Source organism: Ursus arctos, unplaced genomic scaffold, assembly GCF_023065955.2.
Source record: "Ursus arctos isolate Adak ecotype North America unplaced genomic scaffold, UrsArc2.0 scaffold_12, whole genome shotgun sequence".
Classification (NCBI taxonomy): Eukaryota; Metazoa; Chordata; class Mammalia; order Carnivora; family Ursidae; genus Ursus; species Ursus arctos.
The window spans coordinates 64534396-64737727 of NW_026622786.1; the positions used below are offsets into that span (position 1 = coordinate 64534396).

The 203332-nt window shown below is 38.3% G+C and overlaps 1 protein-coding gene, 2 non-coding genes and 3 pseudogenes across 9 annotated transcripts; 5 read left to right on the forward strand and 1 right to left on the reverse strand.

The window, feature by feature from the left end:
• Positions 1-389: 389 nt before the first annotated feature.
• LOC113254214 (calreticulin-like) lies at positions 390-49479 on the forward strand (annotated as a pseudogene).
• On the forward strand, positions 33075-33183 carry LOC113254870 (U6 spliceosomal RNA). Its single transcript, XR_003315991.1, has one exon. It is a non-coding gene; the product is annotated as a U6 spliceosomal RNA (small nuclear RNA).
• Positions 49480-49531: 52 nt separating the features above from the next.
• EPS15 (epidermal growth factor receptor pathway substrate 15) lies at positions 49532-183986 on the forward strand. Of its 7 annotated transcripts, XM_048220640.2 has the most exons (27): positions 79022-79038; positions 79807-79882; positions 79981-80059; positions 82614-82655; positions 85945-86034; positions 86914-86961; positions 90125-90220; positions 92516-92581; positions 93934-94059; positions 95089-95148; positions 104457-104657; positions 105527-105672; positions 107485-107641; positions 111933-112018; positions 129563-129635; positions 142785-142946; positions 143375-143572; positions 147926-148129; positions 149895-150011; positions 150238-150328; positions 153657-153692; positions 154596-154732; positions 158962-159031; positions 174491-174567; positions 175910-176072; positions 179119-179312; positions 181534-183986. In XM_048220640.2, exons 3-27 carry the CDS (start codon positions 80045-80047, stop codon positions 181678-181680), a joined length of 2802 nt encoding a protein of 933 aa, XP_048076597.1. In that variant the 5' UTR covers positions 79022-79038; positions 79807-79882; positions 79981-80044; the 3' UTR covers positions 181681-183986. The 7 variants fall into 7 exon arrangements, with proteins under 7 accessions (XP_044239816.1, XP_026353907.1, XP_044239818.1 ...); XM_044383881.3 differs by lacking the exons at positions 79022-79038; positions 79807-79882; positions 79981-80059 and adding an exon at positions 49532-49730; XM_026498122.4 differs by lacking the exons at positions 79022-79038; positions 79807-79882; positions 79981-80059 and adding an exon at positions 49534-49730 and having other exon boundaries at positions 104457-104546.
• Positions 115271-126680, forward strand: LOC113254685 (calmodulin-alpha-like; annotated as a pseudogene).
• On the reverse strand, positions 140688-140791 carry LOC113254836 (small nucleolar RNA U13). The gene has a single exon (XR_003315962.1). It is a non-coding gene; the product is annotated as a small nucleolar RNA U13 (small nucleolar RNA).
• Positions 183987-184043: 57 nt separating the features above from the next.
• LOC130543495 (10 kDa heat shock protein, mitochondrial-like) lies at positions 184044-185229 on the forward strand (annotated as a pseudogene).
• The last annotated feature ends 18103 nt before the right edge of the window (positions 185230-203332 follow it).

Consider the following 203332-nt stretch of genomic DNA (forward strand, 5'->3'; position numbering starts at 1 on the left):
CCTCCTTAAAGGAAGTATTGGCCACTGCTACAAGCTGCCAAGTGTCGTTGGCCAGCAGGAAGTAATACCACTGGCTTCAGGGGCAAAATGAGCATTTGGAATCTGAGACCTTGCATAGGGGCTGGCACATTAAGATATGCAGGAATGTTGGTTGACTGAACTGGAGAATCACTGAATTAGTGATACAAATAAGTGTGAGGGGAGGGCTCAGGCAATGGCAGTGCCACTTGTAAAAGTACAAAATCAGGCAGAAAGAAACTGGAATTCAGATGAGGATCTAAATGATGCAGAAGTCACAAGGAGAGTGTGTGAGAGTGAGTGTGAGTGTGTGTGTGTGTGTGTGTGTGTGTGTGTGTGAATGGTAATTCTGTCAACTCTCAGACTCGACCATGAAAACTTGGCCAAAGAGATGTTCTGAGACAAAGGGCCTCTGTGCCCAGCTGGCTCAGGCCCACGGAGGACAGCTCAGAGGGCTGAGGAGCAGCCTGCTGCTCAGGCCTCCAACTGATATGCGATTGGGACCGTCTGCCAAGTGTGGGTACTCGGACATGCTTGGCCTGAGGAAGAATCACCCTGGACAGATGCCCAAACCAAAGAGGCCGGATCCAGCTGGCCTTTCCAGGTCTCAAGTGCAAACTGATGGAAAGGGTCTCTGCAGAGGCCACAGGGATGTGGAGGTGAGAGCAGGGGCCAAAACAACAACAAAAATGCTGGAAAGAAGTATATCAGAATCTTGACAATGGTCATCTCTGTGAGGTAGATTGTAGGTGCTTTTACTGCTTATCTGCTGCCTCTGGGCTTTGTACCTTTTCTACAATAAATTATTTTGCTTTGAAAAATCAAGAAATATGAAATAAGAAAAACAGACACTAGTTGCCTGTCTTTCTCATTAGACTGTGAGCTCCTTGAGGTCTTGAGGGCTCAAGGAATTATGTCTTACCAGTACTTTGATGTCCAGCACTCACACTGGAAGAGTATAGGAGCTCTGCAAATATTTGAGTGAATGATTTATATCGTCTTCTACTTCAAGCATTTAGGCTCCTATTCAGTGTCCGCTTTCTTAACAGACTTGGCTATGTGCTTCCTAGGGTACAGTGGATTAGAAATGACAACCTATAAAATGAACGGAGGACCTACTAGAGGTTCCCATTCAGTGACAGCAAAACTAATTGCTTTTAATAATTATTAATTATTACAATAATCTTATTATCTTATGTAATAAGATACCTCATATCAATCTGTCATGCAACAAACATTGAGCAACTAGTATGTGTACAGTATTCCTTCACTTTCCCTGCCTGTAATATGAGGAGGTCAGAGGAAATGACCACTAAGAGTCACTCTGGCTTGGGAGTGCCTGGGTGGCACAGCGGTTAAGCGTCTGCCTTCGGCTCAGGGCATGATCCCGGCGTTATGGGATCGAGCCCCACATAAGGCTCTTCTTCTATGAGCCTGCTTCTTCCTCTCCCACTCCCCCTGCTTGTGTTCCCTCTCTCTCTGGCTGTCTCTATCTCTGTCTAATAAATAAATAAATAAATAAATAAATAAATAAATAAATAAAATCTAAAAAAAAAAGAGTCACTCTGGCTTGAACCTTCTATGATGTTAAGAAGAAAAGTCTAAAACATTAAAGTAGGACTTTATTAACCATGTGACACTATTCTCCCAACAAGAAAGGCTCCTTATTTTGGGACATCTTAAATTGTGTCAGGTCTGATTTGTATCAATACTGTTCACCCAGAAAAAGAATTACCCAGAAGTTCTGAGTTCTGTTCTAACCTCTCTTACCATAAAGTTCAAGATTAAAGTTGTACGACTGTTTCTACATACTTGTTAAATTCAATTAACATTTGTCAAATGGATTAATAAATGAATCGACCCATTCGTAAAGCTGAGAATCTTATGGCATAGGCAAAAGACAAGGTCATCCATCCATCCATTCATTCAACAGATGTTTTGGCAGTTAACTCTGTGTGAGATACTGGGACGCAATGATACATAAAATAGTTACGAAACTCACCAGTCTGGTGTTGTCTGGGGAAGACAGATATTACTCAAATTATACACAAATAATTTTATTAATTACAAACTGTAAAGGACTATGTCTCTTACGTTTGCTGTGCACTCTTTAGATTATAAAGGGCTTTTCACACACATCACTTCATGGGAAGCCATATAGTATAAAGGTTAAAAGTAAAGATTTCAGTGTTGTATAGGCCTGGGTCTGAATCTGGCTTCCCCACTTACTTACAAACTGGGCTCTTGGACAAGTTTCTAAGCTTTACTTTTCTCATCTTTTGAATGAGGGAAAATCGCGCATTCGTCACAGAGCTATTATGAGAGTGCATGAGATAATGCATGGGAAGCACTCAGCACAATGCTTGACATATGGCTCCTGAACAGTAGCTGTTAGTATGATTACACAATTTTTTGTTCTTCATAGCACTTTTCCCTGTATCTCCCTCTTATTCCAGAAGAAAGGCCAGGTCTGAAATCAGGGTTCACATCTCAGGTCCACCACTTACTAGATACAAAATGAAACTAATAGTACCTTTTCATAGCATTATCCATCAGAGTAAATGAGGCGAAATTTTTAGGGACCCACACGAAGGTCAAACACATAACAAATCTTTCGAGTATGGTATTAATCCTTATTCTCCACTGGACAAACTGTGGTCAGGGAAGTGGTAATCATTCCAGTCTAACCACAGCAACATCAGATGGAAAGAAGCTCCTGGGGCCCCGCCATCAGGAGTGGTGGGTGAGGTGGTGGCCCCTAAGATGTCTTGGCCTGTCTAACACTGAGATCTTGGGAGAGACAGGGGAAGACTGTGGAAAGCAAACCCATCCCCTGGGCCTCATGGGGAGAGGTAGTTGAGTTGTCAGGCTTGAGTAACAGGAGCTGACAGAACCAGTTTAGCGTGGTCTTACTGGATGTGGGTTGAAGTGGGGTTTTCATGGGCAGAGATAAGGCCATAACCCTAGATACTGGGTAGTGGAATTTGAGAAATATTCATTCAGCTGTGCAGAGGAGATAAAATGAAGTCTACACCCAAGGCCTCTTCCATTTCGAGCTGCCAAATTGCCCTGTGACTCTGGGAGACCCGTGGGACCAGGAAGTGGGAGTCAGCAACTCTGAGGCATAAAATCAGAAAGGCACGGAAAGTTTGGATGGAGTGCCAGATCCCAAAAAGAATGCCTCTTTGTCTGTATGCCTTCTGTGCCGAAGCCAAACAAATTTATCAGCATCTCCTCGAAACTGCAAGGGAGAGTCTAAAAAGTTTAAGCAATAAAAAAGGGCAAATGGAAATTGATTATTTAATATCATCATTACTAATTCAAGAAGTATAAAATGGTATTACTAATCTCTTTACTTGGTGAGGTGATTTTATTATTTTATCTTACTAGACATAAATATGTATAAGGGCTTTGTTCCCCTAACCAAATTTTTTCTGTCTATTTTTAAGAGAATGCCTCAAGCCTTTCAACCATACATTGCCATGGTGGTTTTTAGGACTTCACTCCCATAGAGGAGGGTAGGATGGAGCATTAATGTGTAAGTGGCTCAAATATTTGGTAGTCCAGCCACTTCACGTGGTAGGGCACAAATGGTAGAGTCTAGGCATCAGAGAGTGAAGGGGATTTCAGAAATATTAGAGTTATCCCATGATATTCCCTTACTGTTCCTGCAGTCTTGGTCAGCCTTAGCTGCAGCTCATAGTCTTTAAGAAAACACAAATCATTTCTATATTTTGCTTTTCTTCTTTACCCTATTGATGGATGGAAAAAGTGACTTAGGCTGGATTATGGTAATTTCAGCTTACTGCAGGAAAATTTTATGGAGACAAAGGAAAGGCTAAAGGTAAATGCTGGAATTCAGGAATATACTAATTGACTAGAAAAAAGTTCTGACTTTTATACGATTGTTTTTACACATATTATCATTTCATTTCTCTTCATTAGAATTTTAAAAAAGTAGTCGATGGAGAAGAATGAACTGTCCGCGAAAATAATAATGACCATTTACTAAATAACAGGTATTCAGGGACACCTGGGTTGTTGGTTAAGCTGGCAGTTGGTTAAGTGTCTGCCATCGGCTCAGGTCATGATCCCAGAGTCCTGCTCAGCAGGGAGCCTGCTTCTCCCTCTGCCTGCTGCTCCCCCTGCTTGTGCTCTCTCTCTCTTTTTGTCAAGTAAATAAATAAAATCTTTAAATAATAGGTATTCAAAACTAAGCTCTTAGACACATTATCCCCATTAATCTTCCTGATAACTTCGTGAGATGATTCCCAATTTTGCAGAGGGGCCCCAGAAAGGATGGGTAATTTGCCCAAAGCTAGACACAGCTGATGAGAGGCAGGGCTAAGACTGGATTCTAGGTCTGACTCCAGGACTATGTTCATTATTGCTGGACTACCCTGCTTTTTCTCCACCTTGGAATTTTTTATATAACACTGTACTTGAAACATGGAAAAGCACTGTATAACCTCCAAATGTTGCTTTCCCCTAGAGCAGCTTGATACAAAGGAGAGTGGAGCAGACAGACCTGAGGCTAACTCCCATGACTCACTAGCTGCATAATTTGGGCAAGTCTTTTCACTTCTCTGGGCCTTGCTATTAGATGGAGATGATAGTCATCGACTGCCGTGCTCATCAGACAGGGCTGCTGTAAGAGCCAAATAATATCATGAGGGGAGGGGGAGCTCTGAGGACAAGGTCTACAGGCAAGGGTGTTTTTGCCTGAGAAAGCTTTTATTCTATAAATAGAATCCATCGATTGTCCCCTGGAGTAACTTCCCATCTTCTCTGTCCTGGCTCCTGTTATGAATCTCATTTTCATGTTTATTAAAGGAGAGAATTACAAACTGGCTTGAGCATTTAAAATCTCATTTAAATCCACTCTGGAATATTGTTTCCAAAGGAGAGAGAATTGAAGACTGAGTGACTCGTGGGACGCCTGCTTCTCGGTGGCTCTGGGGGCAGTCTGCACAGCCACCCATTTTCTCTCAATTCGATTTCTTGTGTGTGGCTCCTCATGTCTCATCCTGCTCAGGTTCATTAGGTTTCCCTTGGTTATCTAGAAGGGCTCTTGGGTACAAATGAGGCTCAGTAAGGCGGTGGGCGGGGGGATTGGGTTGGACTACATAACAGGATCTGGTAGAGCCAAGATTCAAAGCTTGGTCTTCTGCTTATGGGTTCAGGGCTCTTTCCCTTGGGTCCACTCCCATTCCCCAAAGTCTTCTCTGGCTGCTCTAGCCTCACACGATGTCTTCGGGGAAGTAAGCATACTCTTTAAACTACAGACAGTTCCTAATGCAGTATCAGACATGAAAGTGCTTAGCACTTAGCACTGCTGTGCAATAAATGCTTCAGAGATGGCTGAATCAGGAGCTGTGCTTCTTCTGTGCAATTTAACACCTATATATTGAAATTTCTTCTATGCTAGGTCTTGGCCTAGATGCTAGGAGTATAAAGATACCCCTGCTCTTCAGAAGCTTAAAACCTATTCGAAGAGACTGAAATAAAGCTTCTTGCAACCTAGCGTGACCCAGGGAAGTAGAGAGAGCTATGGAATCATGGGAGAAGGATCCTCTCTAAGCATGAATAATGATAGCCCCTTGTATTTTATGTTGGCAGTTTACAAAGTGCTTGTTACAGCTCTTACCATTTGACTTTCATGGGATCCCTATGAGGTAGGAATAATTGTCCGCATTTTCTGATGAGGCAACTGAGGCTCAGAGAATTGAAGTGACAGGCAGAGTCATAACAAGTAAGCTAGGCAGCAGCGTGGAGTAATGGAAGGACCACTGACTTGGAAGTCAGGAGACTTGGCTTCTCTGTCTGTCATTTGTGACTATGCGATCTTGGGTAATTTTCTTCTCTGGGGCTTAGTTTCCTCATCTATAAGATAATGTACTTAGACTAGAAATGTTCTGTGAGTCTCAGGATAAACAGGGTCTTGTTTTGTAAAGCTGCAGAACAGTATTTAACTATCTCCTGAAAATCAAAGGCAGAATGGTGTAAGGAGAAGGAATCAGACAGACATGGATTAAAATCCCGGTTTAGTTTCTTATTAGCCATGTGAGCCTAGGCATGTCACTCCACCTCCCTGTGACTCAGATTCCTAATTTGTAGAGATAATATCCATTTTGCTGAGTTCCTCTGAGGCTTGAATAAGGTAATGTGTCCAGCATCGCACCTGGCACATAGTAGGTATATAAGAAAGTACCAAAGATTGGTGAGACTGAGTGCTGAGTCTCTCTGGCTGCTCGTTGAGTATTTAAGTCTGAAGATTCTGTGTTCTCTGATCCCAGGTCTCCAGACCAATGAAGATGCCAAGTTTTATGCCCTTTCAACCAGGTTTAAGCCATTCAGCAATGAGAATGAGACCTTGGTGGTTCAGTTTTCAGTAAAACATGAGCAAGGCATCGATTGTGGTAGCAGGGGTGTGAAACTCTTTCCTGACACCCTGACCCAGGAGGACGTGCATTTAGAATCCGAGTATTACATCATGCTTATGAGCTCTCTGACAGCGGTCACTGTAAGCCCCGTAAGGTCTTGATGCGAGCCACTGTAAAACTGTTGAAGAGACTCCGACTGACCTGAAACAGGATATTTCCAGCCACCTTCCTATGCAGTAAGACTCTTCAACAACCTGAAAAAAGCAACTTTAAACCTAAGTGTTAGTTAAGTAAACCAGAGAGGTAGACAGCCACATGGTGTTCACAAGGCCACAGTACAGAAAGATATTCCCTGGTTCTCAAAAGGGGAGAAAGAAACCATAAGTGTGTAGACACTCCCAACTGGACTTACTACAATAGGCTTTGTGCTCTGAAGGAGGTTCCTGCCCTCGATGAGAGCAGGCACAGAGGTCAGGGAAATCACCTTTATCCAGCATTGATAATGAGTCCAGAGTATTGCAACTATAACCTCAATATGTCACTAGGCCTCCTTGGGGCAGTCTAGCTCTTGCTTCACTCCAACCTTGAATGGTGGCTGAGATTAAAAAACTAGCAAACAACAAAAACTAACCCAACTCCCAAAGCACTGATGAAGAATGTGAATTTTACCCAACGTTTTTATACAAAGTCAGAGAATGTGTCGCACCACATGTCATACAGCAAAATTTCCTTAAAATTCTCCTTAAACATTTCTTTCTTTTCCCAGGGAGTTTCAGATCACTTGCTTTAAGCCCTTGCTAAAATCCTCTTCAACCTCTTTCCCTTTTTCTGTCTGCCTCCCCTCCCCCCAACTCTTTCTCTCTCATCTTTCAATCTCCTCCAGGCATAGAACGATATAGCACTTTAGGGGCCTAAATGCCTAAATGCCCCCAGAGTGCTATATCGTTGCCTATCTCTATTTTCTTCGGAATCCACCCTCCTCACAAGGAGTTTATATGTGTGTATGTATGAGGTGGTTGTAGTAGGGAAATTGAAAATAATTTTTCAAATGTGATTTTTTTCATATGAATATTATTTGTTCAATGCTCAAACAACCAAACCAGTTTCAGTTGTTATCAGCTCCATTTTACAGATAAGGAAACAGAGGCAAGAAATTTGCCCAAGGTAAGTGGGAAGCCAGAATTTGAACCCAGTCCATCTGGCTTAAAGCCTGTGCTTTTTTCTATTCTACATTTTTGTCTTCTATTTGGTGGGGACACAGGCATGTGAATTGTTTTTTAAAAGGCGGAATGCAAGACATACTTTAAAAAAAGATATTGGTGAGGAGCTATGAGACCAGAGATGGCATGACTCAGTCCAACTGGGGGCTTTTTGGAGGGGGTATGAATTGTTCTTTGAGAATGAGTTAGATTTTAATAGGCAGAGGAGGTGAAGGGTATATAATGAGGACAGAGGAAGCTGTGTGAAACCTCAGAGGCATGAAATTGAAATGCAAGTAGAAAAATGATGAGACCAGTGTGGCTAGAGCACGTCTTGTGTGTGTGTGTGTGTGTGTGTGTGTGTGTGTGTGTGTGTGTGTTTAGAATAGTCAGAGAGCAATAACATGGGGAATGAGGTTGAAAAACTAGGTTATAACCTATTCTCGGACCTTTGTCACAATGAGCTCTCCAGGCTCAGAGCCATTGATCAACAATTGCCTCTTAAGTTTTCACAAAGCAGAAAGAACCCCCGGCTCTGTTTCTCCCTAAGTTTGGGCTAAATCCCAGCAATGCTACTTATTAGCTCTTTGACCTTGGGCTAGTTACTTAACTTTTCTGAGCCACAACTTTCCCAGCTAAAAGTGGAGATAGTAACAGCTGCTTGTCGTGAGAACTAAATAATATGGTATAAGGTACCTGGCACAGGAGGGGCTTTCTGGTTGGGTTTGGTCAATGGAAGCCTTGGCAGGAGATCAGAGGGAGGGAAAAGAGCTGTGTCTCTCAACTGAAAGTCACAGCTTCCCTCCTGGCCATCCTCCCCACGGGACTTTTTTTTTTTTCCCAGGCTCTGGTGGTAACTACTCTTGCTCCTTGCAAGGATAGGGGTAGGAATAGCCCTACTGTTGCTCGCTCACAGCACCGCACTATTCCTTATGTCGTCTCAATGTCCTGCCCCCTTCTTTGTAAATAGTTCCTTTATTAAATTCCCCTCAAGTAATCCTAAATTTGAGTATGCTATTTATCTCTTGCTGGGACCCTGATGAATACATAGGTTGTGTCTGTCTTAGCCTCGGACCAGGCAAACTGCTTAAAAATGATATAAAATCATGCATTAGGGTTTAAATTCTAGGCCCTGACATCTGTGGCTTTGGCAACAACAAAATACATGTCATCCTTTGCTACCAAGGGAAATACCATGAGAACAAAAAGGCCATCAAATGTAGGGTGAGTATGTGGGCTTGTCCTCAGCCTGGGGGAGAAGGATAAGCATTTTATATATGTTATCTCACTTAATCCTTACAAAAACCCTATAAATTAAATACTTTCAGAAAATAGATATAGACATGTGCTATAAATTATAGAAGTTCACATAGGAGCAATTTCTAAAAGTCAGATAAGGTCCCCTCTTGAAAGAATGTTTGGCATGGCCCACTGCTAGATATTGAAGAGATGGGGGAGGTAGGGAGTGCTGGGCTTAAATATGGGTGGTGTTTATATCTTAGTAACATCAGGTTAGAGAGATCTAGGTTGGTTGGAAGATAGTAGCTGGATTTTATTGACAACTCAATCGGCACTCAACAAATGCCAACTCTGTGCTGGGCCTTGGGCTGGGGATAGAGTGAGCCAGACATGGCCTCTGACCTCACAGAACTCACAGTCCAGTGAAGGTATGAATCAAAAAAGGAGTATGTTGAGGGTCTGGGGAAGCACAGAAGAAGCCCCCTACATAACCTGGAGGCTTAGGGAATGCTTCTTAGAGGACTCCCCTGTGCTGAGTTTTAAAAGATGAGCATGAATTGGTTTTGTGAAAGAGTGACAATTTTAGGGAAGATTTAATTCCTGGAAGAGGTAATCACATGAGAAAAGTCAAGAAGAGCTGAGAAATTTGCAAGATATTTGACACAACTAGAGTGCCAGAGAGGGGCAGGAACTGGGTCTAGAAAAGCCCATAGGACTTGCATCATTGGAGAACTCGTGTTCAGGCTCAAGGCCTTTGTTAGCAGGACTATACATGCAGAGGCTCCCTGAGGTCCTCCTCTGGGGTAGGCCTTGTGTTGGAAGCTGCAGACACAACAAATGAGTCAGACATGACCTCTCCCATTGAGAAGCTTACAATCTAGGGGGACAGACAGAAAAACAGACAAGATCAGAGAATGACCAGAGCTGTGATAGAAGAAGGGTGGGGGCTAGGAGAGACCAAAGGAGTGTGTACTTAGGAGAATGAGATCTAGAGTCTCTATTGGGTTAACCACAGAAATGGGATGAGGGATATGGTGAAGTATGTTTGTGTATAAGGGGGGGGGGTGGCATTCAGGAACTGTTTTCAGTGGTGCCTGTAATGCTTGAGGTCCAAAGATGTCCAATAGGAGTTGAAATATTCCCCATCCCCTTTCTAGATCAAAGACATTTACACTCTGATCATTTGCCCCAATGCTACTTATGAGGTCAAAATCAACAACTAGCAAGTGGCAGCTGGGGGTCTGGAGGACGACTGGAACTTCCTGCCTCCCAGGAAGATAAAAGACCTCTACGCCTGGAAACCAAGGAAATGGGATGAATGTCTGCAAACAGAGGATCCTAAAGATAGGAAACCTGAGATTAGACAGTGTTTGGGAAACAGGTGGAGATGTCAGCTATGGGGATGGGAAAAGAAGGCTGGGAATAGAAGCAAAAACTGGGGCATTAATCCCTCAAGGAGGTGTCCAGCTAAATATTGGTATCCAAAGAGGTGTGGAGGAAAGAGGGAAGTAACTCACATTTGTTGAGATATTATTGATCCTTCTGGCAGCCTCTGTGAACAGTGTGCTCTGATCTCTGTTATGAATAAGAAAACTGACACTTAGAAAATGAAGTGACTTGGCAAATACATATACTATTAGCACCAGGATTTGAACCTGGATCTCTGACTCCAGAGTTATTGATATGGGGAGTGTATGGAGTATATTCACTGATTTATTATCATTCACTGGGAGGCTCTACTGGATATAGCTATGGATAGGACAATCCAGGGATTGAGAATCCTCCTGGGATTCAGAACCTAGTGTGGGATGCAGATAAATACACAGATGAAGATCATGCTATGTAATTAGTGCTGAGAGTCAGGGAAGCCCAAATCCTGTGGAGCCCAAAAGAGGCTCCTAACGAGTGCCTGGGTGGCTCAGTTGGTTAAGCGTCTGCCTTCGGCTCTGGTCATGATCACAAGGTCCTGGGATTGAATCCTACATTGAGCTCCTTGCTCCACAGGGACTCTGCTTCTCCCTCTGCCGCTCTCTCTCTCTCTCTGTCTCTCATGAATAAATAAATAAAATCTTTGAAAAAAAAAAAAAGAGACTCCTAACCTAGCCTGTGTTAGGATGCAGGTGGTGGTCTAGGAAGGAGGAGGCAATGCTTGAGTGACTGGGTTAACCTAGAAACATAGACTCTGGAGTTAGATACGGGTTTGAATTTGAGCTCCACCCTTTACTACCTGTGAGACTCTAACCTACTTGCAGTTAGATTTTAGGCAAGGAACATAATTGCTGTGAAAGTCAATTTCACAAACAGGAAATGCTATAATACCCATGGGTGAAGGTTGTTGTGAAGATTAAATGAGCTAACATACATAATACAGTGACTAGTATATAGTAAGGCCTTAACATGTGGGATTTATATGTTAATAATGTACTGAATTTCAAACACTGAAGGGTTTGGAGGGCAAGGGTTGGAGGGAAGATATTCCAGACCCAGAGAACAGCAGGAGCAAAGGCACAACAATTAGGTGGAAAGCAACATGGTTGTGTAAAGAACTGAAAGCAGCAGTTTAGTATTTGGGGAGCATCAAGTTTGAGGTGGAGACTGGTGGGAGATGAGGTTGGAAAGGTCTGTTGGAGCCAGGCCACGGAGGGCCTCACTTATTTTGTTGCTACTCCACAGGTCAGAGCAGATTCATCCTCATGCAGAGGAGATGTTTGGGGTTAAGCAAGGAGCAACATAGGACCCAGCAGCTGGAATCCCTAAGAAGTCCCTAAGAAGAAGCCTACAGAGAGGTGGGCAGAGGCCCAGCCACATGTAGGGTGATTTAGCAAAGGGCTCCAGTTCCATGGGAGGGAAGTGTAGTTAGGGAATTAAGAGAGATGATTAGACTGTGTCTGTGCCTTCAGCACAAACAAGAAAAATAGGGTCTAGGTGTCTTCCAGGCCCAGCAGGCAGGCTCGGAGCAACTCTCACTCTTGTTGAGGACCATGCACCTGATGTAGTCAGGATTGGCTCAAGCCCTGGGAGAGAGGAGAGAGGTTACAGGTCTCTATGTTCCCCACTGAGTAGAACTGGAGAACATGGAAAGTAGTTAGATAGTCAGGGATCTAACAAGACTATAGTCCCCATGATGGGATGCTGACTGTTACATGTCAGGAATCAAAAGGCAGCCGAGACAGTTCAGGAACTAGAGAACTCTCCCAGTTGCAATGCTACTGAATGACTTTGAGTCTATAGGCTTGGCATCAAAGCCTTCAGTCAGTCTGGGAAAATGGTCAGCACCTAGGAGAACTGCTAGGTAGATAGAGTAAAACATTGGAGACTCCACATCAGAAGACATATGAAAATCAGGATAGGCTGTTTGTGACCTGGAGATTTGTCTTGGTAAATAGAAGGGGCCTGGAGTAAAGGGAGGACTGTAACAGGTCTGGGAGCAACCTGGGTACAAAGCAGATCACCAAGAGAGGTCTTCAGGAAGAGGGATACAGGCTAGAAGACTTGTTATGACAGTAAAGGCACATGATTGAGGGAGGGAGAGGGTCTGACACAAGGGAAATTCTCATCTTATTTGAGCTTGAAGTGTTCAAGGTCAAAGTGACAGTGAACTTGAGGAGGACTAGAGTTGCGTAAAGGCTTTTTCTCTCCTATATTGGGTTTGTTTACAGAATCTTGAGCAGGGCTTTCATGGGGGTAAGGACAGGAGGGTAGCAGGGTTAAGGAGCCAGGTCTAGCCTGACTATATGGACTGCAGTTTCATTCCAGCCCACTCACCTGTCCTCAAGGAGGAACATTTTGTTTTAGGACTGGGAGGACTTTGAATACATCCCAGACAGAAACTTCAAGAAGCCAGACAACTGTAATGAGGCAATAGATGGGGAGTGGGAAGGACCTCTGATACCAAACCTGAAGTATAAGGTGAGGAGGGCCTCTTCTTGCAATGGGTATGAGAAATAAGACAGAAGAGATGTGAAGTTTAATTTATAGAAAAGAAACTCTGAGATCCTATTGTCTTCTCACCACGTCCCACCACCCACTGCCTATAAGACTGTAGCCTCATCTGGGCCCTGCTTTCAGGGCTGTGCCTACCTGGGAGAGGGTGGTCTGGTAAAGGTCAACGCTGGGAGGGGGAGGTCCAGGCAGCCCTAGACAAGGGGTTTGTACAGAGCGGTGGAAAGCAGCCAAAGGAACATGGTCAAAACAGGAAATGGGTCTGGGGTCAGGAACCGGAAATCTTAGCACTGATCCTAAAAGGGAAAAGTGGGACATGAATGAGTCAAAAGTATTGAGGGTGGGGATGGGGAACTTCTCCTTAAGGGTTAGCTCCTGACCTTGTATCAAAAATGAGAAGAAACTAAGGAATCAGCTATCAAATGGTCCAGAAATAAAACTAACACAAGCATGATTTTATTTGGCCACAGTTTCCTGTATTACATATCAGGAAGAGAATGGCCCCAAGTGCCAAAGTTCTTAAACGGTGTTCCCTGTGAAGCTACATTTTCTTAAGTTCGTGAACTAACTTTGGCATAGAGATGGGACCAGGCTCAGAATGGGTATCTGTCACCTTGTTCAGCTCCCTCTAGGTAGAAAGGAGAACTTGAAAGAGTCTCATGCATTAGCTCAAAAATAAAAAGAGAAAGAGGCTACAGGAATCCTGCTCTGGTATGCAACTGTCCTTATAAATTGGTCTTTCTGATTATATGAGAAGAATGAGAAAATACTAATGCTGTGTTCACTCTTTGGTTCTTTGTTTAGGGACAATGGAAACCTCAGATCATGGACAATCCCAATTACCGGGGGAGTGGATTCATCCAGAAATAGACAACCCTAAATGTAAGCCTGACCCCACCATTTGTTACTATTAGAACATCAGTGTTCTTGGCCTGGACCTTTGGCAGGTAAAGTTCTCTGGGCTCAGAGCCACTGATCAATAGTCCCTCTAAAGTTTTCATAAAGTGGAGCTGCAGGCTAGAAATCACAAGACTTGAATGAGTCTTGATCTTTCTAAGCTTCAAACTGCTCATCTTTAAAATGGGAGTAATAACTTGTCCTGATAACTGCAATAGCTAAAATGTAGTGAGTCCCTACCATGTACCAAGTACCACATTAGAGACTTTGCAAATACTACTTAATTCTCACTATGAAATCTTCTATTTCTAAATGTGAAAACTGAGGTTCAGAAATGATAAATAATTTGCCTGAAGACACATTTGGTGAACAGAAAAGCTGAGATTTGAGTGTAGGTCTTCTGAGGCCAGATTCAGGCTTCCAGTACTTTACACTGCCCTGTTGGTCCTGCATGATACTTGGGGGTGATTTTGGGCAAAGAGAATCATCAGAGATGTGGTAAAATAAACAAATTTTTAAATAAATAAATAAAAATAAATCCCCAGACAGATGTCAGATGTGATTGGCCCAGCCACGATGGCAATTCTTCTTAAAAAAATTTTTTTTGAGTTATTGTTTTTAAAGAGAGCAAGAGAGAGTAGGAGGAAGGGCAGAGGGAGAAGAAGAGCAAGAATCTCAAACAGACTCCCTGCTGAGTGTGGAACCTGAAGCAAGGTTCCATCTCATGATCCTGAGATGATGACCTAAGCCAAAATCAAGAATCAGATGCTCAACTTACTGAGCCACCCAGGGGCCTCATGATGGCAATTCTTGACCTAGCCTTTCTTTCTCTTCCAGTCCTCTTTCCTGGCTCTGGTTGGAAGGGAAAGAGGTAGGCTCAGATACTCAGGCCTTCATGGAGTTGTTCTCTCTCTCTCTCTTCCCTGAGACCTTTACTGAAGATGGGGAGTTTTCTTTCCCAAATTAGGAGAAAAGAGAGTACCTCAATTGAATGCCAGCCCTAGAATGAAGGCTTTAGCCCAGGAGGCTTCTGAAAGACTACAATCTATACAAAAAACAAAAACAAAAACAAAAACCTGCAATCTACATAGTCTTGGAATTCCCTTGGAGAGGAAGGAAATTCACTTTTGTTAAACACAGGTCTGGAATCAATGCTTTACCTGTATCACCTCCCTTAATCCTCATAACTCTAGAAAATAAGTACTATTGTCTCTTATTATCCCATTTTACATTTGACAGAATTGAGACTCAGAAATGTCAAGTGATGCACCCAAGAGCACACAGCTAGTGCATGGTAGAGACAGGAATCAAACAAAGGTCTATCAGCCTTTATTGACTACGCCTACTGTACAATAATAGAGCCTATAGAAAATTAGCTACTTGTCTTTGAGTATATCCTGGAAGGTTCCATAGCCAGGGAAACCTGTCTCTGACCAGCCAGGGAAATCAGTCTATAGTACAGGGCTGCCAAAGGGCTCTTGGATAGACACCCCCTGTATGAAGCTTTCTTGGTTTATTTATTTTCTACTTTCTTGGTTTCCTGGCTTAGTGAGACCAGCATAGGAGGTCAAGGAGATGATGTATATAAATTATCACATGCACGGCAGGGGTTCAGAAGAGAAGGAGGAGAGGGGAGGGGAGGAGGCGAGGGAGGGAGGAACACTTGTCCTTCTTTCCTTCCTTTCCTATCTGAAGAATGTGGAAGTTCAATGCACAAGTTTCCATTGTTACCTTTTTTTTTCCAGTTGTCTCTTTTTAATAAATAATAAGAACTTTCTATATCTTATGTAAATATGTGGTCGTGTTAATATGCCTAATCTGATAGTTTCCTTAAAATGCATTGTGGTTTTTTTCACTGATAACATTAAGGTATACATTTAAAACTACACTTTTGTTAAAAATTTTGTACAAAATTTTTAAATGATTTGACACTAATTGTTTTTGAGTTGTATCAACTTCTCCAAGCAGGCAAACCTTTGAGAATTTAAACCACGCTCTAGGAATGCTTCTCACACTGTAATGTGCATATGAATCACTGGAGAATCCTATTAAAATGCAGATTCTGATCCAGCAGGTCTGGGATAAAGCCTGAGAGACTACATTTCTAAAACTCCAGCATTATCTCTTTAGATTGTTGTTTTTGTTCTGACATAGTTCTGCATCATGCTTACATTATCCTTGCAGGCATCCCTTCCTTTTAGGTTCTAATTGGGTCTGATACTCCCATGTCTTACTTCACCTGACACACTTAACCAACTGGATACATCCAGTTTAACACTGGGTCCCTGTACCTTATTGGAAAAGCCTAGTGACTCTCAGCATGGAGATAGGTGGGAATTCCCTCACCTGTCCTGTCCCAACTGGGGTTTCTAGCCTTCAGATGCTCTGTGAGCTTTGCTGTCGTCCTGGTGGGACCTAGCCTAAAAAGCTGGTCAACTTTCCTGCCTGGTCCCTGACACTTTCACCCTCTATTCTGCTGCCTCCATACACAATCCCCTTGCTTTTGTTGTTGTTGTTGAAACAGAAGTTCTTGCATAGTTTCATCAGGACAGAGACTGGGAGGAGATGGCCACAAAGAGAAAACTCTTTCTCTTGGGCACCTGGGTGGCTCAGTTGGTTGTCTGCCTTCGTCTCAGGGAATGATCCCAGGGTCCTGGGATTGAGCCCCTGCATTGGGCCCCCTGCTCAGTGGGGAGTCTGCTTCTCCCTCTATGCCTCCCTCCCTGCTTGTGATCTCACTCTCCATCTAATAAATAAATAAAATTTAAAAAAAAAAAAGAAAGAAAAGAAAAGAAAAGAAAACTCTTTCTCTTACTTTTGGGACCCCTTATGATCTTTGAAGGAATAATGATACAAAAGGCAATGAGTATAGCTTAGCCACAGTGCAAAGCATGTTGATATCCCTTAAGTCATATGGTCTGTGGAGGCTGGAGGACTTACCATCTCCCTTTTACTGATGAGCAAGCAGAGGGCTCAGAGAGGTGACTTGACTTGTCAAGATGCTATAGGCAACAAAGTGCCCAAACCTACACTCTTTCCGTTTTATGATTCAAGTGGGATATGGCACAGGAAACAGGTAACTTTCAGTGAGCTAACTTTTCAGACTTTACAGTCTAACCAGGTCCTTTCTCATGCATTCTTTTCTTCTGAGAACTGTATGAAGGAAGCAGGTAAGGTCTATTTTCTTCCATTTATCAAATGAAAACATGGAGGCACAGAGAGGATGTGTGTAGACCAAGATCACTCCACTGGTAAGTTTTAGGAAGCAAAACTGGCCCTCGTGTCCTGGAATGCAGAACCATGAGTTTAGTGTGAGGGGGATGGGAATAAAGGGACACTGAAGAGAATAGGGAAGATTAGGAACATTTTTTGTGGGAGTCAAATGGAAGAGCCAATAAATGAGCTGTTCTCTAACCAAGACTGTGGATAACTCAAAAGAGAAAAGAAAATCCCAAGGTAAAAAAATCTCCTAAAATTGTACAAGGAATTATTAAAACCAACTAAAAAATGACTCAGAGCAAAATAACAATCTCTATTCAAAGCAGCTATTTTGTCATTTGTTCTGTTGGAGACAGGGTTGGCGGGATGATATAAGCCAAAAAAAGTCTTCTCATTAAAATAAAACAAAACAAAACTTTTTTCAAACCTTGGAGGAGGACACATAACTCATGTCGCAAACTTCGTTTTGGTCACACAACTGCTCCCACGCAATTAACTAACATACTGCTAAAGTAAAGAAATTCAGAATGACCCTCCTTCTGCTCCTTCCGAAACAGATCCAGATATTGAAAAGTTATGATGATTATTGCCATTTATTGAGTGACTATTATCTGCCAGACACTGTGCTTTACATATATTATTTCTAATTCTTATGACAACACTGCAAGGGAGTTATTTTTAATATTTTACTTATGAGGGAAGAGGCTCAGGGGAGTTGAGTAATTTGCCCAAAGTCATTCGGCTAGTATGTGGTTGAGCTGGTCTGTCTGACTGCATGACTTGTGTTCACTGTATTCTGTTCCTTTATCATAAATCAACAAACACTGGACTTATATATGCCATTGACTTATTTCATCTTTTCCTTTAATTGTAAATACTAAATATGTTATTTTAAGAAAATAAAGAAATATGGTAGAGAATCTAAATTCTGCTCACACTTCTTGTCAAACCTTTTCTTATGTACTCTTAGTTTTTCTGATTATGCTAAGGAGAGAATCTTAAAAAGGGCCTCTCTAAGTGGCATCAAAGGTAGGTGCCCTCAATCTGAGCTGGGGCAAGAACCACTGGGCAGCAATTTGGAGCCTAGCAGAGTAATGAAATTTTTTTCATAATAGTGGTCAGAGGTTTGAGGAACACAAATCTTGGTAAATAGTAAACTAACTTCCTTCTAGAGTGGATCAGCTAAGGTGGTACAACATTCTGGACCCTCTCTGTATTATTAATCACCTTTGTATTCCCTCACTCTGACTCAATTATTGATTAAAATCTCTGGGCCCACGGCCTTCGGGTTTGCATTTAGCAAGGCCCCCAGGTGAATTTTTAAGCCCTTCAACCTCATTCTAATCCCACTGTTTGCATTTCAACAGATAAAATCAGGGAGCATCTTTGACAATTTCCTTCTTACAAATGATGAAGAGTTTGCTGAAGAGGTTGGAAAGAAGACCTGAAATAAGAAAAGTAAGGTACGCCCCCACCCTGAATTCCAGATGTCTGACTCCTCAGTTGTACAGTGGTCTTGCATTTGCAAAAGCAGCCTAAAAGTCATTATTTCATTTGCTGGTCACTTGTTCCTGAGAGGAGGAGAAGGAAAGAACTCACATTCATTAGATATCAAGTACTTTGTACTTGAGCACTTTCCAAAAGCTATCCCACTTAGCCCTCAAAATCACCCAACAAAGCAGATATTATTCCCATTTTTCAGATCTAGGAACTGAGATTCAGAGAGTATATATAAACTGCCCAAGGTCACGCACAGCCTTAAACTTATTGGATTAGAACTCACACTCCTGTGTCATGCTCCCTGCTCACGTGTGGTGATCTAAAAGGTGGCTACTGAGCCCAGTTTTGATGCATGGCTTGGAGAAAGAAGGAAGGTGTTAGTGTTGTTCACCAGCTTTCCTGCTCTCCTAGAACTGTTTTATGGGTGGAGTAATAATTGGGACAATGGCTTCATGACTCCCTGGTTCTGCAGGAAGGTCCATTCAAGCAGGTTTGTGGCCAGTGGCAGGTCTGATTACCCAGTAGGCATATTAAGCTCATGCTTAGAATACCAGCAAAGCACAAGCACCCAAAAAAACCTTTTTGAGAGAACTTTTGTACTTAATATTCCCGAAGAAGCATTGAAGTAGTCATCATGGAAAAATAAAAATCTATTAAGCCTTTTTATACTTTTTAGTTTGGTTTTGTTTTGTTTTTACTTTGGAGTTATCATCTAATATTGTTTTGTTGAGGCAATATTACATATTGGTTAAAAGCATGAATTTTATTTTATTTTTTTTAAAGAAAAAAATTCTTTATTGAAAAATAAAAGGAAACTAATGCTAACCCAGCCAAATTTACAGATCAAGTGAATTCAGTGTTTATCTAAATACTACATCAGAAAAGCCACAGTCTGACGTGAAACATTACCAAAGATTAAAAATGATATTGCTAAATATATATCTTTAAAAGAATGACTGCTCCACAGTTATATGATCTATAGTGAATTCCAGTTACAATATGAGCAAGAGCATGAATTTTAGAGCTAGGTTGCTGATGTTCAAATCCAGGCTCCCTCACTTACTAGCTGTATGACCTTGGGCAAGTTATTTAACCTTTCTGATCTTCAGTTTTCTCATCTATAATTTGGGAATGATGATAGCAACTCTCATAAATTCCTGGCATAAAGTAAGTGCTCAATATATGGTACCCATTATTATTAAACCATACATTCACTCAACAAATATTTATTGAATGCTTGTTCAAAGCACTGTTATAGGTCCTGAAGACTCATCAGTAAAATAAAACAGAAGTTTCTGTCCTCATGGGCTTACACTCAGGGAACACCAACAAAAAACATATGAATAAGTCAATTCGTACTTGTGAGATGGTGAGGTAAGCAGTGGAGAATAATAAAGCAATAGTGAAGGCTGTGATCATGAGGTTTTTGCTCTTTTACTATAGGGGTGGTCAAGAGAGGCTTCATTGAGTAAACAACATCTAAGAGACTTGGAGGAAGGAGCAAGCCACGCAGGTATCTGGGGAAGAAAACCCAGGTAGAAAGAATAGCAAATGCGAAGTCCCTGAAGTAGAAGCATAACTTGCTTACTCAAGAGCAAGAAGCCTACAGTGATTAGACCTGAGTGAGAGAGAATGAGAGTAGTGAGGTCCATATCCCTGAGTAAAATGGGGAGCCACTGGAAACATGCTTAGCAAAGGAGTGATATGAACTGGCTCACAGTTTAAAATATCACTCTGGCTGCTATGTTGTAAAAGATGATAAGAATAAATAAAGACTAGAGTGGAACAAAGGCAGAAACAGGTGATAGTGGTAGAGGTAAAAAGAAAAGCTCAGATCCATTTTGAAGGAGTGATGGATTAGGAGTGATGGATTAGATATGGAATATGAGTAAGAGTAAACAAGGGCGGCTCCAAGGTTTTTTTTACCCAAGTGACTAGAGGATGGAATTACTGAGATAGAAAACAAAGAAGGAGCACACTTGGGGTGGGGTGAGGACAGAAGTAAAAGACAGAATCGTTAAGGGTTAAGTCAGAAATGATTATTAGAAATCCAAATATCAAAAAGGCAATTGAGCGTGAACCTGGTTAAGTGATATAAATTCAGAAGTCACCAGCTTACAGGTAATACTGAAAACCCCTATAAAGCTGGGTGAAATCCCCTAAGGAGAGAGTAAAGGAGATTCAAGGAAAAGTTTTGGGGTACCCCAATATTTAGAGATCAAGAAGATAAAGTGGAAGAAGCAAAGAAGACAGAGTAGCAAGCAAGGTAGAAAAAAAAAAAAACAAGAGTAGTATCCTATAGATCAAGTCTAGTATTTTAAAAGGAGAAGGAATGATCACTAATGTCAAATGGTCAAGAAAGATGAAGACGGAGAATAGACCACTGTTTTGAGTACCTGGAATTCATGTGACTCTGACAAGAACAGTTTCAGTGGAGAGATACAGGGAGGGAAAATGGGTTCAAGAAAGGAAGAAGAACAATTAGAAACTGCAAATATAGACTAGTCTTTGAGAATTTTACTGGAAAAAAAGGTAGAGAGAATGGGGTGGTAGGTAGTAGAAAATGTTGGTCAAGATTTTTTTAAATACATATATAGAGAGAGATCCTCCTGCCTACATGCATGCTAATGGGTATGGTCCAATAAAGAGAGAAATCAATACAGCATATACAAAGGAGAATTTCTGGAGCAACATCTTGAGAATATGAGAATGGATAAGATTTAGTGCCCAAGAAGGTGAGTTAGCTTTCCATGGGAGTATGGATATTTCACCCATAATTGCAGACATAAAGAACAACAATATGAGAATAAAAACAGGTGGGTGTGGGTAGATATGGTAGTGAGGGGTATTCGTCAGTTGAATTCTCTGGGAAGCAGATACCAGGATGGAGCTAGAAATGTAGGATATATATTGGGAATAATGTTTGGGAGAGATTAAGGGCAGAGGGTACAGAAATAGGTAGAAAAGTCTGACACCTGTGAAAGAAGGATTGGGTAAGAATTGCTGTGAGTGCGGCACAGCTCTGAGAAAGTCTCACCCACCCAACAGGGCTCCGTGGAAAGACTGCCTATAGAGGAGTACTCTGTTAGTAATGGCCATACCCTAGCACCCCTCCATGCTCAGCTGCTGGCTGGGGGCTGCTTTGGAACAGCCTGTCCTGGGTTCAAATGCTGCAGTTCTACAGCTTCAAGCCAGCAGCTCACTGCACTCATCACCACTGACTGACAGGTTCTTCTTCAAGGGAAATCCAAGTGGCAAAACTCCCTGGCTGCCACAGAGTATGTGGAAAATTTCTTCTGATTGTGAAATAGGAAGTGAGGCCAACAACTTAACCCGAAATTGAGAAAGAGGTGTTGGAGGTTTGAGAAGAAGAAGAAGATGAGAAATAGTTATCCAAGGAGAAGGAGAGTGAATCAACCATAGAAATACAGTGGGCTCACTGACTAGCACTAAGGTCTCACCTGAGTTTAGTCATAATGAGTTTAAAATGAGAACAACGGGTTTGGTTTTATTGTTTTCTCTAGCTATTTTCTCTGCCTAGGTGCAGGCATGGAGAATTGGATATAATCAGAGTTGAGGGTTTGCTTAACTAAGGGAAGGCAAGGGAATTGAGGATGTTTGCAAGAGAGTGATCACACAATAATAAAGAAAGGTGGAAAAGGAGGATATGAGCTGGTTGAGGTCTAACGAAAAATAGATAGGCTCAATGGATTGTTGTAAGTCCAGGTGGAGCTGAGGAGTTGGTGGAGTTGGTGGTCTCTGGTTACCTTTGGCATGAGCAGTTTTGGTAAAGAAGGGAGGGTGGAAGCCGATGAGTGAGTACAGCAGTGAAGAGAGGGAAGTAGAGAAATAGAGATCTTAGTTGTAGCCAGTGCTTTCCAGACATAAGAAAATGAAGGCCTGATTAAAAGAGAAAGTTTTTCCCTCTAATAAATGTGGGAAACACAACCAGATGTCAAGCATTTGCTCCCAGCAGGATTCTAGAAGGCCCCAGCCTACTGGGCATATAGGTTCTCATTCTAGTTTTGTCCCTCGAAACTGGATAAAAGACCAGTTGGACCAGATACTCTAGGTGAAGATTAAAGCCCTACAGGAATTTAGACTGTATCCCTTTTTTAATGACCTTTGGGTAGAAAAATCTAGGAAGTTGGCTCTAGGGGTCAAATTCTGGGACCTAGATGAACACATTAACGAACATAGGAGTCCCATTTCTGAACTAATGCAATTTTGTACTGATCACAGGTTAAAAACAAATTCAAAGAGCTCTGTAAAGGTTGTGTTCCTGGATATAGCAGAAACAGAAACAGACTCAGATCCAGAAAACCTGAGTTTCTAATTCTAGTTCTACCACTCACTAGCTATACAGCTTGGGCAAGTCATATAATCAGTCCGAACCTCAGATCCCTTATCTAGGAAGTGGGACTAGTAACATTTACCCCATAGATCGTTGTGAGGAATAGAGAAAACGTGCGTAGATTGTCTGGCACTATGCTTAGCAATGCTATAGGCATTTAGTAAACGGTTGTTGAATCTGAACCAATTTTATTTATGAACAAATTACACACACACAGAGTTCTCTCCACCGCACACACACTGAAAATTTGTATGTAAACAAACACCATCCCAGAAATCTCTAAGAGTGTGGGAAGACACCAGACATTTCTAAAGTGGATTAACATTGTTTATATCATCTGTAAATTATTTTGAAATTCTACATTCTAAACAGGACAAGGAGAAGCAATGGAGGGAACTATATGAAGAAATGGAAGAAGAAAACAGGCAGGAGAAGCCAAGCAGAAAAAAGAAAAGGAGGAGGAATGAGAAGATGACATCTGGGGAGCTGAAGAAGGGAGAAGTGAAGAGGATTCTGCTGAGGAACCAGGAAATGACAGGCAGCGGAAGGAAGATGATGCCAAAAGAGACTTCCTGGGTAAAAATGAAGAAGTCTGGGTTGACCAGAAGGATGAACTGTAACTGGGTAAAAAACCTTACACTCAGAGGCAAGTGATGTTGCTTGGAAGGAGAAATGTTGATGAAGTTGGCAAACTCTGGGGAACAAAATTATGTGCTCTTTTTGAACAAATTTGGATTTGTATTTCCACTCCACTTCCTTTAGTGCGTATGACCTTGGGAAAGTCACATCTTGCCTCCTGGGGCTTCTATTTCCTTGTCAATGAAAAGGGAGTGATAATTCCTATTTCATGAGGTTGTTGTATGGATTAAAGGAGCCATGTGTGTACATTGCCTGATATAAATATATAGTCAACAAATAGTTACAGTTCCTACCATCATTATTGCAGTGTTTAGGAAATTAATTATTGGTAAATAAGATTCTATATCAAGTTGGTCCTCACTTTCAACTTATCTCAGTACATCCAGGGAATTTTATTTTGTGTAAATATCTGTATTATTCAGTATTCACTGAGTAGTTCTGATGGTTGTACTTGTGGGTGATGATGTTTTCTTTTTACAGAGGTATCGAACACTTAAAAACAAAATCAGTCTTTCTCTTAACATAAAGAAGGTACTTTGTGAAAGTCCTTTTGCTCCTCTGTTGTTTTGTGCCCTAATTTTTAAATAATTGTGACTTGTTTGCAGGGTTGCTGGTCTTACACTTATCTTTTCTTACCACCTGCTCACAACATCACTATCATAGGCATTCACGTAGCTCTTTACAGATTGCAAAGCACTTTCCCATAAATTTGAGGAGTTCTTGTGATGTGCTCATTTAATCCTCACAGCAGCAGTTGTAGAGGATACCATTATTATCTTCATTTTACAGATGTAGAAACTGCTTAGAACAGGCAGGTCATTTGCTAAGGGTCAAACCACCAGTAAGGGGCAGGGCCAGTATCTGAACTCAAGTTCGTCTGGTTCCAAAGCTTTTCCTTCTATTGCACTAGGAGGTTGAATGAGTGAGTGAATATCTCTTATATTGAACACAGATCGTAGGCATCAACCGACACAGAAGAAATACCATTTTAAGATAAATAAGTAAAAAGTAGTTTTCCACTTTTAAAAATTATTCCAAAAACCAAACATATAGACAAGCAATTGAGTGACGTGTGACAGCCTTTTCAGCCTTTTCATATTAAGAAGTGATACAGCTAATGTGATCGCCAGCTGTTTGAGTCTGCCATTTATCAGCTGTCTTTTCTTGGGCAAGTGATCTAACTTTCCTGTGCCTCATTTTTCACATTTGTGAGACAGGGTTAATAACAGGACCTTCCGCAAACTCAGTGGTGAGGATTCAATGCTGACTCCTTCCTGTCTTTGTTTGACAAGAAGTACACCGAGGACTAATTCCAGTCCGGCCGGGGAGTCAGGCTCAGGCACAACTGTCATATGATAGCACAGGGCTATAAATATGGGTTCGGAACATAGTAGATGCTCGATAAATAGTAATTGAAAGATTGACCAAAACTCTGGTTGGTGTTTTCAGGGAAGATTTCATGAAGGAACTGACTTTTGAGCCAGATCTTGAAGAATGTGTAAGAGTATGTCTGTGGATGAAATTTCAGAGTCAAAGAGCAGGGCACCCAGATACAGGAGTTGGGTGGTGAGTCAGGGAGGAATAGCAAGTATTTCTCTTCCTTTTTTTTCCTGTAGGTTGGTGCCTAGTGTAGTTTCTGAGACTTATAATCTTTGGAACATTCTGGCTTGGGAAACTTGGTCTTTGTAGAGGAGGGGAAACTTTACCTCTACCCTTTTGGGGTTTTTGGCCGGGCCTCAGAATTTAATTGACATAACACAGATAAACAGGAGAAAAGCACACAAATTTATTTAATATAAATTTTATGTGACAAAGGAGCCTTCATAAGGAAATGAAGACCAAAAGAAGGGGCAAAACTTAAATGCTTTTAAACTAGGTTGAACAAACAGAGGCAATTGTGGAAAAATAATGAAAACATACAGGGAGGCTATAGGAAGATAAGAATTATTTTAACAAGGTCTGTTTGTGCAGAATTCTCTTAGTTTCAACTTTCTGTCCTTGATGATAAGAATGTTTCTTTTCTCTTAGTAGATGGAGGGCAGCTCTCACGTGGGAGTTTTATCTCCTGTTTTCAGGAAGAAAGGAGATCAGAGTGTCCCTATTGTATCTGCTGTTTTTCAAGTGCTTTTCACTAAAAATAATCTTTATGCTAAAGTGGCATTTTTTGGGTGGCATATTTTGGCACCCTTCATTTTTATACCTATTTATATAACATAAGCATCTTCCCATTGTGAACAAGAGCAAGGCTTTTGGTGCCTGAGTCTGAACATTGGATTGGGGCTGGAGGGCTGGCTTGTGGGCAATCTCTATTTTAGGCATTTAAAGCTGCTGCTTTGGGAATCTTAAATTTTTTTGTTTTAAAGGGTGCCTGTGTGGCTCGGTTGGTTGGGCTTCTGACTCTTGATTTCGGCTCAGCTCATGATTTTGGGTTTGTGAGATCGAGCCCCATATCTGGTTCTCTGCTGTGGGGAGTCTGTTTAAAATTGTCTCTCTCTCTCCCTCTCCCTCTGCCTCCCCTCACTCTTTCTCTTTCTCTCTAAAATAAATAAATAAATCTTAAAAAAAAAATTAGGGGCTCCTGGATAGCTCAGTCGATTGAACATCTGACTCTTGATTTTGGCTCAGGTCTTGATCTCGGAGTCATGAGATTGAGCCTTGTGGCAGGCTCCATGCTCAGTGGGGAGTCTCTCCTCTCTCTGCCAAACTCCTCTGCCCCTGGCTCCCTCTATCTCAGATAAATAAATAGATCTTAAAAAAAATCAAGGTTGATGCTTTGGAGTATGCAACTCTTGATCTTGGGGTTGTGAGTTCAAGCCTCACATTGGGCGTAGAGCTTACTTAAAAAAAAAGTCATTTAAAAAATGCTGCTTTTACTTTTGTTAAATTTCTCTGGTCTTTATTTTGATAGATTGTACAAACATTATTTCAAAAATTAAGGTAATTTAACAAGGGAAAATACATACATAGTTCTACCCTTTCTGCACAGACTTCGAAATTTTTTATATTTCCTTCCAGGTCTTGTCTTTTGAATACCACCATTCTGCCACTGAAACATGATCCTCCAGATGAGGTTTTTGTTGTTGCTGTTGTTGTTTAAGATTTATTATTTATTTGAGAGGGAGAGAGAGCATGAGCACAAGAGTAGGGGGAGGGACGAAGGGAGAGGGAGAGGCAGAGAATCTCAAGCAGACTCCCCATGGAGCGTGGAGCCTGGCATAGGGCTCGATCTCATGACCCCAAGATCATGACCTGAGCTGAAACCAAGAGTCGGATGCCCAACTAACTGAGCCACCCAGACGCCTGAAGTTTTGTTTTTTTTAAATTCTGATTATAGATTTTATTTTAGAAAATAACAGGTGTTCAATGCAAAAATTTGGAGTCTGTAAGTGTATTAAGAAGAATATAAAAATTTCTCATTATCCCCAAATCCAGAAACAACTATACAATACCTATCATCTTTCCTCCCAGGGTTATGTTCATTTGTTGATTGGATGGTTTGACTTTAGGTGTAGAGGGTTTAGTTAACCACACTCCTCAGTACATGGCATTTTATCATCTTAGGTTGGTGTTATACTTTGAAGTTTTCTTATTTATTTTTTCACCTTTAGTCCCCTCCCTTCCCCCACACAGGCAACTAAGTTCTATTTGGTGTATATCTTTTCATTTGTATATGTTCTTATAAAATGTGAATTTTGGGATGCCTGGATGGCTCAGTTGATTAAGCATCTGCCTTCAGCTCGGGTCATGATCTCAGCGTCCTGGGATCAAGTCCCGCATCTGGCTCCTTGCTCAGCAGGAAGCCCTGCTTCTCCCTCTGCCTGCTGTTCCCCCTGCTTGTGCTCTCTCTCTCTGACAAATAAACAAAATTTTTTAAAAAAATGAAATAAAATGTAAGTTTTGTTCGGTATGGATGTATTTTAATTTATGCAAATGGCACAGTGTTAAAATCTCACTTCGTTTCTTCAGATTTTTCACTGAACAATGTTTTTCAAAAGCATTCATGTTGCTGTGTATAATTGCTTCTGATTGCTGTGTAATACTTCATGATATAAAATTTACTACATTTTAGTCATCTATTCTCCAGTGATAGATCACCAAACAGGTTGTCTTTAAGTCCTCCCCATCATAAATAACACTTTGATTAGTATTTTATTCTTTTGTGTGTCTGCACCCAAGAACTTCTTTGAGATAAATTCCAGGAGAGGAACTCTGGACTCATAGAGTATGTGAGTTCGTAATTCTCATAATTTCTATCAGATTGCTTTCCACAATGGTTATAGCAGCCTGTACTCCTGCCGCCATGCAGAAGGGTTCCAGCATCCCCGCAACAGCACAGCAAGCATTATCGAACATTCTAATTTTTATAGTGTAATAGGTATAAAACAATAGCACATTGCTGTTTCAATGAACATTTCTCTGGGTTTTTTTGAGCATCTCTTCACATACCTTTGGATTTTTGAAGTTCTTCTCTGTTCATGTCTTTTGCTTATTTTTCTCCAGAGGTTGCTGTTTTATTTACTTGCCAGAGTTTTGTATGCTAAGCATTTCAAATATCTTCTCCCATTCATCTAGTTGCTTTGTCTTTCATCTAGTTACAGTGTATTTTGTTACATGGGAATCCTTATTATTCATCAATATGATTGTGTTATAGTCTGTGACTTTGAAGTTTTGCCTTTCCCTTCTTGGTCGCAAACTATAACAGTCTCCTATTTTTTTAAGTAATTTTTTCACATTTATTATGTCTTTAATTCTCCCAGAGTCCTGCCTCGTATGAGGCGTAGAATTGTTAAAATACGGTAATTATAGGATTCGAGCCTTGATGTATCAGTTTCTGAGAGGGAGAGATTAAAATCTTCAGTTACAATTATGCATCTATCTATTCCTCTCTGCAGTTCTGTGTATCTTAAGACTATATAGTTAAGTGCATTTATGTGTTTGCCTGTTGTTTCTTTTATGAATATATAATTACTTTTTATCACTATTTATCTTTTGAGACTAAAATTTCTTTTTGACAGAATTAAGATCACAACTCAGTTCATATTTTCCTCGTGTATTTCTTTTCATCTTTTTATTTTTAATCTTTCTATCCTTTTATGTTTTAAGTATGTCTCTTACAGCCGATTTATTGTTGGATGTAATTTTTAAAAATTCAATTAGTGAGATTAACTTATTGCATTTAATGTAATTAATATATATTAAGATTTAGTCCTACCATCCATTCACTATGCATTCCTTTTTATTTTTTATTTCCATTTCTACTTTTCATTGGCAAGGCTGAATTTTCTTCTGCAGGTAGTTTTATTCATAATATTATATTTCTTGTGGTAGTAGCCACTGACTTCAGACTCATACCCATGGGTTTAAGAGAATTCCTCCATCTTAACAACTTGAACAAAAGCCTAAACAAAAGTTCCAAGCTTGACTCTCAAAGATCTGATGTGTCCTGTGCTCATGTTGATCCAATCACCGCTGCCGAGATGGAAGGTATTTGATTTCTAAAGGAAACACAGGGTATCATTACAAAAGGAAGAATGGAGGCTGGGAGACCAGAGTGTCCACTTTCTCATATTAAATCAACCTCTTCAAGCCTCATTTTCTTCATCTGTGAAATGGCAATGATAATACCTATCTCAAAGGGGTGATATGAGGAGCAAATTGGCTAATAGATAAGAATCCTATGTCTTGTGAATCAGAAAGTGCTATACAAAGATTAGTTGTGATTCGTGCTCTTGCATTTCTCACATGGTTTCATCTGTTTATCTGGATGTATTTGTATTGTGTATCTGTATTTATTGTTGGTATTTATCTGTATTGTTATGTGGGAAAGTGCCATTCTAGCCAGCATTCTCCTTAACTTGTGCCAATCCCTGAAGAACTGATTTTTCCTTTCCGGAGAACAACGAATGGGCAAGACGTCAGGATGGTGTCGGACTGGGAGTAAGTTCCCATCCAAAGAGCCCTGAAGTTTCAGGGCAGGTTAACTTGCGAGTAGACAGCTGAAAGTTTGGTGCAATTCCGCTAAACTGGGCTCCAGTTCTTTCTCTGCTTCAAATTAGATGTGTGGCCTTGGGCAGATCAGTTAAACTCTCTGAGCCTGAACAATGGAGGTCACAAGAAGACCTGCCTCTTAAAGTTGTTGTAGGATTGGATAGGATTATATGTAAAATTCCCCGGCCTTAGAGAAAGTCTTAAGCTTATGAGACACATACTCAAATTTCTTTATTGAGCACTTATTAATTTCCATTCTGCTACATTATGGCTAGGTTGAGAGCAGGTTCTTTCTCATCTCCGAAGTACATTGAATTGCTCTGTTGTTTTAGAGAATGACTGACTCAGTCAGTTAAGCGTCTGCCTTCGGCTCAGGTCATGATTCCAGGATCCAGGGCTTGAGTTCCGCATCGGGCTCCTTACTCAGCAGGGAGCCTGCTTCTCCCTCTACCTGCCACTTCCCCTGCTTGTGCTCATGCTCTCTCTTACTCTCTCTGATAGATAGATAGATAGATAGATAGATAAATAAATATCTTTAAAAAAAAAAAGGAGAATAACTGTTGTTTCCCTCAAGGCCCTATGTCTTCAGAATTTGGGCCAGGAATCCTTGCCAGCAAAATAGAGTCTCACAAGAGATCCTGTCTGTTATAGGCACTGAAGTTGATAATTCTAATTTTTTTCACATGTGAAGATTTAGATTCACACTAGACTGAAAGTGTATACCTGCTATGTTTACTGGACTAGGCTCTTCTACTACATAATTGCTCAGAAACCTATAATAATCCCATGAAGTAGGTACTAATATCCCTGTTTTCTGACAAGGAAATGGAAGGTCACATAAATTAAGTAACTTGACCAGTTGAGAAGGAGAAGGGAGACAGTCTAGTGAAATGTAAGGAAGATGGGCTTTGGAGTCAGAAAGATCTCAGTTAGGATCCCAGCGGTGCCACATACAAGGTCGTGAACTTGGAATAGTGACCTAATCTCTTAAACCTCAGTTTCTTCAGTGGGGATGAGAATATCTTCCGCACGTAAGTATCGCGAGGTTGAACTGAGATAGTGTTTGTAAAGCAGAGCACCTGGCATGTGGTAGGTGCTCTATAAATCCTTAGGTACTTGATAAGTGTATTGGGAACCCAGAGCCCATGGAGCCCACTTATAGTGCTATTTTAGAGGAAACTTCAATTATTCTCCGGCTTTTTAAGAACATTCGACGGAACATTTAAATGAGGCAGCGAGATACAGTGAAAGGAGCTCAAGCATGGGAGTCTAGAGACCTGGGATTTGGTGCCAGCTCTTATTTAATATGTATCTGACTGGGCAAGGAAACTGAGCCTCAGTTTCCTCATTTGTAAAATAGAGACAATATTCTTTGCCTCACAGAGTTGCTGGACGTACAAAATGCACATGGATGCAAACACTCTTTTTAGTTTTAGAAATGCTGTGTAAATAAGAGGGCTTTAATTTGTGTTTATTATTCTCAGAGGGAGAGTAAACAGAACTCAAGATAACCTGAGACCTGCCTCCCAGAGAGCTATTGGGGAACCTGACCCTTAAGTGAGGCCCGATTAACAATTTGCCACGGCTGCTGCTGTGGCTGCCGCTTGTGCTCAAATATCAATTCTCATGCCTCCTAATCCTCAGCCCTGCCAAAAGGCAGCACTGTGCAGAACATTCCCCCTTCCCCACCCCTGCCCCACACGACTGTTTGGACCAGGACTGGGAATCTGACCCAAAGGCAAGCAACGCACGAGCTGGTCAATGACCTACAAATGTGGTCCGCCTCCTAAAAAATAAGTTGGACAAATCAATATTTCTCTCTCAGGAATTTGAGTTCGGAAATATGAGGCGATTGAGGCAATTAGCAACGATAAAAACTATGACTAAAGGGATGCAGAGAGAGAGGCCATGAGGTTGAGTAGAGGCCTGTGTGAGAGGAGATGGTGTCTAGGCTGCGACAAACCAAAGTGATGAGGAAGCAGAAATTATTTGTAAGCAGAAGCTATGAAGTAGAAAACGATAATATTTGTTTATTCAAGAAATTCTCTGAACAAGGCACCTTGTTAGGCTCTGAATACACAAAAATGACTAAGACAGCCTTTGTCTTCATTACACTTAATTTTAGTGGGGAAGAGAGACAAAACAAGTAAACAAACAAGTAATTAGAAATGGTTTTAAGGGCTAAAAAGAAGACAAATATGAAGCTGAGATAGAACATATGAGGAAGGGAGCCACTTAAGAAATAGCACGGTAAGGGAAGTTCTCTCAGAACAGATGGTTAAAGTGAGACCTAGAGAATGAGAAGGAGCCAGGGAGAAGAGAGTTTGAGGTGGAGGTTAAGTAAAGCTGACTGGCAGGAAAGGGCTTATCATGTTCTAGGAAGCTGAGAAGCAGAAAACAAAACAAGCCAGGCTGCTGAAGGAAAGTGAAGGAAAGGGAACAGCATGAGATGAGTTTGGAGGGGTAAGCAGGAGGCATGTCCCAGGACCCAACAGGCCTATGTATGGAGTTGGGAATTTAGCTCCAGTGAATTTAGTCCCAGTGAGCCCCAGTGAGAAGCCATGAAATTATTTGAGACTGAGTAACAAGATCCAATAGAAGGTGTGGATAAGCTTGAAGGCTAAAGAGTCACTCCGGGTTCAAACCTACGTTCTACCATTTGCCAGCTGTGTGGCCTTGCGCAAATGACTTAATCTCTCTGTGCCCCAGTTTCCTTCTCTATAAAATTAGAGGTAGAATTGGATTTTACCTCATAGGGTCATTGTGAAGATTAAATATATACAAAGTGCTTGCAGCACATAATAAACACCCAATAAATGTAAGCTTGTATTATTATTTTGTTTTCAAAAAGGTCATGGTAGCTACTGTATAGAGAATGAATGTGTGAGGGATAAAAGGGAAGCCAGTTATAAGGCTGATGAATAGCCTACGTAAGAGATGATGAGTGAAGTGGTAGTAGTGGAGACAGAGATAAATGGACTAATTTGATGTATTTTTAGAGGTAAAATATTCATACTTTGCAGGTAGATTGGACATTGTGGTTGAGGAAAAGAAAGGAATCAAGACTGACTTCTAGGTTTCTAGCTAGCCAACCAGGGGGAGGGCGGTAACATTTACTGAGAAGGAGGAGCTTGGAGGAAGCACGTTTGGCAGAGAAATTAGGAGTTCTATTTTAGACGTGTTAAACATAAGATGTCAGTGAGATCCAAGGAGATATCAATCAGGCAGTTGGTTGTAAGTTTGGAGCCCAGAAGAGAGGTCTGGGATGAAGATATGAATTTAGAATGCATTAGCATAACCAGCATTCAAAGCCTCGTTTGCGGGTATCAGCATTTGAAGACACAGAAGTAGTTGAGACCATCTAGGAAGAGAGGATACAGAGAGAAGTAAAGGGAGCCAAGAAGAGTCCCAAGGAGCAACACATTTTAGGGTGGTTGAACAAACAAGGAGAATGAAGAGAGGCCTATGAAAAGAGAGTAAAACCAGAAGAGCGTGGAATCGAAACCAAGAAAGTAGAGTGTTTCAAGAAAATTGGAGAGGTCAGCTGAGAGTGGAAAGGTCAAATAAGATAAGGATAGAAAAAATAGTCATTGATGACCTTGACAAGAACAATTTCAGTGAAGTGTGTGTGTGTGTGTGTGTGTGTGTGTGTGTGTGTAGGTGCTAAGAATCATATAGGCTGAAGATGAATCAGAGGTGTTCTTACTTTGACAACACATATACTAAAAACAAAATAATACAGAGAAAATTGGCATGACTCCTACATATAGATGACATACAAATTCGTGAAGCATTCCATATGTCTTCATATAGATTTGACTTTTGGACGATGTTAACTTTTACATATTCAAAAAGAAAATTGAATCTACAAGAATGAAAGGGATCCTAAAACTGGGTATAAATAGAAAACAAACATAACCATATATAAATAAGTAATATAAATATTCTGAAGGAAAATAAAAACAAATCCAAATTACTTTTGAACACAGTATTTTTTATGTATACCTTTAGTGTAAAAATAAAACAAAACTGCAAACAAATCTTGAACCCAATTTAATAGATTTTTTTAAGTGACATGTAGCAATTCTGAAACTATTTTGTGTGTATCATAACACTGAGCAAATGAAAAAAGACAGTGATGCTATTGCGAATCAGAGTTCTCACTGTGGGAAAAGGAAGATGCAAATAAGGAATAGGAGAAAGAACCCTGTGGTGCTGAATTGGAATTAGAGTATACCAGTAATGAATTCATGATTGAAAATCGTTGAACTACAACAAGTTGCCATTTTTCCTTGTGACTCTGTTTACCTAAAGGGGCTAAAAGCAATTACACCCCAGTTACAGTAAGCATATCTGGTGCCTAGACCTTGGTTTCTAAATACCAATGCCCACTAAAAGGGGAGCTCTTTGGAGAGATGGATGATTTCCAAGACTAGACAGGAAAAGTACAAAATGAAACAGAAACATCATATTATACCAGAAAGCAAGAAAAGTGCTTTAAAAAAAAAAAAAGATGGTGCGTGTCAAAAGGATACAGGAACCAGTATAAAGGGACTCTCACTGGCCAAATCTGGGACAAGTTGAACATTAAAATGAATAATGAGAGTAATAGATTATAACCTATTAAATAAAATAAGAATCTATGAGTCTATACTAATGATAATAAATAAATAATTAAATAAGAGAAAAGGGAAAGATATTGTTTACAGTAGAATGCCAATGAAAAAAATGGTGGTGGAATAATGGAGTTATAAAATCACCGTTTTGCAACCATTAGAGTACTTAATTCAGACCTTGATTAGGAGTTCTATTTTAGACATGTTAAGATGTCAGTGAAATCCAAGGAGATATCAATCAGGCAGTTGGTTGTAAGTTTGGAGCCCAGAAGAAAGATCTGAGATGAAGATATGAATTTAGAAGTCATTAGCATAACCAGCATTTGAAGACATAGTAGTAGAAATGATCAATTATCAGAGAATGCTGAAAACTTTGAGCACAAGTTTGAGAAGGAACGAGATAGTTATCCAGTCTCAAAGTACCTTTCCAAAGATTGCTCCTTACTTACATAGGAAAAAATGATAACTTTACGGTGAAAAACCCTTGCAGATGCCACCTTTACCAACTGATTAAAGTGAACACCATCAATAATGATACCAAGCGACACCACGTTTTTCCTCATCTTACGCACCGAGGACATAACATCCCATGGGTAGTATGTCTGCTCCCTCAGAAAACAAAGCAAAACAAAAACAACAACAACAGCAAAAAACTGAATTATAAGAAAACATGGAACAAAACCAAACAGAGGGAAATTCTACAAAACACTGGCCTATACTTTTCAAAAATGTCAATATCGTGAGTAACAATGAAAGATTGGGGAACTCTTCCAGATTAAAGGAGACTAAAGGCTTATGACAATGAAATGCAATGCATGATTAGGGATCAGGCACTGGATCAGAGGGAAAACTACTAAATAGGACAGTATCAGGCCAATAAGTGAACTTTGAATATGGGCTAAATATAAGGATTATATCAATGCTAAATTTCCTAGATTTGATCATCATACTGGGTGTGGGGGGAGGAATGCAGGTATATAAGAGAACATCCTTGCTCTTAGCAAATACCCACTCAAATATTTAGGATATTAGGGTTAATACTACATATCAAATGGTTTGGGGAAAAAAATGTATATATGCGTGCCTTCATACACATACGCACACACACAGATAAAGAGATTGTGGCAAAATATAAAGTCTGATGCATTGGGGTAAAGAGCATATAGGAATTATATTTAATATTCTTGCAACTCTTCTGAAAGTTTGAAATTATTTTGAAGTAAAAAGCTTAAAAATCAATTGGAGATGAGGAAATAGAAACAGTATACAGATAACTCTTAAGAAATTTGTCTGTGAAGGGGAGCAGAGAAATAGGACTGGAGAGGGAGTCAAGGTTATAAAATAGCTCGTTACAGATAGGAGAAACTAGAACTGATTTGTACGCGGATGAGAACAACGGTGAGCCTCAGCCCATTCTTTATAAGATAAGAGATTAGATCAAATACACTAGCCTCAGGCTCCTCTGAAAATATTTTATTCCTTAAACTGCAACCAGGAAGCCATTTGGGTCACCACTTGAGGGCAGTACAAAATGATGTTACACGTCTTTCTGGTGGTTTTACTTTCTCAGCCGCTGGAACAAAACAAAGCCCTTTATGTGATTTTTCTCTCAAATGCGTTATGTGAAATAAACCTCCTAACATACCACTTTCCCCAAATGTTTTAAACAAGAAAAGTCCAACATAATTCATAACAGGGGTTTGGGGGTGAGGAGAGAAGGGGTGAGAAAGAGGGTCTCATGCTTAGAAAAATCCCTGGCACGAGTTACGAGTTTAATACAGAATAAAAGGTAACAGAAAGATTAGAGCATGTCAGAGTTGGAAGCAGCCCTAGAGAGGGATGAATTTAGCCCTCTTACTTTATAGACGGGACCTTGGGTCCAGAGAAGGGAAGGGACTTGGCCAAAGCCACAATAATGTAGTAGAGAAGGTAATGGTCTCAACACTTACCTGGTTAGTCTATAAAGACAGAGGTTTGGATACTTTCAAATGACATCATAAATATAGTCTGCAAGGCGGCCGGCCCCATCATTGGCATTGATACTGAGTTCCTGAAAAAATTGTTACCTCCGTTATAAGACTGTGCCCCTTGTGTCTTTCTCTACCCTGGGTGGATATGACTCTTCACCTTCAACTCTTGTCCACTTCGACTGGTCCTAACACTCTGGACAGGTTAGTTCTGATCACAGCCAACCTATTTCCCACCCCTTTCTGGCAGGGCCCTAAGGGGTAACATGTTAGACTTTCCTACCAACACTGAGGGATGCAGTTGGAGTTGGAAGATGAAGTTGGAAAAAAAGTGAATGGGCATGTGGCAGTACATTGTTTGGAAAGAAATTAACAGAATCAGTGCAGTAGACTGGAGATGATCTTACCAGAAAACCCTAGTGAAACACAAAACTCTAAATATGACGTAAGTACATAATGGAGAAGAAAGCAACTTTAGACTGATTAAAATACAGAAACCAATATGACTTATCAGGCTAATAAGTGGGCTCAATTATGCAGAAGAGCCCGTAACTGCACTACGACCTACCAAAAAATGCTCACGCAGTAGCTGGCATTTCAAAGATCTCCTAAGCTGGCCCCATTCTCTAGCCTCATGTCCTGCCATAGCTCCCATTCTGTGCTCCAACCCCTATCTTCTGAACACTTACTGCAATGGTTTAAGTGCTGTGGGATATCAAGCTCCACTCTGCACTTGCTCCATTTTGAGGTTCACCTCAGATAGCACCTTCTTTGGATGCTTTCCTTGATCTGACCCTCACATTTACTTGAAAATTCCTTTTGGTTCCTACAGGCATTGTATATACTTATCTTGAGCATCCATTTCTGCCTTATCTTTAGTACTACAGAATGAGCACTTGGAGGGCATCTGCGACCTATTTTTCCCACAGTAGTCCAAATAATTTTTTTAAACCTAAGCCATACGATGTTCTTCCTCTACTCAAAACTGCAGTAACTTTCCATCTCATTCAGTGTAAAAGGCAAAGTCTTTACAATGGCCTACAAGACCACACTTGATATAGGATACTATAACCTCTCTGACTTCCTTTCTTAATCATTCACCCTTATTCTCACTCTGCCCCAGCCATGTTGGCGTCCTTGATGTTTATCAAACCCACTAGGCACACCCCTGCCTTTCACTGCTGTTCCTTTTGCCCTGATTGCTCCCCACACTGGATATACTCTTCGTCATCTCTTACTTTAAATCTTTTCTCTAATGTTTCCTTATCCATGGGGACTTTTCTGACCACCCTTGAAATCTCACCCCTCCCCCTTCTTACATACTCTTTCATCTATTTTTCTTTCTCTCCTGATATGTTTTTCTCCTTATCAACTTATGATTTTACATATATTATATATTTATACTTTTAAAAATAATTTATGTAAGCTACATGAATTCAGAGTTTTGTCTGTTTTGTTTACTGCTATATCTTGAGTAGCTAGAACAGAGGTTAGCCCATAGCAGGTACTGAACAATTATTTTTGAATTAATGAAAAAATCCTCAGGATAACTTTATGAGCTAGATTCAATTTTTTATCACTTCTATTTTATAAATGAGGGAGCTGAGGCTCAGAAAGGCTTAGGAAATTAACTCAAATCACATGACTAGCAAGTAGCAGAGCTGAGGTTGGATGCAAGATGTATTTTTCTTTAAAGCCCACAACTTTAACCACTATGGTATTCTACCTTCTCTATATCTCTAGAATCAGTCCTCTTAAGTATATCACCACTGCGCTATAGTTTTGGCCCCAACAGTTTTTATCTGTTATCTCTTTAAAGCATCCTTGACCCTGTTGCTCCATCTTTTACACAGAGCCAGAGTGACATCTCTTTTTTTGTTTTTAAATGTACATTTAAGTGGTTTTTAGTATATTCACAGAATTGCACAGCCATCATCGTTATCTACTTGCAGAACATTTTTATCACTCCAAGAAGAAACCCTGTGTCCATTAGCACTCACTCTCATTTCCCTTCCCCTCAGCTTCTGACAACTGCTAATCTAATTTTCATCCCCATGGATTTGCCTATTCTACAGATTTCATATAAATGGAATCATATAATATGAGGCATAAAAGCCTTTTACATCGGCTTCTTTCACTTAGCATAATGTTTTCAAGGTGAGCCATGTCGTAGCATGGATCAGCACTTCATTCCTTTTTAAAAAAATTTTTAGAAAGACTTTATTTATTTGAGAGAGGAGAGAGAGTGTGCACGAGTAGGGGGGAGGGGCAGAGGGAGAGGGAGAAGGGCAAGCAGACTCCCCACTGGGCAGGGAGCCTGATATGGGGCTGGATTCCAGGACCCTGAGATCATGACCTGAGCCAAAGGCAGATGCTTAACCAGCTGAGCCACCCAGACACTCCAGTACTTCAGTCCTTTTTATTGCCAAATAATACTTCGTTGTGTAGATATACCACATGTATTTATCTATTCACCAATGATGGACATTTGTTCTTACATTTTTGGTTATCATAAATAACGTTACTATGAATATTCATATGCAAGTTTTTATGCAGATATATATATTTAATTCTTTAGGCTACATACTTACGAGTAGAATTGTTGGGGCATATGATAATTCTATGTTTAACTCTTTCAGAAACTGCCAAATTGTTTTCCAAAGTGGCTGTATCATTTTATATTTCCACTCACAATATGTGAGGAGTCCAATTTTTCCACATCCTTGCCAATTCTGGATTTTTTTTAAAAAAGATTTTATTTATTTATGTGACAGAGAGACAGCCAGCGAGAGAGGGAACACAGCAGGGGAGAGGGAGAGGAAGAAGCAGGCTCCCAGCCGAGGAGCCCGATGTGGGACTTGATCCAGATCCCGGAACGCCAGGATCACGCCCTGAGCCGAAGGCAGACGCTTAACGACTGCGCTACTCAGGCGCCCCCCAATTCTGGATTATTGTAACAATCTCAACAACATTCTTTTGCATGCAGATATGCAGTTGTTGTTGTCCATTTAAAAAATTGTAACCATTTTAGTGGGTGTGAAGTGCTATTTCATTGTGGTTTTGATTTGCATTTCCCTAACAATTAATGATGTTGAGCTGTTAGAGCATATTTTGTGCACTTTTTGGCCATTTGTATATATTTTTTGGAGAAATGTTTATTCAAATAATTTAGCCATTTTTAAAATTGGGTTATTTGTCTTCTTATTGTTGAGCTGTAAGGATTTTTTATATATTCTGAACAATTCATTTATCAGGTATATGATTTACAAATATACCCTCCCATTCCTTGGATTATCTTCACTTTCTTGATGGTGCCCCTTGAAGCACAAAAGTTTTTAATTTTTGCATTCAATTGATCTATTTTTCCTTTTGTTGTTTATGCTTCTGGTGTTATAGCATGATCTAATCCAAAGTCATAAAGATTTACATCTTTGTTTTCCTCTTAGAGTTTTAGAGTTAGGAAACTTACTTTCTTCTAAGAGCTTTATGGATTTACACTTATATCAGTGACTATTTTGAGTTGGTTTTTGTATATGAAATGAGGTAGGGGCCACACTTCATTCTTTTGCATGTGGATATCCAGTCATCCCAGTACAACTTGTTGAAAAGACAACTCTTTCCCCCATCGAATTGTTTGGCACTCTTGTTGAAAATCAAGGGGCATTTGACTGGCTCAGTCGGTAGAGCATGAGACTCTTGATTTCAGGGTCATGAGTTTGAACCCCACATTGGGTGTAGAGACTACTTAAAAAAAGAAAGAAAACTAACTGGCTATAAATGTATGGGCTTATTTTTGCAGCCTCAATGCCATTCCATTGATTTATATGTCTTTCCTTATGCCAGTACCATACCGTCTTGGTTACTCTACCGTGGTTGTAAGTTTGAAATCAGGGAGTATGAATCTTTCAACTTTGTTCTTCATTTTCGAGATTGGCTATTCTGAGTTTTTTGCAATTCCAAATGAATTTTAGAATAAGCTTGTGAATTTCTACAAAGACGTTAGCTGAGATTCTAACAGGAATTGCACTGAATCTGTAGATCAATTTGGGAAGTACTGCCATCTCAACAACCTCCAGTCTTCTAATTCTAATCCATGAACATGAAGACTTTCCATTTATTTAGATCTTTTTAAAAATATATTTTATTTCTTTATTTTTTTTTTAAGATTTTATTTATTTATTCGACAGAGATAGAGACAGCCAGCGAGAGAGGGAACACAAGCAGAGGGAGTGGGAGAGGAAGAAGCAGGCTCATAGCAGAGGAGCCTGATGTGGGGCTCCATCCCATAACGCCGGGATTACGCCCTGAGCCCAAGGCAGATGCTTAACCTCTGTGCCACCCAGGCGCCCCTTATTTCTTTATTTGAGAGAGAGAGAGAGCATAAGCAGGGGAAGGGGCAGAGGGAGAGGGAGAAGCAGGCTCCTACTTAGAAGGGAGCTCAAATGGGGCTCAATCCCAGGACTCTGGGATAACCCTGGGATCATGATCTGAGCCGAAGGCAGATGCTTAACTGACTGAGCCACCCAGGCACCCCTTATTTAGGTCTTAAATTTTTTTCAATGATAATTTAGAGTTTTCAGTTACAGGTCTTAAACGTCTTCTTTTATTTGTTTATTTTTATTTTTATTATTTTTAAAGACTTTATTTATTTATTTGTCAGAGAGAGAAAGAGAGAGCACAAGCAGGGAAGTGTCAGGCAGAGGGAGAAGAAGGCTCCATGCTGAGCAAGGAGCCCAAAATGTCTTCTTTTAAATTTATTCTTAAGTACTTTTTCTTTTTGATGCTATCGTAAATAAAATTGTCATCTTAATTCATTTTTAGATTATTCATTACTAGTATACAGAAATACAACTGATATTGATCTTAAATCTTTCAATCTTGCTGAACTTGTTTATTTTAATAATTTTTGTTGTTGTTTCTTTAGGATTTTCCAAACATACAAGATCAACTCATTTGTAAATAAAGGTAGTTTATATCTTCCTTTTCTAGTTGGATGCCTTTTATTTCTTTTTCTTGCATAATTGCCATGGCTAGAACCTCCAGTACGATGTTGATGAGAGTGACCTTGCTTTTTTTTTTTTTTTTTAAGATTTATTTATTTGTTTATTTGACAGACAGAGAGAGGAAAAAAACACAAGCGGGGGAGCAGAAGAGGGAGAAACAGAGGAGCCCGATGTGGAGCTTGATGCAGGGCTTGATCCAACGACCCTGGGATCATGACCGAGCAGAAGGTAGATGCTTAAGTGACTGAGCCACCCAGGCTCACCAAGAGTGACCTTTCTAAAACACAATTTTGGATTTTTATTTCCCACCCTTGGATTCTTTCAATGACTCCACATTGCCCTTAGAACAAAGATTTCACTTCCTATTTGCTTATGATGCATCTCACCTTAGCTTTGCATCTTAACAAAACCCAACCCAACTGAATCACTATACTTTTCCCAGCTCTTTGTTCTTCCTTGCTTCTGGGCCTCTGTGCACATTATTCCCTCTGCCTGATACACTCCCTTCTCCATCCATCCCTTGCTTCACCAGGGCAATTTCTACTCATGCTGCAGTTATCAGCTTATATACAGCTTCTACTAGGAAGCCTCCCCTCCCTTGTCCCACAGCGTAGTGTGTATTTCAACATCACTGGGATCTTATTCTTTTAACTTTATTACATTGCATTTATAATTGCCATTTTGCTTGTCAGTCCCTCTCTAGGCTATGTGCTCTTTGAGAGTGGAGAATATGTCTTACTTTTGTAACTCCTCTGCCTTGCAGAGTGCTTGGGCATAGCATGTAATAAAACCTTAACTTGTTGAATAAATTAATAAATGGGAAGAAGCCTATTTATCTGCTCTTTGTAAGTTCCATACTTCAGTAAACCTGTCATTGGTAGTTCTAATCAGTGGTCTGAAAGTGAGTGCACCAGGCTAAAAGTTTGCAGGATGTTGTTCAATGTTCCCTTATGGGCTGGAGATAATGTTCCCTTGAAGTTCCAATCAGGATCTTCTCTGCAAAGTAGTAAAAAAAAAAATTTTCACAGTGCCCTTTGGGGGGACATTTAATTATAGGGATAATTTGTTTTATATAGAATTTCAGATGTATAGCCTTTCAAAAACAATTGGTTTTCTTGAATCCAGTTCTTCAAAGTTGATGATTTTCTAGGCCCCACTGCATTTTGATGTAACAAAACTACCCAAAACATGTAGTGAGGTAGGGAGTACCATTCCCAGTTCATCCATGAGGGGCAGAATAGTTAAGCAACTTGCCCAGGTTCCTAGGCAGAGATTCAGAATTTGAACCCAAGCCTTTTTGACAATAAATCCATACTTTTAACCATTTATTTCCTTCATTTTGCCTACTTATAACGTATAATTTTGCAAAAAGAACAGCTGTGTCTTACTTGAGGTTAAGCTTGACACTTACTAAGCCAAAATTGTATATTGTCAGTTATCCCTGAAAAATTCTAGAACTTATTCAGTATAATATACAGACACATTGTGTCTGCATAAGCCCAGCACAGTCGATTACTTTCTTCAGGCTTAAATCAAATCCTTGCCTCTTTGGTTGAGTATCAGCTGAAATCCTTGGCTTGCGTATAGAGATAATATTGAAAGTAACAACAAAAACCCCTTTCTTTAAACACCAAACACTGAGGGTGTATAATACATTCATATACAGTTAAATGCAAACATGATGCTACTCCCCTTTTTACATACTTTGATTTTCTGAACTGTAGGATAGAATGGATAGTGCCAATAGTAAAATATATACCTTTTCTTGGTAGCTTTCAGTGCCAAATATTGCTATGAATCAGGACAGTCTCCTTAGACTTTCAAAATTTGACAGATTTATTTCAGATCTCTGTTACAGTGTTTATTAGTAAAGCTAAAGAACATGGGGCAGTTACAGAGATAACTAAATCCTTAATTATCATTGTCATAACCATAATGTGATAGTCCCCATTTGTCGAGCATTTGTTCCCATGTGCCAGACACTGTGTAATGTGCTTTATAAGCATTGTCCTTTGAATTTCCTTTATCACTCAGATGTAGTTTGCATAAAACTGAGGCTCAAAGATTTAATAGCTCATCCATGGTGTTAGAGCTTATAAATGGAGGACTTCAATCCAATCTCAAATTTGTCTGATTCTACAGCCCATCCTCTTAACCACTGTCCTCATGTCAGGATTTCTGACTTCCTTTTGAAGGGGTAAAATATATTCCAGATTGTCCTTTTAAAAAATCGAGGTGATTAGATTTAAAAATGTCATCAACACAAAACAATAATGGTCTCTTTTGAGTACAGTAGCGATTTTGCATGTCTGAGAATCTCTAGACAAACACATTTCCTTAAGCCTCTTTTGGCCCAGCCATGATTCCTTCTGAGTATGTCCTAATATCTCCTCCATCTTTCTCTGCTAGTTCTTCCCTCTCCCATCCCCACCGTGCTTCATTCCACAAAACATTTCAGCATGCTCAGAACATACTTGCTCTTCTCTGCTTTGCCAACTCATGCTTTACCTGGGAAGACCTGGCCCCATGGGAGGTGTTGGTCAGGAGTTTGAGAAGTCCCAGAGGGTTTGAAAAAGGGAAATGACAAGATCTGGGTTTTTTTTACTTTAAAAGATCATTGTCTATGAGAAGGAGAATTGAAAGATGTAGGCGCAAACATGTAACTGGGGAAATTAGTTAAGGAGTTTTAGCAGTGGTCCAGGAGAGAAGTGATGGTTGCAGTGAGGACAGTGAGGAAAGATCAGATCTAGAATGTATTTCGAAAACAGAATTGGAATTTCAGATATATATAGGAGGTTGAGCCAACAAAACCTGCTCATAGGTTGGACTTGGGCTATGAAAGAAAGCACAGAATGAATGAAGAAAAGCGATAGATGAACAAGGCATCCTCTATTCATGTTATAAGATGTTCAATACACAGTCATCATTTTAAACTGAGACACAACTGTGATTGTGGCTTAGGAAATCTTTGGCTGAAATAGTTGTTTGTCATTATGTGTGTATGTGGAGTGTCTTAGTTTTCTCCAGCTATGTGAACCTGCTAAGTGCAGGACACTGTGCTAGGTATTTTCACCAAAGTTGCATCATCTAACTTCCCCTAAACCCTTAGAAGGAAGACTCAATATCCCCATTTTAGAGAAGGAAACTAAGATTTAACTTATGGTTTGACTGAGGTTACACACTTCATACGGAACTGAGCTGAGATTTGAAGTCGAAGTTGACTCTAAAGTCCGTGCTCTTCTCACTGCAATGATTCAAAGGTACAAAATCAGAATTCCCCAAACTTTTCTCTGCATTTCTTGAAGCCTCTGTTGACTCTCATGTGTCCTACTTTAGAGCCCAAGGCTGGCAAACAGGACAGCTTTGTTCTGTCTGTAGCCCATCCGCTGACTTGCCTTGTGATTTAGGGCAAGCTTCTTAATTTGATGGTGTCTCAGCATTCCCACATGTTAAGCAGGGCTAGTAATTAGCGATGGAGACAATGCTTTGAAATCTGCAGATGAAAGGACCTGCAGTCTTGAGTGCAAATATTTTCTTTCCCATGGTGTTCTTTTGGTTTCTTATAGTTTCCAGGACCCTTTATAAGAGAAAGAAAGAAAAAGAAAGAAAAGAAGAGAAGACGAAAGAAAAAAAAAGTAAAAGGAAGGAAATAAGACAAGTGTAAACTGCATTTGCTTGCTCACTGGAAGCCAACGGAACTTTGGGGACATAAATGTAATAATCTTCCTTACTCTCTAGTACTCGATAAATATTACCAATGGATGAATGAATTTTATTAGAAAAACCATTAAGGTAGGTTTTGGAAAACTGGTGATCTTTAAAAATGATTTCTATTTTTGTTTCTGGTTTCTTAAACCCTAAACACTCTCTAATAAGAAGAAAAAGGAGCTAATACTTATCTAGTGTCCACTGTGTGCCAGGTATTAGGCTCACTGTTTTCACATGAAACCTCACTTAAGCACCATGACAGCACTATCAGGTAGGTGTTATCATTACCTTCAGTTTATAGGAAATGATGGCTTGGTATAGTTCACTGAGTTGTCCGAGGTCACAAAATTAGCAAGTAGCAGAACTGAGATTGGACCAGACTGGGGCTTCCCAGTTCTAAATTCAGACTCTTCCCAGGACACTCCATTGCCCTGAAAAATTAGCGATGAAGACAGTTTTGAAATGTCCTATCACACCCTGGGTGTATGTGGCATTTAAAAATCTCTTACTGCTTGTTCTTTTCAGTTCCTGGCACAGAGACAGTTATTTGTATAGCACAATTGTTATTATTGTGCTGCCTCACATATTCTTTCTGCCCTGGGCAAACATGAACAATAATGGGCTATATTTATGCAACGAACAGCTTGGAAGCATGAGTTCCAGATTATCATTACAATTGTAGTTTAATTTTTTTTTTTTCTGTAGCTTAGCACCATTTATATGGAAGGCCTTTCTCAAAGTCTCATGCAAATAAACCGGTTCTTTGTGTATTCAGAGAGCTCCTCAGTTTTTTTCTTTTTTTCCATAGTTTCAATCAAGCATCCTGTATTTCTAAATGCTGACATCACAGATATGCAGTGTCCATGAAGAGCTGATATAACAGTCACCTCTAGAGTTGGAATACAAAGAAATAAAAGTAGCCGTGGTGTCCCTGAAGGGTTGGTTGAGGAGAAGGAGTGGGAATTAGAGGAGGATAGAAAGATGGAAAGATAGGCTGAAGACAAAGTTGTTCAAGATCCAAGTTCTCCTCTTCAGGATCACCCTGGGTTTAGGGCTATTATAAGTCCAGAGCCTCATCTTCAGCTTCCATAGTCAAAAGCACCATTTTATCAAGTCTTCGTGGAGCTGATCAATGTCTACAGGACACCAGCAACTTGCCCTAGTAAAAGGCACTTTTGAGTCAGAAGACCTATGTATAATTTCTAGCTTTGTCACTATGAATTTGGACAAATTCCTCGTCTGTAAAATAAAATTAATAATAATCCCCATAAGGTTGTTGTGAGGATTAAATGAAATAATGTACATGAATCAGCATTTGTTGGTTGTCAGTACCCAGATTTAAGTCATCAGACATAACTTTATTACCGAGGGAACATCTACCTTTCCTATAACAGGGATACACGTGTCAGCTGTTCAAGGCACTCCTTTCTCATGGCCGATGTATCTGCAAAACTCTCTTAGTAATTGCAGAGTTGTCTGAGAGGTAGATTTAAATGGTGATCTTGAAGAATGGTATTCTTATAGCTACCACTAATTAGGCATCTGTGCCAGTCAAGGCTCTTTGAAAGGACATTTATGTATGATTTGTAGTCCTTATATCATCCCCACAAGGTAGGTATTATTATCTCCAATATACACATGAGGAATATGAGGCTTAGAGACCCAGAGACATTAAGTTGCCCTAGAAAAAACAGGCAAGTCCTTTTTGTCTACTCCATGAAGCTCATTCTTGTTACAATGAATTAGATCACAACATATCTTCCATTAGCTACATTTTACTCTCCTAAAATAGATTTGGGATATGACCCAGTGCTTTGATGAGATCTGGGACAGGCATTTGCAAACTGTCATTGGTGTGTCATTTAAAAAGAAATCCAGTCCCAGAAGTTCTAGGCCTTTTTAGGAGTTTGGACCATCACTCCCATCACCCATTACATGTCAAGTTTTAAATTTAAACCGGAACCAATGAGTGGAAGAGGAAGCCAGTACAAATTATTGGTAGTCTGGAAAGGGGTCTGGGGCAACTCTCATGTAATGATTTTTAGCTTGTCTTCCCTTGCTGAGGGCTCTGATTATCATTATTATTATTTTAATCAAGGCCCAAACCTGCTGTAAGTGACCTTTACTGAAACAAGTTATTTACAAAATATTTGTTCCTTGTTTTTCTTATCTATGAAATGGGGATAAGATAAGGATGCAAATAATAATTACACATGACATTATGCATTTAATTCACTTCAACAAACCTTTATCATGTACCTATTTGACTTCAGGAGTTGTGCTAGATGCTGTATGTGAAAACATTTATAAACTGTGAAAAGCAATTCTGAAAAAATACAATGTGTTGTTTTGATTTTCTATAAATCACACAATGATTATAACAGTAATAATTCCTTGTGTTTCCTCCATATTTTCCACACTTATCTGCTCATTTTTTTAAAAGATTTATTTATTTTAGAAAGAGAGAGAGAGAGAGAGCATAAACAGGAGGGGCAGAGGGAGAGAGAGTCTTAAGCAGACTCCGTACTGAGTGTGGTGCCCAATGCAGGGCTTGATCTCATGACCCTGAGATCACGACCCGGGCTAAAACCAGGAGTGGGACACTCATCTGACTGTGCCACCCAGGCGCCCCTAATTTTTACATATGAGAAGCTAAGGCTCAAATAGGTTAAATGGTTTGTCTGAAGCCACGGGATTCCACGATTCTCCTTGCTACCTGCATACTGCCTTTCTGGAAAACTCTATACACCAGAAATTCTACTCTATTCACCCAAGAGTAATATCTTCTTCTACTTCATATTGTTTGGAGGAACCTCTTTGAATAGCAAGTGAATTTGTATTTCCCATAGTAATTTATTCCATGGCGTTCAGATTTCTTAAGCTACATCTATATCTACAACTACCTGTATCGTTAAGTATTTTCATATATGTTATCTCATTCATCCTCACAACAACCCTAAGGTTGTACAGCTAGTAAATGGTAGAGCCAGAATTGTAACCTGGATGTTTCTGGTGTCCACTATGCTATACTGCTTTAATTATTAGCTGTATAACTGGGCAAATCACTTAACCCCTATCATCTTTTTTTTTCCTCTATAATGTTCATTTACTGCATCCATAGAGTGGGTTTATACTTTCCAGAGTTGTGAAGCTCAAATGTGATAATGTAAAATAGAAAAGTCAAACAGAAACATCAACTGTGGTTACAGCTGATAAATGTACCACGGTAGAGTAATTTAAAACAGCATCTCCCCTTCTCCCTTGAGTTGAAAAGAATAACAGCAAAAAGAGACCCAAGGAGACTGTTGAATAAGTGGTTGGTCAGCAGACCTGCATGACTGGCTCTTTGTTGCTGGACCTTGTAAAAAGGGGTCTGAGTAGGGTCAGGAGTTTCTGGGGGCATTTATGGGATGGTTTGTCTATTTTGGCAAAGGTCTCAAAAGTTAGTTGAGGCTTACTCCATCATGGGCCTTGTTCAGCTGGCCCTTCTGGTATATTAAATGGGGACTGCTATGATAACGGTGACAAGGTCATGGGCCTGATAGAGTTGTGGTTTGTTGGTGTGGGAAGCCACCATGACTGAGAAAGGAAGACCAATTCTGGGCAAAAACATTTATTGAGGCCTACTCTGTGGTGGGCTAAACTGTGAGTGGGGTGTTGTAATGAGTCTGTCCCCCGTCCTCAAGGATTTTACAGTGTGGTGGGGTACAAAAAAGCCCTTAATTAACTCTTAAAAACAAGGCAGAGTATAATAAGGATCATATCAGAACAACTAAAACGTGGGGTGGGAGTTCCTGGAAGGCTTCTTGAAGTAGGTGGCATATAAGCCAAATCTTCAGAGATCAGTTTCTAGTAACTTACTGTTTATTCCAACTGAAGATGGCAGTACGAGATAGTGTAGGGTGTGTTATGTTTAACACAAGCAGTAGCTGAGGCTTTTTATCGAGTACCTGCTACATGTTAGGGTCTGAGGATATAGAAATACATCAGAAATAGTCCTTGCTGTTGAGAGGGGTAGGGAGATGTAAAGAGTCATTAGAGTGATGATGACTTCATAGGGTACAGAAGAAATGTCAAAAGAGGAGTGTGTCACTCTGACTTGGTCAGGAGGTCAGGAGTGACAGGAGGTCAGGAGGTCAGGAGATGCTTTGCAAAGGGGAAAATACTTGAGCGTGTCTTCAGAAACTAGAAGTTCACCAGGTAGACTATGGGAGGAGTTAGAAGTGTTGCAGGCACCTGAGCAGGTCCTAGTGCTCTTCTATTAAACAATGTAGGTGTGGCAGGCAGCAAGCTGGCAGGGACATTATTTATTGTCCCTCCCACTTGGATTTTCGCTCTTGAAAGGAGTGACTTAAAAGTCTTCTTTTTCAATATCACGTCCTAATAGCAGATGGTTAAATGAAAGGTTATGGAGTGAGATCTGGATTCTAACCTGGCTCTCTAATCAGCTGTATCACCTTAGGTAAAATACTTATTTGTGTTTCGGTTTCTTCATTTATACAACTTATTTGTCTTAGTTCCTTAGTTTCAATTGAAAAATAAAGTGTCTAGCACAGAATCTAGCATATATAAAGTACTGTTATTTCTATCATGATCTCGTTTAGTTTTCACAAGCAACCTGGACTTTGGGTAGAATTACCCCCATTTTTCAGAAGCAGAAGCTTATAGTAGGTCGGCGACCTGCTTAAAGTTTACAGCACAATCTGTCCTCTCCTCAGCCTACACAGCCCGTCCACCTTACTTTTATATCCGCGCCGGGTTTTCGCAGGCGGCCCGGGAGTGGGGGGCTCCTGTCCGGCAGCGCTAAATCCGGCGCCAGGATTTGGGTGCCGCCTCACTGGCGCCCCGCGGGCGGGGCCAGGCAGGGTGGGGCGGGGCGGGCGAGAGGAGGGAAGTTGTCGAAGTTAGGGGAGACGCCCGCCCGCCTGCCCGGGCCTCGCCTCTGGCTGCTCCCTCCGCCTCCTCCCCGCCCCAAGCCCCAGTCCGCCCGTCCTTCCTTCCCCTCCCGTGCATGATGGAAACACCATGGCTGCGGCGGCCCAGCTCTCCCTGACACAGGTAACGCCGCCTGCCCGTCCCGCTCGGTCGGCCGGTGTCCCCGGCCCGGCCCCCTCCCCCACCGTCCTGTGGTTCACCGACCCGGGCAGTTTCTCTCGCCGCGGGCGGGGTGACGGATGGTGAGAGCGAGAGCGTGTGTGTGTGTGTGTGTGTGTGTGTGACTGAGGGAGGGCGCCATCCCGAGCCCGCAGCTCCGTCGCAGCAGCAGTGACCCCGCCCCACGGCCTCCCCCCCCCCCCCCCCCGCGCCCTGTCCCGCGGCCCCTTCGTCCCACTGCTGAGTGGACCGTCCCCCCTGTTCAGCCGTCGCCTGGCCCCAGCGAGGAAGTTTCCTCCTTCCAGGCCAGAAGTACTCCAGGTGAGCTCCTGTTGAGCTCGCGCGGATCACCCTAACCCCTAGGTCAGCCCTCGCCCCGCACGAGCCTGGCTCTCTGGGCTATGCAGCGCGCTTCTCGTAGTTAAAAGTCACCTTCCCGACTCACACGCCCAAGGCCCTCTCTAAGCTAGTCTTTCCTCTCTAAACCGGCCTTTTCCCACTGGAGTCCAGCGAAAGCCCTCCCTTCCCCAGCAGTTTCCGATAGTCAGCCTCTCTTCCAAATAAGTCTTAAACTCCCCAAGTACTTACCCTGCGAGCCTCTTCCTGAGTTCACCCTCTTCCCCTCCTGATTAGGTTTTCTTCTGGGTTAGACCCCAGTTCCGTCTCTTTCTGCTTCTACTTTTATTAGGTGGGGGCTTGCTCTTAATCGCTGCCCACACGGATAACAGGGAAACAGCCTTCAACAGGTGTGATGGTTCCACCAGTCTTGGTGCTGGGAAGACTGTAGAGATCGCTCGTTATGAGGCAACCTGTTCTTAGGGTCTTTCCTCTTGCCTTTCTGTTTCCTTCAGAGCCCACTCCTTGTGCTTCCCAGAAAACCTTGTGCTTCGACATCATTCACTCTGGGAGCCCCGTTCCTCTCTGTAAAGAAAGCCAATTGTAATCTTCTCATGGTACTCAGGTTGATGAGGACTTGCACCTGTCAGTCCCTTACTGCTCCTCTGACCAAAACTCATCCCAGCCATAAACTTCTCAGCTTGTTCTCTCCAAAGCTGGTGACCATATACTTCCCTGTAGGGCCCACCACAGCCTCTCTTCCTGCCTTATATCTCCCTGCCACCTTGTAGTCTCCTTGGCCTAGATTTGTCAGTGCTTATACATTTGGGCCATAGAGTTTTCTGTGTTGGAGCAAAAGACTTTGGGGTATTTTACCTAGCACTCTGGAATAAAGACACTGAGTGAGAAATGTTCTCCCCAGGAACCTGGAGTCACATATAAACATATGCCTCAGGTAAAATAACTTTAGTTTATAGGAATTCTCTGTTTCATAAGGGAAGTCTGTTTGTTTCCCAGTTTTCTTGATGTTGCTTATCCTATTTTGACAAACAGATAACAGGGAAGAATCCTTGGAATGTGGTGGTTTAGTTTTGTGGTGAATCTCTTTGGAAGGGTCCTCCTGAGATTTAAATTTGAGGAGTGGCAACATTGACTTTTGGGTGTTCACTTTTTATGAGTCTAGTTAGTGACTTGCGTTATACAAGATCCTGTTGGCAGTCTCTTTGTCTTTGGCTGTGTTGGCCAATTCAGGCAGGAGTTTTCCCCTCTTGAAGTTTTTGTTCTCTTGAAGTCTTCTACAGATTTGGTTCTTAGTTGTTTGCATACTTTATTCTCTCTCTGGGTAATATTTTTAGTTCCTGTTTACTGTCATTCATCTCTGGAGATTTTCTTTAGGCTCTGTCAGTTTTACAGACAGTTAAATAATTTAAATATGTTCTTGTGGTTATGTATTTAAATACTAACATGTACACAGTAAATACTGAATCAGGAGTATTATCCTTAAGTGTCTCACATATGAGAGAACATACACTGATGGTTCATTTATATTGATAATTCAAATTAAGTCAATTTAGAATATTTTGATTTTAAGACATGAAGAGGCAATAAGATATATGTTAAGGGACAAGAAAAAGAAACTTTCTAAGTATTAATATACCCTAATGTGCCTCCTTGTTATTTAAAAATTTTTCTAATTTGTGGGGTTTTTAAAAAATTTTTTAACTGCTTGAAGCAAAAAAACTAAGGTAACAATGCAACCTGATTTCACATTCATTATTGATCTATTTGTGTTACACCCCACTGTCCACCCCCAAATATACACACTTAGGCATACTCAAGTGAGAAATCCTCCAGGGCAGGGACATATTTTGATTCATTTCTCTTCCTCAGTGACCATCTGGAAGAAAGTGATTAAAAACTGTTTTATGAATAACTGAAAATTTTAAAGGGCTTTATGACAGTTAAAAGATTAAACAAATGCTGAAGTTAGTTCCTGCCTCTGGTCATGAGATAATAATGGTTTTGGAGTAGGTTCTTTCATTTAAGAAATATTGGTTACATACGTATTATGTGCTAGGCACTATGCTGGGATTGTCTTGTTTATAGTTTTTTGCCTTTTTCAGTTAAGTAAAACTGACAGTTTGAGGGGAAAATGTGAAAAATATTTTAATTTACTCTTTCCTTCCTCTTTCCCTGCCTAACAACCAACCCACCAGCTCCCAGCCACCAAAATAAATTATTTAAATTATCATATTCTAGCTTCTAGAGAGGATAGAATACTGGAGTAATGAAATTTAGTTCCAGTCCCAGATCTGCCAAAAGCTAACTCTATGGCATTGAGTTAGATCTCCAAGGCCTCAGTTTTCTTAATTTTAATATTCATTCAACAAATATTTGCTAAGCATTCACTGTGTGCTAGGAATTATGTGCTAGGTACTGAGGATATACTAAGGAACAAAATAAATAACAATTCTTGGAGACAAAACATGGAACTTATAGTCTAGTAGGGCAGTTTGAATTAGCTGATCTAAGGCCCTTTCCAACTGACATTCTTTTCTGTAGATCATATTCTATGATTTGTAACTCCAGTGGGACTTTCCCGGGATACTTTAGTGCTGTGTAGCTTTAGTGTTTTCTTTCTTTCTTTTATTTTTATTTTATTATTTTTTACTTTAAAAAAAATTTTTTTTTTTTAAGATTTTATTTATTTATTCAACAGTGATAGAGACAGCCAGCGATAGAGGGAACACAAGCAGGGGGAGTGGGAGAGGAAGAAGCAGGCTCACAGCGGAGGAGCCTGATGTGGGGCTCGATCCCAGAACCCCGGGATCACGCCCTGAGCTGAAGGCAGACGCTTAACCGCTGTGCCACCCAGGCACCCCTACTTTTTAAAATTTTAAGTAGGCTCCATGGAGCCCAGTGTGGGGCTTGAACTAACTACCTTGAGATGGAGACCCAAGCTGAGATCAACAGTTGGGTGCTTAATCAACTGAGCCACTCAGGTGGCCACTAGCTTTAGTGTTTTCTAATTTCAGTTGTCTTCACTAGCCATTCTATTTTCTTTTAACCAATAAGAGGTAAAACTTGAATGAGAAGGATCTTGTGATTTTTGCTTGTGGTGGTAGATTACAGAAAAGATATTAATACTTTCTCTCTTTAAGCTTTTCCAATTGCCCATTTATTTTTCAAGCTTGTATCCTTAATAATACTACTACTGCTGTCAGCCTTTCTTACTATATGTAAGGAATGTTTATGTACAAAGGTGTTACAATATGCAAGGAATTTCACGTCGTTTAACACTCCATTTTACAAATGAGGGAAGTAATTTACATGAGCTAGTAAGTAGTAGATCTGAGATTTGAACCAAGTTCTGTAGGATTTCAAAAGCTATTTCACTGTTTCTCTGTGTACTAGATGCTTGGCATGTCCAGTGCTTCCTTGTATTTTTTTTTTTTAAGATTTTGTGTATTTATTTGACAGAGAGAGAGACAGCCAGCGAGAGGGAACGCAAGCAGGGGGAGTGGGAGAGGAAGAAGCAGGCTCCCATCGGAGGAGCCTGATGTGGGGCTCGATCCCAGGACTCTGGGATCACTCCCTGAGCTGAAGGCAGATGCTTAACGACTGAGCCACCCAGGCGCCCCCCTTGTATTTTTTATGCTCTTTTTCTGTAAATGCCCAGTTGTCATAATTAGATAGCAAACTTCTTGAGGATGGAAGCCATGTCTTTTGCCTCTGAATCTCCAGTGTCTTTTATGATACGTTGATAATACCATTGTGGGTATACAAGTGGTGTTCTTGGTGATGATAAAAGTTTATTTTATTGAAATATGACATGAGTATTTTATCTTATTTATTTTTATTTTTATTTATGTATTTTTTTAAAGATTTTATTTATTTATTTGACAGAGAGAGAGACAGCCAGTGAGAGAGGGAACACAGGCAGGGGAAGTGGGAGAGGAAGAAGCAGGCTCCCAGCGGAGGAGCCTGATGTGGGGCTCGATCCCAGGACGCCGGGATCACACCCTGAGCTGAAGGCAGACGCTTAACGACTGAGCCACCCAGGTGCCCCATGATATGAGTATTTTAAATGATCTTCCAGCAGTTCAGCTTTATGGATTCTTTTTTAATAATAAAAAAGCCATTAGAATGGGACTTAATTGGAAAAAAACCGTAGTATATGGTCTAAACCAATAAGTGCTATCAGAATACTTTTCCTTTTAATGCTCTTTTTTTAACTGCAAGAGTGATATAACTGTATTACAGAAACTTTGGAAATTGGAGGAAAAGATCTCTCATAATTTTACAGTTTGTGGTGTTTATTTTCAATTTCATTAAAGAAAAAATACATGATGTGTTAATAAATGTGTCATCTTAGCAGTTGGTTTAGCAATTATGACAGTGAATAGCAGGACACAATATAAAAATTACATGTTCTCAGAAGCAGAAAGAGCGTATTTATTTAACATGACGTATTATTCGAGTTCCTACTATGGGAAGGGCACAATAATGATATTTTTCTTTTGTGCCTGCAGTTACAGTCCAGTATACTCAGGAAATCCATACTTCTTTGAGTAATATCCAACCGTTCTCAAAAATGGCTTGGAATGTTCAGCATTTGGGAGGAGTTGTCATAGTTAAAATTAATTAGGAACAGTTGGGTTTGTTCAATATAGAGTCTCCCAGGAATAACCTAAGAGTGTATTCCTTTGTTTTCACTCTATTTGCAGACAGAATGTTAATGGACTAAAATGTAGTAGAGAAAGATTGAACATCTTTTTTTAGTAACGAATCATAGTTCTAATCTCTTCTTACCTTCTTTTCAACAGTGAGCACATATTTCTTCTGGAATCCGCTGATTTAGCATTTCTGTATGACAACTTTTTTTTGAATATTTACTGTTAAATTGAAATGAGTGACTATATATGAAGTGAAAATCTGTTCTGAGATTGCATTTACACTCACATTTTATCTTAAAGATTCCCATCTTTGCATTTAGAGAAATTGGTCAGAAGAATAGTAGTTATTGTTATAATTGGTTTGGAGTATTGTCAGAGGACTAATTTATGTTCGTGTGCTGCTTTATAATTTACAAAGCATTTTATTCTCTCTCATTTGATTTTCACAATAGCTAACAAGCTAGGCTGTTACTATCATTTCAAATTGGAGAATACTAAGGCTCAGAATTTGCGACTGAAGTTTTACAATCAGTAAATAAAAACATAAAACCATGTTAACAAAATTCAAACAATTCCAGTGAAAGTCTCCTTCCTAGAGACAGTCATTCTTGCCACTTTGTTGTGTGTATTTCCAGCAATAATCTCTGATGTATATGTAAATATGCATGATTTTTCTTTGAATAAGCTGCATATTGTTTCATGGCTTACTGTTATTTATTTATTTATTTATTTATTTATTTAAGCTTAATCTAGGAGATTGTTCTCTACCACCACATGTGGATCTCCCTCATTATTTTCAAAACTTTAGGATCTTTCCTTATATGAATATACTGTAATTTATTTAACTAGCCACCTAATGATGGACGTTTATGTTGCTTCCAATTGTTTGCTATTACTAACAGTGCTGCAGTGAATATTCTTTTACATACCTTTGTGCACAGGTGTGAGTATGTACTTTAGTTTTTGGTAGGTATAATTGTTGGGCCAAAGGATATTTGGATACATATTGCTAATTTGCATTTGGAAAGATTGTACCAGCAACAGTTTGAGTGTGCTTTCCTCCTCCATAGCGTTATCAATACAGTATATTAGCAAACTTTTGTTCATTGCCAACTTGATATAGAAAAACGATGTTAAAATTTGGCCTTATGCCCTATATTTCCTATCACGTAAATGTGAATTTTTTAAATATTTTGTACAAAAGTAGGTAGAAATGAGATACAAGAAACTTAACGTTGTGATGTAAATAATATGCTTTCATGCATTGAAAGTGCAATTAAGAATTAATGGTTGGAGCTCTTTTAAAAACTTGTTTTTTATATGGTACATATATACAAAGAAAAGTAAGCCTCACTTCTTCCCTCTTTAGATAGGGGATTTTGTAATGGGAATTTAACAGTATGGAGTCTTTCATCCAAAATAATCAAGCTGCTTATATCTTGTTATATCTCAGTAAAAATAAAAATTTGGCTAAGAACAATGAGGCAAGACTTTTTTTGGGGAAAGCTTCTGTATTACAATACTTCGGATTTTTTAGATTGTGGTTTTTCAGCCTCAGCACTATTGACATTTTGGACCAGGTAATTGTTTGGTGTAGGGGGCCTGTCCTGTGCATGTGGGATGTTTTGTAGGTTCCTTATTCATGAGATACTATTAGCGCTCTTCCCATTTGGGACAATCAGAAATATCTCCAGATATTGCCAGATGTTTCCTGGGGGACAAAATTACCCCTAGTTGAGCATCACTTGTTTATATATATACTTTTTAAACTCAGTGATCCAGTAAGACATATAAGAGATAGAGAAGTGTGTGCTTTCTTGGGATAGGGATGGGAGAATAGTTTATCTTCATATTTTTATTCCTAAACCTGCCATGAGGCATGAATGGCTAATTGTGCATTGATTTTGAACTTAAAAAACTTCGAATGGTAAAAAACTGGAAATTGTGAATTTAATTTTTATGTGATTTCTCTGCCTTTCTTAGTGTGGTCTTTCAGTGTAGAACAATTCTATCTAGTGGGCTAAGTATTAATACAAAGATATGGGAAGGAAAACATTCTTATACCATTATTGAGAAAGAAGAGGACTGATGTTTCTTAAACTCCTAATGAGCAATAGATACTTTTAGGTGACTTACATATATTATTTCACTTAATCTTCATAGTCTTTATAAAGTAGCAATTAATCTTCTATATTACTTACTTAGAGTTGTGTTGTAAGTGGTAGATTTTTGAGATTTGAACCCAGGCACGTCTGTTCTTAAACACATTTGCTATACTATTTCCTGTAAACCATCATTGACAATAAGACAACTATGAAAATGAACATTCACATGATATCATATTCTTCCATTGTTATGTAAAAGGAACAAATTATTCAGAGTGAGGTATGTGTATGTGTGTGTGCTTGTGTGTGTGTGAGAGAGGGAGGGAGGGAGAGAAGAGGTCCATATTGGGATAATTATAACAATAATTAATACTTATTGAGCACTTACATGTCAGGCGCTGTTTTTGATAGTTTTTACAACCTGATGAGCTTTTCAGTAATCCTTCCAGCCTGATGACTGGATGATCCTTATTATCTTTGTTTCACAAAAAGAGGAAATTTAAACTCAGAGGTGAAGTAATTTGTTCAAGGTCAAGCTGCTGCGAAGTAGTAGAGACAGAATTGTGAACCAGATAGTGTAAACAATTCATATAAATTGAATGAGTGTGTTTTTGAGGGCAGAATAATAGCTCTGACAGATCTAATTATGGTACTAATGCTTGGTTAACGGAACAAATGTTCTAGGCTGCAACATCTTTTTATATGAAAAGCAACTTACCATTGCATAGACCACATCTCTAGAAAGTGATTATTATACCAGATAGTGGAGAGTTTTTGTAGACTTGATAGAAGGTAGTGTTACATTTTGTAACGTAGGAATTTATTACTAATGAAAACCTAAGCCTGTCTTGGTTTGTGTGCATCATGCCAATATTTATTTTCAAGCTAATATTCTCTTAGACATCATAGTTTGGACTTGGAGTTCCTTCAGTATTTTAATGCTAACGATGATACCATGTATCAGAAAAAATTCCCTAAGAAACAAACTATTTTATTAAATAAAACTGAGAACCGCTAGGTTTAAGGATTTCTGACACTCCAGATATGAACATGTGAACATTGTAGAGAGCTAGGGTGATCTAATGGGAGATCTTGGGCTTTGCAATGAGAATGTCTTAGGTTAAATCCTTTGATTGTGTAACAAGTTTCTTAGCCTCTGTTTTTCTTTTGGTTTTTTTTAAGCCTATAAAATGGGGGATACACTTAACTTGAAGGATTTGCCGTGAAGATTATGTGAAGTAATGGATACAAATGTCCAAGATCAGTTTAAATGGTAGCAGCTAATAACAACAACTGCCCCCAGTAGCCGAAAGTTTATAGTTGGTGAATTTTACTTATTTATAGGGCCATTAATTTTTATGAAATGTTGTACTTAGAATTTTCACAGATCGTTGATACCAAGGATTATTGGTAACTTCATTTTATCTTGTATGCTATAGTACAGCACAGATATATCATTAGGCATATATGAAAAATGTGAAACTTCTGTGCACCAGAGATGCTCCTGTTATTGCTGGTTGATCTCTTTTATTTTAGAAACCATTTACTGAATGTCTCCTGTGTTGTTATCACTGTGTTAGGCCTTAGACATACAAGGAGAGTAAGGTCTAGACTTCTGCATGCACTGAAGTACCTTTTAGTCCTTTAGGGAGATAAACACTGACTTTCTGGGATGATAAGTGCCTTGAGAAAGGGTGATAGAAATAAGGCACTGGGGTGCTGTGGAGTATCCTGTGATTATGATGGAACTTTTTGTGGTAGTTTAGTTTTTGAGTTGATTGATACTGTAGATGACATTTTAAGTTGTACTTAAAAGGACAGCATGAAACCATTCGACTCAAGTCAAAATGTATTTTGCTGCATAGGGTCCACATTGGGAGATATGCCATTTTCTTATGTTTTATTCTCTGCTTTTTTTTTTTTTTCCTCTGTAATAAAGCAAGAGTTTTTAACCTGCAGCAAAGGACATTAGGGAGGGGTTTCAAGGATAGGGCTTCAAAGAATCTGTGACCTACTTTAAATAGTATGTAAAAAATTAAGAGTATCAAGTTTTCTACTCCAGGGGTGCTCAGAGAAGTTTTATATAGTGGGGGGAACACTGGACTTAGTAGAAGACAAACCTGGGTTTGAATTCTCCCTCTGCCATTTGTACTCTCTCTGTGGGTGCCCGTGGGAAGTTACCTAAACTCTTGGAACTTTCTTTTCCTTATGGGTGATGTATATACGTTATTGAAATATAGGAGACATTCAGTAAATAGAAGTGCTGTTGTTGTTATTGATACATGCAGAACTCATATAAATATTATTTTAGATATTTTCATTTCCAAAGTTCTTCGCTTGTTGAAGAAAACTTAGAACATGCAGAAAAACAATCAGAAAAAGCATGGATCACCATCTACCCCATTCTTTAAATTTTAGTTTTTTACTTTTTTTCTTTACATGTTTTTTTACAATGTGGTTGTAACCTTGCTCTCTCTCCACACATTACATACATATATTTATATATGTATATAATTTTGTATTCTGTTTTCTTTAACTTAACATTATAGGTGTTTTAGCATCTTTTTTTTTTTTTTTAAGATTTTATTTAGTTATTTGACAGAGAGTACAAGCATGGGGAGTGGCAGGCAGAGGGAGAGGGAGAAGCAGATCTCTGCTGAGCAGGGAGCCTGACGTGGGGCTTGGTCCCAGGACTCTGGAATCATGACCTGAGCCAAGGGCAGACGCTTAACTGACTGAGCCACCCCCCAGGTGCCCCTTCATAGTATCTTTTCAATGTCTTTAGAATATATTCATTAATTGGATGTTTTATAGTTTACTGATGCCGTATGTATACAGGTAATTTTTGTATCAATTATAATTAATGCTGTTGTGAATAACCTTTGACATACCATTTGCTGAATCCTTTTGTGTAGTGTTCTAGATGGTACTTACTACATAATTGAATTATTTTTCTATATATACCTTTGAGTTTTGAAGTTAAGCTTGAGTGATTTTTGTTTAGTTTATTAGATCTTGAATGGCAGAGCAGACAGCCGCAGTATTTTACTCAGATAGGAACAATAATCTCAAAAATATTGTTGTGAAGGAATTAAGTTGAATATATTTAATTTGGCTTCAGACTACATTTATAGTTTGTAAAGTTCCCTTAGCATGGGAAATTGGCATTAAAAGTTATAGCTTGAAGAAGATTGGATGATTTCAGTTTGCATATAGTTTTCTTCCTTCTGCAAAGGCTAGGTTGCTTTCATTCTTAGTCTTGTTCTCTACATTCTGTTCCATGTTTTATGTTTTTTATTTCTTTCTTCTGGCATGCTTTCATACAAGGCCTTATAAGACCTGGGGGTGGATTCTGGACCATCTGGCAATGTAGAACAGTTCAAAAACGTAACTTTATTGACTGTACTTTGAGCCAGACTTGTTTGAAATGTCCTGGTTTGTCTCTGTACTTGATGGGTTTTTTCTTTGTACTCTCACAGCTTTTTATGATTATTTTCTTCCTTATTTTAGTACAGAAATTTTACCAGTATCTGTGTTCATAGATTAAGGTGGACAAGGCTTATTTTCCTATAACCTCACATACAGACACACACACACACACACACACACACACACACACCCCTCTTATGAGGAAAACTTCCCAAAACACTATTTTTAAAAATAAGTGTGATTGTTGTGACTTATATACATGTTTAATAAATATTAAAAATATTTAAAAATTGATTATTTTTTAAGTAATAATTATTTTTCATCATGAGGCTAGGTGGAAAGAAGAGCATACTCTGCAATTTACTGAATTCATTTCTATTACTAGTTTAAAAATATTTCATATGTGAAAATTAATGGTATTTTTGACCAATATTTGCATTCAGAAATATGAGCTATCAAGCACTATTAAAAAGAAGTAGAGGTAGAGGTACTGAATTTATAAAATGTTTAAAAATTGTTTAGTTGTTAAGCTTTCTTGAGCTTCCTGCCTTATTGTTCTTTAAAATTTTTTTAATTTACTTTTAAACAAACTTAGTGACATATAATCTGTATATCATACAATTTACCCATTTAAAATGTACAATTCAGTGATTTGATTTTTCTTATATTTATAGATATGTGCAGCCATTACCAATAGTCAGTTTTGGAGCATTTCATCACCTCAGAAAGAAACCTCGTATCCTTTAGGTCTCATCCTCTTCTCTTCCATGCTTTCCCCAGCCCTACACAACCACTAATCTATTTTCTGTCTCAGTTAGATTTTCCTAGTCTGGACTTTGTGTAAATGGAATCATGTATTATGTGGACTCTTGTGACTAGTTTCTCTCACTTAACATAATGTTTCTGAGGTTTATCCAAGTTGTAGCAAGTACCAGTACTTCATTCTTTTTTATGGCTGAATAATACTTCATAGTATGGCTATACCACACTTTCTTTATCTTTTTGTCCATTGATGGACATTTGGGTTGTTTCCTCCTTTTGGCTGTTAATAAATAATCTGCTATGAACATTCATGTACAAGTTTTTGTGTGGATATATGCTTTTATTTCTGCTGGATATTTATCAGGTCATATGGTAGCTTTCTGTTTAATTGTTTAGGAATTGCCAGACCATTTTCCAAAGCAGCTGCACCATTTTGCATTCCCACCAGCTGTGTATGAGGATGAGGACTTTTCCACATCTTCTCTAGTAATTGTTATCTGACTTTTCAATTCCGTCTGTGGCCAGAATTCTAGTGGCTGTGAAGTAGTATCTCGTGGTTTTGATCTGCATTTCTCTGATGACAAATGTTTTCTAGCATCTTTTCGTGTGCTTATTAGCCATTTGTATATCTTCTTCGGAGTAATGTTCATTCATGTCCCGTTCCCATTTTTTCTATTGGGTTATTTGTTTTTTTTATTATTGAGCTGTAAGAATTTGTTATATATCTAGATATATGTCGCTTGTGAGATATATGATTTGCAAATACTTTATCCCATTCTCTGGGTTGTCTTTCCACTCTCTTGGTAGCGTCCTTTGATACATAAAACTTAAATTTTGGTGAAGTCCAGTTTATCTATTTTTTTTTCTTTTGTTACATGTGCTTTTGGTGTTGTTTTTTTTTTTTTTTAAAGATTTTATTTATTTATTCGACAGAGATAGAGACAGCCAGGGAGAGAGGGAACACAGCAGGGGAGTGGGAGAGGAAGAAGCAGACTCATAGCAGAGGAGCCTGATGTGGGGCTCGATCCCATAACGCCGGGATCACGCCCTGAGCCGAAGGCAGACGCTTTAACCGCTATGCCACCCAGGCGCCCCTTGGTGTTTTATCCAAGAGTTTTTTGGCAAATACCAGGTCACGAAGATTGATCCCTATTCTTCTAAGAGTTTTATAATTTTAGCTTTTACATTTAAGTGTTTGATTCATTCTGAGTTTAGTTTTCACATAAGGCGTGAGGTAATGGTCCAGTTTCATTCTTTTATATAGATTTCCAGTTGTCACAGCACTGTTTGTCAAAAAGACTGTTCTTTCCACACTGGACTTGTCAAAAACCATTTGACCAGGGGCGCCTGGGTGGCTCAGACGGTTCAGCATCCAACTCTTGATTTTGGCTCAGGTTGTGATCTCAGGGTCCTGTGATCCAGCCCCAGCCCGCAGGCCTTGGGCTTCACCTGGGCATGAAGCCTGCTTAAGATTCTCTCTCCTTCTCCCTCACCCCGCCCCTAACTCCTGTTAACCCGCTCGCACTGGCTTTCTCTCTCTTAAAAAAAAAAAAATTCATTTGACCATAGGTGCATGAGATTATTTCTGGGCTCTTAATTCTCTTGTGTTGATCTGTATGTTTATCCTTGTGTAGTAAAACACTGTCTTGATTATGGTTGCTTCGTAGTAAGTTTTGAAATTGGAAAGTGTTAGTCCTCTAACATTTTCTTTTCAGGATTGCTTTTGGCAACTCTGGGTTCCTTGCAATCCCATATGAATTTTATAATTGGCTTGTCATTTTCTACAAAGAAGTCGTTCGGAATTCTCATAGAGATTGCATTGAGTCTGTAAATTAGTTTGGGGAATATAGTTATCTTAATGTTAAGTCTTCCAATCCATGAACATGTGATTTTTTTTCCATTAAATATATCTTTAATTTTGTTCAGTAGTGTCTTATAGTTTTTATAGTGTAAGTTTTGTACTTCTTTGTTAAATTTATTCTTAAGTATTTTATTCTTTTTTATTCTTTAGTTATTTGAATGGAATTGATTTCTTAATTTCATTTTTGTATTGTTCATTGCAAGTGTATAAAAATTCAGCTAATTTTTGTATATTGACCTTGTATCCTACAATGTTACTGAGCTCACTTCTTCTAATAGTTTTTTAGTGGATTCCTTAGGAATTTTTATGCATGTTATCTATGAACAGAGAGAGTTTTACCTCTTCCTTTCCAATCTGGATGCTTTTTTTTTTTTTTAAGATTTTATTTATTTATTTGATAGAGGGAGACAGCCAGAGAGAGAGGGAACACAAGCAGGGGGAGTGGGAGAGGAAGGAGCAGGCTCCCAGCAGAGGAGCCTGACATGGGGCTCTATCCCAGGACTCCGGGATCACGCCCTGAGCCGAAGGCAGACGCTTAACGACTGCGCCACCCAGGCGCCCCTGGATGCCTTTTATTATTGTTCTTGTCTAATTTCCCTGGCTAAGATCTCCAGGACAATGTTGAATAGAAGTGTTGAGAGTGGACATTCTTGTTTGTTGCTGATCTTTGGGGGAAAGCATGCACATTTATGTACAGTACCTTGAAGGTGCCTAGTCCAGCAATTGATTGTTCAAGAGACCTAGTATTATTTGAAAGGGGTTTAATTCACATTTTGGTTATGTAGCTCAGGGGTTCTTGAGAGTGAGCTTGTATATCAACATCACCTGAGAACTTAGAAATGCAAATTCTTAGACCTTAGTCCTGCTTTGAATCAGAATCAGAAACTTGGGGGTGGGGGATTTACTTAATCTTTTGCATGATAAATGTAGTTCATATTTTGAAAAAACTACTAATGCTATTAATGAGTAACATGCGGGTTTTAAGTATATGAAGCATGTAGTATTCACAAAGACTGTTTTTGGTAGAGGTATTTTTCTTCCTTCCTTCCTTCCTTCCTTCCTTTCATTCATTCATTCATTTAATATATGTAGACCAACCCAGGTAGGTTGTCAGTTTTCTATGCTTTTAGGCAAGTGGTTAAAAGAGTGAGCTCTGGCCTTGTACTGCATGGCTTGAGAATCTAGTTCTGCCATTTACTAGCTATGTGAATTTGGGCAAGTCGTTTAATCTTATGTTTCAGTCTTCCTATTGTAAAATGTGAATAAGGGTGTCCACTTTATAGATTGTGAAGATTAGGTGAGATAATACAAGTAGAGTGCTGAGAATAGTGCTTGGCCCATAAGTAAGTCCTTAATAAATAAAAATATTTGCTATTACAATTATTATTGGTCAAGAGGACCCAGCCATGGCCCATTTTTCATAAATTTCTTTACATTTTTCTTGCTGTGCCTGAATTTTTCTTCCTCTTTGCTTTGCTCACTTGACAGATACTGTGTACCTCCTATGTGTGAAGCACTGGTGTCCGCACTGTGACTTACACAGTAAACAAGACAGACAGTCATTGGCCCCATGGGTTAATATTTCTGGTGAAGGAGACCAATAGAAACAAATAGATAATAAATATGTCCAATTGTGATAAGAGCTAGGGGAAACAGCAAGAGTGAGATAAGAGAAGAGGGTGCCATCAGGAGCTAATTTGGATAGGGAGATTAGAAAGGCCCCTCTGAGGAAGTTATATTTGATAAGAGATCTGAATGAAATAAGAAGTGAGCCATGTGAGTATTTTTTTTTTAAAGATTTTATTTATTTGAGAGAGAGGGAGTGAGAGGGAGAGAGAAAAGGTGAGCACTAGCGGGAGAGAGAGGGAGAAGGAGAAGTAGATTCCCCACTGAGCCCGATGTGGGGCTTGATCCCAGGACCGTGAGATCATGACCTCAGCTGAAGGCAGACGCTTAACCCACTGAGCCACCCAGGCTCCCTGCCATATGAATATATATGAACATGTTCCAGGTAGATGAAACAGCAAGTGCAGGGGTCTTGAGATAGGAGTGCTCTTTACAGTTGCTTGACTGGTTCCTTTAAGATTTAATTTAGATGTCACTTGTAACTGACTTCCTCAGCTTTTTCTATTTGTTATAAAATAATTCAGACATGACTTTTATTGACTTTTCCTCTTTTGCTTCCCTTAGGTATCTCTGATTCAATAGCAACTGTGTATGCTCCCTCTTGTTACACTTATCACAATGGATTGTTATTGTCTGTTTTTCCCTCTAGATTTGAGTTTTCAATGTCAGGGACTATGGTTTCTTACTTATTTTAGTATTCCCAGTATCTAGGCGTATAGATGTACAATAAATGTCTAAATGCATGAATTTTCGACTTTGTATTTCCTTGGTATGTTTCTCTTTGTACTTTGTTTCTGCCTGGTAATAATGACAGTAAGTACAGTTTATTTGAATACTTTCCTATTTGTCTGGCAGTCAGCTTGGTGCATTAAATACATTTTTGTATTTAGCCATCATGTTATAATTTCTTTCTCGTTCTCCTTTTTCTCTCTTAAGGCTAAATGGCAGGGAGGCAAAGAAGTTGTCCTGTTTGTTCATCTATCAGGAGTGCCTAGTACAACGACTCATAATAGATCAGCAGTTGTGTAAATGGGAAATGACTGATGTTAGTATGTTAATGCATTGAGTTTTCTACTGAATCACACAGACTATATAGTATAAAGCATGTTTGTATAATAGTCCAATAGACCCTGAATTAGGAGTTTTAAGTAAAATAGATCATTTTGGATATCTTTAACGTTCCTAGCTGCTTTCCCTCAGCAATACCTTATCTAGTCAACTGTTCGTGTTAAGTGCTCCAGTCGGAGTTATTATATTTCCTCAATTAGAAATTGAAATGAATGGTCCAGTAATTATACAGAACACTTGAAATTGGGACTGGATGAATATTATCTCTGTACCCATGTGCCAAAATTATCCCCTCCTCCAATTCCAGTGGAAATTCTTATTCCTAGTACTTTCCAGATAGAGGTTAAGCAATTACAGTTTCTGGTGTAGGTAATTCTCTTCAGAGGCTGCATGAGTGATCAGTAGACAACCCCCAGAGCAACGCTTGCATTTTAAGAGAGGAGTGTGCTAAGTAGGCCAAATGACAAATTGGCGAAATGTGTGTGGCTGACAGTAACAGCCTGCTAGCATTTTATTAAACTAGGGATTGAAACGCAACAGATCTTTTCACCTTATAGTATAGGTAAATTGACAGTATTTTTCTAGTCAAAGGTTCAGTCATTTGGCTGCAAAAGGATTCTTTTTATTTCCTGGCTTGGGGATTTATTCCCAGGAAAAGACAGTGAAACACTTGCAGGGATGGTTCATCATATGAAAATCAATCAATGTAATATACCACCTTAATAGAATGAAGGGGAAAAAAACCCACATAATCATCTCAAATAATGCAGTAAAAGCATTTGACAAACTTCAACACCCTTTCATGATGAAAATACTCGATAAAGTAGCAATGGAAGGGAACGTCCTCAGCATTATAAAAGCCATATGTAAAAACCCACAGCTAGCATCATACTAAGTGTTGAAAGACTGAAAGCTTTTTCCTTAAGGTGAGGAGCAAGGTGAACATGCCCACTTTTACCATTTCTATTCAACATAGTACTGGAAATTCTAGGTAGAGCAGTTAGGCAAAAAAAAAAAAAAAAAAAAAAAAAAAGTCAAGCAAGCAATAAAAGGCATCCAAATTGGAAAAAATAAAATCATCACTGTCAATGACATGATTTTTTAAAAAATTTATTCTGGTAAATAACACATAACATGAGGTCTACCTCCTTAACAAAATTTTAAATGAATAGTACAGTATTATTAACTGTAAGCACAATGTTGTACAGCAGATCTCTGGAACCTTTTCATGTTGTTTTACTGAAAGCCTGTTCTCATTGAACAGCAAATCCCCATTTTCCTCTTCCCCCAGTCCCTGACAGCTTTCATTCTGCTTCTTATTTCTATGAGTTTCGCTACTTTAGATACTTTATATAAGCGGAGTCATGCAGTATTTGTCCTTCCGTGACTGACTTAATTTCCCTTAGAATGTCTTCAAGTTTCATTCATGTTGTAGCGTGGACAGAATTTCCTTCTTTTTTATGGCTGAACAATATTCTGTTACATATATGTACTATATTTTCTTTCTTTATTAAGTTTTTTATTTTAATTCGTTTTGTTAACATACAGTGTTGTATTAGTTTCAGGTGTACAATATAGTGGTTCAGCAATTCTGTACTTTCTCAGTGCTCATCATAATTGTACTCTTAATCCTTTTCACCTATTTTACCCATCCCCCATCCACCTCTCCTCTGGTAACTACCAGTTTGTTTTCCATGTTAAGAGTCTGTTTCTTGGTTTGTCTCTGTCTCTCTCTCTCGCTCGCTTTTTTCTTAGCTTGTTTTGTTCCTTAAATTCCACATACCAATGAAATCCCATGTATACCACATTTTCTTTATCCATTTGTTGATACACAGTTAGGTTTTCTCTACTTCTTGGCCATTGTGAATAATGTTGCAGTGAACATAGGAGTACATATCTCTTTGAGAACCTATTTCAGTTCTTTTGGATAAACACTAAGAAGTGGCATTGATGGATCATATGGTAGTTCTATTTTTAATTTTTTGATGACCCTTCATACTGTTTGACATGATTTTTTATATGTAGAAAACTCTAAAGATTCCATAAAAACAATAGTAGAGCTAATAAACAAATTTGGCAAATTGTAGAATACAGAATCAACACACATAAAAAAAGTTGTATTTTTATGCAATTTTTACTAGCAATGAACAATTTGCAAAGGAAATTAAGAAAGTTGGGGTGCCTGGGTGGGTCAGCTGGTTAAGCATCTGCCTTTGGCTCAAGTCATGATCCCAGGGTCCTGGGATCAAGCCCTGTGTTGGGCACCCTCTCCTCCCTGCTCCTATTCTCTCTCACTATCTCTGTCTCTCTCTCTCTCTCCAATAAATAAATAAAATTTTTATTTAAAAATTTTTAAAAAATATTTATTTATTGGAGAGAGAGAGACAAAGATAGCTTGAGAGAGAAGGAGCAGGGAGGAGAGGGAGAAGCAGGCTCCCCACCAAACAGGGAGCCCGATGCGGGGCTCAATCCCAGGACTCTGGGTTCATGACCTGAGCTGAAGGCAGATGCTTTACAGACTGAGCCACCCAGGTGCCCCCAAATAAAATCTTAAGAAAAAAAAGAAAGCAATTTTGGGGTTGTCTGGGTGGCTCAGTTGGTTGAGAGGCCAATTCTTGGTTTCATCTCAGGTCATGATCTCATGGGTTCTGAGGTTGAGCCCTGAGTCAGGCTCTGAGCTCAATGGGGAGGCTGCTGGAGATTCTTTCCTTCTCCCTCTGCCCCTCCCCCCACTAGCATGTGCCCCGGCGTGCTCTCTCTCTCAAATAAATACATCTTTAAGAAAAAAAAAAGGAGTTTCATTTGTAGTAGCATCAAAAAGAGTAAAATACTTTGAAATGAATTTAACCAAGGGGGGCAGAAGACTTGTACAATGAAAACTAGAAAACATTGCTTTGACTTACTATTTGAATATAATACTAGAGAAATAAAAGTGGATCAATGTATATAATTTGGGGTTAATAATAAAAAAGTTCTTTTAAATTGTATCTTTATATTCTTATTAAGTTGTGTTAAACAGGTGGCCCTTGCAACTAAAGGTGCCTTAGAATTGGAACATGTGGTAATACCTGAGTGTTATGGAGGTTCAAATGATACAATCCATAAGTAAGATAATGATGAAAATAACAACACTGATGATGAAGACTAGTAAGATAATGGTGAAAGTAACAGCATTGACGTTAGAGGCAAACGAATGATTTAAGAGCAAAAAGTCTTACAGTCAGACTTCTTGGATTTGAATACTGGTTCCAGTGCTTAAATAGGTATTTGACTCTGAGTCACTCAGTTTATTAATGTATCATTTTCCTCATCTGTAATGGATATAATAGTAGGTGCTTTGTCAGGTTAAACAGGCTTAATGTGTAAAGTGCTTAAGACTAGTACTTGGTGTATAGGAAATACTCAATAAGGATTTAATGTATGTTACTTATTATGAAGCTGTAATACACTGTGTATGTGTATGTATGATTTTAAAATGTGTATTTAAATTCTTTATGATTTAACTTACCTTTTTGTTTTTTATTTATGTATTTATTTTTTTAAGTAGGCTCTATGCCCAAGGGGGCTCGAACTCATGGCCCTGAGATCAAGAGTCTCATGCTCTTCTTACTGAGCCAGCCAGCCAGGTGCCCCTTAACTTGCCTTTTTAAAAAGCAACATTTCATTGCTGATTCTTTTGGGTCTCCAGTACACCATTAATTGTGGAATCTTTTTTTGTTTTATTTGTGCAAAACTACTGAACGAGCTACTCTTATGTCTCTATTAAACTTTAGCATGTTTGTTTGCCTTTGTTTACTATAGGCCAACTTTTACAAACCAAATCTGTTAGTTCTGGACTTTTAATCATCCCACCCAACTGGCTGTCAGTGGTAGACTGTGAGGGTTTACCCCCTCTCCCATTTTGTAAGTCATCATAATAATGAAAATTCTTTTTACCAAATTCTTTGCTGTTTTAGAAATGAACAAACAACTAAAAACATGCAAAGATGTATGTTTTCTTAGTTCAGTTTAAGAAGTTTATTTAAGAAATGGTTTTTATTTCAAATTATACTTGAGACAAACAAAGTAAGATTGTGTGGATATTTTTTTTTAAATGTGAGGTCTCTAGTATGAAAAGAATTGAAATAGCAAAGATTTCTGTTGCTTTATTCTTTGACCTGTATTGTTCTGAAAACCAGTCAAGAAGTATATAAAATTCACTTTCTAGCCAGTTTTATTGCCAAATCAGAACCTTTTTATGCAAATGATATTGGAAACTGCAGTTCTTAAGTAGAAAGGGAGTATGTTTATATGTAGTTGATAGGTCTGGGAGTAGAGCTGGCTTCAGATGTGTTAGGGTCTCAATATTACTCCTCAGTTTTTTCTTCATATCTTGGCTCCAGTCTCAGGTAGGCTTTCCGTTGTAGCACTAAGATGATTGTAAAGCTTCAGGCTTATACAGTTTATAACTACTAGTACTGTGGAAAAGATAATCTCGTTTCTGAGAGCTCCCACAAAAGAACTGAGATTTTGTCTGATTGGACCAACCAAAGTTTACACTTCTCCCTGAAATAGTTGCTATGGAGAATGGGTTGAGAGTAGGTTTGCCAGAAAGAATTGAGGTTACTGGTTGTTATGGGTTGAATTGTGTCTCTCTCCCACTCAAATTCATATATTGAAGTCCTGAAATGTGACTTTGCTTGGAAATAGAGTCATTGTAGATGTAATTAGTTGAGATGAAGTCATACTGGAATAGGGTCGGCCACTAATCAGTACAACTGATGTTTTCATAAAAAGCAGAAATTTGGACACAGACATAAAAGGAGAATGCCATGTGAACATTGGAGTTATGTTGCCACAAGCCAAGAAACTACCAGAAGTAGGAGAGAGGCCTGGAACAGATCCTTCCCTAGAGCCTTCAGAGGCAGCTTGGCCCTCCCAACACCTTGATTTTGGACTTCTGGCCTCCAGATTGTCAGTAAATTTCTGTTATTCTAAGCCACTTAGTTTGTGGTACTTTTTTATGGCAGCTGTAGCAAACCAATGTAGTGATCTTGAATTTATAGTACTAGTCTGTCCTGTTGAGTGACTTTCTCAGTTGCAGCCTCAAAGAAAAGAGGGTAGTTGAGTTCATACAGGTTTGGGATTTTGCTCTATTGGTGTGACCAAAAGACAAGAGGAGTAAGAGAATTAAGGTTATTGGCAAGAATATTATAGAAATGGTGCATCATTGTATCTAAACTGAATGGGAAGGAAAGTATAGTAAAAGAGGGTCTGCTGTTTCAAAGTCAAAATGAAAGGGTCTGTGGATAAAGAGGTCTTATAGAGTCAAAGGATGATAACTTGAAAGAAGTTGTTATGTTTGGAGAACAAAATTTCAAAGTATGATTTAAGAGGAAGAGCGGATGCAGTTAAAGGTAGAAGAGCCAGGAAGGATGTTACCATGGGAGTAAGAGAGTGACTGGGCCATGCCATATGTATAACTCCATGTTTTGCAGTGATCACTGGAGTTAAGAGGTCTAGGAAGTAAGAAGCCAGGTTGTTGGATGGGTTGTTTAAGTCTATGGTGAAGTAATCCATTGATGATGAGATTCAGAGTAGAGAGGAAGACAGTGAGTCAGTTGGCCAAAGCCTTAAATGAGGTAGGGAAACCAAGTTAAAAGATACCAGTGTTAAGGAAGAGGAGGCAGTAATTTTGTTGAAAGGTAAGAGCCTCAAAAGAATAGAGTATGTATGTATGTATGTATGTAAAGTAGACTCCACACCCAGCATAGAGCCCAATATGGGGTTTGAACTCATAACGCTGAGGTCAAGACCTGAGCTGAGATCATGAGTCGCATGCTTAACTGACTGAGCCACCCAGGCCCCCCCCCCCCCTTTTTAAAATTCAAGTTAATTGACATATAGTATAGTATTGGTTTCAGGAGTAGAATCTAGTGATTCATCACTTAGATATAATACCCAGTATTCATCCCAAGAAGTACCCTCCTTAATGCCCATCACCCATTGTTTTGTTTTTATTTTTTGTTTTGTTTTTAAAGCAAAAGGTTGAGTAGCATAATGTGGACACGCTGCAGAGGTAATCAAAGAGGATTTTAATCCCATTTCTGGACCCTGAGATAGGCTGGATGTTAAAACTGGACTATTTGAGAGTGCTGTAAGGGAGGTAAGAGTTTGAGTTTCATTTAAAGCAGGGTAAGGTAACATTCTGAGAAAAGACATGTCTGACTTTCTCTTTAGGAGAGGACCAGGTGTTATTTCATGTTGGGAGATGGAGGGAACGTTCTCAGAAGAGGCTGAGGAAAAAGTAACTTGCTTACTTTTTTCTTTCTCTCTGTACTAGAGGATAAACTCCTTGAAAGCAGGGACTGTGTATCACTGTGCCTAGCTCAGTCTTTGGGAAGTAGTATGTTGTCAATAAATGTTGAATAAGTGGATTTATCCTCACAGCAATATTTGAGAACTTACTGCAAGAAGGAATTTCATTAATAATCATTCAACTAGTATTTATTGAGGGTTTCCATATGTAGATACTGTGCTAGGTATTGGGGATATGGTGGTAAACAAGATAGGTATAGGCTTCTGCACTCATGGAGCTCATCTTATAATGAGGGACACACACACACACACACACACACACACACACACACACCACCCAAAAAACAAAACAAAACAAAACCCCCCACACAGACAAAATTAAAACAAGTTGTATTAAGGTCTCTGAAGGAACAAGCAAGGCTGAGGTAGAAAATAAAAGAGGACCTACTTTATGATGATCCAAAAGTCTTGGAGTGGGTAACATTTAAGTTAAGTCCTAAAGAAAATGAAGATACCAACTATGCTTTTCAGGAAGAGAGAATGACACCTGCAAAGGCTGTGAGTTGGGACAGAATTTGCTCTTTTGGAAGAACTGAAATATCAAAGTGAAGTTAGTGGCCCTAAGTGAGGCTTGAGAGGTGAGCAGAGGCTGGATCATGCAGGGATACCAAGCCATGGCAAAGAGTTTGGATTTTATTTTTTGTCCAATGAGAAGGCATTGAGGGTTTTAAACAGGTGAATATTATTGTCCTGATTTATATTTTTATAGGACTACTCTACAGTCCATATGGAGAAGCAAGAATAAGAGCAGAGAGGGTAGATAAAAGTTTATTACAATAGTAAAGACAAGATACAGACTGAGATATGGAGAGAGGTGGATAAGTTCAAAGTATGTTTTGGAATTAGAGTTGATAGGACTTGCTGATGGATTGAAAACAGAGTGAGGGGTAGGCAGACTCAGGTATTTGGCTTGTGCAGCTTAGGTGGGGGAGGAATGGGTTTTTAGAGAAAAAAATATAAGTCTGTCAGATGTTTGGGAGATATCCAAGTGGAGGTGTTAATATAAAAGTTTGGAGCTCAGAGAAGGGGTCTGAAATAAAGATATCAGTTTGATATCAGCGTAAGTGTGGTATTGAATAATGGGAATTGATGTGATCATTGGGTTAGTGTAGGAAAAGTATCTGAGAGGTGAGGTTGTTAATGTCCTCTGTAAAAGGTAAAGTGCTATACAAATGAGGTAGTTATTTTGTTTGATTTCTTCCTTATTTGAATTTTTATAAATCCATATATTATTAACACTTAAAGATAATGCTTCTTCCAGTGATCTCTCTTTATTTTGGGCTGTCTAGACTGGCATGTATAGGGCTTACTGTCTTCTGATGAGAGACCAGAGCTACTCTTTGTATTCATCCTTTGTCACTCTGCCACTTAGATTTTTGATCAGGTTGAACTGGATTTAACAAAAGCTGGTTCATTATTGGTCTGAGCTGCTGATATGGTCTGTTTTTCAGTAGGATACAGCTATGTCATCTTTTGAAGTCCTTTTGTCTACTTAAAGTAACTTTACCTTTCATTTCTGATAATCTCCAAAGCAAATACATTCTTAGATCTAGATTTTGAAAGCTTTCTTTACAATACTGTTCTTGGAGTATTCCTAGGTTTTTGCCTGCTATGTTACCAATTTATAATGGTTTGTTATGGGACAAACGTGAGATGTTAGCATGTTTGCAGAGTGGAACATTGCAACTTTACTTTAAGTAGAATATAAGCTGTTTTGGGGGCAGGAGCCCTGCATGATTTTTGTAACCCCAGATACGTAAACGTATTGCTCTGTCCCTAGAGGGCATCTAGTACATGTTTATTAAATTATTAAATGAGTTGTGACTCCTAGAGCTGAGGGTTAATACTGTGCATTCTCTAAGTGAAGTGCCCAGATGGCTGCTTGTATTTCCTTGAGCTCCTTCTCGTCAGCTTTAAAGGTGAGGACTGCTCACATGACTTGCTTTTCTGCATCCTCTACTCAGCTTAAGGGTTGTTTTCCTTTCTAAAGTTTCATTATTATTGACATTCTTTTGAGTCTTCAGACATCTTAAGATTGCTGTTTCCTTTGTCAGTTTGGATTGCTCCTTTTTATTTTTGCATTCTTGTCTTCTGTTTACTATTCGTTTTTATCCTGTTTTCCTTTGTATTGTGAAATACACAAGTCTGTTTAAGACATCACAAGACTGTCAGAAGGCTTTAGTCTCCTATTTTGCAAGCCATTCACATTAAGTAAACGTATGTGTATAAATGCATAGGCTCTTCTGGTTGTGTTCCTTTGTTACTTTGGCCTTTGGAGCTGCTGTTCCATTATTAAAGGAGTTGGTGGTTGTGGTTGTGATGGAGTAATTTAAAGTATGTCAGGGCTAATTCCCCTTCTGGTTCCTTGGTTCTCTTGAAAATGGAGTATTAGAAGGCTGCATTCTAAGTAGCTGAAGTTTTGTGTGTTAATATGTCAAAAATACTTGTATGGCAAATTACCTGGAATTGTGTGCATTATGACGTTTATCTTTTTTTATAACGCTTATTTTTTTTTTATGTCTACTAGTACTGAATTATTACTCATTTTCTTAAATTTTTAGAGAGAGCAAAACCGAAAAAGATTTTGGGTGGTTTATTTGGAAAAATAAAATCTATTCCATTGTCTCCTTTTCATTGCCTAGACTTCTGTATCTGCTTGCCTTTATACGCAGTATTCTTCCTGTCTGGATTGCTACCTCTCTACTTCGTAATGGTCTTCAACACCACCTTTTCATGGGAAGTTGCAAAAAGTACTACATCGAGGTGCCATATACCCTTTACCCAGTTGTCCCTAATTGTAATACCTCATGTAACTATAGTACAATAGCAAAACCAGGAAATTGACATTGGCACAATTCACAGGCCTTATTCAAATGTCATCAGTTTTATAGATATTTGTGTGTGTGTGTGTGTGTATGCAATTCTATGCATATGTGGTTTTATCAGGATTCATGTAACTAACAACAATTAAGATAAATGTTCCATCACAAAGATTTTTCATGTTACTCCTTTACATTCATATCCACTCCCCTCTTCATTTTATTAATTTATACACTGGTTATTCTTTATCATGTTATTCACTGGTTATTCTTTATCATGTTATTCACTGGTTATTCTTTATCGTATGACCTTATGATTAACAGAAAAAAGATAAGCGTCATGTTTTACAGGTTGTCTCTTTACTTTTACCTTTTTTCCCCACATTGTACTATAACCATTTACGATAAGCTTAACCCTAAAGTTTCAGTTCCTGTTGTGCACTTATAGAATCATAGTCTCTCGAAGTCCTGTGATGTAGCATCCACCCCCCACAAAACCCCCAAAAATGAAACTAAAAATTCCATACGAAGCAATATTTAATTATTGCTCACATTATAGGTTCCCTAGTAATCAGCTATGGTTCTACTCCATGATTCTTTTTCATTTTAGGATCCAGACTGAAGGAGCACCCCCTATTTATGACATACTGTTCTCATGGTAGAGAGAAAAGAGCAAGAGTTAGTGGAAACACACAATAGCTCTTAAAACTTCTACTTGGAACAGGAAGTTTCTCCTATTTCACTGGCCAAAGTTAAGGCACATGGCCAAGCCAACTAATAGAGTTGTACTTGCCACAGAGAGGCACTACAAGTCACATGCCAACCGGCAGAGATGTTAATACTTTGATAAGAAGAGAATAAATGATTGAGAATTATAGCAGCCTCCCTTAGGATGGTATACTGTGCAGTGCTTTTGTAATAACTTTTTTCTTACTGAAGTTTATTATACTTCAAATGATTTTTTCTTAATGAAAATAGCAGCTCCTTTTTTTTTTTTTTTCTTTGTCACATTCCTTAGGATATCGGTTCAAGCCAGAATCACAGTGGCTTGGACAAGAGAGAGTTTATCTTCCTTAAGTAATAGGGAGATGCCATATCATGGCATCTTCATGATAGTGTCCGGGACGCAGGCCCTTTTTCTCATGTCTTTCTTTTATTCTCAACCATGTTTTCCACCTCTCAGTCTGGACGGCTGCTCCATATTCTCCTATCGTATCTGCATTCTGGCAAACTGGAAGAAGGGCTAGGAAGTAGAAGGCATTCCGTGTAAGTGCATAAACCTGGAGTTGCACACATTATTTCCTTTCTTATTCCATTGAGGAGAACTGGGAATATAAGAGAGGTTAGCTTTAGCTAGGTGTCCTCATGTCCAGGTAAAGTTTAGGGGTACTGTTCCTAAAGAAAGAAGAGAAGAAAGGATATTAGGAAACAAGTAGCCATCTCTTTATTTTAATTAATGTAATTCATACAAGACCTATGAAAAATAGATGTTACTAACTTTATAGATAAGGAGACAGTCTTTTTATTTTATTTTTTAAAATTTATTTGAGAGAGAGAGAAAGAGCACGAACAGGGGGAAGGGCAGAGGGACAAGCAGACTCCCTGCTGAGTGGAGGCTCCGTGCGGCCCAAGGTGGGGCTTTATTCCAGGACCCTGAGATCATGACCTGAGCCAAGTCAGGCGCTTAGCCAACCGAGCCACCCAGGTGCCCCATGGAGACAGGCTTTTTAAAGAAGTCAAATAAGTTGTTCAAGATCATCTAAGAAGTAGTGGAATGGACTTTGAATCTAGGCCTATCTGATACCAAAACTAGAGTTTTTTTTTTTACAAAACTGTATTTGCTTTCTAATATCTATTATTTATAAGCACTTAACATTTTTTCAGAGTAGTAATAAATAGCTACTGACTCTTTAGAGGGAATTCTTACATTTATGAGTATTTTATTTTATGGCAGCTAGAGTTTATTTTATAGCTGGTCAGTAAATAATTGCTTTTAAATAATAATAATGTTAGAACTTTAAAAGGTCAGATTTTTATTTTGACACCTTTAGGTTTTTTTGTTTCTTTGTTTTGTTTGTTTTTAGTTTTTGATGTAATGTTCCATGATTCATTATTTGCATATAACACCCAGTGCACCATGCAATACGTGCCCTCCTTAATACCCATCACCGGCCTATCTCAGTCCCCCACCCCTCTCCCCTCTGAAGCCCTCAGTTTGTTTCCCAGAGTCCATAGTCTCTCATGGTTCATTCCCCCTTCTGTTTACCCCCCCTCATTCTTCCCTTCCTTCTCCTATTGATCTCCCTGCTATTTCTTATGTTCCATAAATGAGTGAAACCATATGATCATTGTCTTTCTCTCCTTGACTTATTTCACTTAGCATAATCTCCTCCAGTCCCGTCCATGTTGCTGCAAATGTTGGGTAATCGTTCTTTCTGATGGCTGAGTAATATTCCATTGTATATGTGGACCACATCTTCTTAATCCAGTCATCTGTTGAAGGGCATCTCGGCTCCTTCCACAATTTGGCTATTGTGGACAATGCTGCTGTGAACATCGGGGTGCATATGGCCCTTCACTACGTGTGTATCTTTGGGGTAAATACTCAGTAGTACAATTGCTGGGTCATAGGGTAGCTCAATTTTTAACTTTTTAAGGGACCTCCACACTGTTTTCCAAAGTGGCTGTACCAACTTGCATTCCCACCAACAGTGTAAGAGGGATCCTCTTTCTCCACATCCTCTCCAACATTTGTTGTTTCTTGCCTTGCCAGGTTTTGCCATTCTAACTGGCGTAAGGTGGTATCTCAGTGTGGTTTTGATTTGAATTTCCCTGATGGCTAATGACTGAACATTTTTTCATGTGTCTGTTAGCCATTTGTATGTCTTCATTGGAAAAGTGTCTGTTCATATCTTCTGCCCATTTTTTGATTTGATGATTTGTTTCTCTTATATTGAGTTTGAGAAGTTCTTTGTAGATCTTGGATACCAGTCTTTTATCTGTAGTGTCATTTGCAAATATATTCTCCCATTCCGTGGGCTGCCTCTTAGTTTTTTTGACTGTTTCCTTGGCTGTGCAGAAGCTTTTTATCTTGATGAAGTCCCACAAGTTCATTTTTTCTTTTGTTTCTCTTGTCTTTGGAGATGTGTCATGAAAAATGTTGCTGTGTCCGATGTCAAAGAGGTTGCAGCCTATGTTCTCCTCTATGATTTTGATGGATTCCTGTCTCACATTGAGGTCTTTCACCCATTTGGAGTTTATTTTTGTGTATGGTGTGAGAGAGTGGTCAAGTTTCATTCTTTTGCATATAGCTTGACACCTTTAGTTTAAAAGTTCTCCTTTAGAAATTAATTTAGATGCTAAAAATTCATAGGCAGTTTCAAATACTGATTTCAAATTAGGGGATTTTTACACTTTTCCTCAAATTGAAAATAGCTTTATTGTTTTATTTTAATTATAAAAATAGGAGATGCTTGGGGTGCCTGAGTGACTCAGATGGTTAAGCATCTGCCTTCAGCTCAAGTCATGATCCCCAGGTCCTGGGATCAAGCCCCACTGGTCCCGGGTCCCTGCTCCCAGCTCAGCAGGGAGTCTGCTTCTCCTTCTCCCTCTGCCTAACCCCCTGCTTGTGCTGTCTCTGACTCTCTCAAATGAATAAATAAAATCTTTAAAAAAATAGGAAATGCTTCTTATAAAAAATTTTCAGAGAATACAGAATAGTATAATGAAGAATGTAAAAATAATTTATAATCCCATTATTCAGAGATAATCACTATTACCATTTTAGCTATGCCTTTCAAATTTTTTTCTCTGCATTCATTGTGTGTTGTGTATCTGTGATTTCTTTTTGATCTAAAATGATTGTATTTCAGGAAAAATTTTTTTTTACTGAGACAAGCCGAAAACACTTTGTTTTTTGGTTTTTTGCTTGATGAGTGAATTGGCAATTTGGATGGCTTTTTCCATTCTCACTTAGCTGTATCGTATTAGTATACTAATCAGCACAGGGTGTACTTTAGAACACTTTAGTGAGCTAATGCCTTCTCAAATGTGTTTATGTAGTAACCAATGAGTCTGTATTGTGAGGATTAATAAAGTACAGTTTGGAGCTCAGAATTCTCCCCTCCCCCAGCTCCTAAAAATTCAACTGAATTATCTTTAAAAATTAATTCTTCATTATTAATGGTGTTTGTTTTATTTGCTTCCTCTAGCAAAATATCTTCACCCTTATCTGTAAGTAGGATGGGTATGTAATTTTTCACTCAACCTGGACATTTTTGAGGATGAAAGGGATACTTATAAATATTTAAAATTCTGGAAGTTTTTTGAAATATATTTTTTTGGCCATCAAAATGATTTCATTACATTGGTAAATCAATATAATAGTTCTAGTCAAACACGATTTCCAAAAATAAAATTCACTAAAACATTTGTACTATAACAAAATTAAGTCTTTTTATTGATTATCACAATATTAAAAACACATACAGAATAATTATTTTTGGTATCTTTTTTTCTATTAGTTTCTTAGCCATTCCTGTCTCTAATATTGTATCATTAATACTTTTCTGGACAGTGTATTTTTCAGTATAGTTTAACTAATTTAAAATTTTTCATGAAATTGTCTGTTGTAGTTTTCAGAGTTACATATTATGGTTTGTAGTTGGCTTATTTTCTGTAACCAGTAACATTTTTAATTGCTAATACACTCTGTTTGTTGTGATGTACCTGGTTAGCTCAGGAAAAAATTTGCTAAATGGAGAATATTCTTAATTCTTATTTTTTTGTTACTGAAAATTATAAATTTGTCAGCCCCAATATTTTTACAGTTTTTTTTTTTTGCCTCTGTTAAGGCAAATATTTTTGACAAATATTTTGACAAGTATTTTTATAAGACAAATCTTGTCATAAAAGTTGTCCCTATTTATGATTATTTTACATTTTCCACTAAATTTAGATGCTGTAAAATTGTAGGCTTTCTGTAATTTCTTTTCATTCCAGTACCAGTGTCAAATACTTCTTCCACTGCCTCACAAGGTAGCTGTCTGAAGTTGCTTGTGTCTGAGGATACTTTTCAGTGAGTCTTCTGCATGCTGTTCTTGAAAAGAAGGTGTGATATTGTATCTGTGGTGAATCAGGAAAAGAAAGATGGAATTATCACTAGTTCTCTTTCAGATTTCATCACTTGTTCAAGTGGATAAAGCACTTACACTACTATGATACCTTGGCCAGAAGTTAGATGTCTGTGGTAGAGGTATACTAAATCCATTGTGGTTTATTTTAATGTATTTTAATATAGTGACTAGTAATAATAGTTCATTTAAGGAAATGCAGAATCTGAGACAAATGCTAAACTAAATGGTATGCTGGGACAACAGATTGTAAATTAAGACTGTCCTGAGCAAACCAGGGCATGTGGAAAACAGCATGGTATTGTGAAAAGAGCATGGAACTTGGAATGGTATAGACCTGCATTTAACTCTGGGCTTTGCCATTTAACAGCTTGGATAAATAACCTCTCTGAGACTAGGTATGTTAGGGTTTTCCAGAGAAACAGGACCAACAGGATAGACACACACACACATTCACATACACTGATCGATTGACTGATTTTAAGGAATTGGCTTATGTGGGTACTGGCAAGTCCTAAATCTGTAGGGCAGGCCAGCAGGCTGGGGACCCAGGGAAGAGTTGATGTTGCTTCTGAATCTAAAGGCTTTCTGGAGGCAAAATTCCTTCTTTCTCAGGGTACTTCAGTCTTTTCTCTTAAGGCCTTCAACCGATTGGACGAGGCCCACCCAATTACTTTACTCCAAGTCTACTGATATAAATGCTAATGACATTAAAAAAAATACCTTTAGAGTAACATCTAGATGGGTGTTTGACCAAACAACTGGGTTAGCCTAGCCAAATTGACACATACAATTAACCTTCACGTTAGGTTTCCTCATTTGCAAACTGGAATGATACTATGTGGCTCACAAGGATACTATGGCTCACACTAAGTTTCTTCATTTGCAAACTGGAATGATAATATGTGGCTCACAAGGATTATTAGCATAATATGTTCTCACAGTTGGCACTCGATGAATGTTGATTTCTTTTTTCTTTCCTTTTCTTTTCTTTTCTTTCCTTTTCTTTTCTTTTCTTTTCTTTCTTTCTGAAGATTTTATTTATTTGGGGTGCCTGGATGGCTCAGTCGGTTAAGCAGCTGCCTTCAGCCCAGGTCGTGATCCCAGGGTGCTGGGATCAAGCTCTGCGTGGGGCTCCTTGCTCAGCAGGAGCGTGCTTCTCCCTCTCCCTCTGCTTGCCACTCCCCCTGCTTGTTCTCTCTCTCTCTCTCTCTCTCTCCCAAATAGATAAATAAAATCTTTAAAAATATATATTTTATTTATCTATTTGAGAGAGAGAGAGAGAGAGAGAGAGAGAGCCTGAGCGTGGGGGGGGGGGTGCAGAGAGGGAGAGAGAGAAGCAGAACCCCGGTGAGCAGGGAGCCTGATGCAGGGCTCAATCCCAGGATCCTGAAATCATGACCTAAGCCAAAGGCAGATGCTTAACCGACTGAGCCACCCAGGTGTCCTGAATGTTGATTTCTTAATCCAGTTTTATACCCGTTAAGGCGATAGGCCCAACCTTGATGCTTTAAGATTTTTTTCCTGTTTATCTTTGTATTTCTATCTAAGCGTCTCTTGCCCCCTCATCTACTTAAGTCCTGTCAAATCTATCTTACAAACATTTATTCAGACCATACCCTTCTTTTCTGCCATTGCCTGTGTTCAGGTCCTCTATTGGGCCCATTAAAATTATTTCCTAAGTAGCCTTCTACTTTCCATCTTATTTTCCCTCTTCACAAGTAACCACCTAGACCTAATACTATGTTAATAACTCCTGAATCTGTCCCCTTTGTCCATTCTCATTTTCATTACTTTTGCCTGGCACCTGAATCCCTTCTTAAGTTGTCTTCTACAAAACATCAAAATCTTATCTCCAATTCTGTCACCATTCAGAACTCCTCATTATTCTTTTCAAACATAACTGAGCTTTCTGTTGATTGCCTGTTTTGTGCATGCTCTTACCTCCATATAGAATCACCTTCTCCCCTTCCCCTCCAGACTTCAAATTCCTGCACTGATGTCATTTCCATGAAGCCTTCTTGGACTCCCTTCCTGGTTCTAGAACACTCTTACACATTTATGTCCAGGTGAACTTGAACCCTCAGTCATTGATACTATACTCCTAAGCTACATTTCAGGTGAGATAGTAAATCTGTTTATTAGCTGACCAGAGAACCTTTTGAACTATGGTATGAATTGAATGGCACTCCTTGCCTACAAGCTTTTCAGGTCTGACGATATAAATATCATCTTTTTGTATATCAGTTTATGTATTTACTTGATTATTTTATCAAAATGGTTTTTGAATTCTATTCATAGGGACTTTGGACATTTAGGTAGAAGATGAATGCTGAAGGCTTTGGGCCTTTCAGCTGTCTTTAATCAAAGCATTTCACCCCTAATTTGTAACATGTTGGGTTTCTTGGTAAAATTTTCCATGAGGAAAAGAAGTTTTGGTATCGAAAATAATTTTAAAATTCTTGTGTTGTTTTGTCTGCTTGATTCTTAATAATCCATATGGCTGCCTTTATTCACTTTCCCTTCCCCCTCAAAAGAAACTAAACCAAACTTTTCAAAATCAAGGATATTTTACTCTTACTCATCTTTGTTTCTCAGTTATCTGTTGAAAGAATGCAAATACACTAATACAGATTATTGAATAGCATTTAATGTCTAATTACTTATTTATTTTAGTTATCAAGTGGGAATCCTGTTTATGAGAAATACTACAGACAGGTAAGATTTTTGTTTGTTTGTTGTCCTAGATTGAACATAAAAATGCTTTCAACTCTTGATGGTATATTTGCAGATTACCAGCTATCTGAACACATTTGATGTGTCTTGTTTTCAATTTCTTGTGCTCTAACCTCCTACTTTGAGTGCTTAATGCTTTTGACAAACTGTCAGAAAAATGAAGGAAAGAGATAATTATGCCCAAATATTTAATTGTCTTAAATGTCTATTTATCCATATAATGTATACCATTAGATGTTATAAAATCCATGTAACATTAGATATATTAATCTAGATATAAATATCCAAATTAATTTTAAGCCAAATAGAAATGACTTATCTGTTGTTTTTAAGACTTACTAAAGTTTAGGGGCACCTGGGGGGCTCAGTTTGTTAAGTGGCTGACTCCTGATTTCGTCTCAGGTCATAATCTCAGGACTGTGGGATCAAGCTCTCCCCCCCACCTCGTGGGGCTTCGTGCTCAGAGTGGAGTCTGCTTGTCCCTCTTCCTCCCGCTGTGCACCTCCCCCCTTGCGGTCTTTCTCTTGCACGCATGCTCGCTCTCTCAAATAAATAAAATCTTATAAAGAAAGACTTTTTAAGTTTAATTTTCACAAAGTTAAAACTATGATTCTCATACGAATATGAAACGAACATGTGTCAAGAATTTTATTTACCTCAATTAATTACTGGAAGAACCAGTAAGATGTGAAAATAAGAATATGAGTTGTAGAGATTTATATTCTCCACCAGACAAAATTCATTTATTGGTATGGACAGGGATCATTGCATTGCTATCAGTTTTCTGTAATTTAACTTCTACATAGTGTAAAAGAGCCTAGTCAATAGAAAGTCAATCAGGGGTGCATACATCAAATCTCTTAAGGGTGTAGACAGTCTCATTTGCCCATTTCCAAATACTGGATCATTTTCCTAACAATCTCCTCACCTGTGATTATGATCACAGAAAAGGCTATAATTTGGCCTGGCTATTTACATAATTACAGCAAGTTTATTAATGAACCAGTATAAGTCTCCTTGGGTATGACTTGCAAATCTCCAGACATACACTTACTATTTAACAACTTCTGAGCCTGGAGAATTAATTTCTACCTGAAATTTCTAAAGAATTTGGATTGTACTTTTTAAAGCCTTTGCTATTTTTCCTCTATCTTGAGACTAGGAACCAAACCTTGAAATTCTTTCTCCCATATTTCATCTGCAGTCCATATGAATTTGAATGAATTTATCTCATCTTGAGGTTTTTCCATATCTGCTAAAGTTCCTAGCCTGCTAAGTGAGCTTGCTTTACTATCTCTGAGACAGGAACCTTATAAACCAGGTTGCAGGCCAGTTTTCTTAGGAGGGCTTTCTAGACATTGTCTCTGCATAAGTCAGTCCTTTTTCCTTAATTGTGGCTTTTTCTTTCTGAATAAAAGATAACTATTCTCAGATAGACCTTATTTTGTGCAATTTATTTACTCAACTGTATCCTGATAAAAAGGAGAAAAAATATTTAACCTGTTAATAACTATATTGCCAAAAAAATAAGGACATTCCATTGAAAGATTTGTTTTGAGTTCTGAAGGGTCAGTGAAAATCAGATACCATTGAAAGCTATTTCATTCAGTTTATAAAAGCAGAGCCTACTAAATTGAGGGTAACATAAGGAGAAAAAAGAAAGGTCTTTTCTACATATCCGTTAAAAAACAGGATATTAAAAATAATACCAATAGTATTCCAAGTTAATAACCATAATTAAATATTCCTCAATAGTTCATTCAGTCCTGTGTAATTAATTCTTCTTCCCCTGAATCTTGGGTCAGGAGTCTGCTTTCATGAAATAAAACTACTTCTAGACTGCATAGTCCCAGATACTCTGACATAGTTCACTGGTATAGTCTGAGAGTTGTCTAAAGTGATGTCAGCTCAGAAGTCATTATCCAAAAGTCTATGTTTTGAAGTGTTAATAATTCGGATTATATGGGATAGTTTTTTCCAATAGGCTCTGAAACTTTCTTTCTTTGTCATTGATGAAGACACAGATTCTAGCCTGTAGCTTATGGCAGAGCCTTTGGGCAAGTGTCAGAGTACAACAGAAGCTCCTGTACATGACAGAGACTAAATGGCTGTGTTTAATTTATTATAGTAACCAAAAGAATGGAAGATAGTAAAATTGGAATATGATACATAAATATTTCATGAGAGTTTGATCAGTGTTTCCTTTGATGGTCTCTCTGTTTAGGTCATGCTAGGGATAGATGTCCCCCCACCCCAACCCACCCAGTCAGGGAGTAGGCAAAGAAGAAGGAGTTTTGGAGATTTTTAGAGGCAGGTTTCTCAACCCTTTTTGTACTTCCTTGTTACCCCAAATTTGGATTGGGCAATTTTTTTCTTTTTTGCTGAGTGCCTGATTTATCCCATGTTCCAGCACTTAAAAGAAAGGATTTCTCTTTTGCGTCTTTGCTGGGATTGGCCTGCCTGGAATGCTTTGTGTATGTTTACAACAAACTTAATCTTTTAACTAAACTGGAAAAACAGCTAGCTCATAAATATCTTTGAATCATGTTACTTTTCCCATGACTTTAAAAAAATTTACTTTTCACTTTTATAAACAGAATTTTACTTTAGGAAATCTTTACAGAAGTGAGAATAATTATTTTGAGCTGTTTTTCTGTTTTAAAGGAAAGTCCCTATCAATTAAAATGATGTGTTTCTGTTAATATGCTTTAGGAACTTAAGAATTTTAAAAATGTTTCCTTAAGTTTATTATGGAATCACTGCTGGTTTTAGAGCTGAAACTGCTTTGATTTTTTTTTTAAGTGTTGCCATTTCTAAGAATAAGTATAAAAACAAAAGTTAATGATTTAAAGATGTTTGAAAAAAACAGAAAACATATACAGCTATTCCCATTTGTCAAAAGACGTCTCCAGGAAATGCTGCCCTTTTCTCCTGTTACTATTACGTTTATTACAATTTGAATGGTACATATAGAAGACTTGGAGTCAGAAGATAAATGTTAATGGTGTGACTCCACTAATTTACTTCTCTGAGCTTCGGTTTTCCCATTTGTATAATGGGTATGATAAAAAAAACTTTGTAAATTGCCAGTCCTTTAGAGATCATACTCTACTCTCGTGGCTCTCCATATATTTCTTAGCTTTTGTTAGTCAAAGGATTCCTGTTCCCTTTTTGAAAAAGCCAGTTCCCAAGTCACAGGGAGGAAGGCAGATAAAATGATGATAATTTTGTCTTTGTGGTTGTCGGCAACTTATGGTTTGTATCTTTTCAGGTTGATACAGGCAATACTGGAAGGGTATTGGCTTCTGATGCTGCTGTTTTCCTGAAAAGATCAGGGCTTCCAGACTTGATACTTGGAAAGGTAGTATTTGTTCATTTTAACTAGATTATAATGAATATTTATTTAGTAGTATAAATAAATTGGATGCAAATTTAGAAAGATACCATCAAGAAACTTAGAATTGAATCATTGAAGCAGTTGCAGTAATGTAATGGAGGGAATTTGTGGTACAGTGATTTACCCTTTTGAAAAGTAAGGTGTTTTTCAGATTTTTAGAAAACCAATTACTTTTTAGTGGGATGAAATGAGGAAGTGATAGTACATTTGGGTATTGTGGGGAGAAACAGTGCAGACTGGGAACCTTGCCACCCACTCAGAGGGTTGGCTCTATCTCTGCTTCCTCTATTATAACTGTCTCTAACTGTGTTTAATTTGTGGTGAATAGAGTTGGGGATGAGAAGCTTAGAAAAGAGCTCAAAGAAGTGGAAAGTCCCTCTCCTGGCTAAATCTCCTGGTGAATCCTTATACACGATATTGATATTAGTTATTATAAATTAATAATTTAATTGTTCACAAATAAACATGAACTATTTCAACCTGTCCATAAGGAAGAATATCATCTTAATTTGGATCTAAAATCAAGATAGTAGGTCGTAGTAGAAGGAGCATTGGATTTGGAGTTAGAACCTGGGTTAATGAAAAAGACATTAGACTTGGAAGTTAGAACCTGGGTTTCACTTCTTTCTTTGATGCCTTGAGTGTTCTTAAGTATCTCACTGGGCCTTAGTATCTTTGTGTAGGGTTGCACTAAATGACCTTTAAGGTTTCTTCTCACTTTTAATTCTATGATTCTTAAATCTGAGGACCAAAGAGAATGAAGTTGTAAATTACAGGGGGATTTAATTTGAGATGATTTTTGTTTAAAATATAAATTAACTTTTTTTTTTTTCTGAATTTCAGATTTGGGATTTAGCTGACACAAATGGCAAAGGAATCCTGAACAAACAAGTAAGATTCAGAGATTCATATGAAAAATTTTTTGAGTGAATAAAAAATAACCAGGATTTTTTTCTAATTTTAAACTAGGAATTGGTTTTTTACCAACATTAAGGTTTTGCAAGGGCAAGTGTTATAACAATATATTTGAAAATATTTCCAGTTCAGTAGACATTAAAGTAACTGATTCCCAAAGGTTAGTGTTCATTTGGTGACATTGTTCTCTTGGAATGTCTTAGTCTATTGGGGCTTCTCTAACACGATAACACAGACTGGATGGCTTATAAATAGCAGAAATTTATTGCTCACAGTTCTGGAGGCTGGGAGTACGAGATCAGGCTGCCAGCATGTTTGGGTGAGGAGTCTTCTTGGTCGCAGACTTCTTGTATCCTTACAAGGCAGAAGGGGCGAGGGATCTTTCTGGACCCTCCTTTTTAAAGCGCTTATCCCATTCATGAGGGCCCCACCCTGATGCTTTAAGCACTTTTCAAAGTCTCTGCTTCCTAATACAATTACCTTTGGAGGTTAGGATGCAACATAATTCAGTTTTTTACTTGTGCAGTATACTTACTTGTGAGTATTCTGGTCTAGGTCTTAAACTTTTGGCATATCAACTAAAGAATGAATTACAGGCCATAAGTAAACCCTAGACTAGAAATATATGAAAGTGATTATGGGTATTGGACACCATCAGTGTACTTTGAAATTCAGCTTATTGGGGATGAATTTCAGAGTTCCACAGGATTGAATTCAGAGCTTGCTGCATGCTGATACATTGGCTGAGCACTGCTACTCAAAGTTAATTCCCCCATATTGGATAGCTGAAGAAGCGTCATACTCAGAAAAGGGATGGGAAATTTAGATGAGAGGGTCAGAATATCCAGTCTCTTAATTAAGATTCCAGGGTTAGATTGTATCCCCATTGGAGCCCCTGGGACCGGAGGGCTAGTTGGTCCATTGGAGACATAGGAAAACTAACTTAATATGGGCAGCCAGGGTACTGTGCGCTCAGTCAGCAAATATTTATTGAATACCTATTTTGAGTGAGGCTTTGGAAGTGCAGAGGTGAACATGACAGATGTAGTCCGTCTTCATGAGTTTATAGTATAATACTTTTTTTTTTTTTTTTTAAGATTTTATTTATTTAGTTGAGAGAGCGAGAAAGAGCATGGACAGAGTGAGAAGCAGGTTCCCTGCCGGCAGGGATGTGGGGCTCGAGCCCAGGACCCTGAGATCATGACCTGAGTCGAAGGCAGATGCTTAACCGACTGAGCCACCCCGACACCCCAGTATAATAAATTCTTCACTGATATTCCTGGACTTTGGATGTTGAGTTTGGGTTGTCTTTGTTAAATCCAGGTGGCTGGATTTGTGGGTCTGCAGTTAAACTTTGTAGATCCAAATTAAGATGAAGAAAAAGATTTTTGAGTTAACATGAAGAAAAGGAAAGAAACCAATATTTATTGAGTTTCTATGTGCCAAAAATGACAGTAGGTGTTTTCTTTCTATAGTATGGTTTTTATTTTGTTCCTCATAATACGTGGCAAGGTATTAGAAAAATTTTGCAGAAAAATTTTATTTAACTTACCCATGGCTTCACAACTCTTAAGTAGAAGAACTGGAATTTAATGCAGGACTATTTCACTTCAGAGCTTGTCCATACTATGGGGGTGGACCCGATTACCTAAGAGTAATTGACTCTCATAGAATGAGAAAGGAAAGAGGGTTGTTGTTGGAGTACTTAGAATAATGGTGTTTATTTATTTTTAATTATTTGAGAGAGAGAGAGAGAGAGAGAGAGAGCAAGCACATAAAGGGGGACGGGGAGAGGGAGAAGCAGATTCCCCACTGAGCAGGGAGCCTGAGGCGAAGGGCTCAATCTCAGGACCCCTGGATCATGACCTGAGCTGAAGGCAGATGCTTAACCAACTGAGCCACGTAGGCATCTCAGAATACTAGCATTTTAAGGTTGAAGGAGGCATTGACTCAGAGAGGAGACTTGAAAGGTCAGAGGAAAAGTAGGAGAGTTTTATGAAGCTATGCTGGTGGAGGTGAGTTTCTGGAAGTTATCATACTGTCCAGACTGCCAAAAGAACAAGCAGGATGAGGTGGGGTTTTTTGTGTTTTGTTTTGTTTTTTTGAGGCTATTGTATTTGGTAGCTAAGAGGTTATTTGTGATATAGGCAGTGGTTTCTCTAGCTAATGGTGGGAGTTGAAGTCAGATTATATAAAATCTTGTGGAATGAATGAAAAGGAAAGAGGAGATCTTGAAATACAATCTTTTTCAAGAAAATTTCTGAGTGAAGGCAAGGTATTATATAAAGCAGACAAACCTGCAAGGTTCTAAGAATGGGTTAGTAATTGGGTAAGAAGGGTATAGGTAGAAAGTTTGAGAAAAGTGGTGAAGGGTTGATTACATCAGCAACTATACTAAGTTGTAAGTGATTATAACTAGAGTAAAAGCATTTGTTATGTCTATTCCTAGACCTGACTTTAACTCAGAACAGCTGAAGACCAGTTGCTTGAGAATCTCTGCATTTATTTATTAAATTTGGACTGAGACTTCAAATGCCAAAAATCCCAAGGACCTTTGGGAGAGACTTACAAGTATTTTGAAGAGAGGCAGTTATGTAATTGTTTTAGATGCTGCGCGGTAGCTCTGTATTCTCTGTAGCTTTCCTGGAATAGCAGTGGTTGAGTCACGTGAATGATTGGCCCAGTTTCAAAATTTATCATCTTAAATCCAGAGATGACTTTTGATAACATTCAGTTGTTATTTTCTTGTAGGCTTTTTTCTGGACTCTCTTTCCTCACTTAAATGATAAAAGCCATTTTTAACATCATTAAATATTCTTTGAAGCGTGTATTAATTTTGTATAATTTCCACTATCTGTATGTATCATAGTTTATTTAAGTGTTTTCCCATTTATATTAATACTTTTTTTTCTATTTATAATAATGTTAGGAACATATTTGTACATAGATATCTTCTTAATTTTAAAGCAAGTATTTTCAGGCAAATGTGCTGTTACATTTGTTGCTTCATAAAGATCTTGAAGTAATTATGAATTGTTTTATATTTTCACATTCTAAGTGTGTGGGTGGGTGGATGGATGGATAGATAGATAGATAGATAGATAGATAATGCACTTAACTTCATGCTTCTCTTTTTCAGGAATTTTTTGTTGCTTTGCGTCTTGTGGCATGTGCCCAGAATGGATTGGAGGTTTCACTGAGTAGTTTGAACCTGGCCGTCCCTCCACCAAGATTTGTAAGAAATGATCTCAAATTTAAATTGTATTTAATTTAAAAAATGATACTGTGTGATTTAAAAATTAAAATTGCCATATTAAAAAAATTCCCCTAGTCCCTATCACTCAGCTACCTTGATTTTATTTCTTAATGGCTATTGCTGTTTCTAGTTTCTTGTATGTCCTTCCAGAATTATTATATGTGTATATAAAACATAAATATCTACTTCCACATTTTACATTGATAGTAGTGTACAATTAATAAACACAATTCTATACCTTTTTAAATATGTTTTAGAAATCTTTACATAAAAGCATCTTTATTCTTTTTTATAGCTGTATACTATTTCCTTGCTTCTATTTACATAAAATTTTTAAAGTTTTTATTTAAATTCTAGTTAATTAGCATACAGTGTAATACTAGTTTCAGGTGTACAATATAGTGAGTGATTTAGTATTTCCATACAACACCCAGTGCTCATCATAGCAAGTGCGTTCCTTAATCCCCATCACCTGTTTAACCTATCCCCCCAGACCTCCCCTCTACCATAGTTTAACTTCCTATTGAAAGGTTTTTAGCTTGTTTCTAATCTTTTATTATTAAAAAAATGCTCCAATGAATAATAACCTTGGATATATGTCATTTTGCATGTGCAGAAATATATTTATATGTGCATATTTTCCGAAGTGGAATTGCTGTTTCAGAAGTTTGTTCATTTGTGCAATTTTCATATATAATATCAACTTGTCTTCCTTAGTGGTTGTACTCATTCACAATCCTGCCATCAATTGGTTGAGTGCACTTTTGCTAACATACTGTTGTTAAACTTTTGGATCCTTGTCAATTTGAGAGGTGACAGATGGAATGTTAAGTGTAGTTTTAGTTTGCCCATTTGGTTTTATAGAGTGAGTTTGAGTAGTTTCTGTCATGCTTATGAGCCATTTACATTACCTTTATGTGAATGTCTGTTTAAAGCTTTTGCCCATTTTTCTTAGGTTACTGGTCTTTTTTTTTTTTTTTAATTGAATTCTAGAGGCTACACTCACACATATACACGTACACACACACACACACACACACACACACACACCTCTATATATTTTTTCCCCCAGTTTGTCATTTGTCTTTTGACATTGTGGTGATTTTTTTTCATAAGGAGGTCATTGTTCTTTATGTAAATGAGTTAATAGGATTTAATTTTTTTTCACATTTATGTTAGTCTTGATATCAAGTATGAGTATGGATTCAAATTTATGTTTTCTCAAGATGGCTTCTTCATAGAAGAATTATTGAATAACCAGTCTTTTCCTTACTGATTTGAAATGCCACCTGTCATGTATTTTGGTTTCTTTTTGGATTTTTCTGTTCTTTTTGATCTATTTATTCATATGCTCATCTCATATTATTTTAATTATCATATTTGGTAGTTTGTTTTTACATCTGATAGGGCTAGTCCTCCCTACCCTATCTCCCTTTTCAGAAGTTTAATGGCTCTTACTTTTTTTGGTTTGTTTGTTTTAGATTTTATTTATTTGAGAGAGAGAGAGAGAGCATGAGCAAGGGAGAGGGTTAGAGGGAGAGGGAGAAGCTTATTCCCTGCTGAGCAGGGAGCCCAACACAGGGCTCCATCCCAGGACCCTGAGATCATGACCCAAGCCAAAGGCAGACACTTAACAGAATGAGCCACCCAGGTGCTGTGGCTCTTAACTTGTTTTTAAATTCAGTATTTTAAAAGTGTTTAGTCTGAGTATTATGAATTCAACTTCAGTTTTGAGAATTTCTGCATTTGTAAGTTTAGGCATGGAATCAGAGGGTTAATTTAGGGATTTGTTGCCTAACTATATTATTATAAAAATGTTTCAAATATATCCATCTGTCTCTACAAGCAGATAAATATAACAACTTGGGTATGCTGTTAATAGGTTCATGTACTTGTAACTTAAGAAATCTTAAGTTGGGTTCTTGTCCCAGTTTGCTTTCCTTAAATAGTGTTGGGAAAAAGTCATCAGTTAACAGGGCCACAAATATTTTTGTTACACTGAGATATCTTTATCATGATATCAGTTGTAATAAGATTTTTTCTGTAACACTTAAATGTTTCAGTTAGTGCTCGAATACCATTTATGCAGCTCTGATAACTCCATTTTTGTTTCATTTGTATTTAGATGAAGTGAAATAGAGTCAACATAGAATAGTGTCCTGTGTGCTTTGAGTTCCAAATTTTGTATGAATATATTTAAATCCAAAGACCACTTTTTCTTTGTTTATTGATGTGAGATTTTCAACTCCTCATATGCTTTATTTTCCTTTTTAGCATGATACCAGTAGTCCTTTGCTAATCAGTGGAACTCCTGTGACTGAGCTGCCGTGGGCTGTAAAAGTAAGTAAACTTCATAACTACTTTTTCCTTACCACTGCTTTGTTTCCTACCCACATAATTCTCTTCCCCTATTTCCAAAATCTGTTGTAATCTGCATGAGACTTTCATTTTTACTGTAGGGGAAATACTGGTACTAGAAATCTTTTGAGAGATCTTAACTGTTCTGTCAATCATTTTGTGACAATTAGTACAGCTTAATCTCATTTCTGTTATAGTATAAACTAAAAATGGTGATGTCATAATCCTATTTTATGAATAGGTAGTTTACCCCACTGGTGTTATTTCCTGTTGAAAATTCTGGTTAACTAGATAATTCTCTTTATGGCTCTAAAACAATTTCGTATGAAATTTTTTTCTGAAGTAGATGTTTTGCATTGTATCTATTTGGAGACATTATACTAGTTATACTATCTTATCAGGTTTTTTAAATTGTAATTTTTAAATAATACTAGAATATAACAGATCAAATGACCTTTAATAAATATGTACAGTTTTGTCAGAAAGTCATTTGGTTTGTATGTCTATGTATGCTTGTGTGTTCTTAACTAATTCTAAGAAGTATAGGAATCTGGCTATAACTGGGCAAATCACGAAAGATTTTTTTTTTTAAGATTTATTTATTTTAGAGAGCGAGAGCACACATCCAAGTGGGGGAGGGGCAGAGGGAGAGAATCTCAAGCAGACTCCCCCACTGAGTGTGGAGCCCAACTTGGGCTTCGACATGGGGCTCAATCTCAAAACCTTGAGATCATGATCTGAGCCAAAATCAAGAGTCTTTGACTCTTAACCAATGGAGCCACCCAGGTGCTCCACGAACAATAGTTTTTTTATCTTATACAGATAACTTCCCAGGATTTTAGGGAATGTCCTGTTACCGATAAGAAAAGGATGTCTTGCTTTGGGAAAAATGGGGGAAACTTGATATTTATTCCTATGGTGGTTATTTTCTTTTTAAAATCTGAGTTTGAAATGTGACTAATACCATGTTGAGAAAGTGATAGAATGTCACTAATTAGCTTGTGTGTTCTCACGAAAGTTATTTCCTTGCTACGGATTTAAGTGAGAGGGTTTGACTAGATGCCCCTTTCAAAACCCTTCCTATCACCAAAATCTTTTGATTAACCTAACAGTAGAAAAGCAAACATAATGTTCAGTTACAAAAAGGATGGAAGGGTTACTGGACTCTTGAGTAACTTTTAAGTTGTTTTTATAATAATATTTTTTGATGAAAGCAAAAGGTTTTTTTAATAATTTTTAAGAATATGTTGCCTGTTCTTTGAGGATTTGATTTTTATAACTGCAGTTAAATGCTTATCATCACTATTTAACTTGTGATCTTTTTTATATTATAGTCTGAAGATAAGGCCAAATATGATGCAATCTTTGATAGTTTAAGCCCAGTGAATGGATTTCTCTCTGGTGATAAAGTGAAACCAGTGTTGCTCAACTCTAAGTTACCTGTGGATATCCTTGGAAGAGTAAGATATTATTAAATTCTAAATGTAATTTTTATGTATCTTACTTTTATATCTACCAGGAACATTTATAGCTCATTGTTAAAAATACTTAAATCTTACTTTGAAATTATACTCTTACAGAATTTTTCGTGTTCTGATTTAATATATAAAATTATTGCCAGTTAATTTTATTTGATATTCCCTCTAAAATATGAGTGCTTGAAATTAGTTACATATGTAAGCCCTTTGAGTAGGTCCTTTTTTCTTTGTCCTGTATGCTCTTACTTCCCAGTTCCTTGATTTAGTTTCTGGAGACCATCAGTATTTTGAATCTGCTACCTACTTCGTAGCTGTATCATGGGGCCTTGCCATAAGGAATAGTTTCATCTCTGAAATCATTAGTTCTACTGTCTAAATAGAACTTCCCATCTCTCTCGATCTCTTTTTCATAAGTACTTGGAAGACTAACTCTTTGACTTCACAAGACCTTTAAGTTTCAGAGTCCTTCACTTTATCCATTTTTCAAATTTATTTTTTTCCTCACCCATCTCGGTCCACAGTTTCATGTTGGTATCTGTAGCTCCCTTTGCCATGTTTTTAACTTTTCTCCTGACCTGATGAAAATCCAGGTTTGTGTTAAGCTAATTATGTGCCTTCTCTGTGGTTGCAGAGAGTCTACTACTGAGAGTAGAACTGAGAGTCTAATAAGATTGGTATCATCATAATTTCATGATCACCAGCTTCAGCTGGGCTTTCCCTACTCCTGGGCTGTTTCCATACTGATTTCTATGCCACTTTGTATTTCAAACCTCATCTACTCTCTCTACCTTATCTACTCCAGCCATTTCTTTAATCTCTTGCTTGGTCAGAATACATAGGGTGAAATCCTATCTGCACCATTGCTTGGGTGTGTGACCTTGGGTGAAATTCTGTAATAATATAATATTTTATGGTTTAGATGAAACTTTCCCCCCATTTATGTATTTGGTGTTCATAGGTAGCACATGAAATGAAAGAGCATTAATCTTTGTCAATTCTTTTCTTTTTAAGGTTTGGGAGTTGAGTGATATTGATCATGATGGAATGCTTGACAGAGATGAGTTTGCAGTTGTAAGTAACCTAATGCTGTTAAATTCTTAAACATCTTAATGGTTTTCTCAAGCGAGAATTTCCCTGTTTATTTTATCCTCGGAGGAAAACTGTATTTCCTTAAGATTGTTGGTACGAGTATTTTTATCTAGAATGTACAGGTAGTCAATAAGTATTTTTAAACAAATGGATAATAGAAAATGTATGTTCTTACCATCTTCATTTTATTTGACTTTAAGGTATATAGGATTATCTGCTTTGGATAATGTACTGTAAAGATGCTGAGTGGTATTGATCCTTTGTAACCAGGATCCCATCTTAACCAGGCATCTCATGTCAGTACCTCCTTGTGCTATGGAATAATTTTACTTCAGATATACCCCCAGATTTTCACATTTGTTTTTTTTAAAGGAAAACATGGATAGCACTGTAGTTTCACTTCATTTGTAGAGTCAGAGAAAGTTTTGACATCTTATCTGAAGACAGGTCATCTTTGGAAATTGGAAGTTAATTCCAAATAGAGTTGTATTCATCTCTTCCCTAAAGGTTAGATACAACTCTGCTGTGAGCTCACAAATAGTAAATCTCTAATCCCCCTTTTAATCTCTTACTTGGAAATTAGTCTGTTCAGATTTTCTGTCTTTATTTTGCTAAGAAATTATCTATTTCTTTGACTTTTCAAACTCATGACAGATTTGCATTATTCTTTTAATCTCTTCTGGGGTTGTGGTTGTGCTACTTTCTCATTCCAGATCTTATGTATTTTGCTCCCTCTCATCTTTTGTTTAATTGAATTTTATCTAGTTTATAAATCTTTTAAAAGAGCCGTCTTTTGGAGGTAGTTATCCTTTCTATTATGTTTTGACTTTTTCATTCTTTTCAGCTTTTATCTTCATTCCTTCTTCCTAGTTTCATTTGCCTTTTTTAAAAAAAAACTTTTGAAAATGAGTACTAAGTCCCTTTATTTTTTATCATCTTTAATATTGAAAAAATTAAAAGTAAATATTTTTTCTTGAGTACAGGTTTAGCTGAATTCCATAGATATTGATATAAAGTATTCTCCTTTTTTGCTACTTTTTAGATAATTTTTAGGGTTTTTTAATCATCTGTTTAGGAATATGTTTCCTAATTTCAAAGTAGTTAAGTTTGTTTGGTTTTTAGTTACATTTGTATATACTTTTAGCTTGATTAGATTACACCTAGAGAATGTGGTCTTTAAAATCTGTATTTAAAAAATTTCTTTTTTTTTTTTTATTAATGATTTTTTATTATATTATGTTAGTCACCATACAGTACATCCCTGGCTTCTGATGCAAAGTTCGACGATTCATCAGCTGCGCATAACACCCAGTACACCATGCAACACGTGCCCTCCCTACCACCCATCACCAATCCATCCCACTCCCCCACCCCCCTCCCCTCTGAAGCCCTCAGTTTGTTTCCCAGAGTCCATAGTCTCTCATGCTTCATTCCGCCTTCTCATTACGCCCCCCCTTTCTTTATCCCTTTCTTCCCCTACCAATCTTCCTAGTTCTTATGTTCCATAGATGAGAGAAATCCTATGATAATTGTCTTTCTCTGCTTGACTTATTTCACTTAGCATTATCTCCTCCAGTGCCGTCCATGTTGCAGCAAATGTTGAGAATTCATTCTTTTTGATAGCTAATATTCCATTGTATATATGGACCACAGCTTCTTAATCCAGTCATCTGTTGAAGGGCATCTCGGTTCCTTCCACGATTTAGCTATTGTGGACAATGCTGCTATGAACATTGGGGTGCATATGGCCCCTCTCTTCACTACGTCTGTATCTTTGGGGTAAATACCCAGTATTGCAATGGCTGGGTCATAGGGTAGCTCAATTTGTAACTTTTTAAGGGACCTCCACACTGTTTTCCAGAGTGGCTGCACCAACAATGTAGGAGGGATCCCCTTTCTCCACATCCTCTCCAGCAATTGCTGTTTCCTGCCTTGTTAATTTTTGCCATTCTCACTGGAGTAAGGTGGTATCTTAGTGTGGTTTTGATTTGAATTTCACTGATGGCTAATGATTTTGAACATTTTTTCATGTGTCTGTTGGCCATTTCTATGTCATCATTGGAAAAGTGTCTGTTCATATCTTCTGCCCATTTTATGATTTATTTGTTTCTCTCGTATTGAGTTTGAGAAGTTCTTTGTAGATCTTGGATACCAGTCTTTTATCTGTAGCATCATCTGCAAATATATTCTCCCATTCTGTGGGCTGCCTCTTAGTTTTTTTGATTGTTTCCTTGGCTGTGCAGAAGCTTTTTATCTTGATGAAGTCCCACAAGTTCATTTTATCTTTTGCTTCTCTTGCCTTTGGAGATGTGTCATGAAAAAGGTTGCTTTGGCCGATGTCGTAGAGGTTGCTGCCTACGTTCTCCTCTAGGATTTTGTTGGATTCCTGTCTCACATCGAGGTCTTACGTCCATTTGGAGTTTATCTTTGTGTATGGTGTGAGAGAGTGGTCAAGTTTCATTCTTTTGCATGTAGCTGTCCCAATTTTCCCAGCACCATTTATTGAAGAGACTGTCTTTTTTCCACCGGATGTTTTTTCCTGCTTTATCAAAGATTAGTTGCCCAGAGAGCCGAGGGTCCATTTCTGGGTTCTCTATTCTGTTCCATTGGTCTTTGTGTCTGTTTTTGTGCCAGTACCATGCTGTCTTTGTGATCACAGCTTTGTAGTATAGCTCAAAATCCGGCATTGTGATGCCCCCAGCTTTGTTTTTCCTTTTCAACAGTTCCTTGGAGATTCGGGGCCTTTTCTGGTTCCATACAAATTGAAGGACTATTTGTTCCAGTTCCTTGAAAAATGTTATCGGTATTTTGATCGGGATAGCATTGAAAGTGTAGATTGCTCTGGGTAGCATGGACATTTTAACTATGTTAATTCTTCCGATCCTTGAGCATGGAATATTTTTCCATCTTTTTATGTCTTCCTCAATGTCTTTCAAGAGTGATTTATAGTTTCTAGAATATAGATCCTTTACGTCTCTGGTTAAGTTAATTCCAGGGTAACGTATGGTTTTTGGTGCTATTGTAAATGGGATGGATTCCCTAATTTCTCTTTCTTTAGTCTCATTATTCGTGTATAGAAATGCAACTGATTTCTGAGCATTGATTTTGTATCCTGCCACATTACTGAATTGCTCTATAACTTCTAATAGTTTGGGAGTGGATTCTTTTGGGTTTTCCATATAGAGTATCATGTCATCTGCGAAGAGAGACAGTTTGACTTCTTCTTTGCCGATTTGGATACCTTTTATACCTTTTTTTGCCTGATTGCTGTTGCAAGGACTTCTAGTACTGTGTTGACTAATGGTGGCGAGAGTGGGCATCCTTGTCGTGTTCCTGATCTTAAGGGAAAGGCTTCCAGCTTTTCCCCGTTGAGAATAATATTTGCTGTAGGTTTTTCATAGATAGCTTTTATGATCTTGAGAAATGTACCATCTATTCCTATACTCTGAAGGGTTTTAATCAGGTAAGTGATTAAACACAGTTTATCTTATATGCCCTGAAGCCTTTTACTAGGTAACCTACTGTTTTTAAAAGTAAAAGTAAACCTTTATTGAAAGAATAATTTAAGAATGAGTGACACATTTATAGGAAGTTACTACTTAAAACAAAAAGTGAACATCCATATGTATCCTTCTCCTAGGTTTACTAATTTTACCCATTTTGCACATTTGATTTCTTTCTATGTGCATTCCTCAGAAATTCTTTCCAACTTGATCATGCTTAGTGTCTTAATTTGGGGCAGCTCATGTGATATATTTTTTAAAAATTTATTTATTTGAGAGAGAGAAAGTGTGCATGAGTGAGGGGAGGGGCGGAGAGGGAGGGAAGGGAGAAAGAGAATCTCACGCAGACTCCCTGCTGAGCATGGAGCCTGACTGGGGGCTCAATCCCAGGACCCTGAGATCATGACCTAGGCCAAACATCAGATGCTTAACCGACTGAGCCACCCAGGCACCCCTCATGTGATATTTCCGCTGCCTCTGTTCTCTTTTTATCTGGATTACCTGATATTTCTTATATTTAAAATGTAACTCTTGAAAACAGCATGTTTCTGTGCTTCAGTTTTTTACCTAATTTGACAGTTTTTGTCTTTTAAGATAACGATGCAGAGATTGATTTTATTACCCCTACCTTATTTATTTAACATTATTATTTTCTCTTCTTTTCCTGTTCCTATTATTGCTGGTTATCAAGTAGTGATTCATTGAATTTTCCCTTCTTATTTAAGTGGAAATTCTGTTATAATGTCTATTCCATTATTGGTTAATAACAGGTATCCCAGTACTTAATCATACTTCTTTATCCAATAGCTCAAAGTAAGTTAACCTTCACTCCAGTAAAGCAAGTCCTTTAGATTATTTTTACTTCTTTCTTCTTCACCTCCTAACCCCAGAAGATTTTAGAACATTTATTGTTAACTAAAATTCTAGATTTTACTCAATTTACTTCTTTTGGTTCTAGGATTTTCCTTGTGGTTTTGTCAATTATCAATAGTCTCACTAGCATTATTTTGGTAGATTTTGCCTGATAAATCTTTTTCCATCTTTTTATTTCATGAATGGGGCAACATAGTCCATACTTTTTTTTTTTTTTTTTTTTTTTACTTTTCAGAATCTGTAACTTTTTTTTTAATTGAAATAATATGATTAACATACAATGTTGTATTAGTTTCAGGTGTACAACATAATGATTCAACAATTCTATGCATTGCTCAGTAACCACAATCACTATAATAAGTATAGTTACTATCTGTTCCCAGACAACATTATTACAATCTTGATTATATTCCCTATGCTATGTTTTTCATCTCTGTGGCTTATTTATTTTATAACTGGAAGTTTGTTCTTTTTAATCTCTTTTATCTATTTCACCCGTTGCCCCCCCTCTTTCGTGGCAACTTCCAATTTGTTCTCTGTATTTAAGAGTCTGTTTTCTTGTTTGTCTTTTTGTTTCTTTGTTTTTTCATTTATTTCTTAGATTCCACATGTGAGTGAAGTCATGGTATTTGTCTTTCTCTGTCTGACTTATTTCACTTAGCATCGTATTCTCTGGGGCCATCCATATTGTTGCAAATGGCAAGATCTTATTCTTTTTTTATGGCTGAGTAATATTCCCGTGTGTGTGTGTGTGTGTGTGTGTGTGTGTGTGTGTGTGTGTACACCACATCTCTTTATCCATTCTTCTGTCGGTGGGCACTTGGGGTGCTTCCATCTCTTTGCTACTGCAAGTAAAGCTGCAATAAACATGGGGGTGCATACATCTTTTTGAATTAGAATTTTTGTTTTCTTTGGGTAAATACCCAGTAGTGGAATTACTGGATTATATGGTATTTCTGTTTTTAATTTTTTGAGGGACCTCCATACTGTTTTCCACAGTAGCTGCACCAATTTACATTCCCACCAGCAGTGCACAAGGATTCCTTTTTCTCCACATCCTTGCCAAACCTTGTTATTTCTCGTCTTTCTGATTCTGGCTAGTCTGACATGTGTAAGGTGATATCTCATTGTGGTTTTGATTTGCATTCCCCTCTTGTCTCCTTCAGTATATGGTAGTTTTTCTGTCTTGCTTCTATGACTGGCATTATCCAGGAGCACTAGCTAGGTATCCTGTAGAATGTCTGCCAATCTAGGTTTGTCTGATGTTTTTCTCATGGATAGACTGGGAGTATGGGTTTTTGGAAAGAATACCACAGGTGTGAAATGCCTTTTTAATCACATTTATCAGGGGAGACATAATGTCCACATGCCATTACTGAAGTTAATCTTCATCACTTGGTAAAGATAGTGTTTGCCAGATTTCTTCACTATAAAGTTACTATTTTCCACTTTTCCTGTTCTGTTCTCTGGAGAGGCAGACTCATGCCTTTTTTACTTTGTATTCTGTCTTCATATCTTTGTACTGGTTTTTACATTCTTACTAGGCCTTAAATTTTTCCGTCACCTAAGTGGTCTAAATTTTTGTCAGTAGCATTTGTTGGGTCCTCGTGTGAAGAGTTTTTGGCACTTTGAGATTTATTAACTGTATTTGTATTAACATGTTCACATTGTACTGAAATTAACTTGTTACATGTTTGCTGGTTCTATCAGGTGGTAAACATAACAGATCTTTTTAGTTTTCTATTTCTATTGCCTAGCACAGTGCCTGGTGGCTAGAGATTTCTCAGTAAATATTTTGTTGAATTAAATTGATGAAGAAAACTTGTATTACTTGGAATACATAAGAAATGCCCATTATTTTCATCTCAGAATGCTATTTTAAGAAATAAAACTGGCAGTTCAAGTGATCGAGTAGATGAATGAGTAAATAAAACTCTTAAGGAAACTCTTAAAATACTGGTTCTCAAAGTATGGTCTCCCATCAGCAGCATCAGCATTACCAGAGAGCTTACTAGAAATGCAGATTCTCAGGCCTTAGCCCAGCCCAACTAAATCAAAATCTCCGGGGTAGGGTCAAAGAAGCCCTTTCAGATTTTCTGATGGCCACTAAAATTTGAGAAATTCTCCCTAAAAGCACAGAGAATAAAAAGAAAACAAAGTGAGAAGCTACTGGTAGTTGACTGCAATAGTAAAACTAAATCCCCTCTTTCCCTGCTATCACTGATAAAGCTTAGGCTTGATTTTGCCAGATTTTCTTCTTTTTTTTCTTTTCTTCTTTTTCTTTCTTTCTTTCTTTCTTTCTTTCTTTCTTTCTTTCTTTCTTTCTTTCTTTCTTTCCGTGAATATGGTGCATAATTTTATTTAGTTGCTATATTTGTTTTAATGGCAGGCTTTGATTAGGATAATGTACAATATAATAAAGGGAAAATCACAACCCAGCAGTGTACTGTTGACTTTTTTCTGTTTTACTTGGTAGAAAATTTTTTGGCTTCAGTTTTGTCAGGGAAACTGTTTTCAACGCAACATGAAATTAATGATACTTTTTTCTTTAACTTCCAAAAAATGTGTTGTCTATTGGCAGCAGATAGCTGACATAGCTCTTTTGCTTTTAGTGTCTCCTTTTCCAGGAAATGACTCCCATCTGCAGCGAGAGGAATGCTGACCTTTAATGTGCATGTTAGTCACTTTTTTTAGCTTAGTGCCAATTTAATAATATTGCCTATATCATGAATTTGGTTGAAAGTATGTGCTAGCCAGATTGTTTTCACTCTGGAGTTTCAAGCTTTTGAAGATAATAAAGTTTGTGTGTTTCTAAAACTAAATTGAACTCTTCAAGTTGACTAGTGAATGGGAAGAGGAGAATTCTTGGTTTGGGCCAAACGGTTAAATATGGTCCCAGGACAAAGAGCATCAGCATCCTTGGAGACTTCTTAGAAATTTAAAATATCAGTCCCAACCCAGACTTAATGATTCTAGAATTCTGGGAGTAGAGCCCAGAAATCTGTGCTTTATAAAGTTGTCCAGGTAATTCAGATACCTGCTGCAATTTGGGTCCCACTGGGTGAAAGGTTAGTTTTATCCCTTGTAGAGGAGAACATGGTATTGTAAAATTACATGTGTGTTCCTAATGAAGCTGATCAAATCTGAGAAAAACGAGCTTTGTAGCCAGATCTTTGTTTGAACCCTATACTATCACTTCTTTAAAAGATATCAGGCAAGTTACTTATCATCTCTGAGCTTCAGTTTCTTCATACGTAAAGTAATATTTGTAATCACAGAAATTAGGGATCAGTGTTGTATTAGGTGCTCAGTAACTACTGATTTGAAAGCCCCATAAAAAAAAACTTAGAATTGTAAGCAAACTTTTTTGGGGGAAAAGTGTTATTTTCAGGGGAAGAAAAATAAGAAGTACTTAAGCTTCCTCCCAGTTGCTGTTGTAATCTTTTTGGAGGTTCCAGGTTGCTTTGAGCAATTTCATATGCTTGAAAATTGTCATGGAAACTATCTTTTGAAAGTCTTGAAGGTGTCTTGAATTCCTTAAAATGAAGGGAATATCCTGGAACATTCTATATGTAGGTTGTTCCACTTCATGCAAATGCTTTATGTATTTAATAATTAAAAATAATTTTTAATAGGTAATACATTCTCATGGTTCAGAAATCAGTACAATATAAGAAGGTATTCAGTGCAAAAAAACCCTCAGTTCCGTCCTTGCTCTCAGTGCTCCATTTATACCCACTCTATAACCAACCACTTTTCTTAGTTTCTTGTTCATTCTAGACTTTTAAAATGCAGTTATAAGTACATATGAATAATTATTATTCCTTACTGCAAAAGATGACACACTATACATGCTGTTATACACATTAACACTGTACTTGGATATCTTCATATAGAGAGTTTTACGATTCTTCCCCCCCACCCCCAGGTCAGCTTTATTGAAGAGCTACTTTACATACGGTGAATTGCATTCAATTTAAGTATATAATTTGATGAGTTTTGATAATTGTATATATTTATGAAGGTACCACAGTTAAGATAGAGAATGGTTTCAGTGGTTTTGTTTGTTTGTTGGTTCTTGGTTTTGTTTCACAGTATTTCATTGTATAGCTGGATCATAATATTTTTTAACCAGTCTTTTGTTTTTGAGCACTTGAGTGCTGCTACAAAGAATTCTGTGATTAACAGTCTTTTTCACACAGTGTTTTTTTGTGTAGGCAGGTAAGTCTGAGGATAGATTCCCAGATGGGGAATTGCTGAGCCAAAGGAGAAGTAAATAAATTTGGTAGTTGTTGCCAATTTGTCCTCCATAGGCTTGGTACCAGTTTGAGCTCCCACTAGCAATGTCTGAGAGTGCCTGTTAGCCTAGTCTAGTAACAATGTACATTATGAAACTTTGGATTTTTTGCCACTAAGTGGAAAATGGTATTTTAATATAGTTTTAGTTTGAAGTTTTCTTGTGAAAGTGAGCATATTTTTGAATGTTATAGACCATCTGTAGTATTTACTTTTCGGTAAAATGTCTGTTTTTACTCTTTACCCATTTTCCTATTGGATTTTGTTTTTTTCTTCTGTTAATTTCTAGGGACTCTTTTTAGGGTGATTAGCTCTTTCTTTGCAAATATCTTTTTTCCAGATTGTTTACTTTTGACATTGCAAGACCTTTAGTTGAAGAGTGTGTGTCTGAGTTTTTGCTACTCTGGATATCTTCCTAAAAGTTGCTTAGCTTTGATTTATCCTTTTCTCCTTTCATCTCTCTCTCTTTTCCTCCTTCTTTCTTTCCCAGCCTAATTTCTTAAGAAAAAGAATTTGAGACAGCTTGAAGTTGCTTTGTTGTTGAACAATAATCAGTTCAGTGGGTGGAAGTTGTTAAATGATTTTAATATATATGACCCTGGTTCATCTCTCTTGAAGGCCATGTTTTTGGTATACTGTGCATTGGAGAAAGAACCTGTGCCAATGTCCTTGCCTCCCTCCTTGGTGCCACCTTCTAAGAGAAAAACGGTCAGTATATCAGGCTCTGTGCGGTTGATCCCCTCGTCAGCATCAGCCGAGGAACCTTACCACTCCTTACCACCTGTAGGCATTTTACCTACCAAAGCACCGTTAAGACAGGTATAGATCTATCAGTGTTATAGGACTTTTTTTTAAGTGCATGGCATTTAACAGTTGATTGCTTGATGAAGACAAAAGGAGCAATCAAAGGGATCAAAGTTTTAGAGCACCCTCTGGTTGAGCCTGCATAATGCAGTGTCCCGGAGAAGACATATAACCCTTCTCTTGCATTTGGCCTCACTTAGGTCATATGGATGTTTTATTGGCTTTGCCTTGATCTACCTGGAATTAGAGTTGGAGACAGAAGATGCTCCATGCTAATCTGGCATGCTTGCCCAGACATAGTTAATAGATGTTTTTGTTTATTTAACCCCCAGTTAACTCTTGATTCTTTGGGATCAAATTATCCAATTTTGTGTTGTCGAGAGCCTTTTTTTCCTCCAGCCTGCTGCTTGTCAGGCTGAGAAAAGGAAAATAATGACAGGGTATGCAAATCAGCCAATTCAGCTATAGCTTAAGAATGCTGAGTGAAACTATAAAAAATGGGGATTGAGAATTGTCTGAATATTTTATTTATACAGACTCTCCCAGTTACCCATATTAATGTGGTCATTCATAAGTCAAGAGTTAACTATGCTTGAATTTACTCATAACTTAAAAGAAAAAAAGTGAAATGGGCATCTATAAGTATAGTCCCAACTGACCTATATTTTTCTTCTGCAATTTTCTCTTCACCACAACATTTCGATTAGAGTGTGATGGAATGGTACACTATTGCTACAGTTAGTGGGGTGGAATTGCTCAGAATTTTGACAGATACTATCATGGATTGCAAGAATGACATTTCAAAGTCTGTTTCATTCTGACAGAAATACCATAAATATATATTTATTTACTTATTTATTTTTATTTTTTTTTCTTTCCTGTAGTGGGTTGTATCCCCTGCAGAAAAGGCTAAATATGATGAGATCTTCTTGAAAACTGATAAAGATATGGATGGCTTTGTGTCTGGATTGGAAGTCCGTGAAATCTTCCTGAAAACAGGCTTACCTTCTACCTTACTAGCCCATATTTGGTAAGATTTTATTTAAATTGATTTAGAAAACAAATATGGTTTTGTATAACTCTTGTTTTGTGCATTCTTATTTTTAGGCATTTGTAAATTGGACAGTTTTGTTTTGGAATTTTTTGTAGAGAAAATTTAAATATGAGAATTTCTTCTGGATAATGGTAAAAGCTTGAGAATGGATTACCTGTTTTATAAGATTGACAGTGTCAGTTAATGACTATTAAAATGTTAAAATGCAGCATTTGTTTATATCAATTAATGAAACTTAAATTTTTAAGGGAGAACCCAAAAATCTGAAATTTAAACCATATACAAAACAGTATCTTCAAGGTGTGCTCATATAATTCTGTAGGGCGTATGTATACTTTTATACCTTTACATAGGGAGTACACACTTGGTCCTTAAAAAAGACAAACTTGAGTGTCTCTAGTGCATGTCACGTTAAATGAGACCATGCATATGAAAATTATAGTGTGCCTGTTGCCAATCCACCTGACTATACCAGAGGTTATGTTGAGGTTTTTAAGGGGCAGCAAACATCAGATGTGGAACCACATAGCTGCAAAGAGAAACTTAGAAGAGAACACGTGAGGACAGTAGGTCTGCCTTAAGAGGAACAAGAACTCAAGACTGAGAAAGATTAAATGTGTAACTAATAATAACTGCCACTTTCAAGGGCCTAGGCCAGACAGTGTGCTCAATAAATGGCAGTTGTCATGGGCTTGGCATTATGCCCAGACTTTATATGCTTTACCTTTAATTCTCACTGTAACCTTGCAGAATGTGTGTTAGCTCCACTTTATAGATGAAGAAACTAAGGCTTGAAGAGGTTTAAAAAAATGTGTTCAAGGTCACAAGAAGAAATAAGCAGAAAAGCTGGAATTCAGGGTTTCTTTGACACCTTATCCACACAGTCTGTTCATCAGGCCAATGAATGAAACATGTCAGGACTTCAGAAAGCTGAGCTTTAAAGAAAGAGAGAGGGAGGGAGGGAGGGAGGGAGGAAGGACAGAAAAGAAAACAGGATAAAACATTTGCTGTTTCTCTTCAAGTGATTTTGTAAAGCTTTCCACATTGCTGCTTTCTCTTCACATGTGATCTCCACTTGCAGCTGTTGTTTCTGCTCTGACTTGGTGATCCTTATATCCGCCCACTCCCAAGAGTTGCAGGAAGCAAGCCAATGTGGAAATTTTGCTTGTTTTAGAATCATTCTAACACCACTAATGAACCAAATTTGTTGAAACTTAGGTTTCATTTTTAACATCTTTTAATGTTGAGAACGTTGGGATTCTTTGGCCCACCACAACTCCTACTCTATAGTCGTTCTGGAAATTGGTAAGAAAGCACAAAGCAAACCCAGATAAAAGCACCAAGGTGAACATTCTCTTTCTCTCTCTTTTTTAAAAACCATTTTAGCTGATCTCTTTTTTCTAACATTTGAGTTTAAGTTTTGGGCAGGCCACACACACAGAAGTATGAGTTTCTTTTTTAATTCAACTGATCATTTTTAAAAAGCTGCCTAGTCTTACTACTTTTTCCCTGGATTTTTAAAATAGCAGTTGTAGGGCGCCTGGGTAGCGCAGTCGTTAAGCGTCTGCCTTCGGCTCAGGGCGTGATCCCGGCATTCCGGGATCGAGTCCCACATCGGGCTCCTCGGCTGGGAGCCTGCTTCTTCCTCTCCCTCTCCCCTGCTGTGTTCCCTCTCTCGCTGGCTGTCTCTCTGTCACATAAATAAATAAAATCTTTAAAAAAATAAAAATAAAAAATAAAATAGCAGTTGTAGCATTTATATTCTGTTTGTTTTGTTTATTTGTACAGGACATTATGTGACACAAAGGACTGTGGGAAGCTTTCAAAAGATCAGTTTGCCTTGGCTTTTCACTTAATCAATCAAAAATTAATAAAGGGCATTGATCCTCCTCACATTCTTTCTCCTGAGATGGTTCCACCATCAGACAGGGCCAATTTACAAAAGGTAAGACAACTTAACAGAAAACCCGAATGTATTAACAGAAGGAAACAAGTGTGTTAGATGACAGACTTGATTTGAATGAAACAGTAGAGAAAATGTATCTGGCTAGGAACAGAGCAGTATACTGTTTGTGGTTTAGTTTGTGTCTATAAATATGTTCAAATGCCGTGTATGACATTGTTGGGCTGCAGCTCGTTTACCCCAACATTCATTACACATATGGCAACCATATTTTCCAATCTAAAAACTGGAAAAATGTGGGTTTTTTTCTCCCCTTTTGAATTTGTGAATTTTTATGAATAAGGTATAAAATTTAAATGAAATCTCTAGGAATTAAATTATTCTGTTTCATTTGATGATTCACTCTTAATACAAATTTGAAAACAAAATCTAGATTATGATTGTTGGTGTCAATTTTATATATAAATAAGAAAAACATCATGTTGAGAAGAAATCTGTGTGGTTTTTGCCATGTAGATGACCTCCTTTTCCTGAACATATGGCCAAATTTCATATCTGAACAGCTAGAAGCAGGTTTTAGCAACCTTCGGTTTCTAGCCAGCAGTGGAATTTTCAAAACTACATTGTTCTAGCCATGCTGTGCCTTGATTTTTCTCTCCTCCTCTAGACATCCTTCCTAGCATATTATATTTACAATATCTTGGCCTTAATAAAGAGCTTCAAAGGACTTAACGTTGTCTAGAGGCTGTTTGCCTTTAAAATACATACCTTGTATTTTTAAGTATCTTATGACCTATGAAGTAATTATTGCTGTGGTGATTCTTCAGAGTTAGGTGTAATAGAAGTTGTCAGATGTGTGGTGTAAGGAGAGCTGTCTTTAAAATGTCAGTAGAATATTTTGGTTTTGCAGTAACTTTGTCACATAGGTTAAAAAAAATACCATTTTAACCTAATAAAAGTCAAAATTGATTTTTTTTAATAAGTCAACTAAATGGAAATTTACGGCCACCAGGTATAGAAATTACTTATAAGAGTTTTTATCCTTATTTTTTAATAAAATAAGTATTTGATTATCTCTTTTGTGAGTTTTGGGGGAGGGGAGAGCATTTTGTTAAATTTTTGAGATTTCTTGTGACATAGGATATGGGTTCCCTAAGTTGTGGAAAAGGCTAAAAGTCATGCCACCCAGAAAGATAAAAGTTACAAATTTGTATGTGTGTTCTCTGCTATAACTGTACCTCAGTTATTTCATCCTTTTTTTTTTCACCACTGCAGACTGTTTTTTCCCTTTGTCGCCTTCATTTTTTACCCACTAAGTCTCCCACCAGTGCAAACTACAGATATGACAGAGCTTTCTGAAGCAAATAACGTTAGTAGACACTCCAGGTTGCATCTGCTGTACAGAGTTTTTAATAGATTTGTCTGAAGTCCATTCACCAGAGCATAGACACCTTTGGCTATTTATGTCAGATACCAATATTATACATTAAAATGGGATTTTATCATTATTGTCTTATCTCTTAACCAAAATTTTTAACCTTAAATATTAAAAATTTGCACTTGTTTTGTCTTTCAGATAATCTCTTTTCTCTTAATAATCTAATAATCTAATTTTTTTAGAACTGCATTTTTTTTTTTTGCAGCTTTGACTAATCTTTTTTTTTGAATATTGCTTTCCTTTCTGTGTTTTTTCTAGTTTGGACTATTTTTTCCATTCTGCAGCACTCTGCTTTTCGCCTTTCTTGTACTGTCAGTTTCTTAACTCTACTCTCTCAAGGTTAGAGCTTTACTTTATGCCTTTTTTAGCATTACAGTTTTTGGCTTATAATTTTGAAATTAGAGGCTTTTTAAGTGGCAAAGTTGATGCAGAGAAAATACCTAAACAGCATGATTTTGTCACATGTCTGTCACTTGGTCTTCGTGTGCATTTTAGCTTGCCTTTCTTAGGCTCTTTGATCCACTTAAAATCACCAGTAGAATTTTTGTGTAATGCACAAAACAGGGTGAGAGAAAATATTTTGAAAGAAGTGGACAAGCTACATTTTTCTTCATATGCCCTTCTTATATGCTGTTAGCTGAACTTTTTCCCTGTTTCTTGGTTGCATGCCATTTTATTACTTTAGAATGGGAGTTTAATTTCTGTGTTAGCAATTGAAGAGTGACACAAGCTATACCAACTACAATACACTAATCTTCCTTCTAGAGTCATCTGTGGTATCATCTAACTTGTTTGAGGTTAAACTTATTTGTTTCACTCTTATTTGACGGTATTTTTAATAGTGAAAGACTGTCAACTGTGAGTCACTTCTTTTGAGTTAGAGTGACAGAAGAGGTGTGGAATTCATGAGTTTCTTGGTATACTTGCACCTTTCATAGCGAATTTCTCAGTAGCGGTTAGGTGATATAAGTTACTCTTGGTGATAAAAGTGAGACCAAGTCCTAATTTTTCATTTTGTTCAGCTGTCAAACTGTCTGGCCAGGCTTAGCTCATAAGTCAAGTTTAGACAGACTTAAAATCCTAGTGAATACCCGTCACATTCAGAATTCCACTTTAAAATTTCCAATTTAATTTAGGATGATAAGGGTCTGTGTATGAAGGGCACCTCGGGGGCTCAGTTGGATAAGCGGCTGATAAGGGTCTGTGTATGAGTGAAACACAGTAAAATTGTAGGAGGTACATTTGATAAAAATTTGTAGTTAATATAAAATTAGCATTAATTGAATCCTAATAGATGAATTTTGGTATTGATAGACAAAAACATCTGAGGACTAATAATGCAGTTTGCCTAAAGAAATATGAAGGGAATTATTTGCCAGATTTTATTTACATACCTGTTTATCAAGTTGGCTTTTAGGGTGATGGTTTCGTTCACCTCAATGATCTTGATATGTAAGTGCCAAGAGGCATAATGGGAAATAGACTTGAATTTAATCAGAGGTCTCCTAATTAGTATCTCCTGTTAGCTGGGTTCAACTTTAGGCAAGTCATTTAAATCTGGTTCCTTAGCTCTAAAATGGGATTAGTAATAATATCTGCCATACCTACAACCAGTTTTCATTAGTTTTGAAAATTGATTATTGGAGTTGAAAGTGCTTAGTAAATTGTAAATCATCATATACATGTGAAGAGATGGGATATTGTGAACTTTTAGGTTTCTTCTTCCATTGTCCAAGTTGGTGACATACATTAAGTCCATAGCAGGATAAGTATTAATTCTAAGTTTTATGTTCTGCTAATAAGGTCCTCAATATATTTTAGTTTTACATGTTTAGGCCTCAATTTTAACATTTCCTAACGGTGGTTATTCTGTTATTTGTCAGTCTGGTTGTAGCATTGGGGCTAAGTCAGGTGTTTGAAGGAGCAGTTATCTTCCTGCCCTGACTTCAGCTAGATATATAACGCATCAAAAATGGTTCACAGACCATTGTGAGCCAAGGTGAAAGCAACTCATTGGGAGGTCATCCATCTTAAGAGCATATTCTGTTGAGGAAGTTATTATAGTAATACCCTACATTTGTAAAATGTTATAAAGTTTAAGAGTAGCTTTACATTACATTTACATACATTATTTATCTCATTTAATTTTTAAAGTGGGCAGGGCAAAGATTATTTCCCTATTTTACAGTGAAGATCATACAGCTAGTAAAATGGCAGAGCCCAGAATAAACCCAGCTAGATTTTCTAACTATAGGTACCATTCAGAGATCAATTTTGACGCCCTTAATATTTCAAGAAAACCATATGTAAAGGATGTCATATATGAAGACAGTTTCATATAGGCTGGTATTAATATTTACTATGGAACATGCTGAGCAGTTGGTTCTAATTTAAATAGGGTAGGCACTAAAATTGTTTACAAAAGTAAATGTTGAATTGAATAAAATCAACTACCATTATGATTCTGAGATTCCACAAAAATGTGTTTATTTACTTTGGGCCAGATGACACAAGTACAAATAAGTCACCATCCATCTCCCCAAGAAATTTATTCTTTAATGGAGGACTTAGTTTATAAATCTGGTATCTGCTTTTCTTCAAGGTTTTAAACAGGCACTAGGATCAAGTGACAAAGACTTTGGGATCTGAAGTGGTGGTACATTATAGGCAACAGCTTTTAGAGAATTTAAGGGAAAATGTCTCAGTTTATAACTCTGTGTGCGTGTGTGTATAAAGTTACACTAGATAGGATGTTCTTAAATGAATTTAAAGTATTAGTAATACTGTAAAATACGTAATACTCTGTATCTGTGTAGTGCTTTTGAACATTTTTAATGCTTCACCATATATAGTTTTATAATAATAGTGTTATAATTGTGAACTTTTTGTTTTTAGAACATCATAGGATCAAGTCCTGTTGCAGATTTCTCTGCTATTAAGGAGCTAGATACCCTTAACAATGAAATAGTTGACCTACAGAGGTATGTAAAGTAAAATTACAGCTGACTATGTAAATATACACACACACATTTCTGTTTTTAGTATATATCTTGGTAAATGCTACTTTATTTAAATACCATGGTTCTTGAATTGGGAATCCGTGAACCCTATTTCTTTTTTTTTTTTCCAGTGTACCCTATTTCACCAAATCTAGGGTAACCCTTTAATTGCAGGATGCACTATTTTCTTATGTACCACTAAACTAAAAATCACTGCTAAATAAACAGTGGCATCAGCTATAAATACTATCTGACTATAGGCAGTGAAAAATGTGTATCTTAGAATGAATGGAATATAGTTTTCCTCCAGCTTTAGATATTTGAATAGCATATTAGAAAAACATTATTTAATACATTTTATGGAAGGAATGTTAAATGCATATACCGTGCTGAGAACTTTCATAACTGTTATCTCATTTGCCTCTCACAAGAACGTTACAAGTTGAGTTAGATTTTATTGTTCTTAGTTACAGGTAAGGAGTTCAGGTGCTTAGAGAGGTTATTTTGCTCAGTCATACAAACCTGTCAGCAGTTGAACGAATGATTCCTGATCTCAGGACGACTTGATTTGGAGTTGAATCTTCTCTCTTATACATAGGTACTATGCAGAACAGACTTGAATACAGTTGGATTTGAATCTAAATACAGCAGGCACTATTGATATTTCCTTAATTCCCTTGTTCCTTAGAAACTTTATGGTAACACTGTAAAAATGACCTCCTGAAATTACTTTTTAAAAAATAAGACCATTTTTCCATTTACAAGGCATTGGATTTAAATATCACTTTGTATTTAAAACCTTTTTCTGTTTTTAACCTTCATAACACTTTGAAGCAGATAATGGCTGATACTTTATTTTATTGATGGTATTGAGACATAAGGGGGTTGTTGAATGATTTATCTGGGCTATATAGCAAGAAATAGGGAATGATCTTTCCTCATTCATGAGGTTGTATTAAAATTGCTATAGAGAAACTTAGTTGTTACGATTTTTCAGTTGCAAGAAAATTCAACCCAAGTTAATTTAAGTGAGAGTGAATTTATTGACTTGTGAAATTAAGACCTCTTAGAGATAGGTAGAGATGGCTTAAGGAATAGCTTTATACTGGGGCTCAAATGATATAATCTGTTTTCTTGCTCTCTTTCTTGTCTCTGCTTCCACTGGGTTGTTCAGTTCTCAGATGGAATTTCCCATTATATTGTCAAAAGGGCTGTAGCACACCTAGCCTCATGTATTTGTAATTTCAGATGTAGTGGAGTACCTCTTTTCTGGCAGTTCCTGAAAAATCCTTAAGATTCCATGTGATTGTACTCACTTAGGGCCATGCCTGTCCCTGAAACAGTCAGGGGTCAGGGATGTATAGTTTATTGATTTGCCATGAACTCTGTCATGGGGATGGTGGGAGGGTAGTTTGTTACCAGGACCACATAGAGAGTGGGGATCCTGACGTGCAAATTCTACTGGAAGTAGGAATGAATTCCAGGGAGGTAAATGTCTACTGAAGGCAGCATAGCTTCAAATCCCACAGTAATTTCAGTGATTAGCCTTGGTATCATCTATCTCTTTGAACAATATGACTTGACATTCTATAAACATAAGTCTGGGCACAATGTCTTTGTGTAGTTTTTTTGTTTGTTTTTAATTTAGTTTTGAGGTTATCTGCCTTCTAAGTTCTGTCATATTCTTGTTTCCTGCTCAAAAATTGGCCTTTGTCTATTTACATAAAGCCCCTACTCTTGGAATCACAGAAAGTAAAAAACAAAAACAGAAACAAAACCCTTGGGGATTATATAGTCCAGTTTTTTCCTTACTCATGAAAAAAACTCAGTCACACATCAAGTCAGCAACAGTACTGGGTGGCACCCCAAATCGAGTTATGTTAAGTTATACTTCTGCATTCTTTCTCTTATATGTCTGCCTCTCATTACGATTTAAAAGTTTTTTACTTTGGTTCAGAATAAAAGAAGTAAACATTTCATTATTGAGTCTATAATGGTGTGTACACTTTTCATATAGTCTCTCTATGGTCCATTAACATTTTTGCTTGCCTTATGTGTAATATACATTGAATAATAGCTAAATTTGAAAATACTTGCCTTCTGTGCCTCTCATAGATATGCCCCAATATTCTAGGACTTGCTTGACTTCAACAGTAATTAACATATGAAATGTGTCTGTAGTGAGCTTTAATAGGAAGTAGAGCATCATACATAAAGTGTTCTTGCCAGTGCAGACATTTCTAATATTAGTTACATTTTGGTAAACTGAGCTTTCACTAATTTCTAATAACCATAATGTTAAGTTATACTAGTGACAGTCTTCTGTAGTGAATCACAACTAAAACATAAAAACATATCTTAACATTTTGTGACTGTCTTATTAAGAAAATCATAGAGCTCCAAAACTTTGTTAGGTTTTAGGTTGTAGTCACATTGTATAAATGTGTAAAACACTTATACATGATTTGGCATTTGTGAAAATATTTTCCCTAGGCTTTTATTTTAGATGAGATCTACAGTGTAGGCAAACTTCCAGCATCTGTCAACTCCAGTAATGTCATAATGAGACTCATCAACCCATGCTAAAATTATGGTTGTTAAAATTCACTTTTGTAAATGGTTGTGTTAGGTCACTATATCACCAACTCTTCAAGATACTACATTACAAATCTTGGTTTTTGTTTTTGTGAGTAACAGTTTTTTCAGTGCCATAGTATTGCTCTTCAGCCTTTGAATTGTTTATTAATATATCAGGATGTGATAAGTATAACTATAAAACAGGAAAAACGAATTTAAGCAGATTTTTCTTAAGGCTTTTACTAAATTGCTTTCTGACAAAAGATTAGCCACCCCCCTTTTTAAAGATTATATTTACTTATTTGCCAAAGAGAGAGAGAGAGAACAAGCAGGGGGAGCAGCAGGCAGAGGAAGAAGCAGTCTCCCTGCTGAGCAAGGAGCCCGATGTGAGACTCTATCCAAGGACCCCGGAATCATAACCTGAGCTGAAGGCAGATGCTTAACCGACTGAGCCACCCAGACATCCCAAGATTAGCCCCTTCTTACTTGCTTGTTTTCAGTCCAGAGACCAAACCTGCAAATAAACAGTACATAATATGGAATTGTAATGAGTATGTAATGAATATGGTGCTTTACAGATTTATTTTTGCTTTCTTGGTGGTTGTTATAATGCATACTTGCAAACATTTTGAAAATACAGAAAAGCATAATGAAGACAAGAGTATGTTTCTTAGAATAATATTTTGTTTTGACCGTCGAAAATCAAAACAGATAAGAAAAGCTATATATAACCTCAAGAGTTAGTTGGGTAAAGAATGTTCTTTGTTACTAGTCAGAAGTTGTTTTCTAGTTGAAATTATTTAAGACATTGAGAGCTTGAGGCAGGATGCCTTTCTGCCATTTTTTTCTTTAAATTTTTAATATAATTCTGTCAGCATTTTCTATATAGGAATTTAATTATGTCAATCAGGTTAAATTAGCATGATATTTTTAACTTAAAGGAAAAGCAAAAGGTGTAATACAGGACAGTGGTGCTGGGAGCCTCGCGGGCGTGGTGGCACTCGTTACTGGCATCCAGGGGTGACAGCCACACAGCACTGAGCATGTACCAAACCGCCGCAGCAGCAGCAGCAGCACCTCCATCCACTGTTCCAGCCCCTGTGCTGGTGCAGCCACCCTCACTCCCTCTCCTCTGTCTCCCTTCATTTGCACCATGGCTGATCAGTTGACAGAAGAACAAATTGATGAGTTTAGGGAAGCTTTCTCCCTATTTCACAAAGGTGGTGATGGTACCATCACAACAAAGGAACTTGGAACTGTCATAAAGTCACTGGGAACCCAACTGAAGCCAAATTGCAGGATATGATCAACAAGGTGGAGGCTGATGGTAATGGCACCATTGACTTCCCAGAATTTTTGACTATGATGGCTAGAAAAATGAAAGATACGGACAGTGAAGAAGAAATTGGTGAGGCATTATGACGGGTCTTTGATAAGGATGGCAGTGGTTAATCAGTGTGGCAGAACTATATCATGTTATGAGAAACTTAGAAAAACTATCAGAGGGAGAAGTGGATGAAATGATCAGAGAAGCAGACTGATGGAGGTGGACAAGTCAACCGTGAAGAATTTGTACAGATAACAGTGCAGAATGACTTACTTTCAACCCCTCCCCTTGCCGCCCAGAAGAATCAGACTGAATCTTTTATCTCTTGCCAAAAAAAAAAAAAAAAAAAGTTCATTTACTTATGCTGTTTCTGGATAGCAAAACAGAATGTCAAAAGTGTGTTCTGTCCATACACACAAAATCTGCACGTATTGCCTGGTGGCCCCATCCCTTAAAGGTAAAGCTACGCTTCAGTTTTGTAATATAAATACTTGTACTACCTCAATGATCAGGAAGCACTTAGTGGACTCCTTGTAGTTCCATTTGCTAATGATTAATTTACTGGGCTGGTCAGTTTTTCATGCATACAGCTTGATAATTGAGCACATTTAGGCATTTGTATTAAAAACGAAAAATGAAAAAAGAAATTTAAAAACTATTCAAATGGCGTCTAGTTCAGTTTGTTAGTATAAATTGTCATAACTGGTTTATTCAAAACAAACATTTAAAATTGGTTTACCTCAGGATGCTATGCAGAAAAAATGGGTGAAGGATAAACTGTTTAGATGTAGTCCTTCTGGTGCTTGCATGTGCCCTACCCATGGTGACATCACATATGCTGGAGGCATGCTGCATGTATTAGTTTAGCATTATCGTCATTGCACTAGAGTGAAATGGGTGTCGGGCTGTCACCACTCACACAAATTTTTAAAAAGAAGCCTTTTTACCAAGTGAGCATCTTTGGCCTCTGTGTTTTAAAACCTTCTGAACAATGACATGGAGCCCGCAGAGAGTAGGCTGTGGCCGTGGACTTCAGCACAACCATCAATATTGCTGTTCAAGAAACTTGAACAGCACTTTCTGTCCATTGTCTTTTTTTTTTTATAATTATTTTTTATTATGTTAGTCACCATACAGTACATCCCCAGTTTCCGATGTAAGGCTCGATGATTCATTAATTGTGTATAACACCCGGTGCACCATGCAATACGTGCCCTCCTTACTACCCATCACTGGCCTATCCCATTCCCCCACCCCCCTCCCCTCTGTGTCCATTGTCTTTTTGTCCAATAAAAAGACCATTAACTTAAAATATAGTTGGGATATCATAATCTTTTCAAATACCTGGATCTCCTACCTGAGCCTAAGACCTATATTTTTCATTTGCCTTCTAGAGAATGTCCAGTAGACATGACTTCCCAGTCTTCCCCTGACCACTATCCTTGTCTCATTTATTTGCCTTTCTCAGTGATGTCACCATTCATCTAATCACTCAGGCTAGAAATCTGAGATTTTTCTTCCTCTTATCTGTATTCTTCTATCTTTGAGATGTTTCTTGAAATCCTTCCTACCTTTCCATCTCCTTTGCCTGATCACCTCCTTCTGATCTTTCAAATCTCACCTTAGACATCACTTCTCTGGAAGGGGGAGCCTTCTCTGACTTGTTTACCTCCCAACCCTCATACTTATCAGATCTTACATAGTTTTTTTTTTGTTTGTTTGTTTGTTTGTTTTTTAAAGATTTTATTATTTATTCGACAGAGATAGATAGCCAGCGAGAGAGGGAACACAAGCAGGGGGAGTGGGAGAGGAAGAAGCAGGCTCACAGCGGAAGAGCCTGATGTGGGGCTCGATCCCACAACACCGGGATCACGCCCTGAGCCGAAGGCAGACGCTTAACCGCTGTGCCACCCAGGTGCCCCAGATCTTACATAGTTTTAATATTTATAGTGGTTATTGCATTTACCATACTTTATTATAATCATCTCTTTTATTTGGATCTCTCACTAGCCAATGTACTTCTTAAGCATAAGGACTATTTGCTTGCTCACCGTTATATCCCTAATGCTTAGCTTACCTAATAGTTGAGAAAATAACTTTCAGTATTGTTGAAACCTGTCCTGTCTGTACTATTATTTCTGTCTTAGTTTTACTAACCCTTTATCTCTTCTCTGGATTACTGTTGTAGCCTCCTAATTGACTCTGCGCTTTGAGTCTCTCATTCCTTCCTTTGCATCTCCAACTGATGTATAAAATACAACTCAGATCCCTTAGTGACTTCTTATCCCCAACTGGATCCAGCTCACTTTTCTGAGTATGACATAAAGGCTCTTTCATGGTTTTGCTTTGGCTTCCTGACCATTCTTTTGTCTTAGCCACCTCCCATAGTAAAGTAGAATCCTTTCCTTCTGGGGCACTGTCAGACTCCTGGAGAGCACACACCATGTGTTTCCTTTTGCACTCTCAGTGTTGAGCGTAGTGCTCCACATTGTGGTTTAATCCCTTTTCTCATGCCATGTGGTGGGTGGACCTCTCCCATCACGTGCCACACGTTTTTATTCTGTGCTTCTCGTCCTGTTGTTCCCCTTTGACTGGTCATACTTTTTACCTTGTAAACTTTTAGTTATGCTCTAAGACCCAGCTTAAATATCATCTGCTTTGTTCAACCTTCACTGAAATCTTGATTACTAATTGCTTTTTTCTTTCTACTTCTAGAAACTTTATTCCTTTGTAATAGTACTCACCATATTTTATTGTGGTCTTCATTTTAATTTGAACTCCTTTAGGGCAGGGGCTATGTCTTATTCACTTGGATAGGTTTAGAAGTTAATGCACACAGTACCTGACACCACAGAATCTCCGTATAGGTTGGTTGGTTCGTTGAATGAATCAAAGTATGTTATAAATATTAGAATATTTCCGAGACTCAATTCCTGTCAAATTTATGGCAGACTAAAAGCCATGTATTAAAGGATGAAAAGACAAAAGATCTTCTGAATAATAGCTTATTTTCAAGACTGTAGAAGAGGATTTAATAGACAAAAGGGTTTTTAATCTTCCCAAGCACATTAAGTATAGTGGGCTGATTTTTCTATTTTGACAACCTATTTTTGTGTCAGGGATTTCCTCTGAGAATCTGATGAAGGCTTTTGGACTATCCCCCTCCCCCCTCCAAAAGAACCTGTGTATCCATGTGCACCATTTTGTATTAATTTCAGGAGTTCCCAGACCCTTTTATCCATGGATCCATTTTTAAGAACACTTGCTCTGAAGGTAAGGTGTCTCAGATAGAGAAGTTCTTAACAGAGAAAAGTCAAAACTTGCTTCGGTCACTAAGATAGCATTGTGGTGGTGAATTGTGCTGAGGCAGGAGTTAATATTTGTTTGTCTTCTATCAGCTTCTACTTCCTTCCTGTCTCTGTCCTTTTAGCAAGAACATCAGGAAGTAAAAGCTACATCCTGTTGGTCCAGTTTGTTATCCTGGTCTTGGGCCAGTAAACAGGATAGATAATTATAATAATAGTTATTAGATATTGTGCTATGCCTGCTTTATATAATTTCTCTTATTCAATTCTTGCAACATCACTTAAGGGTAAGTAGTTTTATCACGATTTTTCAGATGAGGAATAGACAAGTCTTCTTTTCTAAGAAGCTTTCCTTGGTATCTACCTCAGCTCAGACAGCATTCAATTTCCTTCTCTCGGAATGCTTATAATACTGAATTATATTTCTTCCTTTAGTAAATTCTGAGCTATGTGTGATAGCATAGACTGTTTCTTATTTCTAATGAGGCAATATAGTATATTATTTCAGAGCATGGCTTTCCAACCAGATTGCCTAGTTTGGCTCCTGACATGACTTAGCCAAGTAACTTAACTATCAGTGCCTCGGTTTCTTCATCTGCAAAATGGAAGTATGACTAATACCAAGTAAAATGCTTAATATTTTTCTTGGAACGTGATAAATTCTCAGTACACGTTCATAGTCGTTGTCGTCGTCATCATCATCCCCACCAACTTAGAGCACAGCGTTTGCTGAATAGGTGCTCCGCAAACATTGGTTGCAGTAGCTGAACGAGCACTCTCTTTCCCTGGTTAAAGAGATACTGGAACTATGTAGCTAGGTAGCCAGAATTTGTGTTCCTAAATATATAGATTATCTCAGTCATATTTAGGAACTGATTTTTGAAAAGCTTATTTAAGGCAGCATTAGCTTACAGTTTGAACTTTTAAAAAATTTATGTTTTTGGTTTAGTTCCGTTCACATACCTTTAGAAACCATTAGCTTTGAAGAGAGCATTGCTTATGCTATTGAATCTGGAGCTCTTTTGCTTCTATGATCCGACCTGACCTGTTTCTGGCCCTGTAAAGATCTGTGGTGCTATTAGATCTCAGTCGTGACTATCTCAACAGTGGTGTTACTGATTGAATAATTGAAGCTCTAGGTTGTAGTGTACTTTTGTTGGTAGTAAGGAGTCAGTCTAATTAAGTTTCTCACAGAGTGCATGGCTCAGCATTTAAAACCTTTGTTTAGGGAGACTTCCCTTATTTGAAACCCTCCCTGCTGAAGTTTGAGTCTGCTGTCTAATACAGTAGCCACTAGCCACATCTGGCTATTGAGCACTTGCAATGTGGCTAATCCTGATTAAGATGTGCTGTTAGTGTAAAATATACTGGATTTCAAAAAAGAAAGTAAATATTTTGGCTATACTGGGTTAAGTAAAACATAACGAATTTTACTTGTTTCTTTTTACTTTTTAATATATGGCAATTTTAACGTTTAAAATTACGTATGTGACTTGCATCGTATTTCTGTTGGGTTGCTCTGGTCTCAATCATTTATATTCTGTAAAAATTACATTTGCTTCCATTATTTTGTGGTGCTGGTAGCTTATTAAGGGGCTCTTACCTCTTTTAAGAGAGCAATACTTTTTAAGATGTGTTAAAGTCTGTCTTTGGGAAACAAAAATATCTACCAAGAAATTTCAGCTCCTGAAGGATTTAGGAGTCAGTTTCTACCCATATATTTAAGTCCTAACTGCCATCACTGTGGATGCTTGATTGCAACTTTTAAAAAGCCAGTAAATATTGTACTTTTATACTAGTAAATAGTATGATGGTAATAATAATAGCTGACATTTATTAAGCACTTATTGTGTGCTGGGCATTGTGCTGAAGTCTTTCCAGATGTAATATAAATTAGTCCTCCTTATCGACTTTATTATCTCTGTCTTATAATTAGGAAAACTAAGGCCTTGTTTTACATTTCTTTTCTTTTACTTTTTTCATCTTCTTTTGTCCTGTCAGATAAGTAGAATAAATTAATTATTTGGGGTTTGCAGAATAAGGTTTTATTTCTTTTTTTAAAAATGAACCATCAGATTTTGGATTCTGCCACTGACAGGGCAGCAGTTGTATGAGCAACACCCCAAAGTTTGTGTTTTTCCTGACCCCAGCTAGGGTTTCTTTTCAATAATTTATGCCCATGAATATATTCTCTTGAGTTTTTTTTTTTAAATAAAACTCTTATTAAAACAGTCAGCCTTTCAGAATTAAGAAATTTAGTTATTCCCATAGAACCATATGTACTTAAACTGTTATAGCATTTGTCTTACTGTTTTATAATTAATGGCTGTGTTTGTTTCCCCAGCAAACTATAGGTAGGGGCCCAATGTCAGTCATGTTTGGCATTTAGTAGATACTCAATAACTGTCGAAAGAATGAAATAATATACAGTCATGTAGAGATTATATATTTAAGGCAACTTTTAGAGAAATTAAATACTTAAAGGTACAAATCAGTGTCTTTACTCTCAAACTTTAACTCAAGTTTTTGTCAAATCACTGTGAATTCTTAGAGCGAAAGGCTATCTAACTTTCAAACCAAAAGGCTGGTTTGAAGTACAAGTCAAGACTTTCTCCTCAACTCTCTATAGTTGTTACTCTACTCTAGCTCAAGACTTCTGACAGTTCTCAAGATAAGCAGAGTCAGAGTGTTCTGTTGCCTTTCTAGCAATTGTCATCGGCTTTCTGAGCAATAAGAGCCTCGACTTCCTCTCTTCTTCTACAGAGCAGAAGTCAGCAGAAAAAGAAGAGATATGTTGCTGAATAATGCCATTCGGAGATCAAAAAAGCACAGCTCAGAAACCTTTAGGGACTCCCCTTTCCTGTATATTAAAAGACTGTATGTCTTTACCTAGTACTGAAATTTGTTTATTATCCTACCTTGATCTTCCATTCCAGCTTTATTTATCACACATGAATCCTCCATCCTAGATAAATTAGTCTATCTAGAATTTTCTCACTTCTGTGCTTTCTTTTTTCTTTTTCATTATTTTTTTATTGTGATAAAATATATATGGCACAACATTTACTATTTTAGTTATTTTTAAGCATGTAATTCAGTGGTATTAGGTACCTTCATTTTCTTGTACAACTATTACCACTATTCATCTCCAGAATTTTTTCATCTTCCCAAACTGAATGATTTAATTGGACTTGATAGCAACTTAACTTTAATTACATATAAAATTCTGCTTCTATAAGTTCTGTCCCCTCCATTTTATGTTATTGATGTCATAAATCATATCTTTACACATTATGTATCTAACAGATATATAATTACTTTTTATGCATTTGTCTTTTAAATCCTGTAGAAAATTTAAAGGGGAGTTGCAAACCAAAATTACAATAATACTGGTTTTTGTTCTTGTCCATGTATCTACCTTCACTGGAGATCTTTATATTTTCATATGGCTTCAAGTTACCGTCTAGTAGCATCCTTTCATTTCAGCCTGAAGGATTCACTTCAGCACTTCTTGTAGCACTGGTCTAATGGTGAGGAAGTCACTTAGCCATTGTTTATCTGGGAATATCTTAACTTCTCTCTCATTTTGGAAGGACGGTTTTGCCAGATAGCATTTTTAGTTTTTTGGTTTGTTTGTTTGGTTGGTTTAGCACTTTTTATATGTCATCCCAGTGCCTTCTGGCCATCAAGGTTTCTGCTGAGAAATCCACTGATAATCTTATTGAAGATCCTCTGTATGTGACTAGTCTTTCTTACTGCTTTCAAGATTCTGTCTTTCAGCAGTTTCATTATAATGTGTCTCAGTGTGAGTCTCTGGGTTTTCCTGCTTGGAATTTGTTGAGCTTCTTGGATTGTGGATTGGTATATTTTATCAAATTTGGGAAGGTTTCTTTTAGTCTGTCTCTTAGTCTGCTGTTTTGCTGACATCTTGTGTGCTTTTTTGCATAAGCTCCCCCTCATTTTGAAATGCCATTTTTCTATCCAGCATTCATTATTTCCTTCAGGGCTTAGCTAAAGTCTCACCTCCTTCACAAAGCATGCCCAGGCTGGAGTAATTCCTGTTGATAAACATACCACTTACTATCTTTACAGCTTATTTTGTGGCTAATGATCCTGCCTTCACTGATACCAAGCAAGCCTTTTCTGACCCTCTTCAGGGAGAGTCAGGTACCCATCTACTGTGTTCCCACAGCGCCTTGTGCTTGCCTGTTCTGGTATCCAGTACACTGCATTGTGATTATCTTTTTATTTTTTTCTGCCAAACCCTTCATATACATTGAATTCTGAGTTTCTTAATGGCAGGTACCTGTCTCATTGTTTTTTGTAGCCCTAAAGTATACCACAGTAACAAGTACATAGTAAGATTCAGTATGTTGAACCAGTAGATAGGTCTTAAAGTTGCCTAGGGATGTATTATTGAGTTTTGTTGTGTATTTTCTTTTTCACTCCTTGCAGCAGTCCCCACATATGATATGTAAAGTAGATACTATATTCAATTTATTTTAAGGAATTGGCTCACACAGTTGTGGGAGCTGGCAAGTCTGAAATGTGCAGGGTAGGCCAGTAGGTTGGAGACTCAGGGAAGAGTTGATGTTGCATCTCAAGTCCAAAAACAATTTGAAGATAGAATTCTCTCTTCCTTGGGGAACCTCAGTTTTTTTCTTTTAAGGCCTTAAACTAATTGGGTGAAGTCCATTCATACTATGGTGAGTAACTTACTTTACTCAGAGTCTACTGATTTAAATGTTAATTTCATCTAAAAAATATCTCTATAGCAGTCTAGATGGCTCAGTTGGTTAAACGTCCGATTCTTGGTTTCGTTTCAGGTCATGATCTCATGGGTTGTGGATCAAGCCCCCTGTCAGGCTCCATGCTCCCAGACTCAGTGGGGAGTCTTTTTGAAAATTCTCTCCCTCTGCCCTTCCCCAACTCTAAATAAATAAATCTTAAAAAAAAAAAAAAACCTACAGCAGCATCCAAATACCTATTTAACCAAATACCTGGGTACCATGACCTAGCCAAGTTAATGCATAAAATTAACCATCATAAGGGGGAAAGGAGCCAGAGCCTAAGCCCTACCAGGATTCTCTGTCTGCTTGCCTTTCACCTCAGCTTTTGATGTGAAAATTTTATCATTCATTAGGCAGGGACAACAAATATCCCCAGCACCTGGACTCACATTTGCCCATCTTTATCATTTCACAGGAATAATTCTTCCTAAGAATGAATGAGATAATTCATGTAAAGTGCTTATCACATAACACCTATTATGCAGTAAATGTTTAGTAAATGCTAGTTTCCATAATTATCATTATTATTAGTAGTAGTGGTACTACTAGTAGTAGTGGTAGTAGTTGTAATGATAGTAGTAGTAGATAGTATAGCAAGAGTAATAGATTTCTGTTAGTACCAAATAAAGACATCCTAGATAAAGATCCTGACTGCCTTGTCTTTAGTCATGGGCCTGTTCTTGAATTAATCCCTGTGATGGTAAATTGGTGTAATGTGACTGGTTAAGCTTTGGTCAGGAGCCAATCTCTGGCCAGGCATTGCTCGGAGAGGTTGAATCTGTAAAAAGATGGCATCTTCTGCTTGAACTATTCAGGCAGAAAGGTAATAGGTAAGGGAGAAAGAGAGGAACAGTCTCCCAAAAGCATTTCTGTGTTCCCAGAACAAATAACTATTACTACAGTGATGATTTAAGTAAGATTTCAGTTCTGGGCTGTTTTATATGAAATCTTACGCTTTGAAAACCATATAATGAGTTTCTAAAGGTAGAGAGTAGTTATTTGAATATTAAGCAAGATTTGGGGGCAGAAATGTCAGTGATTACATTATATATCCTATGCATTAGATCAGTGTTTTCTTAATTTTATTGCAACCCCATCGTTCCTTTTAACAAATTTAAAAATTATCCCATCAGTGTTATTTAAAATTCTAAGTAATGTTAATGTTAGCAGTAAAAAGCAAGCACAGCATAGGCTGAAAGCCTGCTTTTTTTCCTAATTACATGACATCTTGTACATTTTACCTTGCAAATCTTAAGATGGTAGAGATATTAGCATCTGCATAATTAAAATTAAGACTGAGGCTCTGAAAGTTATGTGATAATCAGAGTAAAAAGAACAAAACAAAACACCAACTCTCTCATGGCAGAGCCAGATTAGAATCTGAGTCTCCAGTTTTTAGTCCCATTTTCTTGTTCTCCATAAGACCTAGATGCTTTACTGAAGACTACTGTAGTAATGAGAATAGTACAAGAGTAATGAGAATAGCTTGCTTTTCTGTGTTTGATAGATTATTGACAATTAAGATACTTAATAATAAGATCCCAAAATGTGCTCAAAAAGATTTTTATAAATAAGTTTCAGGGTTGAAAAATACACCTTCATGAGTTTCTTTTTCTTAAGATTTTATTTATTTATTTATTTAATTTATTTGAGAGAGAGAGCGAGAGAGAGAGAGAGAGAGAGAGAGCGCACAAGCAGGGGAAGGAGCAGGCAGAGGGAGAAGCAGGCTCCCCGCTGAGCAAGAATCCCAATGTGGGAGTTGATCCCAGGACCCTGGGATCATGACCTGAGCCCAAGGCAGACGCTTAACTGACTGGGCCACCCAGGCATCTCCCTTCTTGAGTTTGTAACTAACTGGTTTTTAGTTTCTAATTGGCTTCTTTTTTTCTTGCTCTCTGGTCAGAAAATAATGGATATTTATGTTCAGAAAAAAAACCCTAAATTTATGTTTCTGGGAAGGGCTTTGAAGGTGACTTAATCCTATTTCTCTGACAATGTTGGTATTATATAAAAAATAAGACAGATGGCTCACTCCCTTCTTCCCATAAACAGAGTCTAGGGAAATGAAAGTGAACTGCATGGACTTGGGTCCCTGAGCCTGACTGTCCTTGTGAATAGGTTTGACTACTTCATAGTAGGTTTATGCAGTTATCGGTGTTAGGCTTCTGAAAGCCTAGCTCGAGCTTTGCTTTCCTTGCTGGTTTACATACTGGTTCCACCAAATCAGAACCAGCAGCTTTTGGAAACTAGGGAGCCCTGTCCCTGGCCTTTCTTTATAGCTTTGGATTTGTGGTGGTTTTAGGATGTGCCAGTATCTTGGGAGCGAATAGGGTCACAGAGATAGTCTAAGATAGAATATATGTAGGATCATTTCTTTTCCCTTCTGAAGTTACTAAGCTGAAGGCAATGGCTTTTCCTGTCATCCAGGATGAGTAGTGCTTTGGGCACACCTATTTTTGAAATATATCTTAAATCTGTCTTACCCACATATATTGGTGGGCTCCTTAGGAAACTGCGTATAAATATTTTTTATTGTGGCACAGAATCTTGAAAAGAATTAAGTTTTTGAATTATTAATGTTAAATGGAGTGCTTTGTATAGTTATGCATCCATCACCTGTAGAAAAATGTGTTATTTGAAAGAAAGTAGAATGTGAGAAATATGACCCAAGTCCCATTCTCTTGCACCTAAGCATCTTCATGCGCCTAAATGTATTTAGGTGTTCTTACTTGCCCGAAATGAGAAGGATAGCTATAGAGGTTAAGAGTCTATGGACTCAACATCTGAAACTAATGATGTACTATATGCTGGCTAATTGTATTTAAATGAAAAAAAGAAAAAAGAGTCAATGGAATATCACAGAATAACAATTTGGCATCCCTGAAATTATAATCTGAATTAATGAGAAAATAGCTTGATTTTTAGTGTGATTTATAGGACAGATTTTCAATTGTGATGGTTTTAATAGAGGGTAACATAACTGATGATTTTAATTTTTTTTTACATTTTCCCTAGTAATATATCTTGTACTACTTGGTTTTGATAATAAAGGAATTATTATGAGGCCAGAATTTTACTAGATAAAAGTGGATCAAAAGTTAAATTTAATTGGTCTCAGTACTATGAGAATTAATGCCTGATGATCCCATATTTTGTTTAGTTGGAAATGGTCTTCGGGATATGTTTGGAGATACCACTACTACTACCCTCACTCCCACACCCAGAATTATGAAGAGGAATCTGTACCTTCTAAGCTTCCTCCATTTTACCCAAACATAGACTATATTTACTGGTTAGAGCTGACAGTCCTTTGTAATCTGTTTTCCTTTTTCACCAAGCGAGCTTCCTTTTTTTTTGCTCTCTTATTTTTCTGTCTTGGCTGCGTTGTCAGCTCACTGCTTTCTTGCAGCCCTGTTTTCCTGCCTGCACACTTAATCTTTGAGCAGACACTGTCAGTAACAGCAGTTAACAGGGAAGCAGAAAGGATTGAATACAAACGTGCACATTAGTGTGTGCGGTGCTGATCTAGGATATTGCGTGATGTTTTCTATTTTTGTTATTAGCTACTGTCAGAAACGAGGGGGCAGAATTGATACTCACCCTATATGGAATGCCTCTGAGAATTTGGGGTTGGGGGAGGGGGCTAGTTTTTCATGTGACTTATCTCTGACATGCTGCAGCAGGAATGAAAACACTTCTGCTCACATAAGGAGGAAAGGAAAAATTTCCAAGATTGAGCTTGCAGAATTTGTGTGGTATATTTAGATTTTTCTTTCTGTGATTTCTATTTTTTGGTTTTACCTAATTTTATAAGGGTTGGAAGTAGGGGATGACCTTTGCATAATAAGTAGATTGAGGTATGGGAGGAATGGGCTGCAACAATGATTCTCATGGCATGGTAAGGGACTTTTTAAAATCTCCAGGACATCACACCCACGTTGTGACCCATCTGACAAACGGTTAGTGAACTCCTTGGCCATCTCAGGTGTTTAAAAGTAACAGTATAGGGCGCCTGGGTGGCACAGCGGTTAAGCGTCTGCCTTCGGCTCAGGGCGTGATCCTGGCGTTGTGGGATCGAGCCCCACATCAGGCTCCTCCGCTGTGAGCCTGCTTCTTCCTCTCCCACTCCCCCTGCTTGTGTTCCCTCTCTGGCTGGCTGTCTCTATCTCAGTCAAATAAATAAATAAAATCTTTAAAAAATAAAATAAAATAAAAGTAACAGTATACAAATAGCTTTTATTCTTGGGCTTTTTTTCTCCCTTACAAATCCTAAGAACATTGTGCATACGTATCCAAAACAGTTGATTTTTGTCTACATTTAAAATACCGCCTCCAAAAGGGGAGAAATATAAATGTAGCATTAAGTTGTCCCCTAAATATCTCCTCTGGTATAATTTTCCCACTTTCCTTTATGCTACAGCTTAATGGAGCCTGAGCTTATGTTTGGGTGATGTCTGAGATGAAACTGAAATAATAGTCTTCAACCTCTAAGGAGAAACTCTACAGTACTAGTCTGGAGGACTTCTTGAATGCCATCCTCCCTTCTTCATGTTGCCTTCTTTTACCTTTACCCCCACCCAAAAATGTATTGCTGCAGAGTTCTATGGATTTTTCTCTCATTTTGTAGAAAAGAAAAGAAAAAAATGAAGGGAGCAAGTCAGTGTGTGTGTGTGATTTCAGTATAAGCAGTTAAATTTATTACATCAAAAGAAATAGCTTTATATTGTAATTCTGAATCTGAGGTTGCTTAGGACTCATTCACTAGGAATCTAGCTCTGACGGAAGCATGTAAGAATTTAGGTAATGGTATCTCAGACTACAGGTAGATCCTAGTATGTTTGATCTGAAGAGTATAGAAAGAGGTAAATGCTAATGCGATTCTTTTTTAACGTAGTATATGTTCTTTTATGTATTTGATCAACTGGAATTGATAAATGGTCCTAAAATAGCTTTTTGGGCAGAGCCGTATTTGTTGGAGCAAGTGGACTGTGTATTGACAGTCTTATCCATTTCTTTTATGTTGTTTCATTCTAAAATTGGTACACACCAGTGATTTAAGGGGAAATTAACACTTCAGTAAATGTCTTTTTTCTTAATATTGTTGACTATTTCTATTAGCCATTTTCATTTGATTTGACAGTGATACTTAAGGGTTAAGCTTACAGAGCTGATGCAACCCCTCCTTTTTTTCACCAGCAATTTTCATTGGACATCATTTCCATAGCAACAGTGAGATCAGTGAAACCTGAGTGTTTCATTGATTATTTTTCTCCTCTTCCTTTTTTAATCTATTCTCTTTTCACCACATTTTAGTGAGAAAGCAGTTTTTTTTTTTTTTTACAAACAGAGCTTATATTGATTTCTATTTCATAAATAATTAAAAGAGGGTGGAAAACTCTGCCCTTCACTTAAAAATTGAATGTTTCACTATGTATTTAAAAAGCGATTCAGGGTTAGGAGGATGGATAACCATACCGGCTGTAGCTGATGTTCTCAAATATTCTTGCATTGTTTGCTGGTCTTCTAGGGAAAAGAATAATGTGGAACAGGACCTTAAGGAGAAAGAAGATACTATTAAACAGAGGACAAGCGAGGTTCAGGTAAATGAACTGTAAAATTCAATATTCTGTTTCTGATTTAGGAGGATTCATTTTAAATGTATAGGGCCATTTGCTATGTGATGGTTGTGGTATTGATGAGTAGGTCAAGGGAATACCTGTTATTTGTGTGATATAAATATTTGCCTTTTGCAGAATGATAGTTTTTCTCTGAATTCTGGCCTGCAAAGACTATACTGCGATGAGAAAGCAGTATTTTTTAGGATAAAATCCTAGTTTTGAAAGTATTTTTAAGATAATATTTACCTACATATTATATCATTAAAGGTAAGTTTGAATGACTTACGAGGTAAATATTATTACACCAGTAAATTAAGTGTGATGATCATTGTCACCGTCATCATCATCGAAACACAAACTGCTTTTTATGAATGTGACATTTTGTTAGCTAGGGGACCTAGTAGTTTTTAAAGGGCTGTTTCTTATAATACTGTTGGATGGGAAATGATATGAAACAATTTAAAATAGCATTTTGTAAGTTGCTTAGTAGCCAGGATATCTTAAACTTAGCATAATGAGATTTAATTCATTTTCACTAAGTGCTGCATTAAGTACCTTTATTTTACAAATAGAAAAGATAATAAAAACCTCAGTTTCTGATTAAGAAATGATACAAAAAGGGGTTTTTCAAACATTAAAAATATAGAAAATTGAGCAGTGTTGCATTTAGAGCAGTAAACAATGCATGTGACCATGCTATTGGGGCACTATTTCCTGAATGTTATACCAGCACATACAGGGGGTTGGATGTAGAAGCACTGTTATCAGTTGCTAGTAAAAGCGTATGGACGGGCCTTTTAAAACATGTTACTTGTATGTTGGATTTCCCTGCTTGTGCTGATAGTTTTAAATGAATGAAAGCTCTAAATTGGTAGATCCATTGTTTTGTGATGTAGGACATACACCAGAGATTGTCTGTGAGATGTACTGTGCCTGGGTGGAGAGAATGATTTACTTAGGGATTGAGGAAGAAGCCAGAGAGACTTCTTGTTACAAGTTGGTTATTTTATTAGAGTGCTACATTTATTATATATACTGGAATTTTCTTAAAGGTGATGGAAAAGTCAAGAGATCATCACTAATATATTTCCCTTTGTGGTAGTGAAATGGGGGTAGTTACCTCAATTACATTGTTTTTGTGCAGTTTTTGAGCTTCTTAGGAAATGAAAAGAGACACAGACTTTAAGCAGTTATTGCTGAAGATAGCTTAAGAATGGAAAAGAAAATAATCTATAAAAGTTTCCTCAATCTGAAGAGATAGATATAGTTACTGATATAATACTGGACAGCTTCTAAATTTAGCCAGGTAGTGTTTCAAAGTATGAAGGTAGACAGTATTTTGTTATTTATGTACATCTACCTGTTGGTTTTTCCCTACTGTATCTTTTGAGAATGTGAGTTTAAAAGGCTGGTTTGGAACAACATTGAAGTTTACATTGTTCCTTTCAGGCTAAATGAGCTATCTTTGAATATTTGATTTCTTATAATTTTAGAAGTTTTGTTATCAGTCAAAATTTATTCTTTTTTTTTTTTTTTTTGGTCCCTTTTCACTTAGTGGTGATGGTAAGGTATATGTTAAATCTTAAGCTTTGCTAAGTCCAAAATGTATAATTAGCAGAGGGAGTCTATTTAATTTTTTTATATTGGGTGCTGTAAATAAAAGGCAGCTTGGAGCATGCTTAGTACAGACCAAGTTATAATGTTTGAACATAAGTTCGTTGAAAAGAGCACATTGGATTAAAGCTTTGTATGAGTAGATTCGTTACACATTCCACCCCAATACAGGCATCTCTGTATTATACATGGTAATGAGACACTAGACGAAGAATGACATGGATAAATGACATCTACATGTAATTAGAACTTTTAATTTTAGTGATTATTTTCAAATTTCTGAAGCACAAGAGAATTTATCAGAAGTGGTAATAAGTAGATTTCATTACCTATTGATTAACTCTGACTTGCCCATTGGTAATGAGGCACGGACTAAGGAATAACATTGATAATGAAAATCTGTAAGTAACTCTAACTTTATTTTCTAATTTCTCTGGCAAAAGGCAGTTTGCTGGAGTTATTAATTAATAGCAGAATCGAAGAACCTAGTGCTTTCTGACCCCACTTTTAATATAGGTGCTAATGAGAAATGCCAAAATGAAAACATCAGGAGAAAAGTAAGGGAGTTTTGACGTGTTAGTGAGTGTCTGCCTAATCCAAACTTTGCTTTTCTGAGTGTTCTTGCTTTTCTCTATATTTATAAAGTGATAGATAGTAATTATATGAGCTCATATCTCAAGCACAAAACCAAATTTTAGATGCAACCAGAGTGCCAAAAGACTAGTTCTTTTTTGTTTTGTATCTCTCTAGTCTTCCTGATACAGGTAAATTAGAAAATCTGCTATGCAATTAATTTCTAAATTTTTGTTTCCTATCTATATTCCTATGAACTACGATCTTGAAAACTTTCAGTTCAAGATTTTTTTCTTGAGGGGCGCCTGGGTGGCACAGCGGTTAAGTGTCTGCCTTCGGCTCAGGGCGTGATCCTGGTGTTATGGGATCGAGCCCCACATCAGGCTCTTCCGCTATGAGCCTGCTTCTTCCTCTCCCACTCCCCCTGCTTGTGTTCCCTCTCTCGCTGGCTATCTCTATCTCTGTCGAATGAATAAATAAATAAAATCTTAAAAAAAAAAATTTTTTTTTCTTGAAAAACAAACCAGCAGTTAACTTCAACTTTTTTTCCCCGAAATGATCGCCGTTAACGCATATGAAGTATATTCCTAGTTCATCAAGTTCTATGGAGAAATTAGGCCCAAAGTGATCCAGGGGGAAAAAGCTATAAAAAGCCATTCTATTTCAAAGGTCTATGGTTTGGAGTTTTGTTTGTTTGTTTGTTAAGGGGAGAAGGCAGACCCACATTCTTTCCTACCTTAAACTCCCTATATGCAATTTTATTAAAGTTTTTCTTCTGAGTAGTTAACAAATTAGGAATTCACTCTCCTATGTGCTTTTCTTCAGTGTTGCGTAAAAGTTGGTAGGAACAACTTGGTATATGACAGACTTGAATTCAGATTCTGACTCTTCCTAGGTTTGTAATCCTAATTAAGTAATTTAACCGCTCTACACATTAGCTTTCTATTCTGTAACATGGAATAATAAAAATACCAAATACTTAGAGTTGCTGTAGGAATAAAATGAGATAATGCAGTTACAGTGCCTCACAGAGCGATTGGTACCAGGTAAGAGTTCAATAAATGTTCTGATTAGTGGAATTCTTACCCTACTATCATCTCCTTATTATCTATCCTTCCTTCGTCATTACACTCTTCCTTCTCTGACTTCTGTCTTCACTTAGGGCTGTCTGCACACAGGAGTCACCAATTTGAAAATACCTTTTTTGGTTTTTGTTTTTTTCTGTTATTACTGCCATGTTAGCTACCAACCTGTTTTCTTTCTTTCTTTCTTTCTTTCTTTCTTTCTTTCTTTCTTTCTTTCTTTCTTTCTTTCTTTCTTCCTTCCTTCCTTCCTTCCTTCCTTCCTTCCTTCCTTTCTTCCCTGTATGTGGCCATTTTTTTCTCTTCCTATCCTTTCAAGTAATCCTCTTTAGTCTGCTGTTTACCCATACCACTGAAATTTTTCTTCCCAGAACCAATAATAATCTTAAGGCCAGATCCATTGGTCTTTCCTGCATTGGTTCTTGCTTTCTTGAATTGTGTTCTCTCAGATGTTCTCCTGCCTGTCTGACCCTTTACTTCTGTTGTCTTCACTAGGGATTGACTGATACATGCCTCTCCTTATTTCCTCTTTTTCCATACACCCCGTCATCCATATGCTGGTGGCTCCCAAATATTTATCAAGCCCTCTACTCTCTAATCTCACATCTCCAGTTAGACATTTTGGTGTTTATCATTTCAAAGTCAGTGTGTCTAAAATGAGTCTCATTTTGTTGAAAAAAATTGGCTTCAGTTTTGGACTTTCCTATTTCTGTCAGTGTTTTCTCATTATTGCCACCCTTTTACCTAACATCTGAAATTTTGAAATCAGATCATAAGTGCTCTTCTTGCCCATCCTCTTCTTGCCCTTCTTCCTAAGCCAATTTTAGTATCATGACTCTCAGCTGTGAAAATCTTTACTGCTGCCCACTGCTGCTGTTAATGATGGGAGGATGTCATATCTCATGGGTATATTGGAAGTAGGAAAAAAAAAATGAGATACAAGTCCTCCTCTTGTACTACTTGTTTTTTTATTGTCTGCCTCTAAACTGTGTGCCATACACGTTCTCTTTCTTACTCCTACCTTTATATCTGTTGTTGTGATCTAGAATGTTCCCTACCTCCCTGTTTATGTGAATTCTGCCCATGCCTTAAAGCCCAGCTCAAATGCCACCACTTCTCTAAATGAAACTTTTCCTTCTCTGTCTCTTAATCTTTATCAGTCTTCCCTATGTTGGAACTCCCAGAGGAGTGTGTATTTACTTAGATGGTATGTCCAGTATGTTACCTTCTTATGCTGGTGTAGTGTGTATGATTCCAGTATCATCCAGCCTCTATTGTAAACTCCTTAAGCTAAGAAATTGTTCTGTGGAACGTTTCTTTCACTATATTTGATAATATATTATTAGATGGAGATAAATTCAAGGAAGCTGTTGATAATGGAAATGAATAAACTTCAGTTTTATATGTGAAATTAAAAATAGGACAAGACACACCCAGAAACCCTACACAGAAAGGATTGGGAGTATGGTAGGCTCATAAAGAGTCAAACTTTTCCATAAAGTTCATACTTGTTCATGTTACTGTCAAGCAAAAGAAGTTCCCATTTACTTATACTTTATCAGTAAAGGTTCAGTAATCATACTAATTGTCCTTTCTTTTTTTTTTTTTTTCATTTTAATCATTTGGGTGTTTTTTTTTTTTTTTTCTTTTTCTTTCCTTAGATGAAGAGGGATGACTTATTTTGGGTGGAAGTAAAATTAGATACATGAGCTCAACATTCTTTTCCTAGTGATAATGCTCTTAGAACATGCTGGGAAGCATATGATTGGGAAATAAAGGCAGGCTGTTGGTGAGAATTTCTAACACCCACCTAGTTTAATAGACTTCCTTTCTGTTCTTTGACCTAAACATCTTGCTCTATAGTTGATACTTTTTTTATATTAAGAATACTCCTGTAAGGGCGCCTGGGTGGCTCAGTTGGTTGAGCGTCTGCCTTTAGTTCGGGTCATGATCCTAGGACACTGGGATTGAGTCCCGCATTGGGCTTCCAGCTCAGCAGGGGGGTCTGCTTCTCCCTGTCTCTCAAATAAATAAATAAAATCTTTAAAAAAAAAAAGAATACTCCTATAACTTCCGTTTTGAGAATTAGGCCAACATAATGAATGTACCTGATTATTTCTAGTTTTGGATTAGTCTGTAGAATTTTTAAAATCAGATAAATAGCATTTTTATAAGATTACTGAAATATTTAAAATTCCCCTTGTTCTCTTTAATAATTCTTCAGGTATAGATATACTAGTATAAGTACATGTCTTTATATATGCTTTGGGGTTTTTAAGTAAGTATTCATAAGTTAGTGGTATTTTTATTTTTTACTCTGTATTTTATGTGAAACATGCAAATGTATTCATATTGCTAATTCTTAATAGGTTTAAAACTTAAGTTACTTCTGCAGTTGTATAACTGACTTGGGCTGCTAAAATAAATTTTACTCTTAATATAGCTAAGAGTTTTTATGTATTTGTTTAAATTCTATTTTTATTACCTCTGTCGCACTTCATGGGGTGTGGAAGGATGGGGATGAGTTTGTCATTTTCATTAACTTGTGTGATTTCTAGAAAACAGGACATTTTCCTTGAAAGTTCTTTTTAAATAAAGCCAAGGTACTAGCTCAAAGATCCCTTCATTCCCTGATGAGGAACCTTGGATGTGGCTGCTTTGGTATTTTTCTAAAACAGACCTTCGCACTGTGTTACTGTAGTTTTGTTCACTCCATTCTTGCCAGTCTCCTAATTGACACTGTCCTCCTTTCTTCTGTTGGTGGCACAGATAGGCAAGTAGAGCATGACCATTGGAAAGTAGATCATAACTAGGAAGGCTTCTGCAAATATCTTCAGTCACTTACTGGATGGGATGTCATTTGATAGTGCTGAGGTCATGCTCTGAATCAGAAGAGGATTTTCCCGAAGGGCTACCTTAAAGTTAAGAGACAATTATCCTAGTTTAGTGGCATCAGATACTGTTTGCTAGGAGAGCCTGCCACTGCCCTAGTCAAGGATGGGGTGGGGGGGTGGTTTGGGGAGGTGGGCAAGGAGGGAGATGTGCATCTGTTGCCTTCACTTAGTCTCAGGATAAGCAAATCTATACCAAAACTAAAATAGCCAAGTATATCTGAATACTGATGTTGATAGGGAAATTACATTGCAATGATGGTAACATTACAAATAATTTCGCAGTGAAATTTGATTCTGATTCTTATAGTATGTATGTTTGCATTTGTTCATTTTGATTTTGTGCAATTTAATAACTTTAAGTTTGCTTAATAAAAAAAGTAGGCCCTTTGGTGTATGGATTAGTGTTAGGATTTTTTAAGAGTTTTTTTTTTTTTTTTAAGATTTTATTTATTTATTTGAGAGAGCAAGAGTGAGAGCCAGAGAGCATGAGCGGGGTGAGAGAGCATGAGCAGGGTGAAGAGCAGAGGGAGAAGCAGACTCCCTGCTGAGCAGGGAGCCTGCTGTGGGGCTTGATCCGTGGACTCCAGGATCATGACCTGAGCTGAAGGCAGACGCTTAACCGACTGAGCTACCCAGGGGCCCCAGGAGCTGATCTTTTATCATATTTAGAAGTAGACATAAAGGTGGGGCCCCTGGGTGGCTCAGTCAGTTAAGCATCTGACTCTTGATTTTGGCCCACATCATGATCTTAGTGTTGTGAGATCGAGCCCCGTGTTGGGCTCTGCACTGAACATGGAACCTGCTTGTCCCTCTCTCTCTGCTCCTCTCCTGCACGCTCTCTCTCTCAAATAAATAAATAAGTAAATAAAAGCTTTAAAAAAAGAAATAGTCGAGTCGTGAAGAAACATTAATTATAATTAGTTTTAATATGGACATCTGTCCAGCTTAGAATATACCACTAAGGTGACGCATTTTCTCCGTAACCTTTCCCTTGAAGCCTATACTTTTGTATTACTGTGTGGATTTTTACTGCAGTTAAGAAGTAAGGCTGGGAAATTGGAGCGAATTTGTTTGCTCTGTGGAAAAGAAAGGTCAAGAATGAGTAAATATTATATTGGCTTATTTATTCCCTTTCCTTTTGCACAAACTTATCTTCAAAGGGTGTATTTAAAGTGGCTCACTAAAAATACTAGTTTTGAAAAATGGTCCAATTTATTAAAGGAAACCAGTATTATTCCTACTATTGGTAGTTCTTACATAAAAATTCAGTCACATCTGAATATTTTTATAAAACCTCCAGAGGTATGTGATCCTTTAAAAACTGCAAACTTGACATTTTCAGATTATAAAAGTACTATGGGTCCATAGTAATCTTGTAAAATATAGAAAAGTATTTAAAAAACCCTACAATTTCACATTCTGGAGAGAGCCATTGTTAACAATTTGCTATATTTTTTTATGAATATACATAAATGGCTTTATATTTATTTTTTGATTATACTGTACATGCCTCATATTCAACTTTAAAAGAATTATCATTATGTCCTAGACATCTTCTTTCCTTTTTTTTTTTTAAGATTTTATTTATTTTAGAGAAAAGTGCAGGGGGAGGGGATGGGCAAAGCAGGAGAGAGAGAGTCTCAAGCAGACTGTGCACTGAGTGCAGTGCCCGACTAGGGCCTCAGTCCCACGACCCTGACATCACAACCTGAGCCGAAACCAAGAGTTGGCGGCTTAACTGACTGAGCTACCCAGGTGCCCTGCCCCTAGACATTTTCTTATGTTATGTGACCCATTTAAGGTAAATTTTATTTTTAATTAGATTTACAATAGAAGTAGAGACATCAAATTTGCATCTATTTATAAAGACTAGATATTATTAGAGATGAAGTCCAAGATTTTTTGGTGGGGGGAGGGTTAGGGGAGGGTGGGAAATCAGACTAGAGTATTTGAGGACGGGAATAGGTCACAGATATTTTTTCCTTTTCCCACCCCTAAACATTTTTAATTAAAGGGAAAGAGAAAAAATTTTTTTCCACAGGATTCTTAAATGCTTTTTAGGCTAGCATATTGTTATAAATAAACTATATAATAACTTTATGACCAAAGTAAGGTTTTTATGATGGATTATATTCCCAAACCAATAAAATTACTTGAGCTGTAGATGGCATTTAAAAATATTTTTTATAATTTACTTAAAAGAAAATTTCAAACCACTGTAGTTTTCCCAGTTACTGTGTTAGAGTGAAGCTGTTATTCCACCTTCTTGAAGAGTAAGAGTAGTATATAATATTATGTAAAAAAACACACAAAAATATAAGCTTAAAAACACAAGAAAGGTATATGCCACAGTAATGTGCTAAAGCAGTGAAGATTATTTCCATATAATGGAAATGTTAAATGTCAGATCAGTCTTGTTCTATAGACTGTAAAAATATTGAACCAGTATAGAAATTGAGGTATTATTTTAATTTAACAAAAAGCGTTTATCATAGGTCAGTTTGAGGCTAATATTTACTTATAGTTTAAGTGCAGAAGGAAGCTTTTCACAGAATGGTAAAAGAACATAAAATCCTTTCTTTTTATCAACCTCAAACACATTTTCCAAGAGTTTCTGCCAGGTACTAGAAACTTTGTAATAGTTACACATCATTGTTTAATTAATCCTCTGGAATGTGCTACGCGTTGTACTAGATTGTGGAACCTCAAAGAAAGATGAGACATTGGTTCTGTCCTTCAGTTTATTGTTTAGAGGTAACTATAATGCAGTGTAGTAAGTGTGATAATAGAGGTTAAGTACAAATTGCAGTAAGAGCACAGCAAAGAAAGCTCAAGGTGAGCCAGAGGAGATTAAATTTGGCTGGGCTTTGAAGAATGAATAGTGTTTCCAGGTAACAATGGTGTGGAATGACACTCAAGGCAGAGAGATGACTTAGGAAAGGCACAGGGACATTGAAGTATATTGTCTCTTGGAGAAAAAAGATGGTTTCTTGAGTCTTGGGCACAGGTGAATATAAGGAAAAGAGGGTAGTAGAGGAAGAGGAAGGATAATGTGGGGCCCAGAATTGAAGGTTCTGATGTATCTTGTTTGGCAATTTTACTTTATCCTACAGATAAGAGGGAGCCATTATATATTTTGCAGAGAGACTAAAGAACTCTCCTTTTCAATTTTTTTTTTTAAAGAAAGTTGGACATTTGGAATAGGAAGAAACAGAAAAACAAAGTATGAATCAAGGAAATGACAATGAAAACTAGTATGTATTGAGAGCCAATGCCAGGTGCATATCTAAAATTATATCTTCATTTTGAGTATGAATCAGTTAACAGTATAGGGTAGGTTAAAAATTTAGGCATGAAAAAAATTTAGGCATGCTGGCAAACTAATTATAAAGCACTAGTGGAGCTTACCATTATGAATCTATAATCACTTAGACTCATGGAATGTCCACACAAGAAGAGTCTTTCATGATCCTCCATTGTGTGGGCCCTTTTAAAGGAACTTTTTTAAAGAAAGCAGCATGATAGTAATTGCACTTTTAGATTAATCAGTCGGTTGAGAAAATGTAAGTGAAAATCAGTTATTAAAAGCATTGTTCAGTGTTTTATTTAATCACAGAAGCATCTACATATATTTGAAAAATATTGGCGTACTTATGAGTACGTTGCATGTATATTTGGTCTATAGACATTGTTATAGCTTAGTGATTAAGGACTCGGACTCTGGAATCAGAACCTAGTTTGAATCCATTACCTGCTAACTGTAACTTTGGATAAGTACTTGTCCATCTGTGCCTCAGTTTTCTCATCTGTAAAATGTGAATAACAATAGTACCTACTTCATATATCTATCATATGGATTACAAATGACTTAATATATGTTAAGAGTCTGGGACAATACTTAGCACACTGTAAGGGCTATTATAGAAGTCCTTGTTTTGTATAGTCATGCGATAATTCAGAGACCTTCTTCTAAGTTTTTCTTTTGTTGTTCTTAGATTCTTAGTCTGATGAATGATTGATGGGGTCTTTGAATAGTATGTTATTAAAAAGAGATCATTGTTTTTAGAAATTTGTGTTCACAATTTTATTTCACCCTTTCTGAGGTCTCTGCCCACCTCCTGCCAAAACATACCTTAGAGTTATCAGTTCCTTCTTCCTTACTTGTGGTTCCTGGAGAAAATTAAGTCCTAATTCCCTTTGGAAACTTTATAAGCAGTGAATTAGTCTCTCTTCCGTGTATCTACAACGGTACTAGTATTGTACCATTCTTCAAAGAATTGGGAAATAGTCACTCAGATGATTTTCTTTGGTTTAGGTGAGGAACCCCAAATGTTAGAGGACATATAAATCAGGACTTCTTGGCTGCTCTGTTTACTGGTGGTAATGATAATGGCAGTGGCCTGTCACCCAAGGTCTCTTTTGTATTTTTTCTTAATAGACTTTTTTCTAAGAGTAGTTTTAGGTTCATAGTAAAATTAAGCAGAGGGTACAGTGATTTCCCATTGTAATTTTTTAGTTTCTGTAGCCTTTATTATTAAGCATAAAGTATAGTACATAAATAAATACATACATACATACATACATACATACATACATAAATAAATACATACAGCATTTTCAGAGTGATTTATCTTTAGGAAATTCCTTCCTACACTGAGATCTCTATTTTCTTCCATACATTTTTAAAAAATTTTATCTTCCATACATTTTAAAGTTTTGTTTTTCTTAGGTCTGTAATATACCTGGAATTTATTTTTCTCTTTGGTGTGATTTAGAGACTTCATTTTATTTTTTACCACACAGGTAGCCCAGCATATTTACTGAATATTTAATTCTTTTTTCCTTCCCATCAATTTTTTTTTCCAAGTTCATGTCAGATGGGTAATGTGCCAAGGTTGTAACAAGGTTTGAGGGAGGCACATGTCACACAATGGCATGAACACCCAATCATCACGCTTATGAACTACAAAAGGATCCTCCTTCCAGTCAATTTTAATGTCATGTTTTCACATCATTATTTTTGTATATGCCAGATCTGTATCTAAATTCTGTTCTGTTACTTTAATCTATTTGTCTATCCTTCTATCAACACCAAACTGTCTTAATTATTTTAGTTTTCCAATAATTCATAATACCTAGTAGGTTAAGTCCTTTTACATATTATTATGCTGTTTCTTTTTCTTTTTTCTTCCAAATGTGTTTTAGAACCAGCTTGTCAGGCTCCTTGCAAAATCTTGTTAGTATTTTCATTGGAATGTATAGATTAATTAGGAAAGAATTGACATCTTTATGATGTCATTCATCATTCACTAAATATGGAGTACCTCTTGTATACTGGGAACTGGGAATATAGCAGTGAACAAAACTCACAAATATCTCCCCACTCATGGAGCTTATATTGTACGGGAAAGAAATAGATCATGAGCAAGATAAAGAAATTATATGCTCTGTTATTCATAGTAGCCAAAAACTGGGAACAATCTAAATGTCCATCAAATGTGTCTCCATATAATGAAATACTACTCAGCAATAAAAAGGAACAAACTACCTATACATGCAACAACTGAGACAAATCTCAAAAATACTATACTAGGTGTAAGAAGCCAGATACAATAGATTACATATGGTATGATTCCATTTATATGAAATTTCTACAAAAGGCAAAAACTGTAGCGACAGCAGATCAATCCAGATGAGCCTTGAAAACATGCTAAGTCACAAAGAAGCCAATCACAAAAAAACCAGATGTTGTATGATTTCATTTATATTAACTGTCCAGAATAGACAGAGCTTATCGAGATGGAAAGTAGATTGGTGGTTGCCTAGGGCTGGGGTGACTGGGAGGGAAATAGAGAGGGACTTGCTAGTGGGTATGGGGTTTCTTTTTGGGGTGAAGAAAATGTTCTAAAAAAATTGTGATGGTTGCATAACTCTGTAAAGGTACTAAAAGCCATTGAACTGTATACTTTAAATGGGTGAGTTGTATGGTATGTTTATCTCAATAAAGCTGTTCTAGAAAACGAATAAAATTACTGCTATATATGAAGGAGACTTAGGGGAGGGAGGTGGTGGTAATGGTACTGGTGATGCTGGTGCTGATGAGGAAGGCCTCACTGTGAGAAGGTTATAGTTGAGGAAAGACTTGAAAGAGATGAGGGTTTGAGCCATATGGATACCTGGGGAGAAAACTTTCTAGGAAGAAGGGATAATCAGTGGAAGATCCTGAGAAAGGAGCCTGTCTGGCATGTTTGAGGAGCAGCAGTGAGGCCAGAGTGGCTGAGCAAGGAAGAGCACAGTAGGAATTGAAGTTGGGAGATGCAGGGCTGTTGTGAGGTGTTTGGTATTTACAGTAAAGGAGATGGGGAGTCAATGCAGAATTTTGAATAGAGGAGTGACTCATCTGACAGAAGTTTTTTACAGTGGCTGCTGGGCTGAAAATAAACTGTAGGTAGCCTGGGTAGAAGCAGGGAAACCAGTTAGAAGGCAGCAATCCAAGAAAGAGAGAACAGTGACTTGGACCAAGGTTGAGGAAAAAAGTGGTCAGATTTTGAATATATTTTGAAGGAAGAAGCAATAAAATTTGCTGACAGATTGGAGATGAGATGTGAGAGAAAGAGAAGAGTCAAAGAATATGTTGGATTTTTTGGCCAGAGAAACTGAGAGGAGGAAGATTGAGGATAAAGCAGATTTGGGGGGTGGGGGGAATGCCAGGAGTTCTGTTTTTGACATGTTCGAGAAGCTCATCAGACATCCAAAGACAGATTTGAGTAAGCAAATTGGATTTTAAAATCTGGAGTCTAGGGAAGAAATCCTGAAGTAAAGATAGTATTTAAAGCTAGGATTCCTCCAGTCTACCAATACAATATATTTAATAAGACTCCATTTTCCCTTAAGATAGGCTTTTAAAAATTGTTGACCTTTCCCCTCTCTCCAAAGATAATAAATATGTTAATTTTCTTGTATTTCAGGATCTGCAAGATGAAGTTCAAAGGGAGAATACCAATCTGCAAAAACTACAGGCCCAGAAACAGCAAGTACAGGAACTCCTTGATGGACTGGATGAGCAGAAATCCCAGCTGGAGGAGCAACTGAAGGAAGTTAGAAAGAAATGTGATGAGGAGGCCCAGCTGGTAAATCTGGCCATTCGCTGCTGCCTGTATCTGTACCTTAGTTGCTTTTCCTGGCATAGGATGGAAACGTTCTTTGCTTGTTGCTGTTGTTCCTGCTGCTGTTAGGTGGCAATCTAGTCAACAGTTGGGGCACATGAAGGAGTTTGGAGCACTGTTCACCCGGAAATTGTAGGCCCTCTTTTGGGGAAAGAGGGCACTTAATGTACTGCTTTTCTAAATTTTAGCTGAAAGTGTGGTACCTATGCCTTCAAGTCCCCTCTCTTTATCTCCTAATTGCCCTTTTCTACCAAAAATATATACTTCAAAAAAAAAAAAAACCCACCAAAATAGTAAACTGAACAAATAAATATACTTGCATTATGGAATATTTTAATGACAACTCTTTTTTTTTTTATCCCTCTTTCTTGTCATTCACTCCCATGTTACAGATCTCATCCCTGAAAGCTGAATTAACAAGTCAAGAATCCCAGATCTCTACTTACGAGGAAGAGCTGGCTAAAGCTAGGGAAGAGTTGAGTCGCCTACAGCAAGAAACGGCAGAATTGGAAGAGAGCGTGGAGTCAGGGAAGGCTCAGCTGGGACCTCTTCAGCAGCACCTGCAAGATTCACAACAGGAAATCAGTTCAGTAAGTCTTTGTGGCAATGAGAAATAAGCAGAAACAGGGTCTCACCTCTCCTCTTAGTAAATAATACTTTCTCAGTTCATGTTCCTTTTCCCTCTGTCTAGTCTGTTATTCATTCTTCATTTGTTTTATACAAGGAGGTTTCTTGTTACCTGTCATAAGTTAAAATTGTCATACATCTTGTGCATCTGGTTATTATCACTGGAGTCATGGCTAAGGGTATGGGTTTTGTAGATGCATGGTTTAGGGTCAGGTGGTGGCTCTGCCACTTACTGCCTGAATCATCTTAGTATCAGATTCCTCATCTTTAAAATTGGAGAATTAACAGTACCTCTACCTTTTAGGTCTGCTGTAAGGATTAAATGAAATGTTAAGGATTAAATGCTGTGAGGCAGTTTAGCATTGTGTTTGGTACATAAATACTGTCTAAGTGTTGCTTATTTTCATAAATTCTGCCTCCCCATGAACATTTGCTTATTTGGAGACCTTTATTATTTTAATTAGGAAATTGTTCTTTATAGACAAACATGCTGTGTTGTGTGGGTCCAGAGTTGTTATTTCTAGGCTTCCCTAAATGGAGAATAATATTTTATAGAATGATAGTAAGATAGGAGAAAGATCATGTAACCCATTCCTTTCATTTTGAATTTGAATAAACTGAAGCCAAGGAAGATTACATTGGTTACATTGCCTTTAAAAGAGCCACAGCCTAGAATCCAGATCTTCCAACATATAGTCCAGTATTCTCAGTTAATTATTGTGTATAATGAAGTCCTACCCCTTGATATGCTTTTTTCCCCTCTCACAGGTGAATGCCTACTCACTCATCTTGCAAGACATAGCTTAAATTCTTATTTCTTTATAGCATTTTCTGAACCCTGCCTGTATTGGACTCTACTTCTGTTACAGCAATAGTAACATTTTTCCCTGCATATTTGTTTATGTGTCTGTCTCCCCCAGCAAACAGAACTTTTTGGGTCTAGAAACTTAAACATTTTTTTTCTCTCTTATCATTTAGCACAGTTCTTATCCCAGTGTAGGTACTCAATAAACAGGTAACCCAAAAGAAGGCTGTCCTAGTGGGAATGCTACCAGCTGAATGAATAGTCTTTAAAATAATTTTCTTCTTTGAGTTTATTTAAAAATTGGTTTTTTGGACCAGTAATTTACATACCGTAAAATTTACAGGTTTTAAGGATACAATTCAGTGATTTTCAGCAAACTTAGAATTGTTCAAACATCACAATCCAGTTTTAGAACATTTCTATCACTCCTAAAAGATCCCTTACACCCATTTGTAGTGAGTCCCTGCTTCTACCTCTAGGTAAGTACTAATCCGCTTTCTGCTTCTGTAGTTTGCCTTTTCTGAGCACTTCATGTAGATGAAATCAAACACTGTGTAGTCTTTTTCATGTGGTTTCCTTCACAAGCATAATATTTTTGAGGCTCATCTCTTTCGCAACATGTATCAACATTATATTTCATTGTATATTTATAAAGTGTTTTGTTTATCCATTCACTGATTAATGGGCATTTGTTTCTACTTGTTGGTTGTTATGAATAATACTGCTGTGAACATTTGCATACAATTCTTTGTGTGGACATATGTTTTCATTTTTCTTGGGTATGGAATAGTTGGTTATATTGTAAAGTTACGTTTAAAATGTTTTTTAACTTTAAATTGCCAAACTGTTTTCCAAGGTCGCTATACCATTTCACATTCCCACTAACAATATATGAGGGTTTCAGTTTCTCCACAATCTTACCAACACTTTACTGTCTGCTTAACTGATTTTAGTCATTCTAGTGGGTGTGAAGTGGTATCTCATAGCTTCTAATTTGTTTTTTCTAGCAACCAGTGATGTTGAATATCTTTTCATGTGCTTGTTAGCCATTTGTATATCCTCTTGTGTGAAATGTCTGTATAAATCTTTTGCCCATTTTTAAAAAATGGATTATTTGTCTAATTATTATTAAATTATAGGAGTTTTTAAAAATATCTTCTGGATATAAGTGTTTTTTTATGTTTTTTAATTATATTATGTTAGTCACCATATAGTACATCCCTGGTTTTTGATGTAAAGTTCGATGATTCATTAGTTGCATATAACACCCAGTGCACCACGCAATACGTGCCCTCCTTACTACCTATCACCAGCCTATCCCATGCCCCCCCTCCCCTCTGAAGCCCTCAGGTTGTTTTTCAGAGTCCATAGTCTCCTATGCTTCATTCTTTATCAGATATTTGATTTGCAAATAATTTCTCCCAGTCTCTGGCTTGTCTTTTCATTTTCTTTAAGTTTTTTGGAAGGGAACGTCTTTCAAAGGGAGGAACATAAATGAGAAAAGTAGAAAGGACTCTGGATATTATAAATTGTCATTGAGAACATAAAACAGTGTTTCTGAGCAAGGAAAATAATCTCAGCAAACTATACTACCAAGTGTGCCAGATAATATTTGCTATCTATGGGAGGAATTATATTATAACCTTGCATCTGATCTCCAAACCTTAAGAACAAACATACCAGGGGGCCCCTGGCTGGCTCAGTCAGTAGTGCATGTGACTCTTGATCTCGGGGTTGTAAGTTCAAGCCCCACATTGGGTGTAGAGTTTACTTAGGAAAATCAATCAATCAACCACACACACACACACACAAAAATAAACATACCTATTTCTTACATTTGACTTAGTGACTTGTGTGTCTTTCCCTCAGATGGCAGTATTTTCCCATGGGTCTATAAAAAGCGAAAATCCAAATTTTATATTATCCTGAAACTTTAATTGCTCTTTAAAGCTAAACTATAGCTTTTCTGGAAAAAGGAATAACTGAGGAAAAATTTCTGACTTGCTAAATTTTCATTTATACTTCTTGTATTTATGGTAAGAAAAAGCAAAGCTTTAACTCTACGTATCTTACTTACACACTAAAAACTTTACACTGTTTTTATCCAAATGTTTCTGGCATTCTGGTATTTTATTGCATTTCTCTTCCACAGTTTGCAAAGAGCTTGTGTTAGTTGTGTGACTTTTTTTTTTCTATATCCTCTAAGTTTATGCAGAGACTAAGGAAGAAGACAGGCTAAGTGACAAGTATGTGAGAGGGATTTTATTGTCTCAGAAGTAACTATAAGGAATAAGCTGTCTTAAATAGTACTCTTTGGTAGGCATGTATTTCCACATACTGCTTCATCTGTATGATGGTTATTATTTTAGTGTTAGGTTTTAAATTTTAGACTGTAAAGGTTTAGTGGATATTAAAATTGTTTTAATGGTCATGATAAAAATTTTTTAAAAAATGAAATAAGACAGTAGTGTTCTGGAGTGTTCAGAGCTTTTGAGTCTTTGGTGCTGCTGACCACCAAAATGTTCATGTTTTGGGACTCCATGAGCTGACCCAGCTTGACATACTGGTAACTAGAAGCGAATAAACATCATCTTATTGCTGTTCAAATGCATGCGGCCTGAGATGTTCAGATTATTTTGTGAGATTCATAGGTTCAGTCAGGAACAAGAAAAAAGTCAGAAGGACCATGACTGGGAAAATAGAGAGGAGATATTGGGCAGCCCTGAAGCAGATGGACAAGAGGAGAGCTCTGCCTCTGGTCCCCACAGAAAACATCTCCCTGGCCTATATAGTCAGTGATTGTGCCCAACTCAATGAGAAACGCTGCCTTATCCATAAAACATAAAATTGTTTTCTCCATATGACATAAAACCGTTTCATACATGCACATTTGTTTTCCTAATATACTTTGCAAGTTTTTCATGTATAAAAAAATTATTGTTAATAATGGAGTACCACACTATGTACATTTTTAAAATAGAAAGTGAAAAGTCTGATAATTCTACCTCCTGGAGAAAAACAATGTTTGTAGCATGGTATCTTTTTAGAATTCTGTCTGTATGTGGCTGCACCTCTCTGTGTGGGCCTGTGCATTCATATGTGTACCTTCCCAAAAGGAGTATGGATGGCTCCAATTCCTTGGGTGCTCTCCCTCAGCTTCATTTTTCCTAAAGCTTCATCACAAAATCTTCTCTTGTTCTGTTACTTTGCTGTCTTTTCCCCAATATCCTGACCCTTTTCCCAGTTATACCTAAAGAACACCAAAATGTAGCTATTAAATCAAAATTCTTGGAGCTTTCAAAAGATGTGCAAAAGCAAATCCGTATATACTGGAATGTCAAGAGAACTTGCTGGGATGGGTTATTGAAATCTCTCTAAACCATGCTGCATTCCCAGAGGATTCTCTTTAATGGAAACAAATTTATCTTTGAGTCTAAGGATGTAGCTATTTTTATGTTTTGTGTCCTTCTAGTAATAAATTCTGTTTTGTATTTCTCCTTTGTGTTGACAGATGCAAATGAAACTGATGGAAATGAAAGAGCTGGAAAACCATAATACTCAGTTAAATTGGTGCAGTAGCCCACACAGCATTCTTGTAAATGGTGCTGCAGATTACTGCAGCCTCAGCACCAGCAGCAGTGAAACAGCTAACCTTAATGAGCATGCTGAAGGCCAAGGCAACCTGGAGTCAGAGCCCATACACCAGGAGTCTCCAGTGAGTCTAATAGTTCTGTAACCTTCGTAATCAACTTCAGAAGAAAAAAAAATGGATTTGGGTCAAAGTTTTTGTTGACATCATACTTGATATAAATATGGGACCTTGCCTCATCTGCTGGACAGTTGATTTTTTTTCCCCCCAGAGGGAGATCCAACAGTTCTGACACTTTTAGCTAGTGTAAAAATGTAATTTTAACCAATCTGTATGTTATAAAGAATGTTTTCAAAACAGTAGCTCTGTAGATAGTAACTTTTAAAAGCATTTTTTAAAGTATTCTCACCCAGTGCTGAAAGTAATTCTTTATTTCATAATGTTGAGGACATTTATTTACCAGTTACTTAGCATACAGCAGTATTGCGATTATGTGTGAGAGCTACAAAGACAAAAGACTGTAACCCTGCCTTTAGGCAGCATACAGCCTAGCGGTGTAACACCGTGTGAAAGGGCTGTGATATTCAGGTAGGACAGCTTGAGGGGGGCTCAAGATTGTATAGAAAAAGCTTTATAAGTGAGCTTCAAAGTAAGAAGTGTTAAGCAAAGAAGAAGGTGGTATATTCCTGGCAGAGAAAACGGCATTTGCATAGGCATGAGATGGGAGAAATATGCCGCACAGGGTCACAAGAAGTTCTTGAAGGATAGCTTGTGATGGTGGGGAGAGTACTGGTAGGAGATGAAGCTCTCTTATAGTGGCTCCCTGCATTACCTCTTACTTAAAATACAGATGTCTGCACCCCGCTACAAATTTGCTGAACTAGAATTTCTGGAATGGTGCCAGGTACATATATTTTTCCAAAATATTCTGTGGGTGATTATGATGTGTGCCTGGATAAAAATGACCACTTTTAGGTCAGAAAGGGACAGAGAGTAAGAAATTTGGATTCATTTTGAAGCATTGGGGATTTACCTTACTGTGGTGAGTAGCCATTGAAGAATTTTAAGCAAGGTGTGACGTAATTGCATTTACCTTTTCGAGAAATGTAGAAAATGGATTTGAGAGTGAGACTGGACACACAGAGATTTGTTAAGAAACTATTGGAATGGTCCGTGTGAGATTGTTTTAGCCTAAACTTAAGCAGTAATAGGAGGGATGATGAGGAGAAGAATACAAGTTTGAGAGGTACTAAAGACAAAATCAGCAGACTTGGTTTGTATTTAGGCATTGCAATCTTGGATACACTATACAATGTTCTTTTAAGTACAAAAGTTTATCCTTCAAAGACACAGGGTGTTATGAAATGGAGATTTCCCCTGCCACTTCTTAAGCCCTGTTACCTACTGGTCCAAATCCAAAAAGCAATGGGAAGCCATTGAAGGACCTTTAACCAGAAGGGTCATGATCAGATTCATATTTTAGATCTATTCCTTTATCTACTATAAGAAGGATCAGTTGGAAGGGCACATATTGGAGGCAGGAAGGCAGTTGCAAGGTTATGCTGGATTAGAATGATGATACTATAAATAGATGATAGTGACAGTGAGGATGGAGAGGAATGGATTTGAGGAGGTAGGAGGTGAACTCAGCAAGACTTGGAGGCTAGCTGGGAGATGACCAGAGGGAAGTGGTTAAGTGGTTAAGTTTTCTGGTCTGAGTGACTTCGATGCTTGATGAGACCATTTTCTTAAGATTTTAAGAGAAGAACTCATTTAATGAATACATTCTGCTTGTCTTCTGTATTTTTAGCAATTTTTGGTTATCCTTTGTCAGTTTCTTCTGCCAAGTAGAAAACACATTGTTAGTCCATGTATCATTAATATTTTATAGGCAAGAAGTAGTCCTGAAATACTGCCTTCTGGTGTGACTGATGATAATGAAGTGGCGACTACAGCTGTTAATGAGAAAGTTTGTCCTGAATTTAATAGTGACAGACATTCAAAAGAGGTAAGAATAATTTTATGTGTGAATGTTCTCATTACTGGTTTTCCTAGATGGGTCATACACTGTTTTAGGCTAAGGAAAGAAAAATATATTAAGTGAACTTTATGACTACAGAAATATTTGTTATATTACCATCCATTGATTTTTCAAAGCATTTTTTTAATTTTAAAATGTTGCATCTTAAAACTGGTTCCTAAAAGAATATTTTTTAATTTAAAATCATTTTTAGGGAGATCCATTTAATGTAGAATCAAGTTCACTGACAGATCCAGTTGCAGATACAAACTTGGATTTTTTCCAGTCTGATCCTTTTGTTGGCAGTAAGTACTCTTATTTTTATACTATGGATTTACCCCCCCCAAAAAATCTTTTTAATGTAACTGTATAAAAATTAAGGCTCAGTTTTGAAATCCTACTTGTTACAACAAAAGTAGAGGGGTGTAGAGATGTGATATGCTTGTATTTCCTGGTATTTATCCTTGTCAGGCAACTAACTACTGAGACTAAGCCACTGATTATGTCTGAGGAGCCCCTGATTAAGAGCGTGTTTCTTCTTCAGAATAAGAAACAAAAGATAGATATTATGCACCAGGAGAGGCGATTAGGTACTCTTAAGTCAACCAGCAATTTTTTACTAAAGTGCCAGCACCGTGATTTTAAAACAGTGGAATCTATAGCAGTTAGAACTTGGATTCCTGCCCTTAATGTGCCGCTAGTGTTATTGAAGAAATACAACTTTAACAAATTGAAATACCTGATGTCAATGTAAACTATGTCAAATACCACTGGTGTCAAAGCTCTTTTTGCATTTTATTTATTTCCAAATCAATTTGTGAAACTGATAGGTCAATTTACAACAATTTTTTTTTCTCCAAGTTTTTATTTAAATTCCAGTTAATTAACATACACTATAATATTAGTTCAGGTGTAGAATTTAGTGATTCATCACTTACATACTACATCTGGTGCTCATCACAACAAGTGCCCTCCTTAACACCCATCACCATTTAACACCCCCCCCAACCCCGCCCAACTCCTCTCCTTACCATCAGTGTGTTCTCTATAGTTAAGAGTGTTTCTTGGTTTGCCTAGTCTCTTTTCTTCCCCGTGATCATTTGTTTTGTTTCTTAAATTCCACATATGAGTGAAATCATATGGTATTTGTCTTTCTCTGACTTACTTCGCTTAGCATAATACTCTCTAGCTCCATCCATGTTGTTGTGAATGAGAAGATTTTCATTCTTTTTGCTGGCTAATATTCCTGTGTGTGTGTGTGTGTGTGTGTGTGTGTGTGTCCATCCAGTCATCACCTGATGACAGACTGTTTGGTCTCTTTCCATAATTTGGGTGTTTTAGATAATGCTGCTGTAAATATTGGGGTGCATGTATCCCTTCAAATTAGTATTTTTGTATTCTTTGTGTAAATACCTAGTAGTGCAATTGCAGGGTCCTAGGGTAATTCTATTTTTCCTCCATATGGTTTTCCGGAGTGGCTGCACCAGTTTGCATTCTCACCAGCAGCGCAAGAGGGTTCCCCTTTCTCCGCATCCTTGCCAACACCTGTTGTTTCTTGTGTTGTTAATTTTAGCCATTCTGACTGGTGTGAGGTAGTATCTCATTGTAGTTTTGATTTGCATTTCCCTGATGATGAGGGATGTTGAACATCTTTTTATGTGTCTTTTGGCCATCTGTATGTCTTCTTTGGAAAAATGTCTATTCATTGTCTTTTGCCCACTTTTTAAAAAAATAGTTATTTGAGAGAGAGAGAGAGAGTATGAGTGGGGAGGCAGAGGGACAAGCAGACTCCCCACTGAGCAGGGAGCCCAATGTGGGGCTTGATCCCAGGACCCTGAGATCATGACCTGAGCCAAAGTCAGATGCTTAACTGACTGAGCCACTCAGGAATCCCTGTCCACTTTTTAATTGGATTATTTGTTTCTTGGGTGTTGAGTTTTATAAGTTCTTTATATATTTTGGATACCAACCCCTTATTGGATATGTCATTTGCAAATATCTCCTGTGGAGCATCTTTCTATGTGCTTATTGGCCATTTGTATAACTTCTTTGGAGAAATGTTGATTCAAGTAACTCGCCCATTTTTTATTGTTAGTCTTTTTATTGTTGACTTGTAAGAATTCTTCATATATTCTGAATACAAGTCCCTAATCAAATATATAATTTACAAATATTTTCTTGTATTTTGCATTGTCTTAATTTTGATGAAGTCCAATTCATCTATATTTTCTTTCACCACTTGTGCTTTTGATGTCATGTCTAAGATCCAAAGTCATGAAGATTTATTCTTAGGTTTTCTTCTAAGAGTTTTATAGTTTTAGCTACTACATATAGATCTTTGATCCATTTTCAGTTAATTTTGGAATATGGTGTGAGATAGGGGTCCAGCTTTATTCTTTTGTATGTGGATATCCAGTTGTCCCAGCACCATTTGTTGAAAAGATTGTTTTCCCCATAGAATTGTCTTGGCACTCTTGTCAAAAATCAAATGACCACAAATGTAAGGGTTTATGTCTGGACTCTTTAGTTCTAGAATTATTTTTTTTACTTCAGTAAGGCTCAGTGTCTTTGTTTCTGGAGTAGTGGTGGTAATACCCATTCAGTATTCTCATGAAGAGTAGAGAATTTTGTTAGTAAAATTACTGCTGTTGTGCCTGTCTTTTCCCTTCTATTTGTAACCTCAGCTTGTGATCAAGGAATAATTATAGTTGGCTCCTATTAAAATTTGCTTCTTTGGGGCACCTGGGTGGTTCAGTCGGTTAAGCATCTGCCTTCAGCTCAGGTCATGATTCCAGAGTCCTGGGATCGAGCCCCACATCAGGCTCCCTGCTCAGTGGAGTCTGCTTCTCCCTCTGCTTGTGCTCTCTCTCTCTGTCTCAAATAAATAAATTAATTAAATCTTTAAAAAAATAATAGAAGTCATTTAAAAATTTGCTTCTGGGGTGGCTCAGATGGTTAAGCATCCCGCTTCAGCTCAGGTCATGATCTCCAGGTCCTGGAATTGAGTCCCATATTGGGCTCCCAGCTCAGTGGGGAGTCTGCTTCTCTCTCTCCCTCTGCATCTCCCCCTGCTTGTGTTCTGTCTCTCTCTCTCCCTCAAATGAATAAATAAAATCTTTAAAAAATAAAAATAAATAAATAAATAATTTGCTGCTTTTATGAGGTATGTTGATATTCTGCCTTTTTTTCTTTTTTTTTTGAAATCACCCAATTCATCTTTATTTTTTTTATTGTGTTATGTTAGTCACCATACAGTACATCATTAGTTTTTGATGTAATGTTCCATGATTCATTGTTTGCATATAACACCCAGTGCTCCATGCAATACGTGCCCTCCTTAATACCCATCACCAGGCTAACCCATCCCCCCACACCCCTCCCCTCTAAAACCCTCAGTTTGTTTCCCGGAGTCCATAGTCTCTCATGGCTCATTATTATTGTTATCATGGTACTCTTTATTATTTTAAATGTTTCCTAAAGATGCATGGCATTTAGTGTTTTATCTACTTTGAGGTAGAGCTAATGAAACAGACTTCACTTTAAGAAACTTTGCTTCTGTTTAAAGTTACTTTTAAGTAATGGTGTCACAACAGTAAATATTGTTATTGTGACTTCTTATTTATTTTACCACAGGTGATCCTTTCAAGGATGATCCTTTTGGAAAAATTGGTACGTATATCATTGAGGTCCAACTTAGCTGTAATTTAATTCTGCTTAATTATAAACTTATGTTGTATTTAGAAATGAGAGATCAAAGTAAGGTAGTTATAGGAAGTGGACTTCCTGTTTATTCAGTTTTTAAACTGATATAAGGCCCCACTAAAATGTTGTATGTGCCTGGCATTGTCAGAGAGAAAGTGGTAGACTCTTGTGAATTTGGTTAATGAACCGTTTGCTTTATTATTTTTTTAAATGACATTAGTGTTTATATTTTGATACTTTTAGTAGTACTTAGACTGATTTCTCCTTGTTAGCCAAGGATTAGATGAGTATAGCTATCTATGCTACTACAGTGTTTAGAATTTAGAACATTTTGTTTTCCTAAGATTACAGCATATGAAAGGGAGAAAAGGAAACATCTTAAAGAATTACTAAATGTCAGGCTTTATAAGATATTCTTTCCCTGGGATTTTACATTAGAATAAAGCAAATCTTGTGCACCATTTGTTATGCTTCCCAAATGTGTTCCAAATAAGTTTATTAGGTGAAAGACTATCTTTTAACAAAATCACAGAGGAATGTGTGATTCCTCATCCCCTAAAATTAGAATCACCAGCTTAGAGGAATTATTTAAACCTAGCATACAAGTAATCTTTGTGTAATAAGTATTGGAATTATTGATTTGCTTTGGGTGAATGATGAGCAAGTAGGAAGAAGAATATTAATTAAAGCTATTTTAGGTGCAACTGTCTATATTTTTTTATGATCAATAATCCTAACGCCAAGTACCTAATTATTGATTCTGCAGAAGTTCAAAATGTCTTCTAATTAAGGCAGTTATCATACCTTCGGGTGATAGGAAATTTAGTGTAGTCGTTTTTAGTCTTTCATATATGTGCTGTATTTTCTTAGATCCATTTGGAGGTGATCCTTTCAAAGGTTCAGATCCATTTGCCTCTGACTGTTTCTTCAAGCAGTCTTCTGCTGACCCTTTTGCCACTTCAAGTACTGACCCTTTCAGTGCAGCCAGCAATAGCAGTAATACATCGGTAAGTGGGAGGGTTAAAAACTGTTAAATGGATAACAAACATCCTGAGTGAGTTTCTTGAAATATACAATGATGAAAGGGTCCTCTTTTAGATTACTTCTGATGGGCTATGTAAAAATGTCAGTCTCATCCAGTCCATCTAGTTTTTGGTTCAGACTGGCATTTACAGCTTTATCACCCCCTATAATTGGCTGGAATAACTTATTTCATCTAAAAATCAAGTCCATCCTTAATAAGGATCAAGTATTATCCCATTGGGGATATTTAAAATAAATGATTTGAAATCCATTAACCAGTCTTAAATAAAGCTTTTCAGAAATGTGTGGTATATATTATTGAAATAATGAAAATCAACCTAAAAATAGCACTGAGTTTTAGAAAGATAAAATCATTTATATTATAGACATACTTTATATATATTTTATAACACATGTTGGTCTTGTGGAGAAATACAAATTCCTACTAAATGTCAGACCCTCTTCTGTAATCTTCACAACCTTGCAAAGTAGGTGTTGGTAGCCCTATTTTAACAATAAGGACACTGGGACTGGGAAGTAACCAAGGTCATACAGCTAAGTGCTTTATCATCTGGAGGCGTGAAAAAGAAAATATATTATGGATAGTTAAGCATACCCAAAATAGAGTAATATAATGAAATATTTTAAGAAACCTCCATGTAGGGACGCCTGGGTGGCTCAGTTGGTTAAGCGACTGCCTTCAGCTCAGGTCATGATCCTGGGGTCCTGGGATTGAGTCCCACATCGGGCTCCCTGCGTGGGTGCTCTCTCTCTCTTGGACAAATAAATAAATAAAAACTTAAAAAAAAAAAAAAGAAAGAAACCTTCATGTATCCATTACCCAACTTCAATAATTATGAATGGTTTTGGAATGGTTTTGTTTGTTTTTATTTTTAATTTGGAGGCTTATTTTTTTAAGCAGCATGTTTCACCCAGGAAAGAAAATGGATTGACGGGCATTTGAAGCAAAAATTTTGTCCTTTAATTCTCTTAGATTAAGAATACTCCCTTAGAAGAGTAATTGATTCTTTTAAAGTAAATAGATTCTGATATTCTTTAATTGCTTTCTTACTGTACTCAGTAAAGAGCAATTTGGCCAACAACTGGTATTTTCCATTGATGTAAAAGTGAGCAAGTGCCTCCGTAACTGAATATTTGTGGTTTCCACAGGCTACTGGATACTGTGTTTTCCTATAACAGTTAGTTTGCAGTGTGGACCCATTTGCTAAATTCTTCTAAAATTGGCTGCAACCTGAATTTTTTCCCTCTTACCTTATTCTAGTCTCTTATTCTCCACTCTTATCAGTAAAGAGCAAGAAAACCAAAGCAGCTCTTCCTAAATTAAAAATAAAACAAGTTTCTCCTGTTCCTCTCGCCTGATGAAAATTTTCCACCATTTGTTCTATTTACTCTTTCCCTTTCCTCCCAAGTTTGTGAAAGCAATATTGCCCTTGCTGACTGCTCTTGATTTCTCCATAAAAAGCAAAGCAAAGAACCAAATTGGCAATATAATAATAGCTTTTTTTTAACTCATCTCTTCCATGGACCAGGCATGGTGCTAAGCTCTGTTCATGTATTACCCCATTTAATCTTCACACTATTCCTATGAAGCTCATGTTACCACCCTCATTTTTAAGATAAAGTAAATGAGGCTTTAAAAGGTTAAGTGATAGTAAGTTAGTAAGTGGTAGAACTGAATTCAAACCTTGTTCTATCTGACCAAAATCTAAGGTCTTCACCCCTATAGTCCAAGATTTAAACTTAATTCTTCCTAGCTACAGAGCCCTTGTGTTTTGTGATCTTCCTTCTTTTCAAGCAGGCCTTTGATTATGTTTCTAGGTCTGAACCTCTCCCCCAAAGGTCTTTCCTGTTCCCTCAAGGCTAGTCTCTGCTCTCAGAGGGACATAATTTTAAGCAGCAAAGCAAAACAAAACAACTGCCATTTCTTACTCTCCTAGCTAGTGTATGGTAGCATTGTGCTGGTACTAAGTCATACAGTCAAAGTGGGAGGCAGATTACTGATACAGAAGAGAGAATTTCAGTGATAAATTTGGTGACCCTGTAGGAAGATTTTGGAACATTAATTCTGTAAAATACCATCTGAATTGTAGTTATGAAAATTACTTGTGTGTACTAAATTGCCTAATTATCAAACTGAACATAACATAGAGTTTAATGGCCTCTTATTCCTTCATAGGCCAGGCATTCCATCCTGTTCCCTTTGCTGTCTCAATGGTCTTTTAGGTGGTAGCACAGTGTATTATGAGGAAGGAATAGAAATTAAACCTGACACTCATGTAGGCCTGCTTTTTCTGTTTCTCTCTGTGATGGCAAATAACCCTTTGTTAAAAATCAAGCCTGTTAGGTTGTTTTTCCTCTGAAAGTCAAGAGAGGAAGGAATAATAGGTGGTGACTTATGTCCGTGACTATCTCTCACATTGGTATTTTGACTATTATATTAAGAGCCATGCAAAGTTACCTGGCTATACAGACCACCTTAATGTTTTTCTTTGGTTGCTCTTTATTTATTCAGCAGATATAATCAGAATATAAGGCATTATGCTAGTTTTATAGTAATATCATTGGCATCAGTTAAAATAAGTACTATCATTTTCAGTTCTAAAAACTTCATTAGTATTAATTACTTCTTTCTGATAGTAGTTTAATTGGGTTCTCTCGCCTTTTTTTTTTTTAAAGATTTTATTTATTTATTTTAGACCGAGAACTAGAGAGAGAACACAAGCTGGGGGGCGGGGTGAGGGGCAGAGGGAGAAGCAGGCTCCCCACTGAGCAAGGAGCCCAACGTGGGGCTTTATCCCAAGACCTTGGGATCATGACCTGAGCTGAAGGCAGATGCTTAACCGACAACCACCCAGGCGTCCCTGGGTTCTCTTTTTATAAAGAGAGCATGTACTACAAACCCTGGTTAGCAATACTTTTCTCTTTTCAAATACATTAGTTTTATTTGGAAATGTATCAGTTGAGCTCTGTGATATCCTTTGGCATTCAATTGTAATAACCAATTTCTTAATGATTAGAAATAGAGATTGTAATACAGATGACATTGATAACCATGAGTCGGTGGAGGTAAATATTCCCAAACCCTTTTCATGCCCCTTTCATCTAACTGTCTGCTAAGGTTTTCATTGGCCTCTAAACAAGGGCCTGAGGCCAGAAAGAGAAGTTTCACTTTTTCCCTAGATATATAATTTGTTTGTCTATGATTAAAAACCAAAATAAGTTAGGAAAACAGTTCTGTAGCAGGAATCTCTGGCTCCTGGTAAAGTCGTCACTCTGTAGCCACTCACCTTTGCCACTTGGTCCATATTCTTACATTGCATATTATTGAAAGTAGCAGAATCTTTTTAGCAGAGCTCCCTCCCTCCCTCTCCCCCTTTTTTCCTCCCTCTCCTTTCCCACCCCCGTCTTCCTCAGGAGTACATGTGTATGTTCCTCTGGTGGGCAGAATGCTAGAATTATTTTTAGATAACTAGAAAATAAATCTAGCATTATCTGATATTAAGTACTAGGATATTTAAGAGTTAGAATAGTGTGCATCCTAAATGCAGCATGTCATCCTGGAATAGGAGAAGGACCTTACTGGAAAAACTGGTGAAATCCAAATAAAGTATATAGTTTATAGTTTTGTACCAGTGTTAATTCCTTAGTTTTAATAGATGTACCATGATTATATGAGGTGCTAACATTAGAGGAACCTGGATGAAGGATATATGGGAACTCTCTGTAGTATCTTTACAACTGTTCCAGAAATCTAAAATTACTTCAATATAAAAAGTTAAAACAGTGTATCTATACCAGTAGCAAAATTAAGAAGAAAAGAGATTAATGCTACCAAAGTCAGGGTAATAATTACCTCTACAGTTAAGGGATGAGAGTGTGTTTGGAGAGGGGCACAGGTGTTGGCAGTTTCTTGGAAGGTGATTACGTAGAAGTTCATTTGATAGTTACTTGTTAAACATTATGTGTTTCATGTACCATTTTGAATGGATAATGTATTACCCAAAAAAATTAGAAAATGATGTGTGTCATTTTAATTTAATAAGATTGCAAATCAGTAAGGGGAAACATTTATTCCTAATGCCTTGTATTTCTTAATTAAGAGTTTGTAAAGAATCTTTTCTTTGGTGTGTCCGTAAGGTTTCAGCTATAAAATACTGCCTCTCTTAGTCATGATTTTGTGTAATTTGTTTAGGTAGAAACAGTGAAGCACAATGATCCTTTTGCTCCTGGTGGAACAGTTGTTGTTGCAGCAAGTGATTCAGGTAAGGAAATAATTGATCGATTTCTTTGACCAGTAAATATTACCCTTGTCTTTAAGCTTCTTTTTCTGGTCTCCAAATATATTTGTCCTATTTACTTATATAAGGCTGTAAAATTATTGCGTAGTTATAGCCAATTGTAATCAACCAGTAATAATGATGGCAAGTGTTGGCATATCACTTTCTACTTTTCTCATCATTTATTTATCTCATTTATTATTCATGTTAAAGATCTTACTAGAGGGGAGTGGGAGATAGGCTTCCAGTTATGGAATGAATAAGTCTTGGGAATGAAAGGTACAGCGTAGGAAATCAATCAGTGGTATAAAATACCATTGTATGGGGACAGATGGTAGCTGTGCTCATGGCGAGCATAGCATAACGTATAAACTTGTCAAATCACTGTCATACACCTGAAACTAATGTAACATTATGTGTCAACTATACTTCATTTAAAAAAAAAACTAGAATACTCTAGCCAATAAAACCTATAAATTTTTTTTCCTTGTTAAAAGGCAGTGTTTGGAAGTTTCAAAGTCAGCAATAACTCTTAGAGATCTTGGCCTAAACTTAAAAATTGCTTCCAGTAGGTAATGATAATAGCTTTATAAATAGTGGATAAGATCTTTTAATAATACAGAGAAAATCAAAATATTACTCTAGCATTCAGTCTTCATGCTTTATTTATGGCAGCTAATTTTCTATTTATCCTTGTAAGTAATATTTCCATTTTAAAGATCAGGAAACTGAGGCCCAGAACTTTAAGTAACTTGATCAACATTATACATTTATTAGATTAGAACCAGGTGAAGCCAAGATTCAGACCAAAGTCTGGCAGAGTCTAAAAGCTTCTGCAACTTTTTCACTATTCATTTAAAAATATAACAGACCAACTGTTGTGAAGGAGAGCAGGGAATTAGAAGGAAGTGGACTCAAACATGTAAATACCTCAAGTATCATGTTGATACAGGATTCCCTATTTTTCCAGATGAAAATAGGGTGAGTTATTCAGTACACAAATTTGCTGATGTGACAAGTTGAGGATTATGAGCATAGAGAAAGATTAGTAGAAATGCCTTCACAATTTAGATTTCTGGTATTGGACAAATTATAACAAGATGAGATTTAGCAATATGCGTTGTTTTCAGGTGGAAATTTAACTTCCAATATGAGTAACAACAAGGAACTGAATATAAAAAGCAGATAGGTAGAAAACAAGATTTAATGTAGTGCTGATTATTGATTTAAACCAAAACTTAGAATAACAGCAAATAAGATTTCTAAATGGCTTATTGTAGTAACAGTGGTTAAATTAATATATTTTTAAAATACATGTGCTTTTTTTAGACACTCATTATTGAGCTGATGAATTAATATATAGCTAAGGATATTGTATGATTAGAAAGGATAACCTAAGAAAATAAAATGAAAAGTTAATATATTTATACAGGTAACCCTTGAACAATATGGGGATTAGGGATGCTGACCCTCCCCCCACATGTAGTTGCAAATCTGCATATAACGTTTTACTCCCCAGAACCTTTACTAACATCCTACTGTTGACTGGCAGCCTCACCAATAATGTAAACAGTCAGTTAACACATATTTTGTATGTTATATGTATTCTTACAATAAAGTAAGCTAGAGAAAACATTATTGAGCAGATCATAAGGAAAATACATTGACAGTACTGTGTTGCATTTATTGAGAAAAATCTGCATGTAAGTGAATATACACACTGCAACCCCATGTTGTTCAAGGGCCAACTGTAATTAACTCTTGACTGAAATGGTAAGTGCCATGGAAGTTCATTAAAGCTGCAAAAATTTAGAGGAAAGGAGATCACCTCCATTTAGGGTAAGTCATGAATGGTTTCAAAGCAGAAGGTAGCTTTTGTGGTATGCCTTGAAAGAATGAGCTAGGATTTTAGTAAGTAGATATAGAAAGAGTATATAAAGCAAAAAGAACAACATAAGCAAGGAATGAAGGCAGGGCATGTTCAAGAAAAACAGATATATATATATATATATTTTTTTTTTTTTTAATTTTGTTAGTTAACATACAGTGCAATATTGGTTTCTGGAGTAGAATTTAGTGATTCACCCCTTGCAAACAATACCCAGTGCTTGTCACAACAAGTGCACTCCTTAATCCCCAACCCCGTCTAGCCCATCCCCTAACTCCCCTCCCTTCATCATCAAGAGTCACTTATGTTTGTTTCCCTCTCTCCTTTTTTTCTTTTCTCCCTTCCCACATGTTCTGGGTTTTTTTTCCTTAAATTCCACATACAAGTGAAATCATAAGGTATTTGTCTGTCTCTGACTGACTTATTTCACTTGGCATAATACACTGTAGCTCTGTCCATGTCATTGCAAATGGCAAGATGTCATTATTTTTGATGGCTGAGTAATATTCTGTTGTATGTATATACCATATGTTCTCTATCCATTCATCAGTAGATGGACGTTGGACTTTCCAAGGAAAAACATATTCTGATAAAACTTATTTATGTATGGAGGAATCATGAGGTTAAGGCTAATGTGGTAGATTACAGTCTTATTGTGGGTTTCTATTGCCTTTGTTGGTCTTCTCTTTCAGTTCCAGTTCCTAACTAGTTTTCTGTTGAGTGTTAGAATAAATGCCTATAATAACCTGGGAGGGAAACAACATTTATTGTTGTTAATCATCATCATAATAGATACCATTTATTGCACTCTTGCATAGTTACAGCACTGCATGTGCTAACCATTTTCCCATACTTGGTCTCATTTTGGTGTTATGTTTATTGTACAGATAAGGAAAATCAAAACATGGAGAGATGAAACCATTTCACAAGGTTAAAAAAGAGTAATAAATGCACCCACATTCAGATGAGGTCTCTCGTTTTCCACTGCTTTGGTCATTCCTTCTGTCTTGAGACCTTTACTTATTCTTCCTCTCTCCCCCAACTCCTTTATGTTGTATTGCTCTAAGTCTTAGACTCTGGACCTCTTTTCTTCTCTATCTGTATTTCCTTAGGGATCTTATCTGATTTCCTGGCTTCACATACTGTATATATGCTGATTTAGATCTCTGGCCACATCTTTTTTCCTGCACTCTAAACTCATATATCTAACTACCTACTGATACCTCTACTTGAATATCTGACAGATAGAGCTAACACAACATGTCTAACACCAAACACCTAGTCTTCTGCTCCCAACTTGTTTCTCTTGCAGCTTGGCCCATCTCAATTCATGGTACTTTCATCATTAGTTGCCAAGACCTAAAACCTTAGAGTCATCCTTGGTTCTTCTTCTCTTACTCTACCCCTAATCTGCCAAGAAATCTTACTGGCTCTACCTTCAGATTATGTCCAGCAAAAGATATACAATGGCCTAAACCTTCCTAACAATATCCCTTATCATTATTGCCTTTACTCACTCTGTTCCAGCCATGCTGATCTTGCTGTTGTGCAAACAGCAGGCCAGTTTCTTAGGCCCTTTGCCTTTAGCTGTTCCCTATTCCTGGGATGATCTTTGTCCATAGAGCCACATGATGATCTACACTACCTTTAACAAATCTTCGCCATGTGTCACCTTGTCAGTGGGGCATATTGCGGCCATCCTATTTAACATTTACAAGACTGCTGCCTAGCTCAGCAGTCCTCCCTTACTATTCTCTACTCTCCTTTCATTATGGCTTACTGCTTTCCAGCATACTATATAAATTACTTTGTTTTTCTGTCATCTTTCTCCTCTTCATGCCACTAGATTTTAAATTCCAGGGAATTGGGATCTTTGTATTCATTGGTGTATCCCAAGAACCTTAAACCATGCCTGGGCATATAATATTACTGAATAAATGGATGAATCAGTTACTCTTCTCATAGAGCATATAGGATGGGAATGGGGGGCGGGGGACTGTTTAACAATTAATAGCGGGTATTTTTTAACATTGTGTTAAGATATACATAACATTAACTATTTTAGCTATTTTTGAGTATATAGTATTAAGTACAGTCATATTGTTGTGCAACCATCACAAATCCGGTTTATCTTTTTCTGTGTTTGTCTATACGTTTAGTGTCATTCCAAGAAAGTATAGCTAAATCCGGTGTCATCAGGGTTTTCCCCATGTTTTCTTCTTCCTAAGAGTTTTATAGCTTTAGGTCTTAACATTTAGGGCTTTGATGCATTTTGAGTTAATTTTTGTATTTGTTTGTGAGGTAAGGTTAGAGTCTGACTTCATTCTTCTAGAGTGGATTTTCAGGTTTTCCAGCTCCATTTGTTGCGAGGACTTGACCTTTCCCCGTTGAGTGGTCTTGGCATCCTTGTAGAAGATCATTTGACTATATACGCAAGGGTTTATTTCTAGACTCTCTCTTCTATTCCACTGGTGTAATTGTCTGTCTTAATGCCAGTACCACACTGGTTACTGTAACTTTGTAGTAAGTTTTGAAATCAGTGAGTTTGATACCTGTAACTTTGTTACTCTTTTTCAAGATTGTTTTGGCTGTTCAGGTTCCCTTGGGATTCCATATGAATTTTAGTATGAATTTTCTATTTCTGCAAAAAAATGTCATTGAGATTTTGATAAGGATTGCTTTGAATATGTAGATTGCTTTGGTTAGTATTAACATCTTAACATTTTCCAGTCCATGAAGTGGGCTGTCTTTCCATTTAATTGTATCTTCTTTAATTTATTTCAAAATGTTTTATAGTTGCCAGCATACATGCCTTCCTTGGTTAATTCCTTAGTATTTTATTCTTTTTTGTGCTATTGTAAATGAAATTGTTATCTTAATTTCCTTTTCAGATTGTTCATTGTTAAGATATAGACATGCTACTGATTTTTGTGCATTGATTTTGTATCCTGCTACTTTGCTAAATTCATTTATTCTAAACAGGTTTTTTTGTGGAATTTTACAGTTTTCTACATGTGAGATCATGTTGTATGCAACAGAGATAATTTTACTTCTTTCTTTCCAATTTGGATGCCTTTTTTTTCCTTGCCTAGTTGCTCTGGCTAGGACTTCTGTGATGAAGTGGTGAAAGTGGGCATCCTTGTCTTTTTACTGAGTTTAGAGAAAAAAATTTCAATCTCTCACCATTGAGTAGGATGTTCTCTGTTGGCTTTTCATATATGGCCTTTACTATGTTGAAGTAGTTTCTTCTTTTTTCTAGTTTGCCAAATGTTTTTATCATAAAAAATATGTTGAATTTTGTCAGGTGCTTTTTCTGCATCAATTAAGAGGATCATGTGGGTTTTTTTCCTTTATTCTGTTAATGGGATGTATTATATTGATTGATTTTCATACGATGAACCATCCTTACATACAAATGAGAATCTGTATCTTCCTAGTCTGCCATTTAGCTTACGTCTTGATTTGAATGAGAATCTTACAACCAAAAACTTTTTTTAAAAAGATTTGTTTATTTGAGAGAGAGGAAGTGTTCATGTGCATGCACGAGTGGGGGGAGGGGCAGAGGGAGAGAATCTTCAAGCAGACTTCCCACGGAGCGCAGAGTCCCACGTGGGGCTCAGTCTCACAACCCTGAGATCATGACCTGAACCAAAACCAAGAGTCAGTCACTCAACCAACTGAGCCACCCAGGCACCCCCCCAAAAACTCTTTTGAGTTGGTTGGGCTACATATTAGTTGTGTCTTGGGCCGAGTTACACAGACCTTCCACAGACTCAGAAATACCAGAGGTCTGAACTTTCTTTTTCTTTTTCTTTTTTTTTTAAGCCACACACATAAGGTCATCCAGACTTCATTTTTGCATTTTCCTCATTTAATCTTTACAGTGGTTATAGAGACGGGTGCTATTCGTTCTCATTTTAAGGATGAGGAAAATGCCTTATCTTCTCATCCAATCCTGACAATATAAAAATGGTAGTAAGGTGATGCCACAGATTTTTTTTTCTGTCAAATTTAACATTGCTGCCTTTGTTAGAGCTGGAAAGAATCTTACACGTGCTATGAGCCTGAGTTTTGGTATTATTTTTCACAAAACTAGCTTCCAGAGAGGTCTTTAGAGAGTTGGCAAATTATTGTTTCATATTTTTTAAGTGTCTTTGAATTTTTAAAGACTGCAATTTAATTAAATATATGCATTCATAAATATTACAAACCATATCAACATTGTAGTGCATTGGTGCTTTAAAGTACTGTCAGGTTAAGTGGTTTTTGTGCAGACCTCTGGATAAAAATTACTTTAAACTATTCAGATTGCAAGACTCTTGTTTAAAAATGTATTTAACTACTTCCTTGGGTGAATTGTTTTTCAAATAGAGCAACCAAAACCAACTGCAGAAATAAGTTCAGCTCCTGACTTTAAACATTTATGTCAGTCAAAATTGCTTCTTTGTTTTCACTGTCACTGTGATAAGTAAATGATATAAATTTGAACTTAAAATGATTTTAGAGTTGGGGTGCCTCGGTGGCTCAGTCATTTGGGCAGCTGGCTCTTGGTTTCAGATCAGGTTATGATCTCAGGGTCCTGGGATCAAGCCCTGTGTTGGGCTCCACGTTCAACAGGGAGTCTGCTTGAGGATCCTCTCTATCCCTCTCCCTTTGCCCCTCTCCCCAGCTCTCTCTCTTTCAAATAAATAAATAGATCTTAAAATGATTTTAGAGTTAATTTTTTAAATCCCATTTATTTATTTCATATATTGGAATTTTATTTCAGATTTGAAAACTGTTATCAAGCCTGATTTCCTAATATATGAAAGGAAAAGCTAAGCCCCAGAGCCACTTATCTGTTTGCTTCTCAATCCATACCCATTGATTTTCCTCTGTATTATCCTGCCTCTTTATTTATCTACTATGTAAGTGAAAAAAAAAAAGAAAAAGAAATCCTTGGGAACCCAAAATTCGATAAAGGGTACTGGGAGCATAGGGAATATAATCAGATGAAAAATGTTAAAAAATTAAAGCATTTTAGTAAGAAACTTGTAGTAGATCCATGAAAGACTCTTGGGGGTTGGTGGAGATAATTCCAGACTTCTGTGCTCTTCTTTCAACAACAACAAAAATAATTAGGAAAGAAGTGGGTTATTTGAAACAACCATAAGCAGTAACTTTGGAAATCATCAAATATAGTAGCTTCTTGGTCTGAGGACCTCTTTACACTTTTAAAAATTAATGAAGACCCTCAAAGGACTTTTTTTATATGGGTTATATCTACCAGTATTTACCATATTAGGAATTGATACTGAGAAACTAAAAAATTTTTAATTAATTTAAAAGCAATGATAATAAACCCATTACATAAATACCATATTTCTTTAAGAAAAATAACTCCAAACAAACAAAAAAAAATTGTGACAAGAGTAGCATTGTTCATACATTTTTGCAAAGCTCTTTTAAATGTGTGCCTTAACAGAAGACAGCTGGATTCTCATATCTACTTCTGCATTCAGTCTGCTGCACTGTATTGTTTTGCTTGAAGAATGTGAAATGAAAAAGATCTGCTCTCACGCAGATAAGTAGCTGGAAAAAGGGATATTTCAATAACCTTTTTAGGTAATTGTGGATATTCTTCTTTGATACTATACCAAATTTCACATATTTTTGCTTTTTTTTTTTTTAAGATTTTATTTATTTATTTGACAGAGAGAGATAGCGAGAGAGGGAACACAAGCAGGGGGGGTAGGAGAGGGAGAAGCAGGCTCCCCACTGAGCAGGGAGCCCAAGCAGGGGCTCGATCCCAGGACCCTGGGATCATGACCTGAGCCAAAGGCAGACGCTTAACAACTGAGCACCCAGGTGCCCCATATTTTAGTTTCTTTAAAGTTAGTTGCAGTGTGGTACTTGAAACCATATCAGTGATCTTTTCATGCTCTATTACATTAAAATCCATTGGTTTTTCTAGCACTTTGAATGAATTTTTTACCTATGTATGATTTTATAACTTGCCTTTATTATTTGGGAAATATTGGTTCACTGAGTTATGCATATCTTCCAAATGCTGACACGTTTCATTGTAAATACTTTTAAAATTATATTTATTAATATCACCATCTATCTTATCAGAGTCTTTAAGTATTGGTATAATGTTAAGATTATGGGGCAGATACAGCTTTCCAAGATTCTAATTTTTACTTGAAAGCTTGAATTTTTATCACCTGCAACAAATACTATCAGTTGTTTTCCTGAAGGTAACAGCCTCACTGTTTGTTGTGGAGGAAATGTTGCCAGATATCCAAATCTGAATAACCGTTGTTTATCTGTTATTTCTTTCAAGTAAAAAGGGCATTCTATGAAAAAAGCCGCTAGTTCAGCTTGTTTCGCGCACCATCATGCAAATGCTTTTCCTCCAGATAATTATCAATACTTTGCTACTCAGCAGAGGTGCTTTGTGTGTATTTTCCATTTTGTTACTCAGAATTGTAAAAAGATATGTACCTAAAGGTGCCTAGGTGGCTCAGTCAGTTAAGCATTCAGCTGTTGGTTTCGGCTCAGATTGTGATCCTCAGGGTCATGAAATCGAGCCCTGAGTTGCGCTCCACGCTCAGCGCAATCTGCTTGACATTCTCTCTCCCTCTCCTTCTGCTCTTCCCATTTGGATTCTCTCTCTCTCTCTCTCTCTCTCAAGTAAATAAATCTTAAAAAAAAAAAAAAGATGTGTATCTGAGGATCATGATTTATTAAAACTAATAATTTTTATCAATTCATCAAGGACAGACATTTTTAAGCACGAATGGTCTTTTTTACCCCCTGTTAGTTTGTGATGATGAAAAATACACTGGTTACCAACCCATTTGGTGCTACTGCCTTGATTCTCAGACACTAGCAGTTTTATCTACATTGTTGCAAATATCAACACGTTAAGAAATATAAAGAACATCTTAATATTCTGAAAATAGTTTTGACCTTACAGATCTCCCGAAAGAGGTCTTGGGGACCTCTGGGGTCCGTGGACCACACCTTGAGAACTTCTGATCTAATATGAACTAGAAGATTTTTCCTGTTGCCCTGGTCTCTGTTCCCTCAGGACAGCTTGCTCCCAGGAGGTATCTGGGACAGATTATCTCCTTTTATTCAGAACAGGAGCAAGAGAATAATCTCAGTGTCCTGGAGAAAAAACTGACAAGTGGAGGCTATCTATTTAGTTATGTATTCGCCTAGTGCTTCTGCTCTTCTCACGTACACACTTTTTATGGTGGTGATGTCCAGTTCTTTCCTTCAACTACAGCCTGTTTCCTAATGACTCCTAGATTTAGTCTTTCAGTGTTGAACTCTCCCCTGAACCTCCAGTACCTTCAAGATCCTTGCTGGATATTTCCCCTTAGGTGCCAAGCTCAACAGTGCTTAAAATTGAAATAATCATCTTTTCCAATTAATCTCTCCTTTAAATAAAGTATTAGTATTTCTACTTTCTATATTAATGACATTATTAGCCAGTCATCTTAAACTTCTCCGCCATTCCTCACCTCCAGTAGATTGCCAAGTCCTATTGTTTTACCCCCAAATAGACCCTGATTATTCTTCCTTATACTCAGTTTTGTTTGGACCCTCATTTGATTTTATCTGGACTGTGATACTAAATTGCCTTCATTCTCTTTACCTGCCAATCTGTCATCTACATGACTGCTAGAATTGTATTTCTTAACATTTGATCATATTACTAACCACAAATCTAAGTCGCTAGCCCTATGTTCCACACATATGTGTGTATAATTTTTTTATTTATGTATTATTTATATTAGTTAATATAATGTTTAATATTTTATCTATATTATATTTATATGTATATATATATTTAATGGTCTTTTACTTAATGTGTCATATGTGTATGTCTGAAAGTAAAGTTGTCTACCTTATGAAATAGAAAACAGTACTAAACATCTTCTGGACATCCCATCCCTGTTAATAGTATTACCGTCTACTCAGTTGGCCAACCAGAGATTTGGGAGTCCTTCTAAGTTATATTCCTGGTTTCCCACCCCAGACCTTCAGGGACATAGCAGAGTCTCATCAGTTGAATGCTGAAGAAATGAATAAATGATTTGTCTCATATCTGCTACATTATCAAAAGATTTTGAATTGAATGGAAGCATAAACAATCTAGAGAGGGGTTGTCATCATTAAGACATGGGTGCTTGAAGCCAACAGCCTGAACTTAGATAAAATTGCTAATTCCTTAGGTTTTCTTAGTCTCCGTTTCTTAAACAATGAAATGAGGTTAATAATTATACTTCATGGGTTTGTTGGGTAGATTAAATGAGATAATGTGTGTTAAAGTATTTATTGTGGTACCTTTCACAGTAAATGATAGCTGCTATTACTATTATTACTACTACTTTTTAGTTTAATGGTTTCTAAATCCTGACTAATGTTACTTGTAATATACCCTTTGTTAGTTCCAAGTCAAATAGGGATGAGAGAGAGAAGGAGAATGAAAATTGTTGCCAACTCTCTTTTCCTGGAAAGAATTCTTTCCAGTCTAAGATTTTTTTCTCTTCTTTTTAGTTTTTAAATCCTTTTGTTTGTGAAATGAAAGATGGACTTTTTTTTTTTTTTAGTTCTTTTTAAGTTAACCAAAACTGTGTATGTTATTGTTGTCTGTATGTATGTTGGTTTTTAATGTATTTATTTAGTTTACTAAAAATAAAATCCCAACATCTGGAAACCACTGAGACTCAGAGAGGTGGCATTACACACCCAAGGTCACAAACAGGACTTATGCCTTCTTTACTGACACTCCTATATCCCTCTTCTTTTTCATCAAGAAATAAAGTGTTTAGCCAGAAAAAAGAAAAGATTAATCCCACAGAACAGGAAAAATACAAGCTTTCAAAATAAACTAAAAACCTAAGGGTAAAGTTTTGTTCTTAAAAATTAAATGATAAATGACTCCTACTTCTAAAATTTAGTGATTATGATAGCACTAAAAGGACATCAGATATTTTTAATCTTTTGACTCACGGTGGGGTCTTTTTAGCATTTACTCCTTGTGAGTAGACATGTTGCACACTAAAAGAATACTAAAGAAAGCAAATGCAGGTTACTTAGTTTCTACATATACTTTATTTTGTCTTGTGAAAGTTCTTTTTCCACTTCATTATAGATGAGATTAGTTCTGGTGTCAGAAGACTTTTTGCATGGAATATTTTACTGACTCCTAACTGAGGAAATGCAGAATCTTTCCAACTCTTAATTAAAGCTTTATAACATCCTGAGGATTTAGAGGGGAACTTGTGGTCTCCCCAGAGCATCTTTGACTCTACAGGTAGTAAAATGCCAAGTAGGTCTTCATTTTTACAGACAGTGACTCAGGCTAAGCATGCAGATGTTCATATGTTTTATTATTCTTAGCCTCAGCCTTCTTTCATGTTTTTTCTCTAATTTTCTCTGTTTCCGCAAATCACAGGCCATGACTATCTCTTCAAGGCCACTTACGTTTTCCATGGAAAAATATGTGTGCATGAGCACGTGTGTATTTGTATATTTGTGTATAGTGTGTATGTGTCTCTCTCTTCTCCCACCTCCTTCTGTCCGCAGTAAAAGAAAGTAAAACCCTTTTGGAAAGTCTTCTTGGCCTCTTTCACATAAACCTAGCTGTTGCTTTTCTTTTACTCTCTTTGAACTTTAATACTTATTGTGTAGCAGTTGTATACATATTTCCTTGAAGGTAGGTGTTGTGTCTTATTCTCCTCCAAATCCCGAGTACCTAGCCTTGATGCTTAGTAAATGTGAGTGGATGAGTGGGTCATTGAGAGAGTGAGTGATTTGGAGACTAGCTTGAGAAAATGGATTCTTTATTAATGACCAACACCTCAGATTATTCATGAGTATCTCTTAAAAGTTTTCTATGAGTTTAAACTGGATTATCTGATGGCTTGTGAATGGGTTACAGAGAAAAAAATTTTCTTCCTTTTCCCAGGATTCTCTGGTTAGATACCTGTTCTTGGTTATTATTTGTGAGCCTTAAAACTAGTTTCTCTTATTCCCTGTTGGTCAGCTGGCTATGCTAAGAAGTATTATGATATCTGTTTGGAAGAGCCTTAATAAGTAGACAGTTTCTGTCCCCCTTTTCTCTCAGTATTTTCAGTGAATATGAACATCTCCTATTCACCAGACCTTTTTCTAGGCCTCGAAGGTACAGTAGTGAACAAAGTGAATTCTCGTCTTTATAGGGTTTATATGGGAGGGATAGGCAATATACAAATATGTAGTATGTCAAGTACTGATGAATGCTATGAATTAAATTGGGGTAAGGGGGTAAAAAGTGATAAGCCTAGGGGCGCCTGGGTAGCGCAGTCGTTGAGCGTCTGCCTTTGGCTCAGGGCGTGGTCCCGGCGTTCCGGGATCGAGTCCCACATCGAGCTCCTCCACTGGGAGCCTGCTTCTTCCTCTCCCACTCCCCCTGCTGTGTTCCCTCTCTCGCTGGCTGTCTGTCACATAAATAAATAAAATCTTTAAAAAAAAAAAAAGTGATAAGCCTAAAATGTAGCTTTAAAGGAAGAAAATACCAGGAAAAAAGCTGTTAAAGAAGCATGCTAAAATAATTGATAAGGGTTATTTCTGATAATGAAATTATAGATGTTTCTTAAATTATGCTTTTATGTAGTTTTCCAAAGTGTTCATTGCCTTTATTCTTGGGAAGAGGGTGCCCGTGAGATCACATTTGCATTTAAAGCCTCATTCTGCCATTGCACTACTGGGTATTTACCCCAAAGATACAGACGTAGTGAAGAGAAGGGCCATATGCACCCCAATGTTCATAGCAGCAATGTCCACAATAGCTAAATCGTGGAAGGAGCCGAGATGCCCTTCAACAGATGACTGGATTAAGAAGTTGTGGTCCATATATACAATGGAATATTACTCAGCTATCAGAAAGAACGAGTTCTCAACATTTGCTACAACATGGACAGCACTGGAGGAGATAATGCTAAGTGAAATAAGTCAAGCAGAGAAAGACAACTATCATATGATTTCTCTCATCTATGGAACATAAGAACTAGGATGATCAGTAGGGGAAGAAAGGGATAAAGAAAGGGGGGGGTAATCAGAAGGGGGAATGAAACATGAGAGACTATGGACTATGAGAAACAAACTGAGGACTTCAGAGGGGAGGGGGGTGGGGGAATGGGATAGACCGGTGATGGGTAGTAAGGAGGGCACGTATTGCATGGTGCACTGGGTGTTATACACAACTAATGAATCATCGAGCCTTACATCGGAAACCGGGGATGTACTGTATGGTGACTAACATAATATAATAAAAAATCATAAAAAAAAAAAAAAAAGATAACGAATGATACGTTGCATTGTAAGGAGAGCCACAGACCTTGCCGTAACTGATAACTAGGTACATGGAAAAAAAAAAAAAAAAAAATAAAGCCTCATTCTGATGGTCATAGCTCCTCTGTGATCAAGAGGAAGAAAGCCACCTACTGATTCCTCTCTGAATATTTCTGGGAATCCTCAGCACGTAGTCCGGAAAAGTTCATACTCAGTCCTTCCAGTCTCTGGACAGGCCTCTACTTCATATCAGTCATGATCAATATCTGAGGAGGTTGTTGCCAAAGTCTTAATTCCCCAATTTGGGCAAAAGTGCTTTGTCATTCATCCAGGACACATTCCCCAGTGTTTGGACCGATGCTGAGTAGGTCGTCTATTCTGATGAAGAAAGTGTAGAAAAACTCTAGTAAAACTACAAGTAGCATATTCTTTATACACAAACGTCATGTATTTTACTAATGTCTTTCACAGTATATACTTCACAATATTTCAGTCAAACTTAACCTAACTCAACACTATTGCCATGAGTGTTATGACTTCTTGTAAAAGCTGTGGCAAAGAAAAAGCATGAAGCAGATTTTTAATTCCCTCCAATGAAAGGAGCCAACTCTTTTTCCTTCGCCCCCTTTCTACCAGTCAGGACATCACCTGCACCCTGGTTGTGCCTCAGCTGCTGTGGCATCAGGAATTACAAGGCGCAGAGAAGGAGGGAGAAAGAAAAGTCTAAAACAACACCCATGACTAGGCTGGGCCCCAGGCTGTGGGACTTAGATATGTAGTTATAAAAAAGCATCTTTTATGGCCAAAGCTGTAGAATTTCCTGTAACTCTGGACTATGAACATCCTCTTTGGGCTCAGAGTTGTTGATCTATCTCTAAAGGACTAATTTTCTTTATGCTTCTTCCCATCGTCTTTACCTGCCTCCTCCACCTCATGACTGTCTTGATGACAAAGCAAGCAAAAGTAATATATACCTTCTTGCCCCTCTTCAGTTAATGTCCATGGTATACTGATTTTCAGAGGTAAAGGCACACTTTACACATTTAAATGGCTATGTGGGCACACTTTTGTTTTAAAACCGATTTGATGTAAAGATGAAGATTTGAGGGAGAACACAGAAGAATTTTCAGTCTCTTTGCTCTTTCTTGCCCTGTCTCTTGCAATTCTCTTTCCCTTCCTTCCTTTGTTTCTATTTTCTTATATCAAGTAACAATTCCTATAAACATTCTTTGGCTTTATTGGTAGCCTTTTTGCCTGAATAGGTAAAACATATCTCAAAGTAGATCCGTTCATTCCAGCCAGAAATGTTAATCCATTTGGTAAGTGCAGTGTGATGGAACAGATAACTTCTCATGCCTGGGATCACGTTAAATAATTACTTTTGCAATTACTGTTCCCTCTGCCTGGCATATCTTTATCTTTCCCACCTCCATCTATTCCTTATTTAAAAGACCTACCTCAAATGTAATAGTTTCTTTGATACTTTTTCTGATTCTCCCTGTTAGTGACTCCTACTACAGGGTTTTCCTACCTAATAGCTCATTTAAGATTGTTTTATTATTGTTTTTTATGTCTCTCATTAGACTGTGAGATTTTGGGGGTAGGAACTGTATTTTCTAATTTTCTTAGATCTGATATTCAAGAACTGTTTTTGACCGTTCTTCTTGGATAAGCCTTATTCACTGTTTTTAAGGACTTTACAATCTAATAATGGTGATATATCAATCACAGATAACCATAGTACAAACTAGAATGCAGTCACTACCACAGAGAAGAAAGAAATCACTTCTTGCCGTGGGAAGTAGAGGTTTTCCCAGGCTTAGGGGATGAGGTGACATTCACAATACACCCTGAAGGATAAGTGTGAAATGGGGAATTAATGAAATCCAGCTTCTCTTACTTCCTGATGGCTTTATTAGAAATAGTTTCAGTGCATGAGAACTATATTATTTGACATATATTCCAAAGCCTTTAACCTAGAGTTAGTTTTCTTGTTTTCGATCTGAAATAATTCATCAGTTGATTTATACAAAAGAATGTATTGTGTGTGTATGGGGGGGTAGGTATCAATGTCTTCACTATCTTCATGGATTTAAGTAGTAAATTCAGGAACTGATATTTAGGATTAGATTTTTTCCATCTGTCTAAATGTAACCAACCAAAAAAGGACGTGAAATTTTGATGTATTTCTGTCCTGTTGTATTGATTTTCTTTATTCATTTTAGCCACAGATCCCTTTGCTTCTGTTTTTGGAAGTGAATCATTTGAAGATGGATTTGCTGACTTCAGCACATTGTCAAAGGTAATCTGCAGTGACTAGTGGGAAGGTGAAATATACTCTGTTTCCACCAGTGGAGCAGTTCTTCCTTCCAATTATGTAACCCTGTCATAGACATCTCAACTTGATTTCAGTGTTGATTTCAGATAGGAATGATAGATAAGATATAATTAAAGTAGACATATTTCTATACATAAAGACTATGGTGATGGTACAGGTAATTATAATTTCCTACTGACAGGTTAGCTCAACAACTTCATTTTAAGAGTCTTCTGCCTGTTTAAACATATTTCTTCCAGTTGAACTAATATATCTCTTGAATTTACCTGTTGACTGGGTCAATAGATGTAAAATTTGGGCATTCATGCCATCTTCTCTGCATTGATTACTTCATTCTATGTTCTGAGGCTGTTAGGGTTAGTATTAAAATAATTAATACACATAGTCAAGCTCTATATGTCCACTATCTATTTTCCAGTGTAGCTGTAGGATTGATTCAGGCCAAAAGAGTAAAATTAAAGTATATGTGAAATTGTCAGTATCATCGGTTCTCAGATGGATGTTATTTCCCCCTCCACCCTCACCCTCAATTATTTGGCATTGTCTAAAGACATTTTTGGTTGTCACAACTGGGAAGGAGGACTATTCTTATCTAGTAGCTAGAGACCAGGGGTGCTGTTAAACGTCTTACAACACAGTATCCAACTCCCCACAACACAGAATTACGTCCCGCCCACAATGTAAGTAGTACTGTAGAGAAGCGCTGGCCTAAAGAGATCTAAAACCATAATGTCTGATTCATTATAGAAAAGTGAATCTTCCATTATTAGAAAGGCAGAGTCTTCAGACCCACATTAAGACTTGTTGTTCCATGGGATTAGCTTGCTTTTAAAAATTGACTTTCATGTTGTCTTTAATGTTTTTCAAGATGCCATTTTCTTTGTCGTTAGTATTAAATCTTTCCTATATTTAGGTGCATTGGGAAGTGTGGAATCAGTATTTTTTTTCTTTATCATTTGGATCAGATATTCATTTGAGGAAAAATATATAGTCCCTTTAAAATGGACCTCAGGTGGTTTTGTATTGGCTGAAGCTTGGAAAACTTTTAATCCAGAGTTGGCTTGTTTTGGTATGATCTGTTGCTTTTCATAAGTACTGATGTTATAATCACTACTCACATAGAACAGTTTTTTAAAAAATTTCTCCCTTTTGGCCCCAAATACAAAGGTTAACATGTCAGTGCTCTCAGAATTGAAATAAATAAAACTGCATAATACTGAAGATCATTTTTCTAAATGTTACACCATATATACTTTGGTTGGTATAATTTATATAACCATGTGTACACATCTCTTTTCAAACAAAGGTCAACAACGAAGATCCTTTTAGTTCAGCCACATCGAGCTCTGTCAACAATGTGGTCATTAAAAAAAATGTGCTTGAGGAAACATCAGTCAAAAGTGAAGATGTACCCCCAGCACTGCCACCAAAGATTGGAACTCCAACAAGACCCTGCCCACCACCACCTGGTATGAGAGCTGGTATCTTTCCTAATCAACTGAGATGCTTTTTCTCTTTCTGAAAAATATTGTTGTGAGCCTAATAGACTTAAATAATAAAGGGTTTTAAACAAAACAAGTCAAAAAACATGGCAGCAGCCTGGTACTGTCGTCTGTTCAGACCTCAGTACAGAATGACAGACATGTGCCTAAAAGGCCAGCATGTGTAATGTGAACCACTTTTCTGGCGAGAGCTCATTTCTTTTTAAATCATTTTAGAGAGGCAGTAAATGGAAGGAGGACAGTATTAGTGAAATGGCTTGCTTTCTGGAAATTCACTGATTACCATTTACACAAACAGTTTCCGTCACTTTGGTGCTTTAACTAAATTTCTGTAAGAAAAGATTAATTTGAAGTCCCGTTCTTTTCCTGACCAAACTGAAGTCTTCCTTAAATCCTTTAATGTGAAAATATATGGCCTTTTTGGTGTCCAGAATTCAGCAACATAACTATTTAAAAGAAAGTATTGTTTTTCATGAAGGAAAATAATATTTTACTTCACTTAATAAGAGACTATTTTATAAAAACAATTTTTTGGGTCCAGGAACAAATTCTTAATGTTTTTAGTGTTGTGTTTTTAACAAAGATATTAAAGTTCACAAGAAGTGGCTAACAGGGCAATCCCCTGAATAGGTGTAGTGCTGCGAGGCTGTTATGTGAGAAGAGACATCTGGTACAGGGTTATTTTAATGATCATGTATCATTCCTTGGTAAGTTTTTAGCCACGGTAGTTACGGATTTTTATGCTTGCCTTTCGTAATAACCTCCCTGTGGTATTTCTTGGGCAGATAATTTTTCTCTTTTTTGACTTAAAGTGTACAATTGTTAATACTCAATTATCTGTTGAAAAATCAGGTAAACAAATTAAGTGACTTCTATCTTTTAAGAAAAAGTAGCCTATATCATATATTGCTGGAGGCTAAGGTTGTCAGAATACATTAAAAAAAAAAAAATGAGCCAACAAACAATCCAACTAAAAAATGGGCAGAAGGCATAACAGACATTTCTCAAAAAAAGCATACAAATGGCCAACAGACACAGGAAAAGGTGCTAAACATTACTTATCTTCAGAGAAATGCAAATCAAAACTACAATGAGATATCACCTCACAACTATCAGAATGGCTAAAATTAAAAACACAAGAAATAACAAGTGTTGGTGAGGTTGTGGGGAAAAAAGGAACCCTCATGCACTGGTAGTGGGAATGCAGACTGGTGTGGCCAGTCTGGAAAACAGTGTGTTTTCAGAAAGTTAAAAATAGAGCTAGCCTAGGATCCAACAATCTCATGACTGGGTATTTACCCAAAGAATACAAAAATACTAATTCAAAGGGATACAAGTACCCGATGTTTATAGCAACATTATTTACAACAGCCAAATTATGGAAGCAACCCAAGTAAGTGTCCATTAATAGATGAATGGAGAGAGATGAATGGTACACACACACACAGGAATATTAGCCTTAGAAAAGAGTGAGGAGAGTTTGTCATTTACAATAACATGGCTGGACCTAGAGAGTATAATGCTAAGTAAAATAAGTCAGAGAAAGATGAATACCATATGATTTCACTCATATGTGGAATTTAAGAAACAAAACAAATGGATAAAGAAAAAAAGAGACAAACCAAAAAACAGACTTTTAACTATAGAAAACAAACTGGGGGCTCCCAAAAAGGAGGTGAGTGGGGGTTGGGTGAAATAGGTGAAGGGGATTAAGAGTACACTTGCCATGATGAGCACTGAGTAATGTACAGAATTGTTGAATCACTGTATTGTACATCTGGAACCAATGTAACACTGTATGTTAACTATACTGAAGTTAAATTTTTTTAAAAAATAGAAAAATGAGTCAATTTGCTCATTTAAGTTTTATTACCTGTATAATGCCAATAGCAAAGTTATTTTTAAATCCTAAGTAAAATAATATACTAGTACATTAACTAAATCTAAGGATCTTCAGCATTTAACACTATAGGAGTATTAAGGAAAAAAGGATGATTTTTTGGAGAGAGCACTGGACTGGGAGCTTAAAGATCTGGGTGCTAATTCTGGACGTCCTCAGACTAGCTCTGTGATCTTGAGTGTGTAATTTCATATGTCTGAACCTCAGCTGTCTGAGCTATGAGATGGTGGCAGTAACTCTAATTTTGCCTACCTTCCCAGGAATGTTGGAAGGATCCAATGAGATACGAGATACGAACATCTTTTATAAGCTGCTCATGGAAAGACTGTTATGATTGCTATTACCAGTTTAACACATTTTAGGAAAAATGTATATTTGAAAATATTTTAACACCTATACTTACCATTTTCTTTCGAGAAGTACTAAGTTAAGAGAACTTGTTTGAAAATTGTGATGAGTTTAGTAACAGTACGCTGTTGTTTGGTCAAAGATGAGTTTATCCTCAACCACAAATATTTAGGCCCTGGACTTCAAAACATTCTCTTTATTCTTCAATTTGAAATATTGTAGATGGCCAAAAGTAGGTGAGGTTTTCCAAGGTATTTCTTAATCATGTTTCCAGGTGGTATATATAGATCTAGAGAAAAAAATCAGAAGAATATGGTCATTTTTCAAAGGTCATTTGCCCTTACTGGCACTAGTGGACAGCTGTATCAGGCTGAGGTTACAATAGCAGAGACCATTTCTGTCTTTATTTTTTGTCATTCTTTTCCTGTTTCATCCTTTCCTATCTCTCTCCTTGGGAACACGCTGCTTTGGGGAAGACAAGGTTTAATACACTCGGGGCAAAAATATGATTCCTGGCCCATTCCTTTCCCCTTTGCTATTTTTTCATTTAGCTACATAGAGCTGGAATGTATTTGAGAGGTTGTGTGTGAAAAATTTGAGGACAGACTGTTGGTGTAGCCATTTAAGACCATACTAAGAATGTGTATTTTAGGTACTTACCTCCATTCCCCCACCCCCAGTTCTTTAATGCTCTCTGTGTTCATGTTCTTGTGTGTTTGTTTGCCATATTTGCTGGTTGAGTTAATTGTAATGATTTTGATCCAGGGAAAAGACCCACCAACAAATTGGATTCTTCTGATCCTTTTAAACTGAATGATCCATTTCAGCCTTTCCCAGACAATGATAGCCCCAAAGAAAAAGATCCTGATATGTTTTGCGATTCATTCACTTCTACTACCACTACCACTACCACTACCAATAAAGAGGCTGACCCAAGCAATTTTGCTAACTTCAGTGCTGTAAGTACTGTGAATGGGCTGTTTGGGGGAAAAATCTTTCCATTTACAGTTTAAAGAGTTTTCAGTAATTACTTTGGAGTCTGCCAAATTTGCATCATTTCAACTAAATTTACCAACATACTAAAAATGATCTGTATTCCTCCCCCAACCAAAATTTGTTTGATTGTGTTTTGATGGTTCTAACATTGTTCCATTGCACAAATGATTTTAGTAGTCTTAGTCCTTGTGATGTATACCAGTTGTTTTGCAAACCCTTCTCTTAGTCTTACTAAACAATATAAATAAAATCTTGACAAATTGTTATGGATGATGGGCCATTACAGAGTCATTTGCTGTCTGCCCACTGGATGAATAATGGCAATAACGAGCTTGTGTATTTGTAACTGTGTATGTGTGTTTGTGTATAAAGTTTTGATAATTTCTGGAGACCTGTCAGCAACTGTTATATGAGGGGATAAAGCCAGGGATTCTTTGAATAGAAGGCAAAACTCTGGCTTTTATATAGTAGTGTTTTTTAAATGTAAATGTCAATTTTATGAAGTAAATACAATTGTCAAGAGCTGAACAGTCTTTAATTATTTGGGTGGTTCTAATTCACTAACCTTCCATATTTACTCTGCATTCTCCCAGAGCTGACTAAAATAGGCACACCAGTAAAAACAATGGAAGGATGCTGTGATGACACGTAGATAAGGCCAAAAGATCACAGAAATGGGGCAACCAACTATGGAGGTGTCACTGTGGGGGCCATAAAAGCACAATGATATATATTCCATCATTATTTAGATAAGAAACGAAGCTAATTTTTTTTAATTTATTTTTTTTCCAGCTTTTCAGTATGTACTCTAAGTTCCATTGGCTTCTTGTGAATATGACGGAGCAGAATAGGAATCAATGTTTTGAATGTTGGAAAATGGAGTGTCAAAATGATACTGACTTAACTTTTGTTAGAGTTTGAGTTGTCTCAAGCAAAAAATCCAGAATTGTTCCCTTTAGGAGATTATAATCTTCTTGATATAAAATAACCTTCTGGCTATGGCACTTAATATCATAAATATGATTTTAGCAAGTCAAAATCTCATTGGAATAAGTCTTGAACTATAGCAGGGGCATTTTGCTTATTTCATACTTCGGAATTTCAACAGTATAATATAAAGCAACTCATAATAAAAATGCCTGCCTTCCTTCCTTACGAAAGTTTTGTTAAGTATTATAAATTTTAAAGTCCCTCTAATTCATTAGAGAAAAAACTACCATTTTCAAAAAGCCTGACAATTTCTTTCATTTCATCCTGTTGTGGTATTCCTCTATATGACAGGACTTCAAACCAAGTAAAATTTTTTTATTTAGTATCTCTCAACATTGCTGTTTTGGGTAGATAAAAATACTTCCCTGACCTAACATTAAGGTTTAAGGTTTTATTAATGTTAACTATATGGTTTTATTTAGATCAAGTCAAAAAGTTCTCAGTGCCTGCAAAAATCTTTATAATGCATTAAAAAATAATTTGGTCCACATCTTATTATACTAGTACTTCTTGTTTTATGTATAGCAAAATCAGCATATTCTTTGCTACATAGATTTTCTGTAGCTGAGAGCAAGGATAAGGTAGGAGATCACCAGTGGGATTAAGTGGAAATGATTGATCATGTGAGGATGCTCCCTGAAGTTGAAGTAATAAATTTTTTGCATTAGATTAAAAGGCTAGCCCTCGAGTTTGTAAATATCCTAATTCACCTTAAGCATTTCTACTTTTTAAAAGTGGTTCAGTGTTTAGTTTTATAGACTTTCTATCAGTAGACTGCAATAATCTTTTTAAAGATTTTTTCTATTTATTTATTTGACAGAGAGAGAGCACAAGTAGGCAGAGCAGCAGGCAGAGTGGTAGAGAGAAAGAAGCAAGCTCCCCGCCAAGCAGGGAGCCTGACGTGGGGCTTGATCCCAGGACCCTGGGATCATGACCTAAGCTGAAGGCAGATGCCCAACCATCTGAGCCACGCAGGTGCCCCTGCAATAATTTTTAAAATTAAACCACATTTAATAACTGGTAAAACTAAATGTGTTTTCAGGGAAAAAAAATTAATAAGTAACAAATAAACTATTCCCAGAGTACTGTAGGTGAAACAAGTAGTGAATGTTCTCTGTAACAACTATTTTCCTTCTTTTCTTTTTGTTTTACGCATTAACTTACTTATTTGTTCATTCATCTTTTAAATGACAGTATCCCTCTGAAGAAGATATGATTGAATGGGCCAAGAGGGAAAGTGAGAGAGAGGAAGAGCAGAGGCTTGCCCGACTAAATCAGCAAGAGCAGGAAGACTTAGAACTGGCTATTGCACTCAGCAAATCTGAGATATCAGAAGCATGAAGAATTCTCCTGTCCTTTGTCAACCATACAATATTCTTCTTCCTGAATACTGAAGCTCTTTACAGTGTGTATCAAAACTACCTATGAGCATGGGAATACAAAAGGTTTGAGATTCCTGTAAATGTGACAAAAGTTTGTTTTTGTTTTTTTGTTTTTGTTTCTTACTCCATTTCAGATTTGTCCCCCCCCCCCCCCCATAAAAGCAGTAACCCAGTCAGACAACTTCTCCTAGGCTCCTGTTCTGATGTGCATTTACTGTGAGCTTTTGCCTGCCTGTGCTTTTACTTATAAAGCTAGAGTACCCAAGCTTCTGCCTTCTGGAATATAGAGAAATAGTTTCATCCCTGTGCTAACCTTGTTCTGTAGTTACTCTGATGATAGCCAGTGGGTTTCTTAAAGTTTGCAGTATTCTAATTTGATTTGAATGGTTGAGGGAGGGGAAGGGAAAGAACATCCTATTTCTTTTATGATAGTGCAAATTGGCTAGTTTAAAGCATTTGTTTGTATTTCCTTACAATTAAAATACTGTTCAGTTTGGTTTTTATAGACGAGGAAAAATATTTTGCATAAATTGATTCCACTATTGAAAAAGGGATGCTTTTTAGGGTTGAACCATCATAGCTTCAGACTCAATCTTTTCCTAAATAAAAATGTTAAAGCCTCATGTGTGAAATATATTTTTAGAAAAATTTCTCTGGATTTAAAGAATTTTAGATGAACAGATACCTCTCCATAATTTTAAGTGCTAGACAGTGGAGAAAATGTATCACTTAACATATACCTGTCAGTGCAAGGTAAGCAAAAGTCTTCACATGGCAGCCATTCTGCCAATGCTATAGCACTGTCCCCTTTAGTTCATGGTAGGTTTATTTTTGTACTTTGCAGAGGAAACTTAAGCATGCGAGAACTGGAAGGTACTTTAAACTTTTGTATATATATTTTTTTGTTTTCTTTAATGAAGGCTCACTTACTTGAAATGTAAAAACTTTCACTGAATACAAATGGGAAAAGTGATGTGTATTAAATCATTATTGCTTTTTGTCCATTTGTGTGGTTTAAAATAGTTTATTCTCTTCCTGGTTTTTACTTATAAAATTGGTGGGCTAGCAAAAAAATCTTGTTTTTTCTAATTGAGAGAGAAGAAACCTGTCAAATTGTCAAAGCTCTTCATGTATTAAAAGCCTATCTCCTGTAAAACTGACCTAGCAGGCAAGCTGAATTTGAAATAGACTGTGATGTAGGCTGTAAACTGTGGAATAACCTTTGTTTTCTTTTAACATCAGTTACTGACTTAGATAATGTATTGAATACCAAGATAAAGAAAAATGCACCTACAAACTAATTAAAAGTCTCTGTGGTCACCAAGTCAAGGTAGTATTGATCTGTGTTAATCAGAGTAACTTATTGCCTAGCTTACGAATAAATTCCAAAATATCCAATTCATTTCATCTTGAAATGGTGCTTTTTTTCTCTCCACACACAATTGGACTGCTGCAGTTTAAAGCAAACTTACACCACGTTCTTGCACAGCTAACTTTTTTTCTACTTTTATAAATGGAAACATTTCGGCATAAAAGTCATACATATGAAGCAAGGGCTGAATCATAATCATCAGGCTTTGATTTTGATAAACTAATCCAGTGGCCTACGGATATACTGCTAAAGTTGATTGAGAAGGTAGTGTTGGGAGCTGTGATAGGTAGTCGTTTTGGGTTTTTTTTTTTCCCTTCCCCTTATACTTCAGGATAAAGGTAAGTTGACTTGAATAACCTTCTTTTGCACTGGGAAAATAAAAAGATGTTTGAAATGCTTTTAAGGTATTTTTTTTAATTAAAAAACCACTCTGGAAAATATTAAATATCTGTAATTTATAAACACCAACCTTCAATGTAATAAGTGTACCCTAATCTTATGTATGTTTAACTGGATTACACAGATTCTTATCTTTTGTTAAAATATGTATACTCAGTGGACCAATATAATATTAAAGTATGTATATATTATATAAATATCCATAGCTCTCTCTCCACGCTCACTTGTGTAGGATGAATGTTTTAGAGACATTTGTGATTACATTTTACGTCGTTGACTCTGGCTGCAAAGCCTGTGCTTTCAAAGGACAGACGAGTATTCCTGAGAGCTCAGCGGCACTACTTGCCATCTTCTCCATACTCATTCAAGCTCAGTTGGGCTTTCTTTATAGAATTTTCTCTGATGTTTCAAACTTCTAAATTGTAGCCTGTAATTATGAGAACAATAAACTTTAAGTAATAATAAAGCATACTATCCATACATTCTATTTGAAATGGAGTTCTGCAGTTCTCTGTTACGTCCATGCTGTGTCCAAGGAGGGGTAGGTATATAATCAGCACAGGTTAATATGTGTAAAGTGCTTGAGGCAGTGCCTGGTATAGAATAAACACTCAATAAATGTTAACTATTATTTTTAGTTATCATGTCCTGTTTCTGTGAAAGAAAGATGGAAAATGTATGTGCACAGAGACCGTGCCTGAAACATAGATGGTTTGTATATATTTGTTGAGTGAGGATTTGTGACATGGGTCCTAGGAGGGCACCACGGTATAAAAAATTCTTTACGGTCCTGGGATAGAATCCCTAGTCTACCATTTTTGAGAAAGATGACTTTGAGAAACTTATTTAACCTCCCTGAGCCTCATTTTCATCATCTAATGAATATCATAATACTTAACTCATAGGATCATTCTGAAGGATTTGACTTTGGCAACTTTTTAATATTATATATTTTAATTAAGCAAAGTCCACCCTGTTATTATTAGTAGTGAAAAAAGCTATTGGTTTCCTGTGGCAGCAGCCCAAGAGCAGAGTATGGCAGGACAGGCATTTAGAAAGTTTCTTTCCCTCTTTGATCAAGTTTTAGCTGAAAGGAGTGCAGCCAAAACTGTAACCAAAGGAGGAGGCATCATGCTTCCAGAAAAATCTCAAGGAAAAGTATTGCAAGCAACAGTAGTAGCTGTTGGTTCAGGGTGTAAAGGCAAGGTGGAGAGATTCAACCAGTTAGTGTGAAAGTTGGAGATGAAGTTCTTCTCCCAGAATATGGAGGCACCAGAGCAATTCTAGATGACAAGGATTATATCTTATTTAGGGATGGTGACATTCTCAGAAAGTATGTAGACTGAAATAAGTCATTATTGAAATGATTTTCATGTGAAGGAAGTTTGCCCATTCCACTGAATTCTGAAATCTTTCACCATGTAAATAATTTCTATTTCTCTTTTATAATAAACTAATGATATCTCCAAAAAAAGAAAAAAGAAAAGAAAAAAGCTATTGGTTATTGGATACATGTTGTGTGTGAAGCATTACATTAAGCACTTTATGTGTGTTTTCTGGTTTAATCTTTACAACAGCCCTAAGTAGTACTATTATTAGCCTCTATTTTGAGATAGGTAAACTGAGGCTCAAGAAATTAAAATAATGTGCTTCGGATCATATGGCTAGTAAGTGAGATGCGCCAGGAATTGAACTCTGGTCTCTCTGATATTAAAACATGATACGCTTTCCATTTTACCATGCTTTGTCTCATTTTGTGTAAAAAAGTTTGCTCCTAGGAAATGCTAGGAATAGGACATTATAATCACAACAAATGACATGTTAGGCTCCAGGCAGAATCCATAGTGCTTTACATACATTAATTCATTTAATCCTCACAACAGCAGTAACTCTAATTGTGTGTGTGTGTGTGTGTGTGTGTGTGTGTGTGTGTGTATAATAACAATAATCATCATCATCTCCATTTTAAGAAGAGGTGCCCTAACTAAGCCATAATTATGCAGCTAGTAAGTGGCAGAGCTGGCCACTTTTGAATTCAGGGAGCTGACTCCAGAGTTTTAACCACTACTTGCTATTTCTGTTAAAGGTGTGAAGCCAGAGAAGTATCATAAATAGAATAGTCCATGTGATCTCTGCTCTTGATTAATGAAGTAGCACATGGCGTCTTATAAAACATTTTCTAATTCATTCTCCTATGTAATCCTTAAAAGGATTTAGAATTTCTGACATACGAAAGCATTCAACCATTCTTAGTATTACCTTAAGTGATAAATAAGTACATAGGGGAGATGGCCACCATTGCTTTTCTTAAAGAAATACAAGTTTTTAAATCACAGAGTTTGCAAAAATGAAAAATAATTTATCAGTGCTAGCAAAGCTCTGGAAAATACATAAAAGGGTAGGCAAAGAGTAGTTTCTGAAGAGTTTGCTGCACAGATGAAGGGACAGGGCATTCTGGGCAGAGGCCATGGCTATGTATAAAAGACAAAGGGGGGGGTAGGACATGGTATAGTGTACCAGCTGGCAGCAAGTATTGAAGTAATTCTCTGTGACTAGAGTTTAGGTCTGTTGGCAAAAGAGTGAAGTATTTGTGTTTGTGTGTAAGAAAGATCTTGAAGATCTTAATGGTGGTGATTTAGAGGATTGCTTTAGAGGGAAACCAGGCAAAGCAGGAAGAGCAGGTGAACGCTGCTGGAGTCATTCAGGTGAGATGGTAAGGAGCTAAAAATGTGGCTGAGGTCTGAGAGATGGGGACCAATTGAGGAGAATTAGCGTGGTTCACAAACTTTGGCAAGCATCAGGATCACCTGGAGGGCTTGTTAAAATACAGATTGTGACCCCATCCCCAGAGTTTCTGATTTCAGCAGGTCTAGAGTGGGGCCCAAGAATCTGAAATTCTGACAAGTTCCCAGATGATGTTAAAGTGCTGGCCCAGGGGAACCTAACTCTGAGAACCGCTGGAGTAGAGGCTAACTTCCAAGTCTCTTCTGCAAGTTTGTTTTTTTTTTTTCAAAATATGTTTTGACTACATATTTATTTTCTCTCTCTTACTACTACACTGTAAACTCCACAGTAGTGGAGGCTCCAGGTCTATGACCCTCACAGAGCCTGTTCTGTTTTATTAAATCTACTCATTTAGTTTGCCATGCGGTTGCACCTTGTCATTCTACACTTGACCTGTGGATTCTGTTTCATAATATAAAGCACTTCCAATCTTTCTTGTGGATAGAGTCACTTAAAAATAGTAATTGGAAGCAATAACACTTTGTGCCAGTACTATGCGAAGCACTTACATATAATGATTTATTTTACTCTCCATAATAGTCCTTTAAGTTAGGTGCTGTTATTTCCAGTTTAAAGATGAGGTGCGAAAAGGTTAAATAACTTGCCCAAGATCCAGAACTAAAAAGTACACAAGGTAGGAATCAGTACCCAGGAGTCTGTCTCCAGAATCCATGCTCAATCACTCCTCTGTACCGAAAAAATTTACTTTAAGATAGTTTTGATGCATAGATCTATAGGGTACCTCTTACTGGCTGAAATCCCCGTAAGTCTGAGTGTTGGAAATGGTACAGTGAGAAAATCATTGTCGTTCCATTCACCTTTTGCTAAGGTGTATTTTGTTCTAGGTACTGTGCTAGGCTAGGGACAGAGAAGACTCATAGGAGGGCCTTGCCATCAGTGATGATACAGTAGGAGGGATAAACATCTACTCTCAACTAATGCTACAACATTGCATGCTGAGGATTAAGATAGGAATGTTGGGATACCCAGAGGAAGGAGAGAATAGTTCTAGCCCAGAGGATTGGGGAAGTCTTCCCCAAAGAGGTGCCCCCAGGACACAGTACTCTACTTCTAGCATTAGTAAAAAACATAGATGGTGACTCAAAAAATTTTAAAAGCATAGCTCTCACAAGGCCTCACCATTTGATGTCAGGGTTCTGTTCAACTGGAAAGGCTGGCAGACAGCCTCCCAGGAGGCCTCATGGAAGCAGCATTTATTACTTAGTGAATTCAACCTGGCCCAGGTCTTCAAGTTTAGAAACCTGACTTTCATCAGTAAAACAGAGACAGAGCTTCCATTACTGACAGGACTGATGTAGAGACCAGAACATGAGTTTCCAGCAAAAGTTGCCACAGGGCTTAGAACAGACACAATTGGTTGAACAAGACTCCTCCCTTGCCCGTGGTGTCTGGATGACTCCTGTCTCTGAAGCTCCTCTCTCTGCAGCCATCGCTGCCTGGTCCTCTGATGAACATGTTTTTCAGATGATAAGTTTTATCAGGTTACAGTCTGGTTTGGCTGGTTGGGTAGCTAAAGCTAGTGTCTCTTTGGGGTGACTTTACATATCTTCGCTTTCGTCCATTGTGGACTCTCTAGTTTAACTCCTCCTGAGGCTGACTTCCCCAGTTTGAGTTCTTAGTGAAGTATCTTAGCCCCCTGGCTTTGATTCCAACTTTTCATTGATCATACTGCTTATTGAGTGTGTATATGCCAGGCCTTCTCCCTGACCCAACCTCCTCCAAACCATCTACATGCCCTAACAATTCTGCCTTTTAAATATCTCTCAAATCTATCCTTTCCATCCCCAGTGCCACTGGCCCAGTTCAGGTCTTCATTATCTCTCTTGTAGACTCTGCCAAAGCCTCCTAATCTCCTTGCCACCAGTCTGTTTTTCTCTCTGCTTCCGAACCATCCTCCATGTTGCAGTCAGATTCATCTAGAATCAAAATCTGCCCCTACCACTCCTACAATAAAACATGACACTGATTCCCATCATGCTCAGGTTAAAATCCTAAACCCTTAAAAGGCTTTTCATCATAACCTTGATTTCTGATTGGTATTTAATCAGTAATGGGTTGAACGTGTAAGCTGTTCCCCCCCCCTTAAACAAATCTTGAGAAAATGCTACTTGAAGGAAATAAACGTACCTCCAATCTGATTATGTAGTAATGGAATCCTTTTGAAATGTGCTTAATTTTAGACTCTCTAATTTGGTGTTTTTCAAACAACAGGTAATACGTTAGTTGGGTTGGGAAATAAGTTTAGTGAATCAAGCAGCATGGAAAAAATGTAAACAGAGTAGTATAGTAGAATGAACTCCCATGTCCCGATAATCACCTTCAGTAATTGCCAATTCATATCCAATCTAAGTTTATCTATATTCCTGCCCACTTTCCTCTCCTGTTATTTTGAGGCAAATCTTATACTTCATTTGTAAATTTTTCAGCATGTTAAAGGTCAGCATTTAAAAAATCATGAAATATAATTTGTTATTGAATATATATGTATTGGGTCATGAGATAAAATGTTTGAAGGCCACTGATTTTTTTTCAACATCTCTTTTCCAATAAGAAATGTAGGTAGGTCCTAATGTTATGTATCCAGGTTAATAATATAGAAGATTATCTTATGGAAGGGAAGGTGTGTCTTTGCAGAAAGACCCCACCTGTTTTTCTTCCCCACCCCCCATAAGTATATAGAATATATATAGTATAGAATGTGTTCAGCTGCCCAAGACCTAAGGGCTTAGTTTCAGCCTCTCCTGTTTCCTCTGGAGTCCCAACTTGAGATGACTGAGTTATTTCATGGGAAGGAAAAGGGATGAGGAAAAGTAGCTGATACTTAACTGAGGAGCTTCTCTGAGCCTGGCACCAAGGCTTTTAATATACATTCCCCTATTTAATCCTCATAACACTTTCAACAGAAAGAAAACTGAGTTTATAGAGAGATGGAAATGATTTAAGAAAGACACCCTCACCCCCTGACCCCCACCTACTAGAGACCAAGTCAGGTTCCAGCCCAGGGGCCTCGGCTCTGAGACCTGCTCTTCCACTACCAGCCTGCCTTCTGTATGCTTGGCCTGTAAGGCAGCCCTTTGGGCCCAAGTGGCAACAGAGATCAAACACAGTAAACCTGGGCCCTAAGCAAGAACTGATGTCCTCAAAGAAAACCTTGATTCATCTCAGCTTCCTGAGAAGGTTCCTAGCCTTGTAGAAAGAACCCAGATCTCAGAGTCTTCTGAACATGCATCTAAATTCTGGCCTTCCCATCTGCTTTGTGACTGTGGATATGTCTCTAAACCTCTCAGATAACAGCTACTTCACAGGATTGTTGTGAGGATTAAAGATGACGGATATAAAGTCTTCATTTCTGTGAAATGGCAGATATTCACTAAGTAAGGGCTGTCGTGTCTGTGTTCAAGAAGACAAAACGTAAGACTACATTTTAGCAAAGTGTGTAACCGTGTTAAAGAGAATAAACTTCAGTCATCTTAAAAGTGTATTGATCGGAACACTTCATTCCTCACTGATTCTGAATAAAACTATCGCATGGCATGGGGTGCACGTGACACCCATGTTCAGCACTATTGTGTTTCGTTTGAGGTCACTCATCTAGCCCTCACAACAGCCCTTGTGCTGGGTGCTTTTCTTTTCCACATTTTACATAAGTCCCATTTCAGATGAGAACACTGAAGCAGAGAGAGGTTAAGTAACTTGCCTGAAGTCTCAAGCAGCTATCAGGTGGTGAAGCCCAGATTCTAACTCAGGCAGTCTGGCTCCAGAGCAAGGGAAAGAATAAAACCCTCTCTACCTTGGGGTTGTGAGATTCAAAATAAGATAAGCTTTGGGAAAGTGATTCATAAATGCCGTGTGGATTCTAAGAGCTTGTCTGGCAGGCAGACTGGGGTTAAGATACAGACGTGAGGGTGACTGCTTGGGTTCAGTCTTCACTCTGCCACTTAATTGGCCTTTGTGATCTTGAATAAATTACTTAATCCTCTGCCTCATTTTCTCAACTATAAAAATCGAAATTGTAAAAGGAAATACCTAATAAGATTGTTCTGAGGATGAAATGAGCTGGTATATCTGAAAGGCTTAGAATAATGCCTAACATAGCCCTAGACAAACGATGGTGATGACGATGAAGACGATGAAGGAAAAGGTGAAGAGGAAGAACAGGAAACAAGACTTGAAGTTTAAGAAACCTGGGAGTGAATCCCACCTCCTGACTTGATCTTAGGAACATTTCTTAACTTCAGACTCAGTATTCTCACAAGAGTTGTTTGTCCCAGTTAGAGGTAGTGTATGTAAAGGTAAGTATGTAAAGTGTCTGCCAAAAGTGGAAACTTTATAAATAGTTCCTTCTTCATTTACTCTGCTCCGAGCACCTACTAGTGTAGCAGTGGTGCCAGGCTCCATGAAGACACAGATGTGAGACATTCTCTGTATTTTCAGATAGAAATGTGAAGATGATACTGGTCATTGATAACTAAGGATTAAAAAGTATGTAGTGCTAAATGCTGTAAAAAAGACAGACACAAAATGTAATCTCCAAAAAGGAGAGATTCCTCCGCTAGGGAGATACAGGAGGGCTTCTTGGAGGACGCAGTATTAGCTGTGGGCTCAGAGGCTGGGTGGGACTTGAATTCCAAGTGGGATTTGACTGGGCTCTGGGCCTACAGGAGGCCAGGCTTCGGAGGCCCTGTGGTATTCATGCCTGTGAGCCCAGGAGGAAGTTGGCCATCTGCAATGCCCAATGCTGCCAAGCTGGATGAGGCTCTGTGGGCTGAGGGATTTGGGCCCCTAGATGCATGTAACTGGAATTTCCAGATCTGGAGGCTCTAGCGTTGTGGTCAGATAGGCAGCATTCTAAGGCCCTTGTTGATCTGCCAAGACCGAGACATGAGTTCTCAGAGAAAGGGGGAAAGGTCGCATTTTCTCTGCTGCCTACCAGGGAAAAACGAGAGAAACTGCCCAGATAATCCTTGAGGCTTCTGCCCCCAGGCCTCGCACTCCACGCCCAGCCCACCTGCAGACCTCAGGCGGGATTAGGAAGCAGCAGCAGGTGGGGGCAGACAGACCTGGGTGGAAGAACTCGCTCCACAGCTCAGTCTCAGAGAAGTCAGTTCTCCCCCCCCGGAGCCCTAGTTTCATCACCTATAAAATGAGAGTAAATACTTAACAGGATGAAATTAAATGAGAATTTGTGTCAAACACCTGGCTTAGGGCTTGGCATCTTAGGGAATAGCTCAGACTTGTCAGAATCAGTCACCATTTAGTTGACACACGATTCGTGTTGCACAAGTGCCTACAATACAGGCCCAGCCCACAGGAGAGAGAAATAGTCCCTTAGCCACCCTGCCCCGGCTGTTTTCAACCCTCATCCTCTCACTGAGAAAAGTCTCCAGGGACCCCTGAGTCCATCCTTCACACTCGACCTGGAGTGATCCTCCTCAAGGCACTCCCCGCTCCTAGTCCTTAGTTGAGCCTCCTATGGAAGCCTCCTGTCCCAGTGCCTTGACTGTCCGCAGCTTCTCCCCGGCCAGAGAGCACCTTCCTACCTCCCTGCTGCCCCACCTGCCCCCCCAGCCGCTCCTGCAGGCCCAAGCCCTTGACTCCATCCCTGTGCCACCCTGGCAAGGCAGGGTTCGGTACTTAAGCAGAAGAGAAAGGCATTGGTGACACCATCGCCCCTCGGTTCACAGAACCGGCTTTAGACTGGGACTGGAGAGGCCTGGGGTAGGTCCTGGTGCTGCCACTGGCCTTCTGTGTGGTCTTGGGACAAATCCCTGGACGTCCTGGGCCTCAGCTTCTCCTTGTGACTAATGATGTGTCTCGACGGCTCTGGAAGGGAATGGGCTTGCCCTGGGACCCCAGGTCCGCTCCGGGGACCCCGATGTCCCTGGCAGGCAGGGAGGCGCCCGGCGGCGGCGGGGAGGAGCCGCCGGTCCCGCCCCGCCCGTCCGCCGGGTCCAGGTGCTGCCGCGGGAGCCGCCGCTACAGCCCACGCCGCCACGAGGGGCCGCCCGCGCCCCCTCCGAGCCCGGCCCGCGTCCATGGCGTTTCTGACAGCTTGGAAGGGGACGGCCTCCGGGAAGAGCGACCGCAGGTACAGGGCGGGAACCGGGACGCGGCGGGAGGCGCGCGTGGGACAGAGGGGCGGCTGCCGGCAGCCGACGGGAGGGACAGCTGTGGGGGTACAGCTGGGGACGCAGTGCGCGGGCTGCCGGGCGCGGGGTAACGGCCGCAGGGCCGGGGAGGGGCAGTCCAGCGCCAGCGCTTCTCACACCCCCACGTGCCCGCTGCTCGGGTGTTGCGGGCCCCGGCGAGGCTGGGCCTGGGACGAGGGACGCGGACCCCCCTCCCCGGTCCCGCCCGAGCCCCGCTTCCGGTGCCGTCATCTGCGCGCTACCTGCGAGGGTTCTCAGGTGAGCTGGCCCTCGGGCGGGCTGGGGGTCGGGTTCAGGCAGCCGAGCCGGCCCTCAGGGGTGCTGCTCACGCACCTGGTCCTCCAGAGCGCTGCGTGAGCGAGGCCGTGGGCACTCTATGTGCCGGGACAGGTGAGAGCAGGCACACCATCCGCCCCGCGCCCCGCCCCCGCCTCGACCCTGGGTTGTCCACATCTGGGGGCAGCACTCTGGGGGAAATCTTGGGTGTCAGTGCTGGTCCATGGTGGAATTATGTGCCCCACAGTTCCTCCAAGGTCAACCCATGAGGGATGTCATTGTCTCCCGTGTGTGGCCTCCACCTCCCCAGCTGTCCCCACCTCCCGGATGAGTTGGTGTCTCCAGATGTGTGCCCTTGAGAAAGAGGACAGGGGACAGTCCTGACCTCTCTTCTGAGCTTAGACACACAATTCCTTTCCTTTACATACTTAAAGTTCCCCCTCCTTACTCCCTGGAGAAGAGCAATCCAACTGCCCTCCCCGCACTTCCATCTGACTTTCCTGCAAGCACCTCGGACTCTGCAAGTCCCAAATCACACTTCACATCTTCACCCCTAAACCTGTTCCTCTTCCTGTGTTCCCATCTCAGTGAATGGCATCGTCATCCACCCTGTTGCTCAAGCCCAGAATCTGGGAGTCATCCCTTTCGCCTCCCTCCCTTATCTCCACCCCAGTCTCAGAGGAGTCCTGCTGATTTTCTCTCTTTGGTGTCTCTCAAAGCCATTCATTCCCCTTTGGACTATTACAATAGCCCTAACTTTCCCAGTTCCTCCAGTCTTCTTCCATGCATCCTTCAGACTGATCTTACCTAAAGCATGAGCCAGATCATGTCATTTTTCTTTTAAAACTTCCATGGCTCTCTATCACCTAGAGGTTAAAGTTCAAGGTTGTTGCTTGAGTAGAGAGGTTGTGACCTGCCTCGCCCGTTTCCCCTAACTCCCCAGCGCTCACTCTGATCCAGCAACACCATTGGCTTTATAGTGCTCTCACAACTGTGCCAGGCTGCTCAGGGTTGCCTCTGTCTGGAATGCTGTCCTCTGCTCCTGACATTCACATCGGTAAGACTCAACTTCAGGTGACCTCTTTTAGAGAGCCTTTCTAACCCCACCCTTGAGTCAGACTCAGGGGCTTTCAGCATCTTTGCTTCCTTCTCATGGTCTCATTCAGTCTTTTAACAAACATTGTTGAGCACATACCGTGTTCCAGGCATTGTACTAGGTGTTTCGGATATGGTGTTATTTCCAAGACACATCTCCCTGCTCTCAGGAGACCATGTTCTGGTGGAAAAGACAGACTACACCAATAGGTAAATAAACAATGCTGTGTAAAGCTTTAAAAAGGGCCATGTGATGGAGAATAAAATAGACCATTCCCAGAAGTCAAAGTGTGATTTGTGTCTGAGGGGCAGAAAGGGGGTCCTTGACGTGAATCACTGTGAGACTGGATCCAGGAGGCAGGCTGCTGCGGAACAGGGCGAGTTTAGATTTCATTGTGTGTTGGGAAGCCACTAGAGGGCATCAGGGAGAGGATTTATATATTTAAAGATGACCCTGCTACCTCAGGAAAAAAGGATTTTGCTGAGGGACAGACAATTTCAACACTGAATCAGGGTCACCCTTTTTTGTCTCCCCACTACGCATGCAGAGGGGACAGGGGCTGAGAGTGTGCTTCGGTTTTGATGAGGACATGAAGGGATAATTTCCGAGGAAGTGAGAACCCCTGGTTGGGGTAGAAAAGAATGGCTATGTCCAGATGAATTTCTTGCCTGAGGCCTGCCCTGCCTATGAGAACCTGGTTGTGCTCTGTCCTGTAGGCGCGAGGAAACTTCTAGTTGCAAATGTGTGTATGTTGCTGATGTCACAGTGTGGAAGGAGGTCGGGAGACCAGAGGGGAGGCTGGCATGAGGGAGTATATGGGAGGGCCTGAACACATGTGCCTTTATGCTTCAGGTGGAACTTGCTGGGCACAAATACCCAGATAATACTCCCAGTTGTCCCCACAAAGTCTCATATCAGAGGCACAAACCCAGCTCAGGACCTGTGACTTCTCCACCCTCACCCCTCACCCACCGCACTGCCTGGTCTCCCACAGCCTGGCCAAAGGGTGAAGAGCTTGCCCAGCTCCTGTTCTGCCACTTACTTACTGGCTCTATGACCTTGATTTAATTACTTGGTCTGTGTGAACTTAACTTTACTCAGCTATAAAATAATAGCTGTTCACTGAGTGGTGGGAAGACCTAGTGAAGTCACATTGGAAAGGACCTCACAGACAGCCACTGGGGCATATTTGGTGTTCAGTAAATGTGAGTTCACTTCCTTCTTGGCAGTGGTATGAGGTAACTGAGGTATTCCCATTGAACAAAGGGGATTCTGAAAGGTTTGGGAGCCAAGAGTGGGATTCCGGGCACCAGGATGGATAGCCAGGAGGTGTTAGGAGAGAGAAATGATGCCCACAATCTTACAATGGGGACTGTCACCTACTGGTGCTAAAAACAGGGTCCCTTCCTAGCCATACCGGTAGCCCCCACTCATGGCTGCTCCGGTAGGAAGCAGCACCAGGAGCAAAGGGGAACGTGTAGCTGGGCACATGGCTTTTGGGAGAGTAAGTGGCAGAGCTGCTATGGGGGGAGGGGCTCTCTGAGAATGGAGGGGCCCAGCCAAAGAAGCTGGGGTCCTAGGGCTGCTGTCAACAGAATTCCTGCCCTCCCTTTGAACCTGAGCTCCGGGAGCTCTCAGATGCCACCAGGTAGGCAGCTTCAAATTTGGTGACCGGAATCCTGGAGTGGTTTTCGGGTCCCTTCCTTGGGACAGGATCTGGACTTGGGGCCAGTGCTGAGTGTTCACCTCTGTGATTCTCAGATTCTGTGAATTAAGGCATTTGTGAATTATGAGGGTCAGGATTTAAAATTGCCGGGTTCTACGATATTGAGGTTTCTGATCCCAGGGTGCTGACCTACCTTCTGCTGTCCAGAGCAGCTGCGTGGGGTATGAGAGGGTCCTGGTGTGGGAGGCACACTGCAGCCCTCAAATCCTCAATCTCTCAGGAGGACGCCGTGGGAAACCTGCAGGTAACCTTCGTCCCTCTTTATCAGTTACAGAGAGATTCCGACTTGGGACATTTTTGGTCCTGTCTTGAGGTCAGTTGGAAATAGATTATGTAGGTCGCAGTGTTAGCTCTGCCAGCATGCCAGTTCCTGATTTATCTTCAAATCTTGTCCTTCCCCTGAAAATTCCTGCTGCTCAATTCCATTTCTCTCTGTGGTCAGCTCCTTTCTCTCCTAATGCTCACCTACTTCTTCTCCATTCCGTGCAAGGCATGGCTGCCAGCAGCTTCCAAGCTCAAGTCCTGGGACAATAAGACAAAGCAGTGAAAAGTATCCTGGAGCCACACAGGTGGATTTTGGATCCTGACCCTGGGACTTTCTGGCAGTATGACTTTGGATAGGTTATTTAATTTCTCTGTTATATTAATTTCTCTTCACTCTCCTCATCTGTAAAATGAAGGTAATCTTAGGACTTGCCCCACAGGGTTGTTGTGAGGATTATGTGAATTAGTTTGTGTAAAGCGCTGAGAACAGTGCCTAACACATAGTCAGTGTAACCAAGGAGTGTTACTGATATTGTCATTAGTCCCCCAGGTCAGAAGAGGAAGGGGCTTCTCCACCAGTCTCATTTGAAAAAGCTCAGAAAAATATTCCAACGGACCCTTCCTTCAACCAGTCACTGTGCCCTGAGAGGTGGAGTCAAACAAGAGGCAGCTACCATTCAGCCAGTGGGGCTGGAGAGGAGGGAAGGAGAAGCAGTACCCCTAAAAACAAGCTGTGGGGGTGGGCGCCATGTTGTAAGGTAACTGTGGCCAATAAGCAGGGCTTAAAATAAAATCATAGCTTCGCCAAGTACCCAAAATATGATTTGCTTGGAGCCCCCTCTACCCCTCCAAGAGTCTTCCAGTTGTTGACACCCTGGGAGCTGGGAACTAGTCCCTTGTGGCTCTCTCCTGCAGTTGTGACTGCCAGCCCCAGCCCCATTCTCAGCCTGACTACCACCACCACACCGGCCTGGGAGTGGGGGAGCTTACAGGGCAACGGTCCCTGAAGTGCTTCCCTTTATCACCCCATCCCAAGGGTGGGACAGACCCTTCTCCTAATTCCTTTCCAGCTTGACCTAAAACCAGTCTGCAACTTTGTAAAACACCTTAGGAAGCAGGGAATGAGTAACAGAAGTTTTTTAGGATTCTGTGGCCCTTTGCCAAGCCCCTCAGCCATCCTGGAAGGAGGCTAACTGCAAAACTTCCACATCTGGGAGAGCCCAGTGTATGTCTTCCCACATCTTCCTTCCTTGCTCTTTCAGATGAAAACAGCAGTTCAGAAATCTGTTGTATTTAGGAAAAATCCTTCCTACTAAGTGGCTGGATTTCTCCCATGTACCCCAGGAGGACAGTTATATTAGGAATTATGACAGTGAGTGGGACATGGGGTGCTCTATCCAGGTAACCCTGAGCCAGATGCTTCATACCTTTTGAGTCTCTTTTTCCCCCATGGAATGACGTTTGTCCCTGCTAGTTCCCTCCCACAGCCTCAGGTGTCCCTCTCACCCCCTCGAAAAGTCTGCCCTGGCAAGACCCTCCCCCTGCAAGAATTCATCTCCAGCTAAGAAATACCCTCCCCCAGATAGAGCATCTAAGTCTCAGATTGAAGATAACTCTGCTGTCTTTCCAAGAAAATGGGTGGGTGGGTACTTCCTTTACCCCGTCGTGACTAAAGGGCACACCCAAGTGCCATCCCTGAGCACAGACAGGCCAGTCAAAGAGGGATGACCTCCCCACAGGTTCAGTGCACAACGCCGTACTCAAATCGTCCCCCTTCTCCTTCGCTTGCCACTGCTCCCTTCAGCCCCAGCTTCTCTCCCCTGGACCCTCTGACCTAGGCCCCGGCCTCTACAATGTCCCTACCCCCCTGCCGCCCTGCTGCCTCAGTGATCTGATAAGAGTGAGATCTGCCCTTGGCTGAGCCCTGATTTGACATGCGTCATCGCCTTCCATCCACCTCAGCTCTGACTGGGGAGGTCTTGCGGTCTCCAATTCTAATAGATAAGGAAGTGGAGCCTCCTTGTGCTTTCTCAAATGCATACACATTGGGGTTTTCTTTTTGGTACTACTTTTGTATTCTGCTTTTTAAATATTTTCCCACCTTCCAGAAAACTCAGGAACACAACAATTACTGAGCACCTGCTGGGTGTCAGGTACTGTTCTGGGCACTGCAAATATATTAGAGAACAAAACTGGAAAAAAAAAAATCCCTCCTCTATGGAGTGTAGAATGTAATAGGTAGAGACAGAAAATAAATGAATAAGCAAAATATTCAGGAGGTAAGATAACACGTGCTATGGAAAAAATAATGCAGGATGAAGAAATAAGGAGGATGAGAGCAAAGGTTCCATTTTAAACAGAACAGTCAGGGAAGGCCTCAGAGAAGGTGACATTTGAGCTGAGATCTGAAGCCCTTTGGTGGAGGAGTAATCATGTGAATACCTGCAGGAAGAGCATTCCAGGCAGAAGGAGTAGTAAGTGTGCCCTGAGGTGGAAGTGTGGAAGTGTGCCCGACATATTTGGAATAAAGCAAGGAGGTTGGAGTGGCTGACTATGAGAGAGAGAGTAAAGGGAGATGACGTCAGAGAGAGAGATGGTGGTGCAGGTCAGTCAGGACCTCAAGGCCAAGTGGACACTTTAGCTCTTACACTGAACAACATGGGGAGCCAGTGCGGGGTTTTGAACAGACAGGTGACAGGATCAGATCAAATGGGTCTGGTTCTGTCTGGAGAAGACAATAAGGGGACAGGGGTTGCAGCAGAGAAACTACTTGGGAAACAATATAGTAATCCAGGCAAAGAAATTCTCTATAAACATAATTTAAATATCTGCAGAATATTTGACCCTATAAATTCACTATAATTCACTGAAATAATTATTGATGGGCATTTAGGTTATTAACAGCTGTGTCCTTATTATAGGAAACACTATATATACATAATCTTTGTACCAGAAATCTTTAGGTCTGACTATTTCTTCAGACACATTTGTTGCCTAGGTGTTATTGGGTCACCTTTCTAAGGTTTTCAGTCCAAAATTCCAGTTGCCCTTCTGAAAGATGGTGCTGCTTTCTACTCCCCATGGCAATGTAGGAGGTAGCCCGTTTGCCATAAAGGTATGTGGTGGGTGTCCAGTGGATGTCCTTGTGGCCCAGGTCAGGTCTGCATGTCTATCTTAGGAGACGTCCCTCTTCTCTGGACAGCCTTGCATGGTTCCAAAGCTCTGTTGGGTCCCTTTGCTCATTTAACGTTCACAACAATCCTGTTATCCCGGCTTTATAGGTAAGGAAACTAAAGCTCAAAGACTAATGGTAGGGCCCTGTTCCAAGTGCTTTACGTACGTTACCTCATTTAATCCTTGTGACAGCCTAATGAGGTTGGTGCCGTCATCATCCCCATCTCAGAACTAAAGTCACCGATCCAGGGTGTCAGAGCTGGGGTGCTAACCTTCTCTCTGAACCACTCCCTGCCCTGCCTCAAGCTCATAGAGTGATTTGCTTGGGGCTGCACAGCTAGGATGTGGTGGGGCCAGGAGTCCAGCCAGATCTTTCTGGCTCTGTAGTCCAAGTTCTAACCCCCGACAAGATGCCACTCAATGCCTGAAACATCTCATTAGAGTTCTGCCTCTTTTTTTCAATCAAAACTGTTCCTGGTCCCTTGTGCCTGACTGGGGCTCCTTCCTTAGACCCACTTTCAGCAGCTCTGGGAGACCAGACTTTGATACAAGAGCTCAGATCCCAGAACTAAGAACATCAGAGCAAGGAAGGGCCTTGGGCTCCTAGTCCACCCTTCTTTCGCCTCTACATGGGGAGAAGAGGAACCTAAGGGCCAGAGTGGGGCAGTAACTTGCCCAAGGTTACACAGCTAGTGGGGGTCAGAGTTCCTGAGGAGGGAGGAGGCTGGCCCAACAAATAGGCCTAGGTCTTCCCTAAGAGCCCCTGCCAAGGAATATTTCAGAACTGTGATTGTCACAGCCCTGTGCAAGGGCCCTTTGTTGATGGGCCTGTTGGTTGTGAATTATTAACCTGCCCAAGCCTGCAACCTGCTGGGTGGGGCTCACTCACTTTAAGAAAACCCGCTGTATAGTCACCAGCCCAGCTAGGTTGGTTGGGGGGAGCTCTGGAGTCCAACTAGCTATTTCTGGGCTGGTAGAGAGAGCTAGTCGGGGATTGCTTCATGCCAGGGAAAGGCCTGGAGGAAGGGAATGAGAAGGGGGAAGGGGCCCAGTCATCACCTGAGTAATGAGTAAAGCCTCACAGAATCCCTGGGAGGCTGGCATGTTATTCCAGATTTACAGATGGGAAGATGGGGTCAGAGAGGTAGAGGCAGAGCGGACTTCCCAACTTAAGCTGTTTCTACAACAATGACATCACTTTTCACATGCTCATTTCTGTGACCACCCCCTTGTCCACACACTTTTCCTATAGGAAAAGGAGTCAAGACCTGAGTCCAAGTCACACTTGGTCCAGGCCCCTGTGGGATGGGAGATAAAGCCACTATGGGGCTTTCTGGAGCATCCTGAGGAGGTTTCACGAAACATATTTATTGAGGGCCTTCTTAAGCTGAGGATGGGACAGGTCAAAGTAGTCCATGGAGGTTCTCAGGGCCATCAGGTGTGGTGAGCCCAGTGATTTGTTCTTGCAGGTTGGGGAGAAAATGAGAGAAAAAGCAGGCCTGGCAATTTCCAGGCACAAAGCAGCAGGAAACTCCCCCAGCAGGGCAGGAAGGAACCCAGGACTCAGTGTACTCCCCTGGTCCCCACAGCTTGGCTATCAGCTTGAGGTAGAAATGGGCAGGCGACCTGAGCAGAGTCGCCTGGGTTGGGAGGCAGAAACAGTGGTGACTCCCAGCCTCCCCAGGGTTGGGGCTGAGCCAGAGCTCCTGGGAGCTGGGAGCTGCCCGGGTGGAGCCCTCCTGAAGGGTGGACCACTCTGGGGCTTTGACTCATCAGGTGAATGGCTCCAACATCATTGCCACTGCTGTGTGGGGAGAGTTCCAGCTCCAAGGGTAGCTTGGCTGCTTGACTTGCTGAGCTCCAGTTTTCATCTACAAAAGGGGAGAATAATAGCATCTGCCTCACCCCCGCCACCACCAGAGCACCGCACAGCACTGTGTCACCTGCCAGGTACTCTGCTGGGCATTTTATTTTATTTTATTTATTTATTTTTTTAAAGATTTTATTTATTTATTTGACAGAGATAGAGACAGTCAGCGAGAGAGGGAACACAAGCAGGGGGAGTGGGAGAGGAAGAAGCAGGCTCCTAGCGGAGGAGCCTGATGTGGGGCTCGATCCCATAATGCTGGGATCACGCCCTGAGCCGAAGGCAGACGCTTAACCACTGTGCCACCCAGGCGCCCCTCTGCTGGGCATTTTAGATACAGGAATTCTTAATCCTCACAAACACCCTTTGAAGCAGGCGGCAGTATTTCCATTTTACTGGTGAGGAAACTGAGGCTCAGAGAGGTGGTTAAAAGTGAGCATTAAAGAAGATAGTCCATGTTCTACACTTAACATGTGTCGCGTGTAATAAGCCTTCGGTGAACATCAGTCATTATTATAACCATTACCTCAGAGGGAAATGGTAACGTGCGAGGCCCAGTGTTGGTATTCGGTGATTCATCAGAAACAGAAATGTCTGACCAGCCCTAACCCTCCAAAAGCTCCCAGTCTGATGGCAGAGATAATCACATACACACCTCACTCCACCACCATCAGCCTACGGTGATGAGGGTAGGTCAGAGGCGGTTAGGAAGCCCCTGACCCAGCCAGGGAGGGAGGGCTTTCTGGAAGAGGTGCTGTCTGAACTGAAACCTGCAGGGCGAGTAGGAGTTTGGGCATTTGTCAGATTCTTAGTAAATGTTGGTCAAATGCAATAAAGATTTACCTGTAACTAACGTAGCATAAGGCTGCAGAACCGCTCACTCACCTGGCCCTTGCTGGGGCTCTGGAAGGACTCTGGCAGTTTTATATTGGTAAATTTGTATTCTTTTTTTGAAAAGAAGTCTTTCAATTGTAAGCTTCTGGATCGAACCCAGATTAAATGAATGAATAATGAATGACAAGGGAGGAATGTGTGTCCCAGGTGGAAGGACGAGCATGTACAAATGCCCAGAGGTGGGCATGGCGTGTCACAGGGTGCCCTAGCCCCATTATTGAGGCTCTTCTTCATACACATTGCTGGTCTTCTCACCCACCTCACAAACGCCAGCCGACATGGGCGTGCCTCTGCCCACCTCCATGCTGCTTTCACCCATGCTGTTCTCCCATCTGGTACACCCTTTCCATGACTTTATTGTGTATAAACGATATAAACTTCAAGGCTCAACTCTGTGCCCACCTTCTCCAAGAAGCCCTTCCCTAACGCCTCCAGTCAATGTTGCATTCCCTCGTCTCTGGATTCCTCCAGAGGATGGTGGACGTCATTATCGCCTGCTCCTTGTAGTTACTTTTTCTGTGCCCATGTCTGAGAATCCCAGACATAGGATGATTCTTGCAAGTGAACATCTAGCCTCTGTTCACGTATGGGCAGGATAAGAACTCACTACCTTTCCAGACAGCCTGTCTAGATTTAAACAGTAATCTTCTAAACCTCTCTCCCCTCTGCCACCAGGCCCAATCTACCTGGCTCTCCCAGGATCTAGTCCGCAGCCTTCTTCCTACCATGCCTGCTTGTACAGGCTCCTCCTGCTTCCTCTTCTGACATCCTGGAGCTAAGGGTTGCTCCAGGGGAGCTCCGAGTCCCTCCTCCTTCTGTCCCCTGCCTTTGTAAAGGGACAGTTCTAATGGCAGCCACGTGCTCTGATGAGTCATGGTTAAGAGCATCTGGGACCTGGAAGTGATGGCTGGTTAACTCTTCAGGGACCAGTGGTTCTTTGTGCCAGAAGGCCAGGTGGGCTTCAACCCTGGCCCTAGACATATACCTTAGGGCTATGCGCACAGCATTTGAGGAGTGTTATGGGTGACTCCATATAGGGGTTGGGGACTCAGAGGGGAGGGGACCAAGGGGGAGAGAGAGGCAAGAGTGTCCACCCTGGAGTCAGGAGGGCCTGTTTCAATCACAACTTGCTATTTATTAGGTGAGTTAACTTGAGCAAGTGACATAAACTCTGTGCTTCCTCTCTGTAAAATGGCAGCTATGGCGTTGATTTGGGAAGGCGAGTGTGAACTACTGGCTAGCAGTGAGTGCTAAACCGCGTTATTTTCCACCTTCTTGTGTGCTGCACGCACCGTCAGGCAGTGGGCAAAAGGGAGTGTTAAAACGCAAGCCTGATTCTGGAGGCTGTGTCTTTCTCAGCATGAATACCCCCCACCAATGCGGTGGGATGACGAAGGGCTCAGGTGGGGGGCGCTGCGAGGCGGGAGCTGGGGTGGGGGGAGGGGAGAGTGACGGGGAGGTGGACCGCAGGTCTGAGAGAACTTTCTGGCCACAAATAGGTGGGGCTGTGTGAGGAAGGAGCGAGTTCCGGCCCCGGGGGGCTGCGCAGCGAGGGCACGCGGCATGGGCCCGGAGGACCTTGGGCGCCC

Bases quoted from the DNA above. Each gene is read 5' to 3' on its own strand.
- EPS15 (XM_044383881.3), top strand. From the start codon at position 49,698: ATGGCTGCGGCGGCCCAGCTCTCCCTGACACAG. The intron at 92,582-93,933 runs GTAAGTAAACTT...TTTATATTATAG, and splicing joins AGCTGCCGTGGGCTGTAAAA to TCTGAAGATAAGGCCAAATA. The intron at 148,130-149,894 runs GTGAGTCTAATA...AATATTTTATAG, and splicing joins CCATACACCAGGAGTCTCCA to GCAAGAAGTAGTCCTGAAAT.